This window comes from Platalea leucorodia, assembly GCF_965183815.1.
Source record: "Platalea leucorodia genome assembly, chromosome: 3".
In the NCBI taxonomy this organism is placed as follows: domain Eukaryota; kingdom Metazoa; phylum Chordata; class Aves; order Pelecaniformes; family Threskiornithidae; genus Platalea; species Platalea leucorodia.
In genome coordinates, this window is record NC_138825.1 from 53327036 (window position 1) to 53613465 (window position 286430).

General features: G+C 43.5%; 8 protein-coding genes across 34 annotated transcripts; 3 read left to right on the forward strand and 5 right to left on the reverse strand.

Annotated features, from left to right (window-relative positions):
* Nucleotides 1–224: 224 nt before the first annotated feature.
* IGF2R (insulin like growth factor 2 receptor) lies at nt 225–63352 on the reverse strand (the record flags this gene model as incomplete). The annotated part of the gene is given in 49 exon segments (XM_082306474.1): nt 225–3862; nt 4300–4369; nt 5003–5167; nt 6265–6448; nt 6951–7135; nt 8604–8750; nt 9689–9803; nt 10843–10979; nt 11981–12215; nt 12685–12831; nt 13226–13433; nt 13969–14130; nt 15267–15416; nt 16348–16560; nt 18242–18504; nt 19525–19647; nt 20031–20157; nt 20802–20992; nt 21641–21777; nt 22490–22587; nt 23287–23417; nt 23820–24026; nt 25528–25615; nt 25958–26136; nt 26826–26969; nt 27540–27707; nt 28982–29156; nt 29819–29920; nt 30621–30722; nt 31769–31948; nt 33497–33659; nt 34078–34193; nt 34778–34955; nt 36161–36308; nt 36720–36851; nt 37759–37905; nt 38308–38448; nt 38755–38919; nt 39402–39505; nt 40758–40938; nt 41087–41249; nt 43265–43379; nt 45302–45422; nt 46521–46650; nt 47069–47167; nt 48842–48966; nt 55109–55242; nt 63133–63265; nt 63268–63352. Coding segments are annotated over 49 exon segments (7515 nt in total). The 3' UTR covers nt 225–3460.
* A 14202-nt stretch (nt 63353–77554) lies between these two features.
* MAS1 (MAS1 proto-oncogene, G protein-coupled receptor) lies at nt 77555–78544 on the reverse strand (the record flags this gene model as incomplete). The annotated part of the gene is made up of 1 exon (XM_082306002.1): nt 77555–78544. One exon carries the CDS (start codon nt 78542–78544, stop codon nt 77555–77557), a length of 990 nt encoding a protein of 329 aa, XP_082162128.1.
* A 24109-nt stretch (nt 78545–102653) lies between these two features.
* Nucleotides 102654–114870, reverse strand: PNLDC1 (PARN like ribonuclease domain containing exonuclease 1; the record flags this gene model as incomplete). Its single annotated transcript, XM_082306858.1, has 19 exons — nt 102654–102761; nt 103333–103431; nt 103602–103777; nt 104260–104359; nt 104930–104972; nt 105189–105242; nt 106354–106418; nt 107503–107558; nt 107786–107871; nt 108127–108196; nt 109135–109272; nt 110287–110366; nt 111641–111741; nt 112034–112122; nt 112842–112965; nt 113090–113123; nt 114084–114175; nt 114275–114332; nt 114795–114870. 19 exons carry the CDS (start codon nt 114868–114870, stop codon nt 102689–102691), a joined length of 1614 nt encoding a protein of 537 aa, XP_082162984.1. The 3' UTR covers nt 102654–102688.
* An 801-nt stretch (nt 114871–115671) lies between these two features.
* MRPL18 (mitochondrial ribosomal protein L18) lies at nt 115672–118523 on the reverse strand. The gene is made up of 4 exons (XM_082306938.1): nt 118347–118523; nt 117457–117637; nt 116141–116375; nt 115672–115874 (listed from the first exon to the last, which is right to left on the reverse strand). The coding sequence occupies exons 1-4, from the start codon at nt 118411–118413 to the stop codon at nt 115803–115805; spliced, it is 555 nt and encodes a 184-aa protein (XP_082163064.1). The 5' UTR covers nt 118414–118523; the 3' UTR covers nt 115672–115802.
* A 64-nt stretch (nt 118524–118587) lies between these two features.
* TCP1 (t-complex 1) lies at nt 118588–128646 on the forward strand. Of its 2 annotated transcripts, XM_082306936.1 has the most exons (12): nt 118588–119518; nt 121061–121146; nt 121932–122060; nt 122643–122740; nt 123101–123211; nt 123891–124072; nt 124710–124836; nt 125158–125333; nt 126084–126207; nt 127439–127631; nt 127946–128109; nt 128345–128646. In XM_082306936.1, exons 1-12 carry the CDS (start codon nt 119230–119232, stop codon nt 128556–128558), a joined length of 1893 nt encoding a protein of 630 aa, XP_082163062.1. In that variant the 5' UTR covers nt 118588–119229; the 3' UTR covers nt 128559–128646. The 2 variants fall into 2 exon arrangements, with proteins under 2 accessions (XP_082163062.1, XP_082163063.1); XM_082306937.1 differs by lacking the exons at nt 118588–119518; nt 121061–121146 and having other exon boundaries at nt 122042–122060; nt 122643–122781.
* A 192-nt stretch (nt 128647–128838) lies between these two features.
* Nucleotides 128839–137889, reverse strand: ACAT2 (acetyl-CoA acetyltransferase 2). Its single transcript, XM_082306191.1, has 9 exons — nt 137790–137889; nt 137553–137687; nt 136170–136351; nt 135174–135291; nt 134269–134412; nt 132715–132837; nt 131818–131972; nt 129673–129783; nt 128839–129068 (listed from the first exon to the last, which is right to left on the reverse strand). The coding sequence occupies exons 1-9, from the start codon at nt 137836–137838 to the stop codon at nt 128901–128903; spliced, it is 1185 nt and encodes a 394-aa protein (XP_082162317.1). The 5' UTR covers nt 137839–137889; the 3' UTR covers nt 128839–128900.
* An 8879-nt stretch (nt 137890–146768) lies between these two features.
* On the forward strand, nt 146769–175259 carry WTAP (WT1 associated protein). 8 transcript variants are annotated; one of them, XR_014227581.1, is made up of 11 exons: nt 146769–147003; nt 148138–148211; nt 150927–150964; nt 151059–151114; nt 155836–155894; nt 157659–157786; nt 164249–164427; nt 169184–169338; nt 171239–171745; nt 174865–174978; nt 175189–175259. XR_014227581.1 is itself a non-coding variant. In XM_082306041.1 (9 exons), the coding sequence occupies exons 2-9, from the start codon at nt 148154–148156 to the stop codon at nt 171820–171822; spliced, it is 1257 nt and encodes a 418-aa protein (XP_082162167.1). In that variant the 5' UTR covers nt 146770–147003; nt 148138–148153; the 3' UTR covers nt 171823–172486. The 8 variants fall into 8 exon arrangements, 7 of the variants coding, with proteins under 7 accessions (XP_082162167.1, XP_082162168.1, XP_082162173.1 ...); XM_082306041.1 differs by lacking the exons at nt 174865–174978; nt 175189–175259 and having other exon boundaries at nt 146770–147003; nt 171239–172486; XM_082306042.1 differs by lacking the exons at nt 148138–148211; nt 174865–174978; nt 175189–175259 and having other exon boundaries at nt 146770–147003; nt 171239–172485.
* Nucleotides 175260–175292: 33 nt separating this feature from the next.
* SOD2 (superoxide dismutase 2) lies at nt 175293–211386 on the forward strand. Of its 19 annotated transcripts, XM_082306058.1 has the most exons (8): nt 175293–175434; nt 175520–175843; nt 177015–177217; nt 181401–181517; nt 183296–183475; nt 184844–185473; nt 187239–193533; nt 197865–200106. In XM_082306058.1, the coding sequence occupies exons 2-6, from the start codon at nt 175815–175817 to the stop codon at nt 184987–184989; spliced, it is 675 nt and encodes a 224-aa protein (XP_082162184.1). In that variant the 5' UTR covers nt 175293–175434; nt 175520–175814; the 3' UTR covers nt 184990–185473; nt 187239–193533; nt 197865–200106. The 19 variants fall into 19 exon arrangements, with proteins under 19 accessions (XP_082162184.1, XP_082162174.1, XP_082162186.1 ...); XM_082306048.1 differs by lacking the exons at nt 175293–175434; nt 175520–175843; nt 177015–177217; nt 181401–181517; nt 183296–183475 and adding an exon at nt 186167–186260 and having other exon boundaries at nt 184991–185473; nt 197865–211386; XM_082306060.1 differs by lacking the exons at nt 175293–175434; nt 175520–175843; nt 177015–177217; nt 181401–181517; nt 183296–183475 and adding an exon at nt 186167–186234 and having other exon boundaries at nt 184991–185473; nt 197865–211386.
* Nucleotides 211387–286430: the final 75044 nt, after the last annotated feature.

Genomic DNA, 286430 nt, shown 5'->3' on the forward strand with positions numbered 1-286430 from the left:
GGTGAAGTCAAGTGCACACGCCCAATGTGGCAGAATGTACGGAGCATACCATCATCGTATGCCAACTTATTGGTAGTACTCACCTGGAAAGACAGAGAGGGATCAACGGTTGATGAATTGGCTGGCTAACTCCAGCAATATGAAAAAAAAAAATCTTTTCCTCCCTTGCCTCCGTTGTGGAGAAACTGTCCCAAAAGGTCCAGCAACTTGAAGAGGGTATGTCCTACTCCCCACCTGTACGGACCAGTATCTCAGCTATTAGGAGTAAGCATCCCTCTGCTCAAGAGAGAGGCTATAGAGGGTACACACCACAGGCCACCCTGTGGTTTTACCTGCATGACCAGGGAGAGGACATGAGGAAGTGAGATGGAAAATCTACCTCGACCCTAGAGGCACAGGCACATGAGTTGCAAGGAAAAACAATCACAAAAGGGGGTTCTTCCAGGAAAATTGCTGCTCCAGTTTCCAGTGAGCAGCTCCCCAGACAGAGTAGAAGGGCTGATCTTAATGAAGAGACTTCCGATTCGTATTTACAAGAAACAAGTAACAAATACTACAACCAGGACTAGAGAGGCCTTGCCTTACTGGACTGTGTGGGTTCGATGGCGCATCAGACCCACAGGAGTCTAAGGCTCTAGTGGACACTGGTGCACAGTGTACCCTAATGCTATCAAGCTATGAAGGGGCAGAAGCCATCTGTGTTTCTGGAGTGACAGGGGGATCTCAAGAGCTGACTGTATTGCAGGCCAAAGTGAGTCTAACCGGGAATGAGCGGCAGAAGGACCCCATTGTGACTGGCCCAGAGGCTCCATGCATCCTTGGCACAGGCTACCTCAGGAGAGGGTATTTCAAGGACCCAAAAGGGTACCAGTGGGCTTCTGGTATAGCTGCCTTGCAGATGAAGAAAATTAAACAGCTGTCCACATTGACTGGGCTCTCAGAGGACTCTTCTATGGTGGGGTTGCTGAGGGTCAAAGAACAACAGGTGCCGATCCCCACCACAACGGTGCGCTGGCAGCCATATTGCACCAACTAAGACTCCCCGATTCCCATCCATAAGCTGATTCATTGACTGGAGAGCCAAGGAGGGATCAGCAAGACTCACTCACCCTTTAACAGTCCCATAGGGCCAGTGCAAAAGTCTAATGGAGACTAGATACTAACAGACTATTGCAGCCTGAATGAAGTTGCACCACTGCTGAGTGCTGCCGTGCAGGACATGCTAGAACTTCAATATGAACTGGAGTCAAAGGCAGCCAAGTGGTACGCCACAATTGATATCGCTATCAACGGTGCTCAGTTGCCAGCTGGGACTAAACCACAACAGTGTCTTAGACATTCACTTCCCAGGGAGCCGTGCTGTTGACTGGCAGGGTTTCTGCTCCTGGCCCAGCCATTTGTACGTACTTGTCTGGTCCCCACTGTTCTCATAACATTTCCCTCCCTACGGTTAAGCAGGGTATTCTACTGGAAAATTAGTCTGGTGAAGCAAGTCATGCATCCAGTTCTGAACAAAGTAAGATTCAGTCAGCCTGCCTACGAATGCCTAGATAAAAAGTGGGCAATAATTCCAAGACTAGGCACTGAAGTCCTTCACCACTGTCAACTGCATATTAGAAATATGTCATTGATATTGCTCAGATAAGCACCCCAGGCAGAGTACCTCTGTTGTACCTAAGCCTCGTTATGCACCATCACAACAAAGAGACCATGCGGTGTTATGCCTTAATACATGGGAAGTCATTTCATGCAGCAGCTCATGGATCAAACAACTCCAAGATGCCAGCCTTGAAGACTTGGGTAAGGGAAGCAGCAATCTTCAACATCCATTGACAGAACTGTTGCAATGGTAACTGACAGTATTAAAAATACACTGTCAAGCCTCTCATTCCCCCAAATTAACCTAATGCTAAATATGAAAAATGCTGCTTTTGTTTTAAGTATGACAAGATACAGCTTTAGCTGAACTGATTTACAGCTTCACTGGTAACAATACAAGAGGAAGAAAACCCAAGTCTGATAAAAGAAAGCATACACCACGGAGGCTTACCTATATATTCCAATCTTTGTCATCAAACATCAGTTCTCGTTTTGAGTGACCTGATTAAGATATTAGCTATCACAGCAAAAAAGGGTATCACTAGGCTGATGAGCAGCATTACAGACTAGTCTAAGAAAGATTCCAGACTTGAGATGTGGGATTTGGAATACCCACTTCATATCTTTTATTGAAATTGCTGAATACTTTATATTACACTATTTTGATTCAAAATGGAGTTTTTATAAAAAGAAACCATTATTGAAACTGAGTAAGCCAGCCAAAAGGAACAATGAAAAGTTTCAAAAAATTCTGACCAATGCATGTACTTGTACAATGCTTTGAAAGTCCATAATTTAATTTAGGAAACACCTGGAGAAGAGCAAGACTGCTAGAGGAAATTTGACTTGCATTCTTTGCCAGCAACATTTCAAATCAATGACCATGGCCAGGACCTTAGCATAAGAGCTAGAACTTAGGCTATCAGAAAACATTGGCCCGAATTTTTTTTTCTTGTAGTTAATACCAGAGAGAGGTATTGTGCTGACTAGAGGTCCTCTAGTTGTTGAGTTTTTCTTGGTGATGACAAACTGGGCAGTGCAGATTGTATTATAGGAATTCTGCCTCTATGTCCTTGAAAACTCTGGTTCTCTGTGCAGTCAGCCTAGTCCAGCCATAATCTAGGAAAAAAATCTTTGGGTGCTTGTCAGCTGCTTAGGCAAATACTGATGAAGTCAGTCATATGACCGGTACCAAAAAAATATCATGCAAAGAACAGCAATCATTTCAGGCTAAAGCTATACAGAGTTGTACCTTTCAGTCAATACCTTTGAACCAATGATCTGTTTAAATTAGAATGGATATTCAAATTTACAGGATAAATTAGACCAGTTCCAAAATTTACATCAAATCATCCCAACACACAAAAGTTATATTTTTTCCTTGTCTTACGATGGGTGAACCCATAGAATAATACCCTGCCGGCAGGAAGAACATGTTGCTATTAAGCAAACCTGAGTAGTGAGGATCAATAAATACAAGGAGTTAAAATGCTAGTAGTCAGATAACTTGAGTCTCAGGAGCCAGGGGCTTCATTGAGCCTTAATCCTTTCCTTTCAAAGGTTTCTCTTTCTTAAGCAAGCATTTAACATATATGCTGAGGCTTTTAAAAAAAAAAAAAAAGTGTCCTGGCTAGAGAGAGTCAACATAACTCAGCCAACTGGATGTTAGAAATCCAGTCATCACTGAACAGATCATTGTAAACAACCAAGAAATCTTTCTCTTCTTCCCTTTTCAATGGTTTCTTGTTAAAGGCAAAATTCAGAAAAATCTTTCAGGCTGAAGTCCTCATATTTGGTTGGAAATGTTGTCCCGTTATATATAATCTCTCTATATATATTTGATTAGGCACAAGAGGGTTTATTAAACATTCAACAAGTCCTCATCACTATCATCATGAAACGATACTGTATTTGTAGAGTTCTGTGCCGCCTGCTGGCCTGGCTTGGCTTTTGCTTTCCTTTCCTTTCCCCCATTCAGCAAATAAGCTTTGTTGTCACTTCCAAGACTGGGTGGCTTCTTTTGTGGGTGCTTGCTCTTGTCTAGTCCTCTTCCTGTCTGAATCTTTACATCTGGAATGGTTAACACTTCATCCTCACTGTCCAGGTCATCCACATGGAGAGAGGTAAAGGCTTCAGATGTAACAGACTTGGTAGTAATGTGACCATTTTCCTGCCCTCCTTTTGCTGTTCTTTGATTTGGTGCTGCAATTTCCTCCATAAGCCACTCTGTTTCATTCTCATTAGCTTCTTCTTCACTGTTTATCTGCAAGAAAAAGAAAAAATGCAAGAGGAGACTGCATATACCACTCTAGACTCTGCCACACGCTCATCTCCCCAGTTGTCAGACCCCACACCACACATGACCTTGGGTTTAACTTAGTCATAAGATAGTAATACTGCAATAGCATGCTGTTACTATCGCTTTTCACTGTCTGAAACAGCCTTCTTTCTCTTCCTGTACATTTATGTGTTATTTGGCTATTTATGGACCGCTCTTCATTTCCTCAAATCTATCTTCTTCTCCCATTTCACAATATAAATGTAGATATCTCAGCTATGTGGCTTTCCTGAAGCCACACAGTATGGTTTCCATGCAGTGAAGGAATTAGGAATTAAGGGGGTTTATGTATTTATTAATAAAAGCTTCATATTAAGAAAACTTGACAAGAAACAAAACCTCTGATTTTGCCACTGTGTTACCTTTGTGTATTTGTAGGAAACACCAGATGTTCTTCTGCAGCAGTTCGTTATCTTGTTTATTACTATTTCCCTAAAGAAAGGGAAGAATACTGCATTAGGGTGACTGTAACCCCTTATTAGCCCTCACTTTTCTTCACTGGATTCTCACCATCGACATAAAGCACTTCACCAAGCAAGCTGCAAGCTATCGCATAGTGGCACTTGACCCTGAACCACTAACAAAATTCAGTCCATGATGATGTACATCTTCCCCCTTACCACAGCTTCAGGGTGACTGTTCTGAAGCACCTCTGGCCTTTATGTCTAAGGGAAAAAAAACCCAAACTTGTCTGGAAAGGAGAGACTCAGCAGGACTTGCACTTGTTCCTTGCTGCTGTTGCACGGTTCCAGCTTGACACCATAAAAGGAGAGAGGTATCAAATACTAACAACCTTATCACATTGTTTTATCCTCCTTAATTAGCAGTTGTCCACAATAGAGACTAGCCCAATTCAATTGTGTACCCTCTGTACATGGACCTTCAGACAGTAACAGGGAATTCGGGGGAAAAAAAAAAAAAAAAAAACAACAAACCCAGCGGTTTGACAGTTGATGCTGCCAACTGAAAAACAGAACTTAAATCTCTGAAGTTCCCTACTTCCCTTTCACTGAGGAAACCAAGTCCTACCAAAGAAACTTCTAAAGACTCCCAATCATTTCTTACCTCCTCTCTTTTTTGTAGAACAGTAAGATTATAAGGCATGCAGTGAGAACAACCAGGAGGACACTCAGCACAGCACCAACAGCCTGACTTCTCCTTGAAAGGCCTTTATGTACTTGAGCCTCCTGATCAGTCTGGTGCTCATTGCTTCCTGGGTCACTGGTTGATCTAATAACGTAAATTAGGAAGAAAAGGGTGAGTTAAGATCTATTGACCGGTTGCATCAAACTGGATTAGAAACAGTAGATTCAAAGAAATTAAACACGTCACACCATCCTGTCAGTCCTACTTAACAGCTATAAAGAATTAAATTCAGGGGATTTCATTCTAAGTAAAAATCACTGAAAAAAATATAAACGTATGTACTGTGCCTAAATCCTGGTATGCTTTCCAACAGTGCATACAATTGATGGCAGTCAAGACTGAAGTGCATGATTAGGCACTCTAGAGCTTACACAGCAGCAGCTATCCACACAGAGCTGCTATTTTAGAACCAAACCTGCACCTGAGCAAGCTGCAAAAGTTACAGCAATTATTTACCTTCCAGCTGACTATGGCACTACACAGACCTCAGTAGCTAATTGCCTGTTTAAACCAGAATAAATGGTTTCCCTGTGTTTTCAAGCTAGCAGCCAGAAAGTGAACAGTCCTAGAAGTAGTCACTCCATTCTTTGCAGTGAGGCTGCCTATATGTCAAGAATGCTAGTAAGCACCTAGATACAGTCACTCTGCTTTTAACACTGTCACCTCATTACTCCTTTTTGGATCTGTGGATAAGCTGATCATAATTAATTTCAGAAATACCTCATTATTCCTCTAAGATCTGTAATGATTTTCACTCCATCCTAAAGCAGGCAAATAGGGAAGGCCAGTCTTTGCCATGGCTTTAAAGTTTTCCAGACCGTAAGGCAAGGAGGATAAAAAACTTTACCCGAATACTGGTTACTCCTCTCAGTAACATGAAACAGCATGTTCTGTTAGCTACAGTAGGTTTTACTTAGTGAGAGTAACAATATTAATTCCACCATGCCCCTCCATTTCCCATGCAAACAAGCAGTTTTAGGCCCAAGACCAACTCGGCAAGCTTCTATTCTGTGGTCATGTGCCAAACATTACATACATGAACACCAATTCCATCTGCCCATGAGTCTACTGCTTTTTTAGCTTTTCATCTTTTCACAATCACTGTGATGAACAAACACAAAAAACCCTTTAGCTGAGAAGTGCTGACAAGAGCTGCTTTCAGAAAATGGTTAACTACTCACATTAATGGACACACAGCAGATGTGTACCAGGTAAATAAATACTGACAATCTGCTGTCTCATGAAGGAATTCAGGGATGCCTTCTACTTGTGGATTGCAGTGGAAGAAAATGGTTGAAGACACAAACTTTGATTTATCTTTACCACATCTGGAGTCTGATGAAAATATGATATCCAAGTCATCATCTACAACGAGAAGAAAACCTTATAGTTTACTACTTCCTTGAGAACACTCCATTAACACTAGACGCTGGAAAGTTAAGTAGTTGTTCTGCAGTAGCAGCTTACACTTTGCAGTACCTGCAGGTGAGCTTATACTTTTGTGTAGCTGATTCCATCAGTTGCTATGGAACAGTGGGCTAAGCTCTTCACAAGAAAAAGTAGCTAGATAAAGGAGATCATTATTTATGCAGCACAAGCACAGAGTAAAACAGGAGACCAAGTCCTCTATCTTGCATTGTTTCTACCAAAGTCTTTCAACAAGTGTCAAGCCCAAACCCTATTAAGGCCACATTCGCCACCGAGCTTACACAATAAGAAAAAAAACAACCTAAATTCTGCTACACAGACTCTGGATACCACTACAGAAATGGATCAGCACAGACGTTGTGAAACAAGAACCGTTTTCTGATGAAGCAATTCACACTGAGTATCAAGCAATTCTTGAGCAATTCAAGCAAGTACTTACCCTTAACGTAATATTTAGCTTTTCTGGCAGAACCAATTCTCCGAAAACGACGTTCATTAGTTTTAACCTGGCAGATGTTTGCTTCAGAGCATTCTGGGAAACTTGAGTTTCTTATACCAGAAAGTTGAATTTCATACACATATTTATCACCATTTGTCCGTATGTCACCAGAAGCCGTGTACAACCTGAGGAAACAGAGGACAGGTCTATCCTTAAGCCTAAACTCACAGATGTAGCTTATTCCCAAGACATAAAACTGGCAACAGTGGTAGCTGTTACCACTGGTTGATTCCAGAGTAAGTTGGAATGACTGATTCAGCAACCAGAAAAGATACAGGACTGAGGCTTCCTCCCTGAATGTTAGAAATGAGGATTATATTTAGCATAAATATAATCTTTCTAAGAAAGGACAAAGAGCAAACTTTTCTAGTTATATTTCCCTCAATGGGTGTACGAACATGTAAATACCTCCAAAGGATTAAAACAAACTGGAGACAAAAGCATGATTCTGCAGCTTATACACAAGTTAGCCTACTGACCATAAGAACCATATTGTGTGCTCTGTAGCCATGATAAATAGTGTAGCTTAGCTGTCTTCTCCAGAAGGGTAACTAGTTCTACCATAAGCATTACCTAAGTACTATTTACAATTGTATCCTTTCACACTGCTGGTCAGAGTGAGAATGCTCTGAGATTCATAGCTATTTGTTCTAGCCACCTGCTTGAAGGCTGACCTTGCTCAAATATGACTTGCCTTTAATCTCACGTTACACCAAGTTTTATTTTTGTCCCCACTTCCTCTCCTCCTTCATCCAGGCCGGTTTGATTTTTTTGGTTTGGTTCCACCCCACCCCACCCCCCCCCAATGCTTGTAATGCTATCACCACATTGGCACAGTGGGTTTATTCACTACACTTCTACTCAGTTACTCCAATTCTGCACACTAATGGTTTGTGCCCTGCAAACCGAGTTTGTTCTTCCCATAACACTAGTATGGACAGATTGCCTTCCACAACACTAGCACTGACGTTAAGTGTAGTAGTTAAGAGATTGTGGATCAGAGTTATGTGCAATGTGTAGTACAGTCAGTGTAACTGCTGGTCTTTCCCTCCCTGTCCTGAGTTCTGTCATGCTTAACCATTCCTCCAGAGCTGCCTGTCCTCACTTCTAAGGCTTCCTACTTCCATATGGATCATCTGAGCAGGAAAGAAGGTACTATGTAAAAAGCAAAGGAGTACTCTAAGTGAAAAAAATCAAGTTCTCTGGCACCGAACTGATGTCTACACACTATGGAAGAGAGCAATAACCCACAATAAAGAGATCTAACATCAAGGTGGGTATGTGCATGCTTTAGACGAGTCTTGAGTACACCTGGACATGCTCAAAGCTATAAGCCCAGCTGTAAGCTGCACTATTAACCAGGCCTTTAAGTCAGTCATTGGTACAAGGTGAATTCAGTGCTATTTCTACGTGACAGGTAAGAACTGTTAAGGCAACATAGAATGTTCACACCAAGCTCTCTTTTCTTGCAGTACAGTTCTACAGGACTAAAGTGCTGTGGGTTTAGGTTGTTGTTGGGGTTTTGTCATTTTGGGTTTTGTTTGCCTTTTTTTTTTTTTTTTTTTTTTTTTTTTTTTTTTTTTTTTTACTTACTTGTAATAAAGATCCCCTAAAGAGAAGTTTTTCCCAGTTGCAGGATTAATAACCGTTCCGTTCACCACCTCCACCTCCTGCTGCTTCACAGCACAAGCTGCACGTGTGTCCCAAGTGATGTAGTAAGCACAGTTTTCTTCATCAATCCTACCAAATGACAGACACAACTCATGATTCCAGGAAACAGTAACAAGTGCTTAGTATCCTGAGAAAGGGAAGACACAGAGCTGCTAACTCATGGGTGGGAATGCGCTGCTTAAGCATCATGCCAAGAGTAAGCTAAAAGAGCCCGGTAGCACTCAAAAAGATTGACCTGGACAGTTGCGCTGCACTTTTACGTGGTTCCAAGACCTAAAAAGACTTGGCTGCACTTGAACTTTCTACTTCAAAAGTTTCAGAAGTCACACAGTGTACCAGAGGGTTTTATCAAAATATTTTAGCCAACAAACATGTTGGGCTGCTCATGACAGGTTTAACGTGCTGCACATTACTTAAGTAGGACAAGGAGTATAAACTAGTCAGATTTTGCTGCCTAGTTCTTTGACTCATCAAAGCATCTTGCTCAGTTTCCCAATTCTACAAACAACATACAGTTAACCAAAACAAGACTGAGCAAACAGCCATCAAGCTTTCTTAGTATTTGTGATCATGCATATATACCTCCCTTTGGACAGCTTCTAGTTAAATAATCTGTACTGAGGCAATAATATGCTATGTTTTATTAGCTTAATCACTTACCTACAGTAAGTGTTCTTTACTAAACAGATTTTGAGCAAAGTTAGGAGTGGTTTTACTACAACTGACACTGAAAACAACAGCATCCCAGCCATTGTCAGATCTAATTTGGAAGTTGAATGCTTAAATTTTTGCCCAGAAATTTTAAGATAAATACAGAATACAATTGCTTGTGTAAAGTGAACAGGTGCAGAAACTCCAGCAGATCCATGTCTTACAAGTACAGACCAAGGATTATTTTAGGGACTGTCCTACAGAACGGACAGTCACTGTCCTGAGACTTACCGTTTACTAGAGAGGTACAAAGGAAGAAACCATGAAGATCAGTGGTATGTTAATTTGTTACTCACCTCTGCAGCATGGGCATGCCAACTGTTTTTGCACACTTCAGTTCTATAATTGTAGTTACTTTCTTGTTTTTCCTACATTCCTGCCCACTGGAATAACTAATATAGACTGTATCACCTAGAAGAGAAAAAATGGTGACACTCAAGGTTTTTGTAAGCAGCTGGCAGAAATTCCCTTTGCTTATTCGCCAGACTTCATTAGTTTAGATTAACTTCTAGGATTTTTTTTTCCCTGCATAGACCATATATCAATTACAGCACTTCAGTAATTTGAGGCCTTTGCACTGATGATCATTTAAAAACCACTCCTCAAACACCTTTGTATTTACATGCTACCGTTATGTTCAGGTTACCAGTATGGCCATAACAAATGTTTACATTTAAGACATCATTTTTTTAAACATAAGAGTAAATGAAGATATCAATTTATAAATTAACTCGGGCAATAAACACATGCAATTCATCCCATTGATTTTGTAGCTGGATGGAAAGTTTCCCTCAATTTCACAAACTCAGTAGCAATTTAAGAAACTCTCTAAACTGAAAACTTGAGTAAGGTTGAGATTTTTTTTTTAATTCCTTTTCTTAAGAGTGAAGCCAATTAGTCATCTTTCACACGCTGCTTTAATCGAAGAAGTTAGTGGACATAGAACAAGTCTTTCAAAATGGGATGAACAAAAATAATTTCCCCCTCCCACAATTACAGAATCACAGACTGGTTGAGGCTGGAAGGGACCTCTGGAAGTCATCTGGGCCAAACCCCTTGCTCAAGCAGGGCCACCTGGAGCCAGCTGCCCAGGACCACATCCAGATGACTTTTGAATATCTCCAAGGTAGGAGACACCACAACCTCTTTGGGCAACCTCTGCCAGTGCTCAGTCACCCTCACTGTAAAAAAGTGTTTCTTGATGTTCAGACAGGCAATTCACTTCTTACAGCTTTAATGACAACACTATTTATTTGCTTCAATGTTTTCTCGTGGCTTAAACACCACGCTTAAGTTTGAGTAGTAGCATTTACTGTTTTTGTTTTTAAACAGAAGATTCACTGGTAACGATATTTCAAAATAAAGGCTTCACCATAATTTAAGAACCACTATAGCTAGGCTGTAAGATTTAGCCATCTCTAGCTCTCTACAGGAACAAAAGTAACTCTACCTGTCACATTCAGCTTCTGTGTATGAACAAGTCCAAGAACTTGAACATCTCCATTGTTGCTTTTCCTGCAAATACTGGCTCTTTCAGGGCAGCCTGTGGGTCCCTCATGTACCCTCTGACAGAGATTCACATAGTACCTATAGAGAACATGGTAGACAAATCTTCTTTAAAACTAATTTACGCTAAACTGAAAAAGTGAGATATAAAATTTAGAATCCTCATGGGAAGCTAGCCAGGTTGAAAGAAATTAAATAGTCTAATTAGCTGACAGAATAAAGCATGTACTAAGGTTTAGCAGATTACTTCTAACTATCATTTTCAAGTAAATGACTGTGCAAAAAAATTGATCATTTACCAGATTAGTTCACTAGTTAATTTTGACCTAGGTCAAAACTAGAAATTGGAACTGAGTCAAGAAACGCACAAGAGTTTTTTCAGTTATAAAGGTTATAGGACGATCCTAAATTCAGCGTCTCTTCGGAGCTATACCAGTTAAGTTTTATTAGAATAGAGGAACTAGTAGCAGGGCAGTGAATGAAACAGTTTTGTTATTCCACTGTTTATCATAAGTTTAGAATTAGATGCTTTCATCCTTGCCAGTTCATTTCTGTTTGCTAACTGGAGGGAGGAGGCTGGAGAGGCTGATGACTTCCTGCCATTCCTATTTTCCTCTAAGCTGATTCTTAGAGGAATTGGGGGGGAAAAAAGCCCTACTTAAACTTTAGATAAAAAGTTACACACTTGAGTCAAAAGACAGCAACTAAGTCATTAAGATTTTTGTTCAACATGATAAAGATTAAAAAAAATTGCATTTAAACTAGAAAATGACCCTGTTAAGATAGCAGTTTAAATAGAAGGCCTTTAAAAAGCTTTTAGTTTAGACTTACTCGTCCTTTAAAAAGGGTTATCAAGAGAGGGAAGAGGTGAGGATGAAGACAGTAATTATTCATCCTCTTCAGATAAAATGGTTTCCTTGCTGGTTTTTTGTCTATATGCAGTGTTAAGCATCGACAGTTTTAAGACACTGTCAGCAATTTAAACAGACTCTGAACAGCAACCAAACAGAAGTACCATGCCACATTACAACTTCAACTGTATTGATTAGCAAGCTGCTCCCTGGGAGTTGCTCATTACTCACGAGTTCCCATTGTGGAAAAAGATCCATGATCCCGTCAGGGAAGAGAGCATTCTCAAGTCATAAGTTCTGTGTTTTTGAACAAACTTGCACTCCATCTTCTTGGGAGGACAAACAGCCTGAGTCCTCCATTCAAATGTCACAGCACAACCAAGTGTCTCACTCAGAAGGTGTGGTCTCCCAACACCAGCATTTTCGTCACATGTGAAGATAATGGTAGATTCCTTTCTTGCAGTTGCTGTAAGGGGGAAGGTTCGAGGGGGGGCGGGGGGGGAAGGAAAAAATACTTTGCAAGAGGCTTTCAGGCACATATGGATTTCAGTGTAGCAATTTTGCGGCATCAACAAAAATTTTAATCAGGTATTGTTTCAGATAGCAAAGAGGCACAAATGCTTTACCTAGCAGTTTTAATCCCTAGGTTAGCTTTCACACTTTTTAGAAAAGTAGTGTTCCTTCCAAAACAACTGATCTCCATCAAAGCAGTCATCACTTATGACTTGAACACTCATGATCTGAAGGCAAGAACTTTTTATTTCAAAACTATTTTGCTCGCTTGAGCAAAGTGTTTGTCCCATAGATTCTTGTCTTGCCCACTCCTATCCCTTTATTTCTACTGTATTGCACCAGAGGTCTTTTGCCCAGCCTGATAACGGCTAACTCCCTATGTTAGCTCAGATCCTTGCACATGAAGTACAGGAAGCTCTTACCGTTACCACAAAATCCCCACTTTCCATCTCCTTGGTAGTTTTCAGTTGTAGCACACCATGGCCTATTCTTTTCTTCTGTAATACATTCCTCATAGGTCTTCCCTTTGTACTTGAAGGGGAACACACAAAGCTCTCCCTTTTCAGTCACTGAGAAGGAAAGGTATATCCTCTTAATAACATGCAGTAGAATGATAGGCACATCCATATTCAGAGGCATATCCAAAGACTGTACTTCAATACTAAAGAAAAGTCATAAGCAGAGGCAGACAACAGAAATACTGAAACATTGAGTCTAAATCCAATTAGAAAACTAGGATGTAGCGTACAATTAGATACGATCACCCCTACAGAAAAGTTGCACACTCTTCTAGGAGATACGTTAGCCAATTAGTATGGTGCATGTGATTTAACAAAACTACATGTTTCTATTAATGTATGCAAAATGCACATTGCTTCCCTCCTATCACAACAAAATCTCTATTTTAAGGGTAAAAAAAGCTGACAAGTTTTTACATAAAGAACAAGTCTGCTTGAATCTCACCTGGAGGGCACCGATCACCTCCTGTATACTGCAAGATGACCGTTTCATCTTGGTGGCTATAGTCCATTTTCATTTCCTTTAGGTTGCCAAAAGATGACGCACCGCTTTCAGATGTCAGACACACTGCCCCATCTTTGCATTTTCCCTGGGGCAAGTCTGCTGCCTTACTGCATACACCAACATGGTAACTGTTAGATCCAGAAAATACCTGTGTGGACATCCAGAAGCATCATAAATGAGGCTGCCTCAGAACCTACATTCAATACCTACAAAGAACTGCTTGAGTGCTTTATAAATCAAGTCTCATGCACTACTTGCATAATGCAGGAGGAAAATAAGATAACTAATTTTGCAACTCTGGCCTTCCTTAATATGGCAAAACTGCAGATAAAGTAGACCCACAGGACCAAGGATATAGTCTGTTCAGCAGACTTGTTTTCATGTTCAGGATTCTGCCACAGGTGAAGATTTCTCCTTCCTTTCCCCATCAATATATCCATGAATTTCCCTCTCAAAAACATTAAAAACCTAATGTTATTCCCTCTAGTATTATTGCCTCTGTCAGAGGCCAAACAAATATCAACACTGATCACAGCTGCAGCACATGCTTCAGTCTCCTCTCATACCCCAGGATGCTTAAAAGAAACCCCTGCTTCAGTTTTAATGTTGACAGCAATGGGCAATTAAAAAAACAACAAAAAAAACCCCAAAACAAAACAAATCACACCACCAGCAGGCATTACCTCAAACGATCTTCCAGAAAGGCTCGTCAGGTTAAAAGTATAGTGTAGCTGTTCATCAGTCACAGAGCAGCCTAAAGTTTTCACTTTATCAGGACATACAACTGGAGTTTCCCACTCAAACACGAAACTGCAGTCAAGTTTCCTTATCATCTTTGGCTTGCCCTGTTACCAAAGTACACAGCAAGATACATTAGGTTTAATTTTTGGAGAGTTTGTTGTTCTTTTTGCATTTTTCACCACCCTCCAACAGTTAACCTTAGTTATTACCGAGGCTAGACTTTACTGACTGTAGGACAAACATCATGCCTTCATATTACAACCAGTACCAAAAAAGCTACAAAGTGAAGTACATTCTACCTAGCTCCAGGGGAAAGGGAAAAAAAAAAAAAAAAAAATCAAAGCAGTAATTGAAGTATATAAGCTTTCTTATTAATTAGGGTCGAGATTTTGATGTTCACCTTAGTTGCAAGCAGCAACAAAAGTGTGAGAGAGCTGTGTTTCTCCATGGTAGGGGACATTAAGAAAGTTCACTGAGTTAAGGTTTAGAAAGAATGCTGTTTCCTTCATCATATTTTAAATAAAAATATGAGTATGGCCTGTGTAATATTCAGAGCTGCCTAGTGTTTCAGCTCATGCCCCATTTTGATGGAAAATGGTTCCAACTGAGCATCTTCAACAAGCTCTAGTTTGTCAAATATCATATCAAAGTGCTTCTCTACAGTTTGTTCAAGCATTCAAAAAATTCAAGAAGTGTTAGATTCACACCACCACACAACCTCAATTTAGTGTTCAGGTGTCAACACAAAACAAAAACATAAGTATCTAAATGCACATTTTTAAAGCTGTGCGTGATTATGGAAAGGGTTAAAACAGAGGGGAAACATTTCACAGTAATGTCTTTACAGACAGTTACACTGGTTCTTGTGTTAGCTTGTGGTACAAGTACAAGCTTTTGGACCTAGACAAAGTGCAATACAACATTAAGTTTAACACCAGCAATAAGTTATCGCTACATTAATTCAGTGGAATCTGATCCTTGAAACCATCAGAACCTGCCACTCACAAGCCTGAAGTTCATGCACTCTATGAAATTTTGCCTGGTTAAGAGTACAAATACTAAGTATTTAACTGTTAAGTATTTAAGTAGTTAAGAACACAAATACTAAGTATATTCCTTGTTGAAACAAGTCCATCCCTACATGCTAGAAACAAATCCTTGATTTAAACAAAGCTAACACTGGTTACTACCTACTTCCCATTGCACCCCAATATCAACGTAAGTTTAACAGATGCCTTACCAGACTAGTTCCTTGGCTGCAGTGAAATACAATAAGAGAAGTATAGTTCAATTTGTTGTTTATCTGACAAGGAGTAGTGCTGTTGTAAGTGATGTAAACTTCATTTACTGCCTCATTTAACTTGGGAGGTTCAGTAACACGACCGATATCCTACACAAGCAAAAATATGTATTAAGAGACATATGGGACACACCTAGATTTCAGATCAGCCCAGAGATTCAGATCAATTCAGATTATTCTGTTTGGTTTACACGGGAGCACAACTATTCCACTTTTGAAAACTGCATTCTATACTCAAAGAACAGTTGTTGTATTTCAATCCTAACAAAACACAAGTTGAGCAGCTCAAAACACTCTTTGATTGAGCTTGACAAAAGCCAGGGAGGTTCTGCATCTTAGAAGTAGATTCTTCTTTGAATCATTGTTGCAAAATACCAACACATCACTTAAAAATGGTGTAGTATTAACAATGGAGTAAGGTCCGTAGATCAATGTGGAAGTTCATGGAAAACCATCTCAACTTTTTATGTGCATCTTCTACAGCTCACAAACAAGACCTTAAAAGGTAAGAACCTCCGTCTCTCAAGGTGATAACACAGAGAAGTTAACCAATAGTCTGTCACAGGCTTGCTATTCATGCAGCTGTCAAGTTCTTACATGAAAGTACTAAATGCATTTTGGAGCATGCTAGGACATATCCTGCTTCATACTGCAAAAGGCTATCATGGGATCAAACACACCATTTCTGTGTCCAGAATGGCAGACCACGAGGCATTCTGCTTCCCAGTCTCTGTATTTGGCACACAGCACTACATGAAAAAATTCTCTGTAGTAATTTTTCATATTTGTCACAGTATGGAATCTTCTGATGCCCCAAAAAATCACTGAGGTTCAGGACAGGAAAATACTTCTTCATAGGGAAAAGCGATGAAAGGGAATTTTGCAGGGTAGATTTTAATTTTGTATTCCATTTCTTTGACCCATTGCCAAGCCTCTGGTTCAAAACATGTCTCTAGGCAGGAATATTGTTTTAAACTAGCAGGGAAATGCACGTCTCAGTGATTCCAGGCATAGTACTTACTATTGGCGATTCATTAACAGGAACCATGCAAACAGCCGCTCCAGGTGGGCAATTGACATCTTTGATAGGATTGAGAGGCTCACAAATGTTGATGTAAAAGTCTGGAGAAACATCTGTTATATCTTCATCCACAAATGCCTCATAATACCCAGTGCGATGGATCAGAGGAGACAGGTCAATAACGGAATTGCCATTCAATACCGAGCATTTCACCTACAAGAAAGTATGTTTTATTGCTCTTATTCTTTTATTACTTGCTTTGATTTATTGACAAACATCCTGCCCTTCATAGGACCAGCAGTGTGGCTGCATTTAAAAGTTTCAAATTTGATTTAACTAAAGCAGCATTTGTTACAATTTTTGTTTGTCTATAGATACTAAGAACCTAAAGCTGCATATGAAAAACCTCAATCTTTTAAACATTCTTATGGAATAGAGTCTGTATCAGAACAATACCAAGACTTAAAGCTCTGGCATGCATTCTCCAGCATACATAGTCACTATGTCTTCATAAGATCAGTAGATGCTGCAGTTCCTTCCTCTCCTCAGCTCCCACACATCCCTGGAACATCTCCAATAAGCAAGCTTGGTTATAACAATGTAAAGTTATGGTATTGCAAGCTGATGGCTTGAGCACTGCGTTTCCTCAGAACCTATTTCATGCATTCTTAAAGTGCATAAGCTTACTGACAGCCTACCTGGAATTTGGGAAGTCTGTTCTTGATTAGATATTACATAAGGAGCAACTAACAAAATTACTGTTTAATTTCAGGACAAATAATCATCATTGCTACCTAGCTATCACCACACTGAAACAGCTAGGGTCACTATGGTTATGCTGTGAAAAGTGATCGGAAATGCACAAATGATCACAAAACAGAATTAATAGGCTAGAAAAGACAGTGTTTTTAGGCAGTGTTGATTTGTATTGCAGCGTGGCACATACTACTGAAGAGGAAGCCAGAGCTACGTGTAGCAGAATGCTTACAAAAGAAGGAGGGGACCTGTGACAGTTCCTGTTGGGGAAAGGAAAACTGGAAAATGTTTTTCCTAAATGGAAGTGAGAGCTGTGGCAGTATTGAGACAGTAATGAGGCGGAAAAACAACTTGTCACAGAGAATGATAGTCACACTAGAAGTAATCAAGGCAGCGAAAAGAATGATTAGGCAGATTCATAAAAGGTAATGTTCAGGTGTTAAGAAAAGATCTAAACTCACCCTATAGCTCATTTAGCTTTCTATTCCTATTGCTGGCTTTTACTCTGTGCACCCTCTATTGATAACAATTTAACTAGCTAAAATTAACTAAAGTAAGACTAGCTCAACGTATTGTCTGGAACATCAGTTCATCTAGAGTTGACCAAATCACATTATTACAGTATGTGTTATACAGCAGAGGCAGATCCTAAATTCATGCTATCAAGGTTTATCAGTTTTTGCACTGAGCAAACTGATCATACACTTGCCTGGTCCCTAGTCACTTGCTTAGAAACAAAGACTATCCCCACGCACAGAGATGCTGTCCATCCTCAACTCAACCTAAGCTCTGTTGGCCTGTTGCATTGGAGGATCTTAACCATCAATTCCCAAGAAGTTGCCCTGTGGCTTCCATTTGAGCTGTACAGAAAAGCAGCTAAGCAGGTTCCACAGAGGGGTTATTCTGAAGTGTTAAAGTTTTAACTTGGCTCATCATGCAGACCAGAAGTGTGCCAAGTATTGTTCATCCTTGCTGAAAAAGTCAGTAAGAAAAGTATTTGAGAACTTCTGTATGAACCGGGTTCTGTGCTACAGGAAGAGACCTTTCCCTCAAGGAATTTAAAACATACACTGCTATTATGCCTAACCCCCTCCAGAAATTTAGTCCCACAAGTGTTTTCCATAGAAGTAATTCTTACCTCTTCCTCACAAGCCAAGGAAGTATGCCAAGAGAAGTAACTAGTGCATGTCTGCTCATCAAAAGACAGAAAAACAGGCCAGCTGTCATCTCCAACATCAGACTTGCATACAAAGCTAAAATAGCTTTTATGCTTCAGTTCAGGGTCTGCAGGGCAAGGATCTCCATCTTCATAGACAAGCTTTAACACTTGATCTTCGTAAGTTAAAGTTTTATTCATTTTTCCAGCATTAATTGGTTTTGGACCACCAGTGACGCAGACAGCTAAAGTAAAAAAGAAAAATGAACAAAACAGATCAAGTCTGATGTAACTGCCCTTCAAAATTGCACCTTACAACATGAACAGCAGGAAACTTAAGATTTTAGTCTCACTCTAATTTGCCTACAAAAGACAGGCTTTTTCACGCTATCTGGAGTTGCCATTAAAACTGAGCTGAACTGCACTGAAACAAAGACCAAATATTGTGTCTTTAACCCTTCATTAACCAGCAGAATGTACTGCATCTATACACGTTTAAGCAAGCACAGAGCACAGTGTTTAGTTACCGCTTCTCTGAAAACCAAGATATTAACACAAAATGTCAGCCAGACGATATATAATTTTATTAAGATGCCTCTTAAAAATCAAATCAATCCAGTATCATCTAACTACACAAAATAATTTTTAAATCACAAGCAATATGCCTATTTTAGCATTTAAGATGCTTAAATATTATCTCATATTCAGTTTGACAGAAGAGCTAGCAATTCAACCTGCTAGTAAGCAGCTTAAAATGCAAGTTAACTTCTACCAATGTTTCAGAAGCATCCAAAACAGAACAGAAAGCTAGAAATAGAGTTGGCAAGGGTTTGAAGTGTGGACATAAGGCTCAGCGCAGATGCATTACAGCAATACAACATCATACAACAATTTTTGTGTGCAGCTCACTCTAGCTGGAAGCTTGTAACTTCTTCCTTTTCACAACAGCCAAGAGGTGCAGAAGCATCTACACTCCTGCCCTCATGTCCAAAAGAATACCCACCCATTCGAACCTAAAGGGATTGGACTGGAAATGAGCCCATGTAAGTTTAGGAATGAAGTTTGATAGGAATACATCGTTTCATTTCCTAAAACAGTTTTAGGATCTTTTCCTAGCCAATTCAGCCACACAGCTGTTCTCTTCACTCCTTCCGCATTTGTGGTAAAACCTGCCCCTCACATTCTACTCTAAACTTGAGCATAAGTATTTCCTTTGGGTACCCTACAGTCAGTGATTACAGTAACAGAGGGGATAAGATGCTTACCAGCTCCATTAGCACATGAACTTTTAGCTTCAGCGCAAACATTCAACTCAATTTTTCTGTTGTGTGAACCATTGATGGTATAGCCAGACTCTCGCCTTAGTGATGTCAAATCAAAGAGGTGGCCTGTAGGCAGATCAGGAAGTTATTTAATCTTTTTTTTCAGATTCAAAATCAAGACATTTCTTTGTATTAAAAGCTTTCAGTACCTAAATTTAGTAGGAAGGTCAACCAGCCTCTACTTGCCTGCTAGCTTAGAAAGGCAAACAGTTACCAATTCACATTAATAATTAGAGGTAAAATTAGTTTCAGAACTATAGACTATTTATGTTCCAAGGGACGTTGCACTACCTTACAAGATATCTCTACCCACCAATAAGCTTGTTAGTCACTATCCAGAGGATGTGTCACACTGCCCTTTTCTAATGAAGTCCCTCAAGAACACAAACACATTAGAGCTGCTTCTAGCAGCCTCTTCCACATACGAAATCCTGAGGCCTCCTCCTTACCTGTTGCAGGATTGGTTACCCGGCAGTCATTGTGCACATTGCTTTTAAGAGGACACGCAGCAGCCGTGAACCATAAGAAGGTATATTCACAATCTTCAATGGCTGTTATAAGTTCTGGCTTCGATTCCTAAATATGAAACAGTGGAGAGAGTGACATCTCTACCGAGTGATACTTTAAGATTTCATGCCATGGGGTTATCCCTGAAACCTGCAGCTGAACTCTATTCGAATGCCAGTCCTAGGACTTAACAGACCATCGTGGTTCAATGAATTAACCCAAAGACAAAGTATTTAACTGTGACTATTTCAAATACACAACAGTACAGAATCGTTATCAGGAGCAATAAAATTGATGAGAGGAGAGCTAAAGGTAGCCTAGCAGGGCAACAGAAAATCCAAAAGGTGAGGGTAAGACATCTCACCAAGTAGAAGAGTACTCAACGGCAAGGCATACAGATGTGCAAGTTAAGAACTACACAGCCAATAGCACTATTTACTACTTCAAACACTTCCCAGCCTTCAAGACACAGACAATTTTAAGCCATTACAGATAATAAAATCTGTGCTAGCAGATTGTACAAAAAGATCACTTAAAAACTGCTCTGCATCTAAAGTTCAAGTACTTATAAGCCAGTCTGCTTACAAGACTGGCTCCCATCCAACTACAGACAATTAGCGAATAGATAAGAACTGCCCACCATTCTCCATACACATACAGTGGTACGAACAACTCATGAAAACATAAAACCCCACCAGAAGGAGCCCACTTACAATTTTGCTTTCATCACACTTGAGGCGCAATATTGTTGTTTTCTTGCGGATTTTATCTGGACACTGCTCCCCGTTAATATATTTCAGAATAGAAACACCATTTTCCCACCGAGGACCATCAGCCACTTCCCCAAGACTTGTACATTTTGCACCCTCCATCAGGGAGGCAGCAGCATCAGAAGGACAGGAACCTATACAGGTGAGCAAAAACTGCATTATTACTCCAAATGCTATTAAGGCTTACTTTCCTGGAATAAAACTCCACTAGTCTACTTTCAGGTATGTCATGGATAATCTATCTCCAAGCCACTGTCCAAACCATACTCACTGGAGTGGTTTTTTTCCCCAAAATCACAAGTAGCAGCAACCACCTCACTTCACTCAAGATCATGCAGAACGTAGTGGCAGCTACTACTGTGGAAGCAGACTACTACATAGAGTGAAAGGCTAGAGTCTGTTACCTGGTCTTCCACTGCACAAAATGTGGAGTCAGTCAGAAGATGCCATAGGGAAACTTCTGAAGTTAACATCTTACACAAAAAGATTATTTTAATCTTTAAGAGCTATAGCAGACTTTGGATAAGGATGGAAGAGCTAGAGTGCTGAAGTTATCAAGAGAAAATAAGAGCTGCTAGTGAATCTCATCTTCCAAGCAGATAGAAATCAGGCCCACAATTTACCCTTCCCTCTGGTGCTGAAATTACACCACTGTCTCCACATACTTTGCTTTACGTTGTTTTTTTTTTTTTTTTTTTTTTTTACTCTGAACAACCAGCAGTAGTGTCCTACCACTTGCCTTCCCTAGTTACAGCGATAATATATTTTTATTTTGCTCTTACGTGCAGCACCATATGGTACTAAGGGCTTGCAGACATTAATATAGTATTTCTGTGCAGAAGCAGATAGAGCAATTGCCTCCCAATTCTCTCTATGCCGTGTCAGAGATGAAAAATCATAGAAGTTTCCTTCATCATCCCTGTAAGAAAGACAAAGGATTCAAATTAAGAAGCATTAAAAAAAAAAAATCAAGTAATTGTAAGTTACGATTCTTAAGTTACCGCAATAACTTTTAACCTAATAACTCTATAAGCAGAGTATCATGCTGGAAAAGAAATGTGCACCAGACTCATTGCTCCCTACAAACCTCAAATTCAGTACAGAAATATATCACTGCACCAGCCTTCCCCACGGTAACTGTCCATATGCACACAGCCCTCATTATTAGCCACATTTGACCCCACTTATCAACTCTTAATGAACTAATACTTGGTTGTGACAGAAATAGACAACATATTTCCTGGAGCTTTGTTTGGTGGAAGTTCCAAACAAACAGCAGTTGTATTTTTGTTTAAATTAGCTAAAGTTAAATAATGACTAGACACTTGTAACAAGGTAACATACTCGGAGTTCAACCATCAATAGCTGCACACCTAACAGTTCACTTTGATACTAAGCTTATTCCCCAGAAGCAGCTCACAGAAAGCATTCTTCTTCAGTGAAATTAGTTTTAGGAAGTATAAATTGCAAGAGTTACTTAAAACACATTGCATTGGCATTGAACGGCACATTAGCAGGTGACTAAGTCAAAACACAATAGCTAAAGTGGCAGTATTGCACTGAGTTGCAATAAGGCTGTCTTTGTTTCTGTCATCACACAGCTCCATTTTAAGTTGGCGGAAACAACTTACTTGTAGGAGCACTCAGTAGATTTAACAGGTGGGCAAGCATACTGAGTATGCCATTCAAACATGTAGGTGCAATCTGGAGTTTCCTTCAAAAATACAGGCTGAAAGAACAAAATACAAAAGGAATTTGCTTTCTCATTTAGACATAATGAAGCTACCAGAATGTCTCAGTCTTGCTTCAAGAAGATCCAGGAACTTGTATTTACACATTATCTTAGAGCCACACTATGCCTCTGACCAGCTGAAAGCATGGCTTCTCCCAAACCTGAGTTTATCCACATGCACACTTCTGATAAAAGGGCAGCCGTCAGGAGCTTCTGCCTCCTCCATGAAGTAAGGAGAAGAGCAAAAATAACTCTAGGCACCATTGTTTAAGAACAAGTACAGAGAGATAATGATAAACAAGTAACCAGCTTATTTTGGTCTGGCCATGTAACGCCTGCTTTCCTGCAGATTCATCCTCCTACTTTTTATTTCTTACAAAGAAGCAGCTGTTATTTCTGGGAGAACATCCCTTCCCAACATCCCCAAGAGCTTTGCTAATGGCAGGCATCCCTTAAAGGAATAACATGCCCTGACTTCCCTGGGGCGTGACAAAGGCACCTTCCATAAATAGGAAATTCAAAATATTCCTCATTTTTTACCACCTCACAGGACCTTTCAATCTCCTGCCTAATCTGTAAATAATTAGGCAGTCCTTGAAGGAAGCTAGTTCATGTTCTTCACCTTACCCTTCCACACATTAAAGAGGGCAACTCTGGAAGACAGTACATACAGGAAGCATATGTTTTGAAACTAACCTCAGATGTAGTCTTGTCACAATAGAATAATATGGCAGTTGATCGTTCATATATTTTATGACATTTTTCTCCACTGGTGTAATTAATCATTATTAAACCATTTTTGAAAGTCAGCTTTTCTGTAAGCAAGCCTAGAAGCAAAGAGTTGAGAAAAGTAAAGAGCTAATCCAGTAAATACAACTACAGTCATGCTTCTAGCAACGGGGTTACATAGACAGCAATAACACGCACAATAAAGTACTGATAGAAAGACCTCAACCTTCCTCTAAAACTTGTGACCTAGTTATTGAATCAGTACTACTCCAGTACAGTAGTGTTGAGCTCATTCCTAATTGTGTGTCAAGATCACTATATATATATATATATATATATATATATGACATTTTATTTGCACATGAAGCAGAAGTGGTAGGGTGCTTTATCTCATAAGATGTACAGGATTAGCAAGAACCCCTCTTGTATCACATAGTAGCTTCAATCGCACCCTGGTTAATCTTCCCATTCTTTAAGTTCCTTCTGGTCAAGTGCTATACCTGCTACTTTTCTGAAAGTATTGTCCATCTTCTTTACTTGACACGATGACACAGTGCGAGCCTCTGGTTTGCAAGATTCTGTTATTTCTCCACAAACTCTGAAGTAGTAGTCATACTCATCTGTACTCACTTTTACGTCTTTATTGGAAAGTGGCTTCAGGTTATAAACATGACCATACCTTGGATCTTTCACCTGGCAATCCTCTCCTTTAAAGAAAAGTTAAGAATTTAAAATACAATTTAATATCTATGAGCCATGCAAAATACACTTAGGACAGTTAAGGCTTACTGGCACAAATAATGCCACAAAAATTAGTAGCTGGCACTTTGGGGCAGTGACACTGAAGAACCGTTTTAGTCCAGCTAAGCAGCTCATTTTGGGAAGTAACCAATATCTAGAACTATGAGACTAAGCTACAAATGGAACATTTCTTTTATCACTGCCACTAAAGCAAGGTGCAAAATTCACACTGTAGTTCAAAAACTACCTCAAAGTGGCCTCACAGGTTCCTCCTTCAGCCATGCCGAAGGCTAAGTAAGTACAGAACCAAAGACACTAAGTCCAGCATCTGCTTAATTATCTGGAAAGAACAGCAAGGTCACAAGGCCAAAGCAAAAGTTGTCCTAAATGTCAGTCTTGTATCTTGTTTTAACAGCTATGAAGTTTGCAGAGTTAGGAAATAATTGATCATAGGAAATGTTAGCTACAGCTTACAGGTCTACCAAGATGTATACAGAAAAGCTTTGGGAAAATTCTAGTTTCATGAGTCTAACCATCTGATGTACATCAGTAACTTTAAAACTGAGGACTTGATCAGCAGCAAAGTGACCCTTTGCTCAATATTCTGAAGCTTTTAAAAAAAGTCAGATTGCATCACATTATCATTATGCTCCCCTCAATCATCCAACAAGTTGGTACCAAGTTAAAGACATCACATCAGTTTCCCTCCCTTCAAAACCACAACTCTTGTCACCAGTGTCCTGAACAATAATTGTGTGCTATAGAGAAGTAGCTTGTAAACATTCCTCTTATGCCACATGAGATCACTGGCAGTTTCAATAATGTCTAGGACTGTTACAACAGATGCTTTACAGGAAGTCTGGATGTTTTATAAAGCATTTTCTACAAGTTGCCAAACAAAACCTGCAAGGGCAGAGAAGATACCTGCACACTCAACTTCCCACCTAAGAGCCAACCAAGTACTGGAACTAGAACCTGTGATTCCTTCTTGCATGTCCTGGAGTCAACTGTAAACTCCGATACTCTCCCCACTGGTCTCTCCCCCACTCTCTAACAAGGGTCAAGTTTACAGTATAGCTTCCAGTCTTCGGGGGGGACATGGAATGACTTGACAGGCATAGGATCAGCTGCATTCTCATGAAACCCGATGTTTTGGTTTTTTTTTTTTAAGATTACAAGAGACTAGCAAGTCTGCCTGTGCAGGTAGTACTATGATTTGTCAGAGACAGCATTATTAGTTTATCTTCTTTCCCTAGACAGGAAAGTACATTTGCCTGTCATCCTAAATTGTACTTTTAATGTCAGAAGTGACTCTTAGTTGGCTTAAAGCTCAGAAGAGACATCCCTCCACAAGCTAGCACCTTTTACAGAAAGATTGATGGGGCAAGAAACAAACATAGCTTCACTAAGTATTTACTTCTTGTACAGATTTGTTTGATATTTTAGAGCTCAGATAACTACACTTACCTTCTGCTTTGTGAATAGGACACGCTGCCAAGGTTCTCCAAACAAATACGAACTCACAGTCATCCTCTTGCTCAAACACTGGCGATCCCTACAGAAAAGAGCCATATGAAGGAGGCTTACTAACAATTACATTGCAAGTTTCAAAATGTACATGCAGAATCCTTTTTTTATTGCAGTTGCACAGTCTAAGATCTCTCTTATCAAATTTTAGTACTCATTTTCAGCAAAGAGCTGCTTTTGGTGGCTCACAGGATTCCACGACAGTTTGCCGGTGTGTTCTATGGGCTCAGGAAAGCAGTTTTACGGAGAGACAAGGGAAAAGCCTGTATACAAGACATTACTTTTTAGAATGAGCCTCTCGATTCCAACAGGAATAAACACTGTCTATTTTGTTATAGTAAGTCCAAGCTCCAAAATCCTCATTAATTACCATTGTTTGATCACACTGGAAGATTATACGCGTAGAATAACGCTGCTTATCCTTGCATGTGTCACCATTCAAGTACATAATACTTAGTGACCCATCAGTAGCAGCCTGTGGGTTTATCTGAATGACTCCAAGGTTCTTGCTTTTATCAGCGTATTTCACACAAGATCCTATGGCACCACCTACAGAAAAAAGAAAAAGCCTGTATTTTAGTTCAAAGCTTTGACAACTAGAGCTAACTTTATGTAAAACATAATGGAGTAGCTTTAAGAGAACTTTGAGCGTTAAAGCAGACTGTCTCAAACTCCTGAAGCTGAACACAACAGAAGTGTTTTCATAAATAGTTAGAGACATTGTATGCCCAAAGTCTTTGAGGAATAGAACAAGTTACTGTCCTGAACTCACTGAAGTCTTTAAAACTGCACTAACTTAGCTGCTCCCGCAGACTGATAGAAGACTACAGCAACAGGTTAAATAAATCAAACTGGCTAGAAGCGCATTAAGATGTGGCATAAGTTTCTCATTCCGGCCTCATTCAGTTAGGAGGCTTCAACAACATTTAACTTTCCTTTCTTCTTTTAAAAAAAAAAAAAAAAAAAAAAAAAAAATCAAGGATACTGGCAAATACTGCCCTCAATGCATTTTTCTCAAATGCATTCCCACACATCTCAATGCAAGAGTCCTGATAAGCATTAAGACTGCTCTCACTCTGAGAAAGTCTGTTTATTATACCCTTGACATACCTCACCCAGGTCTATGCAAGTTCACTGATTGAATGGGCAGGATTCAAGAAATCCTACTAAAATAACCAGGGGTGTCATTCTGTATATACAGAAGTCACAAGTTAAGAAATGCTTGACAGTTGGCTTACCAGGGCATCCAGGCACATAGGGCAAAGGCTTGCAGACATTCAAGAAAAATGTTTGCTTCTTTGCTTCCTTTGAAGTGTCTATAGCAACCCACGGTTTATCCTCTTTGCTCAAGTCACTTAAGTCATATTCATTGCCAGCAGCATCTGAAAGATATGTGGTACATACAGTAAGCTGAAAGACGATCTATTAGATACTTGCAGCAGTATCGGGTTTAAAATGATACAAGTTTCACTGATGAATACACATAATTCAAAGTAATTTTCAGAATCACATTAGATATCCTTTGAGAGAACATACTGTTGCCATAAAAAATGTCACTACATCAAATGTAGAACAGACTTCCCTTGACAGTTGCTTCCCATGAGTAACTACTCCACAATTCACAGGTGCATTTTTCCAGAGGCCAATACTACATTAACCCATTTTCTTCAGAGTTGGGCTGAAGCAGCACCCAGTCATGATAAGAATTAAAGGTTTTCCACGTAATTATCAGCTCTTGTGTATACCACATTAGCTTCTTGCTTGTCTTCATAAGTTAAGCCTGCTTCAAACAACTTACCTCCTCTCCCTCTCTACAACTTCTGTGAAGACTTCAAGTCTTACAAATGTCTTCAGAACAGGTATTCTTAAAGCCCTCCTCTGCAGAAGTTTGCTGTTCAGTTAATCCCTCCAACATTTGTTGGACAGAGCCCACCCAAATTCCGGGTACCTACCTGTAACCTGGCAGTCTACAGGAGCAGGAACACAGGCCAGAGCTGTGTGAAACTCAAAAAAAGTATCATGGATGTTCATCACACTGTTTATTTCTTCACGTACAAACTTAAGCTCTCCAGGATATGAATCATTACAAATGAAAGTCACCGTGAACGTGTCTGATGTTCCTGTAAAACAAACACTTATCTGCTGCTGGTTCACGTGGGAATATTTGAATTTAAGTTCAAGCTAACACCTGCCTTTAAAATTTTCTAACAGTTTCTTATTACTAACTGCTTCAAGGAAAACACCACCTTATTGTTTATGTTTTTTTAACTAAATACACAAGCCTTCTTTAGAAACCTGTGCTAAATTGCCTAGCAGCCACAAGTGTCTTTCCGAATGGGAGACCAGAAAGCCTTGACACATTTCAAGAGCATAATTACCTTCACTGAACTGTGCTTCCTACGTCTTTGACATAATGTATTTGAAGAAACAGAAAACCTATAAAACATCAAGTCAGCTGTACTAGCAACCTCTAAATTACATCACACACAGCAAAGTTTTGGGTTTGGCAGTTGTTTTTTCCACAGCCCACAAGAAACGGTAGAATTATGTGGGGAAGTAGTATTTGTCATCAACATATCATAGTGTTATCAAAATGGTAGAAGCTCTCGAAGAACAATACATGAGAGCTCAATCACTTGTCTCCCCACTGCATATTAGGTACGAAAAAGTCACAACTGGGAAAATGAAGAGATATCACCATAGCAATTTGTACAGAGGACAAACATGCAGGAGCATCTGAGGTTCCTGAATCCAAAATCCTGTTTTCCTAAAAACCTTTTGTTGTTAAGGTGTCATATGCCTTTCTATGAAAACTCAGTTTCAGTACAGTTGAAGAGCATGTAAAATCCAAAAGCTAGACACACATTCTTCATCAGTCTTATCTGCGAAACACTTAAATTCATGAAGTAGGTGTACATGAAGTACTAGAGCACTTATTCAAGAAATTCATATAAGAGAGTATAAGCTTACTGAAAAATGACCTTTCAGATATGAAACAACTTTAGAGAGCATTATTCATGGAACTGAAGCTTAAAGCAATGACTTCACTTACAAAAAGATCCAGAGTTCATTTTGCTTGTTTTCCCAATTTGACTATCCATTATTCCATGTGAGGAGCAGTATTTTTCATCTACTCAGTAAGGAAAAAAAAAAATCCTGTACTGTATTTGGTCTCTTTCCAGGAGCTTTGAAATGCACATGTATTACTGAAAACTGAGCCATTACCATTCTGCATGATTTGATTTCTTCCTAAAATTTTCATATGAACTAGCTTAAGCGACAAACACCAAGCCCAGTAGGTTTTAGTACATGAACAAAAGAAGGAACGAAGACCGTTCACAGAAAGTTTGTACAATATTAGCATCCATCTCCACTGCATGTTTCCTGAACTCACCTGATTGCACACGAAAAGGACCTCTGTAAGTAAGAGTTAGAAAACCTTCACTAGAGAGATACAGGGTTTTGTCCAATTCCACCAGCCTCACCAATGTCAGATTTTCTGCTTCACATCCAGCAGCCGTTTTGCCATTGATTTTACCACAATCTGGCATGGGTCCACAAATGTTTAGCTAGAAGTTTTGAAAACATGTGAGTGCACACAGTATTAACTGCATCAGAAAAATTAGGTCCACATAGGCATTTCTACATAAGTAAAGCTCACTTGTCACGAACTATTTCAAACAGCATGAAATGCCTGTCACTTCTGGGCTGCAAGACAACCAACTATAATACAGGAACAATATCCTCAATCTTCAGCTTACAGGGTCCACAAATTCTCCCCACCTGAAGTACAGGATGTGGTTTAGCAAGTTTATTCTTAGACTAAAAAACACTATGGTAGTATCTGTGAACAGCCTAGGACTACCGATACATGCAGATCGCATTAAGAACACCAACATGGGACAGATTAGATCCCTTTCTAGGCTTCCACTGTCCATTTCTCCAGCACTAGCAGATAAACTGGTATTACACAACAGAGTCCATAACTGGAAAACCATGCATAGCCTCAAAAGCATGGCTACCTTAAGTTTGCTAAAAGCCAGAAGTTCAATGCTTCTAAGACCATCTGAGATGCAAGTTATCTTCCATTCCTCCCCTCAAGCACAGTACTTCCTGCCAACTCAAATTTCATAAGAGGACCAAGTCAAAGCTCCACTTGCTCACTAAGTAAGACTGGAAAAACGCAACAACAGCGTCCATAAGCAACAGACTATACAGTCAGAATCCTTACCAAGAACTTCTTCCCAATGCCAGTAGCCATATAGCCTTTTCCAGAAGCTAACGGCTGCAGATTGAAGAGAAAGCCAGTGTTTGGATCTCGCACAGAGCAGGACTGAAAAAAAATTTATGACAGCATTATTTTCCTCCTTCTGCATTTCTTCTGTTTAAGTTTTACCTCTAACTTGTTTAAAGTTTTAAAGTTTGTTTAAAGAGTAGTGATTTACACATATTCCTAGCCTGCGTACCAATCAGCAACTTAATTTGGACAACCAGAATACAGCTCTGACAGTAGCAACACTCCATTCAATTCTTTTGCACAGCTGTCCATTGACATCAGCCACATACCAACATATCAAAGTGCAATTTAACAGATGACATCTATCAAGTTAGCTAAGAGCAAGGAATTTTAACTGAGAGTTGTTTTCACACTAATTTGTTTATGTAGAGACCTGTAAAATAGAAGCAACTGAGTAGCTCAGTGTAAAAAAAAAAAAAAGCCTCATTTGATGATCTATACACAAACAAGGACAATATATATCCTTACATATAAACCAGCAACCTTGTAAGGGAATGAAACATTCAGTGCCACAGCAAGTAAGTTGTTCGAGAGAGAGAGCACTTGAATACTTTGCATGTCAGCAACACTTCAAGAAGAAAGCAATAAGATATTATAAGACCCCATCATGATCAACTTCAGACTTCACTGTCGTTAGTTTTCTCCAAGAGTAATTTAAACACAGCAACCAGGAGTGCTAGAAAAAAAAAAAATGGTACATTGAGACTATGAACACAATTATGCCCTCCTTTCTTACCTGAGAATCATCTTTTGTTTCCTTGATTGGACAAGCAGCCTCAGTTTCCCATAAGAACGTGGCCACACATTCCTGAATAGCTATAAACCGTGGGCTGCTACTCTGGAAACAGGTTGCAGAGAGAAGACTAGAATAAGTGTAACGGCCAACACCTTCTCATGTCTGAGATTCCACTTTATAAGAAACTGTCAGGTTCTTCTAAAAGACTGCACTACAAATGCACACAATTCCCACCCTGCTTCCCTCTCCCCTATTTATTTTGAAGGTTACTGCTGAAAACATTGTCTAGCTAAACACTTAGCATGTCATTAAGCTTTAGCAAAGAACTGAATCTGACATCCAAATATTCAGATTAAATTCAATACTGAATCTAGACAGGTATAACCAGACCTTGCCTCAGTCTAAGCTTTGAAGAGTTTTGGGGTAAAATGCATAGTCGGTTATAAAAACAAAAAAGTAGAAATCAAACAACACAAAACTCTCTTAACTGAGGTAACAAGGTAACGGGAGTATTAGTTATACACACTTCATTTCAGTGTTTTCAGGCAAAAGCAAAGCAGTTCATAACTGCTCCAAGTCACAGATTTTCACCATACCTCTTGGGCTGAAGATCGTGTGAGTGAGGGGAGTAAGACCTGCAGATTCACAAACCAGCAAGAACAAGTCTAGGCAAGTTTCAGTCTAATGATCCCCTCAGTCTAAACTTCAGTATGCGGAGTTGTATCAGCAAAAGCTTTATAGATTTAGGAAGTCCTCTAGAATCAACAAGCTACAGAGGATGCAGAAGCTAAGCCTGAAGATACACTTTACAATATTCTTCCTCTTAAGAGGGTATGCAATGTTTGCATGTATAACTCCTCAGTCTTAAGTCCCCATGTATTTTTCGTGCTAATTAGACTAGTCTGAAATACCACTGTCCACTAAGGCTGTTAGTTTTTAACTAGTTCTTGCTTATGATAAAATACTCAGTCTGAGACACGCTTCTCTAGCGTCTAAGTCAACTTTGTTTTTACATCTCTATTTTAAGTCCTCAAGAAGTCTCCCTTGGCATCAATCTGCTATACACTGTACATCTTCATGTAGTTTCACGTTGTATGATGGAAAACCTACTATGATGAAGCAACAACTGAAAGATCGTTTGTCCTTACAAGAGTGCCTTTGGAACAGATGAAGTGGATGGTAGTGGTATAAGTAGTTTTCTTTCCATCGGCATCAATGCACACAGAACCATTTGCATAGGTTAGAAAAATGTGTCCAGGTCTTTCAACTACTAGTTCTTTGCTGGCAACACCAAGGTTACTAATAGAGGTGACTTCAGAGTAAGAAACCTAGAAATAAAGAAAAGCATGTCAGCAATCCTAAACCCAAGTGAGGAGTTATAGATACAGTCAAAAAGAAGAAAATACCTACCACAATAATCTTGTATACAGAAGGTTATCTCAAGGGTTTTGAAGATAACAAAGGTGTAGAGGTCTCCCTACATTTCTCCCCCATTCTATACTTAAGTTTCACATATTTAACAGACAAGCTCCACAAGCAGGCATGGTTTCGTTTTTTGTTGTTCCTGTTTTTAAGTACAATAAGGTGCCTGCAGTGCCTCACACCAGCCATCCTCACCTCACCAGCTACACAGCTTAGGAATTTAGGGAGGCCTATGCCTCATGCACAGTACGTAAGATTTAACTTGTACAGCTCTTTAAAACACAGTATGTGGAACCCTCCAGGCATTCTTAGAATTGACCTTAGGGATCTGCCATGCCTAGCAAAGCCTAAAAAGCACTAGCAGAGACCGCATTAGAACAACAGTAGGTGCTACTACCAAGGTCCAAATTAATCTTCACTTCTGCAAGATAACTGGTGTTTCCTGTTTTTAAGAAACTATTTTAAGTTAGCAACAGCAACAAACAGAAGAATACACCTCCAAAGCAGCTCTGTCTACAAAGACTTCTGCCTTTCCCCCCCACTTCCCCCCCCCCTTTTTTTTTAACAACTCTGCATTTAGGTTGACCCAATGTGCTCACTTTTTACTCTAGTGTCTTCAGCAATGAAGTAATGAAGCCTTACTGTGTCTCCACACACAAAGTAAGTAGCCTTACACAACAAGGACTAATGCAAGCACAGGGAACTAGTAATAGTTAGCTCAAGTGCCATGATGGTGATGTACAGATTCAGTCATTCAGACATGCTCTTCAACAGTATGGAGGGAAGGTGTTCTCTCTGTTTTACAGAAGGAATTAGGACAGGTTGGTGAGCCTGTAGTTCAACTTTCCCCACAGCTTTGTGTAGCACTGAAACCAGGCCTTGGGCTAAGTGTCCACCCAGCCTGTCAGCACAAACAGTCCCATGATAAATTGTTATACTTCAGGGAAATATAGAAGCCCAGAACCACCACCTCGTTTTTCTTTTTTTTTTTTTTTTCTGCTTGGCAACTTCTGCCTAATCTAATCCTCAAAGCCAAAGAGAGCTCAGAGGGGGGTGACAAAGAATCTTTGAACACATTTCTTCCGCAGTTCAATCTAAAACAAGACAGAAGAAAGACCGAATATCCAGGAGAGCAGCCTGAAGCAGTGCTAGCAGTCTCTGAGACTGCAGCAGTTTACACAGAAGAGATACAGTTTGTCTGCCTCTGCAACACAGGACAAAGAATCATGCATGTCAAACATGACATTGATACACTTGTAAAAATTAAATCTTTGGTCTTTGAAGAGGTGGACAGGAGGTCTACCATTCTGCAATGATTATGCCAACATTACAGATACTCAGAATACCACTGTATTTTGCACAAAGAAGCCAGAATTCGTGTGCCTATCTCGCATACCCCTGAATCTCACTCACTTGGCAAACCAGCTCTGAGCTGGGATGGAAACGCTACTCACATGATCATGCCGATATTCCATCTGACAGACAGATGCTCGCCGGTCACATCCTGGAACAGCAATCAATGGTCGACAGACATTTATGTAGTACTTCTTGCGCTCACTTGGTCTTGAATTATCCATGGCGTACCAGTTTTCACCTCTCTTCTCAGATTTTGCTAAGCTGAGCAGGAAGAGAAAGCTCTACACTAAGAACTCAAACTCTTCATAGATTCTCTCTAGCTTTCTGGGTCAGTCTCAAGAAACAGAGCAATCTTAAAGCATTTTAGAATAACTTTCCCCCTCATTTTTAAGCATTACAATTAAAAAGAATACTCCTAGGAAGTAGAGCACAGTTGGCAAAGTAATAAGTTTTTATTAAGCAAAACTATCCCAGAAAGTCAACTTGCATCTTAGGAGGCAAGTCAATATACTAGAGGGAAATACTGTCTTCATTTCAAGAGACTTGCAGTTAAGATTGTCGCAACAGATTAAGTTTCTAGTGCTGTCTACAGAGGAAACCAACTTCATCCAGTGCTAAGCTATCAGCCAGAACACTAAACTAGAATAGCCAAGTTATGTTGTATATGTTACTTTCCTACCTTGACAAGTCATATTGGTCCATGGTGTTGGGATCAGTCACAACACATTCCAGTGGAATTTCAGGACAAGCATATTCAGTGTACCACCTGAAGTTGTAGGTATAGTTATCTTCTATCTAAAAAACAGCAGGATAGGTCAGTTCGGCTTTCCACGCAGAATACTTTGCAACTCACAGCTACTCCTTTATACATTAAGCTTGTTATTTCCCTTTGGTTTTGGGATATACCTTCTCAGATTGATTTGCGTAGGTCTGTGTTGTTGTAGATCTTGCCACTTGCTCTGTCACCAAAAATACTCTTTCCAGAAATACCAGACTCAGAGCAACTAGAGCAATGTAACTGCTGTCTGCTGTGTTACAGGACATACAGCCCTACCACTTGTTACTTCTCAGCCAGTTTGGTTTTTTTTTCACCTAGAAATATGAGATGATCAAAACCACTAGTAATTACATGGCTCAGAAACTAGAGAAGAGTGAAGTAAGAACCTGGATCCAGGTGAAAAGTGACCTACTGTTCAGTGGTCAAGACAAGCTTTATGGCTGCAACAAGAGGCAGATATAACAAGAGAAATAATTATTTCTCTTAGTCTGCTTTATAGATACTGGATATTTCCATCCATGAATCTTGCAATGGCCTAGCAGCAATTATTGTCAGGATTTTGGGTTGGAGATCCTTCTCTTCTTCATATAGAACCTCTTACCTGATATTCAGGCTGACCTCTTCCAGCCTGACGGTCACACAGGAAAGTTATATGGGTAGATCGCTGTGTTTTCTTCTCATCATTGTATGCTGTACCATTTTTGTAGGTCAACTGAATCAGACCATCATAATATGAAAGTTTGGAACTGGGCAGTCCAAGACTCCAAAACTGATCCTTACTAGAAAAGAAAAGGTGGACTTTGAGGCTTAAACAGAATGCAAAATTAATTCTCCCTAAGAGAAGTCTTACAAGTAGTAAGCACACAGGTAAGTTTATAGAAGACACCATAGTAAGACAAAAGAATTAAGTAAGGTTGACTAGATATAAGTGAGCTAGGATGAACAGAATGCTGCCAGAAGGAAACTTAAGACATGAACAGGTGTCCTTCTTTGGAAAAGAAAGGAAACTGTACCTTGCTTGGATATCTAGAGACTCTCTTAACACTCCCTTCTCTAGAGGAGGGACAGAAATATCAAGTTCCCATTCTCCAGAGTAGAATTCAAACTGCAGACACCCTAATTCTGGCTCAAATGGGTTCCATGCAAATACATGTGGACAGTGAAGACCTAGCACCACACAACAGCAAGTCTTCTCATTCAGGGAAGAAAGCTGCCTTCACATGCTCTTAGCTCAGGACCAGCTTTGGTTCAGAGGGGTTTCTTTACTCTGACTTATCACTGGCTCTTTCAGACCTAGCCTGGCCACCTTCCCCTGAAGAACATTTTTAGCGTCTGCAGTGAACTCTTTGGCTAGAGAGTAACTCCGAGCCAACTCAAGTACAGCTGCCTGTGTTTGCACTGTACCACATCTCTGGCAACAGGCTGACCTGGAACCTGAAGTGCACAGATACTATCTCAGACATAGCTTGTAGAAGATAAGAGCAATGATGCTGTCAGAGTAGCAGTACACATTGGGACTGTGCCTGCACAGCACTTTTAGTAATGGAAATACGGTGCAACACTCAAGCTCTGGGCTTCGCCTCTGCATAAGGCAGCCACTACTCATCCCGAGTGCAGCAGTGCTTCTTTAGGCCAGCTCTTGGGATCCAGCTGACCCTGAATCCAAATTGTGGGTTGGCTTAGTACAGCTGCAGCAGTTAATCTACAGCTTACATTCCCTATGGGAAACATAAGGGGGAGCAATGGACACACTCAATTAATCTCAAAAGCTAGCTTATGCAAGATTACATGTGTGTGCACTTTGCCTGAAACAGCTGGCAGCATAATTACTGTGCTACCAAATAATATTTTACATGCAAATTACCTGGGTCTATTACAGGCAGCACAGTAATTATTTTACATGCAAATTGTTCACTGTTACATACAGACAATACATCATGCAACAAGAGATTTTCTATTACAGACAACAGAGCTAGTTACTCACCTTTGTGTTACTTGGCATGCTGCTGATTTTGTGTGACACAACTCATCCCGCACACTGCCACAGATGTTTATGTAAAACAAGTATTCAGTAGTATTAACTATATAGTGCCCGTTTTTCTTGGCCAGAGGTGATAAATCAAAAGAGAAGCCTAATGGGAAAAGAATTAACTTTATCAGTTTAATTTTTTCCTGCCATCTCTCACAGGTTTTGATTCTACCAGGCACACAGCTAGTTCACTTCTCTCCGAATAAGTATCCTTCTGGGTAATTATTGTTCCAGAAACAATTTGGACATACTAAAAGCATGTTTCCTTATACAGAAATATTTACTACAGTAAAATACTCATTACACTTATTTTTCTCCACACACAATAGGGGAATATTAAGCTCGTGCTGTTCTGATCTTCCATACACACATGCTTAAAACTGCTGTGCTCAAATGTTGTGGGTGCTTAGACTTAGGCTGAACTTGCTTTGTTCTTGCGCATCGAAAGGACTCAGTGTTGTGACACAAGTTCTATCCCTCACAACCTTTCAATGTGCTGAACGTAAATACATACCTGCCTGAGGATCGGAGACTTGACAGTTCTCTCCTTCAGTTTTAGACAGGACACATGCAGCAGCAGTATACCAATCAAATGCATATGAACATACACCCTCAGACATCAAGATTGGAGCACTTTCTAGATCACCTGGTATCGCAAGAGCAATGTGTTACACATACAGACAGTCAGGCTGCCAAAAGGAACTATGAATTTAAGCCTACAAACACTAACTCCCTCCCAACAGCAGACCAAGGTTAACTGTTGAAGTACCTCTCCTCTGAAAATAAGGACTAAATAGAACCAAGAATTCCTTGCACAAATTCTTTGCATCCTCCTCCCCAGAATAAAAGTTTAGCCCAGAGGTGAAGATGCACTGCTCAGTCTACTCCTATCACACTCTTAAAAAAAAAAAAAAAGTCTGCTTTGATACACAAACCTGGTATTTTGCTACAAAGCAACAGCTTTATTAGAAGTAGTGCATAACCTGGTCCTAACAGCCACCACACTTGGAGGATTCAGCTTCCTCAAGCTGAGGTAGAGGAATACAGGTTTTCTATTTCCCTGGAAGATGGTTAAGCTAGTGGGCTATTTTATGAACAACATTAACAACTTCTACAAATGCTTCTGCTTTTTGTGACTGCAAGCAGTTCAGACACAAAACATACTTATTGGAAAAGAAGGTTAAAGTATCAGATCTCAGTTCAGAACCAAACTTTCCCATCAAGACAATCTCAGGATAGAAAGTGCTTTGTATAGCTTCCATGTTTTTGTGGAGCTTTAAACACTTAAACATACTTCTATCATGTTTAGGAGAATCTTAATTCAAGAGACTTACTCAAGGGTCTTTAAAGAGTACTTGCATAAAAGGTGAACAGGGCTAGTGACCTGCAACTACATTGCTATCATCCTAGTAAACAAACCACAATGCTTCAGCTTTTGCATAGAAGGAAATAAAAGACAAATGCACATGCTAATATTTATCACTCATGCCTGGGCATATTAAATGACCTACAGTTTTTAACGGGATCAGAGAACAGGGTGTGGATGTTCTCACCTGGTCTGCACACTAGAGTGATGACAGTTTTGATTCTTTTGTTAACACCACAGCTGTCTCCATTTGAGTAGGTAAGTTGAATATTTTCTCCAACCTTTTTAGGAGAAGACACAAATGTTCCAAGATTCTTACTGTTGTTTTGTTTATCTGTAAAGACAGTAAATGCATCACTCTTGTTTCCCCTGGAAAGAAGTGAAGTTTACACTATTAAGAGAATATTAACTAGCCAAATGGAAAGTCTTAAGAAAGCGTATGATTAGGAGTTTGTTTTTAACCTCACCAAAACCGTTCTACAAAGCCTGGAGGAGAGTGTAATACCATTCTTTAGTTAGAAAAGGCTACTTGCATCATTTCTTCTAGGGTCTTTGGGAGCACAAGAGAAACGTGCTCCTAACTTATGTTTCTTCAAATAACTGAAGACACTCAGGGCAGCCAACTCCATTTGCAGAGGAAGTGCCAAGCCTTCAGAGCCTTAAAAAAAAAAAACAAAAAACACACAAACCCAACACACACACACGAACAACAACAAACACCACCACAAAGACTCACCTACAGAGCAAATAGCAGCATCATCTGAGCAGCTGGAAGCTCCTCCTCTCTTCAGCACTTTATGGCAGACATTGATGTAATAATGCTTCCTCCCTACCTCCGAAAAGCTACTGTCCACAGCTTCCCAGTTCTGGGCTAACTCTGAAATACAAGGGGTTGTTAAGAACAAGTCACCTGGCTTAATTATTTTAGCCTCTCCATGCCAAAATGCCTTTTATCACAGAAAAGGACCCACATTTAAAACCACTTAAGATGACAGCAACCAAGGCAGTCATGACTACTTTCATAAGGCACTCACTCCTTTCGGGAATGAGGGAAATGAACGCCAGTACCCCAGAAATTCAATAAGAAAAGCAAAAGCTGATTAATGTTCAGCTAAAGAACTGCACTAGAGATGGCATATAAACTCAGGACAAAAGTAACTGAAAGCTAGTTTTCATGCCATACCTGAACTGCGGATCAGAGGTGACAAGTCATAGTGTTTTCTCTTATCAGCAACTCTGCAAAGGAGATCTTCTTTCTCTTTAACACATGCATATTTTGTATCCCATGTAAAAAAATATGTGCAGTCCACTTCACCAGTAAACACTGGAGTTCCTCTACCATCATTACCTTAACATTGAAGACAGATAAACAGATGTTAGGTTTCCAGTAGGGGAAGGGGAGAAAAGCAAGGAGAGTTGAGGACTAGCACGGAGCAAGGAAGATAAAAATCCTTTTGCTGCACAGGACTTGCATTTGTGGTTTGGGGTTTTGTTGTTTTTTGGGCTTTTTTTTGTTTGTTTTGTTGTTGTTGTTGTTGGGGGTTTTTTGTTTGGGTTTTTTTTGTTTTTTTTTTTTTTTTTTTTCTATTGGGTAAGAAACAAGGCTCTTTTACACTTCCATATTCTTGCTCATCACTGTAAATTCAGAATAGCAGCGCTACTACACAGCACAAAACCATCCTGCCAGCCATAGAAATCAGTGCTTACTCTAACAATATTTATTCCTTGTGTTAGCTGTGGCTCAAAGCATGCATTCCTTTGAACATAAGGTCTACTAGCAAGCACAGAAGTCAAACCCTGAGCAGAGTCATCACAGCTTGTTAAACTCACCTGCTGTTTCATTGCACTCAAAGTTTATGACAGTCATTCTCTGAAAGCCGGAACTACACGCATCCCCATTCGGATAAATTAAAGTGAGATCCCCATCAGAATATCTGAGTAAAAAGTCAGTTTTAGATAGAAACATGGGATCAGACACAATCACACAGTGTTCTTCACATAATAGAAGCTACACTCTTTTTATTTAATAATTGTCTCACTCAAAGGGAAAACAAATGCTTGTTCAACATTAATACCAACATTTCTACTGTAACAAAGGCTTGCATCCACTGATTTTTCTGGTTACTTTTCATAAATTTGTACAAAGTTTAAAGAATGCTCTAAAGCTATTCCAGCTTTCAATAGAATAGAATATCTGTGCTTTCAGTTAGAATAGACTATTTCAGTTGGAAGGGACCTAAAACAATCATCTAGTCCAACTGCCTGACCAATTCAGGGCTGACCAAAAGTTAAAGCATGCCATTAAGGGCATTGTCCACATGCCTGAAACAATGACAGGCTTGGGGCATCGACCACCTAGGAAGCCTGTTCCAGTCTTTGACCACCCTCTTGGTAAAGAAATGCTTCCTAATGAACATTTAGTCTAAACCTCCCCTGGCGCAGCTTTGAACCATTCCCACATGTCCTATCACTGGATACCAGGGAGAAGAGATCAGCACCTCCCTCTCCACTTCCCCTCCCCAGGAAGTTGTAGAGAGCAATGAGGTCACCCCTCAGCCTCCTTTTCTCCAAAGGTGGAATATCTGTTCCCATTAGTTTATTGCATGGCTATTTTTGCAGGTGGAAGAAGTCATACGTCCTGGAAGATCACTCCAACAAACCTGCCATGTGCTTACAGACAGAATGGAAAACCATATCTAGGTGAATAATCTCTGCTTTGCAATCTAATGCAAACTATTGTCCCAGTATGCCACTTGGGAATGCTGAAGTTCTTAAAAAAAAAAAAAAATCACAAAATCCTGGACTTCAGTAGTCTCGGATATGATCAATGCAAAGGAAGCAAAGATGCCCTCTTGTTGAGGGCAGCTTCTAGAACACCCAATCCTGATGCTAGTTTACATGCAAAACTCAAGGAGGGCAAGAGGCGACACAGCACAATCTGCAAATCTGACACCAAAGCTGATGAAAGTTTCTTCCCTGTCTAGGCAATGGCCTCTACCAACCCCATCTGCTCCTTCATTTGCTAATGCTATCCTGGTATACTATTAATGTTTTTCTATACAAAATGCAAGTATTTTTGCCTAGTTTTGTATCAAATATCGCTTACATGACAAATAAGGGCATCAAATTAGGAAAGAAAGATCAGTCACTCAGACAAGTTAACAGGGCTAAAGAGCCTTTACACACCTTAGGGTTTGGTTCTGAAATCTGCCTGCCACTTTTTGCTGGTTACTTGAAGGTTTTACTTGGCAAGATGAAGTGTAGCCTGTGCTGTCCTTGCAGTCACCTGCAGTGGTTTCCCCACAAATATTCAAGTAATAGTAATACTCCTCTTTGTCATCTTTGGCTAAATATGGTGTGACATAACCTGAACGGATAAGAAAAAGAAAAGTGTTCTAAAACACAGTAGAACAGATGTAAAAACCCAAATATCTATAGAGGACATTTTTCCTGTCTCCAACCATGGAACTGGAAAACTGGCTAGTCACACCACAGAAGAAAAATAGCGAGCTTACCTGGATGTTGAATAAGTGGTCTTAAATCAATGGAGATATCATGTTGCTCATTAGTCAGAAAACAGCTCCTACTCTCCAGGTAATCCCTGTGACAGGCATACTCAGTAACCCACTCAATTTCATACCGGCAATTTGTTTTTGCTGTGAGTTTGGGACCTGCACTCTGATACAGAAATGAACAGAATTTAAGTTACAAGTAGAGAGACTTATTTGAAATATAATCTTTAAAGCAACAGCATCACATTCGTTTAGCGTCAGTAATGACTAACTTCATCTGTAACTTGCTTAACAGCTGCAAACGTTGTCTCTGTCCTCTCAGAAATAAGTGTTGAGAAGAAAGTAAAACAGCTCTTATTAATGATGTGGCAAACTAGAAGTCTAAACAGAGTTAAAGTATCAGGCATTAGCAGAAGGTCAGCAGCAGTAACAGTACATTAAAAAGCACTTTTCCTTAACACATTCACAAAAGCAGATCATAGAATCATTAAGGTTGGAAAAGACCCTTAAGATCATCGAGTCCAACCGTTAACCTATCACTGCCAAGTCCACCACTAAACCATGTCCTTGAGCACCACCTCTACCCGTCTTTTAAATACCTCCAGGGATGGAGACTCAACCACTTCCCTGGGCAGCCTGTTCCAATGCCTGACTACCCTTTCGGTGAAGAAGTTTTTCCTAATATCCAACCTAAACTTCTTGGTCGCAGCTTGAGGCCGTTTCCTCTCGTCCTATCGCTTGTTACTGGGGAGAAGAGACCGACCCCCACCTTGCTACAACCTCCTTTCAGGCAGTTGTAGAGAGCAATAAGGTCTCCCCTCAGCCTCCTCTTCTCCAGACTAAACAACCCCAGCTCCCTCAGCCGCTCCTCACAAGACTTGTGCTCTAGACCCTTCTTTGGACAAGCTCCAGCACCTCGATATCCTTCTTGTAGTGAGATGCGTGAGTCCAAATTGCTAAGCACAGCTTGGATTGAGGACTCCTCTAAGGCAAACACAAAGAAGGGAGCAGAGATCAAGTGTTCTCTGAAGGCAAAGAAGCCTCTTAAGACACTGATGTTTTAGCAACTTTGATTCCCTCAGTGCAAATCAAGACTAAAAGACGTTTGAGAATTCTTTAGCCAACACTTTCGTCAGATGCATTTTCTGTAGTGAAATATTTTTGCACCTCTGGGAGAAGGGGTAGTCTTGTTTTTCCTCACTTTAAAGTGAAACATTTAGAAGCTCACCTTGTTTCATAAATCTGTATTTCTGCCACCCACTAAAACAACAGGCAGATACACAGGTAAAGTATCAGATAAGTTACAGGCACAAGTAACATTAGCAATACTATTCATATTATATGTGTGCATAGCTGAAGTGAGGTATTACAAAGTGACAGTAGAGAAAGGACTGTGGTTTGTTTCTGCAGTGATGAGGATGAAGTATGTACCTAGATAGCTAGGTCAGATGAGAGACAAAACATTAAAACAAAAGTTAGCCAGACAATAGTTCCTCCTTCACTAATCTGTAACCAAAAGCATCATGGTATGAAATGGCAGAGCATTAGCAATAGCCACTCTGGCCCAGTTTAAGGAGTGTGGGTGGCTGAGATTACCTGGAATCACATCAAAGTGACAATCATAATGCATTCAAGCTAGGCTAAAACTGTCCCCTGCAAAAACTGAGCTGCTGCTTAACACTACAGATTTTACTTTAAGGTAATAGGAGTTCAGGAGCCTGCTTAGTAAATGACAGACTTGTGCCATGCAATGACACTTGCTAGCTATTTTTTTCTCCTGAGGAAGGCCAGATTAATAGAGAAACAAGTTACAGACAACAGTTGTAAGCATGCCCAGCCTGACTGAGGATGGAAGAGTGCTCATCAGCAAGCAGAGCTCTGGGCCAAGAATTAACACCGTACTAACTCTGTCCTATTCTCAGAGGAAAGCTTTGAACCCAGAAAAGGACAACCAAATTCACCAAAACAAGAAAGAACACAACCCTGGGAAAATTTTATTCAAGTTCTTGTTTTACGCTTATACTCTTCATAAAGTCTTCCAGAATTTATTTAGGTTCCTACACTCTTCACAAGCTGCAAACCAGGAAGATTTCTGTTCCTGTCAGCCTTCAATAAAAATGAAAGATAATGCACACAAAAGTTAAAGACCAACCATTTAACACAAACTAAAACAGCAGTTACCTCTTCTCCCCTCTTTGATGGGCACACAAAAGTGATCGTCACTGCTGGGTTGTGGCCTAGGCAGAAGTCTGGATTTTCTTCAGCACTGTATATTCTCTCATAACTCAATACCAGCCTAGAAACAGAAAATGGCAAACCGAAAATACAATTATGACACTATGCACTGTACAGAAGAAGGACATTTTTGAAAGAACATCTGCCCTTTGCTAGATACCCAGGCAGGATATACCAAAGTAGCCCTGCTCCTGAAAGATACTTTTACAGAGGTCCTTATTCCTTTAATCTTAACAGTTAACCAAAATAAAGATTAAGACAGTCCCAGCAAAATTACTTAATACAGCATCCTCTCGTGCCCCAGTTAAGACTATGCTCAATGCCCCGTAACCCATATTGTAGCGGGAACTCGGACAATAGTCACAGTCAATAGTCACTAGATTGATAGAGTCAAGAGAATAGGCTGATAGTCACTCTAGCTTTGCTCTCAAACTGCTGGACAGCAGATGTGAGAAACACTCTTGCAACTTTTGGAAGTAATAACCACTCACGTTTTACCACATTCCTATAGTTTACCACCTCCATATGTCTAATCTCTTTCCATTCTGTCCTCAGAATTAAAAGCAAGATGAACTCATTAGCAAACTGACAGGAGGAAGGCAACTGGGACAGATCAGACAAAGCAGGAGTAGGAGAACGAAACCTGGTAACTATCTGACAGGGAGGGACAAATGGCAAGATGACTTGGATGAGGAAACAAGGAGACCAACACAACTTCCCAACTAAACATTACTGCTCTATACAATCTAACAGGCAGAAGACAATAGCTGGTGGAGGGGTGACAGCCTGGCTTCAGGTTAGCCACACTTCTAACTGGCCTCTCTATACCTTAGGACACAGATATACAATCATCTGGGTCTCTTCCCAGGCCACCCTAGTCTGATTGAGCACATACAATGGATTTTCCTCAAGCAATGAAGAGATCTTCAATCCTAGCAGGGATAAGATAAAGCTTTCTTGCCAAGCACTTTATAGAGTACTAGTTGCACTTTAATACAGGAACAAGCTTGTGCTTCCTCAGATGTAAGCTTCTGCCTTGGTACAGAACACCTCAGCCACTTGTTTCACGCTGGGGGAAAAGCCCTGCAACGAAGGACTAACAACTTTGTTTGTAAACCAAAAGAAAACCCACAATCCTGTCACTGAAATAACCCAGTTATTAACCTGGTTTATTCTGCTTATTTTCTTCAGCTTGCATCTGAGAGAAAGAGACTGCTGCAGGAGTCAACAGGGTACTATTGACCCTACAGACAAGGTAAGCAGGCTCAGATGACTTTAAGCTCAGAAAGATCAGCATGTTGAGTAAGTCCCTTGAGCCACATCGGGTTGTTCGGGTGGGTTTTTTTGGGGGCTGTTTTTTTTGTTGTTTGTTTGTTTGTTTTTTTCTTTCAAGCTATGCTTCCAGCACAAAAGGCAGCAAACAGAACAGAGGCAGCATCAAGGAAACAGTCCCTAGTCCCAGCTCTGCCACTACCAGGAACAATAAGCCTTGCATTCCTGATCTATTTCTTCTATTAAGAGCTCATTAATGCAAAACTACAGACAGGCGACATCCATCATCTTTTAAAGTACTCCTGGGCAGTAGTGTGAGCCAAATACAGTACGTAAACCCACAGAGAGCCAAGCACATTTACCCTGTGGGCCCTCAGACAGTAGGCAGATGGGGTCAAATCTCACTCTTTTGCTTGTGGGCAGAGAGCAGCAATCATCCCTCGCTTCTGAGAGTTTTGCAATTCTGTAAAAAGGAGTCTCCAACAATGAAGAAGAAAATTTGATGTGTTATGGCAGTACAACAGGATGCCTGAAAAAGACTCTGCCCTGCCAGTATTTGAAGAAATTTTTTCTGCCAATGCTTCGAAATTGAAGTGGTATTGATGTTAAGTTTTAGAAGACTCATCTGTTACCAAGACTGTTTTTTTTCCAGCCCAGATGACTGAGAAGCATTTACGGAACTATAGAAGTATCACCACAAAAATTACATACCTGTCTTTGTCATGAAGTTTCAGCTGTTCCTGTGGATGGCCAACATCATACGCCTGACCTTCGTGTAACAAGCAAGCAGCACTGCCAGCAGGGCAGTTTCTGGTCTCTCCACTTGGGCTTCCTGTTATAGAATATAAAAAATAAAATATAGGACTCTAAGCGCTGCTCTACCTGAAGCATCTTGCCATTTTATCTGTGGGCTTACTTACCATTTGCTGCTTTACCCTTTTCTAAAAATACCTTTAAAACAGGTTACATTAAAATGCAAGACAAAATCTGAACTGCTTGTGATATACAGGGGGAAGTTCATGCTGCCCTGTTTTTGAACAGCAAATTCATCCTTCCTGCGAAAATAGCTGCAGCTAGTTTCCAGTTGCTAGTACAACTGCTGGATGTGTAGGACTTTGAGAACTTCTAGAAGTGTGCCAAGTATTTTTTTTTTTCCCCACAACATCAAAATGATACCAAGTAATGATAACTCCTCCTCACAGGAAAGGTTTTTTTCCCCTCCTTTGTTTCTTATAAACCAACTTATTCAAAGCTGTCAGCAAAAAGTTTCAGACTAATGGGATTTTTAAAAGAATAGACCTGCCACTAGAACCAGAAGTATTAAACCCTTAACAGGGGCACAAAATACATATTTAACTGCAGAGTAAAAAACACAGTGGGAGTATGCAGCCAAACTAGCCTTTTCAGCAAGTTTCAAATGAGTGATTTTGCTGGTTTAATTCCTTACACATATAGCTCCCAACTGACATGAAAGTGCTAGCTATGCACCATTACTTACCCCAGCACCTAAACACTATTTTAGGTGCATCTCAGGACATTCACTTGGAACTAAGCAACAGCCTTGAACTGGAGCCCAAAGTAATAAATTCAGAGCACATGAAGTGCTATGAACCATCTCGGTTCTATTTGGCAGCAAACAGAAGCAGCTACCAGACAAGCTGAGCTCTTCCACTCAGTCCATTTTAAGTCAACTTTTCTAACAGTACTTGCCCATCCAGAAGGGGCATATCTCCAAACACCCCAATAGCTGGAGAGTAAGACTTGGCTTCGCAGAAAGCAGCCTTCAAATCATCAAAAGCAGCTTGAAACAGTAGCACAATTTCTAAAATACTGATCTTTGGTCATAGGACAACCTCAACTAAAGCACTGGAAAAGAACCGCGCTATTAGAAATTTATACACCGACAGGTGACACAAGCAAGTGTTCACACCTAAGTCCCTGCAGATGTTTATGAACAAGGAATCATCATCAGAATCATCCACCAAGTAGTGTCCTGAAACTTGGATGAGAGGATTCAAGTCATGTTTCTTCAAATCTTCATCAAACACATAGCAAGGGACCTAGAACAACAACAAAAAATTACATGCAATCCATGCTACACAAGTAGGGAGAAGTTATGAACAAGCATATATAAAGCCAGCTTAATATGTGGAAAAGGTTTGTACTTCTGGAAGCTCAAATGCTTAAAGCTAGACTTAAAGCTAGATATGCTGACTAAAATGAGGCATTCAAAGTTAGACTGTTCTGCTTTAGCTTTTGGAAGAGTTTTACTGCAAACAAGCACCCAGATGACAAAAGAAGGTTGAAGAGTTATTTAAAATTCTCGGCTCCACCCACTTCCAACAGATGCTTTATATGTCTATGAAAAAGTTAGGTCTACGGGGGTTGCTGGGATTCATTTACAGTGGGGGCAGGTGGTTAGAGTAAAATTGCCAGATGTGTGAAGAGTAACCTCTGCATGCATAGTACGTAGATTACCTCTTTCACAGGTTTAAACAAGTTTTTCTTGCAAGCCACAAAGGTCCTCCATTCAAAATAGTGCACACACTCTGTTGCTGTTACAAATTCAGGGGTACCCTATTTAAAGGAGAAAAAATATAATTCTTTGAAAAACAGACTTCAGTTTTACTTTACATCTGTAGACAGCAAGAAGTTCATTCAAGAGATTAAGAAAAACAGAATGCAGCATGTCACAGAGCAAGGGCATACAGTTTCCTAATAGCACTTGTTAACAGCAAGTTTGTTATTTAACAGCTTTGTTGGTAAACTCAGGAAGACGCAGGGTGCCAAATCCTTCTCAGTCTGCATATGCACCAATTCTCAAATTAACATGTGCCAGTCCTAATACGCAGTAATTGTACTACACCTTTTAGAAGAGCTCACTATGCCAAGTGATACTGGAAGAAGCACCAGTCACATCTAGTTACTAGAAAGGAAAACGCCAATATAAATGCGTATAAATAGATGAACAGCAAGGCAATGCATGGTTTACCAGTACCCTGTCTTTTATCCTACACGGAAGACTGATTAGCAATCTCTTCTGCTACACAGAAAGAATACCTCTGATCTCAGCTACTGATTTTCATAGGCTCGTGTTATACACATTTGTATCTATTTCAAGATGGGTGTTCTACCATGGTTCAGGGCTGGATGCTCAACTGAATATCTCTACTTCGAGGAAGACAACTATCAGATTTTTCCATTCTCCCTCATCACCCCAACTAGAAGCACTTTAGCATATTTAAACTGATTCCCTCCCTGTTTAACCCTGCCATAAAAGTGTCAGAAACAAGTTGTTCCAGACACTATTACAAAATCCTTTTACTAGGTCACATGAAGAATAGGTATCAGAACTATGCTAACTAGAAGTTTGAAGATTGTTATGATCTAGTGTTACAGCTGGAGTTGAGCAATAATTTTTAATTTAGTTTAAAGAGTCATCTGCTGAAACAGAACAGGAAGCATTTAAATCTCTGCTGCACTGGCACTTTGTTTGAATTGGCTAGATTTCCAAGAAGGGGTGTGCAACAGCATCATCAGTGACAACAGCAGCACTAATAAGTATTATCTCTGATACACAAATATGTAAACTGATCACAGTCTGTACAGAATACCCAGCTGTGGTATCAGTTAAGTGTGTGGAAGGTGTAACTCCAAAAGCACGTGGAGGTGAACTGTATACAAACACGCCTCTAGGAACTTTTTTGGGACCTCCATTCACACTTTAAGCGGATTCCCATGAACAACTACTCCTCCAGAAGCTCAGCTGGACGCATAAGCACTGTTAGTCCAACTACATGCAGACAAAATCTAACACTGACTGTTGTCAGCTATGCTGACCCATAACAGAGGTCAGTCATTTTCTTCAGTGTTCTATTAAACAGCCATGCTAGGTCCACAGCTTGGGCATAGCCAGCATTTAAACAATAGCTCTCATTGTTACAGCAGCCTGTACAGTGTTGCCTCATTCCTCCATATTACACTATTAAAATACTACATTGCAATCCCTATAAAAACATTGAAGACCCAGAAGAGCTAAGCTGCAGATCTGTAATTATTTTCTACTGGGACTAAATTTTGAAAGCCATAGTAGATAATGACCTTAATTTGGTACTAAAACATAACTGGCTCTTCCTTAAGCTATGAAGCTCAGTGATTAGTACACCCACGAGTACAGCAAGCCTCTTTAAAAAGCAAGTTAGAAGTGCTTGCCATTTCCATTGAAGATAAGAACACATGATTTAGACTTACCAGTGTTTTCCCACACAGGAAGTTAATGTTGCTTTGAATTTGGTGCTGAGTACCTTGCTGCAAGCAGTCATGTGTAGTGCTGAGTTCCAGAAGAGTGTCAGAAACTTTTTGCAAGCCTAAGTCACCTAGGGTTTGGGGGGAAGAAAAAAAAAAAAAAAAAAAAAAAAAAAGAAAACAGAGATTATCATAATACCATGTCTTCACAGAAGCTCAACAGACAGGCTCTAATTTCAAGTACTGAGCAGCACAAGACATACCAGTCCACTTGAAGACAGTCTTTGAACAGAGTACAACTGAAGACCTTCCTTGCAGTTCTTGTGATTTGCAAGACTAGATCCAAGTTAAGATAGTGTTTGGTATCTCTAATCACACTTCTACATTCTCAAAGGTTTTTAGCAAACACTTGGAAAGTTAAGCCCAACAGCAGGTGCCACTACAAACTAGTCACTGCCTTAGGAACAAGGGACTCCATCAAAAAACTGTTACCAACTAGTTTCAAGTACCACAATTCACGCCTTCCTCCCACCAGCTTCTATTTATCAGCTTTTTAGCCTTTAAGCCATTTATACAAACAGCGTCAGCACAATGTGAGTCTATTATAGAATCATAGAATGGTTTGGGTTAGAAGGGACCTTTAAAGGTCATCTAGTCCATCCCCCCTGCAATGAGCAGGGACATCTTCAACTAGATCAGGTTGCTCAGAGCCCCATCCAGCCTGTCCTTGAATGTTTCCAGGGATGGAGCATTTACCACCTCTCTGGGCAACCTGTTCCAGTGTTTCACCACACTCATTGTAAAAAAGGTCTTCCTTATACCTAGTCTAAATCTACCCTCTTTTAGTTTAAAGCCACTACCCCTTGTCCTATCATGACAGGCCCTGCTGAAAAGTTTGTCCCCATCTTTCTTATAAGCCCCGTTTAAGTACTGAAAGGATGCAATAAGGTCTCCTGGGAGCCTTCTCTTCTCCAGGCTGAACAACCCCAACTCTCTCAGCCTGTCCTCATAGGAGAGGTGTTACATCCCTCTGATCATCTTCGCAGCCCTCCTCTGGACCTGCTCCAGCAGGTCCACATCTTTCTTGTACTGGGGACCCCAGAGCTGGACACAGCACTCCAGGTGGGGTCTCACAAGAGCAGAGTAGAGGGGCAGAATCCCCTCCCTTGACCTCCTGGCCACGCTTCTTTTGATGCGGCCCAGGGTACAGTTGGCTTTCTGGGCTGCGTGTGCATGTTGCCAGCTCTATTTACATCTTAAGATTAAGTCTACTTAATGAAGAACCCATTGGTGCCTGGGCACAGCCATTGTACTGGCGTTGCCTGCAGACAAACCCAACACAGATCCACTACCTCAGTGCATGTCCCCCTGCAGCTCCCATCCCCTTTAGCACAGCTTGCATGTCACACAAAGGCTAGGGTCAGTGCTGCATCGCTGCACATCTCTCTCCTCCCCAGCACCTGACACAAAGGGGAAAGGTGGAGTACATTTCAAGTCATGATGAGCACCAGCTCAGGCCACTGAAATGTTCCTGCTCAAACCTATTTTGGTTAGCATTAAGCACCAAGCCCTGTTAGATCTAGCATGCCAACTCAACCCTGTCCATCTTGATAGGTAAATTTTAATTTTGCAAAGAGTTTGGGTTGAACTATAGAGAATGCTATAAAATGTGAGTATTGACCAGCTTTCCCCTTACCGTTTTTGTTGATGTCTACACTAGGGAGAAATCAAGTCAAATCTGTAGTCACTGCAGGCAGCAGCTTTGCACCTAGGCCAGACATTGTTTCACCTTAAAAACACACTCGTTGGAACTTTGCCCAGCCCATTATCTCCTCACTCAAGGCAAGCAAAACTACACTACACCCAATATAGTCTTCAGAGCAAAAGGAGCAGAAGCAAGCGAACTGGGCAGGAAAAATACAGTCAAGGCAATATTCTGCAGAAACACCATTTAAGACAGCTGTACTCAAGGCTGTTACCAGCTGCCAGTGCTTCTCCTAGTGATGGGCACTGTTTACCATCTTTCCAAAAAGTGCCGCAGCACTATTTTTCAATCCAGTCCTGAAAAGGAACTGGGAAGACATCCATTTGTGACTCTGATGATCATCGTTTGTGTTGAACTGTAGCAGAGAGAAAGCGACTATAGCCACCAAACTTGCAGGTAAAGCTGAAACGGTGGCAGTCAGAATGGAAACTCTATGCTAACCCACACGGAATCTTCTCAGTAGCTCAGAGCTCTTCTATTCATGCCGCATATGCTTATGGTAACTGTGTTAGAGGAAGGCACATTAAGATGCTCATAGCTAAGCAGCCACCACAGCACTCCCTGTATAACCAGCGTGACAACTATTACAGACTGTTCAATAACCCTCCGCCTTCTCAAGGGAAGGTAAGAGTGGAGACATGCCAGCCCAGAACGGCAGCACAGGCTTAACCTGTACATGCATGCATGTGTGCAGGCTGAGAACCTGCAACAGTGGAGCATGTTACCATCACTGCGGCTCAGTGCCACCTTCCAGGCACCTGGAGGCTGTCAGTGGCTCATACCTTTCATATTTCCTGGCACTCTTATTATCAAAAGGCTATCTTCAGGTTTTAAGACTTCCAGCACGGGTGCTGACAAAGGTGCCATGCAGCCCTTTTAAACCTAAGAGCTACACACTACTTTGAGAGCAAGATTTCTACTTATCACATCATTGTTTGGAAGATGCTGGCAAAGTGTTTCCTTTTCTTCCCTAGATTAGCAGAAGGAAGCCAACACGACTTTCTAGTCAAAAGAGCTATGTATAGTAACAATATGCACACATGATTAAAAACACTCTGGTTATAAATGTACACAGTTTTAAGCCCCAGCTTAGCAGAGAAGTTATGGCAACACCAACTGAGGACTTACCTCAATGCTCTGTAAGCATTAGTTCTCTCTCAACTCTGAGAACACACTACATAGCTCTAAAGGCCATGTGAGCCAACTCCAATTTCCTCAGTTAATGTGATATTCAAGAAAAATCAAGTTAAGCCAGTACATCTTGTCTACTACAGGCCAATATGCATGCTCTCCTCCCCGCTGTGTGCTTAAAACTAGTTTGGAAACTTGCAAAAAGTTTTAGCAAGCATCTCTTCAGTGGCACATGACTCCTCGCATCCCTGCTTCCAGAGCAAGTAGTCTCGTGAACCATCCCCTCACACCATCAGCTTCCCGTGAGCTTCCTTCCAGAACACTAGTTCTGCAACCACCTTTTCCATAACATCAAGCTCTCTCTTCAGTGATCACTCATGTTTTCTTCATGACTTTAGAGATGCATTCCTTCCACAAAGTAACACACTAAAATCAGCTAGTACAGCTCACAAAAAATTAGCACTAGAGACTTCATATTACACAGTTGTGCTCAATCAGTATCAAAGGCACTGTCCACAACACCTTTTCCTCATTGACTCCTTCATGTGTTCAGCTGTTTGGAAGGGGAAAGGCAATCATGGAAGACATCTGATCAGCTGTCCAGAAGAAGGGGGCATTTAGGTGGCAGCAATCATTTCATGTCCAGTCCTTCTACTGCAGCTAAACAAAGCGCATGTTTCACCACTCAGGTCAACAAACAATTACAGTAATATTTCTGCTTTCAATTTTAGTAGTGGTTCAGCTAAATGGCACACGAGTCACTAAGTGCCACACTACGTTAAATAAGTACCACATCATTTCCATCCTCACTGATGTTCAAGAACTAAGCATTTGCCTACATCTTGAAAACTTCTAAGGTAAATCAATAAAGCTAAAGAACTTTTTCTATGAGAGGCCTTTGAGGTCTCAGCACCAACACGGGTACATCCCACTGACACACAGTTAACATCAGCCACAAGGCTTCCCTTGGATACAGACTGACCACAGTCCCAGAGCATATAGCCTTACCCCCTACCAAAGCTGGGATCAACAAACAGAACCAGCTGTATAGCTGTTACCTCTTGCACAGATGATATTTAAAAGCAAAACTATTGTTTGCAGTGAAAGCTTCCTTCTGAAAGAATGAAGAGGAGATCTGATTAAGTCCATATTTGAAGAAATCTTACAACTTAGCAAAGTTTACCAGTTGGCAAATTGCCCTTCATCCTCCAAATCAAAGCCCTTCAGCTGCGCTCAGCTTTGGCATACAAGTAATCTCATATCAGCTGCATTGCTTGAAGACTGGTATGCATCTTAGCTTCCAGGTGACTGGAGTCTACACTGGGAGTCTATACCTGCCTAGACATGGATTAAGGAGATTCCTCTTTTCTCATTAAGAGTGTTTTTTATTTTTTTTTGACAAACAAGAGGCTTGATAATCCATTAGCATGATCTCAACTCAGTGTGATGGTGCTGAAGCTCCAATGCAACTAGAGGCAGTACCATGAAGCATCGCAGGTGTCACTAATAAGCCTCAGACTTACCATGAACAAGAATGAAACTTAGACTATTTGACCAATAAAACAAAGCAAAAGTCAATGTTGATGTTAACTGCATTGCCTTGATTTCTTAGTTTATTGCAGGGTGGTTAAAAACGTATCTTACTTGAACAGGATTTGTGGCTTAACCCTTGAGAATCAGTTCAAACAGCCTCTGCAAGACCAAGTTATGATTGTTGCCAAATCCTCTTCCACCCAGTAGCAGTCAGGCAATAATACACTCAAGGTTTGCATACAATGAAATATTTGATACTGCTCATGGTCATCACCCAGCTCTGTTCTCCCTTCCTCTTTCCACAAGAAGCATGGAACAAAACCTACACAAGCCTCTAGGTCTCACATCTCCCTGAGGGGAACAGGCTTCCTCAACCTGCCACATTTCAATCTTACTCAAAAAAGCACGTTAAAACAGATGCCCAGATGCTGCTTCCTTTTGTAATCCACAGGCAACCAAAGCCCCAACTGCCTATGAGTTGAGACCCACATCAGCAGGAAACAAAATTCCTGCTGTACATTTTAGGAATGAAACACATTAACAGCGTCAAGTGGTCTACTGAGATGTCACGCTCCTCAGAGTAGAAGATGCTACTACATGCAACTGTAGTTTGAACTCAGATGCATCTAACCAGTCACCCCAGAAAACTCTGGAGCTTGAATATACTGCACTACATAAAAAACCATGCAGCCATGAACTGCGATATACTTTTATTCATATACCCAATGATTTTATAAGTCTGGGTCGCAACACTAGTAGTTTGTTTGAAAAGCACTGACTGACCACAGCCTGAAACCAAAGTATCTCTACAGTTAATGGAGAGGGGTGGAGAGAATGGAGGTTAACTAGCTGCTGTGCATCTGCATACAAGCGAGAATCATCTTCCAGCAGTTCAAGCTCAAACACTTTTACTGAAGACTCATAGCTTCTCATAAGAGCTGTCTGCCAATGGAAAGCAAGATTGGCAAGCATGTTAGATTCAACCTTCAGATCTGCAGGACTAAGAGGCACTCTGAAGAGATACTGTTCTTCAGAAAGCTATTGCTTTATTCTATTAGAAGTAAATCAACTATCAGAAAACCTCTTCATCAGTATTCATATATTATTGTTTCATTAGCTGAACCACATAAGCAACCTTGAAAGTGATAAGCATCCATGAAAATAAGCACACAAATACTGTTCAGAGCACAAGCTGCTTCTGATTGATGAAACCATGTGCAAGCATGTCTATAGGAATATGCCAGTTTCACATTTAGATCAGCATGCAGAAGTCCACCACTCCTCCGAAGACCAAAGACATCTGTGAACTACCGAAGCAGCCACCAGATTTGACAAGTGTAACTGAAAACAGAGGACTGCATGTAATTGACTTCTTTCTGCGTGTAACAACTTAAAGATCAGAGCCCAGAAGCTTAGCAATACTCCAAGACTGCATTACAGTGAGTAACCTGACTCCAAACAAAGAGCTGGTATAACATCAGGGTAGGCTGTAGTATAGTTTAGAGCTATAACTCAAGCTTTATCCTGTGTTCACTATCAAGCTTCAAACAAGGCTGTGCACAGTGCATATCCTGCCACAGGGAGATGCACTTATTTCTACTTGAAATAGCCTTGCACAGTTTCACACTAGAGTACAGTTAACTAGACCATAAGTTTCACTGTCCTGTGAAGTGATTTTCTGCAATCAGATCACGTTTTCCCAAATCTCTCCAGTAAATCTACAACAGAATAAAGTTTTACACTGTTCTGAGAAGGAAAAAAAATCTGTGCTAACATATCAAAGTTTGCAATAGTTATAAGATCACCCATTAACTACTTATGAAGAAGGACGCTTGTTTACTTACCTACAGACAGATAGGTCTTGCTATTGATGTCATATGCACAGACTGCACTCGATCTTCCACACTCTTCAACACCAAAACAGAAGTTTATTTTATAAAGCACGTGTTTGCCTGCATCAATTGCTTCCCATGTGTAACTGAAAAGAAAAAAAAGCCTGTCAGTCGGTATTCGTAGCGGCTGCACTGCCATCCTCTAGATACCAGTCCCTGAAATAACCACGTTATAAAGCTAAGAGCACCACTAACTCAAGTTTCATATTTGTGGTCTATATCTGTCAATACCAGAAATAATTGTTACTGTGTCAGGGCCAAGAACAAAACAGAGTTAACCACTTGAGAAGCATATATCAGGTCTATTTTCCCTTTTCTTGAACACACAACCGCCCATTGTTCTCCCTCAAATCTCTGTGAAGGTCACTCTGACTAGGTATATCACAGGTGGTGATCCTTTTTCCTTGAGAGCCTGATAAACCTCTCAAACATGTTTGTCAGGTTGCACACTACTGCACTTTATCAATACCCAGTAACAGCAGCAGAAGTGCTAAGACTAAGTGGAAGAGAAGAGCCAGCCACGTCCTGCCTGGAGCTGCAGAGCCACCTACCTTCAGGGTCAAAATTGGGGTTGAGATTCTCACAGCATTCAGACTGAAAGATGCTAATAATGCTTATTAGGGCCTAGCTGCACCTTTATGCATTTTATATATATAATCTATCTCAATATCGAACAGACAGTTTCTGAAGAGCGATGTCAGAAGCTGGAAAGCAAGCAGAGCTATCCACGAGAGACTCAGTGAAAGATCCCACAAGCTAGCTACAGCCATATCAGAAACTCAGCTGTCTAAAAACTGATAAAGGAACATGAAGCTTTGGTTAAATACAATGGGGAATAAATCAGAGTAACAGAAGAAAAAAATAAAACGCAGTGTAGTTCAGAGGTAGAGCAAGGATCCTCTTCCCTCATAGCAAGTGCTAAGACTGCAGTGAGATGTGGTCAGCCGCATGACACAGCACTGCCCAGTCTCGAGGCAGGCCCAGGTCAGCTAGTTTGGAGTCAGGAGCTCTTTAGACAGCCTGGCTTACTAGCATGGTGCTGGGGCCAAGCTCTGTTAAAAAGGCACAGCTCAGTAAACATTTGCCATCAGCTTGGCTCAGCTACACCTCTTTTAGTGCTGGCAGCAGCCTGCATCCTCTGTACAGTATTGATTTTTGCAACATACAAGATTCCTCAGCTTCCCTTCTATCCCAAGTGGAAGCTTCAGTAGGATTTAATACAGAGTCATCACATCAGAAAACTGAGGACAGCACAGTTACTTGTTAGGTATTCCCATAATTTACAACTCACACAGGGTTTAATGCATCTATCTGACCCATAGAAGCATTTGTCTTAATCTACAGGTTAGTACCAAATCCAGCGAGGGAGCTCAACTCCCCCCTCTCAGCTATCAAGAAATTAGAAGTTGACCACAAGCTTCACCCATAAGGTTTGTTTGCCTTAATCTCTAGCTCACAGGTGTTGCACCCCTTGACATTAACATACCCCAGATCCCCCCTCCAGGAGGAAAACCTGTTCTTGTTCCACACTGAAGCCCAGTCCTTGGGTGAGGAAGGGGCAACAGCAGTTCAGCTACTTTGCCCTAGATTTTGAATCGTCCGAGAACTCCTCTCAAATCCAGTGCATCCCATCTCTAATCAAAGAGCCAGCAGTAAAATACCACATACGCTTCCATTTAATTACTGATTACAGGGTTCTTGGCTTCCCTGTACTACAGCAGCCATATTAATTTCAGTCTGCTAATGGGTGGAACAAGATAGGGACAACTACAAGAGAGTTCTCTCTGTGAACTGGGAAAAAAAAAAAAAAGAGAGAAAATCTTTATATCCTAATTACATTGGAATATAAAGGCTCAAATATAATAAGGCTCCAAAAAATAACTAACCAGGTACCAAGTCATACCCAAAACACCAATAAAATTACTTTTTAATCAGATTCAAGGACTGTGTCTCAATCCTAGACAAATACTTGCCATTATTTTTTCCTCATAAGCAGGCAGAGCTAACATTTTACAATCATACTGATTAGTCCTCTGAGCTAGTTTCTTGCATTTCTGAAGCAGATAAAGACAATCCTGATGCAGGATGATAAATGAGAATTAAGCTACAGTACAGAATAAGCAAAGTTCAGCAATGGAAGAAAGCTTGACAACACACACAAAAAAAGTTGTCAGTTGAACCTGACTCTACCTTCAAGGGCACTGAAAACAGCAAGAGATTAAGACTAAAGCTGGTTTTACCACCAAGAGAAAATGCATTTCAATCAAGATACAATTTCTTCACAATGAAGCCCCAGAAAGTTAGCATTTCACTGAAAAATTCCCAAGGGTTCCAGTACTCTTTTTTGACTGGCTTTGGAAGACGACAAAAAGGCAACGTATAATATCAAGGCACAAAGTTTTTGATCAAGCTAGAGTGTTCTTCAGTGTGAGCTTTTTTTTTTGTTTTAAGAGAACTTGCAAGTTAAAATCTGTTTGTGAACTGAAGGAGAATCCAAGTCCTTCACACAACAGAATTATCACTCTATGAGAGCTTAAGGGTTTTGCTTTCCCAGTTCTATGTTATGAAACAGAGGAAATCAACATCTTCAAGTCAGTTCACCCACATGCCAGAAGCAAAAGAAAAACAAGATGAGCAGCTTACAGAACAGAAGGAAAGCAGTCACTGAAGCCAGGCCTTCCCTCCGCCCTTTCACAGGCCCCTGGACAGGGAAGGCTGAGCCGTCCATCAAAACAGTCCACAGAAAGGAAATAAAAAATCCCACGTTTAATCATGTTCCAAACCACACCTTCAGTGGCACACATAAATGAAAACCTAATGCAGTTTCAGAGTAGTATTACTTTCAAGGAAGTTCAAGTGACTTTTTTTTTAAATGGGTGGGAGGATCAGGGCAGGATTTATTCACTGGCAGTAACCGCAGGCTGGATGTAGCCTAACCAGCTGTTCTCAGAGAGATGCAAAATCACTTTCACAGTAAAAGCAAGAATTCTTTCTCTCACAAGTAAGACTCCTGGCATTAAATCAGTGCATGGGAATAGTTTCAAGTTGCACATGCTCTACTTTCCAATAAGATACAAGCTGACCTCTCCGCTGCATCCCATAATGGAAACGATCTGTTGGCAGTCACATTGCCCATCCTGACCATGGCTGAGCCATGCAGACCAGCTTCCTCCAGCTGCTCAGCACTCACCTCCACCAGCAGCAACACCTCATGTAATTACCCCCTTGCCAGGGCCAACTAAAGTTATCTTGTTCGAAGGGCTTAAGCTAACCCAGATTCAATGAAGTTGAACTAGTTTAGGGAGCTGTTTTACCAACAGCTCTAAAAAGCAACAGCCCTGGTCACAGGGTGGGGTGCAATGCACCCTCTAGCCAGGGGGCTTGATACCGCTGCTACCTCGGAGGTGACACCGTTCAAGCAGCCATCTCTGGTGCAGTTCAAGGTCTGGGCTCAAGCATGGCATCTGCCTTGATTAAAACTGTCCAATAGTTATTTTTGCTGAAATCACAACATGACGCCTGTTTCCAGATACACCCAACCGTGGACTACCCCACAGTTAGAGGCCTGAAACATACACACACATCAACACCCCAGAGCAGGCTCTCCTCCTCTCCCCTCCCTTTCTCCTCCCCTGCGTATTGCTGGGCCCAGCACCTGATACAAGCTGGACCCAGGGACTGCCCTCTCTCAAAATTAACTCAGCAAAAACAACAGGTGCATGCGCATGTGTGTGGAGAGGGGGCTGAGCCTGGCCAGTTCCCAGTCTGGCTCACCCAGGTTTCTGGCTGTGCACCAGCAGCAGGCAGGCAGGGAGGATCCCCTGCTGCAGGCAGCGCCAACCCAGGCCACTGTCAAAAGCAGTTGTGCAAGCAAGGTCCAAACGAGTTACTAGGGATAACCTTGCCTGCAGGTCAGCCTTTCCAGCTACCTAGCTTTGTTTTTAAGACACTGAAGCGACAGCATGAAAAAAAAAAAAAAATTAAGGTACTTTTCAGCAACTTGTAAGATCAAAAGAGAGCTCTGCATTTTTTTGACAAAGCAAAGAAGCAACTCATGGAGAAAATAACATAAGAAAGGGAAAAGGGACACTAGCATTAGCGAGTCTAGTTTACCTTGCGAATCAGTAGCTCAGGCATTGAAGTCAGACAAGGTGCAGATGGCTAACGGCTGTCACAGCACGTGCATCCCCACGCCAGAGCCACTTTGAGGTCTGAGCACTAGCGAACCACTTCAAATGCAACAGAGCACCAGAAAGACTATTGCTACCATTCCCATAATCATGCGCAAGCAGTTGGTTCTCAAACTCTTACCCAAGGGATGGCTGCTAGGAAGAAGAGTACATGCTGCTCCAAACAGCTGTAAAGCACAGTTACAAAGAAACATGCATTTGCACTCTGGGGAACGCACTGAAGCAGCTCATTTTGCTGAAGGGGTGTTACACAGACCATCCAGCACAGAGGCAAGGCAACCTACAGCCACAGAGTTGGAAAGTGGATCCGTATATGATTATGCATCCACACAACGTTGTGTCCAGCAGCTCCTCAGCTATCAGAACATTGCAGAGATGAAACTAATACCTGAAGGTCTTTATGAGCAGGTTCAACCGGCACGATCACAGGTAGACAAGCCCAGAAACAATTTCCGGGATGACCAATTCAAATTTGAAGCTGGCAGCTCAGATCCACTAGTTGCCACAAAAATCACTATTAGATGGGGCTAACATTTTAGCACAAATATGTACGGTAAAGAAACTTCTATGTCAAAGCAAGGTCTCCTTACAGAAAATGAGAACTTGAACGACACAAGGTACAAAGCTATGGCTGTGCTTCAAGAGCTTTTTAATGCCCTACTCATGCTTAGCTCTGCTCTAGCTTACCTGTCACTTCTTCCAACCATCATGCACAGTGCACGTCTTCAGGCAAGTCTTCTCACATATGCATCATGTGTAATAGCCTTACAATTACACCACAAGCTGTTCAGCTTTCTCCATCCAGACGACCTTTGGTCTTTCATGCTACATTGTAAACCACATCTACTACATCATCTTACAGAATGCTAAGAAAAGGAATAGCAGTTTGAAGTTCAAGTACACAAGAGCTATAGTACACAAGAGCTCATGTGCTGAGAAATCACATTTAAGCCATTATAATGGCAGCTTCCCAGGCATGTGAAGCAACCATGCACATATGCAAGTAAGTCCAGTAATGACTTATGACATCTCCCACTTAAATATGTCAAAGTACTTAATAGAGCTGAGCAAGTTCACCTAAAGGTCGTTGTGTTATTCAAAACTACAACATTAAATGTAAAGTAGACTTGACTTACAACCCCAAAATTGGAAATTCTGCATAACAGAAGTCCTGTGATGTACAACAGTTTAAGGAGTTTTCCTTCCACTAAGGAGTCTAAAAGTTACAGAAGTTATGCACCAACTCCTATCCTTCACAGCAGACAAAAACGTTACCTGTCATCAAATCGTCTCTCATCCAGGGCAGATTATCAGGCAAAACAGCAGGCAAAAGGGGCAGGTTGTATTTGCTGCTCTGCCATCACACGCAAAATATTTCCTGCAATTTTTTTAGAGGGGAAAGAAAGTTTTACAGTAACTCCCCAATGTTACCTGGAAGGTGAACCTAAACTGTCAAGCTTTCTTTTGGTTTTGAAGTAGATGGATTTAAAGAACAGTTCACAGAATTAACTCCAGAATTTGTTTCTCCTACGTTGTCACACGAAAGACATAAGGGGAAGAAGGAAAAACAGGGAAAGAGACCAAACTGCCTAGTAACGCCCTATATCCAACCAGTTCCCTGCGTTCTTCCCCAGGTGCTCATACTACAGCAATCCTGGAGACACCTCTACACAGAAGATAAAAAGAGAATGCCAGTTGCAAGTCACACGACAGCACAGTCAGCTGTGGGAGCACACAAGAACAAAGGAGAAAGCATGACGAAACCAGTCACTACAAGCCATGACATTTGACAAAGTTTCAGAGAATGAAAGCTTTTCTTCTTTCCCCAGACTGTCCAAGCATACCAGCAGTAAGGCTACATGAAACAAGCAATGAAAACCACTAACTCAAGTTTAAGTAGCCCCATGCTGCAGCTCTTGCACAAACGGTTTTGACGCCTTTCCTCCTCCCTGCAAGACAGCTTTCCTAACCTGAGTATCACTCTACTCTTATATAAAGGACAGTCAGTGCCTCTTCTAATCCCCAGCATTCTCCTTCCTTGCCCCCCGTTCAACGTTCACACACCAGACAGAGAGGCTGCTGCAGCTTCACCAGCCCTATTATGCCACACAAGTGTCAGGACATTGTTTTCTTAACAGTTATAAAGCAAATCAACACCTTGTCTTAAGGCAGTGCAAAAATAGGTTGGTCAGGGACTTGTCCCGCACACCCATGTTGTATCTTCTGGCTGAGCCATCAGCCAGTAGCGTGTTTGCATTACCTAACTGCATCATCCCTCACTTGGTAGCTTTTCTGCAACTGTGCCAGAGATGACATTTCACCACTGACTTCCATGGAGTCTTGCCACCTGTCAGACTGCAAGTTCTTGTTTTTTCCTTTACCCATTCTAGATCACTAGGCATAAGTCCTTCAAAGCAGTTTTTCCCACCACGGCACAACAGCAAGCGCATGTTTTTGAAGCAGTCCCTCTTAAAAGGAAAACTGCCGATCATGCTATCTATTCACAACTTATTTTTCACTTGCCAGTAACAAAAGGAAACTAGCTTAAGTAATTTGCACCCAAAAAGAGACTGCATGTCTCTCAATCGTACACCCAAATATTACTCTAGTCACAGACATGCAACAAAACCAAGACAGATATTGATAGGACTTACTGCTATTCTCAAAATAGGAACTGCTTGAGAATCGAGTCATTTAGGGAAGGTTTTGGGTTTTTTTTAAATCATCAGAGTCAGAGAAGTTAAATTCCCTCCAGAAGCCACACAATAGTTTCTCATTTCTGTCTCAATTCTATAATTAGGGTGGTCATCTGACAAAAACATTTTTTGCCTCCCTCATGGGTTAAACTTGCAAGCAAACCTACTTTTCCACTTTTTCATCATTTAACAGTATCATAGCCCAGATTCTGCCAGGAGAAGAGCCCATTCCCTCCAGTGACCCAACCTCTGCCCTCAGTGCTACATTCACCGCGTTACATTGGTGCCAGCCCAGCCTGCCCTTGATTGAGCTAATGTATTCCTATAGGTACCACTGCATATTCTGGTTAAATAATGAAAAAATGAAGACTAGCAAGATATTGTTGCCAGACTAAGCTCATGGCTGAATTCATTGGAGCAACATGCCAAAACATGAAGAATAGTGCCATTTCCACATAGCAGTTTTCATTTCTCAAAGCTTTCCTAACTCCCCTGTAAGCAACTTAATGGAATCCAGCGATACCCTTAGTGAAAAGATGACTACCAAGTGATGCCCCTTGCAAATCACTTCGGGGTTTTTCACACTAGAACGGATACAGCGACACACACCAGCAGTCCTGACAGCAGGCGACTTGAACAGAGCAAGTCCTCCCCATCTTCTCACCTGCAACCTTCCTATATCCGCAGAGAGTCGCTCCACGAGGTCCCGCCGGGGACTGCTCCACCCTCCGTAGCGGCCCACGCAGCCCCGCCACCCCCCGCCACCGCGGCGCATTCCCCACAGACCGAGCCCGGCCTTGCGCCTGGGAACACCTGCGCGCCCAGCCGCGGCCCGCGCTTCCCCCCGCGCTCCCCGGCCTGAGCCTCACAGGGCCGGGCCACCGACAGCCCCCGGGCCGAGCCCCCGGGCCGAGCCCCCGCGCTTCCCGCCCCTTCACAGGCGGCCCCGCGGACGGCAGCAGCGAGCACAAGCACAGGGAGCCCCGGCCGCCCCCCCGCCCCGCACTCCGCCGGTTACAGCCCTTCCCCGGGGGAAGGCCCTCGCCAGCCGCCGCCCGCTCCGCCCCGCCGGCCGCCCCCCGCTGCCCACCTGCACAGGTCCCGGTAGGCGTCGCTCAGGGCCGCGGGGGCCCCGCCGCCCCCCTGCGGCCCGAGGGGCAGCGACAGGAGGACGAGGAGGAGCGGGGCGAGCGCGGCGGCGCGGGGCCGGGGCGGCGCCATGCGGGGGCCGGGGGTGCCGGTGGGCGCGGGCCGGGCGGACGCGGCTGCCCCGGGACGTCAGGCGGCGCCGGCGACCAGCGGCACGTCATGTGACCGCCGCCCGCCCATTCCCCGGTCACGTGACCGCCATCACGTGCGGAGGCGGCGCTCACATGATGCGCCCCTGCCCCCCGCCGCCGAGTGGGCGGGGCCTCCCGCTGCCCCTCACCGCCCGGCCCGGCCCGGCACGTGCTGGGCGCGCCCCCTGGCCGCGTGCTGCCGCCGAGGGAGGGCGCGCGGGGGGGGGGGTGGTCACGCGGCCTCAGGCCTCAGGCCTGCGGCGCGGCGCGGCCGCTCACTCCGTCCGTCCGTCCGTCCATCCATCCATCTGTCCGTCAGTCAGTCAGTCAGTCAGGGCCGGGCCAGGCCGTGACCGGTCACCCCTCCTCTGGAGCGCCGGGCTCGGGAGGGGCGGGCTGCCTGCCCCACGGCCCGCTCTCCGGAGGCAGCGTCGAGGCCTTGTGCTGTGCCGGCCGCTGTCCGGCTGCCGGGTGGGGTTAGGCGTGCGGAGGCTCGGCCCGTGAAACGCAGGGTGAGCGGCACAGGGGCCGCGTCCGAGAGGTGCTGTTCGGAAAAAGTTAAATCGGGTTTTAAATAAGTTGCTCAAAATGTGCTGTGAAGTCTTGGGAGAGACCAGAAAACCCGTTGGGGATGGAGCCTGAGGTGGCGATGACAGCAGCGTGGCTGGTTGTATGGCGAGAATTACTATGACAGCAGGGAAGCTGGCGTGGTGTGGAAATTATCCCGCGTTTCAAATGGCAGCAGGCAGGAGGGGAAGCTTGCACAAGGCAGCAGCCTGGTCAGAGGGAAGTGGAAGAGATAACTGGCCTACCACCGCTGCCTCCTAGACTACTGAGAAGAGCCAGCCAGCCCAGAGGGTGTACAATAGATTATTTCCAGGATTTAGCAAATTTTAGCTGGGGTGCTTAATATTCAAAAGAGGGACTTAGTATTTAATTTTTGTGGAACTGCAGTTAAGAAACAAAGCACCTTTGAGAGTGGAAAGAGGCATAAAGGTGGGGACAGTGAAGGAAAAATTAGGCTCATTAAACAGACAGCTGTCTTACTTGTGTGAAGAAATGTTGTTCAGTAATTATGAATGCTTTCCAAAAGTCATTGGGAGAAAGAAAGCGAAAGGCCCACAACTGAAATAGTTTCTGTTTTTCTTGCCCCATTCGCTGACATCCAAAGGAATAAGGCAGCACTGAAGATCTGCCTCTGTGGCAGTGTAACCTGATTCCAGGCTGCTGCAATCTACTCCTTTCTTCCTCCGCTCTCTCAGTTACATATTCCACTTCCCTCCTTTTAAGTAGCATTAGTTCTTCTGCAACAGGGCAGTCAGCTGTTTACAGATGCTGATCTGGATGAAAACTAACATACTATTTTGATTGTTCTAGGTAAGTTTTCAGCGGTACCCATTTCCTGACTAACTTGGCTCACTGTGTGTCTGCACAAACACCAACACCAGCTCGAGAAGGGGGACAGGAAGGCATGGCTGGTGCTGCGGGGTGAGGAGGCCCCAAGTAAGATCAGCTTGAGCTGCTGTGAAATTTCACCTGACCAGAGAAGCCAGAAGTTACAGCCCGAGTCAAGCCAATGGCTCCCCGCTGCTATGCGTGGCCGCAGCCCCAGGCCCCCTCTGCCTGTCTCTGCTTGCACACGATGTGCTGGTACTTGCGTAAGGCCGCTCAACTCAATTCAACTCATTAGTCCAACAGAAAAAAATCACCTGCTGAAAAAAAAGGAATAGTTTTCTACTGACTCAGCAGCTGTAGCAGCTTAGTGAAGTGATGAATCCTGGAACAAGGGCAGAGGAGCAAGAGGAAGGTAAAGCAGAAAGAGGACCGCATTGGTTGGTCTGTTTAACTGTGGCAGCAACTTAGCTTTTAGAGTTATCACAGCCTAACCTAATAGCAATGTCCTCAGCTGATGAAGAGAGGAAGACCTTCAATTTTTATGCTGGAAGGAGAGTTGTGACATGAAACAATCAGTCTCTCTTTGCTCAGAACCTCAGAAGAAAAATTACTGAAAACGACTGGGTAAATGCTGTTATCCTTGGCAGTTTTCTGTCACTATATGATGGATTATTGCCAACTCCTGCTCTTTTGTTTTAGCCTTCGGTGGATTCCTTAAAGCTCCAAATCTGATTACCCAAGAATCCCAGTTGTCTGCTTTTAAAACTCTAGCCTGTATAGTTTAAAGACAAGCTTGATGGCATGAACTCAAAGGCTCAAAAGAAGACAAAAGCAGTAGACTAAAGGAATACCAAGTTTATTATTTCTGTGGTTATGTTTCTTAAACTTTGCTGCTCTGCTGGCAGTACCACCATCACTCACTCTAGACAGAACAGTGCAAATACGTAAGACTTACTGGCAAATTCTGTCTCTGCTTACCAAGTTGAATTAAAAATGTATTGACCGGGAAATTCACTGCAGACAGCAGTGCAGGCAGATGTACTGTAGCTTCTGATCTTATTAGCTGCCTGAGTTTCGGCAAATAGAGCTTTATTCCTGAAATGATCTTTGTGTACATTTAAGCATGTGAATGACTCCACTGAAGACAATGTGACTGCTCACCTTGCTAACATTAAGAATGCATGCAAAGATCTGCAGTGTCAGGGCCTGGCAGTGTATAAATAGTTAATTTCAATTATCTGATAAGAGCTAATTCAAAGTTGTTTACTGACAAAAGAATGAAGTTCATACGAGTTACATTCTTTGTTCTGCATACTGCTTTGTATGTGTAGGCCCCTATATTTGCACAAGGCTCAGAGACTTCAGAGCAGTTTCTTTGCATACAGAGAAAAGTATGTGAACAGCTACCTAACAGGAAGGAAAGAAATTGAAACATCAGGAAAAAAAATCCCTGTTAGAAAGGAAAAATACAGAAATTCTACTTTCATCTGCAAGACTAATACATATGCATCAACCTAACAATGAATCAAAGTTGCAACACAGCAAGGATAGCTATGGAGCTGCATAAATACTGAAATATACATTGTAAATACAAATACCTTTAAAATAAAATTATAAAGTAAAAGTTTGCAGATTCCAATCCTGTGACTGTTTCCAAGTCCTATATATTTTCCTTAACTATTATAATCTCCAGCAGTTCTCTTAAAATCCATGGAATTTGTCCCATGTTTAAAGCTAAGTACATGCATAAAAATTTGCGGGAGCTATGTGTCAGTCATTTTTGTACCTTAAACTATGTTTTGCAAATAGGTAGGAATGTTTCATTCTGGATATTGTGTATAAATTATAACGTAAATATTTACCACCCATGTTTAATGATATCGGCATCTCAGCTAACCGGATACCAAGGGACAGTGTTAAAATATTCTGAAATGTAATCTCATAATCTTACCTTTTCCTTCTCCTCAGGAGAGGCTCAGCACGATGACTGCTGGTTATGTTGCAGTAAATCCTGGTATACCTGAAACGCACGCTGAAACTTCCAAGTTATGGGTGGTTTTCAGTAGGCAGGGTATCATGAATAGGTGAGGAATACATAGGTCCGCTAGGATTCTTCCTTGCAGCTTGCCAGGTGTCAAATGTCACGTCACTTCATGTTCTTCTGATTCATGTGGGCACCATCAGCTGTGCCGTACGGGCTGGCTGAGAGGCAGCTCGTTTCTACTGTTATTGTCTCAGTTCCCTTTAACACTCATATCTGATCTCTATCTTTTCAATAAATAGGAACAAAAACTCTTTTCAGAATCTAGAGCTGTTTTTACATTTGATTGTGGGAAATTCTCCAGTGAGATTTGGGCAGTTTTTTTCTAGCTCTCTGTAAGCTACACTGTAAGAAAACAATTATTTTTATACTTTGTGAAAATTTCATAAGGCTCTTCCATGGAGCCATGCTGTTCTTCAGAAGAAGCACAGAGGCACCGCTCACTGGGTTATTCTCTCTTCTGTCCCTTTTTCTTGCTTGCTACACCTAAACTTTAGTCTTCCTAACCTTACACCCATTGCCGTTATTTCTGAATGCTTCTTGTTCTTTTTGCTGCTCGTTCGGTGTTTCACTGCTCCTCTAATTCTTTCTACTCCTTTTCCTTCCTTTTCTGTTCCACTTCTACTCTTCCCTGTTTCTTTCTCTGTAGCATTTTGCAAAGGCGAGCTCGTGATAAGAGTTACCTCCTGATTTGTTACGATGAGTTGTCCTGCTTTATAACAATTTAAAATAAGACTGTTGAGGAAAACAGTGCCTGATGACCTTGTTTTGCAGACTTAGGTTTAGGCTTCCCAGTGCAGTTAGGGAGATAATTAATGACATTTCCTAATCTAGCTGATACTGTTCAATGAAACCGTAAAAGAATATCAGCTTTGTCTAAACACGTTAACTTTATTTGAAATCTTTGTCGTGTTGGGAAAGTCCTTACATGCCGTACTCGCTGTGTGCGCTGAGAAGGGCACTGTTCTGTAGTACGGCTTAGAAGATTAGAAGACGGCCCTAGTCAGGGCCGTTCTTGAGTCATTGCCTGAGCCAGTCTATAGCAGCTTTTCTGTATTCCTCCATCTCTTCTCACATCTTTGGTCTAGCTTTCAAGGAATACAACTCTTGGCTATTTATGCTTGGGTCAGAACTCAGTATTTTATAATGATGAAGGGTCTGATTCACCAGCTGGGGCCTCGGTTGCTTGGTGGACTTGCACCAAGTAGAGCAAGAACTGTAAACTACAAACCACTTCACCAGGGTAAACCAGTGGTACTTTCATTGGTAGTCAATGAAATTTCACTAGCACAAGCTTTTTATGTCAGAGGGATATGATTTGATTTCTCTGTTAATCCTGTTTCATTTGAAGCACCTACTAGAAATTTATCACGAACAATTTAACCTTGCAGCACCTTACCAAGGTGGTAAATGTAGAGTGAAAGACTCTTCAGTGTTTTAAACCTTGTTACCCAGTCCTGGGCGCTTTTATTTCAGTGTCACTCTTCACTCTTTGGTCTGTTCTTCTCCCAGGAGCTTTTGTCTCTGTGGTCTCTTGCTGACAGCCACCTCTGAGCTAGCCACCATCCTTTGGTTCTGCGACCTATGCCGATACGGGACAGGCACGCAGCGCGAGCCTGCCCTTGCTGACCGCGCCGTGTTCCCAGAGAGCATTCTGTCAGACGAGCAGATGTAAGTGCAGTGGTAGCAAACACAGACCCCACTTGCAAAGCAGGCTTTGGGAATGAAAGTGTCCCCAAACGTATTTGTTATTTCAGGATTGTTTTCTGACCGTTCCCTCTATACCCCTCCTGACTTACATTTCTCAGCAGTCTCCCAGGCTGTCATCTGTTGTCATTAACCTTGTACTCCAAAAATATCACCAGCTCTTTCCAAATGTGATAATCTACCATGTTTTACTCTCCAGTAACCTGATTTTTCCAATCACTTTTTAACTTCTGGAGATGAAGTGTTTCTCTTTCCTGCATCTGGGACCTCATCTGTAACCTAATTATCTCCACATAAGTTGCAGCTCAGCACAGAAGGATGTGATAATGGGAAAGGATAACCTCCTGCTCCCTCACCTACAGGAGCTGAAAACAGTTGTGGTGCCTCTGCTGTGCGAAGTGCAAGCCAGTACAAGATATGTAAAGGCCATTTGCGTTGGCAAAAACCTGCAGGTCTCTCTTGTGGAGCTGAAGTGAATAAATGAAACTTCTTACATCTGGAAGACTTACTGCCCCATCATGTATTGTTATTCTGAGACAATAAGCAACTTTTTCTAATTCAGGAGTTATTTCACCTAAATCATTACTACTATGTATGGCAGTAAGTTGTCATCTGTTTCATCTTGATTGTCACGAGGTAGTTGATAAATTTTTGGTTTGCTTCATTTTTCCTGGCTCTGTGTAGTGTGACTTCTTTCCCTTGTAACTGAAGGACACTAAAATGAAAATGGCATCTTCAGCATCACACTTAAAAATTAACAAACTTCGTACACAGCCGAGAAATGACCTAATTGGTTTTGTTTAAAGCATCAGGGCTCAACCTACATTTTCTTTCTTCATATTCCTCTCAGGGGAAAGAAGCTATGCAAGACATTTCTTGCATAATGTGCTATTTGTGGAGGACTAAAATATGTGGTATAATTTATTCAGTTGAGTCTTCTATCACCCTGTCTTGCTAGAATATATTTATATATTCTGTTCAAGTATACACATTTGTTTTCATAGCCACATTCATAAATATGTTTAGGCCAATATTAAATGTCTTTTAGATATGCATTTTATTTCCATTACAGTTGTCTGTAAAACCTTTTAAGATACCTGAAGTAGAAGAATAAGAAATAAGGTTACATATAAACTCATTTAGGAGAAAAGTAACAATCTGTTTCTTTAATAATAGATACCACGTTTCCCTGCATGTTTTATATTCACAAGTTGCTGAAGAAGATAGAATAGAGAAAAATAAATATCAATAGCAATGTATATATGAAGGCCCAGTTAAGCCATTACAGGATTAATGCCAAATAACTATTTTATAAATGGTTCAATTAAAGATTCACATTAGTTTATATTAATAGATTGCACATCTAGATCACAATACAAGAAAGAGATCTCCAGGCTGCACTGTTTTGAATATCTAATATCTCTACCTGAGTCAGTGGAAGCAATCCAGATTTTCCTTAACCTTTTTCAGTCAGAACCTGAGTTAAATGAACAGAACACATGTAAATATGATAGTGAATGTGCTAAGAAATATGCATCAGATAGATGGACATGGAATGACAACTGTCCTGAAGAGTTTTCTGGCATTTTCTTATGTACTGACATGAAATTTAAAGATACAATAAATGTTATCATGGGGGAGGAGACCTTACAGTTCACCCTTACTGAAGTGAATAAAAACTGATGGAAAATGTACTAGTGATAAATATTGATATTTCCAGACAATTATTTCCTTAGCAGCTGAAATAAAGTAATATTAGGAAACACTGTGTACGTTCTCTCCCAAAATAGGATGGAAGGTTTGTGCCGCACAAGAGAGAAAATAGTTTTCTCTGTGTATTATTTGCCTTAACTTTCATCTTCACAGTGTTCTAATGTGCACTCAGGCCTCAGAGCATGTGCTCTGAAAAAGGTATTGGAGGACCTGCTGCTTTCTGATGCGCTAGCACCAATTCATCTTTGAAGCCTTTAGTAAAACTACTTGGAGGGATTTTCTGCATCTTTTCTTCTTGCTGCTCCACACGAAGCAATGAGGAGGAGCCTGACACTGTGTTTGATGATGGGCAGCGGTACTGAAAGCTTGTTCCATCCGTCTGCAAGTGTTTTGTTATCCTAATGCTACAGGAGGTACGTGGTCTCGTGAGCGTGGCCATGAGAGGAAGGTAATGGCTGCAGTCACTGAGGAGACAGCATGGGAGGCGTCCGATCTCTGCAGCATTTTACAGGTCTTATGCTAAAGATCAAACTGGAGGGAAGTATGAGTGGAGTACACAGTAGGAAACTCGGGATGGATAGAAAGATGAGAGGTGCATGGCATGTATTTTGCTGTGATTGCCCAAGGACTTAAAACAGCTGTGCTGCAGGCTTACGGTCTTCTGCTACAGGGATTAAACAAGGGAGGACCCACAGGATGGCAGACGCAGTGGCTGGGCGATGCTTTGGGAGGTGACATCGAATCCAGACAGGGAAAAGTTTCTCAACGCTGAAGGCTGCTAAGAAACAGAGGCCAGTGTTGTGCTCAAAAAGACATATGCTAACAGATAAATGAACCAAAAGAGAGCTGATAATAAAGAATATCGTTAGTGAGTAGAGCTGTATTTACAGAGGACCTCAGCCATGCCAAGGTTAGCAACAGAGACATTGTTCATTGCTCCGACACTGGTCTGACTGGCCCAGCCTGTCGCCTGGCTAGGGGCAGGTCCCTTCCAGGCCAAGCCCAGGGAAAAAATTATCAGAATTGGCCAAAACAAAAATCATCAGTTGTATATATTTATTTTCACCAAAATAGTTACACTTTGCTGTAGTAATTGAGTATCTTCAGTAAGCTTAGAGTAATAAAGAGAACTTTTTTCCTATAAATAATATAAAAAAGTTATAACTGAAACACATATGGCACTCTTTTAGTCAAAAAATAAATCCAGATAGACCAAAGACAACATAGAACATAAAACACCCTCCTCCAATGCATTTGAGCAAATGATTTTTCCTTCTGAGATAGAACAGTGACACCAGGGTGTTCACTCCATCTTCTACACATAGCTCTTAAAAGTTTTACATCTCTTTATAGACTCTTGATACATAAAAATACTTGCTACTCTAAATATTTTAATTCATTCTTTACGTCAATGGTCTGTTACTTTTTATCATTAAAATTGATATTTATTTGTGATAATGTCCAATTTTCAAGGCTCATATTTGTCATAAAGTAAATACTTAATGAGATAAATAAATACTTAAAGTTACTCCTATTCCAGAGACACTTTGTGTCCAGCTCTAAAAAAAAAAAAAAAACCACCAAACCAAAATTAGTTGCTTAGTGTCACTTCTTGCTTAGTGGTGTTAGAACAATAGAATCCAAGTAAGAATTTAGTTCTCCTACCCTTGAGGGCAATCCTTCAGGGCGACCATGAAATACTAAGGTACAGCCTATGGAGCTGTAGAAAATCAGAAAATCACTTTAACAAACTAACATGTTAGTCTAGATTTCAGACCTATGGTCTAAAATTCCAGTTGGAATAAGAAAAACACATTTTTTTCTGTTTTCTGTGTCACTGACTGCCCAGCCAAGGTGCTGGTGGCGATCAAAGATGCCGTGAAGGCAGAGCACCGGGCAGGAATGCGAGGCGGTCATCACTCACCCCACAGCAGAGCGACTGTCACGTCAGAGCGTGGGGCCAAGGCGACTGTTTCAGGTAGGCAACGACTCTCCATGGCGCAGGGGCCCGCGAGGGGAAAAGCATCCCCTGACTTGATGTGACCGAGTAGCGTATAGGACCTGGTTCAAAATGCCACTGTCAAAACATCGCTGGGCAGCAGCTACTATAATGCATTCAGATCCTTGCAGGAGCAACCAAATTGTGTACGGTCGCACTGAATGTCAAGAAGAGAGCTCCTTGAAAGTGAGGAGGTTTTTTTTAAAAGGAAGCTGAGGAGGAAGTAGCTGTTGGGAGGTACAACAGAGATCTGCTAAATCACAAGTGGCACAGAAAGGCTAGTCGGAGCAGATTGTTCATGTTTTTTCCAATACAGGAATTAGGGGCACTAAAAGATCCAGGAAGTGGCAGCTCAAAACAACCTAAAGGAGGATATCTTTTAGGAAACATTTAATTAAGCTGTGAAACAGAGTGTTGAAGACACAAAAAACTTGTATGGCCTCCAGTGGAGGTCAAATGTATTTGTTGAAGAGAAATCCATTGAAGGCTAGAAAATACAAAGATTTCTAGACCAGGAAGTCTCCGAGCTGAAAACTGTTGAAGGCTTGGAGAGGACGAGAAAGAAGTGTGATATGTGTTTGCCCTCTTTCTTCTCCTCTGTAGGCATTTGCTTGTGACCACTGCTGGAGGTAGGATTTGGGGCCAGATGGACACTGCCACGTCCACTCCCTCTCCTTTCCTACCCTGCATATTTCTGAAACAACTAAACAACAAAAGCAAGGATTCTAGAAGTATTTACTATACCAGCAACAGGTCCAGTCTGTGCATTTAATGAGGCAAGAGTCCAGTTTGGAAAAAAAGAAAAGGTCGTAATCATATAATTAAAAATTGAATTATATGCAAGGCAGAAGTATTAGAATCACACAGGCTACCTCATCTCAGTACCTCTTCTCTGAATGCAGAGTTTTGCACCTACAGTACTTGTCTTTGAATGTGGATCCTGGTGCTTCATCTTTTAGGCTTGTAGGAGTCATCAGGAAAAGCAAAATAATTCCATGTGGACATCACATAAGTGCCCGGGCAACCAAATGGAAACCGAACAGGCGTTCCTGTTGCGTAGGTAGCTAGAAGCTCCAAGGAGTGGATTTTAATAAATGATTTCTACTTGGAGTTAGAGGAGAAGCAGCAAAGCACACCCATGGCAGGCAGCATATTATGGCAGCTACACACAAGCTCACACCGATTTTCTGCTTTCTCTTGACCTAGGTACCATCTGAGAATACGCTCTGCTGACCGGTATCATCACGGCAGTATCCACAGGCCATGAATGCCACTGCTTGAACTAAAGGAGTAACTGAAAGCCGCAGGCAGCAGCTGTCCTTTCTGCTGGAAACCAGGCAGTGCTGGGGGAGGAGGGGAGGGCACTCAGCTGGGTCTCACCCTGATACCCACTGGGGTGCACACCCCACCACAAGGCCTGGGGTGCACAGCCCAGGTCTAGCATAACAGGCTAAGGGCTGTGGGTATTTTCAGGTCAAGAAAGCAGTGCAGGGAAAGAATTGCAGAATGTAGAGGATGAATGGCAGCTAAGGATTCAAATGGCCTCTCTGGGCACCATCTTATCAGGCATCCATGATACAGGGAACTCAAGGAGTCATATGTGATCCCTTGTACTGAACGTCTCTGCTCACAAAACCCAGTGTGTGGATCACCCTCCCCCTGAGACTGTTAGAGCAGGAGGACTTGGGAAGGAGTCTCTCCCAGGTGCATACAAAGCCAAGCATCACAGGCTCCTGGAGGATGAAATTACCTAGGACCTTGCTGGAGATCTATCTAGGATTTTTTGGAGGACCCTGCAATTGAACTGTCCCTCCTTTCCTCCCCCCAGAAAGTGACCTGAGGCATTATACCAGGAAAAGCTGTGCCCTTGTAGATTGTTCTCATGGTAGGAAAAGGGAGCAAGGGGAGAAGGGGGCAAGGGGAGGTCTTGTTCTACATCAGCAACCAGTACAACTGGGAAGTATTTCAGCTTCCCTTAGAGGATTTCCCAGGCTAAGCTCCAGGCTAGAAGTAAACTGGGCAGTATGTGCTTCCTCACCCCTCTGCCCTTGCTGTCACAAGGATCATTCACAAAGTCTGTGAGTTATAGAGCAAAGCTGCTGCATAAACTCATCGCATCATTTTGAACCTGAACCCATACAGCAACCTGCCCCATGTTATCCTCTCCAGCCAGGGGGTAGCTACGACAGCAAAAAAACTCTGTGCCCTGCCGAGAGAGGTGACTTCCCTCTCTGCATTTCTGACCACGCTTTTATATCCCACAACATCCATTGGTATCAAGTAGAACATAAGTGCGGTAAAGAGAGTTTTAATAAAGTAGCACTATACTAGACATTTCTTCCACAAACAATTCCTTGTCTTGATGGCACAGCAAAGTTGAGTCCTTATTGCCCTGGACTTTACAAGAGATAACCAAGAGAGAGCCTCTGTTCTGAAGTATCTGCAGCGTAAATGTGAAGGCACAACACTGGAAACAAAATAATATAATCCTCATTTTATAGGCAGGAAAGGGAGGGACAGAAAAATGAGATGCCAAGACTGCATTAAAACAGAACCCACATCTCTCAACTCCATGGCTAGTACTTTGCCCACAAGACAATCTTTCCTGCTATGCTCCACTGCAAAGGGCTTATTAACACCACCTGATCCATGCAGGGTTGTTTCACCCTCTCCCACAGATGCAAATCATTTTTAAAAATGCAAGCTGGTGGAGAATCACATTCTTGTTGTGCAACAAATGAAGTGTCACATTTTCCTTGTTTTTTTTAAAATCATGGAATAACGTGCTTATCAGTTCCCCTTGTACTGCAGCCTGTCTGCACAGAGAAGAGTCATCAGGCGCTGTGATAAAGAAGAAAGAACATCCCTAAGATATTTTTATCTGTGGACTGGGAAACACTAATCATTTTTCAGCTACTAGCTGTTAGCTCTTATTCATCCTTCTGGATGTTCATCTCATGATGAATGTTAATTTTGTCTGCTCTGTGAACTGATCTGTGGACAGTTGTCCAAATTCTGAAACATTTGAGGGCATGGCCAGACACAGGTGAAAAGGCGTAAGAAGCTAAAAGTCCTAGAGCACCTATTCAGCTCACGAGCGCTCAAATCACTGTATATTATTGCCTCTTCAGATCTACTGCCCTGGCTGCATGCGTAGTGATCCTTAACCCAGAACTGTCATAATAATCTGGGTATGTTTAGGCACTGTAAATAATATGCCTTGTCTCACCTGAATCACTTTGAGAGAGCTGAGTTACATGTGGGATTACAGTGGAAGCATGTTTTGAACATGCTTCCTGCAGATTTGCTTCTCTCTCTGGTTCTCCATGTGATTACTGTAAAGGGTCTTGAGGTATGGGTAGGGAATGGCTTTAGAGAAGAGTCTGTCATTTGGGGTTTTTTTCTGGGCTAGATCTCCCCTAGTATTCAAGTTTATGGCATTTATCAGTGTTGACAAATTCTGTGACAGTCCCCCAGCCCCCAGCAGGTGCATGCACACACGTGCCACGCGTATGTGGACATCCCACACGCTCATTCCCCCTGACCCTCCCAGGGTGTCCACAGCCCTGTTCGCCGTATCCTGCACTCACCATCAGCAATGGGAAGGTGCTCTGCTGATTTTTCATTCCAGCAGTACAGCAGATCACTGCCCAGAGAGAGAAGCAGACTGCACTCATCTACCACCTGAATCAATAGAGATGACTGGCCTGGCACTGCAGGTTCAAAGAGAAAAACTGGGACAAATAGAGGGGCTGTCATAGATAAAGGTTTCAATGGAGTAAGGGAATTAGGAAGATATAAGGGTAACCTCTTCCTTTTCCTGAGTCTTTTCTGCAGTGACACACTGCAACACTTCAATGTAAGGAGAAAAAGGCACATGCATAGAAGGAATATTTGTCCCTCTGAGATCTCTTCTCTATGTGAATTCCCATCCAATCCTCAGTCTTAACCTACCATCTGCCTTATTCCAGGACTGGCAATCTTTCAACAGAGGAGGGGTAGGTTGTATTTTTCTTTCCCCAGTTAGCTATTAAGTGTGCCAATGGAAACTTGGCGGGAAGCTGAAGATGCTGCTTCTGCCTGTGGCAGGAGGTCTCTGTTCCTGCTGAATTTGGAGCTCCATGGGGGCCAGAAGCAAATGCATCTCCCAGGTGCCTCTTTGAAAGTGCCACAGCTCTCTGACTGCCCAGACCCCCCCATATTCTGCGTCAGTGTGATAAACCTGACCTAGCCCCATCCCCTCCTTGCTGTTGTCTTCCTCTCTGCTCTGCAGCTTGGCTAGAGTTGGGCAAGTGGCCCTGGGAATTAAACTCCACAAAATACCAGCCCCGGTACCCTGGCATACAACAGAAGGAGGCAGTCAGCTGGAACAGTGTGGCTGGGACGTAGCCCTGTCGTGCACTGTGTGAGGCACAGTTCTTTTTTTCTGTTCATCCAAAACTAGTTGTTATAAAACAGAGAAACCGCACGGGAAATATGTATTCTCCAGAGAATAGCTAAGTGCTCAATACGTGGCTAGGACGGCAAGTGTTGGGACTGACTTTGTCGTAGACTTCTCGAATAACTAAACCTACAGGAACACTGACATTTGGGGAATAAGCCAACGCCACCCTTCATAATTAGAGCAAAAGCCCTCTGTGAGTTGACAACATCCCCATGTTGCCAACTACTCCTGTGTGTAAGGTATCCGATTATCCAAGGACTCAGAGAAATGTTGATGTCACTGGAAATTACACAACGTATACTTTGAGAAGAGGCTCTGAAGCAGCCCCTTAACCACAGGGGAGCTTGGCCATTTACTGTATACTTTAATGTCTTGCTAGACCAAAGCTACACCGTATGTTTGTGGGTATGTGTAGGGACTTGCTCTCATACGTGAATTCCTTCCTCTCTTCCCCCCAGGGAGCAGGTCTTTTGCGCACTTAAACAAGCTGGAAACAGTTGAAACTAAGTCCCAGTATGTAACGTGAATCCTGTGTTTAGTGGGTTTGACTTTTAAAAATGTGAATACACACAGGCCCTGATGACTTCAATAGCATTTATGGGTGCTCAGTGCTTGTATAAATGTCACACTATTTATAACATATTTCTGTGTCCTTTTTTTATATTCTCTGTTGGCCTGTCTCTTTTCCACTGTCGTATCTTTGACTGACATAGTCACATCAGGATGTAGCATGTGTTTGAATAATTAAGAAAATACAAATAAAAGTTATCTTTATTCTAGTCCATATTTTTCCATTGCTCAACCACCAAAGATAACAGTACCATTTCACCACTGCTTTTTACATTCTATGGAAGAAAAATACTTTTAGTTTTGCAGTGGTTTATTAAACCTTCCAAGTCCAATTATTTGCCCCTAGAGTTTCCCCCCTAAGCTTTAGAAAATTGTTTCAGCTATATCCAAACTCATGCCAACTTCCTGGCTTCTCGGCCGCAACCCATCAGCGAGTGCTCTACTAAGAACCACTTTGAGGCTCTCCTTGAACCTCTTCTTCTTGCTGCTTCCTACAAAGAAGTAAACGAGGGGGTTGATGCTACTGTTAACGGTGGAGAGAACAACGGTGACATGGTTCTGCTGGCTGAGCAAAGACGACCAGTGGTGGTAATTCAGAAGATACAGCAGCCTCATAGGCATGGCAAAGATGAGGAAGACAATGACTGTGGCCACAATGATGATGTAGAGCTTTGACGAATGAGGTCTCAGGGAGTTACGATGAATCCTGATAACCAAGATCAGGCTGGACAGAATCATTAGAGGAATGAAGATCATGAAAGTCAGGATCCACGTGAAGATGAGCAGTGCTTGGCAATGGTTGCCATCGTCGAATTGTTCCTTTGTTGAATCATCTTTGCATGTTAAGTATTCAGCTACTGTCATCAGAAAAGACAGAGTCCACAGAATTGCACACACAATTGCCGATTGGTGCTGTGACCGGTGGCATCGGTACCAGATGGGATAAACAATAGACAAACACCTCTCAATACTGATGGCTGTCAGGAGATAGAGACCAGTATTATATCCAAGAAGGAAGACAATAGATAGTGTGGTGGTTATATAATAGTAAAAACCATATGCGAATCCAAAACCAGCAATGTACTCAATTGACAGAATAAATGTACAAAGCAGTAAGGAGATGTCAGCAATGGACAGGTGTGTGATGTACGCAGTGAATGGGTTTCTTTTGATCTGGAAGCAGAGGCACCAGAGGACAATTCCATTTTCACAAAAACCCAGGAAGGAGATGATCATAATTACCCAAAGTGGGGTCAATATCTCCCAGACCCTTTCCTGTGTAGAAATGTTTCTGTGCATTGAGATGTTCTCTGTGCCTTCGCTGGGATGAAACGTTATGTTTGACCCATCCATGGGGAAAGCTCAAGTTTGGATAGCACAGCTCTTCCTTCTGTAAATATGTATAAAAATATACTGTGAGCATTGTGTGCTCCTCCCCGCCCCTTTTTCTTTCTGTTTTGTGGACCCTATTTTCTGGTCATATCTGAAAGCCTTAGCAAAAAGAAAACCAGCTTTGATGTACTGATGCTAGCTGAAACCCACTTGGGACTACTCTTGGCAACGTTAAAGATTGCTAAGCCCATCATGCTAGCAGAAATCCTGAGCTTTCTTCTCTACGGGGTTCAGCATATGAGTACTAAACCACAGCTAAAGAGATACCCTCAAAGAGCTCTTGAACAAGCAACGTCTCCATCACATTGCAACGTTTCATGATATAGTGGTCACAGATAGCATTGGCTGTTCTTGTTAGAGCCCTAGATTGTTCCCAGACAGGTCTATTCAGCTCCTGTTGAAGCTAATGACATTAATTTTAAGTTAAACATATGTACTTGAAGTTAATTTGGCTCGGAAGTTTTTTGTTTAAAAAAAAAAATTGATACCAACATCTCTTTTCCAGGAAGGGCTTTAATTAAGTAAGTAATAATAGTATGTAGTTACTCAGCATTGTATTCCCTCTGAGTACAGAGCTGGAGGGAAAGCAAAATGCCACTGTTTTGAGACAGTCATTTTTGACCACCGTTAACTGTCATTTATCCTAACATAACATAATTTAACCATGTTTACACACTCTGAACACTTAGCACAACTGCAATATCCTGCAAACATTACAAATCCAACCCATCACAAAGAGAAGTAGTTGTTCAGGTTCCCTGTCATGGTTATAATGGTTATAACTGTTGTTTTGCTGAGTTATGGAACAAGTTCTCCTTTTGTATGTCTTCTATCTCATAACAGAGAATTAGCAGCATTGGCTTCAGCAGATTTTCATATGAATATTTCATGCCCCCTTCCCTGTTAACTTCCCGGCTGCCCCGTGATAATACAGAGTCACATTCAGGACTCTTGCTGATTTACTGATGTTAACAGAGACTAACTGTTGGGAGTAAGCTTGCCCAGCTGACTTGGTTCATCCATATAAGCAGCCTTGTTCATTAGCATGCCATAATGGGAATTTACCAGTATCCTCAAGCAGTTCAGAACATCAAATGCAAAGTAAAGAAGTTTTACTGGGGCTGACTTTTGCAATGATTATTTAAACAGAGCCATTCACCCCAGTCATAAATTTTCTCTCATGAGCCCTGGGTTTCCTGGGTTCAAAATAGCTTCTTAAGGCACAATATCACAGTCTAAAAAAGAGCATTCGGTAAACAACCTGGGAAGCCTCAGGGCTTGCTGGCATTTAAACCTGCACAAAAATGTTAATGATGATCCGACCTGGATGTTGACCATGCCACCGTCTGACACGCAGTTGGAGGGAACAAACAGCATAGCTGGAAATGTGGTAGAGAAGTGAGTGTGAATGCAACAAGTAAATTCAGTGACCAGAATGAGTGGCGAGCCTCCCAAAAGCAGTGTTCTGCAAAAACTGCAGAGGGAAGGTGCTCAAACACTGTGCTGCTGGAAGTGTAGAAAAGCTCCACAGGAGAAACAGAGGAGAAGCTGTCTACTTCAAGTGTTAAAACAAATAGAAAAGGAAAAGAACAGTTCAAAAAGACTCAAGAAAGTTCTTCATTGATATCTCTGTATAAATGTAATATTTCTTTCCGGAGAGTAAAACGAAGAGGAAAAAGTTCTGGACTTACTAAGGTCATTCCCACGTGAGAGCATTCAGAGATGAGAATGGAAAGAGTCCTCTCCTTCCAGATACATCCATGGTCTGTTCAGATTTCCCTGAAGCTGTTGAAGAACTTCCTTGAAGAAGCTGGAGGTTACCTTCTCCAACCATTTGCCTTTGGTAAGGAGGGGGAGCAAATAGTGACTCCGACCATGACTCTCTCAAAAAGAAGTGTGCGGTTCTCCCATTGCTCCAAATGTCTGAGGCATGCCAAGCAAAGGGCCCCAGGCTCATCATCTGAGGCTGTGCTTCAAATGGCATCACTCAGCAACTGGCAAGTCATCTAGCTGAAAGCCTGGGAGTTAACTCGTGTGGGAACTGAATGGCAGTATATGGAAAGTTGTCCTGAGCTGCTACAATACCAAGAGACATAGTTTAAACAAACAAACATGAAGTGAGTAGGAAATCTATTTGGGGATGATAAGATCTGAAGAAGGAAAAATCTCAAATGTAGAACTGTGCCACCAAATGCCATCTATAATAATACAAGTCGATTCGTAAATTTGTCTTCTATTTTTTAATATGAGAAAACAAGAAAGCAAGAAAGACTGAGAGGGAGAATGAAAGAAAAGAAAGAAAGAGAGAAAAAAAGAGAAAAAAGATAGAAGGTGAGAAAACAAGAAAGAGAAGGAAAGAGAAATAAAAGAAAGAGGAAGGAAGAGAGGAAGAAAAGAAAACTAATTCACAGAACAAAGAAAACAGACAGAAAGAAAAAAAACACAGAGCAAAGAAAATAGCCACATCATTGTGTTAGTCTCATACATCCATTCCTCTTGGTAAAAACTGTATCATGAGATTATTCTACCAAAAAACCCCAGTCATGCGAAGTGACAATCTGTTCTTGAGATTTAAACAGTCTCCCCTGAAAAGTTCAAACAGGCCTAGGAGCAGAAAAACTCTTTGAAAAGTCCCCTGAGGATGTCCCCTGCTTTTGCCCCAAGTATTAGGTTGTTTTTATATTCAGATATTAGCAGAACAAACATTCTTAGCCAAAAAAGGAGAGAGTTTGCTTGGTCTTCTCCTTTAGATGTTTCACTAGAACCACCAAATCCCCAAACGGGAGAAACTACTAACTAATGTGAGAAATAAATGACCCCAAAGGGAGGGTCAGAATAAAGTTAGGAAAGAAACAGAGTGAAATAAAAACAACTTCTAATTGCTTTTGTTGGCTTGAGAGGTAATCCACCTTACATTCAACAGCTATGGGACCAAAAATTTCAAGCTACCTCTGAAAAAGAAAAAAACTTGTTCCTTTCCCATAAAATGAGATATGCATATGAGTAATGAGAAGGGTCATTGTCGGAACACGTTAACATTTCAAGATTGACCAGGTACCTGGGTTCATAGTCCACTCAGTCTGCTGTGCAAACACAATCCAAAATCAGGGATGCCCTGGCCCATGAACCACGGGGCGGGTGGTTCATGACACCTCTCACACACACACAGCATCTCCTTCATGACTGGTCCCTGGGACACCATCAGTCATCATCTGCGTGGCCAGGGCAGCAGAGTGAAGCCTGGTTTTGAGGGGAACCGTTCACGAACATGGCTTATCCTTGGTGACTTCAGGAGTAACAGGAAGGTTGAACAGCACAGGGGGACCCTGCGCCTGCTGACCATTGGAGTGTTTACATCAGATGCTGCCAAGAGATGGAATGGCTATTTCTGAATCAGTTTAACTATTCAGACATTGAACAAGAGGACTACAATAACAAAGCATGGAACCTCAACAGATCTTGTGACTAGAAATTAGTATCGACAATAAAGACATAATGGACGATATAGATACTCTGTTAATTTCAATCTAAACCAAATATACAGCAAGATGTAACATGAATGATAATTTACCCTAAAAAATTTCTCTCATACACTAACCTGGTGGGACAGAGCAGCCTTGCTCTGTAAATTGAATGTACTACCACTTTTCAAATATCCTGTATGGATGAAGCTAGCAGTGTTACCTTTTTATCATTTTGCTTTGAGCCTTTGAATAATTTCATGTTCTTATATCTCCAATTCCTGGAATCAGAAGGCAACCTGTAAAGAACTTGCAATTCATTCATTAAACAAAACTCAACAACCTAGGATTTATAAACCAAATTAGAGGGGTTTACATGGTCGATGCAGGTGCCAGTACTTAAAAGAATCTCTGTGTACCTGAGAGTCAGATCTCCTAATTATATGCTTACGTGAGCCATGACAAAAACGCCTAAGGGATGAGCTTTGGCAGCACTTTCAGGCAGTGCAATTTTTCCTGATGGTCATTCAGTCATTACCACTTTCCAGCTGAAATTCATTCCATAATTACTCAGCTCAAACAAAGGTTAGGAGTTGGGCTTAGGTTTCAGAGGAGTGTGAACTGAAGAGCTGGGCTCAAACAACTAAGAGAGGGCTGAGGGGCACACTGGAAAACTGAGAGGTTGTAAGATGACCAAAGCCCAAACAGAGGGCTCTAGGGTGCCATGGAGAGCCAACAGAGGACTCTGGGGCACACAGGGGACAAACACATGGGTCCTAAGTGTCTTAAGATCCATTAAGGCTCATAGATACTACAAGAGCCAGAATGACTTACGGTTACTCCTCAATAGGTGATATGAGAATATCCTTAAAGTAGGAGTTAGGCTTAGGGTTAAGGTTACCCTAACCCAAAACCCACTACAGAACTTGCTAGACAAGAACTTGCTAAACATCTTTTATCCTAGTCATATCAGCCATCCTCCTAGTGTATGCCCAGTTCCCTAAAGGGTGGTAATTGATGGATTGTTTTACAGGCAACAGGCGTGAGAGCTGGATTTATTGTTGGCTTCTGCAAAGCAAGGTGAAAGTACGTGTCACCAGCAAGGGGTGATCTGTTCATAGTTAAAAGTAAGGTTATGGTAGGAGTTAAGATTCAAGAAAACAGAAGATAAAGGCTAAGAAGACTTAAGTCCAGAATCAGGGTTAGAATGAAGACTCCTTCGTGGCTCCTCAGTTGTTATAAGGCCAGTTGTAAAATCCTGTTAATGGCAATCACAGGATTGTGTTTTTATGAGAACGGTATGGAATAGCAGGCTCCAAAAGCAAGGATTACTGCTTAATCCTGAAATCCTACTGAGAGATTTTGGCAACTAAACTTGCTAGGGGTGAATTAATCATATTTTTTCTGGGTGGTTAAGATCCGCTGCATGTTGTTTATGAAAGTGGATTCAGGGCCTATGGCAGAGGGCCTGAAAACTAGGTGTACTCTGAGAACCTGTGAAGAACATTATCTGAGGTAAGAATAAGGGTGGCTAGTGCGAGATGGGCGGTTTATGGTTACTGGTGGGACCATACAGGCCCCTAAAATAGTTTGGTAAAGCTATTTTCAGATTACTTTTCTATTCTTTGTCAGAGATGGTTTTGGATGATTCATGTATTTTAGGTTCTGCTCTGAAATGGCTGATGAGAAAAGGGTAGTTAAGAGCGAATAGAAAGCTAGGGGTAGACGGGCGCAGAAATGGTGTGCAGGGCTCTGGAAATCTCTGGAAGCAAAGTGAGGTGTCTTACGGCGTGGCCCAGACTGGTGGCAGGTTAGAGGCGTTGTTTACATGTAACTTCACGGCCCGACTGTCACGTGAGCAGGGGAGGATTTGGAGATGTTCCTGCTCCTGGCTTGAGCCGCACCTTCGTTTTTCCCACCCGCGCAGCTCCGGGTGGCATGCCGGGGCTCGGCACTCGGGGCGATGCCACGCGGCAGGAGGAGCGGAGCTCCGGCTCCGCAGCGCCGGGTGAGGGGTGTGCTGCCCGGGCACGTTTCTGCCGGGGCGGGAGGACAACGCCAGGCTGACTCCATTTGTGCAACCCCACAAGCAGAGGGGAAATCGGCCAGTCTCTGTGTGTGTTCCCGCTCTCTGCCTGCCGCCCGCCAAGTCACGGAGAGGGGGAACCTGGGCCTTAATGAAGTACAGAGCAGCTGTCTTCTTTCTTCAAAAACCAGCCTCACATCTTCCTGTACTCCGATCCGCTCTTGGTTACGCTTCGCCTATCTGAGTCTTCAGTCATGAGCAGTCAGTCCCCTGCAAAGCCTCACCAACATTTTGTTCCCTATCTCCCTCTTCATGAGAAATCGCCATGAGTCCTTCACAAAACCTTGCTTATTCAGACAGCTCCTATCTTCAGCCACGCTGAATGTGAGGAGGTCTCCTCTATCCTTGGGTTTCAGAGGCTCTTCAACTGTCTGCAGATCTACCCTTTAGTCCTAACACGCGTAGCAGGTGCCAGCTCTTACCTCAGGGACAGTGGGGTCTGTCCCCAGCAGAAATCTACCCTTGCTAAAGTCATTTTGAGTCTTATTTCCCTCTGGGGCCAGCCACCGATGGCACAAATGCTAGCACCAAACCCAGCATCGTCACACATCAGAAGAGAAAATACACTGCACCTGCCTGCTGGCATCCCCACCAGCTACCAAGCATTAGGGCCACCACTGCTATGTAGTGTAAGAAAATACAGGAAACAGTATTTTTATTCTACGTTTTCATTTTATACATGTAAGACAATACAGGAAACCATTGGCGAGAGAATAGGATAAGAATGGAAGTAATAAATTGGCATATATGATTAACTAGTATAGGCAGTTTAGACCATTTTAGCTTTAGTTGTGCAAAGCAGAAGTTACAGGATTAGAAAATGAGAGACGCATGACAGAGATGAGTCAGAGCTTTCCATGATAAAAGGTTAGAAGAAAAAGTTTGAGTGCCAAGTAGCCAGTAAATTTAGGTTTTACTTTGTTTAGGTTGAGATAAGATGGCGTGGTTATATCCAGTTACCTCATATAGACTAAGACATTTTGTATTACTGGTAAAGATAATGAGAGAAGGGTCTGGTACCATGGTGCTCTGTCCTTCAACCTGGAGGTTCCAATCAACAGATGTCCAAATCCTTCTTGAAACAGAGTTGCTGGTCAGACTAAGTTATGTGAAGTGCCTGCACTAGTAAGAAAGACTGCCCTGAAATAATCTTTACTCCTGATTCTACTAATCTGCCTGTCTCCTTTCTTTTACCCCTCTGTTTATTTTTATTCTATATCACATATTCATCATTTACATGCATTTTCAACCTATCACAGAAGTTAGCCATTATTCTTTATTTGCTCTCTGCACTGCAGGAATAGGTGGTTAAGTAAAATCCTTGATGCTTGTTACTGTGAAACCTTAGTCTCTTTGGTTGGGTTCACTGAACACTCATGATTTTTCAGCTGAAGTCTGGTGGTCCACCTATCTCCCTGCACTCTGCTCCTACACACAAGAGAAATAGCTACGGTGCTGAGGATCCCTTGCATTGGAAAATTATTTAAAAGGATGATAACTTCTGTATGGAGGCACTAGTCCTTCAAAAAAACAAGGTAGATGATGACATAGGAATTGTTGACAGCCTTTTCTGAACACTCTTGGGACTCAGCCAGGATAGATCCGTGACTCCTTAGGGCAACACCTTTACAAGTAATCTAATGGCATGCTTGCAAATGTAACTACTGTGTATGGATGTAATTAGATGATAAGCAGTAAACAACAAGAGCTTTGTAGTGACATGACTGAAAGAGCTGTGTATTGCTATATGATGCTGGGATTTAATAAAGGAATTTCCATCTGAACTGTGAAAGTGGTCTAAAAGTCCATGGATTAATTCAGTATTTCAAAATAAAAATTTCATTGTGGATATCACATTGTGGTTCTGCAGGGAAACTGTAGCCCAGTTTTCTCATGTCTCATTTTTTCTTTATTGGATTGAACCTCCCACAGTGCCTGGTGGAATAGGACTTAGTAATACAACCCTTTTCTCTCTTGCTGTCCGATTGGGAGCCTGACTGACAGAGATGAACCAGAGCACAGTGCATAAAAACATCATTTCAGAAGGGAAATAATTCTTTCTACTTCAGGATTTTTCCCAAATGTTGAATTCTTAAAATGAAGAATCTCAAGTAGCCAAACATTTTCCTTTGAGTAAAGTTTTCCTATTATTTTTAAACCGCTTCTAATACTAGTCTCTTTCCAAAGACAAAATATAGACTCAGAGATAAATTGTATTTTTCAAGGTGATCCAGCTTGAACACAAGTGCAAAACAAGCTCATGCAGTAGGTTTACTGCATAAAGCCAGAAGGTCACTGAATGAAAACACTGAACTGTCTGTCTCTTCTGTCAAGCGTATACACCTGGACTGGATCTAGAATCCTAAAATATAAAAAAAAAAAAAGTTATATTTTCTGCAAAAGGGTATTTTTAAAGTGTAGCAAGAGTACAAAACAATGATTCTGAGGGTTGAAATTATGAGGCCTGTGTTTATTCTGTCTCAGACTTCCTCATCCTCATCAAAATTCCTCCTCTGCAAAATGGGAGTAACATGGGAGCGCTGGGAGGATAACTTCAAATGTGAGATGCTTAGCTAGCATAGTAATATAAATATTAAAAAATACAAGGAATTCACCTACTACTTCAACCTCACTAACACAATAAGAGAATTTGATTCTATTACAGTAAAAACAAGTGGTCTTGGCTTTTTTTATTTTTCCACCTTTTCCAACTTTCTCTTTTGTACCTGTGACAGAAATGGGATGAGATGCCCAGCTGTGGTAAGTCATCACAAAGCCATGGAAATCGGTGTCAGTAACCCAGGTAACAGTTCAGCCCCTGCACATGAACAAAGGCTGCTCTTGAGGACTCCAGGTTCAGGATTTCTAGCTCCCACAGTGAAACAGTATTGACTTGTCCCCCTCTATTCATAGGTTGATTTGGTAACAGCATTGCTCTGCAGAGCCAAGATAACACAAAATAAGTTAGGTAGTGAACAACAACCAACTGAATTGCAGCTGGAGATAAAGAAACTGAAGTTCTGCATTTTTTAGGAATTCCACTTCTTCTTCCTGCATCAAAACGTCAGGTTCCTTCTTCCTCTGAAGTGGAGAGGTTAAAGATACCACCGCATTCTCCCTCCCCTTAACAGCAACTTCCAGCAAGAAAAATGTGTTCAGACTCACTCAAAGTCTCAGTCTTTTGTTAACAAAAAATATTTTCCTCAGAATTTACATGCTCCAGGGACTATTGCTGCCTCTGTTCCCTGCTGAACACATTTCCTAGGACTATGTTTTTTCTTCCTTGCCATGCTTTCCCTTTATTTTTTGATGTCAAGGACACATGATTTTTCTTGCCTTCTGAGGAACACACCAGCATTTCTGTGTGGCTCTTGGCCATGCAATATGTGCTGCTGGCCACAGTGGAGCCAGCCGCAGGAAGGGCTTCAGGGCATGTCCCAGGTGGGCAGTCGTGTCTGCTTCTGCACCCGCGGTGGGATGGAGTGGGGCTGAGCTGGCTGTGCAGAGGAGAGCCAGGGTAGCACAGAAATGTTCAGGTTACCACCAGCCCCCTAGCCAACACAGTCCCAGGAAAAACCGTGGGATATAGCCCTGGCAAGGAAGCACTTAACTGCACTTTAGCTGCTCACAAGGCACTTGGGTTAGAAAGCTGGAGGGTTGGCAGCGCTGTATCATCTGTCCTGTTTCTCTGCCTCACTGTCCTATATTTTTTTCTCCCAGTTCCTGGCCTAATCTTTTAATACCTTGTTGTGGTTTACATGCACCCACGTTCCCGCTGATAGGAATATACATTCTCATTTAGGAGCAGAGTTTACATGCGTGACTCAAGGCACACTTAATACCCATAACAGATTGAGTTTTCTCCACCTACGTTGTCATGCGGACTGTTCTGCTGTGGTACAAAGAAATCAGACTCTGATCTGAGAGATATTCTCAGCAAAGCTATTTCCTTAATACTCCTCCATATATGGATTGATGGAAGGAGATAACGAGGTGTCAGTCACAGAGCTAGACAGCGCCTCCTCGTCAGGCTGAATGTACCAATACTCCAGATGACTGTATAGTATATCATATGCATAATATTTATACACATACACATATCTTGCCGAAATTAAACTCATTACTTTCCCGGGTGAAGAAAGGCTTAGATTCTGGTGTTGGGTTTTTGGGGACAGGGATGGGGGAAGAAAGAATCAGTAGGAGACTAGAATATAGCTGATGGTGTAGAAACCATATTAGTCCGAAGAAAAAAAGCAAGTGAAGAGATTAGTAAAATAACTAGATGGACTGTATCTCTTTCTTTCACTGGAAAGTTTTGGAGACATTGTGATGGCCAAAGACCAAAACCAGAGCTGTCTTTTGACACCACGTAGAGATCGAGTGCCATCCTTCAGAGCTGCCCGGTGACTCCAGGGACAGAGTCCTGAAACAGTGCCAGAGGGGTGATAGGCTGCCCCCTCCTTTTCAAATAAATGCTATACTGGAATTCATAGGGGAGGAGCAGAACTGCAAAGGCACAGAGCAAGGAAATGGTCTCAAAGCGGTCAGCCGCTGGCAGGTCACCCCCGTTCTGGGCCAGCAGCGCCCCGTTGGCCCTGCAGACGAGGCGCAGATGTCCAGCGCCAGCGCTGAGCCACTGTGGCATCCTTGGTGTTCAGTATCTGCCCTGCCTGCTACTGCTGCGGCTTGCCTTGGTGCCGGGGACCATGCAGATGAATGAATTTCTGAAGCTGGTGCTAAAGGGTCTACCAGCAGTCATACCCCTGCAAAATGATGATGAGGGAGGTCATGGCACTCACTTTCTCCTGCCTCCATATGCTGGCGATGATCTGTGCATGATGGGGAGCTCCAGGAGAGCCATGGAGACAGTGGCTGGTTACCCCAAGAGCCACATGCACGTCAGGACAACGAGGAAGTGGAGTTCATCCCTCACGTGGCCGAGGAGTCACTGGAGTCCCTGTCTCTTGGATCACGACCGTTGGTTTGATGACTGCGCTGTGACAGAGGAGGCAATATGGGAGGATGCTGGCAAGGACCTGTAAACATGCATTTTTTTGATCCTATCACCTGTGATAGTCTCCATGTGCATCTACTAATCCTGTTTTGGCGGAGTTGAACTACAATACAGAATTTATTAGTCCAACAACAGGGAATGAGCTCTGTAGGTGCTTCCGGATGCCAGCTAACTAGTTTTACAGGGGTTTCTTGCATCTTCTCAGCTACTTAAGCAAGCTGGTATGTGTACCTGAGGATGGGATCAGGGTGGAGCCTCTGAATAGGAAGGCTTTGTATGGTGTCCAAACCACTAACTCTTCTGAAAGGCAAGCTCAATTGGCATGAGTGCATGGCTTAAATCACATCACCTAGATCCAAGCCTGTGTTCAGGCACTTTATTCAATCAAGGCTTAAATGCTTCAGTCTTCACATTTTCATCAGCTGGGAAGAAACAGCTGAGGGGGTGGCACTGTCTGTCCCATAATTGCAAATGCAAATCTTTCTCGTGATGATCATTAAACAGTAGGTGTGGGTTTCCTGAAGGCACATCGTGCCAGGCAAAACAAGGCCAGGCTTTTCAAGCATTCATCCCTTTGTGTCAGTGGTGACACAGACTTCCCCAGTGAAAACGTGATTGAGTAAGCCTGATTATACCTTCTGGCTTCCAAAACCAGGCCTTTATGCTAATGCAACAGGAGATATATTCTCTGCCCTAATTCACAGCCGAGAGCACTCCCTGACTGCAGTAACCGGCACGATCTTCCAGAGTGACAACACTCGTATTTTCACTTGTTCCTCACATATGTTAAATAAACCCATGTATCACAAGCAGATCAGCCCCTTGTATCACTCTTGGACATGGCTATTGTAGCACCACGGGGCGAATTACGTGTTTGTGCTTTGAAAAGCATTTCTTTCCATACACAACGTTGCATAAGAGTCAAAATCCTTCTGGAATAGGCACAGGTGGCCCCTCCCTTCCAGGGTCATTTCTTTCTCATATGCCAAAGCCAAGCTGTTTCTCTCAGATGAGGATTTGGAAACACTTCTGGGGAAAGGAAGGGAAGCATTTCCTTTTTGGGCCTCTGCCCTGGTCCCTTCTACTCTTGGATAACTTCACAATCTGATGGATGTAGAAGCCAGAGATACCCTCCTGGGGCTAGGCAAAGGCCTGAGCTGCCAAATCATCTGTTTGACAGCTGATTTGAAAACAAACAGACCTTAAAATAGTATTTCTGCCATTGCATTGGCTTCAAACTTTCAGCCGTGCGTTGAATTGGACCAGGCAAAGGGAGCAGAATAAGCAGTGCTAAAATGACTGTTGTGCCTCCTTTGTCTCCATATTACTCCAATGTCCACAGCTTTTTTTTTTATTTCCTCTCTTCTTCCTTTATGCCTGTTTCTTGATAATTTTTTTTGCTCTGCCCTTTCTCTCATCACCTATGTGCTCTGCAGCTCTCACTTGAGATGTTAACTTCCTTCTTGTGACCACCTGAAGTGCCAGACAAGGCTTGAGAGACTGGGAAAATGAAAAGAGAAGAATGATGGAAAGTAAAAAAACTCTAAGGAAAGAAGTCATGTGGCTTTTTCCTTTACTTCAGTGCCGACAGAGCCCTCGAAGAATGAGTAAGACTAGTATGGAGAGCGCGCATCTTCAGTATCTCCCTGTGACCTCCCATCATTGCATTTCTACCCAGCAGGTCTCCACGCTCAGTCTAATCATAACCTGCTTCATGCCTTTCTCCTGTCACACCACCAGCAATAAAAGCTCTTCTTTCTCTACGCACTCATTCCAAAATCACCCGCTGGCTCCAGGGGGCTGCCTTCACCCCCTCTTACAGTGTGCTCCTGCTACCTCAACCAGATGATTTATATTTGTCCGATTGTTTACATGAAGTCTTTATTTGGTACAGGTCTTCCAGGACACAGACATACACGAAAAGGGAATCTCAGAAGTTTCTTCACTTTCCTAACTTGCGCAGAAAAGAAAACCTTCTCTTTCATCTTAACCCTTTAGATTCACTGAGCATTGAGGAAATGCTACCTTTTTGGAGGCTTTGTGCTGTCCCTCCGGTTAAAACATCAACCCTGGAGCTTGTCCGAGTGCCCACGGTGACCTGCCTTGGCTTTGCCTTTCGCCCTTCCTCCCACACGGCTCATCTACGGACCGTGGGACATCACTAACCCTCTTGGCGAAGGAGTCATGAGCTGGATTAGCCGGGGTTCCCCTCGCCACCAGCATGGTGGCTGCCACTGAACGTGTGCAATTCTTCACATGCACAACTACCCATTTTCCGCAAAAATTAGAATGCTGGCATTATTCGAGATAAATGTAATTATTTTTAAGCAGGTATCTTAAACATTTTAATTACCACAGCAGCTCCCATTGAAAACTCCAACAAAGCTCGCCCCTTGGCTTGACTGGGAACAGGACCCAGCCTGAAACTTGCTTGAATCTTGACTTATATTTTTGTTCTGAAAAACTGAGGAAAACTGCCTGTGAAGCACATTTTTTCCCTCCAGTTAGGAAACTACATGGTTACTTATGCCAGACATTATCTAAAAGTGTGAGACTGCCTTGGCCTGGCTGACAAGACTGTATCACCTCTAGCATGACAGTGTATCTGGGCTGGAAACTGATCTGGTTGGCAGAGGACCACAGTTTCTGGACAAGCTGGGAGAAGAATGAGCAGAAAATCCCAAATACTTTTAGGAAGGAGTATGGTCAGCTTAAATATGGGAATTTTTTTTTTTAATGTAATAACAAGAAATTGGGCTTTGGAAAGTAAGAGCTCCCTTCTAGTCCTGCATTCCCAGTTACTTCAGCACACTAATGATCTCACTTCAGTTTAGTGCAAAAAAAAATCTGTATATTCTGCTTTGCATCTGTTCTGCTCTTGGGAATTCTGGATTCGAGCACTGTGTCTGCAGCAGTGGTACTAATAAAGTCTGCTTATTTAGCTTCAATCTAGTTCATGGGTATGTCTGGGACTTTCCATTCCTGTATGACCAGTGGAGCCTTCAGCATCCCATTTGCTTCGTTTTGCAAGTCTTGCAAGCAAGAGAATTGTCTGAGAAGGAAGGCAGCCATCTCCTGCGATTCCCTAGAGGCCAGGGCAGCCTTAAACAATTGCAATAGCAAGTGTACACCCTTGTGCCCACGGTTCCTCCTTCAAGGGAGCCGAAAAAGCATGTGAGGCTGCCACAAGGCTCACGTAGTGCCACAGCAAGGACGACATGGGGATGGTAGGTGTGGGTGCTGTAAGCGTAAAACAAGTCTTAGCAAATGCCTCCTGGCCTGCTTTGCTTACGAAAGAAGAAAAGTAATTTAATTGTAATAGTGGTTGGCTTATTGTTTTAAATCAATGACATCTAATAGTCAAATTTTTCTGAGTCTTTTTAGTTAATGGAGTATACAAATAAGTATTTAAACAGCCTAAAGGGTTTTGCCATTTCATTCAAAACTCAGAGATCAAATGCACCAGAATAAAGATTTTGTCCCAAACTTAAAAGTCTTTTTTTTTTTTCCCCAGTTTTCATAGTCTCATTTTTAAAGAGCAATGGTAGGCTTTTATTCTTATTTATATACTTTTAAAAAACCCCTGGGCATTCCCTGTTAGCTCTCTAAAAGCAGACTGATAAGGCGGTGCTTCGCCTTTGTTGACAGGCGATAACTCAGGGCGCGCTGGGGAGGGTCACGGTGACAGAGCTGAGTGCCCAGCCCTTCCTCACAACAGCCGTATTGAGGCTGTGTCTCCAGGCAAGGAGACGCAGCCTCAGGGAGCACCAGCCTATAAAACAAACAAGTTCTCCCCTTTTCTGTTGGATATAGAGAATGATTGATATCAGCACACCAAAGCTGGAGGGATCAGTGTTGCATCCCCAGTTAGACCCTTGGAGACAAATTACAACAAAGTTCGTGACTCATGGAAAATGTAGGCCCTAGTCCCACAAACCGTTGAACATTATCAGCTGTTATTACCGTACATGTGGTAAAAGATGCTTGGTACTTTGTGCTTAGTACTGTTACTTGGTACTTTTTTTCCAAGCCTATACAAATATCAGAAAACTACACGAGGTAGCAAAAGGCTCAAGATCAAATGATACCATGAGTTATGTATATACACTTGTATATATTTATGTATTAACACAATGCATTAATTGCCATTTTAACACAGAGGGACACAAATAATTTTGATCAATGACTTTGTGTGCTCTAAAGAATTACAAACTTGTCAGTTACATAAACAAGACTTTATCTAGCTGTGGTGATTTTTTTCTTTGATGATAATTATGATTTTATCAGATTGGTTTCCATGAAAAGTACTTAGTAGCTGACAAAGCGCATTATAATACAGATAATTTGCTAACATGGTCACATTTGCTAGGTCTTTATCACAAGAGGAGAAGCATCCTTCATTGATTTGGGGCTCTGGATTCCTAATACTTATCTGCAAAAATAAGACCAGTAGCCCCATAGCATATTTTTTTTTCTAGTGATTTCTTTGCATGCAGTGGTATTTAGAAGAGACAGCTCAATACTGTCAGCTTGCACATTTGCATAACTTGCAGAATTTTATTTGTAACCTTTGCACAAGTCCTCTCCAATGAGCAACTTTCTCTCTGCAAGAAACTATTTTTCCCTTCCCGTTTTCCTGCCTGAGCTGGGATCCTTGTAACCCTGCTGTAACGGGGAACACGGAATCACTGAGTAAAACAGCTGTGATTGATAGAATATGCAGTACAAAATACATATCAGCTTTAACTCTGAGGTGTTTGATAAACCCATTTCTCCTTAGGTGAAGTAATTTGTTTAATTCAAGTAACACTCGGAGACTATTCTGTTCCTAATATGTTGGACTCATGAGAAATTAAGTTGTTTGCAATCTCTCTGAATTATAATACCTATGAACTTTTGAACTATTTGATAATAAGATGATGATATTTTTCCATCAGCTTCAGTAATGCGGACTGATGGCAGAACATCCCCCGCTTGCTGAGAAAACAGCTCTCTGTTCAAGTGACACCACGACAGAGTCAAACACTGTGTTGTCCCTCATTACAGACCCATCAAAGCCTAATGAGACCGAATCCAAGGGCTGAAAAGACAGCATGTTATTTCTGAAGGCAGTCTTTGTCAGGTGAGTGCTTCCCACCACCACTTTGGGATTCAGTGGGAATGGTATCATCCTCTGGTTTCTGTGCTCCAGGATGAAGAGGAGCAAATTTACCATGTATGTCCTAAGTCTGGCCATCGCCGATGTGACCTCCATGCCAACACTAACGGACCTGCAGTCACCTGCAGTTTCAGGGGAGCTTCTCAGCTATCTTGACTAGGTGCTGCACATCGTTTTCTCCGCTGAGTACAATGCTGGTCCCTTCCTTTTGACAGCTGCCAGTGCAGCGCGATGCCTTAGGGTCCTGTCCCCCACACGGCACTGGCACAGTCGGCCTGAGCCCCTCTCATCCCACATATGTGCTCTTCTTCAGGGCCTGTCCTGCCTGCTCAGTGGGGTGGGGGATTTCCCAAAATGAAGGACGCACAAGCTCTGCTCACTGAGGGCTCTGGGAGCAGCAATGCAATAATTACCTTCACTTCTGTCATTAATCGACTCATTTTCACCCCTCTTGTGGTTCTCCCCCATTTGATCTTGTTCATCACGGTCCAAAGGAGGCCTCCACAGCAGGGTCCCCGAGTGAGGCTTGTCCCCGCCATTGTTGTCACCATCACGGCGTTCCTCATCTTTGCTGTGCCTGTCAGACTCGCAAGCACTGTGAAATGCAGCATTCCTACATCGCTGTCCTTCGGGCTCATTTACATTTCTGCTTCATTTAACATCACCAACAGAGTGCAGACTCCCCGGTCTCCTTCTGTGTCGGGGGACAGAGGAGATGAGACTCAGAGAAGCCGTTCAGAGAGCACTTCAGAGAGCCTTAAAGGATGGGAGCGGGAGGGCAAGGTGAGAGCAGAAACAGAGCCAGGACGGGTTGGAAACCCAGTTTAGTTACAAGACCCTCTTGAGGGGATGCACTCTGTAGGTGGACGAGTTTTTCAGACTTGTGAAGACTATAAAGACAGCGAGTCACTATGTGAGATTACTGAGGAAGACTTTGCAGTCTTCAGCACCAGCAGATTTGAAGGGGAGGTGAAACAAGCAGCTGGCGGTGGTGACAGACCCGCGGTGTGACAAAAACAAAACATTTTTCCATTGGCAAAGAAAAGCAGGTTTTGAAAAGTAAAGTGAACTCTCCATACTTTTTTTCCAAAAATTGCCCCATTTTTGTGCTGAAAACTCCATTTGTAGGTGAATTTGGGATTTCTTGAAAAACAATCCACTAAATCCTCAAAACTTTAATGAGACAGAGCATGTCACGTCTCAAAAAATGGAATGCAAGAGGGTACAGGATGGGAAGCTGCCACTCGGTATTGCAGGGGTAAGGAGTGAAGGAAGCAAAAAAACATTCAAACCACCCTACCGGGTAGGCACCCTTCCCCTGGCTAGAAAATTAAAATCACGCAGGGTCCCTGCCAGAGTGATTCAAGGGAAATTTCCTCTCAGTCCCCCGACTGAACAAGTCGGCTGAGCAGACTCAAGGGGGCAGGGAAACCAGCTCCAGCGCGGAGGGCCGCGGGTGGGCAGGCTGCCCAGCGCCGGGGCACCGGCACGGGTCCAGGCTGGCTCTGGTGCCCGTGGAGAGCTGGGTGCAGAAGGGGGCAACCGTGGCTGTATTCAGCTGGCCCGGGACACCTGCCTGGGGATCAGAGACCTGCGAACACAGAGCAGAGCACCATCCCTGAGCACCATCCCTATGCTAGAAAAAGTGTTGGGGGCAGGGGAAATCCATACGTATAAAGAAAGCTGAATTCGTTTTTATACCTCAGGGCTGGAAGAGGAGAGTTTCTTTCAGGAAAGAAACACTGACGCTTGGTGCAGGTTGCCAGCTCCTCACGTCGACTGCTGCAGCCCTCTTGCCCATCTCTGGCAAGGTGGGCTGGGTGGGCTTTGTGCTGATGTGGCAGATTAGAGGGCAAATGTGCAAAACCCTGAGAGAAGTGGTAACCTTCAGCGAGGAGGAAGTGACGTGCAGGTGACGGTGCCAAAATCTCTGGCCTTGGGCTGGAGCCGTTTCACTGTGCAGATCACCAGTAGCAAACCCTTTCACATCACCTCCAGCTCCCAGTCACCTATTCCTGCCCGTCCTCTCCAAATCCAACTTCTCCCAGCCCCTCTCCCCTGCTGACGAGAGGCAAAGCCCGTCTCTCTCCCATGCTTGCTGACCCTGGGACCTGGTAGGGGCCAACAACTGGGAGGAAAGGGTGGGACCAGAGTCCTCTTGTACTCTTGCCTTGCCAGCAGTGAGGCTGCTAAACGTGGCACATGTGCCAGGAGTTCATGACCACTGCTGTAGCACAAATACTAGTAAAAATAGCTGACAGGCAAGCACATCCTCCTTGGGAACTGCCTTCAGCAAGGGGATGGAGCGGTGCTTTGTGCAGCAGCAGCCCTGCCTCCTGCTCGATGTGACCCCAGCGTGGGCCAGCAGCCACCCACAGGCACGATTTGTTCCTCCCGGTGCCTCCTCCAGCAGTTACACCACTGGAAGCACGCAGGTAAAGGAGGCTAAGCTCAGCAGGGAGCAGGTGAGGAATCAGAGGTGCCAGTCAGACTGTACAAGTATTTGGGAGTCTGAAGATAGCCACAGGTGCCGATGGGATTAGGAAGAGCTCCAGTTGTGTTTCTGTCCTCCATCGCCTTGCTCTTCTCTTGTGCTAAGTTATGGTACATGTAGGATATTCATCGATGCAAGCTGTGGAGCAAGAGCATCCCCCCTCCACAGGGGTGCCTCTGGCTGCAGCCAGCCGCAGGACACCCCTCGCTGAGCAGCCAGCCCCAGCCCATCGCCTGGAGGCTGCCCAGCTGCTGGAGGCTGCAGGACCACAGGGGAGGCCCAGGAGCCCGGCACGTCTCCTATGGCATCGGTTCCCATGACCCAGCGGCCCTACGGAACAATTGCATCAAGCTGCTTCAGTCCTGCATCCCAGGGGAGGGGGCAAGTATTGAGCACTTCAGGCAGCTGTGGGAGCCTGTGGGTTTGCAAATCCTCATATTTATGTAGGAATGACAAAGTCCGTTGTACGTGTTTCATGCACAGGACAGATGAGTTCCAGTGGGTGAGTGAATGACTGCCTGTTTTGGTCACGCTGGCTGCACTTGTAAGCAAGCAGCTTGTTAAACAATGAGAAATTATAGACAGTGTGACCTTTGGTAACCAAAAGCTGGAGGCAAAGCAGAAATTTCTAGCAGCATCTTTTAGAGCAAGCTCAAAACATGCCACAGCTCTGTCTGATCACTAGTGCCAAGTTTTATGGGACAAATAAAATAGTTTGTATTACTTCAAAATACAGAATGAGGATTGCCAGTTACTCTTCTGCTGCTTAGAAACCCAGGTGAACTCCAGGGGTGTCAGTGGGTTGGACCAGGTCCAGACTTAGAACTGCTTTAGGATTTCCTCAATTTGTGTGTGCCTAGGTGGTATTGATAACCCATTTTCATGTTTTAAATAGCGCTTTTTTTTTTCTTTTTAACTGGATGTGTTTCCGCCAGGACACCATGTGTTTCTCCTGCACATAACCATTACCTCTTGCAGATTTCCATCTCATAGGTGTTTTAAAAGTAAGCCTAACTTACGGCACTGGCATTAGGTTCTTTGCCAACAGACTTGCTGTTGCTATTTTCTTTTAAAGCTTGGCTGCAGAAGGTCTTGTATAGGTCTATGGGTTCACACGCTTGCTCCAGAAACAGGAGACCCAGTGTCAATCACTCCCGTGTCTGGAGGGGGCCCTTGGCTGTCCTACGTGGGGCGGAGGGGGTGCAGGAGCCCCATCTCCATCTTGCCTTTGGTGAAGCATTTGTCTGTTCATCTCTATATGCTCACCTGGCTGGGGAGAAGTTGCAAGAGGATTTGACTGCTCACCTGTTTGTTAGGATGCCGATGGGAAAGGCACATCTGAATCCCCGCACACCAAGGATCCGGGTCTCGTTTCCCTGCGCAAGCTGCAGCGCAGGGGCCTGAATGCCAGGCAGGAGCGCTGCTGCGTGCAGTGCCTGTGCTTAAAAGCGAGCAACCCTGGCCCGGGTATCCCTCAGAGCTGGGGCTGCCCCGTGCTCTTTCCCTGAAGGTGAGCCCGAAGGTGGTCACAGAATACTTGAAGTACTGGTTTTGTTAAAACTGGTTAAAACCACAAACTTGAACAAGGTAGTTTCTGCAGCAAGAGAAAGCATAGATGACCTGGGTGAGACACTGAGCATAAACTCTCCCTCGTCCCCCATGCAACCTGGCAGTACAACTCTTCTTCACCTTTCATGGTCTCCTGCCTTGCAACGAACTCACAGCTCCTCAGGGACTTCTGGAAGAAAATCTTCCTTTCCATCACCTCTGCCTGCATATGTTCTTCTTCCAGTCTCCAACCTGGCTGAGCCTCCCCTTTCTGCCTGCCCCAGCCTGTGCCCCACAGCCACCCCCGGCCATCTTCTGTCCCATGAGCTCCACATGTCTCTGGGGGCACAGGTAGGGCTTGGAGGCGGCTTGCCTCCCTCCCCGCTGCTCAGCGGCAGCCTTTGTAACAAAACAGGCAGTGCTTACAGACACCTGCATGGGTAGCTCTCCACCAGCGCTCCTGGGGATGCGTGGGCTAGCCCCGGTGGCAGCTCTGCGAGCCAGCCATCTCAGCTGCAGCTGTTCCCACCACAAGGCACGTCACACCTCCAGCACAGCTCTAATCCCTTGCTTTTGGGCTCCTCCAGCAAACCAAGAGATAACAGAGATTTGTGCTCTCCCCAGCACGGCCGGTCTGTATCTCCTTAACACACCTGCCTTACAGACAGCACTGGGCCCACACAACACTCCCCTTCCGAGGGTCCCTTGTGTCAGGCTGGGTATAATCACCCCCTTCCCTTAAGCATAAGGGCTGTTGGAAGAAATATGGTCACAGCATTTCATGCACTGCCCCCTCAATTAGTCTTCTGGGGGGGGATTCTCCAGTGGTGGAGACTACAGCAACCAGTGGAGAGGGGCTGTTGGAAAAAGCCATGGGAAAATGAGCAATAAAACCAGAAAAGAAAAGTCAGATCTACTGCTGCATATGGAGAACACCACAAAAATACGTTAATGGAGCAGTTGTACAGCAGGGTTTTCCCGTGTCTAAGGCATACGGAAATTTCCTCGGTCACTTCATCAGCACACAAAGCGCTGACCCAGCTGCGGTGCTGCGGTACAGGCAGAGCCGTTCTGGCTTGTTGGGCTGCCTCGCATCACGGGGGTGCGCGATGCTGGCACTTAGCGCCGGGCTGCTTCACTTGATTCGTCCAGCAAGACTTTTGCAACCTCACCATTCCAAGATGCACCAAGGTTTTCAGCTATGATGTATTTTGAATGAATGCATAATATTAAGAAGAATCATTGATTCACACCATTAGAAAACATAGGAGTATATAAAATTTTCTTCTATATAAAAAGAATACCTTGACTTTTAAGAGAGGTAAATCCTGCTCTCCTCCCATGGCAGTGTATATCTGTCATATCTAGCAGTAAGAACGATGTTTTAAGGAGTATTTAGAGGTAGTTTTGCCTTTTCCGTGTATGAAACCATAGACACTTTTGCATAATTAAACAGTGTTGGTTGTTGGTTTGTTTTTTTTTTTTTCAAAATTAATGATAAAAATAAAATTTCTCAGCAACAGTCTGGTGTGACAGTATTTCTTTTAATCTGAAAGAACGCTGAGCTTCTCCATTGCAAGGCTTCCACTCTGGGTGCTGAGCAACAGGAGGTGCCTTGAGAGGCTTCCCACCAGTGTAGAGATGTTATCTCAAAAAACACATATTTAATCTTGAACATGTTAAAAAAAAAAAAAGTCAATGTATCAAAAATCCAATTGTTCCTGGAAATAGCATGTTCTGATCTGCAATGCTCCATTTGCAGGGCTATACTTTTAATGCACACCTTCACAACTTGACTTCTAACATCTTGTTTCATCGAGGGATGGAATTATCCTTTCACGCCTTAGCGCTGAAGTACAACTTTCTGATAGCGCTGAGAAGCAGGTGTGCTGTAACTGCTGCTAGGGACTTTGCTGTGGTTTTACCACTGTCTTAGGGAGAGGGGTTTGATTTTCCGAGCTGCCAGCCCTCAGAGCCCCTCAGCCACGTGCCTCTTCAGAGCCAGAGTTACGAGGCAGGTTGCACCACCTTGAATTGGCTTCACAAGAATCAAAAGTACCCCCCGCTTCTTGCAGAAGACACACAGGAACAGGCGTAACCTGAGCTACTTCTGATACTTACAACTTCACTTACTAACACTCGCCTAGTCTGGAGCAAAAGGAACAGCTGAGGTGGGAACGGCCAGATTGGCATGGGCAGGGAGATCTTGTCTTGACCTACAGCCGCTCCGAAAACCTTGTAAATCTGTTCCCACAGCTAAAAGTTGCTGCTCTGATTTGCTAGACTAGCCCCCAGCTAACTCATTTCATGGGAATTGACTGCTAGTACATCTGATTGATGTCTTTAAAAGGCTCTGAGCAGCGAGTGACCCTAGGTTATTACAGACAGGCAACTTGCTTCTGTAAATTCTCCCCTAAGAGGGAGATCGGAATACACTGAACCTGCTCTCATTTCTTCCTCATGTATTTACTCTGCATGTAAACTTAACTGATTTATAGTAGGAATATCTAGTAGATGTGCAGCGATTGTTATTTATAACGCAGGAAAGCCAGGTCTCTTGATTCACTACATGATGTTGCTGTGTAAGGCGTGTCTGTCCCTTGGAAAGGGAGAAGGCATGGTCAGACCCATGGGCTATTTCTCAAAAATGGGTGAAAGTATCTCTGCTTTCTTCTATGGGAAAGCGTGTTTCTCTAGAGGGTGAACCAAGAGAGAGAATAGTACTGCAGTGAACTTATTCAGCATTTGTCCGTGGGCCACTCGGAAAAGAAAATGGGAGGAAGGGAACAAAATTTAAAGATGGAACAATTTCTTTGTTCCTTCAGAGTGCATGCTCCCTTAAAAACTGCTGTGCTTCTGAAAGGTAACAGCATCTACATCTTCGTGATCCCCGAATTGTAAAGATTAGATGCAAGTGAGGCCGCACCTCCTCACGTTTAAGTAGCTAGCTGAATCCGGACCCCAGAGAACAAGGGCACTATGTTTCCCAGATCATAAGCCAAGAAGAGTGTTTTTATGGGAAAATACATACTACTGCAGGTAACACCCAGGGAAAATTTTCCCAAGCCTACCCAACGCACACAGCCTGTGCTCTCCTTGACACAAGGGCGGTGTCTAATGATGCTGAAAGACAAAAAGAACATTACAGATTAAACAGGGAGATACTTACACTGGTATTTGATACTTACACTGTGACAGAGAACCCCGTCACTGAAAGGGTTACCAAAAAAAAAAGTCACCCAGAAGTCAGTTACTTGCCTGGCTAGGAGCTGGCTTATGAAACAAGAGCTGCAAACCACAGGCTGCGCAGCAGAGAGCCACATCTGACGATGCACCGCCCTTTCCCCCCGCAGAGCCGCGAAGCCGCGGGCCGTTAGCAGCGGAGGGCCCGTCATCCTCAGGCCCACCGCAACACCGTGCTGCTGCGCTGAGCTCCCCTGCGGCGACTCCCATTTCAGAGTCAATTACAGGCAGGTTCTACCTATGAGATGATCATGGGCCCCATCCAGGTAGGTCTGGCTGACGAAGTCCAGGGACCATTATTTGGAAACCATGGATCAACAGGTTGTGTTTAAGAAGAGAAGGAAATGAATAAGAAAAATTTCTGAGACCACAGTCCCTGGCCTGGCAAATACTCCAGCTATATCAGAGAAACTGATCGACGAAGCACGCCTCGTGATATTTCTGGATAAAGGACTGCTCACGTGCTGTCCACTGGAAGCAAACAGAAACGCGTGCCAACTCGCCTGACCCGTCTGTATTCTACAAATTGGAAGCTGATAAATTCCACCTATCTGTGCCTATCCTCAGCTCCGCTGCCTCTGAAAATACGCCTGCACGACACTGACAGCACAGCAAATTACTGTTCCCCAGAATCCTTCATGAGCCCCAAGAGTGGTTTCACCATCAACTCTGCCCATTCTCATTTGGTAAACAGTGACATTTCCCCTGCTTTACAACTGAAGCTAAAAATAGCCTCTTTCATTTCATAACTTCCCAAACTTCATCAGAAATGTGTTCTATGCAGTAGCACAAGCACTGGGAACAAACTGGGTTTATGAATAGCTGTGAAGAACCAACAGAGGATCAAAGTAAATTAGGCATCGAAACAACCGTCTCTCCCTCTTCAGGAGGGAACTGTGCTTTGGACAGATTACAAAATACCACAAATGGGAAACCAACACATCCCCTTTAAAAACACATTTCCAAGAAAGCAATTAAAAACACTATTCATAGCTTTTTTTTTTTTTGCTCAGTTTATTGAATGAAATGAAATAAAACAAAACATAGACAAACACAAAAATAAGGTCTGCGTTCCTCGTGTCTCATCGGGAAGGCAGTCCTTTAGAACGAACAGCAAGGCGCTCCTCCGAGTACAAAGGCCAAGAGAGACCACAGTGCCACAACACCGGCGACTCTAAAGGGCGAGAATAATAAAATGCTGTTAGGCTACTTATATTCCGGGCTTAATTTTGTTCTTATTCAGCACTGAGATTCTTTTCCAAACTGTGTCAGGGCAGAAACTCGCCCTTCATGAGCATCGCTGTCACAGCCTCGAGAGAGGGGTGCGCTTTGAATCTGGAATTCTCTCCTACTACGGAGCTTTCGACTCTGCTGTAGGAAAAAAACCCACATCCATCCCACGCCTTGGAGACTCTGCCTCTCTCTCCTCAAGCTTATTAGAGCTACCACTACAGCTCATCAAGATAACCCTCTGCCTGTTATGATAGCACGTACGTAGTTTTGTGCTCTCCATGGGGTAACATTCCCCAGTTAATGGGGATCACAGTTAAAGTCCAGTTGCCCAGGGCGGAAAGCTCACAAGTAGCCACCCAGCAGCCGGCAAGCGAACCTGCTTCTGCAGCCCGTGTTCTCCTGGAGGGCCGGCAGACGGAGGTGGCCGAAGCGCGGCAGACTGCCGCCGGGACAGGCCCGGCACCCCCAGAGGAATGCCTTTCCCCTCCCGGTCCCCCATCTCCCTGACTCACTGCAGCAGGCAGTTCACGCGCGGGGAGTGCCTCCAGTGGCGATAGAGGGAAACCCGCAGGTGAGGGTGGTGCTTGTAATCTCGCAGAACGCGCCTGACGCTGTAAGGAAAGCTGACGTCATGAGCCCCAGCTTGCGGGCTGCTTACAGCATCCCGCAGCTCGGGGCAGGAATCTCTATCTAGGAGCCGTCACAGCAGAGGGAGGGTGGGATGAAGACTTGGATCAAAGAGGATCAAGGGATAAAAACGTAAGACTTTCCGGTCACTTACTGCTTGTATTTATTGGAGAGCAGAATGAACTGGTTCTTTGAAAGCCATCTGACGTCAAAGCGACAGAGCGCTTTAAACTCTTGGTAAATCTGCCTTTCATTCAGCCCTGGCCAGCCTCGGACATGGACAACCAAGAGAGGGGGACGTTGGCAGGGAGCATCTTCCCCAGAAAAATTCTGGAAAACGTACAATACTGAGACATATCTGAGTTCAGAAAGACTACAGAAGAGCTACTAACATAATCAGAAAATATGCAAAACGTGACACATAAATAAGGTTGTACAACACAACTGTTGGTGTAAAATTATTTTTCTTTTGTCCCAAGATTCTTCTAAAAATGAGTCATAAAAGCAAACTGTCACGATTACCATGGAGAAGCCACCAGAGAAACAGCAAGCTCTCTTGCAGAGCAGAGAGAAATAGGGCAACATACACTGACTAATGCCATCTTACAGGATAACAATATGAAAACATTTCACAAAGTAGAAATTCAATTCATTTGCCATTTTGAAAGATCAATTGTGTCATTTGTATGATGGCAACTTCTGCCAAGGTGGGCCCAGGCACTGGTGGATTTTTCTCCTCTAATGAAACCATCAACTAGGCTACTGACCTATGCACCCCACAAACTGGTCACAGACCTGCAATTCATACGCACAATGCTTGAAACACCACCTCGGATGACATTCACTTTGTTCACATACTCGGCTAACACGGTGAGATACTGAGAGAAAGAAGGATGAGCCTCCACTGCATCACTACATCAGAAAACAAAATGGAACAAAGTTTTGTTTCTCCAGCACTGCACTGCTGCACAGTGCCCCTGCAGCACAGAGCTCCTGAAGAAGCTCTTTAACTAGTGACAAAATAGGTATTTCAGATCTTAGTATTTTCTACAGCAGTCGAAAAGCTGCACACAAAAGGAAGGGATTTGAACAGTTGCCTCTTAGGAACTTAACTGAAGGCACTGAATCACAGAGATTTCAAAAATGGAAACTAATGGAAAATGATCTGACCCTTACCCAAGTGAACTGAACTTGAGAGAGCTTGTTCAAGGATAAAGGAGTCACAATGCCATTTCCCAACCTCTGAGCCATCGCATGGCCCCGATTTCATTTTTAAAATGTCAGCTTTGACATAAAGCTACTACTTTCAGATTTATAAAATAAAAATCTAATTAGAACAGTGACATTTCCAATAACACTTTCTCTTATCCAAAAGGAGGCCAGCCTGCAAAACAAAAAGTCAGCCAGAGCAAACTGACGACTGTTTTCCATAGGACCCATCCATCTAATGCAATTTTCAGTAAACATTTAAACATCACTCACTCTGTGGATCTGCACAGTAGCAAATGAGCTGACTTCAGAAGAACTAGAAGGACGAATAATGAGGTGGCATTAGAACAAAGCTAAAGAAACATAACTAAACAAATGGAAAGCAAAAACTCACTAAAGTGCAGCTAAGTTACTAAGAGCAACAGACTGTAAAGAAACAAACATTTCTTAGCATCAGATAGAGCTACAGAGCAGGAGAGGAATTGCCAAGTCCCAATGCAAACTCTGAAGAAGTGTTTAAGAAGCATTTTACCTGAACCACAGAGAAATGCATCATAGCCTGCCTCGTGAGGAGATTTCTTCTCAGCTGTAGGTGTCCGACAAAATCAAAAAGGAGTAAACACCTTTAGCATGCTGTGGAAACTGCTTCACTGCAGAATCCTAACATTCATAAGAACCACTGTTCTGGAGTTTTCCCCCTCCCCAGTCAGCTCTGTTTCCTTCCTCACCCTGAAACCTTTAGACCCTACAGAAAGCCTATGCTTCTACCATGCATTTTAAAACGATACCAACAAAAACAGTGATAGGTTAACGGTTGGACTTTCATTACTTAAGTAATTAATTCTAATTAATTCTGAAATTCTAATTCTGTTAGAACAGGCTGCCCAGGGAAGTGGTTGAGTCTCCATCCCTGGAGGTATTTAAAAGACGGGTAGATGTGGTACTTGAGGACATGGTTTAGTGGTGGGCTTGGCAGTGCTAAGGTTAACAGTTGGACTCGATGATCTTAAGGGTCTTTTCCAACCTTAATTCTAAAAAGGCAGCAGTTATACAAATGGCTGAAAAGCTTAGCGAGATGCACGTTAAAAAATTTTAACTTTCATGAGGATCTAAATCAAACTGTGTTGTATATGTTATTGATGGTATGGAAACCATTTCAAAACACAGGAGGCCCTGTGCTGCAGGACACCGTGCTGCCAGGAGAAGCCAGGAACCATCTGCCTCGCAGCCAGTATCACACCAGGTACTGAACACAACCTCCTGCACACGCAGCACCACTAACCCTGCACGCACGCCACCAAGCTCCTGCTACTTTCTGGGACCGCCCTGCCACTAGCTCCCACTATTTTCCATTCTAGGACCGCTGTTTCCCAACTCCCCTTGCCCCTTTCAAGGGCTACTAACTCTTCACAGCCCCAAGTCAGGCTCAGTTTAGCCCAACTTAGTGTAAGTGCCATTTGTGCTAGCAGCATGATGCAAACCTGCCCTGCATTACCCTCAGCAGCTACCAGGGACATGCAGAACACATGATGTTTTGGAAGCCCAGGCTTTGGTTCTGGACAAAAACGTGTGTCAGCAGCAATGTGCAAAATCAGTAGACCCACTGCCACTCAGTCATGCTTTGCATGTGGACATCCACAGAGTAAAACAAAACCCTTTTTAGCTACCCGACTTTGAAGATTTCCTTAAGCACATACCGTATCTTGAACAGTCACTTGCAAGAGCTATCACTGGGCACGTTGGATCTTTGGGATTTAGGTTGCTGCTGAAGACAAGTGGATGTGTAAGATTTTTGTCTTTCCTCATTACGTTAGAAACAAGTTACTGTTCTCTAGTGACCTGTGGCTTCGTTTCAGAAAAAGCTACTGAAGACTTTAAAAGGAACTTTGGTAGTGTTCTATGAAAAGGCTAAGATACTTAGCCAAATAATATCTACCAATTTTCTTCCTGAAAACTAACACCTAAATACTTCCTCAGCCTCTTCCCCCAATCAAACCTTCTAAGCAGGAAGTCTGCTCTAATTGCATACAAAAATATGTGAATAGAACTAAAAACCAATGGAAAACTCCAAGGAAAGGGGTTGACTAGGTGGTTCTATTTGAATGGGGAACTCCAGAGGACAGATTAATAAACAGATACCCATGGAATGACTGAAATAAAAGAAAGAAAAAACAAGCATAAAAACTTGTGAGAATCTGCAGTCTGAAATTGCTAAAACAAACGAAACCACCCAGAATCCCAGTACTGTTTTTATAAGCACTAATTTTGCATCTCCTTCTTGAGAGCAGGGGGCGAGGGGAAGAGGCAAAATTTTCCTTTTCTTCACAAAACTGACATGAAAACAATTTACCTAGAAAAGCAGCATAAAAAAAAAAAATAAGAGAACTCTACCACATCACAGCTAAGCTCATGAGATACGGTATCTACTCATGTGCTCCATTTGAACACTGTATTTAGTTACTGCTTTGGCCTCGGTGCAGCTCTTTCTTGGGAGCTCGCATTTGAAACTAGGGTGTATTTTCACTGAGAACTGAAACTCACTCATAACACGCTATAAGCAACATACAACTCTAAAGTTGTATGCAAGGCTGTCTGCAAGCCAAACTTGTGACCAATGAAGTAATGGTGGTACAATACAAGAAGTGACTTAGAACAAATAATTTACTGCACAATTACTTTTATAAGAAAGATGAGCAAATCTTTTGCTCTTAAATTTAGAAAGACAAGAAACCAGCTGAAAAACGTTTGGGAGGAGGGCAAGTATGAACATATGAAATGACTGACTCTGAAATCTCTTTCCCAAGAAAACAAAGGGATTGCTGAAGGCTTTATAGCCCACCACGTACCTGCACAAAACCGCATACACCTCCAAAAGATTAGATACTCGAGGAAATGGACATTTCTATAAAAGAAGAACATGTTAGGAAACCAACCAAGACAGACCGCGTGGTAAGTGAGCTCATTTACTGGTACTGATGATTCATGAAGTGAGATCTAAAATCAGAATGTCTCAGGGCAACACTGAGAAGTGGTCACAGTTCTGTAACCACAGGGCAACGAGGAAAGATACCGTCTCTTTTGGGTGAAAGACGAGCTTTAACTCCAAACAAAAAGACCTTTGCATCTCACCTTCCAGATGGATTTTGTTACAGTCTTGGTGTCTATGAGGACAGGAAACAGGTTGTGAATGTTCCTTTTAAACTCCTCATAGCTTTCTGAAAGCAAAACACACGTGGAGAAAGACATCGTAAAACTGAGGAAAAGCCAATGGTATTTCAAAGGAATAAGAAAGAGAGGTGAAGTCAGAGGAACGATGCGCTGCTCCAGCAGTTGGAGCTCAGAAGAGGCAACTAGCACTGCCGCTTGCTAAGCGCTGGGGGTGGCTGGGGTGGCGAATGACCGCTGTGCTTACTGTCCCATCCCCATTGCACAGGCAGCAGCCTGGGGACAGCAGCGACGTACAGCATTACCTGGAAGGGGCTTGTAGAACTTGTCATGAAGATGCATCAGGTCCATAAGCATGTTGTGTCCCACCAGGGGCTACGAGAAGAATATAAACATAACAGCCCATTGGAGCATCTTTTTGAAGAGAGCGCAAAGATAACCAGTTTTAGGCATGCTCAACAGCTGTAATCCTTTCCTCCGGTGGACAGCATCCACACGCGCTCACCCAAAAGTCATTCAGGCTGCAAAGCTCACAGGAGGACGACTGCTTTCAGGAAATCAGACTTGTGGACTCTCTGAGGAGGGTATTTTTTCAGCAGCATTCTAGTTTGAGTGGACCTAAGGAGCTAGGTGGATTTTCAGTTCAGCTGAACACTGGTAAAATCTTCCAGCGATCAGATCTATAGGCTCACTCACAAGGGGAGGGAGAGCCTTTGCCTGCACATCACCCATAGTCTTCTGAAGCTGAAATTCATTCAATAATCTGCATACAGAACATAAGAATTTCCACACATAATCAGCCAAATAGTCCACATGGTCCAATAAACTGGTCTGTCACGTGCTGAAAAGCGTAACTTGCCCAAAAGGCAAGAATCTGCTCAGCTTTCTTAGATGGTGACTCATGCTCTGTAACACAAGGATTTTCAACATTGCAGACTCCTGCGTTTTCTCAAGTGACATAAGAAACACATTGCAGAATGGGTTCTGGCTCCCTCTCCCCTGGCCGCGCTTGGTTTGCACGAGTAATAGAAAAGTAACACAGGGAAATCTAGTGTTTGGATCCATAATTCTGAGCATGCTTGGCGAGTGGGACCTAGTCAGCAAGAAGATGTAACGTTTAACACTCATTTTTTCTAACCATGACTGCAACGTAAGAATTCATCTCAGTTTTACTGACAACTAAACAGGATGATCACACTGAATGAGTTGAGTCATTTAATATAAATTACTACTTTATCTTTCATCATCCCTCTACATCCAGTGCAGCAAACCAAAAAGAGATGAAAAATGAGAGTAGGGACGAGGCATTTTACCTTCTTGGCTTTAACAAGTGTCTGGAAGAGGTTGGTGAAGCCCCGGGCAGACAGGAGAATGAACTCCTTCTGGCAGTGGTCATAAGGAGAGTTCTCCAGAAGCTGACGATGCTGCGGACTCACTTTTTTCACCATTACCTGAAAAGAACGGTCACTGGGTATCTCAGCCTCCCATGCTAGTTGTATCTACGTTGCTTACTGGGGTTCAGTAATGCTGAGGACAAGTTCAGCTCCTAGGCTATGAAGGATGGAGAAACACTGCATCCCCTGGGACCTCAGGACTGTCTCACTTCTCTTCCATATGGAGATCAGTGCTCCAGTAACAAAAGAGACCTGCTCTAAGGGTGTCTTATTAATGCTTCTCTTGTTAAGAGGATGGTTCCTACCCCAGTTTTTTTGGAGCACAAATGAACATAATTCAATTTCACTTAACAAAAATATGGTAAGTTCATGGCACCGAAAAACAGAAACAAACAGCCATCACACAAACTGAGTCCCCAAAGGCTATGCTTCAGGTGAGAAGGCTGGGTAAATCTGTCACTCTGTTGACATTGGTTATCAGACCAACATAGTACTAATGTGTAAAAAAAAAACCAAACCAAAAAAAAGACTTCTGTAATCTACTTCTAACCAACTGACTGGTATCATACGCATGTTTTGAGAAATCCACAGCCAGAGGTTTAATTCAGAAAATATTGCACCAAATGTAAAATAGCAATAGCAAAACAGCAAGCCACGTAACAGACAGAGTAAAAGTCTTCGAAGCAACTACATGGCAAAAGTCGGCAAAGGAAAACCACAAAAAAAGGCTAAAAACTGTACATTCTTGTGGAGGTATTGAAGGAGAGATCTAACAAAGTCTGGAGGCACAGAGAAGGTCCCACCAGAAGTGCCCCAAGGACAAGCACTTCCAGCTCAAGGTATTTTGTGGCTACAGGACAAACAGAAACCAAAGTCACTCAGTCTTCTGGATCCCTTTTCTTGGGATCTCACAATCAACACTTCCCAGAACATTCCTTTGTCATTGTCTTCTCCTCCTCCTGGACCCAATCATTAAAAGTACAAGCAACATTTCAGAGTCCCTGCAAGAATGCCAGTCCTATCTGTCTAGACAGAAACCCTCTTTTCAAAAGGTCCACATTTCCACCTCACCTTCTTGTCTCCAAGAGGCTGTGTCCAAACATTTTGGAGAGCCTGTCTCAGAACCAGCTGAACTTCAAACATCTGATAGCCTGAGGCAAAAAAAAAAAAAAAAAAAAAAAAAAAAAAAAAAAAAGAGTAAAAACTTCAGAGATGCAGACAAGCCTATTTAGGAAAACACATTTTTTCTAGACCGAAGGACTGACCACATGTTTCTCCCTCAGTGTACAGAAAATACTCCTGAATGTATGATCTTGGTACACTACCATACATGATGATTACAGGGGGCAGGGAGGTGGGAACACCAAAAAAAAACCCAACCAAAAAAAAAAGTCACAGTGAGAATTTCAGGCAAATAAGCTTTTGTGAGGACACAGAGGAAAGGAAAAGACTAACTGAAGAGTGAGGAAGGCTACTACTCTGAAAAAGACTGTGGGTTTTGGAAGGTTTCAGATCAATACACCCAGAAGCCAAGCACAGATGAGAAGCACCAATGCATTTTCCTGCACAGCTGGTAAGGAACTAACACAGTCCTCTTCTAAACAGCATGCAAAAAGACACAATCAGTCTTATCACTTAAATAAATGTCTGTCCTGTCACAGGTCCTCACCATTGCCAGACCCTACTGAAATATCAGTATCGTATAGCTGACTAGCAGATACAAAACACAGCACACTCCCCACCCCCTCTATTTCACACTCTGCAAAAAAGCATCAACAGACAAAGCCTTAAATACTTTCTGTCCTTCCTAACCTTTTTTGTATTTTATTCCTTGACCTAAAGGATTAAGACTTGGTTTCTGTGATACAAACTATTCTCTGCTACAGTTCCCTGTCCCTCAACTCCTCCAAAGCACAGAAATTCCTCAGCTCTGCTATAGTGCTCCCAAAAGCTAACGCAGGTGGTAAGCGCCCTGTTTATCCCCACTGGCATGTATATGTGTCTCCATGGCGCTCCTTGTTGCTCCACGTGAGAAGAAACGAACTCTGAAAGGAGACCTGCCTTTCCCTTCGCCAAGGGGAAGAAAACAAAAATCACCCAGGATTTAAAACAAGTCAAAAGTTGTCCTGATCCAGAGCAACTGCAAATTCTCCAGTTGCTGCTACAGAATCCACTTGCACTACAGAAAGACCCACCACCCCAACGGAGCAGAAAAGCAGAATCCAGAGACGAATGCCTGACAGGAACTGAGGCACAGACAAGGGCAAGGAGTTGTAACGGCAGGATGGGCACAGATGCTTTCACTCTCAACAGAGCAGTTTAACAGAACAGGCAGCAAAGGACTGTAGCAGCCCCAGAGGTTCAGGAGCATTGATGAAGCCACTCAGAGCCCACAGGTGCCTAAGGGAGGCACCCCGTTTCATACCATTCAGATCCTGCAGAATCATAGTCTCCTCTTCCTCTGCTGCAGCTATCCAACAGGTCACTTCATCAATAGCCTTCTTCAGCACATCCCTGTCCAGGGCACTAAAGCAGGATCAGGGGGAAAGAGGTAGAGTGTGAGAAAAAACTGTTTACAGATGGAGCCTTGTGCCTTGCTGTGGGAATGCAAAAGCATCACTTCCCAGCCTTCACCCGTCTCTCCAGATTGTATCCTGTGATTTCAGTCTTCCCTCAGGCAGACCACAGCATGCTGGAACAGCTGACGGCGAGGCATTCAGACCAATAGGCTTTAACATTTCTACAAAATGTGATCTGAGTGAAGGCAAGCTGTCAATACTGTCAGTACTGAGGATCCACCTCTCTGAATAGCGCTCACCTGCTGACCTTCCAGCTGCCTGCTAGCAGATGCTGGCTAAGGATCTTCTCCTGTACCTCATTCATGTACGGGATTCCATCTTTGAGAAACTGATGAGGAAAAAAAAATGCCCGCTTGTTACTCTCCCCTGGACTTTCTTGCAGCAAATTAGAGAACAGCAGGTTAGCCAGGTCCAAAACTGGCATATACTTGGAATATGCTGGTGTTCCTCATTGTCAGAATATCCTCTTCAAAAATACAAACTGTAAGGTAATCCAAGATGCATTCTTACATAAAGAAAGACGTGTTTATGTATGGAGGAAAGAAAAGGATTTTTGTCAACTGTAATCAATTTTTTTTGCTCTGCTTTTACCTTTCCTTTAATGGGATACATCAAGTGTCAAGATATCATGATGCTTCCTGTCCAAAACTGCTCAACAGTGCTCCTACATGATGGCATAGTCTTAATTTTATAGGAAATGTGGCAATACACAAGATGCAGGTAAACTGAGACTTTCCCACCTTCATGGCTAGTAGAGACTCCCACTGGGGTCTGTTTAGTAACTCCTCAGCTCACCAGAGACAGGTTTTCTTTTTTTGAGGTGGGGAAATCTGTCTTAGGCTGACAAAGATGCGGTTATTGCCTCTATGGCAGTTCAGAAAAACCAGCACTCGCACTCCCTGTTTATAGTGAACCACGTGATGCATTCATACTTTAGCAAGATGCTATTTACCCCAGAAATGTAGCATTTAGGGATATTAATCCTAATTTGTCCTGTAATTGCACAGACTTCCTCTGTTCTAGATTTCTGGCAGAGAGATTACGTACCTTATTATAGTCAAAGCCATAATGAGACAGGAACTGAATGCTAGATGCAGAGAGGGTGAATTCGACATCCGTAACTCCCAATGTTGACGGAAAGAGAAAAAAGTTGTATGAATGCACCACATACCTACAACGAAGACAGAAATGTCTCTAGAGGATAATTACAAGAAATAACTCCTCCCAAGAGAATTCTGCATTAACATCTCAACTGCACTGTCTTCATTATAACAGAAAACTGCTTTTTTACTTACTTGTTTGAATTTTCATTTGAGAATATTGCCAGCCCTGCAAGAGAGAGAAACCTCCGCTGAAGTGGCAATATTTAGCTGGATGCCTACAGATACCGTGAAAATTAGATAAGGGATGTGGGGATCCCCTGATAGAGTACATGTTTTCTGCTCGCTAATGCCACAGTGCAAATCTTAACAGCAACTGCCAGGCCCTCCCCAGCTCCCTGTGAGCTGAACAGGGACAAGCTTTTAGTGCTAAGTGGGAAAAGGAGTCAAGTCTGATTAAACAGCAAATAGATTGAGCAATGGGTGAGAAGAGGTGAGCCGGTGACGAGAATCTCCAACTATGCATACACAGGTCTGCAAGTCCAACTAAACTACAAAGGCATTTGGAAGGAGCTAGGCACCACAGAGGACTGAAATATGGTTTTTACTATTTAGGTTCTTTCTTTTCTATTAATCTCTAAGAAGCACATTAAGATCTTACATAGCCTAAGGCTTTGAGTAATACTTTAAGCAGTTTTGGAGCTGGTTTCTTAACCTCTAACTGGTTGTTAACTGTCAATAGCCCTCCACCACAGGCCCTTTCTTGTGTTGATTTTTTTTCTTATTTTAGGAATATCAGAAATACTGGCTTTCATTTTCCTCTAATAGTCCCCTTACTCATACACTATATCAAATGACATAGCCTCGAATAGGAGCTGCTGTTGTCTACTTGCTTGCATCCCTTGTTTTAAAAGCCCTGTATTTGTACCTGCAATCTTTAAATATGAACAGCTTTAGACCCATAAAGAGTACATGGCCCACCTGACTTTATGTTTACTTAAAATATTAAAAAGTTGATAGTATTAAAGATCAGAGGGGAAAAAAAGAAGAAAAAACCTACCACAGCAAGCAAATGTCTCTGTAACAAGTGAATTAAGACCAGAGCTACCCGCAGGGCCTGCCAGCTGGCAAAATGCCAGTTGCCACTAAGACCTCCAGAGATTATTTTCTGTGTCAGGACAACACTTACCAAGCTGAGTAACAGTGAAGCGCTGAACGCTCTGCCTGGCCTTCAGGTACCGCTCCGCAGGGGAATCAAGCAGGCTATGAACAAAACCAGAACTGGGGGAAGGGGAAACGAGAGGGTTTGCAACGCACAGCTTGTTCTCACACAAGCTAGAGCAGCAAGTCTCCCTCACGTTTCAAGTCCAACAGCTTTACCTGGGCTCGTTATTTTGTGGGAAAGTTGAATGTAAGCCAGTAAACTCCATATCAAGGGCTGTTGAGGTGGAAAGAACACAGAAACATCTGAACTATGAAGGACGCATTTCACCAGCATCAGGACAAGGATCCCTGAAGCACCTCTCTTCACGGTTACCTCTGCGTCAAACCCACCGGCAGCCAGCCCAAGAGAAAAGGCGGCCGACGGCTGCGGAGGGGAAGCCCCTGCCCCCTCGTCCCTCTGGCGGGGCGGGGAAGGGACACCCCCCCACACACGGACACCCCCCCACACGCAGCCCCCCCGGCAGGGGCCCGCCTCACCCTCTGGCGTATCTCGTGAGTGTCCCCAAACTAGCCCCCTGAGCCCCCTGAGCCCCCAGCCCAGGCCAGCACCGCAGGGAGGGCTCGCTTTCCAACCTCTGCTGCCTGTTTAACACCCCGTGTCTCAGCCTGCGCTGCTGGAGCGCACACCAGCGCCATTATCCACTAAGTGCACCTCAGCGCCGCGGCCGCCGCTCACCCAGGAAGGCGGCGCGGCGGACGCGGCCCCGCAGGCGCGGCAGGCGCCGCGGGAAGGCGGCCGCCCCCACCTCCATGGCGGCCGCGGCCCCGGCCCCGGCCCCGGCCCGCAGCGCCTGCGCGCCCCGCCGGCGGGGGCGGCTCCTGCGCGGCCTTGCAAAGAATGAAAAAGGCGGAGCCCGGCGGGCGCGGGCCCGGGCCCGAGCGCGGAGGTTGGGGCGCCAGGCGGCAGCGCCGCGCTGGTGCCGAGGGCTGAGGCGGCTTCCGCTGCGCGCCTTCGCCTTCTGGAAATAACGGCCAGCCACCGGCTAGCGCGGCCTGGCGGCTGTTGCCGGTTACGACACAGCACCAGCTGCTAGCGAACAAGTCAGTAAAACGCTGGGAATTTTTAGGAACGACGTCAGCGGGGCGCCGCGGCTTTAGGACGTTCCCCGGAGGGGGCGGCGGCACAGCGCGGCCCCCGGCGCCGCGCAGGCCTCTCCGGGCAGGGCCGCGGGGCGAGGGGACGGGGCGCTCGCTGCCCGCAGCCCGCGCCGGTGCGGCTCCCCTCCGAGGCTCGGAGCGAGGAGCTCAGGGTCGCCAGAAAGCTGCCAAGATAAACTTTTTGCCAAGTCCAGCACGTAACGGTATTACACTTCTAAACGTCCACAGAGTGACGGCATTTTGCTAAATTAGACTGGCCGTGTACATGGATCAAGCATTTCAAAGAGCTCAGGTTAGAACAAACACCAAATATAAAAAAAAAAAAATATACTTTAAAATTATTGAATTCTGAAGTAAATTCTGTTAAGTCTGTCAGGCTGAACTGTAACAGTTCATTCCAGCCTTAAAAAGAAAGGTGCTGATGATTTTAGAATCAAGAATGTGACACACTTCCACGCATTTGAAAATACTTTATTATAAGATGCCATTTTCCAACTTTTTCGAGCTCTGGACCTTCACTGTGCCGGTACGCACACCTGAAGATGTGACTGTTGTTCCTTGGAAAGCTTTCCCAACGGTCTCCATCTCACTGATAGATTCTTCGTGGCTCACGCAGAACAACACCGCCCTCCTCCATAGCCTTTTCGAATTCCTGAATCTTGTTTAAAGGAGAGAGAGACACGACTAAGTACAAAGAAAAGCCATCAGCACCGACAGATCAGCGGGGACACGTTACGTGGAGGGGCAGAGATTAGCGGCCTCACTGAAGCACAACGCCAGGAACTGCAGCTTGTCAAAGCCACCCTTTTGAGCGTGGCAAGAAGGGATTGTCAAGCCACGTAAGAAAACTAATGGTGAAGAGGACTAAAATTAATGCTTAAAAAGGAGAAAAGGCCAAACGAGCGCCAGGAGATGGGTACTTGCCGAGTCACAACGGCGTTCCCAGGGGATAACAGCTTTAAAGTTCACAAAGTTGATTCCTGCTTCCAAACAGCGCTGCGCCATTACGCGGCCAAGGTTTTTGCACGCTGTTACTCCCTTGGGACTGTAAAGGTGTCTCTTTATGGCCCACTCTCGGGTAGAGGCAGATACCACAACGTCCCCATTGCAGCGCTCAACAAAGGCTTCTACGTAATGCTGTGTCCGCTCAAGCCGTAACCTGAGCAAAGGAAAGAAAGAACGCGGGATTACGATGTCTTTTCCTGATGTAAAGGGAAAACACGTTCAAATGCTTAAATGACTCACTTTAAATAAAACAATGTACTGGAGCTATTAACGCAATAATGATTTCTTAATATTACTTTTGTTATCTTACCTACGTTTTTTGCTTAGTTTATTAGGACATAAGCTAGGACTCATTTCACCAGTTCAACAGAGTGAAATTCCAAGAGCAACTCTTCACCAGCTAGGCAGGTGACAGTCCTACGCTGCGTCAGGCCAGCACTCGCTCCAAACCAAGCACTGTGCCCCCGCACAGCACGGTACGGGTGCCTATGGACTAGGTCAGGGGAACTGCTCCAGCAGAAGCGTGTCCTTAGGGTTGCTATGCAGTCTCTTAAAGGCTTCTGCTTACACAGCAGGTGACAACTTGTCAGGATCGGCAAGTGATCAAGCAGTACTTCCTAAGCCGTAACACACACCCACAGAGCATTAGCAGCAACTATAGTCCGTAACACACACCCACAGAGCATTAGCAGCAACTATAGTCTACTGCACGGAGACAATATCAGATTTCCAGGTATGAACAAACTGGGCGTGGTTCTCCAATCAAGAACAAAATAATGAATCCCCATCTTAAAATGAACTTTTTCCAGAGGACAAGCAAGCAGCATTTTCTAAAAAAACAAACAAACAAAACCCCCAACCCGCCCCCCCCCCAAAAAAAACAAAGAAACAAACAAAAAAAGCCAACCAAAAAAAAAAAAACCAGACTATTACAGTGCCTCAAATAAAATAATTCATGGTCAGCACAGGACTAGGAGAATCCTAAGTTAAACAGCAGTTGCTTAAGCAATATTACTGCTACCTTAACAATAGATGGAAAGATCTTCAACACATATGCTAACTTTCACGTGATGCTAGCCTACTGTTCTCTGAACACAGAAGATACCTGTTAATTAAGAACAACTAAGGGGGCCACTGATATACAACCCAAAAAGCGCATTTTGTAGAAATTCCACCTGGTGGGTTTCTTTATTTCTTCTGGAGTCTTCATTTCTGCTGGTGACTTTCTGACTCACCTATGCCAGAATTCACGCTTTGGCCACGTTGTCTTCCAGCCACGCTCCTTCCTAGCCAGGGCCAACTGCTCCAAGTTCCGAGGATTCCTGTTAGTGAAGTCTGGAGCAACAACCTCATTTTCACTTGTGTCCACTTCAGTCTCAGTTTTGAGACCGGTCGTAGTTGATGCAAAACAAAGACCTTGAGGGAAAGCCGGAAATAAAACCCCACAGAGTTAAAAAAATAGAATGCAGACAGTAGAACAAATACAATACCAAATGATGTAGCTTGTAAAAGTCGGCAGGGCAAATTTTTTTTTTTTAAACACCAAATAGGTGGATTACCAGAGCTCAACCTGTTCCTCCAATTTATGAGGTGGACTGTAAGCTAAAAGTGAAAAGTATATTAAATTTTAACTGTGGTTCAAGACCCGTGCATACCATACACATTCAAGCATGACTAGAAGATCCCTAGGATAGGGAAACAGTGAAAGTGAACTACACAAGGAACCAATGGCCATGCTACCAAATAAGAAGTTAAAAATCCTCGATCCCGGCAGCGTAATCGTCACTAACGATGCTAGCAAACACGAATTTGGAGCTAGGCTTCCAAACTCACTCTACAACACAACTTTTCGCTCCAGAGAGGCAGCGGGAACCTCTCACCGGGGCTGAGACCTTGTCAGACCGCCCGCCCCGGCCGCAGGCGCACCAGCAGCGCCCCCGTCCCACAGCAGCTCGAACGGCCGTTACAAGCGGGAGCCGGGCACAGACCGTGGCCTGCGCCCGGCGGAGCAGCCCCGCCGAGACAGCCGGCCGCCGGATCACCCCGGGAGAGGAGAGCTCACCTCACGCGGAGCCCCCCAGCCGGGAAAGGCCGGCACGGCGAGCCGCCGAGGGGCTGAGCTTACCCGCTCCGCGTGCCTGGAGCCTGCCGGCCGCCAGCAGCAGCAGACAGCGGCGGCTGCTCAGCGCCATGGGGAGCCGGTGCCCGCCACGGCCTCGGGCGGCAGTCACCTCCCCTCCGCTCAGGGGCACCCGGGCGCCGCCATCTTGGCGAGGGCGACACTTCCCCCGGAAGCCGGCCTCAAGAGGACTTCCGCCCGGCGTTGATGGCGTCACGCGGGAGCACGCAGCACCCCTGGCGTGGCCGCCGCGGGGGAGCCGCTCCTGCTCCGCCGGACGGGCGCCCCGCGGCGAGGGCCCCCGGCAAGGGCGTGCTTGTGCCCGCCGCGGCGCACAGAGCAAAGCAGGGAAGGCCGCCCCGGCTCGGAGAGCCTCATTTTTTTTCCCCCGCGGAAAAAGGGCGCGAGGAGACACCGTTCCGCAGAGAGCGGGGCTGCGTTTCCTGGGACGGGGTCTAAGGGAGAGGGAGCGGAGCCCAGGAAGCGGACCGGGGCGCAGGGCAAGGCGGGGAGGTGGGCTTCCGTCCTCTCCTAGCGCCTGTCACAGCGGCGGGACAGCGCCCGGAGCCGCTGCAGGAACTGCCTGCCGTTACCAAAAGCGCAACTGGTTCTTTTGCGGTGCAGACTGCGGACCTACACCTACCGAATCGGGCACCAGCGGCGCCGGGGAGGGTGCGACACCGCCTCCCCCGCGGCTGCTGAGCCACCCGTCCCGCTGCCCGGTTCCCCTCCGCGCTCGCGGACGCTCCCCCGCCCCCCCCCCGCTGCCGCGCCCCTGAGCGGGGCGGGAGAGAAGGAAGGAGGCAGCGCGCCTGCGCGCCAGCCCGCGCTCCCTTCTAGAAGCTGCTGGAAGCCCTCCTGCCCCTCCCTCCGCGTGGAGGCTTTGTTCATGCGCACGCACCAATCGCGGCTTGAGGCGGGGCCGTACCGCGCCCCTGGATTGGGCAGCCGGGGCATGGCCCCGCCCCTCGGGCGCGCGGGACTGTCCCCCGTCCCTCCGCCCCCTCCCGGGGGGTGTACCCAGCGTTCCCTGCGGCCCGCTGGCCATTCCGCGGCTCCGCGCGCTGCCTTACCTTTCCCTCTCGCGCCGCGGCCGGGCGGGAAGATGGCGGCGATGGAGGGGCCCCTGGCGGTCTTCGGCGAGCGGACCAGCGGCGACACGATCCGCACGCAAAACGGTAACGGCCGCGCGCTGCCGGCGGGGGCCCGATGGGCGGTGGGGGGGAGGGGCAGAAAGGAGGTAACATGGTGCGGCCGTTACCGCCGCCATGTGCTTACCCGCTTCTGCCCCCACCCGGGAGGGGCCGCGCCCTGTCGCCAGCGTCCTTCGGTCCCGGGCCGCTGGGAGCCGTTGGGCGGGCCGCTGCTCCTTTTCCACAGCCTCCCCGAGGAGGAGAGGGGCTCGCGCGGTCCCGCTGCGGCTCTCGGTGGCGAAGCGATCCCGCGTCCCTCCACCTTCCTTGGTAGAATCGCACAGCGGGGAGGGGGGCGGCTGCTGGCTGGAGGTGGTCTCGCCTCCACCCCGAGCTCGTAGGGCGTGAGCGCAAGGCCTGCAGAGGGGCCGCGGGGCCTCGGAGGGGAAGGGGCGGCTGGGGAAGCTTCCTGCTGCCCAGCACAGGGAGATAACCTGCTTACGAAAGTGGGACCCCCCTCAAGATGAGTGTCTTTAACTGTGGTTGTCAAAAACGTTCCGCGTTTCTCAAGATTTTATCCTGAGTCTTGGGGAAAAGGCTGCAAATGCCGAGGCTGTCTCAGTTTCTGAGTAGGTAAAAGACAAAGGAAGAAGCTGAAGACCTGCTTCCTGATGAACGTGAGAGTCGTGCGGTTCTGATGATACTTTAGGCAGAACAGTTAGAAGGAGAATTACCTTAATCTGTGACTGAGATTCATGATAATGGCGACTTTGACGATACAACGGTTCTTTCTTTCAGAAAGCTGCCGTTACTCCTCTAAAACAGAACAAAAAAAAAAAAGTTACATTTTCAAGTTCAAAGTGAAGGTCTGAGTTGTCACTCTTCCCATTTTTCTACCACTTTTTCAATTTCCAGATTAAGTGGCTATGCTTGTGGGATAGAGAAAAACTTGCCACGGTCTGAAGGAAAAGATTGATTGTATCTTTTTCCTATATGAAGTTGGCAGAACATCCTTTAAACAAGCCACTATGTTAGAGGTTTTGTGATACTTTCCTAGTGACTAAATGCTCACTTTTGAGTTTCTTGACTTAGTTACAGAACAGGTGTTTTGTTTCAGTCACAGACCTAAGCGGGAGGACAAAAAGATGTGTTACAAATTGATATATGGTGATACCATTGTTCTCTATCTGCCTAGAACTGAGCAGTAAACGAGGGTGAAGTTGCATGGCATGACTTGCTGCTGCCAAAAGAAACAGTGCCACCAATCTTTGCTAAGCTAGCACTGCTGCTCTTCTGACCTCAGTGGTGTCCTCCATCTTACCAAGCCCGTAGAAAATGATTCTTTTTCTGATTGGTTAGTTTTGCGAGGTTAGTTAGCTGAACCAGCTTGGAGGGAAGTGAGGTTTGGCACAGATTGTATTTTTTAGTAGCAGCAAGCCATTACTAGCTTAGCTAGGCTGAAAGCTAATCCTAAGTTAGGTCACTTTATCTCAAGTTTCTGAATCGCAGGTTCTTGGTGCATTTTCTTGTAAACCTGAATTGCCCTGAAGTTGGAAAGATAAAACTGTTTTTCTTTCATTTATTCAGTTACTGCTGCATCTGCTATTGCCAACATCGTGAAGAGTTCTCTTGGGCCAGTTGGTCTGGATAAGATGTTGGTGGATGATATTGGCGTAAGTAAGCTTTCTGCAAAGCGTCATTCCCGTGTAAAAGTGCTTCCACTTAGTGTGCTTCATAGGTCTAATGTGCACATACCTGTTTTTTTCCATGGTTCTGAGAGGGGATAGGAGGAGAACTGTGGTAAAATTGAGCATCAGGTCACGCATGATACATCATTTTAGTTTTATCTAGTACTGTAGTTAATGTGGCACAGTTGTATCCTTTCTACATGTAAGTTCTCGTCACCACTGACAAGTATTGGTCAAATTCACAGGAGTGAATATCGCCATTAAAGTTAGGCCTTGTGGTGATGTTGACTTGTGTATCATGCTCTCTGCATTAGGAGAAATAACAAATAATTCAAATAATCCCATAACAATTTTAAAGCAATATTCTATATTTCATATTTTAAAATATTTCAAGGAAATGAGGAAAGTTTGCCATTTGACAGGCTGCTGTAATAAAATACTGTATTAGAGGGTAGTCACTGCACTACTACTAATCCGGTACGTGCAAAATGTTTGATGAGTTTCTGTAATGTAAAGACTTTTCCGATAAAAAGAAAGTGCAGATTCTGCACAGGTAACTTTTCTGTTGTTAGAATGGGACTCCTGGTTAAGAAGAAGCAGTAAATATTTGGTATAAATAGTTATTTTATGGGCATTTGCAAAGAATAATTAACTTACATTTGCATAAACATTTTGAAACACAACAGTAAAAACATAATGGAATCATAGAAGCATTTAGGTTCTAATAATAGAACTATACCTCCTATTAATATTTGATTTCTGAAAATTAGGATGTGACTATTACTAATGATGGTGCAACCATTCTGAAACTGCTGGAAGTGGAACACCCTGCTGCAAAAGTTCTTTGTGAGCTGGCAGACTTGCAAGACAAAGAAGTTGGTGATGGGACAACCTCAGTGGTACGTAGGAAGTTTTACAGGCGGCTACACCAAGAGTCAGCGTTCCATTATCACAGTGCGGCTTTTGCTTTATCCATTATGAATCTTGATGTAATGTGAATCAACTATACAGCATGAAAAGCCTTGTGGTTGACTGAACATAAACAGTTTTTTGAAGTAGGTTACAGAATAAAGAAATCAGACTTGTGGTTTTTTAGAGATGCTACTTTCTGTACGCAGCTGGTGCTCTGGAATAGAATTCGCTTACTGCAATTCCATTATTTACTTTTTCCTTTCTTGAAGGTTGAGGATACATCCTGAATTAAGGTTCTTACTTTTTTACAACCATGAGAAGTTAAAATGTTAGGGCTAACAAGGATGCTGAGCGCGGAAAACTTGCTTGAGACTTTTGACAGCTGGGGGGGGGGATCTAGGTGGCTTTTACCTAATATCAGAAACTATTTATGATTCTAGGTTGCAAGTACTTGTTTCCACTGGGTAGACATTGGACAACTATCTGTGATTCTACTTTCCACTTAGTGGCAACAGGTAGTTATTTTGCTTGTATGGAATACATGTATTTAGTGTTTGTATTTCAAACAGGTAATTATTGCTGCAGAACTTCTAAAAAATGCAGATGAACTAGTGAAACAGAAAATTCATCCTACCTCCATTATTGGTGGATACCGACTTGCTTGCAAGTAAGAAACTAATACAGTTGAAGTGCATTGCATTTTTTAAGGTACAATAACTGCATGCTTTTTGTTTATTTCCATATTTGTGACTGCATTAATTCAGACTTCTTGGTGCGAAGTGGATACTGCGTTTTGGTTTGCGTGTGTATTTTGGGCTTTTTTGTTGGTTTTGGGTTTTGTTTGTTTTTTTAGTTAATTTTGAATTTCTCTAGTCTCACATAAAAATGTCACTTTACTGTCCTAGAAGATGAATTGATTTCATCCCTGTGTTCTTTGAGATAACATTTAGAAGGGCTGAAAACATGTAAGATTTTTGTCTTTGGGGGGGCGTGGAATTTTTTACCACTATTTGTCTTTATTCTACAGGGAAGCAGTTCGCTACATCAATGAAAATCTTATTATTAACACAGATGAATTGGGCAGGGAGTGCCTAATTAATGCTGCTAAAACATCAATGTCCTCTAAAATTATAGGAATGTATCCTTTAACTTGATCACGTTATTTAAGTGAGAGTGACTGGAGAGCTTGAGTAGCTGGGCTAGTTTCCTTTGCAGCAGTTTTTATGAACGGGGTATAGTATTCAAGCTGTCGTTTTTATAACAGGGGTGTGAAAAACGTTTCACAGATATTGTCTGGCATGGGAAAACGTGTTCAGATGTGTTGAATTTATTTAAATCTGGTTAGGCACATCACAGTAGCTTTACCAGTGTATGGTTTCCTTATGACATGTTAGTGACACTAGATAAGGAATTGTGTGAATGGAAGAATGCCTTACAGAAGTCAAGTACCTGGGGGGTGAAACCAGAGGAAAGAAGGTTGCATTTTACTCCATAGTCATAGAAAAATCTGCATTTTTAGCCTTTGTGCTAACAAGAGAATGGAGACCGTATTTTTGTTAAGGAACAAAAGGTGCATAAAATGCAAGCATCACACTAGCCTGTCCTAATTTTCTTACCAGTGTTTCAGCTTTAACAATTACTCGTTTACCCCTTTGAGGGAATGGTAAAGAAAGCTAGCACTTCTATACTTTTCGGGAGTTCTTTTTTTGGAAGCAGTTTTTGACACTTAGTTTGGGCACTGTCAGTGACTTTTTTTTTTTTTTTCTTAAGCATAATACTAGTTTTCTTCTTCAGCTTTAACCTTAACAGCATTTTAGTGATGGTGATTTCTTTGCTAATATGGTGGTGGATGCTGCACTGGCAGTTAAATACACAGACCAGAAGGGTCAGGCTCGGTATCCAATCAACTCAGTTAATGTTTTGAAGGCACATGGCCGCAGCCAAAAAGAGAGCATACTTGTGAACGGTTACGCTCTGAACTGCGTGGTGGGCTCACAGGGTAAGAACACGCTATGCTTTGTAAAGCTTTTGTGTGAACTCAGTCCTCTTAGTCTTTCTGCGTGGATCTTCTTACTGACTGCATTAGTTGCAAATCGCGTGGGTTTTCAATTCCAGAACAATTAAACAAGAACACACAAAAAACTTACCACTTCACCAGTGGTTTCTAGGCTAGGGTCTGCCAGCTCCTAGTGATCCACAAAGTGTCGGTAAGTCACTGTACTTTCCCTAGCTCACTGTCAGCATGGTAACGCTGTCATCTTACGGAACGTAAGCACCTCCCTTGTGAGCAGCCGATGTCAGGTTTGTAGGGAACTGTTACATTTAGCAGAGCTGTGTTGTGATTAGGTAACCTAAAGGATGTGGGACTGAAGGGTCAGCTTTCCATGGCCATTCACGTTTTGGGGATGGGGTCTGTAAAAAGGTAACAGAGGTTATAGTAGAGACTTTTTTTAAAAAAATTCTCTTTGAAAGTCTTTGTTAGCATGTTTCTGTACTAGGGCAGAACTGGAGGCGGAGAAGCAAACCAAATAGAAATCTGAAATGTGGAAGTAGCATTAGTTTTAATCTCTAGTGCTAACTTGGTGTTCTGTTAACTCGATCTGACAAACATCCTTTTTCTTGTTCTCTCTCGTCAGGTATGACCAAGAGAATAGTTAATGCAAAGATCGCATGCCTTGACTTCAGCCTGCAGAAAGCAAAAATGAAGCTTGGTGTTCAGGTTGTTATCTTGGACCCTGAGAAACTGGACCAGATCAGGCAGAGGTGTGTGGAAGCTTGAGTAACTGAGACAGTGGGGTGTCACAGGCTTGTTTTGATGTCTTCAGTTGAGGTGGCTCGATGTAATTTTGGCTGAGTGTAAGAGGTAAAAATGTTTTAAATGTTAACATTTCCCAACAATACCAAATATTAGTGGTAAAAGTCTTCACTTCTGGAGGCAGAACTAGTATTAAGTGAGTTTTTGAGAAATCCAAGTGTGTTTGTGCAATGGTTCTTTCTCCTTGCCGAGCTTAGCATTAAGATTTCAGGAAATGGGTTGACAGAATCTGATTGCAGACTTTCATAACTCTGGCTTTATCCTTGCAGAGAATCAGATATTACCAAAGAAAGGATCCAGAAGATTTTGGCCACTGGTGCCAATGTTATTCTCACCACTGGAGGTATTGATGATATGTGTCTGAAATACTTTGTTGATGCTGGTGCTATGGCGGTACGAAGAGTTGTAAAAAAGGACCTTAAGCGGATTGCTAAGGCATCGGGAGGTATGTATATAGAATTTTTATTTTTTTTTTTTTTTTTTTTTTTTTTTTTAGTAAAAGCTGTCGTTAGGGTATTAGTAACTAATTTTCAAAACATGGCTTCTTAATGTGCAAGCTGTGCAAGGAGAGGATGAGTAGAGCTGAGCCACTCTTGTTAGGTTTTAACTTTACGTTTGCTTTTAAGTGATCATTCTGTCAAAGTAGATGAGTACCGTAAGAGCTGACTGCTGAAGATCTACAGTGGGGAAAAAAAAAAGCTGCCTTGCACTGGGAAGACTGTCATCTTGTGGAAATGGCAGCCAGAATCTGTATTTATTTAGGAGTCTTTATTAAGCACAGATTCATAAGCCTCTGTCTAGAGACTTGTGTTAAGTACCTTGTTTAGGTAGTTCAAGACAAATGAAGCATTCCTAAATCATTAAATACATATTGAAAAAAATTCTGGTCCTATACAGATTTCATCTGTCAATTGTTAAATTTGCAAGAAAGCATTTTCGTTTACAGTGAAGCACAGGAACTTGTACTAGCTGTGGAAAAGTAAGTGCTGTAAAAGTTGAGCAAAAAGAGCAGTATTGGTTATAAACTGCGCAATATTGAATTGCTACCTAAGAATTAGAAGTGCAAATCTACTTATGCTGCTTTTATTTCTGTTTCCAATTTCTGTTTTTCTTTTCTGTATGCCTGTTCTGGGAAGTTGGCAAAGGATGTGCTGGAATTGAATGCTAATTTCACTTTTTTGTTTGTTTGATAAAGCAACCATATGTTCAACCCTTGCAAACCTTGAAGGTGAGGAGAGTTTTGAGGCATTAATGCTGGGACAGGCAGAAGAAGTGATTCAAGAGAGAATCTGTGATGACGAGCTGATTTTAATCAAAAAGTAAGGATCGTTTTTAAAGTACTCAGTTTTGTGTACACTTTCTACAAGGTTTGAGAGAAAATCCCTTTTATTTACTTCCATGCTCTCTCAGTGGTGTGAGCAGTTACACACATGGGGAAGAGTGTGCAAGTCCACTGCAAGCTCGAGGTGAAAGTATCAGTGCTTAATCTCTTCTGCTGGGGCTGGACACCTGCTTCATCAACCATAATGTGAGACAATCAGAGTGCTAGATAGACTTTACTTCAAATTTTGTTTAGAAACTAATTTTTCTAACATTTACAATAACACTCTGTTAAATTGCTAGAGACATTATTACAGCATTCATATCACATTCCTTTACCTGCCTTTTAGCCATATAGTCACTCTGGCTTCCCCTTACAGACGGTAAAGGGAAATAGGTACCATCTGAGTAATTTCATCTGAATAAGGAGGTGCAAGCTAGACCTTACCATTTTTTAGTGGAAGACAGGATTTACTTGTGCTGGTTTCATTGAATCAGTCATCTGCATGGCAGTATAAAGTGGACCACATTGTTAAAAGGGTTTTTTGTTTTTTTTGTGGGTTTTTTTGTGTGTGTGTTTGTTTTGGTGTTTTTTTGGTTTTTTGTTTTGTTTTGTTTGGGTTTTTTTTTTTAATGGGTAAGAAGAGCAACAATTATCAACCGTCCGCACTCATGGTGCTTTCCCTTGAAGTTTTTAGTATGCCACCGCTGTCTGGTACCTGAAGACTTGAGTGTCAGTTTGTTTAACAAGAACACACCTTGGCTATTAACTTTTCCACTGCTTCAGTATCCCTTCTCAGTGTTCACCTTCCTGGTGAATGAAATATTCTGACCATGGCACTTGTGCGGCAGTTACATGGCTGCTTATACGGTAATGTTGGCGGTCATGAGCTCACTTGATGGCTATGCAGAAGAGAACCTCCCTAGTACCTAATTACATTTTCCCCTTCTTTGATGGGAAAACATCTTGTCTGTCATACTTTTGTCAGGTAGCTTTCTCTAAAAGACTAAACTCAGACTAGGTTCTTGTATATTAGAACTTAAAAGATTGACTTACTAAGTTACAATGTACATATCCTGCAAGGGTGTGTGACAACATTAAGATTTTCTTTTAAAGGGTGAAAGAATTTGGCTCAACTGAACTTGGCTTTAGAAGAAAAAATTCAGAAAGAAGAGTTTTAACTTGTATTCTGTTCAACACGGCTGAATTCTGATTCCTTTTTTCCATAGTACAAAGGCTCGTACTTCAGCATCAATTATCTTACGAGGAGCTAATGACTTCATGTGTGATGAAATGGAACGATCGATACACGATGCCCTCTGTGTTGTTAAAAGGGTATTGGAATCCAAGTCTGTTGTCCCAGGTGGTGGTGCTGTAGAGGCAGCGCTTTCAATATATCTTGAAAATTACGCAACCAGCATGGTAAGTCTTGCCACAAAGAAGTCCCAGTGTGTACGTGTTAAACTAGGATAACGTGAATTTCCAAGCATTTGTTTTATTCTACTAAAAGTTGGTTCCGTGGTTCATGAAAACCTAATCGCCTTACAGAATGGAAGATGCTTTTTTAAAATGGAGGATACTAGTTACTCTTTCTCCGATTACAGTATATGTTTCTTTGGCCTAAAAATAGGTTTTGCATGAGAAAACCCCTACCTACTCTTGACATTCTCGATCGTGGCTGTATTTTTTCTTCTTTTGTTGCAGCAATTGGTTTAAAAACTTTTTCCTCTTCCTAGGGATCACGTGAGCAACTTGCAATAGCAGAATTTGCAAGATCCCTCTTAATAATTCCAAATACGTTGGCAGTAAATGCCGCTCAAGATGCAACAGATCTCGTTGCGAAGCTGAGAGCATTCCACAACGAGGCTCAAGTTAACCCAGATCGCAAAAATCTGAAATGGCAAGTATCTGCCTGTAGGAAGGCTATTAGAAGTGCAGTGGGTTGGTGACCGAGACAGAAAATTTTTCTGCCGGTTTACTGCCGTGATTTGCATGTAAAACAAGGGTGCAGGTTATCACTGACTCCTTGCCCTGCCTGTATGTATCACTGGGACCTAGTAGTAGTTAAAAGGCATACTCCCAACTATATTTCTACTTTTTCTACCTCTCCGTCTGACAGTATTTCTTCTTTCCAGGATTGGTCTCGACTTGATCAATGGAAAACCTCGCGATAACAAGCAAGCCGGTGTCTTTGAACCAACCATGGTCAAAACTAAGAGCCTAAAGTTTGCAACAGAAGCTGCAATTACTATTCTTCGAATCGATGATCTCATTAAACTGCACCCTGAAACTAAAGAAGAGAGAGGGTGCTATGAGGATGCAGTTCACTCTGGAGCACTTGAAGAATAACTTAGGTTTTATTTATGTTTGTCTAACTTACACTTCCCACTCTTGTAACTAAAATGTTAATAAAACTAGTGGTTGAATGCTGCTGCTATTTTCTTGTGAACAAATTAATTTGTGAAAGTAAGGTTGGTCCTGGCATTGAGAATTTAAGCTCTAGCGTGTGTTAAGAACTAGAGTGCCTGCAGTCACTGCTAATCTTATTGTCACAGCAATGATTGAGTGGCAAAAAGCAATGGAGTAAGCTTATTTAATTTTAGGCAAAACAAAAAAGTAAGCTCCATGATTAGAAGTTTATTAGCAAACTGTTTCAAAGCTAGTTAGCCCTAGCTAGTCAGCCATTCGCATTCATCTCTCGACGCACATGGCTATTCCCATTCCTCCTCCTACACAGAGAGCAGCAACACCGCGCTTTCCACCTGTTCGTTCCAGTGCGTGTAGAAGAGTAACAAGGATGCGACAGCCAGAGGCGCCAAGAGGGTGGCCAAGAGCAATAGCTCCACCTTGGATATTAATCTAAACAAACAAACAAACAAAAAACAAACCCAAAGGTCAAGTTAAGAAATCATTTAACTAGCTTAGTTGAGTTTCAACAGGAGTGACTTCACTGGACAGTCTTGGATTGCGAATAAGCCTGAACCTGCTACCACCCTTTCAAGGAGAAATTGAAAATGGATGCAACAGCTGTCATCATTAGTATTTCTTCTGAAAGGGGACCATCTCTACTCTGAGGAAAACCGAGGTGAATTGAGGGAGGGCGAGAGTAATACCCGCACTTTTTGCCATCGCTGGAAGGACACAGTGGCAAATACGCTTCCAGCAGCCACTTCGGAGTCTGAAGTTAACTCCACGCGCGCTCGGGCTGTTCCCCCGCGTTGGGCGTGCGCCCGCCGTAGCAGTCGCAGCCTGGTCAGCCGGGAAGCGGCGTGCCCGCTGGCAGCGCCAGCCTGCTGCAGAGCAGCGCAAGGAGGTGCCTGCTGGGGTCCCCATCTTTGCTCGGGGCAAAATGATCCCGAGAAGGTCCGTTCCCGCCTCTTTGCAATACAATCCAGATGCACAGAATGTAACAAATTTGAATTACAGGAGGCAAACTAATTACGGCTGCAAACATACTCGTTACCTTTTCTGGATTTACTTTCAGTTCTTTTGCTATTGCAACAGATAGCGAGGCAAAGGCTTCATTAATTTCAAACAGGTCAACTTGTTCCAGAGTCCAGCTGGCTTTCTCAATCTGAGAAAAGAAAATAAATTGAGGCTTTATTATCTCTTAGGTTTTCCTCTGCACCAGAGGAAGCTTTTAATAAGGCTTAAATTGGGTGATTTGAAGCCACCACTTCTAAAAAGTTGAAGGAACTAAATTTTGTTTTTATAGCGAGGGTTGAAGACAGAATTCTTGAAGACAACAGACAAAATTTCAATGTCAGCAAAAGTCGGTACGATGTGCTATAACGTGCCGGCTGCTCTTAAAAAATCTTGACTAATTTTACACATGTAGCGGTGGTGGTGCAACTGTGGGAATCAAACCATACGTGGTGCCCTTAATAGAGCAAGCACTGTTTTCAAAAGCAGGTCTTAACAGATTAAAAGCAAATTTTTCAGGACGTAAGTCTGATTCCATTAGAGATTCTCTGCTTAATACAGATTTTTACACAGGAAATAGCGAAGCGCCTGTTAGTGATGGGTGTCAAGCGTAATTTATCCAGTCTCTCCTGCCTTGAAGCTGAAGGTGGGCACTTGAAGCTTCTCACAGGCAGCTGTTTTGGGAGATTGTCTCTCATGTTTTCACTTGAGAAACTCTTGTGCAATTACCTGCTTGGGCTCAGGCTTAGGCATGTTTCACGTATTTACATTCTTCCTTCCATTCGCTCTGTTTCTCACAGCAGTGCTTTAGCAGCAGAATCATCTGCAGCAATGATGTTTCACAACCAGCTGGCCAGGCCAGCGCGTCTCCAAGGCTATAGTCAAGGAGGAGGGCCTCCTTCTACTAGGTATTACAGAGACAGTATGGAAACCCTTCACCTTCTGGGAAAAGTCTTGTCTTTTAAAGATTTACTCTGTTGTTGCAACGCTAAAATGCATGGCCTGGTTGTTCTCTCACTATAAAGTGCTACAATGAAACTCTGAAGAGAGTGATAATATATGGAGGGTGTGAAGTATTTGGTAATATACATCACAAAGTTTACATCAAGAAGTAGTGTGCCCTTTTTCAGAGTACCTATAACATTATAGGTACTGTTAAATACAGCTTGTCTGTCCTACAATTTAAACTAAAAATGTGTATTGTATATACATTTATAGCATTCTTGATTTAAAAGAACAGTTTGAGATCTGATAAGAAAAAGCTTCAGCATTACAGTTCTGATTTTCCCGTTAAACGCCGCAGAGCTTGGGTGAGTTCAAGTCAGGCTTCTGCATTGCCGGGACATTTCAGAGACGAACAAAATAAGGCCTTTACACAGTATAAATAAAACTAAGAAGGAATACTAAAGCAAATCTATCCTTATCAGCTGTACAAGAGCTCTTTCCACGCTCAGTTTTAGCAAATAATCAGCTGGGGTTGCCATGGGCTAAGTCTGTAGTAGCAACCAACGTGGTACCGTAGGAGCTGCTCACTCAGGGCGTTTTATTCGAGAACCTCGTCCTGTGGACTGAACACAGCCCGTCGGCGGGTGCAATAACGGTCTTAGCACACGAGGTGTGGTTCCAGAGCACGCCTTCTTGCTTAGTTTCATCTGAAAGGAATCCAATTTGCGTGCTCCAACCCACGCGCAGGGCAAACCAAAACACAGAAGGCGCCATCACATCTGCTAACGCCGGTGCACTCACTGGCCCTTCTGTCGGTGTTGTGCTGTTGCAAATACAACCAGGCAGCGATCTGAAAACGAACCTGGCCAGACGCAGCACCAGAACCATACCGTGGCAGAAACGAATCATCCTCAAATGAGGTTAGCATACGCACCCGCGAAATCTGAGCTTTAGCCTCCTAGGCTATCTAGGTGGCCTTTCACAAACCTGACTAGTTTATGTTCTAAACTCCATTCATACACCTATACATTTTTTTTTTCCCCCCAACAAGTAGGCACTAGCCTGGTAGTACTAGAAATCTTATATACTCTCCGCTAAAGTCTTGTTTTCACTTAGTTAAATTCTTCTACTGAGTTTTCCTTAGAATACAGAAAAACCAAGACATGGCCTGAAAATGAAAAGTGATTACAAACAAGAGGTTTTAAATAACAGATACATAGATAGATAGATAACTACTTACAGCTTTCTTTATTGCTGAAATGGGCCCTACTCCCATGATAGATGGATCTACACCTGTCTGAGCCCAAGATACAATCTGAGCCAAAGGCGTAAGACCTCTCCTAGCAGCTTCCGATTTCTTCATTAGAATTACAGCTGCAGCTCCATCATTTATACCTGTGGAACGACAAACAACTTTTATGTATTTCTTGGGTTTTATGGCTTTTACTGTACCACCTTTTCCTGCTTGCATAAGTTCACCATTCCGACAAAACAAAAGATCACAAATCTTTCGTTGGTTTAGGTCAGTATTTTTTTTGGATCAGCCAAGTCTGCCCTCCGACACGAACACTTAAAATGGGTAACGTATCTCTAGTGCTGTAAATGTGACAGGTTTGCGATGTCGATTTAGAAAGCAGCAAGTGGAAGAGTTGGGACACAATCTGAAAAAGGAGCACATCAGATCTGTTAGGTGGACTGTGGAAGAGGCAGCATAAGGACCAAGCAAGAAGTTTCAAAGTGGCCTGTGGCAGGAGAGCAACGTTTTCAAACATGAATTGTTAAGTTTTCCTTTGTCCAGACCCGCAGTATTAGAAACCACCAGACAGCTAGTTTTAAAAAGAGAGGATGTAGTTTCTCTTTCTTCCAGCCTATCAAATATTGCTGTTACTGTCCAAACACTTGTATTGCTTCACAGACAGCAAGGAAAAAAAAAAAAAAAAAAGAGACAACTCATCTGTAAAGAAATCCTCCACCACAGTTATATTTGAGTTCTACTTATGTTGCCAAACGCATTCCCATTTTCTGCAAAATATATTCAGCAGTAACCACGTGGCAGCCGGCCCCTCGCAGAGACCCTGCCTCGAGCCACAAGCAGCTGCTGTTCTTTCCCATTTCAGTTTTAGCCAGACAGACCAACCTGAAGCATTAGCCGCTGTTACTGTCCCAGTTCCGTCTGTCAGGAAACACGGCTTTAACTTTGCCACGGTCTCCAAGTTGCTCCCATGTCGAGGGTGTTCATCTGTTTTAACTTCTATAGGACCTGAAAAACAGAGCGTTATGCTCACAGGAGGGTCTAATCGCACACACTTGTCTCAATCAGAAATCTGGCGCAAACAACAGGCTGAGGGGGAATATTGGCCGTATTCCTTTCAACCAGCAAGCCGTTCTGTTGGAGGCAGCTTCCAACTCAGTGCAATTTGTTAAAGCTCCCTCCAGCATCTTGTAGCAGGACAGACAGCTGGGGCTCCTGAGACAAACACTAACAACTAAAATACTGTCTAGCTGTACAAAAGCAGATCTTGTTCTTGCTGTTCCTCTTCTTGCAAAGAGTAGTCAAGTGTCATCAACTGGCATCAGGAAAGCCCTTCATTAGTTTGTAACGGGCCTAACATCAGAACTTTTCCCACAGGGTCTATTCAAAGCAAATGTTGAACAACTGATTCTTGATTTCTGTTTGGAAAATTCAGTTTTTGCAGTCACCTCACAAGGAGCTGCGGGAATTCCCCTGCTCTAGAAACAGACCTTTTGCTCAAGCACCATAATAGGTCTGTTTATATCCCTAACAGACGTAAAGAGAAACACACCTAATATATGTAACCTGACACAGTTAATTAACTAGAAACCCTAATTATTGTCCCTTCGGCTGGGGCTGCACGGCTAGAAGGCGCGTCCCCTGGGTGGCGGATAGGGGATCCCTCTCTGGAGGGTGCACCGGATAAAATTGAAGAAGGTGCCGCGAACCAACGCAGCCTAAGGGAAGGCCACCCTGACAGAAAAACCACTGGCCCTCCAAGTCATGGGGGTTGGGCAGGAGGCCAACTACCTCCTCCCGGAAAAAAAAATAAAAAGTTGCAGAAACGACGAGCATCAGAAATGGCGGGGATGGAGAAAATCGGTAATGAAGTGAGGAGGAGGAGATGGAGCTGGATCGGTCCTGTCCTGAGGGGGAAACCGACGGAAGACTGCGCTGTGGCCCTTGACTCCAGAGCACGCGGCCGTGGACCGATCGAAGTGGAAGAACGATGTTCGCGCCTTGTGTGCCTCCTGGCACTGAGGGAATTCAGATTCAGATCTAATTATTGTCACTGTGTATTTTACTAGGTGGGCAAGGTTTGGCAGATCAACGTGACTGTTTTAAGTTTGGTGCAGCAGGAGTCTAACAAAGCGAAAATACTGATCTTGGTACCATATCCGAGCCTATGTTAAGTCAGCGGTTTGCCTGGGTAGTAATTACATCCCCAATAAAATAGTATTTGCAGAGAGCTACCTTTAGATATTCCACATTTGCGTTGTTTCTCTCTTATTTCAAAAAATAGCCACTGGAAGTCAACAAAGAGAGCAACAGGCTACATGCTTACAGAACAGCTTACAGAAAAGGCTATATAACTGGGAAACCATCCACTGACCACAGCAGTCATAGAGAAAACAGGTTTTTCTTTAAAATCAGTTCTCATTATGCATTCACACCTACCTTTTTTAGAAGGTACAAGAACAGGAACAATTTCTTTCGTAAAATAGCCAGCTTTCTGTGCTGCCTCTGCCCTGTTTTGTGACTGTACAGCAAGTTGGTCTTGTTCCCCTCTGCTGACTTGCCACTGATTGGCCACGTTTTCAGCTGAAATAGGAACAAAATGCAAATTGCCATCAGGAAGTGCTAAAATTCTAAGTTGTAGAATTGTAAGCACAAAGGTAGTCATTAATGTTTGCTGTAGCAAGCAGCTAAGCTTGTTGAACAGTTTTCATTACGATTTCCTCATTTTGTTTGCTTATGATTCTCTGTTTTCTTTTGAGGGTGAAACTTTCTGTGCAGGATCTCCTCTCAAATGGTATATCAAGTTACATACAAATGCAAGCAAGCTTTTCTAGTTTATTGCTTCTCTGAATTATTATGCTCAGATCTCTCTACAGCTACTTCAGAGGAGGGAACAGTTCTGAAGTTAGTCTGTTTCATAATCAGGGTCTGAAAAAGCAGTTGGCTGACCATCCCATCCAGCATGCAATAACATGAAGCTGCAGAATGATGTGTATCCACAGTACACTTTACAGAATTCCCCCTCACTGTAAGTCTGTGCTGCTGAATGCTTCAGTTACATATAGGGATTATTTTATTTTTCCTGAAATTAAATTAAACTGCTCAGATGCAAAAGAGATGCAGTGAGATTAGCTCAGACAGAAAAAAAAAAAAAAACAAAGCACACAATGCCTTCAGTGCCTCTCATTATTAGGGATTTCTTTTTTTTTTTTTTTTTCACAAATACAACTTAAAGAGAGCTTGAAACACCTTATTTGAAACTTCAGATTTCTGAAATTTCATATCAGTGAATTCTTCCCCCTTCCCCAGTTAACCGTTTCATTTTCTGGACTGTCACCACTTACCTGTTATACCCATATGATACTGATAAAAAGCATCTGTAAGGCCATCAAGGATTATAGTGTCCTGCAAGGAAGCTTCTCCCATTTTCACCCCAGCTCGCATGTGAATTACATGAGGAGCCTGAAAGAAGGTATTTCAAAAGGAGTTAGATGTTTTAAATCTCCAGTCCACAATACAGCCAGACAGCTGAAGAGACAGACCCCTGCCTTGCAGGTGCAGGTAGCTATCCCAAATCCCGGCAGGCTCCCTGGCTGCCTGCTTCGTCTCTCCCTCCGGAGTCTGCCAGCTGGCATGCTCTGTTTGGCCTGTGCATTTCCCTGGCAGCAGATGACCAAGCACCAAATGTTTTCTCTCCACACATCAAATCAATCGTACCTGGGGCCATACGGCTGTGGGTCCCCCATCCTACCAGTCTGCTCTACGTGGCTCCCGATGGCACCCCGCTGCCAGCCAACGCCAACATCGCTCTCAGCGCAGGCAGCTAGCGAGCCTCAGCAGAAGAGGCCACTGCCTTGTTAGGGATCATATCGCCAGCCCAGCACCATTCCTCGATACAGCCTCGAACTGAAAACCTTGAAATTAAAGCCCTTTGCTTCCTTTCCAAGCTCAAATTGCTTGGTGAACAATAACGTTTCCCATTATTCCTTCTCTGGGCTTCTTGCAACACAAAAAAAACCTGTCTGTTGCCAGCTGTCACAAGCAAGTAATTCACCACAACCGGGCTAGATGGGAATTCAAATGGAATTTTAAATGTGGTGTGTGTTTGCATGACACCTTTTCAGTAGCTACAGTATCAGGTCTTTCTTTAAAAAAAAAAAAAAAAAAAAGCTCCTGAAGTCAATTGTTGCATGTGTGAATTCATTCCCAAATGCAGAAACTGAAACTCCTCTTCCAATCTGCCACCAGAGCATTAGCCTAGAAATACAGTGTTTCAACATAGCTAAATGCTGTTTGCTCCCAGTAAGTCAGCACAACGCGAGTGCAATCATTCGCTTTACCTTGCTCATACTTTCCATGCCTCCTGCGACCACGATGCTGGAGTCTCCCGTCAGTATGGACTGAGCAGCCAGGCATACTGCTTTCAGGCCTGACCCGCAGATCATCTGGCAGCTCCAGGCGGGCACAGAGTAAGGGATTCCTGCAGCAACACTCGCCTGCCGGACGGGGTTCTGGCCGGCACCTGCAGGAACAGGCAGCATTTTCCCTTTGTTCTTAAAAAACAAATGTCAGCCTTGTCACATTTGACAACAGGTACCCCCAATCCACCAAAATTTAGAGCTCGCTTCTATTTTCAGTTGGTAGACAGAGAAGTTCCCAGCAGTAATCTGTAAACAGGAGCTAAGTTACCTCTCTCTTTTATATTTAAAATATCTGTGAGATCAGGGACTTGACACTAATAGTTTTATATCCGCAACTCTGCTTTTGATGGCAGGTCAGATGAAACACCAACTTCAAATTAGCGCTAGCCTGTTGTAGGTGTGTAAGATGAGAGCTCATTTAAATTGCTACTCGCTGAAGGGTTTCTTTTTGACATCTTCTGTACATCGCCAGCAGACAACTTCCCCTAAAAGTTCCTATGGAAACCAAAAGCACAATTATGCAAGGACAGTCACGCAAGCTTCCATTCTTTGTTGTAATCCTGATGGGAGAGAATAGGAGCACTCTATTCAAAGGAAACATTCTTCATCTGCATCTCCCCAGACCAAAGTAATGCCAGCTCTTTGTATGTAAAGAAATGGAGAAGGAGAGCACATCATTCAGGGAGCTAAAAATAAACAAGAATCTGGATCACCTTTAAGTAAGCCAAAAATACTTATTTCCTTTATTTTAAAATACAAACCTGCCCTATGACTCCGCTGGTTAAACATTAGCCTGGAAAAAGCAGAGCACTGTTTCAAAACAAACAATTCCCCATCAGCCACATTTTCATTAAATCAAAATATTTCTCCCCAAGCAAGAGGCAGGTCGGTCTTGCAGACAAATGCACATGCAGGCCTCGCTCTTAAAATCTCCGCGTTATCGTTACTTATGATGTTAATTTACGAGAGGGATGAGGAAGAAGAAAAGCAACTGACTTTCACAGGCAGCCTTCGCTGCCTCGGGGATTTACAAACCCCAGCGCGTCCCCCCCACACCCCTTCCCAACACCCAGCCGTGGGCTTGGTCACCCCGGGCGCGCGGAAAAGCGGCCAGGCCGCCGCTCCAGTCCTTTGTTAACGATCGCCGTGCTGAACGGCAAGGAACAGCGCTCCGCCGCCCGAGCCCCGCGCCGTTTCAATGGGGCCCCCGAGGCGGGAGGAGAGCCCGCCAGCACCGCCCGGCCCCGGCCCCGGCCCCGGCCCCGGCAGCAGGGCCGCCCCCCGCCGCCGCCGCCCGCCTACCTGCGGCGAGGACGTGCCCCAGCACCACCTCCGACACCTCCGCGGGGGCCAGCCCGGCCCGCCGCAGCACCTCGCGGATGACGGCGGCCCCCAGCTCGTGCGCCGGCAGCGCGGCCAGCCCGCCGTTGAAGGAGCCTGGGCGGACACAGAGGGAGAGAGCTCAGCGCCGGCACCGGGGGCACCCGGCCCGCGGAGGGGGGCACGCGCCGCCCGGCCCGGCCCGGCCCGGCCCCTCACCGACGGCGGTCCTGGCGGCGGAGACGAAGACGACGGGGTCCGTGCTCATGGCGGCGGCGGCGGCGGCTGCGAGCGGCGGCTGCGAGCGGCAGCGGGAGGCGGCGGCCGCGGCCGGGGCGAGAGGGGAGCCGGCGGCGGGGCCGCCCCTCGCGTGTTGCCGGTCCCGCCCCTCGCCTGCCGCCGGGCGGGGCGGGCCGCTGCCGGCAGCGGGGCGGGCCGAGGGGGCCCGCAGGGCTGATTGGCGACCGGCTCCCTGGGGCGAGCGGGCAGGCGGGACGGCCGGCGGCGGGGGTAGGGGCGGCCGCGGCCCCCTCCCTGCCGCCGGCGGTGAGCGCAGCGGCCCTGCCGCCTCCGCTGCCGGGCCTCCGGCAACCGCCCTCTCCCCCGTCCCGGCAACGCACCGGGTCTGCTCGGCGCCCTGGGCCCACTCCTGCCAATTCTCGGTTTGCTTTTTCAGAAAAGCAAGCGGGCAGAGCAGATGCTCCGTTACTCGCGGAGGCCGTAGGCAGTGCCTTCGTTTCAGAGGATCTGCGCGAGCGGAACCCCACAGAACGGAACAGTCATTTAAATCAGTCGGTACAAAATGGCCTGTCGCGCTTTGGTCCGCTCAGCGACAGGTACTGACACCCGGAGGTTACCAACACGTCCCTTTTGTTGGTTGGTTGGTTTGTTTTTAAATTTAACAGAAGCCTACCACACCTATACTTTGTTGTATGTGCTCTGCCGCTGGCCGGCCCAGGGCCTGCCTCGGTGCGGGGGGCTGCTGGCGGGCCGCCCCCGCGGGAGGCGGCGCTGGGAGCAGGAGCTCCCCGGCAGCCGGGCGGGCGGAGGCTGGAAGGGGAGGCGGCGGCGGCGGGGGCGGCGGCGGCGGGCCTTGGCCCGGCAGGCAGGCGGGCAGGAGTGTTTGTCTGTGGGGAAAGGTAGCTGGGAAGCCCAGAGATGCGGGGTAGGGAGCAACAATATTAAGACGTTTGGAGGAAAAAGAGACAGAGTAAAGGGAGGAACCAGTAAGTCAAAGAAAGTAACTGCAGTAAAAAAAAAAAAAAAAAAAAAAAAAAGAGAGATGGGCTGAAATCACTCGTCTATCTCGCAGCCCAGACCTTCAGCCCTTATTCCCTCCCGTGCTGCATCCTGTGCTGACTCGTGCACATTGAAGTTGCAACTGAAGGCCAAGAGGATGGTTAGGTAATGTTCTGTCACTCCTGCCTTCGCTAGAGTATCAGCAAAGTTGGGGGAATATATTTTTTATCAGCATAGTAAAATTTCCTCCCTTTTTTCGGGGGGGGGGGGAAGGAGGAGTTAAGTCCCAGAAAAGCAGACAGTGTGAGATGACAAACGTATAAGACAGTGGATGCACCAATCACATTCTGCATGTTGGCTAACCTGAACTTGGTGGTATTAAATCTGCATGCATAAAATGTATCTCAACCCTCTGAGGGGAAACACTGAGCAACAGGAGCAATACAATACCTGAGTTGGATTCCTCTGGCTCCTACCAGTCACTATTTTTGCTTCACAATGTAAAAAGCATTACTAGATAGGAGAAAACCCCACTTCAGCTATGGAAAGCAAGACTGTTAGCCTGGATTTCACCAATAACTGTTAAACCATGCTGGTCGGAGTAACTCAAACACTCAAAATAGGTTTCTCCTTTTAGATATTTCAGTCTGACTGAAGGATAAGGCCAAAGGAGGGAACCACGTGTCATAAGACTTATTCAGTTACTTTGCAGTTTCCAGCTTTTGGCAAGAGAAGAATCCCCCCAGATGTCTTCAGGAAAGGAAATCTCTGGAAGATCCCGTGGGCAGCCAACTCCCTAGGTGGACCGATCTACCAGTCTCCTAAGGATGCATTAATTGGCAATGGGCGCGCACGCGCTACAGCTTTTCTTTAATGATGTTGTGCACTCAGGGCAGCTGATAACACTAACAAAGACCTCAGATTAAATCTGGATGAGAAAAACATGTTTGGTGTCTTTTCAAAAGACTCATCAGTAAGTAACTAGTAGATCTACCCTACAAGCAAAACTCATGAATATATGATTTTAAGTAATACAGAGTGATTGTTTTAGAAAAATATTGTACAGTTCCTGAGCAACCCTATAAAACTGAATGTAGTCTTTGTATCTTTTCAAAATTCAGTAGAGAATGAGTAATATAGCTGTAGGAGGGCAGCACCAAGTAACCTAGTTTATCAACTGTACCATATACCAATACGTCATTCTTAATGTAATATTTGACTGATTACAACTTAAGGTCATCAATGCAAATAAAAATCAATAATGTCAGATGAGCTCAGATTAACACTAAATGTTAGCAGGTGTGCAAAGTCCAAAAACGACAATACACCTGAAGTAAGCCTTACAGACAGGATTCCCTTGTATTTAAAACTACGCACATACCACCATAAATACCGAGTAGAACATGAAGTGAGGCTTCAGCCCCTTCCCTCCCCACACTCCACCTTTGGTCCGCTAACAGGCAGCAAGAGGTTGAACGTGAAGCAGGCCCAGGGCCTTCAGGCCAGCTCACCCCAGTGCACCGACCTGCTGCACCTCTGCTCTCAGCCCCAAACAGCAGAACTGTTTTGCAACTCAACACGAGTGACGGACCAGGCTGCAACGTTGGGCCACCCTGAAATGACAAAAGATGAATGAGTTTTATCTTGGTATCTTTACCGGACTTGCAGTACCCTATTTAACTCTGCTTGGACGGTGTCCAGGATTGAGATCCGAATGCATAAAAGGGACATGTAAAGGAACAAAATAACATAGCAATTGCACAAAGGCAAATAATTATGAAACGTGTGGTGCAGATCAAAGTTAAGTTATTTAAATGTAGAAGAAAAAAAAATTAAACACGACTAGGCAGCTGTGCTTTTAAATTCAGTGTAGTTAATGAGCAGCATGATACTCCATAGCAAACTACTGCCCTACGCTGGTACATTTTACTATTTCTTAGAAATCTAAGCTCTGGGAAATGAAGTCAGTAAAAATTAGGACGTCAATTCAGAACAGAGACCTTACTTGCTATCAGTAAAAGAGTAAGGCTATGTTGCGCAAAGTTTATTTATTACCTTTCTATGAACACAATGAAATGGACTGTGCCTTCTGTGAAATACTCAAAGTGCAAAGATTCTGTCATTTTCATTTGGTAATGGTGGCTCAGGTTTTTTTAGAAATAGGCTACAATTTAGAGCATTTCAGTGTGCACTAATTTACTCTTCTGCTAAAAATTGTTTTCTATATTTAACCTTTACAAAGATCAGTGTTGTTACCAAAATGTGAAACCCTTGCTTTTTACCATAAATCTGACACTTGGTCAGTGAATATTTACAAAAATGCTTTTGTTGGGGATGTGAGTTTGATAAAAAATAAGCTGCACCTTTTATAGGCAAAAAAATTGCAAAGAACAATTACTTTAAATTCATAAATCTTGATAGATCATTCTATAATTTAAAAAAAACAAACTTAATTTTACAACTTCCCTGTAACAGGAAATTCTCTAGTCTTTAAAATCTTATACACAAATAATGGTACCAATATCTGCTTTGTTGGGATCCTTACAGAAAAAAATGCACGTGGGATATCTTAGGGAAGAAGATGTGGCTCCTCTCCTTCCCTGCCGATATTGCCTTGCATCATTCCATACCGTACAGCCAGAAGAAACTGGTGTGCTCTTCTGGTCACTCGCGGAGATACAACGTTGTTCACGTCCTCGTCGGTGTTCAGTTGATCCACAGCTCTGTGGGAACACTCACAGCAACGAAATAAGCAAATCCCAACGTGTTCCCACGATCAAGATGTAAGCTTGAAGCAGAGGCAATCCATCTTCATATTTTGTGAAACTGGCCCTTTACTGTAGGATATGATACTTATGGTACTTAAATTTAACGTCAAATAATTGGCCAACATTTGGGACTTCTGTTACCAATAGTGATAAGAGTATCCTGCTTTTCCTTATTTCTCTCTTGTTTTTTATTCTTTGCCAGCAGCATGGAACACACTTCACTACTTTTGCAGGAGTGTACGCTAAAACCGGTGTCTTCAAAGATGGGAGTCAAACCTTGTCACAGTAATTACGTAAGACGCCCCATAATCCTTAATACTTTGGGGGTCCATAGTTCTCATCTGAAAGCATTTAAGAGGCATTCACCCTTTAGATACAGGTTTTCTGTGCTTTGTCTGTGTTTGAAATTACTTTTATTCCCGATAGGGAATACCAATTTTTCTGTGGTTGGTCTAAGCAAAAAGCCAGCTCTTTGCTCTTTGACAAAAGAACAGCAAGGTCACCCTTTTTTTCTCCTTAAAAAAATTAAATCAGCTACCGAAACAAGTAAGCTCAACAAGAAGCATCATCTCATGAAAACCGGGGCCTTTTTCACTTGGGAAAGGTCTGAGGAAGCCTTTCCCTTTCTCCACATACTGTGACACCGTGTCAGGATATATAGGGTGCTCAGGCTTGGTGGACACCTTTAGGACCTTTCTCAGGTCTAGAAAGACAATTCTTTCTTTTTCCAAGTTTTCTTACCATTGGACTGACACTCAGTTGTCTACGGGTAAGTTCAGCACATACATAAGTATGCCTCAAAGAACAAACTGTTTTCGCAGCGAGGATGAGATTCATATTTTCTAAAATTCCTCAGCCTCAAACTCCAACCTGACTGATCGGGTCCTTGGAAATCAAGTTCCTGATAGGCAAAAAATGTTCCTGGCTGGGTTAAGAGCAATCTGTGTTTTCCTTGAATCTATTTTTGTCAGGGAAAGCTCATAATCCAATCAGTATTTAATAAAAATTGCTGTCTTCCCCTCAAACAGAAAAACCTTTGCATTATTAAAACCCTCATGGTCTTTCTATGGCTTAAAAAAAGGTATAATAAATACCTGGGTTTATATCCTTAGCAACTATATGCATGCTGCTTCTTCAAATGCAAGCTTGCAGCATTTATCAAGCATCCCAAAACTTAATTTAACTTGAGTCATCATTTGGCTGTAATTATATCTTGATTGTCAGTCAGGGGATGTCTGCAGGAGAGGCTCTGGAGTTCACTCACCGCCGCAGTTAGCCCCTAACAGGAACAAAATCCCTGGCCGCTGTGTTTCACACCACAATTCACAGGCGTGCAGTAGCGTCGCAAGCGCTGCCATCTTGGAGACAAGAGTTGCAAATCAAACTGGGTCTGTGGAGCTGTACATTATGATACTGCTGATTTTATATGCTTTCATGGAGTCTTATATATAAAAAAATCATAAACAATTACTGGTAATTAAAAGACAAGTCCTTATAAGAGCTTTCTGAAGAAGTTCTAGTTACTTCTTGCTTTAAAAATGGAAGGAAAATATGTGATAATTCCAGTAAGATCCTTAAAAAGGTCTTATCAGGGGATATAAAGAAAGCATTAAGCTTGCAGCCTAGTGTTGAGGAAGCTTCTGTAAGAGAGGGATAGTTCATGGATGTCAAATTTGGGCTTTTTGCTGCCCAGGTCTTTACCTAGTAGTTACCTGAAGGACCCCTCTGTATTGCTTTCTTCACAGTGCAGCAATCCATACATTTTATCTTCCCCCCACACCTGTAGGCTACAGCAGTCTTTTCTAGTGCCCCCCAGGAGCTCACCCTCTGCTCCAGCAGCAGACGTGCCGCGGTTTCGCCTTCCTCCATCTCATGTCCTTCCAAGTCAAGGACAACCCTTGCAAGAGCTGATTAACCTTTCTTTAGTTCCTGATATTTTAAGGTCCTTTAAAATGCTAAGAAATGTACATAACAGTACTGCAAACTTTTTTTTTCTTCTGAACAACACTTTATCTCGCTTTTTTCCTATTTCCTAGCTTTCCTCACCTGCAGACTATTATTTTATGAGTCCCTTATACTAGTAAGCAGTTTTCCTTAAAGCCTGCATTTCCCACACTGTGGTGTTTCACCTGCCACTCACCATTCAGCCACGAAAAACACCCTCACGGTCCCCAGGCTCTGAGCCCCGCAGCGCTCCCCCCGTGCCGCGGGGGGCAGAGGCCCACGCGAAGGCGTGACAGACTGCGAGCAGAAAAGTAAGGCAAAAAAAAAGGTGACAAACAGCAGTTCCAGCTGGCTTCCATCCCAAACCAAGGGGCAAAAAGGAAACCCAGAACTGAGCAGGTAAAAACAATTACAAGGCTTCCAGTCAATCAATAAGTAAGTTAATGAACGACACACTGTCATTAAGGGAACCTAAAACGGGATGAGACAATACGAACAGATTTAAAACAAAAATGAGAACTGCTTCCATTAATATCCCCTGAGCAGGCCCTGGGCCTGAAAGCGGCGCTAGGAAGAGCGGAGGCAGTGGTGTGGGAGTGCAGGGGGTTTACTCTTAACGCCAAACGATGGTCTCGTCAGGACATTATTCCGCCTTTTTTAATTAACTTTTCCATCAAAGCCAAATGTAGAAGAGAAAGGGTCTGCAACAATTTTACCATACAATTCACATGACCTCTTAAACAGAGACAGAAACACAACGAAACTTAATGATAAGTGCAGTGGTTACTTTCACATTTCACATAAACACATTTATTTCTTGTGTTTAATTATGGCAAGCTGTACTGTCCACAGTCAGAATCTGGTTCCTATTTCATCTTATCATTATAGATGAATGAACATCTGAATTTTGCTTTTATGTTGGTGCTTGGACAGATTGTTACGTGTCCTCTCATCTGAGGACAAACGATGCTGCTGGGGGTTATGCTAGCACCTATTTGAAAAGCAAATTTACTCCCATTATCACGTTGTAAACACAACCCAATGCTGGTGTCAACATGTTTATTCCAGTAGCCTTAAAATATCCTAGGTTGGTTCTCACTGCTTTAGGTGATGTGCAAAGAGAATAAAAGACTATTTCAGTTAAATGTCCTCTTCCCAAAAGTATCGTAAGACCGTTAACAAATTGCTGCTCCTATTTTCTCAAACAAAAAATTTAAGTGTAGGCTGATAATACAGGTGTTAATTTGAAGGGACAGAAAGAAGGCAGGCCAGAATATAAACCTCTACAGACTGATTCCTCTTACCTCTAGATGTCTCTGGCTGGCTGCTCAGCTAGCACATTTCCCACAAATGTAATCTACGCTTCTAAAGATAAGTTTTAAATAACTAAGTGCTGACAAAGGGTAAAAAAAGTGCAGGAATATTTTCTACATGCTCATGAATACAAACAACAGGCACTGGTGGAAGGTTTAAGGTCCCGCACCTTACAGTGTATCTAAGCCAGACCTTTATCTGTACTATTAAAAAGACACAAGGGAGGCCTGGTTTCTGAACATAATAAAGAATAGGCAAACTCCAGGCAAATATTGGGAGATCTGGTATTTAAATCACTACTGATACACAGAAAACGTTAGACAATTTATATAGAGAATAGAAATACAACAGAAACAGCCTTAAGTACAGCTCTGCATCCCTTTTATACGGAAGAAGTTTCCATTTCTTGTCCTATATGGCTTATAAGCATTTTTAGTATTGTAATGTTTACATTTGTGCATGAGGAAATCAAGTCGATTTGCTACATTAATGTTCATATTAAGGACTAACTTGGTATTTCAGCACCTAGTCCATGCTACCATATCCTGTGGTGGCTTCATCTGTTAATTAGTATCTTGAAAGCTTAAACCAAATACCTGCAAGGTATTTTTGGAGGAAACCAGAGGCAGGAGCAGGAAACCCAGAATAGTAATCACAGCCTATCTTTTTCAGCTTGAAAGTAAGAGTTCAAAGGCATTAATTCAAGCCCTCTGTCCTTGTGATCACTAATCACACAATCCTTACCCTTTTTTGGGTATCCATGCCAAATCACTTGAAGCATGGCACGGGTTTCAAAAGGTTTCAAGTTCTCACTGAAAATCCATGTGTCTATATATGCACACACACACAGAGATATGGGGACACGTACATTAGAATCTGTTCTGTAGCAAACACAGTCTTTGTACTACCAGTAACAGAGTCGGGCGAGCAGATTTCTAGAGCATCCTCAACAGTGATGTAGGGAGCAACCATCAACTCCGCCTGCACAACCCAGCTGACAGACTAATTTAGCCTACAGAAGCTTTATGACTTTGCTAGCAAGAGGGGAACGCATTTACTTGTCTCAATAACATAGCTTGAGAAATCAAGATGGTATAGAAGATAAATTTGATTTTAAAGTAGCAGCTCAGTGCTAGATTGCAACTAAGGACAAATAGTATGCTTTATTTTTCCCAAATGCTGAAACTTAAGTTTAATTTCTTTAGAAGCTGCTGGAACGTAACTACCTTTTCTTTCACTGTCAACTAATGACACTGACTCGCACCGATACCGCTGAGCTCGGTTTAACCGAGTGAAAACGGCCATTCCCCGACCTGGCAGACGGGCAGAGAGCCCCACAAGTCAGGCTGGGAACCCCGGCGCCCATCGTGCCCGTTATTAACTGCTGCTCGCAGTTCTCCTCTCTAGAGAAGCCATCCTTTCCGTCAGCCTTCCGAGAGGGCGCCAAGCGGGTTTCCCAGGCGCTCCCCCCGGGACTCCCCCCGGCGCTCCCCGTCAGCCGGTTTCACGGGCGAGGCCGCGGCGGAGGCGCAGGCTGGGGCGGGAGGAAGCGGCAGCGGCGCCTCCCGCCGGCAGAGGCCGCGCAGCGCCCGTATCCTTCCGCCCGCCCCAGGATGCCCCGCGTCCCGCCGCGCGCTCCCCCGCCCCGCCCCTCCCCTCCGTAACTGACGGGCTTGAAATCAACGTTCAAATAACCCCAGGACACCGTCGCGCCGGCAAGGCAGGGGCGCACCGACAGCGCCTATCCGGCGGGCGGGCGCCCCAGAAGCAGCCCCGCCAGCGGGCCGGGGTCCCCGCGCTCGGCCCCACCGCGCCACTGCGGCGCTTCCCGCCGCCCCACGCTGGCTGCGCGCGCAGCGCCCCGCCCCTCACGTGGGGGGCGGCCCGCGGGCGGGGCGGCCGGGCGCTCATTTCCTCCTTGGGCGCCATTTTGTAGCGCAGAGAATCCGCAAATAAAGAGCGGGCGGGAGCGGCGCGCGAGGGAGCCCGGGCGGGGGGGCGCGGCGGCGACCACCCCGGCTGCGGAGCGGCGGTCCCGGTGGAGCCGGTTGCGGGCGCAGAGGTGGCGGCAGGCGTGGGCGGTGGCGGCGCTTCGCCCTCGATGTGACGGGTGCGGCCCAGGCAGCTAGCGTGCTGGGAGAGCGAGGCCTCCGCACCGCGGGCGGGAGGTGAGTGGCCGCGCGAGCGCTCCTCCCCGCTGCCGAGCCCCCCCGCCCCCCTCCCCGGCGCCGCCGTCGTCCCCGCCGTCCCCCCGCGGGAGGTAGCGGGGCCGGCGGGAGGGACCGGGCACCTCGCGGTCCCGGGGCGCCAAAGCCCGGCGGCGGCTCCATCCCTCATCTCGAGCGGGGGGAGGAGCGGAAGCACTTAGAGCCATTTTGTGCGAGGCCCCGAGCCCGGCGCGGCCGCTCCGCGGGGATCCTCCTCCCCCAGCCTTCGGCCACCGCCGCCGCCCCCCCGGGCGCGGGAGGCGCGTTTCTCTCGTCCCGCGTTGAAGACGAGCGAGGGCGGCCCGGCGGGGCGGGCAGCGCCTGAGCGTGGCGGGGGGGCAGCGGGGTCTGTCAGGCGTCTGCGGCGAGCCGGCCGGTCGCGGCCTGCAGCTGCGCCTGGCCCGCCGCCGGCGGGGTCTCGGCGCAGGAGGCGGGGCTGCGCGGCGGGGCCTCGCCGTCTGTAGCGGGGTGGGTGGGCGCGGGAGCCGGCTTCGGACCGCGGTTGCTGAGGCGAGTGTGAAGTCTGCCCGGGCAGAGTGTTATTTTGAAGCTTTTTTTTCATATTCTGGGAGCCTGGAGCCTATGCCGGGGTTTTCCCTACGGAAGTCTTTTTCATATCGTTAAAATAACTGGCGGTTACTTCAGGTGTAACTAGTAAAGCAGCATACTTGATGTTATTCAATGACGTTGTTTCTTAGGGGTTTTTAATCCTTAAATCCCATGTTTTCTAAACATTGTAGTAAAAGGTGTACAGACTACTGGAGTTCCCAAAATTAAAATGCACTTTTCCCCGTTTCAGCTTTCTTTGTATTTGAAGTGCCATAGAAGCCTAAAACATGATGAGATTACATAAAAATTCTTTCAGTGCTCATGAGAATGTTATTTTAAGTATGGAATACGGTTTTATGTTGCTCATTGCCAGGAGCAGGTGTGCAGAAGGAGTGGCGTGTAGCAGCCATTGTTTTCCCAAAACATGAAAGTGCTTAGTTAGGATAGTACAGTTAAGCTGTTCATCATATAAATCACAAAATAGAATTGTGTTAATTCCAGTCAGTTATGCAGGAATGTTGTTTTTGTTGATTCTTTTTATTGTAGAAAATGGCACTTCATCATGCTCTTGCAAAATATTTCTGATCTGCGTAGGAGAGAGATCATCTTCTCTTTTAGAGGTGAGCCAAGTGATGAGAAGCATCTCTTGCTGCACAGTACTTGAAAAGTTACTGTCTTAAATTCAGAGAATGAACATTTCAATTGTAATATTATTGTCTGTAGCATATAACTTCATCTGTTAATGAACAGAAGGCAAAGGCACGTAACTGTGACAACTGAGATAGTCAGCCTGGTGCTCTTAATGTTTCTGAAAAACACTGAGCACAATGGTAGAAATATATAGCAGTAATAAATTTCTAAGATTTTGCTAAGTTACTGTAGGTGCCAAAAAAGCTGTTGCATGGGAGTGATGAGGTGAAATTCACACATACAGAAAGAGTGTGAGTGTTTATCAGTAGATGTGATCAACCTAGCTTTTCCAAAATAACATGCAGAATATTTTTAGCTAGTGTGGTGTCTCTTAGTGTACGGTTCTATCACTACAAGCGTAATAGGTGGCAGTAAGAGTAACTTCTGTAATGCCGTGGCCTGTAACCTCAGTCTTCAGCACTTCTGTGCTCATCCAAAAGCAAGAGATGGCTTTGTAAATGGTGGTGTGCTGGGCATAGAGGTTAGATTAGTGAGGTCTGGTGCTGCTATAGAGAACTGGGTACTGGAACCTTGCGTGAGGTCTGGAGATATGAGGTAGACCACCCTTGGATGGAGCATCAGCCTTTGATCTCTTTCAGTCATGATTGTGGCAGCAATCAAGTGTTTTTAATTGTTGTGCACAGGGTTCACAAGCCAAGTCTCTGGGGAAACTCACGGTATTTGTATGCTTCTGGTACTTGTCTGAGGAACATACAAATAATGACTTGACATCATCTGTGCACAATTTCATCAGTATTAGCTGTAGTTCTGTGGGACATCTGAAAAGCATGTTTCTCTTTGTCAAGGATTTAAATCTTGCTGAGACCGTTAAGACTACTTCCAAATACTGAAGGAGTTAAAAGATTCTAAAAATCTTTAGGAAAATTTATAATGGGAGAGGTGAGCAACCTAAATACAGGGGTCACAAGCATTCCCCCCTGTGATCTCAAGTTACTCTGTGTTATTTTGGATTATTTGAGTTGAGCACCGGCAGTTTTTATCTATAGCCTCTTCTGCTTGAATATACCTAAGGTATGTTTTTGGTAAAACGGTCTCAAATAAGGAGCTGCATCCAGAAGTTAAAGCACAATGCTTGAGTAACTTCTTTCGCGTGAGAGGGAAGGAGGAGGGGGTGGGGGGACTTCTTAGGCTAGGGAGGCACTTACGTGCCTGTGTGTTACTAAGACTAGGAACAGGAAGCTGCCTTTCATCAGTGAGATGCTTCTACTGAATGTTTTTGGAAACCTTTCAGTGGGTTCTGATGTCAGTTTTTATTTTATGAAGGGCTGGAAGTTGTTTTGCCTGTGCACTGTACTTAGTGTGGGGTTTCTTGTTTGTTTTTGGGAGGGGGGTGTGTTTTGGGGATTTTCTTGTTGGTGGTGTTTTGGTTTTTTTGTGGGTTTTTTTTGTTTGTTTTGGTGTGTGGTTTTTTTTTTTTACCAGGGCCTTGTTTGGTAGAGTGCTGTGTATTAATGGCTAGTGTAGGTTGAAGAGGCTGTACTCCATTTTGTGTGTATTTGTTTGTCTTATTGACAAACAATTTTAGGATTTGTTTGTCTTAGGATTTGGAAAAGTTAAATTAGTTCATTGGGTTTCCTTGTGAAAATACCTAAGGTAGTCTGTAAAAATCTTTTTGAGAAAATATTTTTTTAACTACTTAAGAGCATTGTTTTTGTGAAGTTAAGTGTTCACAACCAAGGAGTTGACACATGCTCTCCCTGGTATATATGCATTGCAGTGGTTTTACAGTGTTGTTGAATCTTAATATTATATGCAGCTTTTCTGTTGGAAAGCAAATTGCAAAGATTCATGTCTCTAGCAAACCTTGCGTTCATTGTTACTTGTATGCTTATAATCTTTGTGGACTCAATATTTTTGATGTAATCATAGTTGTAGAAAATATTATGTATTATCCTTTTGAGGTAAGGAAGCCTGTCCTGTAACTCAAGGAAGTGTGAATATTTAACCTAGCATAATGAAATCCTATTATGCTACATACGTGCAAGAGGAATTGAATTTGATGGTGTATCTAAGCCATTTATTTGACAACTTTTCGTAAAAACATTCACAAGGGTTTTAAACAGGAAGTATTAAGCAGTTATTTTATCAGAATCTTAAAAGTAAGAGAATAAGTACTTGGAAGAACATGCTATTTTGATATAACCCAAACATTAGTGGTAATGTTCACAAATGACTTAGTTTTGTTCCAAAGAGGTACTGAAGTAGCAGTATAAATTGCTTTCCTCAGACCCTCATTACCCTCTGCCTCGTAAAATACAATGTTAAATAGATGTAGGCACATATGAAATGTCAGTTTGATCTAAACATGGATAAAGTTGGCTGCTTTTGCTTAGTTAAATAGGAAGAATTGATTACTGATAGGCTTTTTAGAAATATAAAGAGTTTTGGTTAACTTCTAGAAAAAAATGCATCTGTTGACTTTGTATCTAGATTATGGCAGCAAGCTTGTCATAGTGTTGTCTTGTACTCTGGCTCTGCATTGTGTGGAACCAATATTTCAGTAGTCTAATATTGCAAATTTAAAAAAAAATAAGGCTAGAAGTACAAGTTCGTGACTTGTTTGGTATTTCGTGTATGCTAGTAACTACACTAAATAAAACTCCTTTTTTTCTCTCCCCCTTCAGAGTTCACAATGACGAATGAAGAACCTCTCCCAAAGAAGGTATGTTTAAAAATACTTGCGATTTCCCCTCCCGCCCCCCACCCCAAGTAGCCATGACAGCTTGATAAGTTGTGCTTTTCCTTTTGCTCCATAGGTTCGCCTTAGTGAAGCAGATTTTAAGGTTTTACCTAGAGACGAGCTCATCCTAAGGTAAAGTAAAAAGCAGCTTTTTCATTTCAACATTTTAGTGAACTTGTAATGGAAGATGAGTGACCTCCCTCTTCCATTGTTTTTAGCATCCTTGTTCTGAAAAACTATTTTATCCTTTTCATGATAGATCTCTTTTGTAAAGTTCTCATCTTGTCTCAAATATTTTTATATATAGTTTGGGGGGAAATACTTTTTCCAGAGACAAAATCACAAACAATATTTTGTAATACACAAGTAGGAGTTTTTTTTCTTCGCTTGTAACTTTAGAAGATATGGTTGCTTGCATTCCTTGCTAGATAGCAAGCTGTTTTTAAACATCAGAAAAATGTCAACTTCTTACTCCTATGATAAGTTTTAGGCTTTCTTAGTCCATGCAGTCGTCTTCTCAGCATGTTCAGATATTAACAGTAAAATATTGAAATGAAGTTTTTATTGCTAATAGAGCTTGCATAAAGAAGAGACTGGCCATCTTTTTCACCTTTTAGAAAGCTAAGTGTCACCATGGAAAAAATAGTGGGCAATCCTGTCACGCAGACCACATAGTTAAAGAAACTGACGCAAGCCAGTTGTCTGTATATACCTGAATTTCCTGATTTGTAAAGAAGGAGCTAACTAAACTAGGCATCTCTGGGTCATCTGTTTATCTGCTGGAGTAGTTTGTGTGTGCATTTTGGTACACTTTAGCTCTTGGCTTTTTGTAGGTTGTAAGTTACTAGCATTATTAGGGTCTCTCAAGTTAAATACTGCCATTTCGTAGAACAAAGACTAAACTGTGTAGAAACATGAGGATACAAGTGCAACACTTCATGTATATGATGAGCTACTCCTTCTTCTGGGCAAACTATCCTGCCAGCTACTTCTGGGGTGACAGTTCTTTCTAGGGGAGTCAACAGTCTGGCTCCATATGTTTAAAAGTGGTTTCTGGCTTCCTCTGAATATCTATAGTCTTTTGGGTAGTAAAGGATAATGTGTTTAAACAGTAGGAAAAAATGTTTCTTTCATGTTAAGTGGTTTAGGCCTTGTGTTAGCCTTCATAAAAATTCCATACCCATGATTATCTGCAGGAATAGTGAACTCCTAAGTCTGTAAAGCTATGCCCTTACTTCTAGCTACAAAATTCCTGTCAAAGTACCAAAGCATAGATTCTGTGCAACTTGCTTTCTAATTGACAGTGTGAAAACAAAAACAAGGCCTCCAATTGTAATCACTTTCTGTAACTTGTGCTAATTAGTTGCTACCATAGAAGAGATCCATTTCCAGCATATATTCAAGTGAGAATGTGATGGAATACACCCAAGGAGGTAGTGTAGCCTTTCAGTCCAGCCTTTTAGAAATTTCTGCTTGTCTCATTACTTGTTGCTGGGGCCTCTTCTCCTTCATCTTTCTCCTCCTGTTTTTAATGCAGTACCTACTTAGTTTGACTGCATAGGAGCTTCTGTGAAGAAAGAGGAGCCAGGAACACAGTGACAAAGCACTCTGTGGGTCATAGCTAAAAATCTGACCAGTATTGCCCTGATCCTTTAGCCTGGTGTTAGTCTGTAAAATGTTGAAGCACCCTGATTTACACAAGCAGTTCTTAGGAAATACAGTGCTTTTACTGAACCTCAGTTGTACAGTGTAAGACCAAAATTGTGCATCTGGAAATACTGCCCTTTTATTGTTCAGGTAAAAACAGATTTTCTGTGAGAATTGTTCATTTAGAGAATGGTGTTACAGACTCAAACACCACTCATGTAGTCATTTGAGACCTAGGAATACAGTTTTATACCTGGCCTGTTTGATCATAGTATCATCTGATCTTCTCTACAAGTGTAGATAAAATAAACGGAGAAGAAGGGGTAAGAAGACAGGAGTTACTGTTCAGAGTTGGAGCACTAAAAATACTGTCACTGATCTTCAGCATCTTCATTTTTTTAAAATACTTTATTCTGTGATAGTTCCTTATTTTCCTTTTTGTTTTCTTTTGCGTAACTTCAGAAGCTACAACTTTAAATTTAGCTTTTCAAAGATCAGAATTCTACTTTAATTCCCTCTGTTTACTGTGCTACTGTTGTAAACAAGGGAAAATGATTAGAGTGAAATAAGATGGAAAGACACTATTTAGGAAGATAGTTTATTAAAGGCAGTGAACAACAAAAGTTACTACAAGAGAAGACTTAACTTAGAAATTATAAGAGATGTTTAAAGTCTGAAGTCAGTTAATAGGCACTTAAGTGAAAACTAAATTATCAGGGCCATTACAAGACTCTCTAAAATACCTAAAACTAGTAAATATATATAAAAGCTTTGTTTTTCTTCCTTTAACTTGGTTTCATGAATGTTCTTGAGAAACTGTTTTGATATATTTGGTAAATATTTTGACATGTTAGTCCTCAGGATTACTGAGATCACTACAAAAATATATATCATCAGATGAAGAATCACAACTACAAGTTTGATTGAAAAGGAATCAGTCCCCTTTCACTAAGGACCTACCAATATTTTTGCTTATTTTCCTGAGCCGAAGTTATTTATAAGAATGGTCTACTTCATTAATGTGAATGTTATTAAACTTTCATTATTTCACTTTTTGTTTTCATGCTTTTAGTCTATTTGATTGTCTGTTTTCATGATCTTTATTTTTTAAATCTAACTGCATGAAATAAGCCTGCTTCTGATTTTTGTCTCTATAGTTGCTAGCTTTCTGGTTTGCCTGAAGTGAGGTGAAAACAGGATCAATTGCTAGAAGAGAAAATTGTTTCTGAGATCTCCTATAGTTGTAGCAAAATTGAGATAGTGCGTGTTGTGAAATTAAAGCTACTGTGATAGAAAAAGGTCAAGTTTTAATATTGATGGCTTGATTGTTGAAGAGTTCTCTCTGAGTATGTCAGTGTGGTGATCACAAGTTTATTCTGTACAGTTTTGTAAACTTGCTTGAAGATGAACCGGAACAGTCTTTGCCAGGTTTTTGACAAAACGTTATGTCTGAAGAGTCATGTTTCTGGAAGAGTTGGCAGGCATGTGACTTGAAAAGTCCATGACATGGCCTAGTGCACTCTGGGTTTTCTTTTCAAGGAATTCAGTTCCTGCTTAAACAGTAGCAACTGTTGAGAAGTGACTTGGAGGTATTTTCTCTGATGTTCTTGGTAGACCACAGGCTACATGGTATTTTGTTTTCCGGTGGCGGTCTGTCATGTCTACTTAACTTGTGTTTCAGGTCTTCATTTCACTTGCTCTTTGTATAGCTCCTATTATCAGGGGGATAGTGGTGGTGTCACGATTTTGACAGAAGTACTGTTTTCAGACTGTGAGATGTAACTTAGAAGTCAAGTAATCCTACAGCTGTATTTGAAGACCAACTCTTTTATTTCATGTATTTTTTTTCATGTAAAAATTACGTTCGTTCTTTCTGGGTTTGCTGTTTAGCAGACTGTTTCAGTTTTACTTTTGGGGTGTTGAAATCTCCTGAACTAACACAGAACTTCTAGTTGTCAAACAGTGAAACTTTTTTTTTGAACAATGTTCTTTTTAGAGCAGAGAGATAAGTTTAAAGGTTAAGTGGGAATCTAACTACTCTCTTCTGCAGAGCTTAAGAAAGTTAATTCATGCTGATTTCACGTTCAGCTGAAGAGATGCAAAATTTTGTTGCTGCTATGAGGAAGACATCTTGTGCTTTTGCTTTTCCCAGTGATGTGATAGCACTTGCTGTTACAGATCTGATGCGTTTTAGACCCTTTAACAAGCTGTTTGAATTCACTAAATGGTCAAAATGATGAGAGTTAGATTTTATAGTTTTGACTGAGGTAGTGGTGTTGTAGGTTAGGGAGTTAGAATAGAGCAGTTATGTTGAGTGGCATAAAATAGGTGGCAGGGAGAAAGGGTGGTTGGGAGGAGGGAACAGAAACCTTCCCCTTCTGTAGTGGTAAGCTATTAGATGAATTTGTTTCACAATGTGGAATTGTACCATTGTGAGGAAGACACCTAGTTAGAAGTGAAGAACTTCTTCAAAAAACAAACAAACAAAAACCCCCAAACATCATCCTGTGAATTTTGTTGGTAAGGCATGTCATGCTAAGCTTTACTGCAGACTTTATTTGCTACTGATTTGATGGTTTGTATCAAATGCAATGCTGTTTTTAAGTGTGAGGTTTTTCTTTCTGTAAATTGCTTAAATAACATGCCTTCAAAGAGTTATTAAACTGTCTGGCTTCTGGTTGATTAATATAATCAGAGTATGGTCTATGTTTGAATGAGCTGGTATAACTATTAATCTAGACTGCGAATTCTGGTGTATTGTGATACACTTCTGCTTGTTGTCTTGTTCACTTGGTAACAGACTTAATGTTGTCTTTGTATTATGGTTTCTGTTACAGAAATTTGTTTGAATTGTTCTGCTTTCAGAATGAGATGTATCTTAGGTACTTTATACAGATAACTAAATAATAGGTGCTTGATTCCGATGTTTGTCCAACATGTTACAGTAAGTTTTAAGATGTCAATTTTAAGTGTTGTAACGCACAGCTACCTTTTTATCCTTTTGAGATGCAAAGTGGATTTAACTATTTCCATGATTAAAACCCCCGTATTTAAAACTGGAATTAACTTTTATCCAAGTGTGTAATTCCCTCTTGACATTTTCTGATTATGGTATAAATGTATACTCTGGAAGTTTAGGAGTGAGATGCCTTGATTTAATAAACTGAGCTTCAGAAAATTCTTTTCTCTCTTCATCTCTGCAATAGGTGGAAACAGTATGAAGCATACGTGCAAGCTCTGGAGGGCAAGTACACAGACCTTAATTGTAAGTTAGCCAAGTTTCAAAATGGTATGAGTTACCTGAATGTTTATATAAAGCAGAATGTTCAAGTAATGTCTGTGCTTTCTAAAACTGTTAGAAATAAGAGATAATAATCTATATGTCAGTTATTTGTCAGGAAAAAAGTCCCTGTTTTTTCTAATGTAAGTTTTCAGTCTTTGCCAACTTTCTCAGCCACTTGTTTTCCTTTGCAGATCTTACACAGTTTCTAAAAAATCTATTTTTGCATGTGTAGGACCATCTGTACCTGGGGGGGGGGGCAGTCTCAAAACATAATCCCAGAAATAGGTGTATTTTCATGACTTTTCCATTAGAAAGAAAACATTATTCTCTACCAGAATATTCCGTGAATGTTTGTGGCTTCGGTAATCTTACAGGATTGTAAACCACATGGGAGGGGGAATAGTTTGTAGAGGTAAAGGTCTAAAATGAGTCCCCAAGTAATGTTTGATCTGATTAGGCAAATTAACTATTGGAACGTCAACTTGCGTGGTCTTTAAAATTTGGTCTGTGCTTCAGTCTTTCAAAAGAGAATATAGGAAAAACATCCTACTCTCAGGTGAGAAAAGCTGGATACATTCTGGAAGTGACTGAATCACCAATCCTAAGCCACATTTTAAAATTGTGTTGGCAGCTCTTTCCAGTTTTCCACTCACCTTTTAAGTCTAAATACTTAAAGACCTACTGCCACGGAGTTTGAAGGGCTTTTTTCTGTCAGTCCGAATGGATGTCCTCTCTCTTTTCTCTGTTGTTACATCCCTCTTCTACTGCCACCCTGTAATGTCTGAGTTTTGGAGAGACTAAAATATAGCAAATGTAACCAGTTGATTTAATTCTAATCTCGAAACTGTCCTAACATAGATAAATAAGTAGTTCTAAGGTTCCCAGTTTCTCAGTTTTGGAAAATCTGGTACAGGTTGTAGTAATCAGTATTACTGAATTATCTGCAAGGAATTATTTAGAACTAATTGTCCTGAAGCAACTTGTGATATTCTTAGTTTACATTTACAGGCAATCATTCTCAAGTAATTAGAAAAAATAAAAATCTTAATAATTCCAACTTTCCATCATTCTATACATGACAAGTAGCAGAGTGAATGTATACTGTTTGTATCAGGCTGCTTGCACGTGTTCCAGTTCGAGTAATTTGGAAATGTGCTGTGCTGCTTTCTCCCATATTTCATATATAAACTTGCATAAACATTCATGGATCAGAAGAATTCTTCTAGTTGCGACTGAACTGCCATTTTTGAAGTTCTCTGATGTCTTACTTGTTTACTCATGGAGTGTTGAGACCAGTTTGAGGATTGACCACAAATGGCACTGTTCTACAGACTGCGGATTGTCTTTTGCCAGTGTAGACTTCCCTCCCTCCTTCACCCTGGCCTCAACATTTCTTATAGATAGCAGGACAGTTCCAACTTCCCAAGTTCCAGGCTGCAAGTTGTTATAGTAGTTGGTTAAGCAAGCAATTTAAAAGTTATTTCCTATATAAACATGGAAACATTTTCAGAAGTTTAGTAAGTCTTACATAAGGATCAGAAGGAGATATTTAAAATCAACTGTTGTCAAGCTTTTCTAATAATGCTATTTTGATTTTTCTTATTTATGTTTATTTTAGTTGTGCTTATTTATTTAGCTCTTTTACTGTTTATGAATTTGGTTTTCAGATTCTTTTAGCTGTCCTTAAAAACTGTTCATGAAAGGATGCTATAAAACGTGCTTTTTGTGTTTTATTACTTGTATTAGCTAATGATGTGACGGGATTGAGAGAATCTGAAGAGAAGTTGAAACAGCAACAGCAAGAGTCTGCCCGAAGAGAAAATATTCTGGTGATGAGGCTGGCAACTAAGGAACAGGAGATGCAAGAGTGTACTGTAAGTATTTAGAGAGGACAAGCGTTTTCAGACTGTTATAGGAATATCGGCTTTTGAGTCAGTACCCATGTGCTATGTTTTTCATATATCTACAGCATCCATTTTCTGTGCTTAAAGAAGTGGCAGGGCACTTAAACTTTCACTGCATTAGTAAAGATAATTTCTTAAGAGATTTGCTTTTTTAATATTAGTTATTTCAGTTGATTTTCAGCAGCAGTTGTGCTTGGAAGGACTTTTGCTTCAGAACCAAGCTAATGCTTGCATGAGCCGTGCTTACTTTCTTCTAGCATTTATCAACTGTGCGTATTTACCAAAAATGCTACTTCTGACTGTCATTGGGTGCAGGAACAAATTGAAACGTAAGGATAAGATTGAGTTTACTGGGTTTCATTTAGGAGGTTTTAGGCTGATGTTTATGTTGGATTTGGATAACAAAGTATTTGTAAGCTTCTGCATCCATTTGGCTAGGTAGGGGAAAGAGCTACTGACTTTTTCAGATGGAGTTCTTTTGAAATTTGGCAGATCTATTTCTTGGTGTTTCTAATGTTCTTTGTACTGAATACCTTTGTTGTTGTTGTTTCTGTTTCTCCTTTATTTCTGTGGGTTTTCTTCTGTGTTTAGTTTTGGTTTCTTGAAACTATCTTCTGCCACTTTTGGACTTTTGATCTTTTTTGATTACTTTCTTAACATAATTTTCACCTACTGCTTCAATTTGTTGTTCCTGAGCGAAGATTGTCAAAAGCTTCTTATTGCTAATTTGTGTAACATACTCCTGAGAGCTTCTTTTATGAAAAATACAAGCTCTGTGCAAAATTAATAACTAGTATTGTAGCTTTCCTCTGTTAATTTTCTTTTAGCCTTCCTTTCTTTTTTCCTGTAGGTTTTCAGAGCTGTCAGGTATAGTAGTGTGATGCCTAACGATGTACACATTATTTTCACTGCTCTTAAGACCTTAAGATGACTTTAGTTTGTAGTAAGCACTGGTATGAAAATCAAAAATGAGGGGGTAAAGCTTACTTTGCAGTGGCAGAAAATGAATCACAGAGTCGCTGAGGTTGGAAGGGACTGTGCACAGTTGGGTTTTGAGGGTCTCCTAGAATGGAGACTCCAAAACCTCTCTGGGTGACCTGTGCCAGTGTTCAACCACCCTCGCAGCAAAGAGCATTTTCTTGGGTTTAAATGGAATTCCCTGTGTTTCAATTTGTGCCCATTGCCTTCTGTGCTTTCAGCGGGCACCACTGAGAAGAGCCTGGCTCCGCCTTCTTTACTCCCCCCATCAGGTATTTATGCACACTGATAAGATCCCCCTGTGCTTTCTCTTCTCCAGGCTGGGCAGCCCTAGGGCTCTCAGCCTCTGCTTGTATGTCAGATGCTCCAACCCCTTACTCATCTTCATGGCCCTTTGTTGGCCTCACCCTAATATGTCCGTGTCTCTCTTGTACTGGGGAGCCCAGAACTGGACCCAGTACTCCAGATGTCTCACCAGTGCCGAGTGGAGAGGAAGGATCACCTCCCTCGACCTGTTGGCAGCACTCCTCCTAATGCAGCCCAGGATGCTAATGAAGTTCTGGTACTATACCGCAACACTTGCCTAGTAGTAAGATACTATATTGATCCTGCTTCTCTTCTTAGTTTTGCTGATGAATTTGCTGTGAGGAACAGCAGTAATAAGAGCTTTTTTCTTTTGAACTTCTGAGCATATAGCTGAAACAATAAATATTAAAAAAATAAAAAAGAAATCTAAGTTTTTCACCAAAACCAAGTTTGTGTGTACTGTTTTCACCTTTCTTCCTCCCTATTTCTAAAAGAATGAGTTAGACAAAAATTTCAGGCATTTAAGACTGAATTTTGACACGATCATGAAGACTATAGGATTTTTGGCTGCACTTCATTATAGATGTTTATAACTGTGTTTAGAAGAACCTCTGAAGAGCTTTTATGAATTTCAGTGTACTTTAAAAAAAAAAAAAAAAGAGGGGGGGAACCCCAGCCCACCAAAAAGAAAAATAAAAACAAAACCCAAACATACGTCCCCCCAGGTGGCTTGTATTTTTCCAGATATTGACATGTGAATAACATCAAGGATGTAACCTCCTCCATAATGCATGGAGGTAGGAGGATGCATCCATGAAGAAGCAGGGTGAAAGCTCTAATGGAGACATTGGCACCTTAAAGTGTTTCCAAGTTTAAATACATGTAGTTTCAAGAAGTTCTGGAGGACTAAGTGGCTTTGTAGTATTAATACTATTTTTTCTGTAAAGTAACAGTAGCAAAATAAATCATGTTTGACGAGATGTAAAGCTAAGCTATAGATGCAAAGCTAAGCTATAGGTTGCTAAATCATTTCATAAATGAACAAAAAGTATTCACCATATGATAAGTTATTTGACATGTCTAATTTTTAGTCTGTAAAATAACTTTTCTTTATTTTAAGCATAGTTAACCATGTTTTATAATCCGGATTTACATGTAAAATATACCAGTGACAGTTATTTATGAGACTTCAGTGTTTCCTGGCACACCTTAATTAGAAGGACTGAGCATCTATGGTGTCAAGTTTCTTAAACTACAGATGAATATTTACCATATAATACTTATTGTTCATATTACTCTTACTGTATTTTTGGCACATTTTTTTATACTATAGAAACTTATCACATTCCAGTCTTTCAAATGTAAATGGATAAAAACTTAAAAATACTATACCATGTTCAAATGGTAGTAGTTGACGAAGACATACATGAGTTTTCTGATTACTGATGTGTAAAACACTTTGCTAGTTAAAATATACTAGCTCTGCTTTAAAATAAGGTGTGATAGACTTAGTTGCTGTTTTAATTTGTACCCTTTTTTTAAAAAGATAAAACACAACAAAAGCTACTTTAGTTTTATAAAAGTCACCAGTCACTGTTTTGAAAATATAGGTGTGCATGTCAGAGTAGCAGTAGCAGAATCATTGTCCTGCTTCTGTTTCAGTACTCTCTTTGAAGAAACAAGATGGTACTTGAGCAGGTAGCTCCATTCTCTCATGCTCTGTGCCAAGTCTAGCAGCAGAATATATGGGTTTTGTCTGAGCTAGGAGCTTACTGAGTGACTGGTGTTGCAAACTTACTCTGCATAGTTTAGGGTGACTAATTAAAGGGCTAGACTGAAGTTTAGGTGTTCAATATCTCATGTGCCCCATTGCCAGCAGCAGCCTTGAGCTACCTTCCCCCTAGCAGGAGCAACCCCCTAGAAGAGGTTGCTGCTGTTCGGGGAGTGCAGGTGAGGTATATTGGTTATTGTTTCTACATAAAGCTTTATTTGTGGCAGCGGTGGTGATGAAGTTATTGCTACTTCAGGGAGAGGCCTTAACCCCCTCCCAAGCTACTGCACAGCTACTGGTGGTCAGTAAGCAGACAGGCATTTGGAAATATTTGCTGCTCAAATAGGTTTTCCATGGAACAGATAACAATGAGTGGAAGCTTCCTGTGGTTGCAGTTGGAGTATAGTACCTAGATAGTCATTACTCTTAATAACCTACTTGTGGTTTAGGTGACAGCTCTGTTGTGTTTAGTTTCTTCTTCGTTATGCAGTTTCTTCCCCCCTACTTCTTCCTTGTAAGAAGGTTATATAGTTGTACTTATTTAGATTGCTTACATTTTCTGTTAAGCACCTGTATTGTGTTTTGCTAAATTCTTCATGTCAGAGGGTCTGTTCTTCGTTGATGTCTTTGGACAGCTTCAGCTGAAAGGATTCAGCTGTTTCCAAGAACACGTGATAAGCAGAGGGGTTGAAAATGTTGTTGTGTGCCTTAAAAAAAAAACAAATCCACCCAAACAAAATCCCACACAGCCTGATGTCCTCTCAATAGACTACTTTTGGTGTTCTCCTGCCTTGGGTTAGAGCAGAGAGAAAGCTGATACCAAGGTTTTTATTCTGTTTGTGAAAATTCATCCACGTTTGTCCATCTGATGGGCTTTTGAAAAATACCAGCTAGTGTGTGCTTTCATGTTTTCGACTACGAACAGCCAGTAGGCATTTCAGGTGTTAGAGTGGGCACGTCCTGGGGTCTGGTACAGGGCGTGATTGTTCCTGTATATTCAGCTCTAGCCTGAAGTTGGTACCAGAGGAGTGGTTAAAGGGAGCAAGAATGGGAGGCTTAATGGCTGGCTAAGCAGGAAGAAGAATGGAATATGAAAGTAGGCAGAAGAGGTGAGGTAAGAGGTATGGGCTTGCTTAGGGAGAGGTTGCTAGGTCTGGGTGGATGAAAAGCCTGACAGGTGAGAACTGTGGAGTCACACCTGGAGAAAGCACCTGTGGAGGGATGGAGAAAATCTGAGTTGGAAAAACTGGAGGAATAAGTGGTCTTTAAGTTTGGGGAGGGCATGACCAAGGGTTGTTCAGCTCAAGTAAGTAAACTCTTTCTACACTGCTGTTTTGGGAATGACAGCTGAGGTGTTACGTGGAGCCTATGCAAGTGCTCTCTGCTTGGCCTAGGAGCATGAGCTAGAGATACCTAAATGAGACTGTTAAATAACTGACATTGGACAGAATCAGCTGGGTCCTCTTGAGTGTTTTAGTGCACTTCTGGCATGAGCGAGGAGCAAGTGGCAGCAATTCTTTGTGCTACTGATCCAAGGAATCTGTTACAGTTCTTAGGCTGGCAGTAGATGAGGGAGGGAGCTGAGCCTAGGTAAGACAAGGAACATGGTCTTTTTTCCCTCAATGATGCCTGTCTAAAAATAGGTTGGGAACCATGTTGGTGTAACGTAATTATATTCTTGGAATACATTGCCAGCTGGAGTGTCTGTATGTGTGCAGACATCTGTTAAACTAGCTGTTTCACCTTCTAGTAGTGCTAGCCCTAATTAAGGTTAATCTTAATTTAGATTTTCTGTTTCTAAGTAATGTTTGTAGGTGGGTTCTTGAGTGCTTTATTTGTTGAAAATACTTTTATGCAGTGCTTTATTCCCTTTATATTTCTTTCTGGACACATTAAAGTTTGTTTAAGACTTAAAGTCTGATGGTTATTTAAATTTTTTTTTTTGCAAGTAGCTAAATATTTTTATTTTGATAATGTCAAATTAATGTGAAGTCAATGGAAATATTTCAGTAACTTTGAAATTGCTTAGTTGAAATAAAATCCAAGAATTGTTGCTACTTAACAATATATATACTAAAACGTATGTTGTCCTCAATCAAGAAGTGACTGTAGTCACTACTGCACATTTTTAGGGTAAATTAAGTTTGTACTTATACTTTCTCTTCACCGTTGCTGTCTAAAGACTCCATAAAGAGGAACTGTATATACAGGAAAATGGTTAAACTGTCAGCGCTTTTGACTGTGCTGCTTGTCCCAAGTAAAGCAAAGTGTGGGGGGAGGCTCTCCCTCAATTTTTCTAGTGATGCCTTGTAGTGTTTGTCAGTGAAACTGTTGTTGTTGAGTCTGGTTGCAAGATTGTGTGTGCAGCAGGAGGCAAAACTTCCGACTTTCAATTAATGTTTCTTTTTTAATCTCATGTAATTTTGTTTACCTCTTTCTGATGAAGAAATGTGTGTGATACTGGAAGCATAATAAATTGAACTTCAGAATGAACACTCTGTGTAGGCTGATGTGATTTTAGTGATTACTAGATTCTAAACACATACTGTTGAGTACATTTTAAAGATTGTTGTGATGGGATTAAAATATAAGAAACTGAAAAAAGTTAATCCTATTTAAATACATACAAGTTTTGACTAATGCTATATTTAAAAGAAATCCTCTCACAGTCACCCCTGAAATTTTGATTGTATTGTAAGTCTTCTGGATTATAAATTATAAAACTGCAAATCTTTTGGATTGTGGTTATTGCAAGAGAATCAAATCCAACCCTAATTTGTTCAACTGATGTTAATTTAGAAATATTATTTTGTTTAAAAAATAAATATGCAAACTTGCATCATAAGTGACTATCGCATTTGCAAAAAAAAACTTAGAAGTTTGTAAAAAACCTTTTTAGTACTTGCTTAAAAATATTACTCATCAATATTAGCTGTAATGTTCCACAATAACTTTCACTGAAGTTCCGTGGAAATTAGGTATCTGTTTTAAGCAGATAACTCCTTCTATATACTTTTTTCCCCCCAAAAAGAGTGCGGGCAGATATAAAAGAAAGGGAGAACTATAATGCTCCAATCATTGCTTTGGCAAATGTAAACTGACATGTAGAAAACAATTGGAAGTGGCAGGGGGCAGGAATTGGCCTTGGAAGTTTAAGCTTGGCAGGTGGTGGGATGGGGGATTGAGTGAACGTGGACATTGACAGGGTGCAGGTGGGCAAAAGGGATTTTTATCCTACCTTTTTCAGGTTACAATGCTGAAAGAAGGCAGGCATCCTTGATGTTATCTTTGGAATAACTATTTTTATTTGTATCTAAATGACTTTAAAATTTTATTTAATACTGTATAGTAACAGTCTTTTTTCTTATTTTATGCAGAATCAGATTCAGTACCTCAAGCAAGTCCAGCAGCCTAGTGTTGCCCAACTGCGATCAACAATGGTGGACCCAGCCATCAACTTGTTTTTCCTAAAAATGAAAGGTGAACTGGAACAGACTAAAGACAAACTGGAACAAGCCCAAAATGAACTGAGTGCCTGGAAATTTACGCCTGATAGGTAAACAAAACAAATACTCCCCAGTCAAGACTTCCCTGACAGTCCCACTACGAGAATGCTATGGTGGGACAGCCAAGTACTCGTTTCCACACCAAGACTCAGACGTTTTGAGGCAAAAGCCACATTCTTATACTGTCCAGCTTGTAATGCTTAATGTAAAACTTACCAGATGAACCTTGTGTTTCAGCTTTTTTTCTCCCCCTTTGCTTCAGAGGCCTGACGGCGTCGGACTATTCTGAAGAAATGGCCATCTTCGAAAAAAAATCTTTTCTAGAACATGTAGACATTTGCAAAATTGTTCTATTTGAAGAAAATAGAGGGAGAAACAGAAGTCTTAAGTCTGTGGCACACTGTGTCTACAGACAGTTTGGAGGAGAGAGAACCTAGAGATTATAAATCATGAATTGAACATGTAAAATTCCCGTAAAATGTAGAAGTGGAATATGCTTCGCTCTTAACCTTGAGCCTAGTGACTTAGAGACACTGTAAGTCAGTTTTGCCAATAAGACTGTGGACTTCCTGCTTGTTCACTGAACCGCTGGGTCAAAACTCGATGAGGTGAATTTTGCATTAAAGAGTTTACTTGCTAACCAGTTTTGAATAGCCATGAGAGTGCTATTTGATATCACAACAGTGGTAGTGTACACATTTGACTGTTTAGCCTTTGGGCTCTCTAGCACTTGATGGAGCCTTAAGTCAATGTTGCTTAATAATGAACTGTTTCTGGATGGTTGGTAATACTGTGGACGCCTCAAAATTAGGACTGTACGAAAATGTACGTTCTATCTAACTGCAGGTTTAAAATTGTTGGAAGCAATATATATTTGATCACAACTAGCATGTATAAGAAAAACTGGTTGTGACAAGTATTCCACTGCATGTTTTCATGCAGAAGTGAGAATTTTTCGATCTTCTATACTAAGAACTGATCTCAAATGCTCAATACAGAAGGCACACAATGGCACCTGTCTTCAGTGTTGGTGGGGTGTTTTTATTCCTTTGTACACCTGGGTTTTTTTGTATTGCACTTCTATATAAAATGTGCCTTGAAATAGTTGTAATATATAGTCCAAGGAACACTGCTGGTTATACTGTTGTACTGTGAAACTCCTGGGATGAACGAGAATTGAACAGGTGGTTATTTCTGCATTGTCTCGTTCTCTGAAAACAAAGTCAGTATTTTAACAAACCAAAAAAACCTAAATGCATGCATTTTCCTTGGTGGAATCAGTGAAGGAGCCTTTGCTACTCTATTGATGCCTCTGTTCTGTTGTCCCAAGTTACTTGTAAGAGTAGCGATCCGGGACAGTTGGGAGCGCACGTCTGAGGTGTGTAAAGCGAAATGCAGATTTGCTATAGCATTTGTGTGTTTATTTTTTTCTTAGTGAATTGAGTTCTATTTAGTAATCTGAGGATTTGATTTTTCAAAACAGTTGGGCAACATTTTATGACTCAGTTTGATCCTAGAAAATTCAGTTTAAAAAAAAAGATATCTGGCTGTCACAGAAGGTGATGTGTTCTAACTGTTTTGATGACTTTTATTAAGATGGCATTACGTATTTTTTAACTCAAAGTATCTTAACTCAGAAGTATCTTAACTGTTTGTGCTTCAGATGATATGGGATCGAAGAGTAGTGTATTTATGCAGGTTTATTTTTTTTGCATGAGTAATGACTTAACAGCAAAAGAAAAACCTACAGAAAGACTTTACCTTTTTAAAAGTGATACATCCGGAATGATTTTGCTATAACAGTATCTTAAGATTTTAATGATCTAGCATCAAAACAGAGGTAAGACTTGTATTAATAAATTGTTGATGTGTTATCAAGCCATTTGTAAAGCTCACTATAATGTGCAGATTGCTTGTTTAACTTGGGAGTTCAGAAAATTATTTAATACATTTAGATACAGGTTGGTTGTTTTCTTAAGTCCTCAGGCTCTAAATGTGTGTGAACAACTGAGGAGAGACAAGTAACTTACCACTTTTTTGAAGCAAAAGTATGAAAAGATAATTTTCTTATTTCTGTAGCTCCAACATACCCTAATATGCATCACATAATTTTAAGTCAGTGGTGCGAATGTGCATAATTCATATATGCAGTAGCTGGAATACAGAAAGTTAGAATTATTTCCTGATAAATAATTGAGGCTGTCTTCATTAACTGGGTTAAGATTTTATTGATTTCTATTTCTGGAAAGGTAAAGAAATGGTGACTTACGTAAAGTATTTATAGGATTTTTCATTCTCTTAGTTGTCCATCCTTGTATGCAACTACACTTATTTCAAGGCGTATGACCTAGTTTTTGAAAGAGATGATGCTCCTATTCAGCTCCCTCACTGGTGTTCTTAAAGTAACACGTTAACTGCAACCCTAAGTGGTATTAGTTCTGGGCCTTAACCATAGATAAGGGTGTACAGCATAATCGTTGCTGATGTCTGGAGGGAGAAATCAAAGGGCATGTAATCAAAGGAATGGCTATTCTAAGCCATTTCAGCCATCATTAAACATAGACTACACGCTTGGATTAAAAATTAGTAGAAATGTCTTTTGCGGTAAGCCTAGTACAACAAGCACTAGTCTTCTGAAATTTAACCGCTTATATTCTTACAGGTTCTGTTGCATGTATGTTCAAGAGGATTTGTGAAAACAATGCCAAACTTAGTTTTGCAGCCAGTAGGAGTTATTTTAATAGTTACTGGATTTTATATTCTTGCATGTGTTGTCTTAAATTGCAAGGGGAGGTTACTTGGTGCCGTATTAGTTCAGAACATCTGGAAAAATTTTGATGGGAAGAAATAGCATTATAGGTAACTATGCAAATTTCTATACAGGTAATAAATATTTTACATTTTGGCAGGCGTTAACATGAAGAAATTAATGGGATTCTAAAATTGTCCCAATTCCAAGGTAACTGGTACTTGCTAATTCTACAGTGGATGTTGTTTTGTGAAGAGAGAAGCGTTAAATGACTTAAGCACTGTGAACTTCTTCAACTTGTAGTGATGATGAATACAGTAACAGGAATTTGCAAATGGCTAAAAATCATTGCATGTCTGCCTAATAACTTTTGGGATATGTCACATTGGTTATCTCCAAAGTGGTCCTGCTTTACACAGAATGAACATCTCTAAGGAAACTTGCATCTTAAGTGTGCGACTTGGACTGTATTAGGTCAGCACAATTTAAACTTCAAGAACCTGGCATTGGACATCACATCAAGAAAGAAAACAGGTTGCTGCCTTTAGCAGAGTTTCAGGCTTCCAGGACTTTACACAGCCAGATTCCTTCTGGAGCAGCCCATCTGAAAGATTTGGGAGAGTCAGTCGGAATATGTTAAATGGGGCAGAGTTGGCAGAACTTACAAGTTGTCTAAGGCTTGAATGCTTAAAAGGTAGTTGATAAGGAAATTATTATTTTAAATTCTTTTGGTTGGGTATTTTGGTTGCAGGAGAGAACCGTGGCTGTGAATCGTAGCAGAAATTTCCTGTTCTACTTTTTTTAATCCTCAAAATTTCTTTACATCTTTGTCACTTGTTTAAAAGCAAACAAAGAGTTAAATGACCTTCTTGGTCTTGAAAAGTAATGCAAGTCCTGCCATTGACTTCACAATAAACCTGTTCAAGTTTGGGTTGTTTATTTTTTTTGGCGGAGTTTTCGCTTCTGTAGAAAAGAGGACAGCTTCATTAAGTTGCTGAGCCTATTAAAAGGAGAACTGTTGTGGATGCTGTCCTGACTTTGGCAGACCAAGAGTCTTAAAGGACTTTAACTTTTCTCTTTTATGGAGTCAGCTGTATTGCCTATATATTAATTTGCATACTACTTCCTATAATGCTTTACAATGCAATTTTTATCGTGAAGATTAAAGATGTGTGATGTTACCCATTTAGTAAAGAAAATCTTGTCAGTTCAAAATATTTTTTTCCTACCTGTTTCCCATTTCTTTGAGAAACTGGGCAACCTAATAATCACTACTCATGATCTGAAATATGTCATTCTAAAGGAAGTAAATGAATAGTATACTCCTTCCTTAATTTCCTGCCAATTTTTAACTACATTTTATTTTCTCCTCACCATGCAAGATGTGCTTAGGAAAAACTGGCCATAGAAATCATGAAACAGACTGTGTACATTACTGTCAAATATATAAACTGAGTTGAAAAATAGCTAATTTTTTTAAACAAGAGTACCTGGACAGCATTAAAAAGAATGTCTAAGCCTCTTAAGGAAAAATGGATGTCACTATGAAAAATGAACATGGGGTTTAATATTTTCCCCCAAGCAACTTTTCTTCTCTTCACCGAAATTTAATTATTAAATTTTACTAGCACAATAAATGAAGAAGGTTTTTGTTTATAATTAGGTTTACGTGTAATTTTTATGTGGTACTTGATCTTTTGAATGATAAGGCACATCTTTAATCAAATATTTAACTCCATTGAGAATTAGCACATGCAAGATTGTGCATACTGATAATCCAGATGTTGGTATCAAAAAAAGAACAATATGCTTATTCGTATTTGCAGTAATAAAACTTGCCTTCCACTTTATGGGACAGCGACAGAAGATCAACTGGCATTGGAACAGCACGTGGTAACTATAGGGAGACTTTCTGCTATGACAATTATGTTGAGGCATAATGTTGCTTGAATTGTGACATGCAGAAATTGCATCTCCTTTTTGTCTGTAATTGTGATTGAGGAAGATTACTGAAGGTTTTATATTCATTTTGTGATAGATGGCTCTTTCCTTTGCAGCCAAACAGGCAAAAAGTTAATGGCGAAGTGTCGAATGCTTATCCAGGAGAATCAAGAGCTTGGAAGGCAGCTGTCCCAAGGACGTATTGCACAGCTTGAGGCAGAGTTGGCTTTACAGAAGAAATATAGTGAGGAACTTAAAAGCAGTCAGGATGGTAAGGGTTTTTTTTAAGAAAATGGAAGTTGCCTTGCACTTCTGCTAGTTGAATTTCCTGATGATGCACATACTGTAAACCCATCTTTGCCAGAATGAAAGGGCAATATAGAGTAAAATGACAATTTTAAGTCTTCACTGGTAGTCTTAATTTAAATTTAAAAACAAACAAACAAAAAACACAACAAAAAAAAACCCCAAACTTCAGGGGACTGGTGGGATTTGCAGCTCCAGTAATGCAGCGTTTGAATTTGAAATTGCTGGATTTCGTGCTGTAGGTCTTGCTATTTAATAGGGAATGTTTAGGCTGCACACGTTGTTGAATAGGTAAGATAAAAGCTGTTAACGTTGCATGAAATTAAGCATGCACTGAGAACAGAATGCGTATTGTTAACTGACTCACTTTAAAATTATTTTTAAAAAAAACAGCTTTTTAACAATGCCTATGAATAATAAAAATAGGTGTGTTTTTTTCTTAGGTAACTCAGATGAACAAAAATACCTCATTATTGCATTCACAGTTCAAATTTTACAGCATTGTAAATGTAAATTGAGATTACCTATAAACTCTGACCTCTTGCATAATTTAAATGGAGGGGAAAATGCAAATTTAAAAAAAATCTTCAGTTGAGAGTTCTGCATAGAATCAGTGTTTTTTTGGTAGAATGTTACAGAGTAGGTTATCTGATTACTACAATGAGTCTTGGGACATGAGCTGTTTAGACAAATAAACCTGTATGTGTCTTTGTTTTACAACTGAAGTCTGTAAGATAGCATAGACTTGATTTGGCATTATCCAAGTCTGACATAATCCTGTATTTTTAAGGACAGAGCCCCCCGATCATGTTTTTTAGAAAGTAGCAGTATAAAGTAATATGTAATAACTAGAATTCTTAAGGTAGATTATTCTTTCTGTAATGACATGTTGGAATAGTTACCCTTCGGCTTCTTAACTGCTGTTTAGATAATGCACTTCATCTAAATTTATCAAGTTCATAATTGGAGCAAGCATGGATGTTCTTTAAAGATTTCTGCTCTGAGTGCAGTATAGTAAAGTAAGCTCCAGAACGGAGATGTGTTCTTCGCCCCTACTGCTGCTTCCCCATATGAACAAAGACTGTAATAATCCTGCAGTAGCAGTTTTCCTAATTTTTCCATAGCAGCAAGAACACTTGAATTTTATTAATTTTTACAATAATAAGCAGTTTGCATTTTATTTGCTCTGTCATATCAATGATGCAGTTGAAGACTAAGGGATTCAGTGCTTCTTTTACTGTTTTCAGGTCAAATTTGTTTTGCTCCAAAATGCAATCTAATTGTAAAATACTTTTTCTTGGTACATAAGCAATAAAACACCCTGTGGAATTAGTTAACAGTTTTGCTGGTAAGAAAGTCTTTCTGAGTGTCCTGTTATGCAGGATTTAAAGGATTAAGAGCAGTAAGAGCTGAAATTTCCTTGAAATGTGACTAAAAACTTTTTGTCACTGAACAGGCTTTTGTAATTATTCAGATCTATTATATACTGATGTGGTTCATGGTCGCTTTTACAGTATTTCTGCTAAGGTTTTTTTCCTTCAGGAAAAGTAGATACACGAGGATCTACTTGCAAAATATGAATTGTTGGAATTGAGCTGTTTTCCAAATACCCTCCTTTCTTGCCCAGAAATTAATTTCTTCTCATATATTCTGAGTATCAGTATAAAAAGTATGTAGATGAGTTAAGCATTTCCTCCTCCAGAGGCAGAGTATCAAAAACAGTGCATACCTGATGGCTGAAAAACAGTCTGTTGAAAAATTTTGTCATAAAACGTTGAGTTACAGGCTTTTCACGTTTTTGTCTTGCGATTCCAGCTATATACGGGCTATTAAGTATTTGCAACAAATGTGTTTTCTTTATATAGAGTTGAATGACTTCATCATCCAGCTTGATGAGGAGGTAGAGGGTATGCAGAGTACCATTCTAGTTCTTCAGCAGCAGTTGAAGGAGACTCGCCAGCAGTTGGCGCAGTACCAGCAGCAGCAGTCCCAGGCCTCCAACCCCGGTACCAGCAGGACTCCATCTTCTGAGCCTACAGACCAGGGAGAGGCTGTGGGTAAAGACTGCAGCCGCCTGGCAAACGGACCAAGCAATGGTAGCTCCTCCCATCAGCGGACGTCTGGGCCTGGATTTTATAGGGAGGGTAGCGGCACGGAGGATGACTTCCCGGCTTCTCCAGGGAATGGTAATAAGCTGTCCAACCACTCTGAAGATAGAACTGGTAGAGGAGGTGGTAGCTACATAAACCAACTCAGTACTGGGTATGAAAGTGTAGACTCTCCCACTGGCAGTGAAAACTCTCTCACTCACCACTCAAATGACACAGACTCCAATCATGATCCTCAAGAGGAGAAAACAGTGAGCATGAAAGGTAACAGAACTGTGGGTTCCCGTCATGTCCAGAATGGTTTGGACTCCAGTGTAAATGTGCAGGGTTCAGTTTTGTAACATTTTTCTGCAACATTTTTATACAGTGTCATTTAAATTGGGAGAGGATACTGTCCAGAAGCCGTTTAAATTAGTGCATACTTGTCACAATTTTGCCTTTTTGTGGGTTTCTTTTTGCTTCAATACCTCTGCCACTTTGGAAATTTTAACAGTTAATTACGTTGAATGTTGCTAAAAGGACGTTTGTGTAGCTCAAGTTATTTTTATATGAGTTAATGTGAAGTTGAAATGGAAGTTATTTCCATAAAGTATAACATAAATGATGTCTGTACAAATCTGTGTATATCTAGAACCTGTGCTGTGTAAGGGCATTCTTACTCATACTGTTCTACTTACACCACCTTCAAGAGTTGTCATAATAGCTGTGGGTTTATGACTGCCAAGTTTGCCCAGTACAGTAGTTTTATCACTAAAAGATGGACTTACTGAAGGAGTCCTGTAGTAGTTTCAGTGTTAATTACAGTTTTTCCCACCATACATCTGTGCATTTTCTCCTTAGGTGACCGAATGTTTATGGATTGTGTGCATAGTTACTCAGTTTTTAAGAACTGTTGTATCCTGTTTATGCATATTGCTCTGTGACTCCAATATTATCTTACCTGTACTGACCAAACCTAAATAAAAACTTTTAATAATGTAATTTCCTCATTGTTCTGCATTGGCTTACATGGCTTATTTGTATGCAGTGTATTTACAGTGCTTGCTTTTTTTATTGAATTTGTTTCTGTGTCAATCCTATCTGATACAGCTTCTGCCAAATACCTGAAGTTACAGATGGGTAATCTGTACTATCATACTAATTTCAGGCTGGCCTGATAGTGCTTATGCTACAGGTTTTGTCCTTACTGGCAGATGGGCGGGGGGGGAGGGGAAGAAAGTTAATAGAAGTAAACCTTAGTAAACCTTAGAATTGGAACCTGGATTCTATAAAGATGGGGGGGGGAGAAGAAGAAAAAAAAAATCTAGATGTATCCAATAGGTAAATATACAAATTAAACTATAAAAACATTAAGGAGTTAGTAATTCAGCCTTTTAAACCATATATAACTCCTGTTATTTTTAAATGCCTACCTGAGGGAACTGACTTCTTAACAGGTACAGAGAATGAAAAAATTACCTTTAATTAAGCATACTTTTATTGTTTGGTAGCAATGAGTTACAAATCTCTCAGAACCTGAATTTCTAGTGGTTATTTTCTATCTACTAGTTTAGTGATGGTAGTGCATAAGCAAGGAGATGAAAAAGCACTGGCTTTTAAGCACTGTTCAAAGGAAAAATAAAAGTACTTAGCAGTATACTTTTGGGTAGACTTAAGTTCAGTTTCAACATTTTTTTCTACCTGTGAATCTTGTAATTACTAGATGACTTATAATAAAATTCTTTCATACGTAGCCACTAAAACAATAGTAAATAGCTTATAGCTTTGCAATTCACTGTGGAAATGGTGAGACTCTTGTTTGAAAGCAGTATTTCTCCAAAGTTCTAGGACATACTTAAATTTGTTTCAAATTTACACAGTTATAATAAATTCCTAGATTATAGAAGGATTTCTGTGGTACCATTTTTAGGTGGCATATTGTATGAGAATTAGCATCTGCGGTAGTATTGTCCAAGATGAATGGATGTAACTAAAGTACTACTAGCTGCTGTCATCTGTGTTGAGACATGCTAGTCCATGTACCACTGCTATCTTAATTTCATACGGTTCGCTTAAATGTATTAAAGCAACTTTAGTAGTTGGCACTAGAAGTGTAAATTCCATTGGTGATACCTGGTTGTTTTTTTGAATGTTACTTTAGCCCTCATTGCCTGAAAAATAGCAGTTATTAGTTGAATGCATGAAAGGGAAGTGACAAGTATCTATACAAAGAAGTATCAGCATCTGGCACACAAAAGTAATTTTTAGTTTACAAGCATCCCTGATGGTGATCTAGATCTGTAGCTGCTGGTGATACTATATTTGGTCTTAATATTGTATTGCTTGATTGTCCATAGTGTGTGTATATGTACATCCTGGATCCTGTACATGGTAGAATATAATATTTGTAAAAGGCTTAAAATGCTGGTAATAGATTATAACAATGGCTTTATCTGATAATACAGATGGTAAAAAGCCTTGCGGGGAAATCTGTGATCGTGGTTCAAATCTTAGTCTGAAATACAAAAGCAACTCATGCCAAGAAAATGGTAGACATCTTTTCACCTAGTCTAAGGAATCAGAAGGATGTAAAATATCTTTGGAGTTACAGTAATTGCTATTAATTGTGCTAAGGTTGAAAAAATGCATAGCTTTTCAGGTGGTGACAGCTTGCGACTTAAATCTGTCAGTTACTATAGGACATTCATGTCTTAAAACCTCATATGAGTTTAATTTTCTCAAGAGCGTGTGGTACTTAATTTTTAAATAGTAAAAAATTAAAGCTTAGCTGAAGAGCTAAAAAAACCTAGAAATACAAATTATACCCTCAGACTGGAAGTTAGCTTAACTTGTTGAAGGAACATAATTGTAAGGCAAGGTCTTTCTCTGCTTAGAGGGTATCTTCTAAATAAGCAGACTAGGTTGTTTTATTTGTTTATTTTTTTTTAATCAAAATGAAAGCAACCCAGCAACCACCAGTTAATAACAAAATGCATCATATAATTGACTTGCTTTCTTGGAACACTTATGCAAAGCACTAGTGCATTGCAGTATAATAATGCATAGAGAAATGCTGAAACCAGTAATATTCATGTTCTTGTCTGGCTGTCAGTGCCTATATTATGACATTTAATAATCCTGAATGTAGTTGGTTCATTTTAACAAAAGATAACATTTTATTGACCACCAATAAATACAACATATTCCTATTTAAAATTAGGTACTGCTTAAATCTTGCTGATAAATTTTCAGCATTAACGGGGAAAATATTGTTTCCAAACCTCCTGTTGATTTCAGACAATTCACCTTTTATTGTATCTATTGATAAAGCAGTTATTTTCACTGCTCAGATTTCATGAGTACTGCTGGCTGATAGGTGAAAGTAAATGAACATGGTTTTCTAGGGCCCTTCAAGAAGCAGGGGGAGGGACACGCGCTGCTGGACTGTGCCTCACAGTAGGCTGAGATTCCCTGTGTGGGTCTCTCCAGGTGGATTTCCTGGCAATTTCCAAGATAAGGTAATTTATTTTCAAGGAGGTTGTTCAGACCTAAAGCCCACTGAATTTTTGTAACTTGTGTTTTTATAGTCTGATAAATGTGGGTTCTGTAAGATCTTAGAATATATGTGTTTATTTAAAAAGACCAAACCCAAAAGACTGAGGGTTTTGTGGTAGCAGAGATGATTTCCATATAATTCAAATTTTACTTAATGTTTGTCTTGTCTGCAGAGCGCCTCCTAACTCTGAGGGAAGAGTTCTCCTCACTGACCTTTCTGGAGAATGGGTTTTTAATGGGTCTTTGAACTCATTTGCACTAACTATACCAGTTATTTTAGCTGATGGGGTTAAAAGGTACCCGAATGAAGGATTTTCATGAGCACTAAAGGCCGTTGAATTGCTACCAGGAGGAAAAGAGACGTTGGGAAACAAGATACACACAAAAATGAGGAAAAGAACAGAAATGAACCAAAAAAAGTAAGTCGTAGACAAAATACCTGAAAAGGTATTTGTAAGCGGTGTGGGTCCTGTCAGCAAACTGACAGAAACATTTCTTTGCCAGGCAGGTTTTCAGGGCTTACTACGGCTGTCTCGTGCTGCTGGATCCTCTCTGGGGCCCAACAGCCTTACAACAGGCAGAAGCTCCCGGCAGGCAATTTTCTGCATGGTAGAGGCTCCTCTTAGGCTCGTCCTCCTCCTCAGCAGCAGAGGCGGGCAAGGCCCGGCGCCAACCGCCCTTCCATGGGAGCGAAGCTCGGCCCCCTCCGCTGCCCGCCCTCGGCGCCGCCCGCCCCGCCGAGGGCGGGCGAAGACGCGGTTGCGCTGTCGGTGTAGCGCCCGGCCGCGACACAGCCGCCATGTTGTGCCGCCTCGCCTCAGCGGGCAGGTGAGAGCTGAGCCGCGCCGCGGAGGGGTGGGGGAGCGTAATGGCTGCCAGAGCCCCGCAGCGTGAGGCGGTGGCCGGGCCGCCCTCGCCTTCTGCGGCTGAGCGGGGTGGGGGGGGGGGATACGGACACGGGGACGAGGAGGCGATGGAGGGGTCGCCCCCTCCTTGCCCCTCAGCGGCTCCCCGCCATTTCGGGAGGGGAGAGGTCGCGCTGCTGCTGACCGCTCCGCAGGGCGCGGCAGCGGCCCGGCCGGGGGCTGCTGGCGGTTGTCCTTTCACCCTCCCGGGTTCTGCCCTCCCCCTCCGCCGAGGGGCTCTCGGTGCTTGACGTGCCGCTGCCTGGTCCTCACCTCTTTGCTAGGCAGGGTCGCCACGTTTGGCCTCTCTTCGGGACCCGGAGGGTTTTGCTTTTGGTTTGTCCCTGGTTTATGCCAAGGTCACCAGAGAAACATAAAAGGGCCCCAGGAGTTGACCTTTCTCCCAGCCCAGCGGTTCTCCTTTTGCCATGTCGTTGTCATGTCTCGCGACAAGTGCGAGGTGCTAAAATGGGGAAGGGTGACCAGAGCTGCGCGGTTTTCCGTGCTGGGCGTCGCGGCCGCCCTGTCCTCGCGCGGCGTGCGGTTCTCCCAGTACCCGCCGTAGGGACAGTGAAGCACGTGTGTTGGCACAGGAGGAGTTAATGGTAGAGAGGTTCAGTCCTGGCAACCCCCTGACTGTGTGGGTTTTTCTACCTTTTTATTTTTCAGTGCAGGGACCTTTTGCATAGTGAGGCAGGGAAATGTACCAGGGACACCTTGGCTTCTGTTTTTAGTCGATAAAGATGAGGTGGACCTTTGGATGGCAGTGTGTTACTACTGGCTTTCCCTTCCTCTCCCCACCTTGGCCTTGCCTGGATGCGTGGGAGGGCGCGTGACTCTGCAGTGGCCTGGGGGGCTTGATTTGAGAAGTGACAGCCTTACATTGCGAAGCCCTAGATCTGTGACCTTTATGTGAATTCACCTCCATAATGAAGCTATAGAGTGTGCTTGCTTTGAGCTCCAGAAAAATGGAAATTTGACTTCTTTATCTAAGATACCACTCTGTGTACTTACAGCAGCTGATCATAACAGTCATGGGTTCAGTGGTAAAGCCCAAGTACTGAATAAGACTACTTCTGGTTTTTCTCTTCTAGAAGCGGTGCCAAGTTGATAGCACCACTGGGGTGCTTGGTCTCTAGGCAAAAGCACACTCTTCCTGACTTGCCGTACGACTATGGCGCTCTGGAACCTCATATTAGCGCAGAGATCATGCAGCTGCACCACAGCAAACATCATGCCACCTACGTGAACAATCTGAATGTTGCGGAGGAGAAATACAAAGAGGCACTGGCAAAAGGTTTGTATATCCACAGTCAACAGATGAGATGGACGCTAGTTGACACAGATGATACAGGAGAAAAAAAATGGATACCCCTTCTTTCCAGTGGAAATAGTTTCTTTTAAAAGTTTTGGATTATCTAATTCAAGGTCTGTTTGTTTGTTTATTTGTTTGTTTGTTTGTTTTAAATAAGGTGAAATGCTTTTAGGAACAAGCTTTCATTGTAAGCTTCAGTGATGCTGATAAGTGGAAACTAGGTGTAACTAAAAAGCATGAATTCTGTTCTCTGTAGTACTGTAAAACTAGAAGAAAATTCATTGATTGTTGTGGGTTTAGTCTATATTTACATTAGTAACTTGAACCAAAGACTGAGTCAATAGGAAATTGCAGTCATTTTACTAAACAAATACTTTGCAATGAAAGGTTAGTAACACACTTATGGAAAGTAAAATTTGTGCACCTTGATTGTTTTCACATCAGATGCTCTGCTGACTCTTGTGAAATAATCTTAGTCGCCTACAAATGGAGGTAAGACAAATGAGCAGTTAATGTATACGACACGCAGTGAAGAGATCTGAGTTTGGGTGTCAGTAATGCCAGTGGGTCAGATTAGGGAGTCACGTAGCTCGTGTGCCAGTGTGAGACACCGAAATATACAGCAAGCCATCATGGAATTTTTTGTTAAGATCTCAAATTGAATCTTGAGATATGGTGACTTCTGTGAAGACTTTACAGTTCTATCTGGGCAACACTGAAACACATGAAATGCTTTTTTCAAATCTTCTTTGAGTCTTTCAGTTGGACTGATGGAAATGGGTGAAATAATGTGTATATCTTTTTAAGAAGGTGGAATATTTTCTGTGGTTTTTTTTTTCTGTTGTGATGGTTTTTCTAAAGAGTATCAGTTTACCTCTAAGAGGTGATTATTTTATAGGCTCACTTCTGTCTGGTTGCCAGGTGGGTTCATGGTGCAGTTTAACTGCTTCGGCTTGTATTAAAGTGAGAATTGTCAATATCTGAGTAAACTTGAGCCCTGTAGCCCTTGATAAATGCTAGTGTGCTTGAATAGAGAAAGTTGGATACTTACGAAAGTTTAAAGATTTGAAGTGCCTAAGTAAGCCTAAAAATAATTTGTGCCATTTAAATTAATGAACTAATGAGATTCAATTAAGAATCAGGCAATCAAGATTGGCTGCTGCTTTGTCCTGCCAGTGGTGGGTCCAGGAAAGTTGTGTTCTGGAGATTTAATTAGTGCACACAGAATTGAGGAGGGAACCTGAACTATAAGAAATCAGTGGATCTGCTACTGATGTTACTTGTGCTGTTTAAGGATCAAGCCTTCAGCCACTAGTGGAGGCAGAATTTGCAGTTAGCAGAAACATCTGCAGTGTTGCGGATCCTTTGAGGTGGTTTTTAAAAATACTATCCTTTGATAGGCTTTCATCGCTTGCTGTTGGAAATGGTGAATCTAGAGATAGAGGTTAATCTTTCTCTAAGGATTTTGCAGGCGTTATCTTGCAAATGGATAAGGTACTGGGGGTGGTCATGCACATTAAAGCACATAAATATTTGCTTGTGATCTTTGTGTGTGTTTTGGTTTGGCTTTTTTTTTTTTCCTCCCTAATTGGTATCCCAGTATACTGTATATTTTGACCCTCATTAGAAAGACTTCTAAGACCAGGATTTAGGAAAGGTCAAAGTCTGAACTGCCACCTCATTCTCTCAGTATTGTCATTCTTTTTCCATACTTAAAAGCTGAGAATGATCAAGAATTTCCTGTACTGCATTTCAGTGTTGCGTTACACAGCACGTGTAATCACTATCTAATATCTCTTCTGGATAACAGAACCTTGTCAATAGCTTTTGTTCAGCAATAGAAAGTAAAGTATTCTCTTCAGATCATCTTTAATATCTTCTTCACCTATCTATATCTGCTTAGAAAACTCAAATAAAAGCTGTCCTGAGTTGAGTCCTGTTGGCTTATGTTGTCAGCTGATTTGAAAGTGAGTATGCACTTCAGTGATAAGGTGCAGCACAGGACTCTGTTATTTGTTTCAGCATAAGCTGGTTCTGATTACTGGTTTATCAAAATCTGCAGGATTGGCTAATTCAAGGATATCAACTTGAAACTTATTTTCAGTGGAAACTTGTACCTACCAGAATTTTCCCTGCTCTTTTCTGACAGTCACGTGACCTGTGATGCTTTACTTACTACTCTTACAAGGAAACAAATGATTCTCGGTAGAAAGACTGAGGAACTGAGCTGACTAGTCTCTGGAGCACCTCTAAGCTGCCCGTCTTGGTTTACTGAATTGTCCTCTATGGCTGTGTTGAGGAGCGTGGTAAGCTGGAGCAAAGACTCTGTATACAAATAAATTCCAAGATACTTTTGCTGTAAGTGAAGGGCAAGTTACTTTTTTTCCATTGTCTTTTCCAGTGCAGTGTTCAGCAGGACTGATCTGACAGCACCACAAATACTGTGTTTTAAGGACAATGGTCAAGTGCCATCTCTGGTTCTTAGTGGTCTTGGGGAATAGGTTCCTCTAAGGAATGGTGGAATAAACAGTGATAAAGACATAAAAGACATCCTGGGTTATTTTTGGGTTTCTGGCTTGTGATATGTTGTATGTGCTGGATGAACTTAAGTGTCATTAAGGCATGCAAAATTCAAGGAAAATGTCCCAAAGATGCTATTTGACTGGGTGCGAGAGTTGTCTCATCCTTGACCTGATACCTGAATTCAGCAAATAGTGCTTGTACTAACTGCTTTGGATGCCTTGTTCCAGTCCTGTACCCCTCTGGTTTTGTTGCTCTGGGTATTATTAGGACTGGAGATGCAGAGATCACATATTAGTCATAGACTGTTTTTTAACTCTCAGATATTTTTCTGAATGGGGAAAAAAACCCAAAAACCTGTATTGCATGTGAAAGTGAATTGGTGTAGGGACAAAATGACTTTTAAGAAAAGGTTATAGAAAACTGTTTAGTTTCTGCATCTTAAGGAAACTCTTTGCTGTAATAGTGGTCATTTCCAGCAAAAACAAAAAGCTATGGGTGTGTGATTGAGTGCTACTGTAATTTATTTTAGCAAAGCATTGAATTCTGTATTTTTGGGGGGACTTACGAGTTACATTGGAAGAGCTTCATCCAGGTCTTTTTATTTGTATGAAGCTTACCAAGGCTGTTGTAGTTTCTGAAGGGTATGAGGAGATGCTGAGAACCTGGAATCCTGTATTAAAACCTTAGTAACAGGTGTGCTACTGCTTTGTGGCTTGCTTTCCTGTCTGTGTTAAGCTGACTCATTTATTCTTACAGGAAGACTTCTACCACTCATTCCTGAAAGCAAGTGGAGGAAACAGCTGCCCCCACTGATTTCTTATTAGAGAATGTATTGGAGTGGTGGAAGAAGCTTAAAAACCTTTGAAATGGTTAAATTCTTTTAAAAGCCATAATAGTATTCAAAACATTTGTGTTGATGTGGTGCAACACCATTTAGAGGCACAAAGCACCAGTGAATTCTTTAAGGAATATGACGTTTTGTGGAGAGGGAGGAAGTACAGGGCATCTGATCTTGATTTCAGATGCAGGGTCCTGTAATGTGGAGTAAAATGATCTGGGTCACTATCTCTTCCTGCAAGTACCTCATTCCAAAAAAACCAAAACGAAACAAAAAATAGAAGGGAGAAGAACATTTTGTTCGTGTACATGCTCACTGTACTCATCGGCTTTCTCTGAAGCATAAACTGTTTGCCCTATAAATTGTTTAAAAATTCTTGGTTTGCAAATCAGTGCACTAATGGGTGAACAATGTTCTTGTCTTGTAGTGGTAATACTGAGCAATTTACTAGTGCTGGGTCCTTAAAATGTTTTGGCTCTACGAGTTGCTTCATTCTGCTGTAGGATGGCAGTAGATCTTACATGTGTAATATGGGTTGCCTGGTAGGTGCAATATTAGCAGATCACATATCATTACAGGATAAGAAAAGGTCAAATATAAAGAAATCTCTAATGTAGTTTATGTCAGTGACTATCTAAAATACGGATAACAGTCATAAACCTTATCTTTTCCATAGGCATGTTATAGACTAGTAAGACTTGAAAGATTTTGGAGAGCAATGGAGGCTTAGTGGCAACATGGTGACTACTGTGGTGATGACGATGCTTTTATTTATCCGTGTATTTTTATCTTCTGCATCCTTAGGTGATGTTACAGCTCAAGTGTCACTTCAGCCTGCAGTGAAGTTCAATGGTGGGGGTCATATCAATCACACCATCTTCTGGACAAACCTTTCTCCTACTGGCGGAGGAGAGCCTAAAGGTTAGTGCTTGTTATGATGGTTTATTGCATCAATTTTAATTGACCAGTAGAACTGATGATCTTTTCTCTCTTTGAAAGAGTCTGAAGGATCTTTATTTTTCAGAGTTAATTTGCCTGTCTATATGACAATTATCACAGTCTTGAGGAATTCAGCGTTTTTCAGATGCAAGCCAAGAATATAAAAAGCTAGCCCTGGGCTAAGTATTTTTAATTTCTAAATCTGATCGTGTACACTGCAAAATACTTGGCTATTGCTGCATATTCCATCTTCATATGAGAAAATAGTTTTCCAAAGCTATGCTAATTTAGTTGCCATATATGTACTCGATTCACAGAAAAGGAAGAAATGTGCTGCGGACCACCCAACCTAGTGACTGGATTTATGCTCCAATTTGAAATAGGGATAGTCTAGCAGTTAAAGCCTAAAGGAAGAAATCCCCTTTGGGAGGATAGGGTAGTGATTATCTACAAGTGACCTGCAGTGAAAGGCAAAGGCCCTGTAATACAGATCTCACAAAAGCTGTTGTGATAAACGTGAGGATTTTTGAATGAGGTTTACATGCCTGTCTGTAAATTGGTGGGCTTCAGGTGCTTTGTACTCCAGTTCAGCATTCATAGGTGACATCTGCTTGTGACTTTTGACTCTACTATGGAAGTACAAAGATGCTCTGAAGATGATCTAGTTAAGACTAGAGCATAAAGTTTTGAAGCTTTGAAACTGAAATTTCAACAAGCAGTTCTGATATCAGTCCATTTCTGATAGAACTTGGTTTTAGATGACATTCTCAGAAAAGATGCTTTAAAGCCTTGATTTTTGTCTCCCAATTTCTGTGAAGCTTCTGTGAAAGTCAGTAAGCCTAAAATGTCATCTTTCAGTTTCAACTGAATGGTTCAGGGCTTTTGTAGGAAGCCTGCTAAAGCCTGTCTTAAGATGCACTTGCAGCTATCTCCAAGAGATTTTTCAAGACCATCTGTCTGAAGGTGGAAGGGCTGAAGAATGAAGAATTCTCCAGCATTGCACTGTATGAAGTATTCTTACACATGCTAATTAGAAAGCTAATTAGAGAGGAGCATAGATGCCTTCTGGTTTTGAGCAAACACTTAAATCTGAAAACGACAAGTGTGGTAGGGTGTAGGGGAAAGGAATTAGTTAGACAGTTCATTGTTACACTAAACAATTCTGCTTTCTGTTCCCTTTGCCCTAGCACAGGTTAGCTTAACTGTATAATAGAGAAGTGATCTAATCATGGAGCCTGCTTATCCATATCAAATAGACTACTTGACTGTAGAAGCAGAAGTAAATCTAAAATCTGAGGAAGTGGTTAAATACCTTTTACTATGTGTAGGTTCGTTATATTGATATCAAAGCTGTCCAAATGTTTCTTTGTATTAAGACAAAGAAATCACAGCCACTTAGTGTTGCCCTTTTCGATATGCAAACTAGCTCTTTACCTTCTTTCCTAGTCCTCCTCTGTGGTGTTTCCTTTCCTTTTAGACAAGAATGTAAATGCCTGAGTGTCCTGCTGTTAGCACCCTGGCTGTGTCTTTGAAGACAGCATCTTTGACTACTGCACTAATTTCTTTCCAGTCTGCTTGACCCCTTAAGCAGGTTGGGACAGAGCTGATTAATTAATGATGCAACTACTCTCTCTAGACACTTCCTGCAGAGCCCAAATGCTTCTGCTGCTCTTTCCTTCTATTTCCAGGTGATATCTGGAAATTGAAAGATGTTAAGCACCTGACATTCTGTGATCTTTCTGTGTTTTTTTTTTTAAAAGGGGAATTGATGGAAGCCATCAAGCGTGACTTTGGTTCCTTCGCAAACTTCAAGGAGAAGCTGACAGCCGTATCAGTTGGTGTTCAAGGATCGGGCTGGGGGTGGCTTGGCTATAACAAAGAGCAGGGACGCCTACAAATAGCAGCTTGTGCAAATCAAGACCCTTTGCAAGGAACAACAGGTCAGGTTTCTTTCCTTCCCCTCTGCTTCTCTCTTTGTAGATTTCACAGGCAAGTGTATGAGATCTGAAAAGGGGTTTGTGGATAAATACTGAGAAGAAATTGCTAGATAAATAGGGCTGGAAAACTGAATATGACTACTAGCAGAAGTGAAAAAGAGTTGCAGTTTTTAAAACAGCATTTGTAAAGCAGGACTTAAAAACCGTGAAGAGCAGTAGGGTTTAAAGTCTGTCTAGTCAAAGGGGAAATAGACGGGGCATATTGTGAAAGTGCTCTCTCTTAGACAATAGTTTTAGCTTAAGCTCCTTTGGATTATTTTTGAGTAACTGGAGTAGCTTGCCTGTATCGAGGAAGATTAAGCCTCTTGCCTTCAGATTGTTTTCTCTGGCAGAGGAGCTATTCACAGAACTGTCAGTGTAGGCCAGGCAACAGGAGAGGGGAAGGTGTACAGGGTAACTCTTGTCACTATGTAGGCTGGGTTTAAAATGGAAGGCTTATAATCTGCTTCCTTAATATTGGTAAAGAGTAATGAGTGTCAGTTAAATAAGCCTTGGATGGGGGTAAATCTTACAGCTAGGCAAGCAGCATAATACTGACCATGATCACTGTTGAAGACATTTTTACTTTCTTAGAGTGACATGGCATTGATGATGGCAGGCTGGACACCCTCGACAGAGGGAAGAGGTCATGACCAGTGAGAATCCTGCCCGCAGTCGCTGTTTGTCCAGATCCTATTGCAGATATCTTTGAAACATGTTCTGCAGAATTCATAGAGAACGACAAGGAATTGTCAGCAGTCCGTGTATTGCTTATCAGTAGGAAAAAAAAAAAAAGAATAATTTTATTATAGGGACATACAGCATAATGTGGGTAAATTTCACCCCTCTCCCCCCAGTGAAAACTCCCCATTAAGAATTCAGTGAGAAGGATATTTTAGCACAAAAGCAAGGAAAGTAATTAGACAATTAATAACTTGTGATTAAAATATTGGAAGCAAACTGGCATGGCAAGAGACTCCTTCATGGTGTAACTTTTCATGAAAATGCTTGCATAACTGTGCAAAAGATGTAAACCTTTCAAAAATTACTGTATCTCATTTCAGTTATGTCTTCAAGGCAGTTCTAGAGTATTCATAGGTGTTTATCTTAACCAGCTCTTTTGGTTTATGCATTATGTGTGTGTGTGTGGAGAGCAAACAATTCTGTAAAATGTTGCAATAAGCACCTATGTGCTGGAGAACTCTTTGTCTTCCTGCAGATAAAGACTCAGAAATTGGGTACAACTTCAGGATGCAATATAAGACTTTACATGTAAAGCATGTTTTCACAGATTTACAAAATTTATCCTCCTTTTTTTTTTTTTTTCTACAGGTCTCATTCCTTTGCTAGGAATCGATGTATGGGAACATGCTTATTATCTTCAGTATAAAAATGTTAGACCTGATTATTTGAAAGCCATCTGGAATGTGATCAACTGGGAGAATGTATCTTCAAGATATGCAACTTGCAAAAAGTAGAGTGGAATTCTTGCACAGACTACTAAAGTGTCACCACTTCTACTCTGTTACCACTCTTGTAGTAGTGCCTGTGGCTTACAAATGAATTGCTCTACTGCAGAAAACACTTAGCTCATCCAACAAAAGCATTTCATAATCAAGCAAAGTGTCTGCTTGTTTAATTCTGAGAGAGCTATTTACTTAGATTTTTGAAGCTTTAAACTGTTGTGCAATGAAGGGAGACACTTTAAATAATCTTTTCCATTGCATATAGAAACAGATCACCTTGCTGAAGCTTATTGAGGTAATGGATTTCCTTGTTGCACTAAAATACCTAAGTGGAAACGTGTAGTTCATGTTGCTATAAACAAATAAAACTCAAAAGAAGAATCTTGTATGACTGTCTATAAGAGACTCATTTTTAGTAACAGCTGGTCCAGTTACTTAATTGATTTGAAAATGGTTGGAGAAGAGAAACGCCTTTTGCAGTTTGTTGTACTACAAGGTATGGAGCTTTCGTACAAATTAGAAAGATGGATGAAAGGGGAAATAGGCGTGGGTGTGCCTGCCTGACTTGACTGTCTTCCGTCATCCTTACCTTTTCCTGGATCTCTTAAGGGAGAGCTTCATGTATTGCACTGATGCACTAGCTTTTGAAGTGTTACCTTGGGCAAGAGATTACAGTACTGGGTCAGGCGACATTGTTCATATAGGAACTGAATGACAGCATGTGATACTCATTCCGCGCTAGCTAGCTGTTCAAGTATATCCTAAAACATCCTTTAACTTAAGAGACTGATCATCTGTATATATTGAGTATAAATTGTCTCTGCGTAGCTGTGTTCCTGAAGCAGTTAGAACACATTAAGCTTAATGCTTGACGTGGGAATGAAGTACTGTCTGGTGTAAAGGAGCATGCCCAAAAGGTCTTGAAAAATACAAGAAATTGTTGGTGTGTTTTGGGTTTTTTTTTGCTAATTCTGTTGCAAGTATTTCAGAGTGGACGCTACTGGACATACATAGTACCTTGCACATAAGTTTTCTTTGAGCTATCTTAGTATGCTCCTTTAAGTTCAGGATGGATTCTCAGGGAAACAAGGAATAAGCTTACATTACCATACTGCTAGGCTGCTGTTTTGAAGTATCAAGTAAGATTAAGGGGAGAATTGTTTATAAAGAAAGAAATGCCTTTCATTAGCAGGTGCAGGGAGAGAAACTGCCACCACCATAGGAACAGTCTTTAATCACTAACCAGAGCTGCAACTGGTGAGATATCTGTGTTGTGAATGAAAGTGAGTTATGCAAACATGGCTTATTTCACATTTAAAGTGGTTTTTTGGTTGATGTTTTTTTCACACACACACACCCCCACACACACACCCCCTGTGGAATATTTTTTCTCTAGGCCTAGTTCTCATCTCATATGCGGCTTGAGCTTCTGCTTAAGTCTGGATTGCTTCGTAATCCTGTTTAAAACTTGTATCATCATCCCTCACATCCTTGGTTTTCCTCTGAGGGTGTGAGAGCAGTGAAGAAGAAAAGTAAGTCTATTGGTAATCAGTCTGGCGGCTTTTGACTTGTATTTAAAAAAAAAAAAAGCCTCCCGAAGGGTCTGTATTCTTGCTGTCTGGAGAGCTGGTGAACGAAGGCTCTGTCACGATCTATGCTCAGCTTTTCTTCTTAGAGAGGAAGCCTGGCTCTCCATGAGTAAACGCTAGCATCACACAGATTTTTTTTCCTTGACAGAAGCTTCTGGCAGAGAGAATTATACTTTCTAGTGGCAATTCAAAATTAAATCTTCGCTGTACTTATTTACTGGGGTGATCTGTTTATTTTGAAACCCATCTTCCTAACTTAATGTTCACAGCCTCTCTCCTTGTGTGTTTCCTTCAGAATGCTTAAATTAATGCAAAATACATCAGGTAGCCCACAATATACCTGTTGCAAGACTGTTGAGGCAAATCCTTTTTAAGGACTTAATATTGGTTATAGATTTGATTAATATTGTTGATAATTACTGGAGAAAGGACCAGTATTTATCATAACTTGTAAGTCACGTGTAGCTAGCTATAGATATAAAGCTTAATTTAAGCAAGTTGGGTTGGTATCTGGATTAGTAAAGGCCAATACTTAGGCTTTAGGTCTCAGACTTCAGCGTACTGAAATCCTGCAGATAAGGTGAATTGAGTGGGGGTGCAGCAGTGGCATTTTTTTAGAGGAGGAGCAGGTGCTTCAGATATGAAGAGAATCCTTTGCTTCTTACTTTCCAGAAGTACCTCCAAAGTACAGAGGAGGCATGTTGTGTCTACCATGGAGTCTGCCTGAAGATGAAGGAAACAGCGGAGTCCTTTTTTCTTCCCTTATTGAAGACTATATGGTACGGTGAAATACCATATAGCAGAGATCAAAAACCCCCAGTGGAGCGCTCCTCCTCAGCGAGTGGACGCTGAGGCAGGGCTTTGTTGGTGAGTGCCATAGTGCGTATCTCGGGCACCTTCTTGGTGCTGCGTGCTCTTAACGAACAGAGGGGTCAACGTGCCTGTACACTGATGCTCTGGAAGGGAGTGCTTAAGCTGTGGAGGAGGCCTGAGTTAAGCCGAGCTAAGGCGCTGAGGAGGTAAGCCACAGAGAGCTCCTCAAGCAGGACCGGCTCTTGCCGAGGCTTTGAAGTCAGTAGTGTGAGACCCAACAGATGTTGGTAAGGCTCCATTTCTGCAGTGCACCAGGTTAAGAAGCAGCTCTGCTCATCTCCTGCCTGCAGTCAGCTGGTGAACTTGTCCCGATGCCTTGTGTCCTGTCTTTAAGGCTGAATGTAGAAAGTCCAAAGCTCTATACAAACAGGAATGTTTGTGGAACTGGAAGATGAAAATTTACTAAATGTTGAAGGCAAATAGTAGGAACGCTGAAGCAATGAAAATGATTTAATGCTTGTTCTGGTGGACAACTACAAAGGACAAACAAAGGTTAGTTGTGTGGTTTGAAGGAAGGGCTTGGTTAAAGTGTCTTAACTCCAAACTTCTGTGAAATCTGGAAAAAGTCCTAGTGGTTTTTGTGACACTAGGAACTGAAGTGCGTGGCTGTAATTTAGCAAGTCTGCTAGCAAAGCTGTCAACTGTTCGGGGCGGTGAAAGTGCATAAACCTCTTACTAGTCTGTGTTAGACAGTAAACTTGGAACCGCCGTTGCTATTCAGAACTAGCGCTTTGCGTGACAGAAGTTGCTGTGGAGGTGGGCGCGTGTGTCTCACCCTACATGAACTGAGAAACAGGAAGGTAAATAAGTACAGCCAATCTCACGTGCCCTGTCTGAACGGACAAGTCTAAGACCCCCTACTCAAAAACTAAACTACTAATGCAATTTGTTCTACCTAAGAGCTTCCTGACCCCAACAGTAAAAATAGTGGCTGTGTGTGTAAAGTTGTCTTCAACCTGAACTGTGCAGGGTCTCTCTCATCAATGAGCATGAAATTACTTGCAGACTTGATCTGCGTGACAGCAATGATGGGTTTTCTAACTTCAGTGCTAGCTGAATTGGCCCTTGACCTGGGCCAAACAGAAGAGTTGCAGAAGACTTGCATCCTGACAGTCCCCCTGAGCCTAGCTTGTGTCGGTCCTTGCTTAACTCTTGCTTATGAAGATGTCATGTATGTATACACAGTTAATTTGTGTGTAGACCACAATATCTTAAAACAAGAACTTGGAATTATTTTCAAGAAGGGAAAAAAGTGCAGTACCTAACCCAAATCCTCTTGGAAATGATTATGTATTATGAGTTGGAAGAACAAAGTGCATCAGGGTGATCCCGTAAGAAATACTTACGGGTGGCAAAGCTGCTGCCCTTAGAGAATTTGGTTTGCAGACTACAAACAGATTTCTGTGGCTGAACTTCTTTTCAGAAACAGATGCAATCGGGTCTCAAAGGGCCATACGCTGCTGCGAAATGCAAGTGCACATTTGTGATTTTTTGCTGACCCGTAAAAGACATTTGAAGGCTAATAAGAATTGCAAAGCATGCATGTCTCATTCTGTACTAGAAAAGATTAAAGTAATTGAAGGCCAGCCAAACCGAGCTCTTGCGGTCTTTCCGCTGTCCCTCTGTGGCGGGTCGTGGGCCTGATGCGGTGGCCGGTCCCAGCAAGCCGGAGGGTGGCACCTTCACCTTGCTCTGGAACAGGAGGGGTCTGGAGATGTCTTTACTGAGCAGTCAGAAGTGGAAATAGATAAAAGAGACTTTTTTCCTCCAGCTTCTACTTTCCACCTCACAATTATTTCACCCTTATCTAGGGCATGATTAAAAAAAAAAAGTAGTAGTAAACCCCAAACTGTCTCCAGAAAAAAGTCAGTGACTCAGCTTGTGAGCTGATAGGCTCTTACAGACATATTAAAACCTCTTTATTTACACAAGACTTACTTGTCTTCGTTTTGCATTCAGGAATTTAGTTCTCTCTAGTGTAGCAAAATAGGTTTAAAGTGCTGCTACGCCATTCTGCTAACATATTACATGCCTATTGCATTGACCTTGCAGAAGTTAATCATTGCAGTAGTATAAAGCAAAGCTGTTGTGCTTGCAGTCGTGTCTAATATCAAGTGGATAAAATACTGGTACCTTAGTAGGCTTAACCTGCCTTTCCTTAAAGTGCTTTCTGCTTAATGACTACAAGTAATACCCTCAGATTTCATCATAGCTGTTTTTACCCCTTTGATTCAAAAAGCAAAGCTGCTCTGGGGGTCTGTGGTAGGTGCATGTTTGACTGTGGAGCTGAAGCCTCTCCTGTCCCAGAGAGCCAGAGCTGAGCGTTTCCCACTAGGTGGGGGTGTGTATCTGCTGTACGCTCTTGTCAGCCCGGCTTCCGAGTTGAATTTCCAAGAGGCAGGTTAAGAAGCAGTTTGTGTCCTCTCACTGCACAGGAGAGGAACTGTTTGGGCTGTTGCTTCCACTTTCTAAATAACCAGAGTCACCCCTGCCACTGAGGCTACCTGTCAGTATGTGGGGAGGAGGCAACGCTGCTATAGAGAAGAAAATTTATTTTAATATGTACAGTCAAATATAGGTCTTGCTGTAACTAAAGCCAGGCAGGCAGAGGCTAGAGGAAGGTACTCCTAATTTAATTATGAAGATGCTTCTAGGATTCCGACCTGGCTGCCTCATCAGGCTCTAACTATGTCTGTGTAGGGACATACAATGTCCATGATGTTCTGAATGGTCTTTCAAGCCCAAAGACCAGAGATTTAACCACAGGGGATGAAGTCTGTTACATTGCTATAATTAAGCCAAGACTGCAGAGAGCACACAGCCAGCTACCTGAGGCACGGAGGTTTAGAGTTAAAATTGTGCTGCCTCCCAGGGCTGTTGCTGCTCCAGTGGAACTCCAGCTTTTCACTGGATCTTCTCACCTCACGAGATGGATGGACAAATTAGCACAGAGGCAAGTCAGCAAACCTGCTGCCTGGACCTGCCAGAGCTGGTGGTGGACTCACGTAGGCTTGTGACACCGCTGAAGCAGCTCGGACAGATGTGTCCCACTGCGGTGTTTTTAAGCATCCCTCTGGGTTGGTGGCAAATCCCTGGAATGGAGAAAACTCCCTACAGTGCAGCACTTGGGAAGTCTTATCATTAGGGCTATGTGAAATGACTGGCAGTCCCGTAGTTGTGGGCTCCTGTTGCACATAAAATTGCAGAAGAAATGACAGTTTTCTGAAGGTGTTCATCTCTCCAAAACCCTGGGGAAACATGCAAAATTTGCTGGTTACTGCACTAGGTGTTTGCAGACAGGTTGGGGACTTCCAGAACCTGACTTCCTCGGGGGGAGTTTTGCCCTGCTAGGGAAGGTAAAAACTTTGAAAAGTCCAGGTCTGTCTTCAGTTGGACTACAATTCCCTAGTCCTTTCTTGTTTTCACCACCTTTTTTTCTGAGGAGGAACCAAGTCTCTGCTTCCCTGGCTTCTCCCTACTTCTGCTGAGGTCCCTCATTGAGGGCCACCTCCTTCAGAGCAGGTGCTGCTGTGCTTTAGTTCCTTGTAGCTGGGTTGCTTCCCACTGGCTGCTCCATAATGCTTGCATCTTAAGGGCTTGTCCTTTATGCTACTGGCAATAGAACTGTAGCTCTAAGAAGTCAGATCTAGAAGCAAGCAGCATGGTAATTCAGCTATTTTTATCAATGAGTTCTGTGACATGGGCAGTGTCAGAAGATTACTGCACAGGAATTTGTTTTTCCTTATTTTTTAAAAGAAGGTTAAAAGCTTTCACACTGTTATTGCAAAGATTATCACTGGCATGTCAGTGGTCTGCAAACCAGGAGGTAAGGAGGAAGAACATGTGTTAATTTAATTTTCATGATTTGAAGGTAACACCACAATTCAGAGAAGGGCTGACTCATTCTATTTCAGTATTTGGCCTTGACAGGAATGGGTAATATTGCCACCTCTATTTATGCCTCTAGAAATTCGGATCTGAGGTAGCTAAAAGCAAGGGCTTTCAGTTTGCAGGAATTTTGAAATTTGGCTGTGGTCAAAACTGGCCAGCATTGAAAACTTGTCAGTATTTCCAGGAATCCAGAAGCTCCCCAGGCCCTGCAGCTGCTGGGGAAGTCTGATGTTCTTGTCTGTCAAGGCAGCTGTCATGGGCTTCGAGCCTTGGGCTTCTCCAAAGGTCATGCAGACAGAGCTGTTTCAAACAAAGCATTTTGGGCTCACCAAGGTAGTGTTTCAGAAAGATCTCCTTCTCTGTGTATCTATGGATCTGTCTTTGGACTAAATGCTTCACGGGGAAGTTTCCAGCCACTCTTAGCCCTCAAGCAGAATTGTGTTGAGTTGGAGGCTGTAGGGAGGAGGGGAAACGCAGTCATTCAAAGGGTGCATCATCAGACCGTCTTCAACTTCTCCCTCCCATAAAAGATGCACACAAACCTGGTCAGCCTGCCCCTCTGGTGGAGAAGAGCTCAGCTCTTGGGCCCTTTGAGTGTTTGAGTTCGTTTCCCAAGACACTGAGAGAAACTTGTGTCAGAATCTGTTTACCCTTTTGCTCCATCTGGGCTCCCCCACCTCTGCTTAAGATTTTGAGCCATTTCAAAAGACCTTGGGTTTAATGTGAATAAGCTGTGCTGATGTTTACAGGGAAGAAATGCTCATGTATTTCTGCTTATTTATTTTTCTTATGAAAGAATAAGTATTGCAAAACTAAAACTCTCATCTGGATTTTTTGGGGGATGGAGAAATAATATTTCTGAGAGCTAAGTGTAGGGCCTGGTGCTTTTTTGCATAACTAAATAAAATGGGAACAATAAACTGGAATTGGCCTGTCTGAGAGTCAAAAGCTTCAATGGGAGTTTTCCCCTTGCCTTCATGAGATCTGAGTCAGTTAAAAGCAATTCAGAGCCAGGACTGCTGCTTTTCTGTATTATCTAGCTGGGAACTGGAGTTGTTCCTGGATTTTGTTTTATCTTAAACGTAAGTCGTAGCAGTTAAGTGCTGGTTGTTGTTGTCCATCTGCTGATATTCATTGCTGTCCTAAATGCATTCTCTCCACCTGATGTGGGACTGTGCCACGCACATTCTGTGTGTGAGCGTCAAACCTGTGTTTTGTATAGGAGAAAGCACAGGCTATTAAATGGAACTAAATACTTTTGTTCCGGATGTGGCTGTCTGGCATAGACACTGTGGGATGGATACAGGTGTGGGCTCATGATGAGGGTTCAGCCCTGAAACTGGTCCTTGAAAGTAACATCTGCATCTTCTGATTTCTGGGCTGACCCACCCAGATTTCTCTCCAGTGAGCTCTGATGTCAGCTTCATTAGAAAGAAGTGTGTCTCTGTGGCCCCAGAGAAGTGTCCAAGGAGCTACCTTATGTTGGGATGTAGGACTATCCCATCAAAGCCCTCTTTCCTTTGCCTGAGCCCTTTGCATCAGCAGCTCGTGTGTCACAACAGTTGAACGATTCTCCTGCTGTATTTGTTATGGCAAATCCCAAAGAGCTCACTGTAGGGCAGCTTTGCACGGGTAGGAGAGAGTAAAGCTGTCCGTGGCCAGCTGAGAATCTGTCCCCCTGTGCTGCACCCGGGAGCACGCTTGGAGCCAGCGTCAGAGGGGTTCTGTGGGCTGTACCCCCGGGCTGGTCCCACTGTCGAGGCAGCGATATGGAGAAGTCCTAGTCCAGCTGTTGCTTGCTTGGAGCTTCTTGCAGAGTCTGAGCTGGACCTGGCATCTGAAAATCCTAGCTGTGCTGTCCAATTACGGATCCTTAGGGATTACAGTTTTGAAGGGGCTAATATGTGTATATGTCTAAACATGCAAATGTAATCATAAGTTTATCTCTGTGTGTGTCGTTCTGTTAACCTCTTCTGGGTGTTTGGAGAAAAAACGGCAGAAAAACCATCTGGTTACGCTCACTCTTGCAATCCGACATCTGGCTGCCAGACTCAAGAGGCCGTGTAATCTCTGCTCATGTGGTTTCCATGCTTTGATTGCCCAGTACAACCGAGCATTGGAGAGGAACTCGCCCCACGTGTCAGCGTGAGCTGACGATGTGTTGGAAGGGCAGAAGGTGTCCACCATTAGACCTTGTTTACATGTAAGTGTTGCCAGGTTAATCCAAGTGGCAGTATGTGTGTATCTTTCTCATATTGCTTCATCGCTGAAGCCTTGGTCTTAAAAAGCTATTGCTTGGGCTGGAACTGCTCTTCCAGTTAACCCAGATGTATTGTAGAGGTGAAATGCTAGTCCTGCACTATGAATGTCATAAAAAATGAAGGCTTCCTGTTAGCATCTGAACTGAAATCAGGAAAAATATGTTTTGTCTGTCCCCCGTGTCCCCCCCCACATCGTCATCCCCCCCCCGCTGCCAAGGAAATGAGACCTTCGGCCTTCCCCCCTTTATTTATTTCTGCATGAATGTAAAAGGATGGGATGGCAGCACCGTTCATGCAAGGAGGGAGGAGGCAGGTGCTGCAGCTTTGCCGCTGCTCTCCGGGTAGGCAGTTAGGACACTCCTCCAAAATGCAGGAGAGCAGCATTGAATTCTTCCTCTGCTGAAGTGGACCTTGAACATGCACCTCTCACCAGAGTGCCCTGCCTGCCATGCCAGGAGCATTTTGGAGGTGATGAATTCCGAGTTCCTCTCCTAGAAGGGAGACTCTGGATTTCCAAAAAATGCTGCAGGCAGTGTCCTGGCTGCTCGAGGGGAGCCACCTGCCCTCATCATGGTCTCGTTCCACTAATTGAGCCCCACATCCTCTTTCTGGCTGCAAGCGTTTGGTGACTTCGGATGAATTGGCAAGACATTTTGAATCAGTCAACACCCTGTATTCAGTAAATAAGTTATTTGCTTCCCCCAGTGTTGCCCAAAGCATTTTCCAGCTCCATGAAACTATTTTCTGTTGGCTTGAAAGGGGAACAGGAATGAAATAAATTTGTTGACTGAGTCAGAGAACATGTAACGGCAGCTAAACAAGAACTCTGATTTACTGATTTTCATCACAATCAAATATAGACTTCATCTTCTACAGATATTTAGGCTGTGGAGTGGGTTTTTTTTCAAAGGGATTCACAATGAATTTGTTCATCTCAAGTCAGAATGAATGTCTTGGTGGCAGTTGGCAGTGACATTTGGGTTATGTTAATGAGTGCAAAATTAAATATAGCATCAAGTAGGAATCAGCAACATCAAAAATAAGTGAAAAACAAGAAAGAACTACCTGTAAGAATGCAGATCAAAAGGAGAGAATTATTGGAAAGTCACAGCACCATTTTTTTATGTTATTTTTTTCAGGGAAAAGCAAAAAAAAAAGACTATAGGCTGAAAATTGGGATAATCACATTCTTTTTTTAAAGCACCACAACCTCAGCTTCTCTTGGAGAAATGATCAGGTTTTATCCTTCACCTTGACCAGAAAAACAAATGCAGTGGAAGAGGCAGAGAGTGGAGAGAGCCTCTGTTTTGCCTTTTGTACTAATTTCTGTGCTGTTCTTGACAATGCTGAGAAACTTCTAAAAATTTTCTGAAAAAACAAGGAATCAGAAAAAGGATGTAACTGGAAAACAACAAAACAAAACAAAAATGTGCTTGTAGAAAGGCAGTTATTTGGTTATCTGTTACAGTGTTTTTTTGGTGAAGATTAAAAGCTGCCCACAGGAGTTAGTACCACCACCATCCACCCAAAACAACCCATCATCTCCTTTGACCTCATCTGTCAAGTTCTCAGCTTGCAGTCAAGGATTATCAAGAATGCCTCAGCCTTGCTAACATTGATCTTTAAGGAAAATACAGCAAATAAAAGACAGGCACCACCTAGACCAAACAATATCCTATTGCCACAATAACCTTCACTCTCAACTTCAACTAACATTAAACTAAGCAGCCTTAAGATATGTATGGACCCTCTGCTCTCCTAGAGGTAGTTGCTCCTTCTTGCCAAAGAAAATGTTCCCAGCGGAGCCTGTAGCTGCTTGTGGGGTTTATTGTCTGACATATAGACAGTCCAGGTTGAAACATCCAGCTTCCCTGATGGACAGCAGTTGCACACCCCAGATCACCATGACCCAGGTGGAGCAGGCAGCTGGATGAATCCAGGAGACAGCTGTCTGTTAAGACGTGATCGACATAGGCAGGGAAGAGCCCTTCCAGCAGGAGATGATATTTATTTGTATAGGAAGAAAATAATCCCTTATATGTCACTTTCTTTGCCACGTGGCAAAAGAGAGAAGGGAACAGACAATGGTAACCCCGGCTTCTTCCTGTGCTCTCTAAAACTGTGCAGGTCGTGCCAGCAAAATTAAAAAATCAGTTCTTGAACAAAAAGTCTTTTTCATCTTTTTCCCTGGGAACTCTCTACTATTGTTCATGGTACGCTATCGACTCAAATACATGGCAAAAGCAAGAGCTGTCACGCTGAAGTGACCTGCTTTCATTTCATTCTTGTTGGAGTCCAGCCTGGCATTGCTCTGGTGGGAACTTAGGCAGATCTACCGCTTTCCTATAACCTTTCTGTGGACTGTTTTCTGCTCTTTGTCATATGCCTTTAACAGGGATTGTGCTTTTTGTGTGACCAAATAAAAATCAAATTCAACTTTTCCATTAAACAAAGGGATGCTCTGGTTTATTAGGACATGCAGGAGTTTCACAATACTGTGCTCATCCATCGTTCAAGGTGGCCAAAAATGCAAGCAAAATTGACTGTAGAAGTTTCTTGTGTTCTTCCTAGTAGGATGAAGTATCGCAACATGGTACAGAATGGAAGTGGTGCTTGATACAGCTGGCAAATAATCATGTGGTACTTTTGGGAAAATGGCATTATGTAGAAAGCAATGAGAAATTGCCATGAAATATATATTCTGCATTTAAAATGATTAATTTGTATGTTATCTTTCCTTTGCAAAATGTTTTTGTTTGCTGAGAGCCAGGTGAATTTTTTTCTTCAAATTTGGCATGCGACCTTTGTTCTCTGAACTTGGTTTTGAGTTGCAAGCTTTGAGGGGATCCCATTTACGGTGAATGACTGATAAACTTAATTTGGTTTGGAACTAATCCAAGCAAGGCATTGCAATCAAAAAATTAAACTGGCCCAGGTTCAGGTGAAATTTTCCTGAAGCTAGTGAAACTTTTGATAAAAAATGAGTTCAAGAAACAGGTGAATTTGGGATGTCAGTATGTAGAGGTCTAAATTCTGAAGAAATACATTTATTTCCAATTTACGTTAAATTGTTCACATGTGTTATTAATAGCCAGGAGTGTCATGGAGTAAGAAGTCAGCTGCATTTCAGTGATCTCTATATCAGGGAAGTCTCAACACTTCTCTAAAGCTGCAGAAGTCCATGAGCTCCTGGCTGCCGGTCTTGTCCTGTGTCTCCAGCACGTAAAACTTTCATTCTTCACAAGTCTTCCGGGAAATTTCAGTTGCAATTTCCTTAAGAGACAGGATGTCGATATACTTCAGAAGGTACACAAGCAACCGAGACCAGAAAAATGCTCCTGCTCCTACTGCTTTCTGAAAACACATTAGATTTGTATGTATTTGGAGAAAGCTTGAGTATCTTGAGAAGTGTTTTGTATTTTTTCACTGGGAACTGAAGGAGCCCTTGGGGGCCCCATCCAGCGTGACGACGGTCTGTGAATGTCTGATCGACAAGGCTGGATTAGAACAGCTATGAGCAAATGGGCTGTGCGCTCTTCTTTCGGTACCATTTAACAGATTAAGGTCAAGAAATTTAACGTGACATAAAATTCTGTCCAAGCAATTATTGCTGGGGCTGTGGTGGTGTCTAGAAGGTCATTGCCTGAACCCCTGGCCTGAGATGAAATTCGTATTAAAAGAACACTCTGTATGAGTAGGGCTCAGGGACCGCTGGCTGTGCGTGGGACAGACTAGGGCGGCTGCTTGCTCCCCCTAAGGCACAGCCATAAATACCACTGTGGTAATGAGGGCTCGTAGAAAAATCTGAGACAGTTCTTCATCTGAGGGATGTTGACTTAGAAGAAGTTTGAGTACCAGCATGTGTTCTCTAATAAAGAGGTCTGGGACAGCCTGTATTCTTCTGAGGTTCTCTAGTGAATGTATTGGCCATGTCCAAGGTATTTTTGCACAAGAATTCACATCCAGCATCTGAAAAGGGGTATAGGAATGTATTCCCAAAAGGTGAATGGGTGATGCTGGTAAAATACAGCTAAATTGGCGTGCAAGTAAATGCTCTTTTTCTGAAGATACCTGTAATTACAGCTGTAGAGGAACTAACCATGTATTTGTTTGAAGGTAATCAATCATGTCATGGCCTGGCTTATGCAGGAATTTATATGAAATGGGTGATCACAGTGTCTCTTTGTGTTTTAAAGCTGGTAAATTTAATATATTTTTCTTTCCTTTCTTAATTCCCATGTCATTTTCTTTACTCTTCCTGTCTTTCTTCCAGATGAGAAGTTGAGTTCTCCCTCCCTCCAGAAGTCAAGAGCTTCGATCAAATCCTTGCCTCTCTCTTACCAATGCGAGTAACCCTGTGGCTAGTCTGAGCCTCTGCACTAAAGTGTATGGAACAACCAGGTTTTCCAAGGGCAACCAATCCCATGTGATACAAGAGAGCATCAAAAAGAAAAGATAATCCCTGTTTTAGAGACAGCAATAACTAATCCCCATCTGAATCACATTGATGTAATATAATATTTTTTTTTCCAGTAGAATAAGGAGTTTGGATAGGAAACTCTCATGGGAAGACTAAGGAGTTCCAGTACTAAGGTAGGCAGGAGACTCACGTTGCCAAGAAGGTAGGTTATATGTGGTGAGCAATGGGTTTTTCTGTAGAGTAAAAACTTAATTAAGATGTTCACAAGCCAGTTTCATGTTCCCATGCTTTGCTTTATTTAACTGAGCTGCCAAAAGGCATCTCCTATATGGTCTGTCACTAATTGCATGAACATGGGCACCAACTAAAGATGAGATTTTTCTTGTAGCTGATCTGTGAACCTGCTTCATTTTTCCAGCATCCTTTTGTATGCATGGTTGTCAGCCTGGTACTTACAGCTCCCCTTGTCCTGCCTTCACCAGTACTGTGTGCAGAGAGTGCGCCTGCAAGTGATGCTTAATCCCCTGTTTACTTACCACAGCATCCCATTAACTCTGTGGAGAATCTCAGGCTGTTGTTTTTTAGAGAAATGAAGTAAAGTTAAGAGAAGTTGAGGCAGGATATATTGTTACCTATGAAACATGTACACTAGATAGAGTACAAATGTAGTTTTTCGGGATCATGGCATAACTTCAGTAACGGTTGACGTGAAAAGCCCCAAAGTGAACCCTTTAAAACAACAAACATAGTGCCTAGGGAAAAGCTTCACTGCTGCAGAGGGATGGCTGGCGTGACATTCTTTCTTCTCTAGTACGGTGAGTTTCTTCTCTAGTATTTCTTCTCTAGTACTCTGGGAAGGCAAGTGTATCCCACCAAAACACTGGCCTCCTTCCACTGCAGGGCACAGGGCTGGGTGTTTACTTGCATCAGCCTGCTGTAGACAAAGTCAGGATGGAGCCTTCTCATGTGTTTGATAGATTTTTAAAGTAGGCCTTTTCTTTGGGCTGTTAGGGAAGTTGCAGATGCTGCTGTTTCAGCTGACGACTGTGTAGGAGTCCATAGCAGGGAAGCGTGCTGGCCGACGTGAAAGGCAGGATCCATCCCGACTGCAACCTTCTGCAGACCTGGGAGAATTTCATTGCGGAGGTGACCTTCTGCCTTGGTTCCTGGGAATAAACCAGCACTCTTTAAGTGTGGCCATGCAATTTATCTTGCAGCCTTTCAGGCTACTTTCTCCCCCAGTTCCTGCTGTGCCGGTGATCAGCTATTTCTAGTACTGTGGCCTGTGTTCAGACGCCTTACAGCAGCTGCCTTGCTTTGGAGTCGTGGCTGTCCCTCTCCACTGACTATGAGGAGACCCAAGGTCTGGCAGCGCAGGAGGACATGTTGCCTCGGTCGTGTGTCCTGCCTGGATGCAGGGCAGGCACTGGGATACCGGTTAGATCCTCCCGAGGTGCCCACATGTTCATAGCCCCAGCCTGCCATTGCTGCTTCAGAGGCCTGACCCTTGCTGGAAGGCAGGGGAGCGCAGGGGCATCCTTCCCAGAGAGGGGCAGCAGCTGCATTTAAATCCCTTATCCACGGGGACATCTTTTCCAGCACTGTAGTGATTTTGCTGCTGTTAAGAGGATCAAATTCCAGCCCTGTGTGTTCCTGACTCTCAGATACAGAGGATATATGTGTACGTACACATGTGCATGTGTCCTCTTAGACACACAGGAATGGGGGTCCCTGAATCCAGCAGTGCCATGGTGTCAATACAGTGCTGGAGAGGAGTGTGCTCAGGAGTAAACCATTTATCAAACTGTGTTTTCTTGACTCAAAGCCCCAGTCCAGCCAAACACTTCAGCTGGTGTCTGATTGTAGGCAGAGGAACACTCACAAGCTTAAAGATAAAACAACCATGAGTTACCTAGCGGGGCAACACTAAAAAAGGGCAGCAGCTGGCCAGCTGTGCCCTTCAAGAACAATACAGGGCTCTTGGCATAAAATTACCTTTTTGGCCAACATTTTCTCGTGGATGACACTGCTTCTCTTTGATAGCCAGAACTGATTGGAAGAAAAACTCAAAAAAAAAAAAAAAAAAAAAAAAGAAATGAAATGAGGGGGGAATCTAGCAAGTGAAAACCTACATCTCTAAAATTCTGGACTCTGCCATGACGTGGCTGTCAGTAACAAACCTTGTGTGAAAGCTGAAATTTCATTTTGGATCTGTCAGCGGACTCTTTTACTACTGAAAAAAAAGAAAAGAAAAGAAAATCACACTCCCTTATGAATTGCCAAGTGAACGCACAATAGCTGCATTTATTTTATTAGCCTTCTGACCTTTCCCTTCTCTGGTGAGGTTTCTTTTTCCTATTAGCACTATTAGAGCGTCTACTGAGATGGCAACAAAACAAACACTGTTATTGTTGGCTAATTCACTCTTTTAGCAAGGAACAGGGATGCACAGGCCACGAGCAGACACTTGCCTTGCACCTCCAGCCCATGGCAGGCGTGGGAGCCAGGCCGTGCCTGGGACACCAGGTCCCGGTATGAACACCATGACCGCCACCACGCTGAGGACGCTGCATCTATTTTCACAAAGCACTTCAAGTCACGCTTGACTTGGAGCCTGGGAGTGATTTATTTGCCTCCAGCGGAGGAGTGTTATTTTGTTTTGTACCATTCATGTATTTTTGCACAGATATTGGGGTTCCCCCCCTCTCTTTTCTATAACTGCCCCACAACACCACTTTCTCTGGAGGTGATCAACACGAGACCATGCGGGGATGGCTGGATGCTTCCTGTCCTCATGGTTTCTGGGGCAGGTTGGTTTGCTACAAAGCACTGCAGCTGCTGGAGAGACGGGTGTGATTATTGTGGCAGCGCTTGCCCAAAGTCCTATGCGGATTTTGTGTCCTTAATTTACCGATCAGTGGAACTGGCTGCTCAGCATCAGCGGAACTGGGTGTTTCAAAAATTTATACCAAGCAGTAAGGGTCGGCTGTCATGCTGGCACGGAGCAGGACTGTGGAATTTTTGGACTTATATGGAAGTCTGAGAAAACTTCAGAAATAATTCTGGAATATGCCCAGCAGACTGCATGGTAACAGAGGAGCTGGCTGAGGAATTTATAGCTGTGGGGAGAGAATAATCATCTTTTTTCTAAAGAAATTTTGATCCCGGGAGGGGAAAAAACAACTCAGAAGGCTAGTGGAGAATTTGTCAATTATTTTTTCCTTCGTGGGTAACTTATCTGGGACCTATATACATAAATCATAGTAATAACACAAACACTGCTGAAATTACCAGCAGCATTTAAGCAGGAGAATTTGGGGCTAGGATCTCACCAGCTTTCCAGAATGCCGAGATCACAGTGCCGTGTTATTCTAGTATTAGTCACTTCTAGCAGATAAGATTGCATATAAACCGCAACCCATCTGCACTTTCAGGAGGGCCAAGCCAACCCATTTAGGAACAGTTAAATTGCTAGTTCTTGAACATAAGTGGCGGGATGATAAATGTGACCTCTTTGCTGTTAACCCCAGGAAAGTGCAGCCAATTTTTCTTTAGTTTAGCCTAAGGGAAAAAGCATATTAAATCTTTGCATGTTGGCATTCGGAGTCTTCTCTTTTTAGAACAGTGGCACACCACTTTAGAATTTAAGGGGGATGGCTGAATCAATTGCTCATATACATTTACTCCATATAATTACTTTGTTCTCCTAATTAATTTCTTTATATTATTTTACCACTCAGGAGATTTAGTTACTTGCTATAATCCATGGTACTAGACACTCTTAAAACACACGCCACCAACAAACCCTCCCCACCTTTCTCTCTTTCTGTGGCTCTGTAGGTACTGGGGAAAAAAGTTTACAGTAGCTGTATTTGTTGTTGCACACGAGGTGTCTTTCAAGTATTGTGTCTGCCTGGTGAAGAGGCAGCTGGAAGCGTCCCTGACACCCCAATGTGTGCTGGGCTTGTCTTTAGAAAGAGATGGGGAAATTGCTGACTCTTCCCGGGGAGCTGTACACCTAAAAGTGAACAAGTGACTAACTGTGCTATTAGACATGATAAAACAGAGACACTTCAGACAGCGAGGAGAATAGAGAGGAATAGGGTCAGGACCCATCCAGTTATGGGATCGGCCTTTTCAGCAAGGCTTTGGGATCCTGCGCCGCCTCAGGTAAGGTTATACTGAGCCTTTTCCTGATAGTCATATCAAGATGATCTGGTACCCTAGATTCCCAACCCAAAGACTCAAGAGTTGGGACTGTGGTATTGCAAGTAAAACAATAACAGCTGCAGCATCACAAGGGCTTGCTTGCAGCACAAGCAGTGATGTTCACCTCTCTCTGTGATTTCACCTTGATCCCACCTCACCAGCCGTTTGAACACCCTGTGATCTTCCAGAAAGCCGCTCATGACAGGCAGAACAGCAGAGACCGTGATCCTCTTCTGTGCCCCGTGGCACAAGGGGTTAAGCCAGGACTAAGGTGAACATGGATGTTTTTGTTGTTTGTGTTCAGAGGTGCTTTAGGGCTGCCTCTTAAGAGCTATGGCCCAGAAGGCCACAATAGCTAGAAAACAGCTAAGAACATCTTCGTCTGTTTTTCCTTTCTTTTTCATGCACCTGGTGCAGGTGCTCAGCGCAGCATGCCGAGGAGACCCTGCCCAGGCTCTGCATTTCTCTCACACCTGTGTAGGGCCAGCTGTGCTGGAGACCTAGCTTGTTTTCAGGGTTCCTATGGACTACATCAGTACAGAAATATAGGTGTGAACAAATAACTATCTTCTAGGTTAGCATCCTACTATTGTTTTTACCTTTTCCGTGCACAGATGTTCTTGCAAAATCCCAGTTAAAAGACAGAAAGTATTAACAATACCTGCTTCCAGGGCCTCGGTTAGACCCAGGCAGTACCTCCAGTTACCCAGTTTGAGCCATGGAGTATGTCAAGAATGTACATACCATTACACACTGGGAAGATATGCCCCATAAACTCTGAAGCCTTGATTGGCTCAGCTAGAAATATTTCTAAATGAGTGTTGCAAAACACTGTGTGGTTTTAAAATGGCAGTTAGTCTTTTACTATTTTTTGAGCAGTAGTCAGAAGAATCACGGAGTCAAAGAAATTCCAATACAATGCATTCATGGCATCACGTTTAACAGCAGTGAACCAAATAGTGCAAATTACCCTAATGATCCCATTCGATTTAATAGCTGGGCTACCTCTGTGTTTTTCAAATAACTGAGGTTGTAAAGTTTTCTACTTTTTAACTAGGTTGCTTTTTGGTGTCAGTTAATGTTATGTTTTATTAAGTCAGCGTGGTGGTTTCCTGCCAGTTTTATTTCATGTTTTACAGACAAGTCATCTCTATAGGGTACTGTTAGAAAATATTTTATAACATTTCATGTCTATTTGCTAACCACAAACAGTCTCTCTGGTAAAACAAAATGCATTCAATTATCTTAATTTTTACTAATTTCACTTTTCTCTGAAAAGTCCCTTCTGATGTGGAGAGCACAGCTGCACAGGAGGAAGCCAAGAGCAGCCCGGAGAGAAAACAGCGGTGCTGGCGGGAGCTGCCGGATGGGGACCGCGCTGCTCCCGGAAACTCAGCCTGTGGGAAAGGGACCCCTGGGCTCTGCTCCCCTCTCCCTGCGCCCGGGGCAGGGAGGTGGCTCAGCGTCCGACGGCTTCTGACCCCGCTGCACCGGAGCTGCAGGCCTGGGGGAGGGCAAGGCAGCCATCCCACCTGCAGGTGACAAGGGCATGGATGGAGGTATGCCGCCGATGGGCGAAAGCACCAGCCCTCGTCGGTGCGTTTGGCACGGGCTCGCATGGTGGCTCCCTAGCAGCCTGCCCGCAATGGCTGGGCTCTTGCTCCAGAGCAGCGAATGCTGAGGAGTGAGTTACACAAAGTGGTGCCAACAAAAACTGTGCTGCTGCTCAACTTTTTCTTCTTTAATGATGTGGACCGGCACAGCCCTGCTTTTTGGGATCAGCCCAGGAGGCCTTTAATGCTTTCCTTTCTTGAGCAGAAGGGTGGAGTGAACAGATTGACCTGGGAAAGCTGGTTGCCTTGACCTTGGGGTATATGTTGCTTGTAGTGTTAGGAGGCTGGTTAACATCAAACTGGGACTATGAAAGGGGTTGTCTTCAATTTGGAGCTTCGTTTGGGATACAACGAATCTTTACCAACTTCTACACTCTCCTTTATTAGAAGCCAGCTGCTCTAAATACTGTCTTTTCAAAGGTTCAAGTTTCCCAATTTATTTTCCATATGATTTTGTTTTAAACATTGAGTATGGCCTTGTGGCCAAAAGACTTTCTCATCTCTGGAAGCATGTGAATGTAAAATAACCCCCGCAAGGTTCAAACTCTGAATGGTGTGCAAGGTTGAATCATTTTGTTGGAAGCAGGGACAGACAAATGGAAAGAACAATTTTGAGCACATTCTGTCACTGCAAGGTGCGAAGTATGTGTTGGGTATAATTCCTATTTGTACTCGTATTCCAAACCAGACCAAAATCCAAGTTTAAGTTTGCTCTTCTTAGTGCAGTGGAACAAAGTGCTCATCCCACATGGGGCCTGGATGCCTCGAAGGCATCCCATTACTCCAAGCAGCCTTTCCAGGGAAAAGATGGCTCTCCATCTCCTCGAAGGCTCAAATCTGAGGCACGAGTGCTGAGTGTCAACGCTGAGGTATTTCACGCCCCAACAAGCAGAGAGGGGCTTTCTGTCACCCTGGTGGCATGCAGAGTGACATGCTAGACCCTAGCATTACATCACCTCTATATATTCTCTCAAAAAATAATTCCTGTCTACTGCAGCAGCAGTTTCATGGTGCTGAGCAAAGCGTCCCCAAGGAGCTGCAAGAAAGGCCTGTTCTGCATGCAAAATACCAGGGATTAATTAACGTTGTGTATTTTAGGTGGTGTGCCCAGATAGGACAGTGTAGGTGTGGGCTACTGGAGGTTAAGAATGGCTTATTCTGATTTCTTTTAATCTGTTGAAAATAAAAAAAAATGGTTTAAGCAAAACCAGAATACAGTATTACGGTACTGGGTGCCTGTGTACAAGTTCTCATTGGCTGAATCAGACTCATTAAAACACTTAGTAGCTACACCAGTGCAAACTACTGTGTAGGTAAGACCTGAGATGCTCTTTCATGGAAGGAAGATCTTAGAGGAGGTGTGGTAATGATCTATCAATAATTGACCAGACTTGCTATAAAATGCATCTACAGGAACATAAGAGCAACCAAGTGGGTCAGGACACACCCACAGGTTCACCCAGCCCAGCAAGCTGTGCCCTACCATTGCTCACACTGGAAGCCAGGGAATGGTATAAGACTGGGGCAAATGCAAAGGGATGCTTCCCCATCCTCCAGCAACTTGTGTCTGAGCCAGAAGGGAGTGCTTCTCCCTTCTATGCTATGTAAGTGCTATGTAATAGCTCTTGATGTATTTCTGGTTCATGGATTTGTAAAGTTGTCCCTTGAACCCAAGTAGACTTTTATACCTGTAGCATCCTGTGCCAAGCATATTTGGTGTGGAAAGATATTGATGGTGGATTCCTCATATCATGAACAGAGTTAAAGGTTTTATCTGCCTTTTCACCATTGTCAGCAGTGAGATCCAGAGAGCTACTCAGTCTTCTTGCAGAGATTTTTCAGAACCAGATGTTCCAAATGACCTGAGATGAAATATTTAGTAATAGTAATAACATATGCCAGGCTTCTGACACACAGGGTCTGCAGCTATGTCTGCCTTCTGTGGTCCAGGTATACGAAAAGATCCATAATTCCTGTTGTAGTGATTCACATTGCATTTCTGTGCAGTGATTTTCCCATCTGGCATCCTTTATTCATAGCAGCAGTTCTTCTTCTCTTCCAAGATCCTGTTTCTTTTTACTTTGTTCTTTTTCCTTTGAGGTTTCTCACCAGTTCAGGGAAGATAAGCGGATGTGGAGATGGTGTTGCACAGGGTGAAAGGGAGTACACACTTTCAGAGCAAGCATCCATTGTCATCAGCTTTTCTGATTTCATTGGAGCTCTTGTACTTTCCCTTAGCTGCCTTCATGCAGCAAAAGCCCTGAGTAACAACAGAGACAAAGTTTCATCAGTTGTACGTAGGTGCTACGTCAGTGCCAATGCTGGGCTGCACTCTCTCACACTTTTTATTCAGGATTCAAAATTTTCAGGCACTGGAGGGAAAAACCTTTGTGTTATTTCCAAAAGAAACTTTAATGTGCTGCAGCCACCGTCTGCCTGCAGCTCATAAATTAAAAACAATTAAATGCACAAGACACAACAAGTCACTACTTCCTATTGGCCTGCCCCTTCCCTCTTGCCTTGTACAGTCAAGCTATGATGAAGCAGCTTCTCTGGCAGAAAAAAAAACCAACAAAACCCCAACCCCCAGCTCCCCAAAAGTGAAGGAAGAAAAAAAGCATCAGGGAAACAAACTGAAACACAGGAAGGCAAGTCTTGTGACCCATTTGTTCTTTTGTTTGCAGTATAAATCACTCCATTATAATAATAAATTTGAGGACATAATTGGACTCCACATATAAATCTATTGCCAGTGATTACAGGCAAAATGCCCCGAGCGATGGAGCCTGCAATCCAGTGCTGGTGCGGTTTGGGGGGAGGCCTCGGGGAGGGGGAAGGGAGCCTCTACAGCTGCCAGAGTATTTTCCATGAGCAGTTCTGTAGCTGGAAACAGATGCTCTGTGCTGCCGTCCAGCCAGCAAAGTAATGTAAAAAACATTATGAAGATACCCTTCAAAGCATTCAATGAGCTTTGCTCATTGTCCAGCAGTGGCTTGTCCTCCTCCTTGCTCCCTACCAAAAGCCCCATGTGGGTATCGTGAAGGTCTCTCTGCCCCATCCCCCTGATACGGGGGAAATGCCCCCCCTAAAGCTGGGGCAGCTCTTTCCTTTGCAGCTGAAGATGGGTACCGTTACTGTTTCTTAGTCTCAGGTCCTGACTGAATGTTAGAAATACAGAAGGGCTTTTAGATCTCCTTGGCAATATTTCCTGAGCAAATGTGAATGTTGTGCCTGCAGGAACGAAAGGCTAAACTCATTTCCCTCCTGGCCATCTATGTGGGCACCACCTTGCCCTCCACAGCCACCGTGCTGCTAGAAAGCTATGACCTAGTTGCCATTACTGAAACTTGGTGGGACAAACCCGATGACTGGAGTGCAGCTATCGATGGCTACAGGCTGTTCAGAAGGGACAGGCGAGGAAGGAGGGGCAGAGGCATTGCCCACTACATCAAGAAACAGACAGAGTGTGAAGAGCTGTCTCTGAAGAATAGCCACGAGCAGGTTGAAAGCTTATGGGTGAGAATCAGAGACCAAGGCAACAAAGGGAACCTTGTGGCTGGTGTCTGCTACAGGCCGCCCGATCAAGGGGAGCCTATTGACAAAGTCTTCTTACCCCAGCTACCGGAGGCATCACGCTCGCAGGCTCTCGTCCTTCTGGGGGACTTCAACCACTCCGACATCTGCTGGAAAAGTAGCATGGTGAGCTGTAGGCAATCCAGGGGACTCCTGGAATGGCTTGAGGATAACTTCCTAAGCCAGGTAATAGACAGGCCTACCAGAGGGGATGCGATACTGGACCTGTTGGTCACCAACGCAAGTGAGCTAATCGGTGATGTCAAGATTGGAGGCAGCCTGGGCTGCAGTAGTCATGCACTGGAGTGGAGTTTGCAGTCCTGAGGGATATGGGTCAGGCGAAGAGTAAAGTCAGGACCCTGAATTCTAGGAAAACAAACTTCCAGCTCTTCAAGGAGTTAGTCAATAGGACCCCTGGGAAACTGCCCCCAGGGACAAGGGAGCAGAACAGAGCTGGCAAATATTTAAGGGCACTTTCCATAGAGGGCAAGAGCTCTCAATACCCAGGTGTAAGAAGGCAGGAAAGGAAGGCAAGAGACCAGCATGGATGAGTCAAGACCTGCTGGTCAAACTAAAGGGCAGGAAGGAAATGCACAGGCAGTGGAAGCAGGGACAGGTATCCTGGGAAGAGCATAGGGATGCTGCCCAGTTGTGTAGGGATGGGATCAGGAAGGCCAAGGCACAGCTGGAGCTGAACTTGGCAAAGGATGCAAAGAATAATAAGAAGGGCTTCTACAGGTACATCAGCCAGAAAAGGAAGGTCAAAGAAAGTGTACCCTCCCTGATGAGCAAGACTGGCATACTGGTAACAGCAGATGAGGAGAAGGCTGAGGTACTCAACAACTTTTTTGCCTCAGTCTTCACTGGCAACTTCTCACCCCACACCTCTCAAGTGGATGGACTGCAAGATGGAGACTGGGGGAGCAAAGTCCCTCCCACTGTAAGAAAAGATCAGGTTTATGACCACCTGAGGAACCTGAACATGCATAAGTCTATGGGACCTGATGAGATGCATCCCAGAGTCCTGAGGGAACTGGCTGACGTAGTTGCCAAGCCACTCGTCATGATATTTGAAAAGTCCTGTCAGTCAGGTGAAGTCCCTGGTGACTGGAAAAAGGGAAACATTGCACCCATTTTTAAAAAGGGTAGAAAGGAGGACCCTGGGAACTACCGACCTGTCAGCCTCACCTCTGTGCCTGGGAAGATCATGGAACAGATCCTCCTAGAATCTATGCTAAAGCACATAGAGGACAGGGAGGTGATTCGAGACAGCCAGCATGGCTTTATGGCTTCACCAAGGGTGACTGCTGCCTGACCAACGTAGTAGCCTTCTATGATGGAGCAACTATGTCAGTGGACAAGGGAAGAGCTATGGATGTCATCTACCTGGACTTCTGTAAGGCCTTCAACATGGCCCCCCACAGTATCCTTCTCTCTAAATTGGAGAGATATGGATTTGATGGGTGGACTGTTTGGTGGATGAGGAATTGGTTGGATGGTCACATCCAGAGTAGAGGGTAGTGGTCAACGGCTCAATGTCCAGATGGAGACTGGTGACAAGTGGTGTCCCTCAGGGATCTGTATTGGGACCAGTACTATTTAATATCTTCATCAATGACGTAGACAGTGGGATTGAGTGCACCCTCAGCAAGTTTGCAGATGACTCCAAGCTGAGTGGTGCGATTGACACACCTGGGGGATGGGGTGCCATCCAGAGGGACTTGGACAAGCTCAAGAATTGGGCCCATGTGAACCTCATGAGGTTCAACAAGGCCAAGTGCAAGGTCCTGCACCTGGGTCGGGGCAATCCCAAGAAGGACTTGGGGGTTCTGGTGGACGAAAAGCTGGACATGAGCTGGCAATGTGCACACGCAGCCCAGAAAGCCAACCGTATCCTGGGCTGCATCAAAAGAAGCGTGGCGAGCAGGTCAAGGGAGGGGATTCTGCCCCTCTACTCCACTCTCGTGAGACCCCACCCGGAGTACTGCATCCAGCCTTGGAGCCCCCAGCACATGAAAGACATACACCTGTTGGAGCGGGTCCAGAGGAGGGCCACAATTATGATCAGAGGGCTGGAGCACCTCTCCTATGAGGACAGGCTGAGAGAGTTGGGGTTGTTCAGCCTGGAGAAGAGAAGGCTCCCAGGAGACCTTATTGCAGTCCTCCAGTACTTAAAGTGGGCTTATAAGAAAGATGGGGACAAACTTTTTAGCAGGGCCTGTCATGATAGGACAAGGGGTAATGGTTTTAAACTAAAAGAGGGTAGGTTTAGACTAGGTATAAGGAAGAAGTTTTTTTACAATGAGTGTGGTGAAACACTGGAACAGGTTGTCCAGAGAGGTTGTAGATGCTCCATCCCTGGAAACATTCAAGGTCAGGTTGGATGGGGCTCTGAGCAACCTGATCTAGTTGAAGATGTCCCTGCTCATTGCAGGGGGGTTGGACTAGATGACCTTTAGAGGTCCCTTTCAACCCAAACTATTCTATGATTCTAAGATGTGAGACAGTGAGAAACTGCTTTTACAGGAGTTGTCCAGATGTACAGGTCAGCACGCTGCAGGTGCAAGACACAAATGGCCTAGGTGGGGAGACCTGGAGAAAAGCCCGAGTCCAAAGTGAAGCCCAGGTTGTAGACAGAGTGGTGGGACTTTATCACAATAACCAAGAAAGATGGTGTGCCATAACCCTGCCTCAGCTGTGCCACAGCCTTGCTCCTTCTTGCCTTTGCTCCTTCAACCTTTCTCAAGGCTTCCTGCCCCCAGCAGGGTGCTGCTGGGCCCCGCACCGCAATACAGGGGGTCGGGTGAGCTGGACTCCTGCCATGCTGAAGAGCCCCTCCAGACAGCGAGGTACAGCACCGTGGGAGGCAGCCACTGGCTGCTGTGCCGGGTGAGGTTTTGGGAACTCCTTATGGTGAAGCAGCCTCTCTCAGCCGCACTTGGCCCTTCTGTTACACCATGGCTTAGTGGGCTCCTAAAGAAAAAGTTCTTGTTCCTGAGGAAAGCTGGTTGATTTAGTGCAATTGATGGGATTTTTTTTTTTTGCTTTTTCCTACCAATTTTTGACTTAAAAAAAAAAATCTTTATTTTACTCCTAGCCTTGCATCCTTTCTGCAGCAGATGCTTAGGGGTGTTTCAAATGCTCCACCCCAAAACCAGCACCGCTGCTTTTCTAACCCAAAGAGAGACTGGTTTGCTTTCCAGTTCTAGTGTCCAGCTAGCCACCTGCTACCTGTGTTCTGGTGACATTTTTCTTCTTCCATATTTTTTCTTTAAACGCAGTATTTTGAGCATCTATGGTTCACATGAAGCAGAAATCCAGTGTTCCCCACACTGCCGAACAGCATGGGTTGTGGGACAGATTTTTGGATATCTGGGGAATTTTTTGAATCTGTCTTAGAAAGTGAGAGCAAGTGCTAGGTTTTCTTAACCGTGACTTCTTTCAAAGTCACTTCTACTGCACCCATGATACACTACTGTATTTGTCTTTCAAATAGCTTTTTATTAAATTTGTGTAGCACACAATAGTATTCTTTTACAGAACTTGCATTTCCCTCTATTAACGCAATATTTCTAGCCAACATCAAACTTCCCCCATCTTTAACAAGCCTTCTGGGGATATAAAAGTTTTTGGCAGCGATATAAACAGTTCTAATCCTATCTATGCAACTCTTGTTGCCATTTGGCTTATTGTTTTTGAGTCTCTACCAGGCTAAGCACTCATTTTAGCCAGACTGCTGGTTCTTGTTTTTCGTCTCTCTCACTAGCGTATGGCACTCTGCTTGACATGGTGGTGTGATCCTGACCAGAAGACCATTGTACAGACCATTGTAGAGCTGTTTCCTTGTAAGAAAATCCTGTAGTAGCTCAAATTACTGAAAGGGGAGAGTCTCTGCTGTGGATGGGGTCTGCACATGGCGTGCAGTGCATGGGTTGGAGTCCTGTTCAATGATACACTGCTTGAGGCTACCAGTGACTAAAAGGGACATAAGGCTATCTATACTATTCTCTTCCTATAGTCTTAGCTCTAATAAATAACATTTTAAGTGATACCTTACAGAGTGTGAGTGCTGTTTGTACTGGGATCATAATGGACCAGCACCTCCTGGTGCAAAACACATGGCTACCATTTGGGTGGTGTGTTTGATCCGCCTGACAGCAGTCTAAAGTTACTTACAGCTTTGGTGGAAGAACCACGTTCACATCATGAGCACAGGGATTTCCCTGCTTAGGGAGGGGTAAGCACCATCATCAGGGATGCAAAGGGAGAACATGTTGGATATTGGACCCATCTAAGAATTGGAAAGAGCAATTAGCCCTTTGAAAATGCCTTGTATATAGCTAGTTCCCTGTTTTGTTAGGAGAGAGCACCCCCCCTGGGCTTCTGGAGAATGGAAAACCAGAACGGGAAGGGAAGGGAAGGGAAGGGAAGGGAAGGGAAGGGAAGGGAAGGGAAGGGAAGGGAAGGGAAGGGAAGGGAAGGGAAGGGAAGGGAAGGGAATGGGGTGCAAAAACAATGGAGATGTTCACAAAAAGATGGAGAAAGAGGGAAAGACAGATGGACTGGGGGATGTTGCTGGACTTAAAAGATTCTTGAAAACAGAAAAGCAACCACCATTTTTTGAAGGGAGCTTTTAAAACATTATGACTTATTTCACAGCTGCTGTAAGAAAGTGAAGACAAAAGGGGAGTATTAAAATGGAGCATGCATCAGCACATGGGGCACAGCTAATGCCTCTCAAAACAGAGGCTCTCTGCCGACTCCCGGCAGCACCCTAAGAGTGTGCCGAGTCCTCTCTGGGGAGGGCTGGCTTAACCACACATGGGAAATTCACTTCCTTTTGGGTGAGGACATCACAAAACCTCCAGACCCAGGTAGGAGGGCACCTCTGAAGGTCACCTAGTCCAGACCCACTCTTGACAAAGAGGTGAGTCCTGGGGAAACCCCCAAGGTAGGGAAGCACATCCCATACCTGGGACCTGCTGCAGTGCCTCCTGAGGAAAAGATTTTTCCTAATGTTAAGTGAAATCTCCTAAGTCGCAATCTGTGGTCATTGCCCTCTTTTGTATCATCTGGCACCAATGAGACCAGTTTGGCTCAGCTGTCTTCATAGCTCCATACTCTTTCTTCGCTCACAGCTTTCTGCCTGGGCAACCGATGCTTTTCATGGCTTAGGCAGCACCCAGCACCACCTGGGGGGTTCAGGCCAAGACCTGACCAGGGGTCAGCTGTTGGAGAGGTAATGCTGGGGTGCTGGTGGGGCCACAGAGCCACCTGGATTTGTCACTCTCTCCACTGTTGGGGTAAATGGCTGTCACAGCAGGGCTGCAGCTCAGATGTCCCAGGAGTCACCACCTGAGACCGCTCCACTTTACACTCTTTGGGCTGATCTTTGTTGGCCAAAACTTCTTGTTTCCACTGCTGGATTTCAGCTGAAACAAGTTACTGTGGGCTGAATCAAGTTGCTGGGGGGGTCAAAGGAGGGCGAGTGTGGGCACAGGCTAGGAAGAGCAGTCTTGTCCTTTCCACCTCCATGAGCTATTATACAGGCTCAGCTCAAGCTGGCAGTGAGTAGAGGGGGGCAGGTTAATCTGTGGAGGTACCAGCCTCTTTCATGGACTGTAGAGTAGAGCAGATGACCTGCTTGTACTAGGTGTCTAAGTTACAGACAGTAAAACTAGATGAGATGACACCCATGTTTTGCCAGGGTTTTCTAACCATATGGGTTAGAAAGACAGTGTTTTCATAAGAAATGAAAGTCGAGATTTTCATCTAATCCAGATGCTTTCAGGAGTGGGGACTTCATTAAAAAGTTCAGTATCAGCAACTCATGATACAATTGCAAAATTTGGCAATGCCGAATTTCTGTTTGCCAGCATTTAGAAGCCAAGTTGTGCAGTGAACAGTGGCGGGAATTGCAACATTTTCCCCATTTTAGAAATGATTGTAACTCTCTGTAATGTCCATGGGACCCACCTGCTGACATTCTTTGGTAACATTTTCTGATAGATTATTTTATACATGCAGTTAATTGCTCTCTCTGGATGAGTTCTGGTTTATTGATGACAAATTCAGAGCAGAAAACAGATATCAGTGCCCACAGAAGAAAAACAAAAGAAGCCAAATTTTATGCAATTTACAATAAGATGATATATTTAGCTCTGTTTAACATATGTTAGTGATGAGGGCAGTGGATGTTAGATTTAATTGGATCCAGAAAAATGATGAGTATTAGTCCCTGTGGAATTATTCCTGGTGAATCTCCAGGAAGGTTCACAAGTATTTTAATAAATTAAAACCAAATGGAAAAAAAGGAAAGAAAAAAATTGACCGCTTTCTTCTTTGCATCTCAAAGACTCCAGTTTCAGATCCTGACAGTCCCACAGGTAATGCTCCAGGATGCTGCATTCAAACAAACAAAAATAATGTCCAATGACAGAAGTAACTTTCTCTGGGTCTCTAAGATGCTAAAATTTGTCTCTAACGTCCTGCGATGCTTTCCTTAACCAGGGCCAGCTAGCTTGCTGGGGCAGGGCTCCCAGGTGCAGAAAGACACCTCTTCTGCCCCAAATCAGCCATTGCTGCTGTGAGCTGATGTGAGCTGCAAGAACAAACAGTAGTACAAAATGGATCATCACCCAGTACATATATGTGGTCTTGTGCCTGTTGAATTAGCCAAAGTTCCCAATGCAATGGCTACAACAGCTCTGTGCTTCATGCAAAATCAAATTGGTGCTGCTTACCCACAAGAGCACAGGCAGCACAAAATCTAGTAAAGATGAGAGCTGCGTAACCAGATGATACATGTTTGTGTAGCAGTCCACTACTAATTAGGAAGAAGGCATTTAGAAAGACATTTGAGGGTAAGCTCTTTGGACCAGACAAATGCTAAGCACAGATGGAGGAGAGGAGCAGTCTACAGAGTAGGGTCCTACCAGGGTCCTCTTGGGATCCCAGATCCATGCCAGAGATTCTCAGGATGTTCAAAGCCATGTTTGGCAATCAGAAGAAAGCTGCTTAGCCTGGAGGAAAGCAAAGTAGTAAAATCCATTGCAGAGTAACTCTTGAAACTTATATTATGTCATACACACACTGGCTTTAATCATAACCACTGTGTCAAGTCCCACAGACAGCTTACCTCCACATACTACTATTTCAGTTCAGCTTTCCATTCAAGTGGATCTGAAAATATTCTGTTGCCCAGCCCCTGTCTTGAAAACCAAATTATTTTTCAAGGAACCTCCTTGGAAGCAAGAAGCCATCTCCACAGACAGGGCTTCTCAGGGTAAGCAGGGCAGCAGCAGTCACTCTTGGGTCTCTTTGGGCCAGTTTTTGATGTGACTAACATTTGACAGGGAATATTCCCTCCAGTCTTTGAGTCCAAAATGCTGCAGAGTAATCACAGTAATGTGATTAAGATAGCAAGAAGGGAGGGAGGAGCTAAGAAGCATGAGCAAATGAGACACTGTTTTGCAGAAAGATGTGAAAAACACTGGCAAACCGGTGTGAGGGAGAAATGCATAATAGCATTCAACTAAAGATGAAGACCATAAAGTTAACTGGGGAGTATCTGGTGAGGTTTTAAAAATCGAAGGCCATTATAGCAGTAGGAGCTTATAGTACTGTTATGTTTCTTGTACCTGTAGAAAAAAATGAAGTGACATTTTGGTTTATGGAATATATGAACCTTGGGCAGATATGAGGAAAGGGAGAGCTAAGACAGTCAAAAAAATTGTGTCTTCAGTGGCAGAGTCACTGCAGAAATAGGGATTTATCGGGAGATGCATCATGCAGAAGGAGAAAGCAATCTCAAGGCAAGAATCTCATGAGGGTTTTAGAGAGCAGAGGCAAGTTAGGAGTCTGGACTGGAGAAGGCAATAAGGGAGAGGAACAGGAACTTCTTGTGGATCCTGCTGGTGCTGAAAAGAAACACTTTTGGCTTTGACTGATTGAGCCAAATAAGGCTGAAAAGAGGTAAAGTAAATGGAGACAGCACATGGTGTGGTGTCACTCGGGAGCAGCAAAACAGTATGGCATGTACCCAGCAGAGAAGGAGTTAAAGAAACAAGGTGACAAAGGGGAAAAACAAGCAGTGAAGATTCAAGAGCTGTTGTGTCTGGATGTTTGGTGCAGATGGGCTTTGGGGCAGTGGAGAAAATGGTTTGTTAGGATGTCAGAACCCAAAGACTATGTCTGGAGCCAGGCTGGTGCAGGGAGAGACTGTGTGGGGGTCTGCTTTCTGACACTCTACAAATGCTAAGAAGCAGAGAGCCTTTGACAGCCAAGAGAAGAGGCATTTGCTAAAGCAGAGGCATTTCTCTGCTATAGACTGAATAAACCATTGGATCAAAACATGATACAGAATACTGTACGATGTGAAGCAAAGGAATGAATGTCCCTGCTCAAGCGCCTTGCTATGAAATGGGAGGTCATTGAGGGGCCAGTCACTAGTGATGGGATCAAGGAAGAGATTTTAAGAGCGACCAGATGGTGACATATTTTAAAGAGGTTATAAAAGGGGGAATCCTCAGGGCAGATGTTTTCTCAAAGACACCGGAACAAAGCAGTGGCAATGACAAGAAAATATGCAGAAAATGTGCGGCTGTTAGAAGATGGCAGCAGCCAGATGGTTCAGATTAACTCAGCAATGACTGCAGAGACAAAGTGCAGCAGCAGGTGGGTCAGGTCTCAGCAGAGCTGCAGCTGTGCAACAAGCTGTGTGTCCTCCATCCTCTTTACAATGGTGGAAACATCTGGCAATGGGACTTCAGACCTCACACTCTTCACTTTACATCTTAAACTCCACAAAAATCTCTGCTTTGAACCCTTAGGATAAACTCAATGCTGGTTGTGAGAGAAACTGGTTCTGGTTGCTTGAGAAAGTGATGAGAAACTTGTAGTTTCACCTGGTTCATGAAAGCAGGTTTGCTTGGTTTGGTTTGATGCGTGCCACCCAGTAGGAAGAAAAGACATAAGCTTGCCAGAGGCCAGACAAGGGCTACTATCATACATAAGGAAGTGTTTCAGTAGAGCATCTAAGACCTGGGCAGATGTTTGAGCTCATACAGTCACTGGGAGAGTGGACATGAGGTCTGTGAAGGAAGCAAAAAGGGAAGGTGGAGACTCACTGGAGGTGCTGGAAGGAGGATGAGCGTGAGGATATTTTTTTGGTTTGAAGGGGTATGAAGACCTGGAAAGACAATAGGCAAGGGAAGAAATTGGCCAGAGAAAGTACGCTAGAGATTTTAGAAATAGTCAGAGTATGACCCTGTAGATCTATAGATGTGGTGCTCTACAGGCAAAGCTGTGTGATGGGAGCAGCCTCTGGCCCCATTGGAGAAAAGGCTTCCAAGTGCATCTGGAGTCACCAGGTTGTCAGCGTAAGCATTCAGGGTTTTGCCAAACCCAGCACCACCCTGCGGTTTGGGCAACAGGAGCTGAAGCAGGGCAGGTTCCTGAAGAGTGTTAGACACGTTTAGCTTGGCTCCTCTCAGCAAGGTCTGTTTTATAAGTTTTCCTCTCGGTACAGTGCAAATTTATCGTTCATTTTTACTGTATAGGAATTATCTGCACATTTTGGAGAGAATGCTTGCCAAAAAAAATTATTTCTGTTGCTTCAAAACATGAGTCTTAAAAAAGCCTAGAGGTTTCTTAGCTCTAGTGCTGAAAACGTGGCACTTCTGAACAGATGATGTCCTCTCCAGAGGCATGGTGGTTTGGTGGTATGAACACTTCAACAAGCAACTGGACTTCTAGGCCTTTCTCATTACAATATAGTGAACAGGACCCGCTTTGCCTGAAAAGTTCTCTATCAACAGCATACTATCCATCATTAATGTTTGGCCAATAACTTTTTTTATTGGGTTGGCTGAAGCCTCGCTAAAAGTTCAGTCAGGCACTGGACTTATGAATGTGTGTCTAGGAAAAGATTTTATTACAGAAGTTTAAAAGTGCTCACACTCTAATCCTTATTCGAGGGTAAAAAATGAACTTTAAATGCAATAAAAAATTTGAACACGAATGTATGTATGTCATTTATACAACAAACTTGTTTGTAACTTACTGCCAAAGTGTTGGAATGAGACGTATTTTTTGACTTATGGCATCTGCTGACTAATAGTTTACATCTATCTTCAGGGGCTGAAATGGGAATTCAGACACATCAGCATGAATACCAAGAAATCCTGATACAGATACTTTGAAGTCTTGTTATTAGCCTGTTCCACCTGCCTGCCCTTGGAGCCCATGTGGCTTTTTAAAGTGTTGGCTTTTCAATCACTGCCCACCCTGCAATTTAACTGTATTCAACACGCGCCTTTATCGTATGGCAGCTGCTCCTGAAGTATGTTCTTTACATCCCTCTGCATTTATTGCAATGCCTGCTAAGCCCTTTTGTCAGGTCTTTTCGGGTAATATCTCACAGTGCGTCCACTGGTTCTCAGCAACTTATTCCAACTTATTTTTCCTCCTTAGCTGTTTAGAGATTTATACTTCAGCAATCCCACAGTGTTTTCATGTCTCAATCCAGTATCTGCAAATAGTGCATTGATGATGTATTCTGAGGGGAATTTTGTTCCCACCTTTTGACAGAGTCGCGGTCCAAGATTTGGACCGTAACCGTCAAGCAGGTCAAAAATTTCACTGGCACACTGGGCTGTACAAACTTGAATTACCTAAGGCAAAATGTGGGTTTGTTGTGCTTCATTGTTACCAACAACAAACTCTTCCCTGGCTCACAGAGAAAACACGAAATGTGAGAAATTCTACTGGGTGATCAGCTGCAGTGGACAGATAATTTAGTAAGAAAAACAGGTCATTGCACTGAAACCAGGGCATTTAGCAGTGTGGTTAGAAGTCTTTGCCTGTCATTTCAATTCAGAGAGCTGTCTGCATCTCCTGTCCCCGTACCCTGATGGCGGCTTGCAGGAAGGGGCAAAAGTTCTGTGGGTGTGACCCGCAGGAACCGAGGGTGTGGGGAAGGGAAGACCTGAACTCTGAGCAACGACTCCCAGGATGTTTCTCCATTTTTATCTCTGGCAGGTTTGTGCTCGCTGAAAGTAAACCAGAATAGCTGGCAGGTTTTGGCTGGGTCCAGGTTCTCGGCCACCACAGCACTTTGCTTTTGTCACTGGGCCCTTTCAAGGACACGTCAGAGTCCTGTCCTTGCTGGGCTCTCGAGCAGCTTTTCTGCGGGAGGAGACAGAGGCACAGCACCTCTTACAGATATTTCTGTTTATCCCATTAGGGAAAAATTCACCTCTGGACAAATGTGTTTTCAGGCTGATGCTGTGGTAATGATTAAGGGAGTTAATGGAACTGGCATATTTACACTTCATGTGGGACCTCTGAATATTTCAGTATTCTTCCACTGAAGGAGGAAAACCCAGCCAGTCACTGCAACCTACAGGCTGGAAAAATAATGTTCAACTTCTTTATAGATAATGTGATCTGAGCCAAGGTCTTAGCATGCTCATCCTTAAACAGTATCCCAATGGAGCAGCAAATGCTTTAAGAATAAGGACTGCTCACTGATGGGTTTGCCATTTGTAGAGATCTTTTCTATATACACACATATATATAGTTATGTACATATAGATATATTTATATATACATATGAAATTTCAGTATAATCGAGTGTATCTGCCCATTCTTATAGCTCTATACCTGACTAGTAAGTCCTAAAGACAACACATCCCATCCTGCTCACTGTCATCTCCCAACCCAAAAACAGGTCTTAGTAAGGACTAGGATAAGGTGGAGAACCATGAACAAGACCTTTGGCTTCAGGTATCTAGCTTCGTTGCCTGAGCCTGTCACTTGCCGCTGCAGCTGAGGGACAAACGTTGTCTCCTGCCTCAGCTGCACTTTCTCCAGACGCTGCCTCGCTGCAGGGCCAGGGGAAGAGAAGGAGAGGAGGTTGCTGGAATTGCTGACTGAGTAAACCAGAGTGATTTTGCAAAGAGGACTTGAGCACTGATGTACCACAAGCCAAGCAACGCTGGGCCGCGAGGGCTGCCACAGCAAAGTGCTGGGGTGGTTACTGCTGGAACAGTCCAGATAATGCTCTGTAATGGCATGGCCATGGTATCTGATCTAAGACAAAGGTTTCCAGTGGCTCACTTCCACAGTGGTCACGAGTTTGTGATGTTCCCCTTGAGGGCTGGAGCCTGGCACTCGTCATTTGCTGTGCTTTCCTGCTGGCCAGCAGGTCACAAGGCTGAAGGCTGGGGGTAGGTGCCTGTCTGCTGGGACATCCCCCAGGCAGCGCAGTGCTGCACAGCGAGTGATGGTGGGGGAAATTCCTTGCTGACCCCTGCAGGAAACCAGCTTCTTTTCTGGGCTCCTGGGGCAGCATTAACCTCCTAATTACAGAGACCCCTATAATCAGTGGGGATTGCCTCAGCCAACCCATTTGCCCCTCTAGCCACAAGCATCTGAGCCACCAGCCATCTTGCTCTTTGGTAGCAATTACACATCCTCTACCAAACCCCCATGCACTCAGACCCTGAGTCAAGGTTTTCTGGGGGATTTCCTCTAGAGAGATGAGACTGGTTACTGCCGTGGAAATTGCTATTGCCCTTTATGAGCTGCCTGCACTTAAGTGCAGTCTACAGGGCTGTGTTGCTCCTGAGCAGCCTGGAGGAGATCATATTGCTGGCTGGGGCAGTTGTAGGGGTGCTTCCAGATGTGCAGCACAAGAGAGGGAGCAGCTGTTTTACCCTCGGGGGGAAGCTCTACTCCCTTCTGCCCACACCAGGGCACCTGTACCAGGGCAGAGGCACCCACAAGCTAATGGGAACACAGGACAGGGTTGCCATGAGGAGACTGCCGGTGGGGTTTCTCCTGCTCACAGTGGTGGAGGTTATTCTGCTTGCACACTGGGGTGGCTGGACAGCCCATGGACAGGTCCTGCAGACATGCACCATGTCCATTCCACTCAAGAGATGAAAACTAGAGAGGCAAAACAAAAGCTGGATCTTCACAGAGAAAATGTTTTAGGACATTGTCAGGAGGTGTTACAGCTGAAGACATGTCTAGTGCTGCAGGTAAAACTAATCGGTCTGTCTTGACATAATCCAAAGAAATTGAGAAGTGATGCTCACAGCAGCCCTGTGCCAGACAGCGTGTTCCAGTATCTCAAGGCACCACTAGAAAACTCTTGTTACTTTACAGAATTTAACATGAGATTTTACCTTGTACCAAAATTTGTCCCTGTAGTGTATTAATTGAATTGCCACATCTGAAATCCCCTCCAGAAACTGAAGGCAGTCTTCCAGGCTGCTGGGAGGCAAAGCTGGAGGAGACTCTAGGACCTGAACCACAGAGCAATGACTGCCAGTGTTAAACAACTCTAGGCACCACCCCTCATATGAAGCTGGTTCATTCAGGGAGTGCCATTTCCTCACGGTGGTATCCAATGCTGGCATCCTCAGCACGTGGTGGCAAAGGTTTGTTTAAGAGGGCCCGCAGAGGAGACAAGACGAGGGTCAGAAGGATGAAAAGGCAGCATCTACAGACATCAAACAGGCAGCCTGGAGGGATGCTCGCCATTAGAAAAGCTGTTTTCCAGAGGAAGCAGTCTGGAACAAGCCAAGAAGCAAGAAATGAGTGTGTATGCTGAACTGGCCATAACCCACTAGTCCCAGCCTCTTTCCAAATGCCTGAAAGAAAAGACAGGATTCTCCTCTGTCTGGAGACCCACAAACCAAGAGGTGGAAACTTCTCCTTGGTAATTCTGGTGACTGCAGAGATGACACAGTTGCCCAGGAAGTCTTTGTAGTAACCTTAGTGCAAAACTTGGTAGATTTAAACTAATGCCCTGACCAGCACCCCAAATCTTCCAGGCAGCAAGTCCAAGCCACCAGGACGGGATGCTCTCGGGGGCCTCACACCCACATTCTGCACTTCTCTTTTATGAGCACCTTTTTTTCTGAGGCTCAACAGTGTTTTGGGGAACCTACAGAGGCCAATAGCCAAAACACACCAGCCTCAAACCAGTCCTTGAAGGCCAGTACAGTGTAGACAGGTCATTCATCTTGGCGTCCCTGAACCTTCCAGTGAAGAAACCTGTGATCTATCCAACTGAGAAATACTTCCATCTAGCCCAGATTTGCTTGGAAACAGTCCAGAAGAGGTAATGGGATTTCCAGTTTCAGTGGCTTAAACTCTGTCTTCTTTTAATTTCCTTTGGGTGCTACACCAGTGACTGCAGTCCAACTTGCATCATCCAGGGTTTTGTCTTGGTGTTTTGTTTTTTTTTTTTTTTGGGGGGGGTGTTTTTGTTTTTTGTTTTGGTTTGGTTTGGTTTTGGGGTTTTTTTTGTTTTTGTTTTTGTTTTTTTCTGCACAGCTTGTTTATTTAGCTTGTTTAATGAAAACTTGTCCCAGGCAGAAAAGCACAGGAGCTCATGAGGGGAATGGGACACACATGCCGGCTGAGCAGCAAGAACTGGTGCCATGTATTTGTGTGAGATGTATCTCCCTCACCACTACACCAGGCAAACATCCTTTTAGTTTGAGATTGCTGACTTTCACCTGTAAGGGGGAAACAACTCTGTTGATGGAGTTAAATGTCAAGCTCTAAGGTACAGAAACGATGCAGGGCAGCTACTGAGATGTAAGAAACTCAAAAACTACTACCAAGACGCTCCTTATTTTAGTCAGTAGGGCAGTTTTGTTTTGATCTCTGACACATCTGAAATGAGATTGTTTTGCAAGTCATTGTCTCATCCCAGGTGCCCATAAAGTGGCAGACACCATGCAAAGGTTCATCATTGAATTAAGTACGAGAAGTCCATCTTGCCCGAGGCAAGCGGCATTTAGAACAATAGCACTCGCCATAGGTATGGGGACCAGGACAGACTACATCCACTCTTGTCACCTCTGCAAAGACAGGAGAAGTCAAGAGGGCTGTTCTCATGTCCTGCCTCTCCTCTTGCACTTGAGCTGTTGGTTGTGTGGGGCATGGCTGTGCTTTTTGTTCTTCATAAGGCTATGTCAAGACTTTTTATTTAAACAGCCAGATGAAGGGAAAAAATTGTTCGGCTTTGCACTGAAGTAGTCTAAAAAGGAAGCAGAATCAAACTAAGTCCACTTAGTTTGGCAGGAAACATTCCTTCTGACTCCAAATTAAATATGTCATTTCAGGCACTTACAAGAAAAGAAAGGAAATGAACAGCTACAAATGAAACACCTGAGAGGAAGGCAATGGACCTCTACTTTTTTTCAAACTTGCAGGACGTGAGCGTGCCATATTTGTAAGCAACTCCATCCCTGGAGCATCCACCTGCATCTGCTGAGAGAGTGCCCAGGTGAGAGGCATTTTGCACCTGGAAGTGCTGTTACACTCTCTTCCAACACTGCTCACTTTGTATAAATGTCTGTCTTTATTAAACCTCATCAGCTTCAGTTGCATCCCAAAACATCACAGAAAGAAGAATTTGGCCTCCGATGTCGCAGACTGATGATCTTACAGTATGTTTAAGTATTACTCATAGCTGTAGGTGAATGGAAAGATTTTTCAAATAAATCATTACTGTGAGTATCAGATTTTCCTAGTATTCAAGAAAAGGGAACAGTATCATTATTTTGAAGAAGCTCTATTAACTTTTGAAACCTATTGGGAGGGGACGCAATGGTAATGGAAAACTAAGAACAGAAGTTAGATTCTTCCTCCAAAAGAGCTGCTGATGTGTGCACACAGAAATGCACACCTGCATCTCTTATGCATGAGTATCTTGGTGGAAGTGAAGCAGTGTTAGAGGAATTGCATTTCCTCTACTATATTTAAATTCTCTGATTAAAGTGAATGAGCCAAAAGATGGGTGCAAGATGTTTCACTGAGCACAGCTTGGCCAGGAAGGAAGGAAGGAAGGCAAACTATTTTTTTTGCAGAGCTGCTACATAAGTAAGTAACAGGACTACATTCCTCTGAGAGTGTTGTATGCCACAGCCTCCTGAGTGTGATCTGCAGCTTATATAAAATACACTGGTCAAACTCTGTCTGTGTCGCAGTCAATCAGGTCAGGGGCAATTCCCAAGTGCCGGGGCTGGGAGCTGTGTGTGGATCTGAGCTACCTCTGGGGTTGGTGTCACAGTGCACTTTTTCTGGATGTGGAGCACTAGCCAGAAATGATAGATGGGAATGTGCTGTCACTCTTGCATGAACAGCCATTGCCACGGAGATGTCCAGCAAAGGCATCCAAGGGGCCATTGAGCCTGGACCTGGAAAAGCAAGGAGATCATGCATGATGGTGAGGAGGGGACTGAGGAGAAGCTCAGCAGCCTGTTCTGACCCAGCACAACCATTCTTATGTTTAACTCTGATGTTGTTTCATTCAAAATTACATTCACAGTCTTTAATCAATCAAACCCAGCAACTCTTACAGTAAACTTTTGTCGTACATAGATGTTGTTTATACTCCATATGTGCCTGTTCTTTCTTCTCTTTTGCTTTGATCATAGACTTGAAGGGGGGTGGAGAATCATTTTGTTGCATGTTTGGATAACACCTTACCAAGCTAAGCATTTGTCCATGCCTAGAAATTCTAGGCACTTCCTTGATATAAATAAATACTAATAATCTATACTTCTGAAAAAGGTCACAAGCCAGTAAGTTTGATGTTCATGTAAACATCCTGAGTAAGAAACAACAGAGCTCCAGTCCTCACAGGGTCGGAGAATTAGCCAGATGCACTGTTTAAGAAATATCAACAATAACAGCCTAAATAGTTACAGATTCTGTGATCTAGACCTTAGAAACCACATGCTTACTAAGAACATGGCTTTGGATATCCACTGATGCTAGGTGAGATAAGCGGTGAGGTACAAAGGAAGAGGGTGCTGTAACAAAACACAGGTGGAGGGCTGAGCAGCGTCAGCCCCTGCCTCTGCACCGACTCACCCAGCACGGGCTCCTGCCTACAAGACATGCTCACGTCCATCCTTTACATTGGCGCTGCATTTACTCCGGCATAACCTGGTAGTGACTGTAGGACACAAGGATGGGAGTCTGCTACTCCACACCCATGTGAGACAGTGCCTTCGTATTGTGCTCCCTGAGCTCTGAACGGATTCATTGCCTGTCCATGGTGGCACTGTGTTGTAGCTCTCCCTCCACAAAATAGCCTCCTTTAAAAATACTTTATGCATGCTGGTAACCATGATCACAGCAGCTTCTAGATTTTTCTTAGAACTGGTTACTCTGGGAGGCAGGTGACTAAATCAGTGGGTTGAATTACCTAATGCAAGCCGTGAGCCTTATACAGCAAATTCCACCTGTCAGCAGAAGGGCTGGGGTCTCTGAGGAGGAGCTGAGCAGGGACCCATCGAGGACTGTGTGCCAGCAGGAGGCATCGGGCATGGGGATGCTGGTGGATCGTGGAATGTCTGGGTTTGGTCCTCAGTGTTCTGCCCGTAGGATGGAGATGGAGTTTACCTTGTCATGCAACACAGGTAGCTTCTGTTCCATCCTTGCTGCAGGGGAAGAAATGTTGATACACATTTCCCATTGAAGATTCAGTTGCCCATGTTATGTTACTTTTCAAAGAGAAGCCTAATTTTAGTGTTCAGGAGGCAGAACTGCCATGAGATCATATGGGGAACTGGAAGATCATCTTTTCCTTCACTGTACTGAAAAATGTTCTCAGCTCTTCAGAAAAAAAGACACTAAATGCCTTTCCTGCAAAGTCTGGACAAACACTATAGATTTTCATGCTAATTTTAAACACAACAGGGATCAAAGGTATCTGTCCTGGAGGGAAGGGAAGACCACTAAGCAGAACTGAAGTGAGTATGGGAATGTGATTTTGCTAATACCCTTCACATATTGATGTCGGTCTATGCCGACGTACAGATCTTTTGGCTCAAAGGCAAGACTGCTCCTGTATATGAGAGTCCAGCTCAGGATGGATGTGAATAACCCAGGAAAAGCCAAACAATACACCTGTTCTTTCCAATGTTTGCCTCACCCGTGCTCCCATCACTCTGCCGATTTTGCGGGAGATGGAAAGCAGGTTATGTACTGTGCCTGGCAAGGGTAACAGGCAAGGATGAGGCTACTGAATGAGTCAGAAAATGCTTACAGGAGTTAGCTCTGGAAGCCAGTCCTGCTGCAAAGTCACATTTCTTTTATGCAACTGCCATTTATGTTGTTGGTAACCGTGCAAACCATAACTTTGGCAACCTCTTAGAAGTAACAGTTTCATAAGTATGAGCAGTCCTTCAACAACTTCTTAAACATACGAGTGCACCTTCAGGCTCAGGTACTTTGTATGGCACCTTTCTCCACGGCTGAGTTTGCATATATTGTGAATAAGGACAATAAAACTGAATTTCTTCTTTAGTTTTGGGGACTGCAAGCATGGAAGTGGTGGTGGGACTGAGCCCAGTCCCATAGGACCAGCAGCAGGGATCAGGCTTCAGTCTGGAAAGGGCTGCAAGGACACTTGTTCCTCCTGCCCCACACTCGACATACATCAGCCCCACACCCACAACTGCCTCCTGGACTTCCCAATAGCTTCTAGCAAACTCCTACTAAATGTGCAAAAGTCACAAGTACAAGGCACCACAGGAATAGAGGTGGGGTTAGGGGCACTGATGGTGAGTCCCCACAGTGGGATTCTTCTGGTTACAAGTCCCACATTGCACTATGTGATTTTTCTTTCAGACACTCTTGTTGCTGGCTCAGAAATGACTGTGTCTCAAAAGGTGTTTAAGACATGGTTTCTTCTCACATTAATATGAACAAATGTTACCTTCAAACCATCCTCACGAATGTCACAGCCTGAGTCCTGCCAGGGCCAAAACTGTGACCTACTAGTAACTCCTGTCCTCTTAAGTTAAATGCCAGTTGCATTTTCTGATTTTATCTAAGTATAGGTGCACATTCAACATTACACCATAAAAAGCCATGCTTCCTTCCCCAGGAATTCATTATCTATTCAGCTCACACAAAGCCCATAAAGTTTCTTGGGATTTCATTCTTGGCTGAGCACTGGCCATATTTTAATACATAGTGATCTCAGGACCTTAGGAGATATGGAATGTTGCTTTATGCATTAACTGTTGAGCTCATCTTTACAACAAGCGCTCCAAGACAGTTATATTGACAGTTCTCTGCCAAATTAGAGAAGTGACAATTATATGAAGTCCATGCTGTCAGTAGTGGAAGAGTGTAACGATGTGCACTGGGTGTACGCTTTTATGAGCTCAACCATGCACAGAAATCTAGCTGTAGTTACTGACTACAGACTTGTCTCTCACATCCTACCGGTGTCCTTTCAAAGTCCTTTTACCGCCATGTCTTTCCAATACAGGATTATGAGGTTCTTGATTCCTCTGTACTTTTTTATGTCAAAAATGCTGTAGCCTTCAGAAGGCACAGGACCTAGCCCATCCTTCCTGATGGAAATACGACTGTGCTTCCAACTGTACTTCTCACCCTGGCCTCCCTCTACACCGTGTTTTCCTCTGGGAGAGACAAAGATGCCACCGGCAGGGAGGCAGTTTTCTGTGATGAGGATATTGGGCAGGAGGATAAGCAGTGTCCTTGGCTGGTTTCCTTCAGCCCCCCCAGAGACACTTGCTCTGCACTTTGCAGAGGGCTGCAGACAGTAGAGATGGAGTTGGGCATGGCTCTCTGATAGCAATTTCAAGTCTGGAAATGCCCCTTGTTTTCTCTGCACAAAGGTATTTAGGGAATGCCAGGGACTGTAGGTCCAGGTTGTGCCTCAGATAAACGCCTGCCTCTCCCCAGGACGGTGCCTTTGGCGGGGCAGATGCTTTGTGCTAGGAATGCTGTCAGGGGTTGTCACATTTGCTTTGGAGGGTTTGAGGCCTCCCAGCTCACCAGCATTTTTGCATTTACATTAGAAGTTGCATGTTTCTTTTAACTCTTCAATCAAACTGAGGTAATACATTGCAATGGAGAAGAACATGTTCGAGTGGTATTTTTTAATGTAATGTTCAACTGCTCTTTGACCTTGGCCAGACCTGGATTTTTGCTATGTCCTATGAGACTTAAATACTTAAATAAGAAGATACATGCTTGTGGACACACCTTAACTTTCTCCTCTTTCATGTCTCCTGAATCATTTTATTCTGAACTGCTCTACACTGCTGCATATACATGAAACTGGCCCTAAAATTCAAGGTTGGCACATCCATCCCCATCATTCTTATCTGGATACAATAGATACTTGCTTGTCTGATGATTTCAGCAGGGCTAAAGGCTCAAGTCTTTAGTGACCGTATTTATATGAAGGAAAGATGTTCCATGGCACTGGTTTCTCAAAACTTGCAAGTGCTGTCCCTTCAGGACAAAGCTATTTCTCTTACAGCATATGTAACGGGGCTGCACCAAAGGTACATCCTAATCCTCATGTTAAGTCTTACAAGATTTATAGATTTGGATAAACAATGTTTGATATCCCTTGTGGCAGACCCGCAGGTTATTTCATATGAAATAACAAGTGGGCTCCTATTCCTTCTCTAGCAAAGTTTGATCCACCGCGTCATAGAGTTGGCTATGAGTATGGAAAGCTGGAGATTTATGGATGATAAAAAGGATGACATCATGTGTCTGGCCCACTCTCCATGTTGCTGCTGCCTGCCAAGTGTATTTTAGGCAGAATTGCTCCTCTGTCCATTGCAGCGCCCTTGCCTGCATGCAGAGAGGGGCTGGATCACGACCAAGTCCAAGCCCTGGGCCACCTTATTCCCCCTGTACGTGGCTCTTCCCTCCATCCTGGCAGGGCCAGGCACAGGAGAGCCCAGGTGCCCCCTACTCTGACTGTAAGCTGACAGAGTACGGTGTTTGGGAAGGGCATCGGGTATTAAGGGTTATCTGAGACAGCTGTTATGTAGCACTTGCCAAATTCAGGTAAACCTTCCTATAGCTAGGCTTTGCCTCCCAGCTTTGCTGATGTGGTCAGCGAGATAAGGGTATTTGTGGACATGGTGGGTAGTGCTAGTCTGGCAAGAGGATCTTTCCAGGATTGTGTGTTTGCCTTCGTCCAGCTGAGGGGGTCAAGGTGACCAAGGGGTGGAGGAGAGGGAGGTGGAAGGCCCTTCTGCTGCTCTTGGACCACACAGAAATGCTCCCACCAAGCTTTGCATGCAGAATTGCCACAGCAAGGCAAGTGGGGCTCTCGTCGCCAAGGGTAGCATCAGCTTAGTGGCATGCATTGCACAGGAAACAAGACACTGTCTTGCACTGTCATTTTACATTTAGCAGTTTCTCACTGCCAAATCTCGTCAACACTTGCAGTAACCACTGATAGCCACATAGTAGGCTTTTACAAATGACCGTAGAGATTGGGGAGCACAAGTCAAACAAAAAGTCACTGCAGAATCCCAGTGCTGAACCCCAATCCTACTGGTATGTAGGAGAGAGGGGTCAAGATGCAGTTTTGATCTAAATAACTCTGTGTGCCAGGCTTATGATACAGGGCACTTGCTGTTTGTGGTCACGGGAAACTCCTCCTGTGACTGTTGGCATTGTCAGAAAACGTCAAAATTGTCAGTATGGTCAGAATCACCATGTCTGCTCTCCTGACACAGAGGGTTTTTCTGCTGCAAGGAGAAGCGTGACACTTTGTGAAGCCTTGGAGCCAGGGGTAGCTGGTGGTCACTAGGGGTTGGGATTTTCAGGTTCCAGCAAAAAAAATGGCACTTAGCTCCCATGAACCCTCCTTTCTAAATGAATGACTAGTTTGTGTAGACTTCTCTGAGTGTCTCAGCCTTTGGGAAATTATGATGCTGTTACCTCACCCTTTTATCGTCTATTCTAACACTTCTCCTCTTCCAGTGTTTTTCCTACCGTGATGCCTGCTTTAAAGTATTTGTGGTAGCAAAAAACCAAATCTCTCATGGAGAACACATTTAGAAGCTTGGATTTCATATATATCAAATTCAGACAGTGAAACCCATGGAATGCAGGGTTCCCCAGGAAAAAATGTGGCCTGAGCTATGGAAAATGAGTTTTCTTCCAGCTCTCATAAGATCTGCAGCAACCTCTGGAAATCTGCAGGCTGCTCAGTGGATGACCAGCTAACTGCAGAAAGTCCCAAGAAGGCTTGCAGTAGAAATTCCAGGCATTTCTGAAAGAACTGAATGAAAAGCATCTGTCTGAGCTAGTGCATAATCTCTTTTGATCTGAGTTCAGATATGAGGTTTTATAGCGGTTTATGTCAATCAGGGTATGAAACTATCATAAAACGTGACAGTAGATAATACTAAATTTATTACATCAAAGTCTTAACTCCACAGGACTGCATCAAGAGCTGCCCAAATATTTTTAGCACATATTAGGGAAACAGACTTCAGGGTGGATCCCTTCTTTGCTATGTATTTATGTCTGCTTTCATATTTTTGAGGCAAAAGTGATGAACCTTGTCCTCTTGCAGAACGTTTATAATATCGATAGGACTAGATGAGAAACCTTCAGTCAGATATCATTGTGTCAGTGTGAAATATCAAAAATACCAACATCACTCTGGAAAAGGAGATGCAGGCTTTGTCTTCCAATGTTTTTGATCTCTCTGAATCTGAGCTGCTCCAGAGATGAAACAAAAGTGCCAGTCTTTCAGCAGGTATAAGTCAACACTGCTCTATCAGCTTTGCAGAGTTGCTGGTATCTTAATGGAGGGACATCAGGTGGTGAGCTGTAGCATGTCTCTAATAGCAGCTGGTCAGTTGTTTCTTCTAGAGACGTCCTGTTTCATATTATTAAAATTACTTGGTGAACCTCAGTCTTCATAAGCATATCCTCCCTTGATCCCCCTCGTGGTGGTGCTACCTCTACAGACCTCCTCTGCAGGGGTGGTCTTGCTCCCATTCCCACATCCATGGCTGGCATCACTCCTTCCTCATCCCAGGAAACAGCCTGAGCATATCGGAGTTGAAGTTGGTGTGAGAGAGGAAGACCAGGATGAAACACCTCCCACCCCTCCAGTGTTACAGCCACCTCTGTAGAGGAAGGTTTGCCCAGGCTGGCTCCAAGCCTCAGATTTCCTGGGAAATGGGGTGTAATGAGTGGAGAACCACCAGGTCCAAATAGCATCACCTACCATGATGTGGAGGCTTGGTCACAGTTAAGGATGAAGGAAAATAGCAACTGATGGTTGTCTAAAGGCTTAGTGGTTTCATCCCACTTGCAAATTTTGTCCACAGAACAGGAGCTACTGTGTTATCTGGTACGCTTCCTATAGGCAGACCCAAAGCAGAACGGGCAGAGATGTTCATTGCTAGGTTTGCTGTGTTCATCCGTAGGGTGGGTTATGCTTAAACAAGGCTGATACACATTGCAGAAGTGCCTTGAAACAGTTTCCACTGCTGCAACTTTTTTCCATAATGTTAGCCTAGTGAAAGACTTGAAGAGTTAATGCTATCAGTTGTTTTTCAGGGTAAACAGCTTATGACATTTCCTACAGGAAGTACAAATTTTAGCTTTATTTATCTGGCACTTGTAAAGATTTAATTTGTTTTTCTATTGTTTACAAGATTTCTTGTTAAGAAGGAAAAGGTTGCTGTGCACACATTTGCTTATTTGACTGAATGCCAAGGGAAGGCACAAGGAATTTATAAGCAGCTACGATGCAGTATATTTTCAACAAGCTGCAGGTCTTTCTAACAGACAATAAAGACCTTTGAGCAGGCCAGCAAATGAAATAGATACTGGATGCAAACCTCATGGTTCAGGAGTTTAGAAAAAGAAGCAACTTGCACTATAGAAAGTTACTTTTCTGATTGGCCCTGAAGTCACTTACCATTTAGGAATGGGCATGCTTTTATCTGTTTCTGAAGATTATATGAATTTCAAGTTTTCAAATAATGCAATAAGTGGCTAGGAAATATGCTTTCTGGGAAAATTTCTTTGTGTATGACTCCTTCAGCAGCTGAATTCCTGTCTTTCTGCTGCAGGAGCCTCCTTCCTAGGTGACTGTAGGAGCAATGCTTTCTGACAGAATGTGTGAAAAAAAATCACAGTTGGCCAGATGAGATAGCAACATGATTATGGTGGTAGATCCAGAGGTGTGAGTCTGATGTAGACATTCAGCAGAGACTGCTCTTTATTGACCTGACTGCAAATGAATATTTGATCATTTGAGCAGAGAGTAAAGGATGGGGGATGCTGACTGAGCTAGATAGGTACATTGATTGACTGATTGATTGACTTCTCTGTCTCTCTATATACACACAAGATATTGTTTGCAGATAGGATCTGTAGATTTATTTTGAAAGAGATACCCCAGGGTATTGAACCTATTCCTGCTGCAGAAAGTCCTGTTCTGAGTGGTGTAGGGAATGTGACAGGACGGGATGTTAAGCTCCGGCTTCTGCACAGAGGAGCTCTGCCAGCAGAGCCACGTTTGGGGATTTTGAGGAAGGAGCACGCCATGTAGCAATGGTTTTAGGCAGGCAATGCCGACCGTGCCAGCAGAATGCCCGCCTGGCAGCACAGTGCTCCATCCCAGGAGCAGGGTCCAGCTGTTCCAGCAGCATGGCTCCTTTGCTGTGCCTCTGCGGAGGGACCAGCCAGGATCTCTCAGCCCCAATGGCAAAGTCTTTGAGAGCAAGAATTGGCTCCACCACCTCTTGTCTGTCTTTGCAGGCCAACGTTTTATGTAGTGAGAAAGGGTGGGGTTCTCCTTCACTTAGTGTCTGCCTTTTAAAATGTATATACTTCACTTGAGTGATTTACATCTCAAGTTTTTCTCTTCTTCAGGCTTTCTGGTCTCTCCTAAGTAAGCTCCAGCCAGCCGAGCATATAAGGTGGTTTCCATACAGTCCCCTGTTCATCCCCATTCAACTGACACAGGCTGTCCACCACTGTCACACCACAGTGCCCATCGCTACACCCACAGCGATGGTGTGACATGGAGCTGATGGTGAGGTAGCTGGTACTGCAGTGTCCTTACAGGGGGTCACCCCGTGGCCCAGGGTGGCTCCAGGGCATCCCCAGTCTGTGGTGCTGACAGGAGCCCCCGAGGGGGTATCCACCCCTGGCGAGGGCTCCCTGGAGATGTGTCATGGTCTTTGTAACTGACAGCTGATCTCCTTGATTACTTGCAGGGAGGAGTCTGCATTAGGTGGGTGATGGCCAGGCCTGCATTTCGCCCATTTGCTGGGAAAATCTAAAATGGTACCAAGGCTGCTGCATTGGTGTGGCAGCTTCGGACGGCTTTGGAGCATCAGTAGAGGGTACAGCGTGTTTTCTGTGTTACTCATGGTGTACCAGTCTTATTGGTAGTGCTGTATTTGTGTCAGCAGCACTTGGCATCCCTACAGTGGCATGCATTCCCAGGGGAGGTCTATTTGGAAAGGGCATTTCTTTATGCTGCTGGAATAATCTGGAACCCTATGGCTAAAGAAGTCTGCTGAGGAGAAGTACAGAGTAAAGGATACATGTAATGGTTGTCACTTACTGTAATTAGAGGATATGCCACAAGAGGCAGAAACTTCTCATTAGGTGCTCAGGCTTCGCTGCCCTTGCCCCTGCAGGGTCTCCTCTTTCCAGTTGCTCTGTTTCCCATCTCGCCCTCCATTACTGGGTGAGAAGACCTAGGCAATCTAGAAAAAACACATCTCTGAAATGAAGGAGCCTACTAAACTGAGAGGGCAACTCAAACAAGAATGCTGATAGCAGTGCCAAGGGAACATCTGCTCTACTGGACACTCACCAGCAGATCCCTGCTGGGTGTTGAGAAAATCTGCAAGGCCACTGGGTGAGCCATGGCTAGTGTATATGGAGACCTGCTTAGAGACTAACCATATCTGGGAGTTGCTTCCATTATCAATGTGTACAGTTCCTGCTATTATTGCTGGAGCTATAGAAAATCCAGAACTTTTCCTATGCATAGTGCTTATTCTATATTTTTCTTCCTCTGCAACACTGTAGGGAATAGATTATTCCTGTTTTGATTTTGGCTTGCTCAGAAAAAATGGAGGACTTTTGGTTTGGAAGGAATACTTTATCTTCTCTTTTCTTTAATTGTTAACATTAGAATTAAGTCTGCAAGCAGGCTGTTTTTCGTTAACCTCAGCACTTCCTTCCTTGTCTTTTATGTGGGCTGGTCACTCACTCAGAGCAGAGGCACGACGAAGGTGAGTTGCAGGGTTATTTGTAAAACAGGTATTGGGGGATTCCTAAACTTTTCCTTGCATTTGCAAATTATCGGACAAAATGCAGAGCACTTCCTTACAAAATAAAATAACATAAAAATAAATGCCAGATGAGTTGTAAATTTCAGTTCTCTCCAAAAAAAAAGCCTTTGAAGAGGTATGGTATTCAGGGCTACTTATACTATTTGTGTCAGGCACACTTAGAACTTGACCTTTTGCTGTGTGTTTAGCAACCCTTACTTTTTTCGAATTGATTTTCAGGAATTTCTAGCCATTGCCATTGCTGGATCATCATTATACCTGAGATGCCCCTTTGCATCCTCCTCGACCAGCCCAGCATATGCAGCTTTCTTCTCCCACCCTCCCTGTTCCTTCCTAGCATTCCTTTCAAGCAGTCTTCTGTTCTCTGCTCCTGCCAAAAACAAAGTCACAAGTTTTGGGCTTGGTTTGAAAAGCTCAAGCACAGCTGCCTTGGGTGGGGTTGGAAGGCAATGACCTTCACAGTAAAATAAGAGCTACAGTTCAGAGGTGACTTTTTTCCTGCTGCATCTTAGTTGTTCAACTCAGGCAGCTCTGCATTTAAGTTCAAACAGCATGGGATCTCCTCCTCTCCTCTCCTCTCCTCTCCTCTCCTCTCCTCTCCTCTCCTCTCCTCTCCTCTCCTCTCCTCTCCTCTCCTCTCCTCTCCTCTCCTCTCCTCTCCTCTCCTCTCCTCTCCTCTCCTCTCCTCTCCTCTCTCCTCTCCTCTCCTCTCCTCCCCTCTCCTCCCCTCTCCTCCCCTCTCCTCCCCTCTCCTCCCCCACCTGGGATGGTCTAGGGGTCATGCTTTGCTCCAGCAGCACTTCACAGTATCACATCACAGGACTGGAAGTGGCCCCTTGAACTATCTAATTGTATCTACGGCTATTGGAAGCAACCAGTTTGATAAGTGGATCAGGCTCTGTTTTAAGCCTACTTAAGCCCACTGTCTCTAATCTTGTTTCATAGATGGCTGCAGGACTTCTGACACTTGAGGACCATTTCTACCTGCTTTGGTTTTTGTGCTGCCATTGCCCTTTCATTTAAAAAATTATTTCCCACCTCCAGTGTGTTCCAACTGATATATTTTTAGAGAGCAATTGCACCCATTCAGCCTTGGTTTTCTGTTCTTCTCATGTAAAATAACTTCTCCTGTCACTTGATCTCCCCTGTAACCTTACTTAACACTGCTCCAACTTCCTGTACTCTTTTCAGAGTAGAGGTGACCAAAATTGTGCACAGCAATACAAACTAGGTGTCACAAGAACTTTGTGTAATTTCATTGATTCATTACTTCTTGTGTTGGAAATATCTGATTCATCCTATGATCACATCTGCCTTCCGTATGGATGTACCATATTTGTGGCTTGACATCACCCTAAATAATATGCTTAAGTCTTTCTTCTCAGATGTTTCACACAACTCCTGGGCTATAACAGAGATCCTTCTTATTAGGGATTAAGTATATGACCCTGTACTTTTAATTCCATTTCTGCTGCTCCAGACTTCAAGGTCATCCAGTTTTTCCCAAATGATATTGCAGTCCTTCTCTCTTGGCAGTTCCTTTCTGTGTTGTGTTAGCAGCAAATGTCATTAACACATGACAAACTGTAGTCAGTCATTCAGGTCATTCCTGAAAGTGTTACCATAAGATCCAGTACTTTCCACTGGATGAACTCCACTAATAACCTGTTTTCAACACAGTCATGCCCTTTCTGTGCAGCCTGTTCTCCTCTGCTTTTATTCTGCTGTCACTTGCAGCAATCTCCCCACGCAATGCAGTAGGAAATGTTCTACTCAAGGCCAAAAGGAATAGTCTACCACATTTTCTTCTTCTAAACACGAGGTATCATGTACCCCCAAAATCACATCAACGCTACTAAATGCACTACAGGTTTTTGCCTTTTCCACTTGCCACAGTGCCTTTAGTTGCTTTGACTTCACCATTTTCCAGTTCCAGGTTCTAGTTTCTCCAGGATTACAGTAGTAATGTATGTGCCATCTACATTTCATGCATTATCTTCTTTCAAATTTACTTACACCCCGGTTTTGGGCAACTACTATTTCCAGCTACTGTTATTAGCCATTGCAACTTGCTCCCATGTTCAAGATCACCGTCTTTATTTAAAGCTCAGGTTTGGGGCCTTGTCTAAATTATTATTCCTTTCAACCTTCTCCCTTCTGCCCATCAGCCTTGCTTTTCAGTCCTTCTATGCCTTCTATATGTGATAGAAAAACTTTCTTCATTTCTTTCCAACTCCTTGTCTTTTTAATTTCTATGCCTGTACTTCCTGAACTCTTCTTAATCGGAGTCGACTAATTCATCTTTCCCATTCCCTACAGACTCTGTGCTTGCTCCTAATATGCTTTTTTTTTGTGGTAATACTACTTTTGTGCCTGTATTTTATTCAGTTAGATAGATATGCAGTCCTTCTGTGTAAGATTTTTTAATTATTTGACACATAGGCTGCAGATAGTTATTGTACCTGTGACAAAATCTCTTCAAACATACGCCTAGAGTAATTTTCATTTGCAAAAGCAAATATTCACCCCTTTTTTTTTGTTTGAAGCTTTGACTCCTGTTCGCACCAATTTTAACTGTTTTAGAGTAACACTGACATGCAAATGCAATAAACATTCAGTTAAAGGTGGTTTAATTGAGTTCACCAGCTGACCACTTATAAATAAAGTAAGGAGATAAATCTGATTTTATAAAGGTAATGATGGTTGCTGTACAGCATGCAGATTTCAGCACGCAGTCCTTTGCTAGAGAGAGACATGAAAATGCGAGTATTTTGGCAAACACTGCTATTGTTGCTTATTAAAATGATCTAATCCTAAAGTCAGACTTTCTTTGCAAAAAGTGTTGCATGTGTCTGTTCAGTTTTTGCACAGCCTTCTTAGTGTGGTATTTTTTCTCCTCCTGGGGAAAGCATATTAAAAATAAAGTCATTCTGAACTTCACAGCCTTGCCAGGTTTGGTGACCACCTTTGGTGGCCAGCATGAGTGGAGGCAGAGCCCTCTTTGGCACATCTGTGAGATGGCATCTGAGCTGGCAGCCTCAGCATCCCTAGGACATTTGCCCAGAGCCAGGCGGGCACGTGGGGACCAAGTGGGTCTGACCAGGGGTGTGAGGCTTTGGTTCACGGGGGCAGGGAGATCATGCAGCTCCACAAAGAATGTGCTTTCTTGAAAGTGGAGGGGACACCCGGATCAGACCTCCATCAGCAAATGGTTTTGGTTACTGCAGGGTTAGTTTAATAAATTACAAGGATTATTTTTTTTTTTTTTTTTTTAAATTAAAAGCACTTCGGAGGGGCAGGGTGCCTCACTGCGACACAGGATGCTTTGGGCTGGAGAGGGAACTCCTCCTCCTCTCTGGATGCTGCAGCAGCTTTACTGGTGGTTTTCCCTGTTGGCTGGCGTTAGCGGTACTCAGGCGTACCCCTGCAGGGCTGGGGCGCTCCTTCCTGCCACCCCAACAGCGGGACGAGGTGCAGCATCCCTGTGAGCTGCCCCACTGTAGTGCCTGCGTCTGGCAGGGCTCTGCTTTTGCGGATTCAGCCCTCTGTGCTGGGGAGGAGATGAAGGAGCTGGGGGCACACAGCTTCTGCCAGCCTGCCCTAATACGGTGGGTAGTGGAGACTCCTGTGAGCCTTGGGCTACAGCAGCTTGAGCTGTCACTTTTGTCCTTATCTCACATCTCTGTGTTTTAGCCCCCAACTTATTCTGTTCATGGCAAGAAGAAAGAAGAATAAATGTCTGGCAGGCAACCATGTTATGTATCACACCTCAAGGATGGTATTTCTGTAAGGAAAGAGCCCCACAATGGACTTGATTTCTGCATACTTGCTCACATAATGTATGTGCTTTTTCTTTTTTAAGTAAGTCCTCTAGTGTACGGTACCTTGACTTACTTCAGCTCACGCAGGGGACAATGTACTTTGAAATACAGGCCGAGTAATACAAAAACAAAGTGACCAACTCGGAATAATGAAACTGCAAAATCCAAAGGCCACAGAAGTGTTTTTACTGAAAGCAGCAGGATGCCCCTTCAGCTTCTGCTGCTGTGGCTTTTAAGGGCATAAAGGTGGGGAGGTGCACCTGAAGGACGGTGCAGAGCCAAACTGTGGCTTGGTGTAGCTGAGCGTATATAGGAACCAGCCCGTGAGACAAAACATGAGCACAAACTTTCCTCCCCCATGCAGAAAAAGGCCATAGAAGGAAAGAGAGACCAGGTGAAACTCCAGCCCTGCTGAAGTGGATGGGAATTTTGCCACTGATCATGTGGTACAGGAGTCTCCCCTACAGACCCATAAGGACTTTTGTAACTGTACTGTGATGTGTGCTGGGGAAAATGATAATATGATGGGGAAAATTCAGTGCTTGGATAAATAAGTGTTTGATATTACATCTGTTTACATGTTTTCCACCAAAGCTATACTGGGTCATTTCTCCTTCAAGGACAGAGAAGCCTGGAAAAGCCTCTGTGAGGGGAAGGAGCAGAAAGAACCCCTTTTCTGCCCATTTAGCTGTGTCATATGCCAAGAAGGTCCCAACCCCGCGTGAGTGCTTGTGGTTTTTCTTCAAAGGCTCTGCGTCAGTACAGACAATCACATCTGATGAGGATTGCCCCCAGTGTGCACTTTTGTTTTCTAACATAGCCTGCTCGGAAAATATGATGTTACAATATTGGCCAGTCAGTCAGTCTGTCGCTCTTGGTTGGCTGCTCCTGTTGTAACATGATGATACTGGGGCGATGTTTTTTTGCTAGTTTTCCATCAGCTCCCAGAGAAATCAGGCTACAAACTGTTGACTTCCTCCAGAACCTTTGGATCCCATTGGTATCTCCTCTCTGCTGGGCCAGTTCATCCTACTTTCCAGGCAGGTCTCAGCATCTTCTGCAGAGCTGCATCCCTGGTTCATTGACAGGCTTTTCTCCTGCAGACTGCACTGAATATTTGACTTCGTCACAAACATAAATAGTCATTTCATGATAACCCTGTCAAATAAGGAAGAATTATCACTCCTACTTACACCAGAAACACGGGAGCTTTTCTAGTGCTCACAAAGACACAGTTGCCAAAGAATGACTGATTTTCCTAGCATACGTTGTGCTCTTGTCCGGAGGAGATGAATTGTTTCTGAGTGGGGTGGAGATGTCTCCACTGACACAGGGTGTGGCAAAGGGGTGATGGGGAGAGGTGCAGTCACTAATTTTGGTGCTTGACTGGAAGGGACATTCCCCCATCCAACATTTGGTGAGCAAGTGCAGGGTTAGTTTAATAAATTACAAGGAATATTTTTTTTAATTAAAAGAAGGAAGGGATGTGTTCAGTTTGTAAACACAAATGCAAACACATTTGGTAACTAAGCAGTTTGGCCAGTGTTCTGCTTGTAAAGGCTGAAGTTTGCTGTTAGGCTTTGGAATAATAGCATGTAGCAGTACACTGAGCATTTGTCATGAAGTGATTTCATCTTCTATGTTAAGGCAGTCTACCCAGTGATGAGACTGATGTTTTTAAAAGTCAGATGTGACAAAGGGAAAAGTTAATCCTTTGGAGAAAGAATAAAATACTGATTAGCTTCACTATTTAGAACTATATGAATATGCAATTAGTTCATGTTGGATTTAATATCTCAAGACTTGAATGAAGATCTTCACAGATATCAGCTCCTAAGAATGTAAAAAAATGCTTTTGCTTTTAAAGAAAATAAATATTTTCTGTGCTTTTATGACCAACAGCTTTTAATATTAAAATTTAAAGATAAAAATCACTTTGAAATAGTTTATGGCAGTTGATACTGTATATTTACGTATTGCATTCTTTTTTAGTTTAGACACTGAAAATAGATGAGGTGGTTACTGAGTTTGTTTCTAGAAAATGTCAGCTTCACATTCCTATTAACACATTGCTAAAGCTTTGACCAACTATGTCTAAAACAAACCTGCCACCATGAGATGTAGAACTGAAGGGACACCATCACAGTTTAAGGTATGAAATTGCCTCACAGATATAGAGTGAGACCTGAAGAAGACACCCTGCAAGATACAACCAGAAGAAGAAATACAGAAATGAGAGAACTAGCCCCCCTCCTCCAAGAGATTGCAGTCCTGCTCCAGCAGATGGACCTCAAACAAGCCGAAGAGCACACCTACAATTAGTTAACGAAGGCACGGTGTAGATGTGATAATGACGTGGATAAGAAGGTCTGTGTGGTTGCACAGTCAGTCCCCTCACTCATGACTGAGAGCATGTATAGTAGAAGTGTCTGTAAAGATGAATCCCAGTGGCCACCATCTCAGAGACTGGGATACCAGTTTCTATGATGATATGTGGTGTGGGTAAGGGGAAGGGCTTTGTGCTAGGGAAGAAAGAGTTGAGATGTTGAAGTGCAGCAGCTCCATAGTCCAGCTTCAAGACAACATCACACACACGACAGATTTGAACAAGAAGGGGCATGCTGAAATGTCATGTTGAAGAAATGCTTCTGAATTGCTGATCCCTTGTGTAGCCTAGTGTAGCCTTGTAGCCTGCACTGACAAGGTAACAACATCAGAAACAGCAGAAATGAGAAACACTCTGCTTCCAGGGTCAGGACAATCCTGACGCTCCTTTCCCAAGTGCCAGTGAGGAAATACTGGGAGGTCTTTATAACCTTGACTGGGGAACCCTTGAGAAGTACCACCTAACAGCATCACCCCTCCACAACTGCATCCATCAACCACAACGCGACAAACCACACTTTTATGTAATGGAAGTAACTTCCCTCAGTGCAAGATGATTAAAGACTGTGATATATAGGATTGAAGACTTGCTAATCTAAGAAATATACACAAGAAAACAGCAAGATAGCTGTTTGTATTGTTTTTTCTTGACGCAACACTTTTATATTGACTTTATACTTCTTTTAGCTGCATATGTGTGGGGCTAGAAGGATATTTTTGCATCTGATGCAATTAAAAGATTTTCCCTTCTCCATTTTATGCCCTCAAATGTTTTTATGCCTTCACTGCTCTCAAACAAAATGAATCCCATTCCTTGCTAACTGTTTAAAAAGATGTAATTAACTAGTTACTCTACTTACCAAATGCCTTTATTTACTCAAGTCTAATTTGCATGTTATTGCCACTTCCCTGTTTTTTTGTTTTTGGGAAAGATTGAAGTAATGCTTTAAACCAAGACCACCAAAATGCCTTAATGGATCAAAAATAGTCTTTATATTGTAAATGTCTTAATATCTTGATAATGTGTCTTTTCATTAATGGCATATCCTGAAGAGTCTGACTTTGTTGTTCCAGCATAGCCTTTAATGCTAAGGACGTTTCTGCTCGTTCAGCATGTAAACAGTGGGCAGCCAGGGGCAGAGATTCATGTGGTGCAAATTCCCATTGCTCTCAGAAAGCCTTTTCTGAGGAAACCAATTTAGATACCTGCAAAGGGATATCATTTTACAGCAGCTGTTGAACCTTTCCTATATACTGTAACTCGAGGCTGAATACTATTACTTAATATAATGGCTACAGAATCTGCAACAAAAGTGTTTCCAATGTTCATGTCGGGCCCAAATATAAATCATGTTTTATAAATTTGAGTTTATTTTTGCTGAATGCAGCAACTGACTGCTTGGCATTAGCTGGAGGCGGCGAGGAGCTGGCTTCTGCCCCCCAGTTATGCTCCTGCAGTGCCGCACCACTGACACCGAGCCCAGGGTCCCATCCAGTGTCTCCCCTCTTGGTTCTTTGCTGGCTGTTTATCAAGTACCAGATGAGCACAATTTGGTGAGCATGTTCTGATTTGTGGTGGCTCTTTAGAACATGCCCAGGCAGCACAGGAACCCATGCTCTGCTAGAAAGCAAGAAGTGCTTCTAACTCACTTGGGAATTTTTGGAAAATCTTACCCTAGGTCTTGCAGATTAGTAAAATCTCCTTCCAAAACCCAATGTATTTAGTTACTCCAAACACAGAGAACTGAAGCTTCAAAAGCAAAGAGCTCGTGGAAGGGCTCCAGCATTTTCTGATCTAGCGAGCCTAGTGTGTGCCAGCAACCATGTGCTTCAGTGGAGTAATTGTCCTCACAGGGACAAAAGCACCGTTGCTGTGAACTCCCTCAAAAAACTTCCCTCCCACAACTTCTGCCCCCATATTCATGCCTGCAACCTCCTCACACGTGTGGTGTTGCATGGAGATAACTCAGAATTTGGTTGGTAGCATGTGTGCTCAGCAGATTATAAAGAGGATAAAGTGGGTTTTACTCATTTCCTCTGATTTAACATTTACTGTACCAGCATTGCTTTCATTTAGTATTCCTTAAATTAGTAAAATATGGGTTTTCATTGTAAGATGTACCTTTTAGCAATGAAAAAAATGATATAAATCACAGTTCAAATAATTTTTTATTTTGTGAGAGACCAACTTTAAAACTAGTTGGATAAATATATTGGAAGAGAGTACAGATTTCTGCATGTAGTACAGATGGCTTGAATTGCAATGAAGGCAATACAGATTTTGTCTCTGATCCTGTTGGGATAACTCCCTCTAAAGGCTTTTCAGGTGCCTTTGATCCTGCCTGTGACAAATGACTGCCCCAGTGCTGCAGAAAAGGCTGCATCTGCTCCCTCATGACTGAGCTATTTACTGTGTACTACTCAAAAGGCTTTCTGTTGTAAAATATATCTTCAAGGTGGAGACTGTGTCTGCTATTATTTCTTCATTCACTCCTTGTTTTTACTTCCTCAGTTCTCTGTTGTTTTACACTTTCTATCCTCTCTGGTTTTTTCTTTCCTTCTTTCTCCTTGCTCATCACCACCCGCCTTTCTTCTTTTTTCTTTTTTGCCTGTTTTCCACTATTATAAGGGTTTTTTTCCTCCACATTTCTCCTCCACTGACTTCTCTCCCATATCTTTCTTTGCTCTCCATTTTCTTCTGTCTAGCTCCTCTTTCTGCTCATCAGTCACATTACGACAGAGGGGAACAGCCAGCAGAAACAAGACCAGATGGGTTACGTCCTGGTAAGAGCACATGCTGCTGCTTCCACGACATGGAGCAGAGATGCCTTGAGACTGTTTTGTTTTTGAACACATGATACAGATAGGGACAGAGAGGGGGATTTTTGACTAGCCCTGTTTACACACCCCTGTGCACATGGGACAGCATTAGACTGCCATGGGCATCGGCACAGCCAGGGAAGGCAGCAGCAGGAGGACAAGCTTTACATGCACGGTGAAAGGAAATCCAGAAAGGAGATATGGCTTTGCAATGAAAGGCAACAAGCCAAGAAGAAATCTTTAAAAGGAAGACAGAGCTCTGTGCTGCATTTATCAGGCCCAGTGTGATGAGGCGCTTATATATGAGAAGGAAGCAAATGCTGAGCATGGCCCTGCTCCTGGTTACGTTTTCCAGGAGAAGGCTCTCTGGCTTGCTTCTTACCATGTTTCTGCCACAGGCCTCTCAGGTGGGACAGGGAGCGGGCACCCACCGGACACATGCAGGAGTGCTCGGCAGCGTGCGTGAGGTCTGGCAAAAGATTGCAGCTGAAGGAAAACCCACAGAGGTGGCGTTGGGGACTGAGTTAAAGGACAGCGTTAATGAAGTCATTCACCAGTGCAAGGCTTTTCTGAATTAATATCAGCATCAACAGCAGTCGTGACATGCACTGCTGACTGCGGCCATTTGGGGTGTCCGCAAGCCATCAGCACTGTGACATGGTGTGTGCCTTGCTGGTGGTACTTGTATGCATTTAGAAAGCCCTGCTCTGACTTTTTTCTTCCTCTCATAGATTAATGATGTGGAAGAGCTTGTAATATCCTGGGGTGAAAACGAGGAGCAGACTGAGGTGTATTTGGTGTTTGATACTAGGTTACTTGGTGTGGGAAGGTGGCAAGGGATGCCGGGACTTGGCTCGTGGCCTCCGTTGAGCAGGATGGAGCAGCGCAGGGAGGCTGCTGGAGGGAGGCCACTGAAGATGCTGGAGTCCAGGGAAGGCTTTAGCGTCTGTGAGTAAGGGAGAGCATGTGGATATCCAGAGGTCTGTAATGCAATGGCATGTTTAGGCTAATCTCATGTTGCTAAGGAGCCCTACACATGTTTGGTATTGGCTCCTGTTACCCTTCCTCAGGTGGCCTCCCCCTCCTCCCAGCAAAGTCCATCTGTTTGGCCACGAACCCTATGACTTTTGGCTCCAAAGGACGCAGGCCATCACGAAACCCTAAAGTATGCCTTTCACAGCCTCGAGGAGGCTCTGCGTCCAGCACCGCTGAGTGCCTCCAGCTGTTTCTTGACAGGTGACTCATGCGTGAGTCAGATCCCTGCCCGGAGAGCAGCTGGCCTGGCACGCTGTGGGCAGGGAGACGTCTCCAGCTGCTGCAAAGTCGTTGCTCTCCTGGAAAGAGCTTTTACAGACTGTGAAAATAGCAGCAGTCTGCGGGGCTGGGGGTAGGTGTGCCTGAGGGTCTGCTTTATGCGGCCTTTCTGGTAGCACCTCTCTGTCTGTCTGGTAAAAAGGGGGATAAACCCACACCACATGCTGCCAAATTGGGTTTGTATAAGCAATGGGAAAAGTTAGATACTTGGCCTTTCTATCTGGGGCTACCTTCAGGTTTCAGAGAAAGGTGCCCTGAAATGCTGATCCACACAAATATCACCTGGGGCACCGATGATGAGGCACCCCCCAGCACCGCCTGTTCAGCCACAGGTAGCGCAAGCGGCAGAGATGTCCATCCCTTCTCCCACCTTGGTGGAGGGAGCTGGTCCCTGGCACCATGTACCTGACCTGAACCGAGCTGTTATCGGGAAGAAAGTCGGGTTGGAGTCCCTGGGGAGCTGTGGCCACATGGATTGAGAATGATCATCTTGGTGGTGTTATCTGCTCACCTGGGCTGCTCATCTGCATGCCATGCATGCTGGCTTATTTGCGTATGCTTCTCACCCCATGGGGGCCCTGAGGTGCCACCATGAGATGGGCAAGATCTGCCTGGAGGATGGCACGGGGCTGGCTGCAGTCCTTCCAATAGCTCTGTGGGGCCATAAGGCTGCTCTAGCCAGGGGCTCCTTCAGCCTGGGAAAATCCCCGTGGAGACAGAAGGTTGGGATACCCCATCTCACCCTGGGCTGGGGGATGACGGCTCAGAGCGATGGGGCTGGTGGCTTTGCCAGCAGAAGGCAGGCTGCAGGCAGTGTGTGTACCATGGTGCAGAGCTGCAGGCAGCTGGGGAGCCCTCCTGGCCAGGCACCAGCGGAGCACCCAGCTGGGCACCAGGCAGGCTGCTTGTGGTTTTTTTACCACAGTGAGCAGCAATGCCTTCTGGAGGCATGGCTCAGTGGTGGGGAAAGGCTCTTCTGAGCTTGCAGATCTACCATGAGGTTTCTGAAACAAAAAAGGGTCTGGCTGCCAGCTTAGCCTCACTGCACACATGATTCTCATCTTTATCCTCTCTGCCAGGCTCTGGAGACCTCTGATGCTGCACTGCAGCCCCTGGGCCATCTCTTTCTTCGCAGGTGCAGAGGGAAAGGCAGTACATGATGGTCCTCCCTTTGCTGTGCTCCTGGAGAGGGTGGTCACTGTGGAAGGTGCCCTGGCTGGGAAGCAGCTCTTCAGCATCACGGCAGGTGGGCACTGACAGGCATCTGAGTGGCTTGAGGAGGGCTTCGTTCCTATCTTCAGGGCTCCGTTTCTGACTGGCATGGACTTGCTACAGGTACTTACCCGAGATGGCCTGCTTTCCTGGTGGCTTGACCATCTCAAAAGTCACACCAGCCAGATGTGGATATCATCAGGTCTGCCGGGCTATGTATGCTTGAAAGCACTTATGCAGTCATTATGTGTAAACTTTCCTCTGAAACAACATTGTACAGATTGTAAGTCAAGCATTCAGCAGTTAAGAAAAGCTAGGATTAAGGTTTCCTGTGCCATGTCAACGAGCCTTGAGCCTTTGGTAGTGTTGTCTCTCTCTTAAGATCTCTTCACTGACTCCAGCCTCCTATTTCTCTTAGTCCAAGCTTCTACCTCTGTCCTGCTTTGCTGCCAGCTCCAGCCCTTTTCTCTCTTCCACACCCCAGTCTTCCCCTCATCTCAGCTCCCAATCTAATTTTCTTTTTCTACCTATCAGATTATCTGATCTCACCTGACCCCCCAACATGCCCCACAGCTGCACTGACTTCCAGTGTAGACCTCTCCCCCTTCCTCTTCTGTGTCTCCCAAATCTATCGCGTGATTCAGTTACTCTTCATTCCCATACTCTTACATTCCCAGTTACTCTTCAACAATTTTTCACAATCATCTGTTCCTTTCACTGTTTCCCCACTGTTGCGTTCAAACCATGGAGTTTGTTCCTGCTCTGCTTGTCAATCCACCCCCATGTTAGGGAACCCCTAAAACCATGTCCTGCTGTTGTGGTCTGGAGCCTTCCTGCAGCCATTAACACCCAGGAACATTAGCACCCAGGTCCTGCACCTCCTCCTCAGCCCTGAAACATAGATGCCCAGGGAGGACGAGTCCCAGTGCTCATAGGCAGCTGCCTCTGAGTGGGGCTCCTCAGCCTCTCAGACAGCCCTGCTTCCTTCCATTACACAAGGGTTAATCCTGTTAGTTGCCTAAAGTTCAGATGACCCCAACCATCTTCACAGCATGCAAATCTTGGTCAAAGGGTTTAAAGACAGTTAAACTTCTGATTAAGCTGAAAGAGGGTCTTACAATGGAGATTGTCAAGGAAATACAGCATGTGTACAGTACAGTTACTGGCTTAGTCTGCAATTACTCAGTGTAAACACTTACAGGGCACTATGGATGAGGCCCTCAAAAAAGTGAAGGTATTCCTTATTTAATTTGATGGTTTAATTTATTCCCTTCTGGGGATATGAACTCATAGGATATCACAGCAACAGGTCTGTGATTTTCATGAGGTAGAGCTGCTTTCCAGGCTGTTACCTCTTGCTGGCATGGCAAGTTTTTGTGGACATGCCATAGGATGTGTAATGCTGCAGTGTTTTTAGCTGAAGTCACAGACAGCAAATAGAAAGCATGATACCATGCCATAGCCTGCCCTACAGGGTGAGGGAGTTTGGTTGGTCAGAAGCTGCACAGATGGCTTTAAAATATTGCAGTATGAGCCTCTGAGCACCTCTCCTGGCTTTCTGGATAACTGGAAATCTTGGCTCCAAGCTTTATATATCAGCCAAGAAGATGTAAAAAGAGCACTGGACAAGCTGGCTCTTTAGACAATGTTTAGAAACCATGGTTATAATCTTACCCTGCCCAAGCAAGTGAAATTACTTCTTCACATGATTGCATGCCATCGCTTTATGCTAAAGAAGGAAGAAACAAGCTGCGGGGCAACTCACAGATATACTTTTAACTCAGGTTTCAGAAGTTCCTACAATCCCATTTCCTGAGAAGTTGTTATAACATCCAAGTAAGCAAGTTTGCTCCAACAAGTGTAGTTCTGGCTGAAAATAAATGAAGAGCAAATGCAGTCTGACTTTGACCAGACTGCCACAAAATTAATTGGGTGAGACATGCCAGCTTAGGAAATTAATTTTTGTTTGGACAGCTTCACTATTGGTAGGGATGATTTTCCTTTGCTCGGCTGAGTGACCATCTCCACTTTTTAGAATAGTTGTAAAGGTGCTTCAGAGCTAAAGAGAGAAATAATGTTCTTCATATCTGGCTAGTCGTTTGGTGGCAGGGAATGGGATGCAATGTACTCAGACAAGCCTTTATATAAAAATGGGCAGGTTTTGGCTTCTAGCAAAACTTATCTTTTCCTAAGAAGATGTTCAGACAAAGCAGATGCTGTGTCTCCCAGGTGTATTCTGCACAGTGACACCAGTCTTCAGAACTGGGTCAGGCTTAGGTTAAGCCTGAACAAAACCAGGGTCTAGAAAGGGATGAGAATTTACAAAATCTTGTCGAGATCTTCCAAGTTTACTACTCCCTGAAACAAACTTTACCACAGCAGATGTGACTGCAGGCTAGACAGTCTGCCAGAGTTTTGGGGATCCAGTTCAGAACCAAAACCTGAAGGGAAACCTGGGGTTTGAATCTGAATCTGTGGTCTCCCTTGCATCCCAAGGGGAAAAATATTTTTAGTTTGATTTTGCCTCAGCATCTGTGCAGCTGGCATTCTGGAAGACCACATATGAAGCGAACCAAGCTAGTCAAATTAATCATCATGCCATTTTTTGTTGTTGTTGATTTATCAGTAGAGAAAAGCACTGATCATGTTTCATGTACTTGTCTTCTGAAAGTTTCCCAGAATGCAGGTAAGAGGGTTTTATACTGTATACACGATATTGTTTGGCAACAGCCTCAGGAGATCTCTTTCCAGGCACGTAGGTCTTTGGTCTACCTCGGAGGTCTCTCATGTGGGTCCTCTGGATTTTCTGTCTCCATTCTTCTCAGCTACTTAAAGCTTTCTTGTCGGGAACTTGGAGGAGGAAACAGGCAACAGGAAACCGTCAGAACATGGTGGTTCAAAGAACAACAGTCTCTTGCTCTTTACCTTCTGCTTCTTGAGTCTCTGATGTACCTGCCTGGACCTCCTGCCTTGTGGACCCTCTCGACCTCCAGCCCTCAGACCCCACACACCTCCTGGCCACTCTTCTCCTTCCCACCAGTCAGAGCTCTCACCCACTTCTCTACTAGCTTCCCATCATCTGCTGAAGAGACGAGGGTCCCCTCAAAATGCTATGCTTTTTTTGAGCCTAGTTTCCTTATTTCTGATTATGCCACATCCTTTGGCAGAAAAGCCTCCATATACATGACAAAGATACGTTTTTTCTCCCACATGATAGCTATTCCTCATCTCCTCTGAGCATCACAGAGCCACCTGCACCTCCTTCTGCCTTCTGCTGAACACACCGACTCTCCCTCCCACAGCTCTGCACAAAAACAAACTCCCTGGCCGGGCGTGAGGGAGCACTCGAGCATCCTCTAACTGTTCCGTGTGCTGGAACGGCTCAGGCTCTGTTGGACCATCAGCAGCAGTCCTCCTATGTGTCATTACACAACCAGTCTAATGTCGCTTGTTAAACCATTTGTTGACAAGAATTTGATTTTCAGCTCATCTACAACACTAGCAGTGTTGAAAGAAAGTGTGATTTAATGATTACTGTAAGTTCTTACCACAGAATATTATGCATTATTTTTAAATGCCTGGCTGTGGATGTTACTTTATTTTTTTTTCTCTGTAGTAAAATAGTGTTAGATTTTCCCCATCCTCCTTTTCCATTGTCACTCAGACAAGTCAAAGCCAACATGTCTCTGCAAAGTTTAACTAATTTTCCTATTAACCTTTTGTGTAAAGTTTATAATACACTTACGGTAAGACTAAGTTGATTTATTTTTTATGAGTTCCTAGGCATAGCATGGGTTTTTTTGTACTTCAGTGTGTGCCAAAAATGGTGAGGGTCACATGGCTCAGGCAGGTCCTGTCTCATCCCGGCTTTTGCTGTAGTGTTGGAGTCTGGGACTTTTTATCAAACATGTTTCTAAAATCTGGCAGGCAGGGGACGTGTTCCCATGGGGTTGTGCAGCCGGACGCACGCTCCTCGGCTCCTGCTCCCAGCTGAGGATGAGCGCCAGCTCTGGTCTGGAAGCTGGCCAGCCACATGAGTGCAGCACCATGCCCAAGGTTGTACCCTTCCCCTACAGGGGCCAAAACACTGCAAAATCTGGGATCCCACTCTGCTCCTGGCCACACGGCCATTGCCCTAGAAGCAAATTGCTTAGACTGGCAGAGTAAAACATGAGAGAAGTGGGTTCCCAGCCTGCCTCTTCCCCACTGTGCAAACACATGCAGGTTCACACAGCTTTTGTGCCCGCCTGCTGTGATTCTCAGTTTTACACCTAAAGCGATGGGTTGTTTAGCTTCAGCTGCACAGTAAGCTATGGGGAATATAGGAGCCAGAGGATGTTGTTTATGCCATGCATTTCCTTAGCTATGAGCCCTGGAAGAGCAGGACCTGACTGTGCAGAGAGGCACTGCCTTCTTTGGGTGGCTGGTACCTCATCTGCTTGGTGCAGCCTGCACAGGCAGGCTAAGCCTACCGGGCTTCACACAAGTGCCACTGGAGAGGGGAAATTCAGTGCCCCCACATCACATACACTGAATTTTCTTCAGGTAATAGGACAAACCTACACCTCTACAGCACCTCTTGTCTCTGAATAAAGATTTCCAGTGTACGTATGGCACTCATTGCTGCAGAGCCTAAGCACCTGTGGTAGTTTTTTGGTTTTTTGTTTTTTTTACCCTGCTACTATGTCTATGAAGCAAAAGGCCATTCCTTCCCCCATTTCACAGGGTCACAAGCAGGCAGTGATCTGCCTAAGGCCATGGAGGGTGGTGGTGATGGAGCAGCGAGGAATCCTCTTCCTGCCAGTCCTGGGCTGGTGGACTGGGGAAAAGGTGAGAAAAGAGAAAAGCTGATTTAACAGCATGAAAAGAGTTGGGAGAGAAGATGAAAATACCTTACTGGTGAGACTATAGATATGCCTGACAAAATGTGGGCAGGCAGCACAGCTTGTGTGGATGCCTGACTCAGAGACCCAGGAGGAAGGGCCTGTGTATCTCCTGCGTGTTCATGTGTCTCACACTTTCTCATCTTTAAATCCCTTTCCTTTCACTCCTGTGCATTTGAGCATGTAGCTCTTCATTTCAAGCCTGTGCAGTGAAGCGGGCACTGTGACACTCAAAGCTTCTCTGACAGGCACCAGTGCAGAGCCCTGAGTCAGCGGCAGGGCTGGATGCAGAGGGCTGGGGTAAGTGACAAAGACTGCGCTGCCTGCTCCTCCTGCCACAGGTGTCCATGTTCTCCATGAGATGGAGAAAGATCTCTTGTAGCCATAAGGTGTTGGCAGGACTCCCTCCAGCTCTCAGCAGAACGCTGTGCTAACATATTGAGAGTAGCATCCTGCAGCGATGCACTGTCTTCCCTTTCATACCACAAACATCCGCTCCTAGAATTGAGTCATGCCACCCAGCACCTTAAATTGTATTTGTTTTAGCAAAACCCCACAGGATGCTCTTTCACTGAGAGGCTGAGATGTTCCCGTTCCCTTTGATGCAAGGCGTACCGAGATATCTGTGGCGGGGAAGTGTTGCACCACCAGGATGCTGGCCCCACTCCTGCAGAGCTTTCCAGCTCTGCGGTACGGGAGGACAGGCAGCCTGTCAGAGGGGCTGCAGCGCCCACACAGACGGGGTGGAGTTGCTAATCTCTTTGAAACGACAATTTGCTCTTTGTTTTCTATGTTTTCCAGATGTCACCTGCTGGCTTCAGGGGGAAGGGAAAATTAATGTGAAGAAACTATTTTAGTAATTTGCCTGGAAAGCCAGGTGCCTCTCCAAGCAGCTTGAACCACTTTTAAATTAAAACTTCAGTAGAAAGAGAGCTGGGGTTTCACCATGGGCCCCTCTCTGTCTATCAACTACCTACAAGACTGTCCTGGTTTCGGCCAGTTTGGGTCAGCTGTCCTGGCTGTGCCCCTTCCCAGCTTCTCGCTGGCAGGGCATGAGAAGCTGGAAAGTCCTTACCTAGTGTAAGCACTACTTAGCAACAACTAAAACATCAGTGTGTTATCAACATTATTCTCATACTAAATCCAAAACACAGCACTATACCAGCTACTAGGAAAAAAAAAAAACTCTATCCATCCCAGCCGAAACCAGGACAAAGACCAAACTCACTTTGGCAGGGAGCACCATCCCTGAGCCCCATCTTGCCCTCCCTGTTTGTGGCTGAAGTCAGGTATGGGAGGCCACCCAGCTCTCTTCTTTCTGTCCCTGCTTTTGTCTCATGCTTCGATGGCCCCCAATTTCAGACTGAACAGGTGTAATATGGTGCAAACTGGTTGTTGTGTTTGGGGTGACAGGATGCTGTCCTTTGCATAGGAACCACCTTCTGGATTTTCTAGAGAAAGCAGAGGCTGCTGGTTCTTCCCTTCAAGGCGGTGAACTTTGAGATGGCAGTTGTGACATTTGGGTTCGTTTGGGATGTTGCATAAAGCAACATCTTAGAGCCTGTCTATATAATTTCTTTCTTTCATTTGATCTCTGTCTCCTTTCCTCCAAGCCAAATCAGTCTTGCCATAATCTAAGAGCTCCTTGTCGATGAAACAGAACGGGGAAAATGCAACATACTTCAGTATATTCTTAGTATAATAAGCTTTTAATGAGGAAATAACAGATAAAAGGCTTCTTGAGTAGAAAGGGAAAAAGTAGATCATTAACATTAAATAAAGATGTACCTTCAAAGAATCTGAAACCTTTAGAAAACATGGAAAAAATATGTCTGTGTAACATGAAGTAAAGTCATGATTTCCCCTATTAACACACACTAAAACAGAGCTAAATGATTGCACCACATCTTGGGGAGTCTGTTTTTAGGAAGGTGAGTCTCATGCTCCTTGATGAGAGGTTGCTAAGCAGTCTCCTATATTCATTAGTTATGTAAACAGGGATGTAAAATAGCCCCTTTCTTGCCCGTGCCTAAAGAAACAGAGCTTGGACCCTGACAACTATAAATTAATCCCACTGCTTCCTGGAAGTCTGTCAGACTGATGGGATTTTTTTTTTTCCTTTGGAGTGGGGAAATATGCTATTTGGAGAGAAAAAAAGAATATCCTTGAGTTCTTGGCTCCCTTCTTGGCATGCATGGAGTGCAGAGAATCAAGGCGGGTTTAGGTATTTTTGAGTAAATGCGAAAAAGATCGAAGGGGATATTTTCCTCCGGGGATTAAGGTACACACCAACATTCACTTCCATCCTGTCCCCAGGCACTACTGCATTAGACAGTCTTAGAGTGGTGCATGAGTTTTAGAGAGAAGTCATTGTAAATATGAACTAGTAAAGTGTGTGTCTTTATGTCTCTTTGGTTACCTCTTTGAGAAGTACTTGATGAAGCCAATTAAAATTTTTCAAAGGGAAAAAAAAGTCTCTTTTTCTCAGTGTTCAGTTCTTCCAAAGGAACAGCCATATGAAAAATGAAGCTTTGGTTTGTCTTTTGAATTTCAGCAAGCAAGGTCTTTTTTCTATTTTTGCCCTTTCTCTCCATCCTCCCCCCAAACTTTTTGTTTTCTCTTGCCAAAGGAGAAAGAAAAGGTGGAAAAAACCAGCAAAATGAGAACCATTCTGAAAATGAAAAGCTACAAATACAGAAACTTTTTTTTTTTTGCTAAGCCAGAGTGCACGTTAAATAGTGATCTGTAGGACTTCAATAAACAAAGAGTAACAACTGTTGCTCTCCAGACAGCCAGTCCTATTCCTTTCTGAGACCACACAAAGAAAAATAATAAAAAACTTCAGTATTTTGGATGATACATTCCACTCATTTTTTGTTTGATCTCATAGTTGTCAAATCCCTGCTCTTCACTCCTTGATGGCTGGCACTGCTGCCAGCTGCTGAGTTTGGCATAGGCAGTATGTCGTGTGATGAATCATAGGCACGTAATTATGATTTATTACATGGTCTGTCATGGCAAGGCTGCCACATTGTTTCTCACCAGAAGGTAGATAAAATCCTGCTCCCCTCTCAGCACAAAGGTGTCAATAATGAGGGCAGTGTCCGGCTGTTGTGTGAGGCAGCATCCCGGAGCCCAGCGCCACATGGCTGCCTCCCTGTCACTGATACCTGCACACCACATACCATGGGCAGCTATTCCCTACTCACCGTACGCCCCATAGTATACAAAAGAGTGTACATCTCCGTGAGAAAGGCTTGCAACAACAAGTGCATTCTTCCCTCATCCCTCACTATAGCCGTCTCCCCAGTTAAGCCGTTTCATTATGTCGAAGGGCGGTATTCCAATCACATCTTTGTAGGTCCCTGCCTGTTCTTCCAGCCCCTGAGAGCTCCGTGTCTGTGGCACCACAGAAGCCAGCAGGGCAGGGGTGGCATACGGGAACCTGATCATTTTTCTGGAGGTAAATTCTGCCGAAGTAAGGCTTGATAACGCTGGAAGAACCAAGAACTTGTGTATGCATTTGTCTGTGTATTTTTGCCACCATAACCAGTTCTTCACAGTTAGATTTGACCAAGGAAATTACACAATTACACTGAGTTTGGGTTTAAAACTTGTGCATAATCAGTCCAGGTCCACAAACTGATCAGCTGCTACTAAACTCATTGCATGTATGACTATTTTCAGATGCAGACCTAGACTATGATCTACTTTATACAAATATTCGGAAAAAAAATCACAGTCCTTGGCAGTTAACCTTTTGTTTCAGTTCAATAAATACCTCCTTTCAGGACACTGTAGATTTGCAAACATTGATTCCTGTCCTCTTGCCAGCAATGAGTAATCTGGCAGGCAGCTATGCTCCTGCCCTTCATCCTTGACAAAGCAGACTTTAAGCAAAACACTGAAGCACTGGGCACAGATCGTTTAGTGCTTTCTTTATCAACCAGTGATGACTTTTTCCTGTGAAGCCACAGCTGTGTTCTGTGCTACTTTGTAGGGTTTTTAGGAAGCTTGTTATCCAAGTGGAACAAATGCAGTCTGGAGCATTACATTTTCCTGGAGATTTTTGAAATTTTTGTAAACTGGAAAAAAAAAAGAGTCAAATTTAATAAATTCAATATTGTTGCTTTTGTACTTTCTCTGAGGTTTATTTCTTTTGCAGTCAATTTGTATTCACTCTCTGCTCCTTTACACAAGATGCTTAGGGACATTTTGTAATTCAACATAGCATAATGCTTTGTTTCCTCTTTGCAGAGATAATGAACTGCAGATGACTGCTGAGCGATGCTTGCTACCTACAGGAGGGCGGTGATGCCAGCAGCTGGTACCACCATGCAGGCTCTGCGCTGCACAGCGAGGACGTGCACTTGCCATGATGCAAACTGACACAGGTACGGTCACTTCTGTTCTCGTGTCATTAACAGAGGGGGAAAGAAATAGCATTTTAAATTGATTTATTTGATATTTTGAGTTAATAGGAATCTTAAAATCGAGGGATAAAGAGTGTGGGGTTTAATTATGGCTATAGCTATGTGTGCATAGCCTCTCACAAGCAAATACTACTGCTTATATATGACTGCAGTCCTCTAGGGCTTCCTCCCTGTATTTTAATGGTCTTTCCTTCTTCCATTTTCCCTTCTGTAAGCACAAAAACATCTTTCTGGTTTTTGGTGACTTCTTGGCACTTCCTCCATAGCTCAAGTGGGTCTGCAAAAAATTTCCTGGGTCATGTAGGTCAGTCGTCTCATCTACAACCATTGTATAACTGTGCCCAAGCCCTTACCCAGGCCTGTCTGGGAAGCAGGGACACTTCTTGTCTTTGCTGCACCTATTTGGAGGCCACTTCAGCACAGGGGTCACCTTGCAGTGAGGAATGGGCTCATGATTTCCAGAGTAAGGGTAGTTATGGCTAGTTTATACTCATTTGAGCTTTGTACTTGGCTCAAGCTGTTTTTTTCCCTCTCTGATTTTTACTCTGCTACTGCATTTACAAAGGAGAGTCATGTTTGTTCTCAGCCTTGGCTTTCCTTTGGTTGAAAACCCAGACTTGTCTAGTCTAGTGTCTTAAGATGGCCTCCCCAGTAATCCCACGGTCAGCACCTGCTTCGTGTTCACTTAATCTGTTTCTTCAACATGAACATGACCAAGGAAAGCTGTATGCAGCAACCCTGTGAGGTCTGCCCAGGACTGTCCATGTCCAGTGGGCACTACTCTTTATCTGTCTTTTTTGGAAATCACTCTCCTGCACCATCCTGTGTCTGCCTTTTCCCCTCTCGTGCCTGGTTTGGCTTTGGAAGCTGAGTGGCAAGAGCCGGGTCAGAGCTCTGGGTTGTCATGCGACTTGTATACACAGGTCTTCTTCCATTCTCATTTTCAGCTGGCAGGACTCCTGAAAATTGCAAAAGCCTGGGTAACTTGTCCCCATGCACATGAGCTTGGATTTTGTAAATTATTAAACTTTGTTCTGTTTCGTTAGCCTCGTCCTCTAGGTCATTGAGTTTGACCCGTACGGCATCATGAGTCTTCTCTATGTTGATAATGCCCCCAGCTTTTTTACATCAATAAATACTACCAGACGCTCCCATTTTCTCTGCTAGTGATCACATTGAATTGATGTTTAGCCTGAGAAAACTGCCCCAGTTCATTAGATTTCTTTGTGGGATAATCCTTTGTCTTCTCCCCAGGAATGTTCTCATCTGTGCCGATTCCCATTTTCGCAGTTTCGGTTAATAATTCCCATGTGATACCATACAGATGTCCAGAGAGATTGGGCTGACTCATATTCCTCTGCCTGAAAGACATCCATCTTATCAAAAAATTATATCAGGTTGTTCAGGCACGTTCCTGCTGCATCTTGTCCCAATTTCCAGTTACCTTCCTAGCTGAAATAAGCCTCTCCTTTCATACGTCCCAAAGCCTTTCACAGACCACTTTCCCACTCTCCCCATCATACTGTAAAGTTGCCTGCTATTTCAGACGCCCATGTGGGTTTAACAAAAATCTTTGCGGTGCCACTTCCCTGCCCCATCATAGTGCTGCTCGATTCTCCCAAACTTGAATCTCTGAGCTGTGTCTTTCTGTGCTGACCCATTCCTTTCAACATAGCTGTGAAAGGCATTTGTGGGAGAACCTTCTCTTTTGCAAAGGCTGTGCTGGCATGCAAGGCCTCCTTGCACACTGGTGTGATGGTGAAAGAAGCCATGCTGAAGGACTGGAGTCGAAAGAACAGCTGCCGTGGGCCTCATTTTTGTCGCTCTCAGTGTCCCATTAAGGGGACTGTAGCTGAAATAAACAAAGCAGTCCCTCACTGCATCTAGATGCTTAGCTAAGGCGTTTGTAAAGTTGGTGAGAGGTTTTCCACTGACTGTTATGGGCTTTGGATGAGATCTCTCATAGCCCTCTCCATTGAGGGCCACGTATCTAAATATCTGACATGTAAACATAATACATTTTACTTTGGGAGACTGTTTTTTTGTCTGATAAATCTTCTTGCAATTTATCTTTACATCTTCAAGCTACAGCCTTGCAAAGTGTAACAACATTGGTGCCCAAATTCATTTACAACCTTGTAAAAGCAAAAACTAATGTGTGATGCAGACATTACATGATTTGTGCTTTGAGTAGTAACATAAACCAGGCTGTACACAGCATTAGCCAGGCACACAAGATGTCATTATACTGTTTTCTTGAATATTAAAACTTTAAAAGAAAGAAAAAAACTTCAAACATCATCTTAACCTCTGTTTTAGTGGAGTTATACTTTCTTCTGACATTGTTATCCTACCTGTTCTGTTCTGGTTTCTGGGGTCATGTTTCTCAGTTAAGGACTGAGTTCAAGAGAGGACTGGGAGACTCTTGGAGAACGGTGGGATTGGATTCAGCCTCTTGAAGAACCGAAGGAGGGAAGTGCCTGATGTCTGAGGTGGCCTGGAGTGAGCTGATGCTGCTTTCACTGAGGAGATGGGTGCATTGGGTTTCACACTGCAAACACTCTCTTCATGAAAAGGTCAGAAAGAAGCCGCCTTCCTGATTAATTCATGGGGGCCATTGAGCAGAAATAAAAGGAACCAGTGACAGACCAGCTACACAGGCATGGTAGCTGGACTGAACTATCTGGAAGTGTGGAAGGAAAGCATTAATTTTATTTCACCTGCAGGTAAAAACACAATGTTTCCTGATGTAAATGGACTTTGTGAAAATTATTTTTCTGTGATCATTGTAAAAAAGCATTGGAATGGAATAACTATATAAAACAGAAAACAGCTGCTCTGGCATCTTTCGGTTGCAACAAAGTCTAGTGGGAAAATGTCTAGTTTGAAAACAGTAATTTGACAGGTAAATGGGTCAGACTTGAATCTTCTTGTTTTGGGAATCTTTGCCTTACTGTTTGCAGTAGGCCCATAAATTAAAGTACTCTTTGTCTTTCTTGATTGTCAATTTAATTGCAAGGAGGAGATAAAAAGCTGACAGGAATGCAGAAATGTTAATAAACAACATCTATGGTGAACACACCCTTTAAAAAACATGCACTCAGAGGAATATGCCCTTCATAAGTCATACGAAATAGAAAGCTAGATTGTGCAGAATAAATAAAATCTTTCACGCTGGGGTGACTAGGTCAAACTTGTAAATGACCCCAAAACTTTGCTACCTGCTGGAAATTCAGTGGCTGAACTGGCTGGTCACAGCATTACTGCGTTTTTAAAGATGCTCAACAAAATGAAGTGACACTTGAGTCCAATTAGTCTGTTATTAGTGATGACTGATCTCCATCCTTCCAGATGAAAGATGGAAGAAGCTCAGAGGAGTCCCACTGCTGGACCACCGCATGTGTCGGAGGGATTTGTGTTAAGTCTCTTCTGCAAAGAAAGCAGCTCAGCTGCGAGAGGAGAGTCACTTGAGCCCACATGTGGTCATGAGAACAAATTGTTCTTAACTCTCCCCAGACTCCTGGTGTTCACATCTATGTTCCTGTGGATGTGCCTTGAATCTTTCACAATACTGGTGCTTGACGAAGGTATCACAATATCACCAGGTACCATAACACTCTTGAACATTTTGGATAAGGGATCAATGGAACCCAAGAGACTGATAGAGGCAGGGCAGGTCAGTGTCTCTCCATTGACCCCTGATTCCTAGATCAGATCTCATGATGGATGTAGGACAGCTTGTGGAGGACACTGGGGGCAGAGAGGCTTCTTCTTCCTTAATGTCCTAGGCTTCAGCTCCTTAATCTAGTAAAATCCTCTTCCCCTTCCTGGGACTGCGTGTGCAGCAGCATTGCTGAGCTGCCACACACTGAGCACGGTCCTGCCTTGGGGAAAAGGGAGATGGGGTAGAAGTGGGGACACCATGAGAACAGAAGTTGCAAAGTACAGGAAAACTGAGTTGTGAAAGGTGGTATTAACCCTGTGTACATTAACCCTATTATCACAGATACCATGAAAGTATCAACAGCAACAAATTTCATTACTGCATACACTTAGGATCACTGTCCTGTGGTGGTACAGGCAGATTGCTTGGTATGACTATGGATGTGATGCACTTGTGAGAACGGGCTGGTAACTTACTATTACTCTCTTACTTAGTATTCCCCTGGAAACAAACAAACAAACTCCCCAAACAAACTAAAAGTAAATAAAATACTCACAAGAGGATGGATGTGTGTCTTCAGAAAAAAAAAAAAAAAAAAAGAAGTGAGGGAACACTGATGCTTCATCCCTTTTTAACAGAAACCAAGGCCAAACTCCCACTAGCTCCAGGGGAATTAGAAGCCTTTAATCTAAGTCACAATAATAAATGAGGGAGCGTATTATGTCCAAGATGTGGTGAAACATCATGATGTCTTTAGACTGATGGGGTCAAAGTTTTCCATGGCTAGAGGGAAGGCAGCTGTAAATGACTGAATGAGACAGGCACAGTAAAGGAGAGTGCACAACGGGGACTCCAGCTATTCCCCTGCTGTGTGTGAAGCAGCGTGAGGACTTTATCCAAAGCCTGCTGGAGTCCTGAAAGCCTTTGACTTTGCCATATCTTAAATCAGACCTTATGTGCATCATTTGTGATAATTTGGTGTCCCTGACACTAAATTTTGCCAGAGATACTGCATCTGTGCTTTTTCCAGCAGAAACAATTGATATGACTAATGTGCTAGCTTTTTCTTTTAATGGTGTGCCATGGTTGGGTTAGTCTATTTTCAAGAGATCTTTCAGTCCTTCCTCCTGAACAGATCAATGGTACTGGTAGGTAGTTGCAAATTTCTGTTACAGTAATAGGCAGAGCTGATGGACAGTATCATGATACAATGATTTTCTTTAAATTTTTCTGGCAGTCCTTGGCTTTGATCAGTAGTGACTGGGGGAGAGGTACTGTGTCAGTAGTACTAAACCATTCCACCACCGTTTTGCTTTCAGAGAAACTCCCAAATACTTGTGACTCCACTGTGATTTATGGTCCTGAATTTTCCAGCTTGCAAGTGGCAGGTGAGGAAGGTTATCCCAGCTACTAGAAACAAATCCACCCTGCAACGGATGTGTGGTATTCCCTTAGCGATCATACAGACTTTCAGATCAAATCCACACTCTGCACGGGAACAAGGACACCAGTGTTTGATCTCCAGGGTGAATTTAATGAGTTGAGTTCGGTGAGGTGCTTTGCCAAGGTCGACTCTGAGTAAAGAAAGAATGCTGCAAAGAAGGCAAAACCAAAATTTGTTAAAAAAGAAAAAAAAAATCCCTTTCTGTCTTTAACTGTCAGTGTGTAGGAGCTAAGATGTGTCTTCCAATTTGCTTTACTTGGAAGTGGGGATTCAGACCAGCTGCCTACTTTTATTCACGAGTCATCTCAGCAAGCAAAGATTCATCTGATATAACACTACCTGGATAACAGAAGCTGGGACTTTTTGTGCATAGCAGAGCAAACTGTCCTGTGATGGGAGGAAGATGAGAAGTGACGAATCTGTATGCCTCAGTTGTGTGAAATCCTGTCCAGCCTCACAGCAGTGAAAGGCTGGAAAAAGAGGCGAGACCTTCAGCCGAAGACACAAACTGTATTTGACATTTCTTGATACCAAGGCAGTGCTGTCACGTTATCCATACAGAGGATGCAGAGCAGTGGATAGTCCAGGTGAAACCTGCAACCTCTGTGAGTCCATGGAGATATTTAAGTAACGCTGTTGAACTGGAGAGCCTTGTCCAGTCTTCTGATTCTTTGCATCTGTCAAATCCAGCAGTCCTGTGGCTTGATGCCTCTGAGCCAACTACACGCTCATTGTGTGGAGCCTGAATATCCTCTTTCTTGGGGCCTTGGAAGAGAACAGTTTAAAAATAGCTTAGTCCCAAGCTTTTTTTCCTTGGCATGATTGCTCCTGTGGGACCTTCTTTGCTTGAGATCTGCTCTGTCCCTGTTCTCCCCCAGTGCTGAGTTTATGAAATCTCAGTTTCTCAGAGGCTAATAGCACTTGCTAAAATGGTGAAGCAGCAAAGGGAATCCTGTACTCCTCTTTCAATGCCCAAAGACCCCTTTTACTATCTGCTACTGTAAACTAGAAGCTATCCATTCCTTACAGTCCAAGTCTGGTGTTTTACTGTAGATTAATAGAAGAATTAAATGTGAGGGGAAAAAAATCACTGCAAGGCTTTTTTTTTTTTTTTTTTTTTTTTTTTGCCAGGGGAGAGAGAGTAAAGAGAGAGGCCACGAGATGATTAATCTTTTGTTTCTTGATGGTTAAAGTATCCTTTTATATATGAGTCATATGTCTAAATATTCAGGGTCACCAGTGACCTCCTCTTGGCCACATTTACAAAACTTCTCCCTCCTTGGTCTAGCTGAAGAGTCTAGATGTATTCACTCCTCTCATCTTCCCGGGCTTTCCTAGATCTATGCTTTACTTTTGCTGTTTGGGGACAAGTGATATGAATGTAATAACAAAGACAAAGGATTTATTTTTTTTCCTATATGGTTTCCGTAGTCCTTACAAAGACCTGCCTGTGTCTTCTGTGGGCGTTTTTGCTGGGTAGCATATAAAACATATTTTATGTGGAAAAAAAACATGTACCCAAATATTTTTGGGTGCACTCCCTGCATTACCAAGATTTATAGAAATCTTATTTTGAAGCAAAATGACTGAGATGGAAGCAGTTACAGAACAATATTTATTGAACCACTAGACAGCCAAATATTACTTCATAAAACAGGAATAAGCAAATATTCACTGGTTAAAGGATAGCAACTTCTTACAGAATTTAATTGGGCAGGAGTCATCTCAGGCAGTCCCTGCTCACAGCATTCAGCATCTCTACTCTGTATATCGAATACCTTCTACGCAAGGTACGACTAGGAGATGAAAACATTGTAAGTCAAAATTGGAGACTATATTTTCATATCTTTGGTGCTCATTTTATTAGGTTGCTGACACTGCACATCCACACGCTTGAGTGATCCACAACTACATGCTCTAAACTCTGCCTGTGCAAGATGGGGGCAATATTTAGGATCCTGCTCTTACAGATGCTCATAAGGATAGGAGAGGATGCTGCTCATGAATAAAAACATGAATGCACATAATATCTGTTACGGATATGGCCAAGAACTCTATATATTCCTACCAAAAGCGAAGTCAATACATAATAGGCATATTAGCTCTCTGAAGTCTAAGTATACCAGTACTCAGTATCTGACTTGGTCCTGACATTGCTCCTTGCTGATTTTATTACACCATTTTTGCTGCTGCAATTATACCATTCACTTCCATGGATTTACTTCCAATTTAGGTCTTGCTTTAGCAACACATTTAAGCAGCACTACAGGACAGGAGGTGAAGCTGATGATGCATCTGTAAAGACTGACAATTCTTGAATTAATAACTTAACAATAGGATGTTGTAAAGAAAGTGGAAAAAACCCACAGCCGGTCTTGTACTGGCATTTAATAACAGATGCATTGTGTAATCCACAGGAGGTAATTTTTCAGCTTCGCTCAGTGTGGGTGAGGTCTTTACTGGAGCAGTGTTTCTGCTTTGGGGCCATGCACTTAATGAAAGATGGAGACTAATTGGAGAAGAGCCAGAGGAGACCAACAAGGATGACGAGAAGTTTGGAAAACATGACCTATGAGGAAAGGTTCAAGGAACTGATGTGAGTTTTTTTTTAATCTAGGAAAAAAAGCATCCTGAGATGGGACATAATGAAAGACTTCCAGTACTTAAAACATTACTGTGAAAGACTGTGATAAATTGTGCCCATAAGGATACAGGAGGAACTGGATTAATTTATGGCAAAGGTGATTTAGGTTAGGCATTAGGAAACACCTTTTACTGTTAGAAATATCCAGGACTGGAGGAGAACACTTAGAAAGACTTGTTACTCTTGTGATTGAAGATTTTTAAGGACAGATCAGACAGACATCTGCCAGGAGAGGCCAAGATATAGTTATCTTGCCTCCGTGCATGGGGTGGGGAAGGTGTTCTCCTGACATCCCTTCCAGCCCTGTATTTCTGTGATTTATGGTCTCTATGTGACTTAGATCTCTGTCAAACCAGGGCCTTAGACTACAATCAGCTCCTAGATATCAAAGGCTTCGTTTGGAAAGATTCACAGGCTGGCCAAGTGCCAAACAGTTTTCTGTCCTCTGAGGAGAAGGTATCTTTCTGGCTGTCACTCAAGTCTCTGAGCTACAACTGACAGAGTTTTCTGCTTTGTTCATTAGTCACTCAGCCGAACCAGACCTGCAGCAGCATGGCAAGAGAGCAGACAATTTCTGGAAAGGTTTTGCCAAGGAAGTTTGAATGAATCCAGGATGCACCAGGAGATGATTTCCCTTCACACAGTCTTCCCACCCTGTTCTGTACTGTTCTCACCAAGGGCCTGGTGTTGGAATACCCTTTAGGAATGACGTTCAACAGGCAGAAAAATGCTCAGGGGTCAGATGTGTAGCCAAAAGATAAGAGCTGAGGCTTCAGCCAAAATGCATGTGGAACAAGTGCTGTCCCAGGGAAAAAAAAAAACCAAACTTGTCTTGTCTTTCTTTTGTACCCAGTGAATCTGGCCTACAAGGCCCCCGCGTTTGTGTTTAGAGAGGGAGGAAGGATGAATGGTGGCACATAACCAGAACAGGACTGCTGTATTAGCGTCCGTGTTTCCTCCTACCAGTGCCAGCAAGGTCAAGGAATGAGAGAAGAGGAAGGGCCCTTGACTCCAGATTTGACTGAGATGTATTCTCTACTGTTTTTCATATGAATGTTGTTACTGGTGATCTGCCTTGGGCTTTTAAGGGGACTGTTTTTTCTGCTGTACGTAGTTCTCTTTGGTGTGTCTCTCTGGATACAGCACCGACTGCTGACCTCAGCCTTATGTACACAGTTATCCCACCCTGGTCCGCCAGTGAAGGTCCCAGCAGCTGCATGCTCAGCTGGTGACAGCTGTGAAGGTCTGCATGATCACAGGAAAGTGATGGTGTGGGAGTTATGATTAAAAAGGAAGAACTCAAATGTTAGATATCTGTAAGAGATGTGCTGCTATGACAGTGATACAGATAGCACCATTCTGTAAAATATACAACAGGCTGCTCTTGACATTGCCTTTGACCTATGCTGGGATCTGAAATCCCATTTGGCCACTGGAGAGCAATCCAAACTCTTCACCATAAATATTTCCAACCCATGGTTTGTCAAGTAGCAGTGTCCCCACTGTGGCTCAGGGACTGCAGTTTGCTTTTGTGCTCTCACCCTCTCACTCTCTTTGCCCCTCCTTTCACACACACCACCAACAGGCTTGTGTCAGTGAAATTTTGTACCTATAGGAAGTCTTCTTTCCAACAAAATGCCAACCATGCCAAAACAAGTTCTTCCACAAGTGCCCTCCTCGTTAGGTCTGCAGGCAGTGCTCACACGTGGCTGATAGGCTCTGTGGTGCGTAGGACGCCCGCGTGGCTGTCAGCCATTGGCGCTGACCAGTGCCAGGCACGGCAGTGACATGTTGGACAGGGTGGATTTCACACTGTCAGGCTGTGCTAGTGGTGCACTATGCTGGACTGACTAAAACTTATCTTGGGGAAGCAGAGACACGTAGAAGCATCCAAGTAGGCACGCTACACTCAGTGCAACATGGGGGACTCTGAGCACTGTTACCTGCCTGCATCCTGTAAGAAATTCAGGCTGCTCCTGCCTAAACTTCCAGAGATTGCCAGTAAGAATAAGGAACAGAAATCATTTTACCTTGTGTGTTCTACATTTGAATCAGACCCTTGGTTTTGTGTCAGATTCTGTCATTCTGGGTCAAAACAGGGTCCCAAGCACCTTGTAACTGGTGCAGAATAGCAGTATAAGATTTTTTTTTTTTTTTTAAGTCACCTCCAGCTCCAAGGTCTACTGAAAGTTTGAATGTACATGGAGGCTTTTCAGCAACCAGTTAGCAACCCTCAGTCATTCACCGAGCAGATTCCCTTTCTCTCCTATGGTACCAACGGGGCTGAGCCCAATAACAGTCTCCCAGCTGGAGCTGTCTCTCTAAGAAAGCACTGGCATCTGTAGATGTTGAACAGCAGCCTCTTCAGGAATGGAGAAACTCAGCACACCAAATACATCCCGACCTCAACCTTGCAACCGTAAGGCTCCAAGAAACCCTTTACCACTTTTCCCACCTGACATCACAGGGCAGCAGGTACGACCGCAGTGGGGTCAGCAGCTCCCAGGCTGTGTGGTCCTGAGTCCCTGGGAGATGGAGGTGGGTAACAGAGCAGGAACCCTGGCACAGCTCTGCAAGAGGGGAAAGGGGCCTGCCTCCATGCAGGAAACATGGATGGGAATCTTCTCTTGTTCGGGAGAAAAGGCTGGGTTTCATTTCAGACCTCCAGCAGAAGGTCTGCACCAGAAGGTGCAGTGCAGCTGGTGGAGAAGTGCAGGCTATGCGAGAGTGCAGAGCGGGGCAGCTGCAGCATGGGCTCATGTGCAGAGCGCCTTGTCTTGGCAGCAGGCGTGCCCATGCTCTGGGCAGCACAGTGAGCCAGTGCACGGTAGGCTTTTCCTGAGGAGCTGAAGAGATGCAGAGACAGCACAAGTATTTACCATCCTGAAAAGTTCTTTGCTAAACCAGAGCAAAGCTCTTTGTTATATAGAGTGGAAGGAATAGAAAGAAGAAAAAAGACCCCAAAGTTTTACAAAAATTAAAGTCCTTTTTTCCAGGTGTCCCAGAAGACTCCTGTACAATTTCTCTTGTGGTTTAGTATAAGAAAATACAGATAGATTTGCTTTTCAGGTGTCAGCCTTGACTTTTGTCTTTCCTCAGTACTCAGTGGGAGAAAGATCAGGTGGTTTATTTTTGCAAAGCAGCTTAAATGTCTGCAGCAGTCAGTGGTCCACATTGCAGGGGAGGTCATAAAAAGTCCTTGAACTCTTTGTCAGTCTATAACTTCTCCTTGTCTCTTCTGCAAAGTTTCCAAAACAACTCCCTGCCTTGTGCTGGTTGTGGGAATGCAGGAAAGATCATTTAAGTTCTTGAGTCTAATCCCTTACAGTTACTGATAGCTGCCCCACAGACCCCAGCACAGAAGGGTTCATGCAGCATTTGCTTCCTACACCCCATACATCAAAAACATTTGATAGCTTTTATCAAGCATACCAATTTTAGCTTTCCCAGCTCCCCTAGAGAGGCAAGGCTGGAGCTACCAGACTCCCAGTCCCCAGTTCCCAGTCAGTTTTGGTGATGGTGAATGGGGAGACTGCAAGCCACAGGACCTGGACTTCAATCTGCCTAAGTCACTTGGATAGTCCAGGTTTCCCTAGCTCCACTGAAAATCATCAGGTAGGATGGGGCAGTTGACTATGTAGGTGACCCTGGAGCTAGGGGCATGAGAGCCTCCAAGCCGTGCCCAGGGCCTAGGGCAGCTGAAAATTTCAGGCTCAGTCCAAGGCAGAAGTGCCAGCTCCCCCAGAGCTCAGCCGCCCGCAGCAGCAGGCAGGAGCGGGGCAGGAGGGGGGCAGGAGCGGGGCAGGAGCAGTGTCCAGCAGCTGCTGCCGAGTGCAGACCTCAGTGCAAGCAGAGGTCCAGGAGAGCCATGGAGCAGGACACCCCCCACCAGTGGCAGGCAGCTTGAGACTGTGAGGGGCTGAGAGCAGTTAATTCCTGGGGTCCCCCAGGAACGCTGCGGGAGCGTGTCTGAGGCCCTGCAGCCCCCCAGATGTGCACCTCCTGCCATAGCAGCTGTGGCGCTCACCTTGCCAGGTGCTCAGCTCAGTGCACAGCCTGCACAAAACACTGCTGTTGTCACGAGCAGGACCCTTTAACCTCCTTTTCCTCTTTATAAAGTGATCCTGTAGACAGGACCTGTATATAGGCTATTCTATATATAAAATGATAAATTTTACAGTCCCTCCTTAAGCTTTTCTTTTTGAAGCCATAAGAGTGAGTATTTTTCTATAGGTAAGACAGGACATGTAAAATCGCCAGGGAGGTGGAAGATTCACAGAAGTAAGGACAAAAAAGTCTCTTTTAAATTAGATTCAGGAAAGGGCTATGCATTTTCCATTAGACAGGCTTTAAAGGGACTGGGACACAAAACAAAAGCCAAGCCAAATACTGAGAGCAGTGTAACCAGTGAAACAATGGGAAAGTTATTTAGCAACGTACACAGCCCTGGAACGGCCGTGCTGTAAGTTAAGCACGCACACCAAATGTATTTTGGGCTGCTGGTGCCAGAGCACTCAGCTAACCCTCCAAAAACTAACTCAGACACAGCATGCTTACATTTACCTCTCAACAACAGCTTGTGAGGCAATCACTGTGAGGGGATATACAACACTTATTTATTTCAAACAGCCACTCATGCAGAACAGCTTGGACTCTGTGATCCTAACCAGATGCTCTTCAGTAATCCCCCTTGCAAGGTGCATTGCGCAGCTTCCACGTGCATCCCTAGAGCGGTGTGTCCTGTTCTCTTACTGCTCTGGACTGAGCACTGTCGACTGCCAAACACTGTCCGGTAACTTCATCTGTCTTCTGAGCATCACCTCTCACAAGTCAGCAAGTATAGGACCATTTCTGCCATAGCATAAAAGAACCTGCTCTTTCTCTCTCAGAAAGGATGCCCTTGCTTGCTGGTAAAATAAAGCTGTTGCCAAATTACACTTCTGCAGCAGATGCGTTGGCCTTCCCTTTGACCCAAGTCTTCCTCATTGCACTAGGTTGCCCCCTGAACTGAAATCTCCTTGCTGCCATGGCTGTGGGGAGAAGAGGTGCCAGAAATCTAGTTAAACCTGTCTGATTCACAAATGTTGCTTGTTCTCGCCTGGGCCTTTGGGGATGGTTTAGCTCAAAGCGTGCCTGTGCTGATGTAAACTGGACTCAGAGATCCCTTTGAAGGCTGAAATAATAAGGCATGAAGAAATCTGGGGGAAACAACCAAGCTGAAGGGCTTGGCTCCTCTACCATTATGCAAAGGTGGCTGACATAACTTGTGAGAAGGCTTTAAAAGCAGCCCGCTTTTCTTCTTGGATTGTTTCCTTGGCAATGCTAGGAGATTTTGTGATGCTTTTGAAGGATCTACACACAGAAGAATGCTGACAATGAGTGTTCTGATTTTCCTGTCCTTTTCTCCATGTCTAGGAAGAAAAGAGCTTTGGTATTTTCTTTCCAGTTTCCCACAGTAGAGCCTTGGGAAGGATATGTCATCCTGGGTTTGGAGAGCAGTGCAGTGTGCGGCGTCATCCCTGGTGCAGAACATGCCAGAGGGGCATTCTGCTTCCTTGCAGCTAGCGGGGAGTGACAGGAGCACCACGTTTCCTCTGCGTGATAAAATTATTCCTCCTTTTCAGCGGGGACTTCTCTGCACTTGACGCCCAGAGTCTGCTGGCTCCCACAGGCGTGTTCTTTGCATGACTTGCTGTTTCTGTTTCAGAAAGTAAAGTATTCAGGATGGCTTCTCAAGGACTGAAATTTTTTCTTGCGAGAATGTAAGAAAAAACAGCCACCAAAACTGCTCTCCTAAGCACTTTGGTGAGAAAGCAAGTCGTTTAGGTGAAGAGAAGACCTTTTTACATATCTGATCACCATTGTGTCTCAGCTGAGAAAAAGGGCATCACACATCTCTGATAGGTTTCTCATTTACATTTACAATTTTTCTGTATCGTGTTCATGCTTTGGAATAGCGGGGGTCATGAGCTGGAACATGATGTGTGAGTACATGCGTGTATGTGAAAGAGAGAAAAAGAGGGAGGAAAATATCAGAAACTTCAAGTAAAAAAAGGATTTTTAAAGCTTTGTCTTCACCCAACCTGAATGTAAGGACGGATTATTAGAAATATGTTTTTCTATTCTGTAGCAGGTTTTTTTGTTGTTGTTGTTTTGGTTTGTTTTGACAGCTAATAGCTCTGTTTGCCAGCACACAATGAAATCAGCTGTGTTTGTGTTGTCAAAAATGAAAGGGTTTCCTATTATTCCATTGATTTCATTATATTAGATTAAGAAAATCATGTGGTTGGCTACCAATGACATGAGCTCAGAGTGCACTAAGCAATGATTCATGCTGTTGCATGCTGAATCTGCTAGGGAAGTTTGTCACTGAAGAGACAAACACGGACCTCTTTTATCTACAATTTCTGTGCCAGGAGCAAGGTCTTCTCCCAGAGAAGTCCTGATTCTTACAGCAGCTTTGGGGTGCCATTATAGCATGTGTAAGTTAGAATAACTGAATAATCCTAACTGTTAGATTGAAATGAGTTCTGCTGAAGCAGAAGAAGAGAAGTGGGAATCCTGGACCAGGGTCCTGCCAGATCAGCACGCACCTTGGCACGCATTTACATTTGCTCAGCATTTTGACTCCACTTTGCACCTCTGGGAACTGTCTAGTTGGCTTTATTTTAAAAGAAACAGGAAAAAGTAATGCACTCCAAGAATCATGAAGAGGTGTGAGGAGCCAGCTTGTCCCAGAAGGTTGACTTTAGACACTGAGTCCAAGAAGTCATGTTTGGACTTGCCCGGGACCTATTAGACTTGCATGTATTTCAGGATTGGCCTGTGCTACAAACACTGTGGCATTTTAATTGCTTCAGAGGCAGACTGTTTGCGGCATGATTAGGTACACACTGCTCTGCCACCACTTGTCATTTACTGGGTCACAACCAGCAACCTCTATAGAAGATCCACTCATCCCACTCTCCTGCCTCTCCCAAAACACTTCCCCAAAACTGGATCAGAGGGCCACAGTTTTGGTTTGTGCCTCATTTTCCATTATTCTTACACTGATTTTCTCCAGAGTGCTCCATTGAGCCTGTCTACCAGACACAACAAGTGGGAAAAAAGATGCAAGAAGAAAATTGCATATAATGTATTCTATGGGCTAAGTGGGAACCGGCCCAAACTTTACAGACATTGGGAACAGGTGTTGCATTTGTTCTCATACTGCCATTGGCCTTTGCCCAGTGGTAGCATCAGTTAATTTGTGGGGAGCACTAAGGCGAGTTATGCAAGTGTTGAAATTTCAGTGTGCTTGTGTTTGGTACCAGAGGGCTGTGCTGACATCCATGGGGACCTTCGTAGGCTGGGGAATGGGCTGAGAGGTCCCTCATCAAGTTCAACAATGGGAAATGCGAAGTCCTGCCCTGGGGAGGAACAAACCCAGACACCAGCACAGGCTGGAAAGCAGCTTTGCAAAGAAAGCCCTGCAGGCTTTCAACTCACTGCATTGGTGGGCAACGAGTTGACCAAGAAAAGTGCCCTCATGGCAAAGAAGGCTAAAAGCTGGCTGGGATGCGTTGTTAGGAGGGTGGCCAAACACAGGCACAGGTTGCCCAGAGAGGCTGTGGGGTCTGTCTTCAGAGATCTTCGAGACTGGACATGGCCATGAGCAGCCTGCTCCAGCTGACTGTGCTCTGAGCTGGGGATTGACTAGGTGATCTCCAGAGGGGCCTTCCATCCTCTGCCATTGTGTAAGTCTGTGATTATCAGAAAGCCACAGCAATAATGTTGGTGCAGCTACAACTATGCTCCCGCAGATGAGTTTGTGATGACATTAATAAAACACCCAGCATGGGAAAAAAGTATGCTTGCAGATAAGGTCAGGATTTAGTTCAGGAGTTTCCTGGAAGCAATGACACAGCAAAAAGCATGACAGCAAGGGTAGTGCTGCTGCAAGTCGTGCCTGGGGTGGATTTCTGCCTGCCTGGATAACACTGATCATTGCATATGGCACTGGTAATGGGGTGACAAGCATCACATTTTGGTGGGACTGAAAATAGTTAAACTCTATGGAAGCGGTAACTCAGGACTGACTTATCTGCGGTGGAAGCGGGGCCTGGAAATGGCCCTTCTGGAGGAGGACTGCAGGACTATAGAGGACCAGCTGCCCCAGAGAATTTTGCAGAGTTTCCACTGTGGCAAGAAGGGTTAATGCTAATCTAAACTAAATCTCCTCCTTTTATACCTGTCCAGGCCCCATTAGCCCCATGGATGGCACTAAATCAATCAGGGCTATAAAGATAAATCAATTTTCTGTGCCCTTCCTTTACTCAAACATGTTTGGATGATAAATGAGGAGAAGGTGACCTTGTCTCAGGACACTGGACAAACAGGCTCATCTTGGGAGATAGCACAAAAATTTTTTACAGATTCTGACAAAACTGAGATACCTGGAGGAAAAGGACAGAGAAGACAGCCGAGTACACGAGCAAATCCCTTACTGTGAGAGTCTTCAGGGCTTGAAAAATTTAGCGCAACTTAACAACAAGGAAAACAATCTGAAAACAGCTTGCTTATAGCCTGTGAATTCCTGCTCAGGGAGAAAATCCAGGACCATGAAGAGTTATTTAATCCTGTTGAATAACAGGAGCCGAAGGCGGCTGGAAACCTAAGGCAGACAAATTCAAACAGAAAATGAGGCCCGAGGGGAAAGGCAGCCACAGGAGATGTTCTTGCCGTTCCCTCCGTGAAGCCACGGGTCTCCTCCAGGCAGGTGAGGGGAGCACAGATGGAGGAGGAAGGCACCGGGCCAACAAACAACTCGGTACAAGTGCTGGGGCGAGAAGTGTCTCAGGCAGGTTTGTCCCTCACCCGTGACATTACCTCCTCACTGCCTTCCCCCATGGAGACCAACCTCCCCCTTCCACAGGAGGAGGTCACCAAACATCCACCTGGATGGCCCAAAGTGAGGAGGTGAAGCCTGAGATGACATGGGGACGCTGGTTCTCATGCCCGTCAGTGAAGCGGGAGGCAGAGATGCCAGCTAGCAGCCCCCCATCCACGGGGCAGCGCCCTGCTGCGGCTCAGCTCTCACCGCCTCTGAGCAGAGCTAAGGACCTGCTACCCAGCCTTCAGATCTGACCCGAACCCCTGTCCCATGAGTCCAGTGTGGGTCTGCCCCATGCCTGACCCTGTGGTACCACTATGCCTTGAAAAGTGCAGTGGGGCACAGCCCTCCTTGTCCTGCTCCCTGGCGTTTGTTCGGAAACAAACCCAAAGCCATCACAGCCTTGCTCAATGAGCAAGAGCCTCTCTTGTTAACAAATTTGCATTTATACTGACTGCAAATAGCTAACTTACGGGCTGGGTGAGCTGGATATTTTGGTAGGTCCTGCAGGAACTTCGGGCAGTATGGGTGCTTTGACTGTACAACCCTTCATTAATTAGGAATGTTTCTGTACTGTGTTTTTACACATGGATCTACTCTCATATGCATCTGGCAATTAGTTTACTCCCAAGAATGTGAAGTAATTTTTGGCCTCTAAACTAGAGGCATGAGTGTCTGGTTTTTAACTCTTTGTTGCCACTGGGGATGCTGCCTCTGAAAGGCAAGAAACAGTTCCCCCTTTGCTCTATCAATAGCTGCACAGACAAGGTTGTGGGACCTATGGTAGTAAATGGCTTACTTGTTACTGTTAGAAAGGCTTTTTCATTGTAACAAATTTCAGAACTTAACAAATCACTTCAATGCAAGCCTTTTGCCATTTTAAAGCAGGCAGGACAGGATTCTGGACAAACCATGGACGGGTTTGGCTGTTATCTTACTGGTGATGTAGCAGTCATATCCATTTTGTATTATGTTTTTCATATATTTTCTCAGTAAAAGAATTTTTTAATTTCTTCAATCTTTGTTTCTGTTAACTTTGGCTGAAGGACCAAGATCTTAGTGTCATCTAAAAATGCTTTATTATGGTTTTATGTGTTGAAATCCAAAAAAGTTTTATTAGAAGAAGATAAATGCTTGACATGAAGTTGGATCAGCATTTATTAGTGCAAATCCCATGATCTGACTCTCCCAGCATAGGTAGTTTTTCTGTTGCAGAGAAGGATAAGGTTTAACCAGGTAATGTGCACAGGAATTTTTTGGCAGAAGAAAAAAAATATCACAAATCCTTGCATGTTTGAGATCCCATTTGTCCATGTATTCAGACAGACAGCTGGATAATTTTCTTAAGTGTGAGAAGATTAGAGCAAAAGAGATCAAATGCTGATGAGCAGATGGTTTGGATGTCAGCTTTATGTTCCCCTCACAGTTTCCCTCTCTAAAACAATGCTGCAAAGAGAACCTGAACATGAGATGGTTTCAGTGGAGCTGATTTGCAGTGTAAAAAAGGGGGATTATTATTTTTATTATCATTCACATTAGGTACAAGATAAAAACAGTGATTTGATTCTGAAGTATGACCTTTTGGAGTAACAAATGTTCCTGTACCTGACACTCGCTGCTGTACGTCATGTCCTGTAAGTGACTGAGTACGGCATTTTCTCTGTTCATCTGTTTCCCAAAACTGGATAACTCACTGCAACTGTGTTGTCACCAAATACCTGCCTGTAATGTGAAACAGGAATCATGCAAAAAGGAAAATAACCCATCTTTTCAGCACAAGACCAGAGATCAGACGTCCTATGTGTCTGTGACTGTTTCCTTTATCCTTGTGAGTAACCTTCACTCTGGGAGAGATGCTGCAGAGGAGAATCTAGGACATGGATGAGAACAGAGATCTTCAAATTATTAGTCCTACCCACAGAAACATGAGGGGAGAGACAGAAAGGAGGGGAGACAAACACACTTATTTTCTGCAAACCACTCCCCAACTCTGTTTCTCCTGTTTCATCATTCTGAACAGTACCCAGGAGGCATAAAGTCATGCCATACTGACAGGGTAGTATTTGGTACCCTCTTTCAACTTAGATGCATGGTGAGGTGCCAGACAGTGGAAAGTCAGTTACAGTCTAATGGCTTTGGGAGTTAATTTTCTGAAGCTGCATCCTGTCTGGGGATCATCACTACCTCCACAGTCTTTGGACTGGGGCTTTTTCTCAGGCTGAGAGGAGCATTGGGATTGCCTAGTCTGAGTCCTTCAAGCAGCAGCAGAAAGAGCAGAAGAGCAGCTTTCAGCTTTCCTTTGTTGATGATCTGAACTGTTTGAAAGTATTTGACATCTGTTTTTTCTTGCCTCTTCTTGTTTCCAGGCTCAGACTGAAAAGTGGAGAACAAGATCCTGCAGAAGACCGAGAAGTATGAGTATGTCAGGAGATGCAAATGCTGCTGCACTTCTGGAAGGCAACCACAGTAGGGTTTTGTGGGTGAGACTGGCAGGACCTTCACAAGGATCAGAGGTCAGACCAAGCAAGGCTGGTTTGCGGAGTTGGTGGGCAGACTTGTGAGCACAGCCTTGGGTTCCCAGGGAAGAAATCAATTCCCTGCTGGCAGGAGCCCTTTCACTGTGCAAAGGCACCAGGACACCTGCAGCATGGATGCAAGAGGTGGGAAAAGAGCAGAGACTTGCTTACTCGTTTTGGCTGCTCACACCTCTTGCCAAAACATCCAAGTGTCCATTGCAATGACCAACGCACAAGTATTTTGACGTGGCTGATAAGAGACTTCCAAAAGTGGGGCAGTGAGATGCGCACGTGGGAGAGACGGCTCCTCAAACGCGCCTGGTCTTCCCGAGCAGGCTGGGGCGGCGTATCGCTCCCCTGCTGGTCGTCAGGGACTCTCTGGGGTGGAAAGTGATGCAGCTGGAGGTTTTGCATTGCTAGCATCTGTGTAAATTTTACGAATTCATGTCATGACTCCTACACATTATCTGAACCCAGTGCGGGAATGTGAGCTAAAGCTGGAGTAATCACCTGGGGCTCGACACTAGCGTTGTTATGAAAAAGAAGTATGTGGTTCAAAAGCTGATCTCCATAATAAGTTGTTTCCTACTTTTCAAGCATGTGAAACTGTTAGTAAATGGACTCAGTATGTCCACCAGGCTGAAAAATAAGCCAGACTTGTGTCTTAATTGTACTAAATCATTAAGTACCAGTCACTCGCCCTTTGTTGTGGTTGTTGTTTTGTCGACAGTCTGTCAAGCTTTTACCTTGGTAGTGATCCAAGTGTCACAGTTGTGTATCCACAACTTAGAGGAAGAGATCACAGCCATAAAAATGTAAGTTGAAAGCTGTTAAGTCTCTCAGTCATTTGTGGTTCATGTACTGCAAGCTCTTCTGCTCTGCTGGTTTTGTAAATCACTGGACATGAAAGCGCACCGTGATGCATGGGAAGTGCACTGTGCCTTACCTTCTCTGCCCTCATCCTCTTGGAAGTGGCACTGGGCTCCTCTGGCAGCACAGCAGAAGGGACGCCACGGTGCCAGACCTGGGGGCGTCCAGGGGCAGGTGGCACCATCCCACTCACGCTGTGGCACCAAGCACGCCTGCTGCCCAGGTCTCCATGAAGCAGGGAGGTCTGTGCAGGGCTTGCAGAGCTCCAGCTCATGGCCCAAGGGGGGCTGAAGCCTCGTCCCATCCTTTGCAGGGAGTAGGGCTGCCCTGGCCCCGCAATGCCCTGGGAACGAGGCCCGTGGAGCTGGACATCATGAGGAAGGGAAGGGCTGAGCCTGCAGACCGAGTGGCTCCTCACAGCTGCAGCTTGTTTTTGAGTGGTGCCTTTCTGCTCCTTGGTCACACACACATGTCAAGTGGTCACCCTGTCCTGGAGGCAGAAGGAAAGGCAAGAACAAGAAGAGTGAGCACAAATGCAGCCTCAGGAGGCCTTTGGGAGAGGGCGCAGGTGTTCACCCTGCAGTCCACAGCAGCTTCTTGGGATCCCTGGGAACTTAGTGCTGTGGTTTTGCCCACCCTGGGGCTCCCACATTTTTCCCATGCGTGCACAAATAGCAGGGTGAGTAACTACAAAAAGGAAAACCGGACTGTGCAGAATATGAAGTTTCACTAAAGTGTGCTCCTAATCCACATGCACAAGAAGCTCCGTGAATACAAGGTAGTGCTGCATGCTCTGCTTTGCTGACCAAGCAAAATGAAAAAAAGACGTATAGTTTTTTTGATTCTTTTATTCACTTTGGAGCACTTCTGACACAGGAAATTTCTGTTCTTCATTGAACAATTGTGCCAGATTTGAAAAACAATAACACTGATGTGTCTAGAGGGACCATGTTACCTTAGACGAGCTGTGATTCACACAGATACATTTAAGAACCCTCCCAGAAAAGCTGTGAGGTTGGTACTGTAAATATTTACGATTATGAACAGTTTTGTGGACTTTCGTGGGACTGGACTTGACAGTAAGGCACACCAGGTAACAAGGGCTTGCAGAACTGGGAACATTCTCCCCACTCTATAGAAAGCTACATTTCTAGAGAGGATCAAAAAAACTCACCTATTTTTGCAAAAACTAAGGAAAAAAATTATTTAAAGGAGCTGAAAATAGTTTTGCTTAAGGCAGCCAAAGCAAAGAGATTTTAGATTGTTTTGGGTACGTTTTACAAGAAAGATAGTTCTGGTATTCTTACTGAAACCATTATCGAAATCCTGAAAAACCCTTTTGCTTTAGAAAAACAGAAACAGCCCTTGTTTAGTAGCTTGCTGAGGTTACAACCCTTTCAGCACTGGTGTTCTTGGAGCTCTTGGACTAAATCCAGCATCAGTTGGGGGTTTCATCCCAACCTACAATTCAAAGTGAAAGCTCAGCACTGGGATGTGTGCGAGCAGGAACAAAGCTGGGGGACCAAAGTCTGGCTTACGGAAATGTACGGTCATGATTAGCTGTTCAAGGAACCGTTCTGCAGCTGTCAGATAAATTCCCACACTAGCTACACACCGTCAGTCCTATTTGTTGGGTTAAATTTCGCTTCTGTAGCAATTATAGTCCTGTCAGTGGAGTCACTGAAGTTGTTAATTTGGCCTCTTTTATTTATTCTTCATGCTTTTCCCCCCAGTTTGCGCTTAGGGTTTTCTAACTTCTTTTGCTGCTTCCCTCTGGCATACATTTGTTACTCAGGAAACAACAGGCCCGTTGTTATGAGAAGAATTTGCCTGTCACCCACAAGTGCTGTATGAAGTATGTTTATACAGCATTTTGGAATTTATGCGGTGGTTTGGGAAATGTGTAGGCATTCAGATGATCATTTTTATGACCGCATATACGGTGCCGTGCAAGTATTTTAGGTGAAAGACATGTGTAACAGATAAAGTTTAATTTCTGTTATTCTTCACTGTTATTCTTAACTGTAAATGCCATTAGCTGGAGCCTCAGCTGATGATGGATGGCCAGCACCCTGCTCCGGTTCTGCTGGTGCAGTAACGATTTGCATGAGAGAAGAGGCTAAAAGCCTCACTGGAGGGTGACAGCGGGCACACAGGCTGCAGCTGGCTGTCCGCAAAGCCTGTTTCCAGCTCCAGTCTGCAGCCCAGCCCCGAGCACAGTGTGGCCGTGGTCTGTGGCAGGCAGGGAGATGGTAGCGATGGGGCAGGCCACCCCTGCCCACACATGAGCCTGGGCCAGCTCCTCCCCAGCAGGAGTAGTGCTAGGAGGGCCTCCAGCGTGCAGACACACTTTCCCACCATCAACACTTGCCCTTTCAATAGAGAGCAAGAAGGACAGCAGGGTGGGATCGTGAGCAGCCCAGAGTCACGGGTGAGGAACAGAGGTATTATATGGTTAAAAGGGACTTTGTACTGGCCAGGAGAGCAATGCTGCTAAAACCAGTGTCTAGCCCCTCAGCCTCAAGCCTTCCCTTACAGTGACCTTCTCCCTGCCATCTTCTGAGATGAACCCCATGTCAGCCTGGACAAGCACATTATTCCTCCAAGTAACACAAACACCCCTGCTTGTTTCCTCTCTTGTTTCTGTCTCTCTCTCTCTCTCCAAAAGAGACCTGGACCAGCAAGCATGTAAATGCAGGATGCACAGTGAGCTCTTTGCAGATTCTGGGTGACCTAGCCAGTGGCACTGGTCACCTGGCAAGGCTTGGTGGGTCAAACCTTGAATTTGCTGACATGGCACTCTTCCCCGCTGCTATGCTGTAAATCAAAGGTGTATCAGTCTCATAAGGGCTGTTGCAGGGATGGAAAAGCAGGACTGCGCGCCTGTGGCTGCTGACACACCAGCAGGATGGGAGCATGGCTCTGCATCCCATCTCATCAAAGGGCAATGTCCCTCCAGCGTACTAGCCAGCTTGTTCAAATATACTTCGTTTTTGCTGTGCGCTGCCAGAAATGTAATCACTTGCTAATTGAAAAATGTTCTATTGCTGCTTATTTCTGCCTCTGTGTTCCTCCTAGTGTGCAGCACACCATGGAAACAAGGTGTGTCAGGAGAGCGCAAGTCTCAGAAAAAGACATTTAGAGATAGGTACTTTTGTACCTGCTGGCCACTTACACCTAGCTTTTTCCTTATGGACTGCAGTGTAGGCATATGCAGCTCAAAAGAGCCAGGGCAGTTAAGAATAAAGGCACTAGCTGGTTTTATTTTAATCTGTTTTCTTCAGTTTTTTACAATATACACAGTTCCTGAACCCTTCTTGAATGAAAAAAGGGCTGAGCTTTATATCTATCTATCTTACCTATTTTTTAACCTGCCTCTCTGCCTTTATCCAAGAGAAAAGAGTTTATTTATTTTAAAAACAAAAGAAAATAACTTCTGTGGGACCTTCTACCTGTTGGAAAGCCAGGAAGCCTGGTGGAGATTCCCAACCTATAGCATTATTTTTGCTATTAGTCTTTTACAACAGGGCACTGCATAGTCAAATCAGCCTCTCTAGACAATATGGCTCAAACTACCAGGATTTGTTAATTCAATTTGTTGATACCAAGAGCTTCCCTAATTTATCTGCTTGAATATTTTTGTGTATTTTTTTGCAAGACCTCTCTAACCATTTGTTCAGATCATCTTTCAAAGGAGCAGCAAAGTGTTTGGCACTCAGATACCAGACCTCTGTAACAGATTAGATGGTCATCTCACATTACTCCTGATGGAGAAAGTAACAGCAACGAAGGCAAAGTTAATGACTGCAGGGAAGAAACTGTTGTTTTCCTTTTGATGACCTCTCATATTTAACTTCATTTGTTCGGCAGAGTTTGAACAGACACTGCACTTTTTCATACTTCTGAGAAAAATGTTTGTTCTGGTGGCATCCAGCACCTGAGAAATGTGCAGTAGTTGATGACCTTCTTCCTGAGAAGGTATTACAAAAGGAGGGTCTTCTTAAGAAGTCCACATTTGAGAAAGAGTCCCCCAAACCAGTTTCTGTTCATAAATATTTCCTGGCTAGAAATTAACTTAGGTTTCACTCCTGAAAAACTCTAAAAGATGTGCTTGACATAAAGATTTTTGCAGTCCTGATTAACCATATTTCTGGAATCGAGGCCTAAAATGATGAAGGCCTGACCAATTTGCAAGAAATGCTTTGGTTGCCATGAATTGCTTTAAAATGTTACAGCAGCTTCAGAGAGGGGCAGCTTGGTAGGAGGTTTGTCTGTAGCTTGAAATGAGCAGTTACGTATGGAGAGCATACAAGTTGTTTATTTTTAGCTGACATCCTACTTTTCCAATAACTGGCTGCGAGAAAAAAACTGTCTGGAAAGATGCAACACTGATGCCATTTGGAACAAGGTACATTACCCTCTTCCTGACTGTGACTCAGACATTAGGTCTGTAGAAAAAAATCTACTGCTTTTTTTTCCTTTTCTTTTTTTCCTTTGGTGATGAAAAACAAGCCACTGAAAATGGATGTACTGTAGAAACAGAAACATTTCCTCTCTGGATGAAAAGAGAAACAAATGAGTTAAGAAAAAATCAAGGACTCCCTGATCCCATATTTTCCATAGTACACTACTGCAGGAATTAAAATGAATGCTAGCAGATGGAGAGTGGAAAAGTTTGCTGCTGCTAACACTGAGGTGATAGTGCTCTATGTAACTGTAAAGGCAAGGACTGTTTCCATTTTGCTCTGTGCGTTTGTTTTGCCTGCACTTTCCAGACTCATCCCCCAGGCATCTGCACGTGCTTGGTCACTGACAGATGAGAAAAGCTAGGAAATACACTTTCTCTGCTCTTCTGCCTCTCCATTTGCTATGCGTCCATTGCAGCAGGTAGGTACACTTCTGTATGACTAAGATCAATTCTTAGTATTTGAACAATAAATAAAAATGTCCTGCTACGCTGGCATTCACAAGTCTCTGTTCAACAAAATGCTTATATGCCTGTTTAAATCCATCAGCGAAGCACTGAAGCATAAGTTTAATGATATCCCCATGCTCAGTTCGGTTAGCTTTAATGGTCTTTAAACCCACATTGAGAATTAAACCCACATTGAGAATCAGATGCACACTGAAGGATGTCCTGAAGAGTTTTGGCTTGCCTGGGGACTCAGGAGCCTGGGAGCTGGGTGTGATCCACTTGCCAGGTGATTCAGAGTCATGATTTAACACGGAAGAGCTGGTGGTCAATCCCATGTAGCAAAAGGATGTGAAGAGTGGGGTGGGTGAGCACTTTGCTTCTGAGACCTGTATTTGGTAGCTGGATGGTTGGGAGGAGACCTTATTTGCTATTGAAGAGGAAATGGAGGCAAAGGCATTGCTGGGATGCTCTTGGCATCTTTCCCAAGAACGCTGCTTGAAAGGCTCTGTTGTTAACTACAAACCTCTCCAGCCCAAAGCCAGGCTGAGAAGTATTTCAGCGTATCAGAATATATTATCTCAAGCAGGAGCAATTTTGTGTTTGGAGGCAGTGAGGAAACACCCCTCCCACAGGTAGAGTAGGAGCCCCCAGGTACTCCATCCAGCCCATCACCAGCCATGCCAGGGCACTGCTCTTCCCTGGGGCAGGGCAACAGCCCTCCTGGAGCACAGATGGACATCCCTATGGAGACAATGGAGTTTTGCCATCTTTCAGTAGCTGACAATATGGCCTGAGGGGAATTGGATGAATGCACATGACATGCAAGGCAGGAAGGGGGAAGGCTTTTGGTTGAAAAGGAACCTTAACTTTACCAAGTTTTCAATTAAAAAAAAGAAGGGTGGAAAATGGAGAGATGAGGGGAAATTGCCCACCGATTACAAATACAAACGGAGAGTCCAAAGAAAACAGAGTATACAAAAGGGTTATGAAGAGGTCACCATAAAGTTTCTCTTCACCTTTTGACCCATCCAATGAGTCACTCCAAGATAAGAATGAGCAGAGAATTGTCATATGGGAAACTAAGCAAAGACAGCTCTTCTCCTAAATAAATAAGTGCTCTACCCAGGGGGAATTACAGAAATGTAAAGTTGATCTCTCTTTCCCTCATATCCTTTAGCTTTGTGTTTCTGGGCATTGCTTTAGACACTTGAAGTGCTGGAAAAAAACTAGCCTTGAGCTCAGGACCCGATAAGTAAAAAGAATTAAAGAAGTACAGTAGCACAACATCCCCTCCCCTCTGCCCTTTGCAGTGTACAGGAAAAGTTAATTGTCTATACAACTATCACCTCTCCACTTGGGCTCCACCAAACAGCAAGCAATCTCTGTGGAAAGACTCCCATGAACTTCAGGGGAGTTTCTAAGGGGCCAACTGAAATCAGTGGCAATCATCTTCTCTGGATGTCTGCGGTGGGATCCATCCCATGTTCTGCTGCTGATGTGAGAGCCCTTGTGCTGGATGATTGCGTTGTCTGTCCTTAGGCAAGCCTCTGAGCTAATGATAGCCTATGATCATATCTGGGTTTACAGAAGTTAAGTACAGAGTATTGGAAGGCAGAGCAGAGCAGAGCTATAACTGGCTGCTTTCCAGGTGCGTTTTGGAGACAGCTACTCTGCTAGCAAAACTGAGCTAATTTCCAGTTATTGGGGGGGGTATATCTGCATAACACCATTGTGACCCACCACGAAGCTGTAGCTGTGATTGCTCTTGGAGAGCCGTAATGAAGTCATAGGCCACTATGTTAACTAGGCATGTTAAAATGTCTTGAGCTGGTGCTGACATGCATTTGGCTAGGATCTTATCTGATCCATTGGATCTTGACACATAAGATTGGATTGTCCTCTTTTAGTACTGAAGAACCTCCTGCCGAAGGATCACATTCCTGTCTCTCTCTGAAAAAATTAATTTGCCTGCTAACTGAGGGCCCGTCCCTCAAGTGACTGTCACTGAGCTTGTCCCAGCAGGGGCAGGGAGACAATGTGCACAGCCAAGCGCTGCGAAGCCAAGCCATGAGGAAATGGTCAGGTTTGCTACACAGAAGTATTTTTGGAACACCACTTCTTTATAAAGGATCAGTGATAATGAACCCAGACAAAAGAACTGGATAGTAAATGCAAGCAGATGGTGTTTCCACATGCCCCAGTAATTTCTCTAACACAGGGCCTCAGCAGTGCCTGATAGCTGAGGAATGGGTGACATACAAGGATAAGAGATGATCTGTTTTTATTTTTAGCGATGCTCTTTTTTCATAGAAGGAGTTTAGGTTTATCTGCTCTGACACTATCATTTGACAAATTTCAGTTCAATGAGTTTTGTTTGGATTGGAAGAGGGACTTCTACATTTTCTCACATTAAAATTGGCATTCATCACCTTGGAAAGAGAGACTGTATGAGTAACAGCCTACCAATGCAAATCTCAGTGACTTTACTCTCCCATCACCTCTCCTCCCTTTCAGCTCAGCCGCTTGCAGGTAGCACCATGCCTTCCCTCCAGAAACCTGACAGCCATCACGCTGTGCAGTTGATGTGATGCTGGTTGCCACCACACCATTGAATCTGCCTGTGCATTTAACTCATCTCTTCTCTTCTGCATTATCTATTTATACAGTATCCTCTCTGGGCTCAATGACTGCACCAAGGAAACCTTCTTGCTTGGCAGTACTTTAATAAATTAAAAATTAATAGCAATAATGGTAATAAAAACAGTGACGATAACTATGGCAGCAGCAACAGACTAACCAGGTTATTCATTTCACTCTTCAGTGAATACGGTTGCTTGGAAAAATGAATTAGATGAGTCTCTTACGAATAGCCGGTCCACTTAAGAAAATATATGCAGAGGACTAAGGTACTCGCCTACCAGCTGTGTCATGGTAACTGTCCATGCAGGTGCTCTTAGAGCATGGCAGAGAAAGTAAGGGATCTTTATCTAGTTCCAGGAGGAAAATGGCTAGGATAAATGTCATCACCTTGCAATTCCTGCAGACATGCATAGAGCAAGTGCCACTGCTCAGCCCATGCAGAGAGGTCTGTTGATCTGCAGTAATGTCACAGTGAGCATGAGGTTCAAGTTTACTCACCTTGCACTGACAGCTGGTCACAGACTCGGACCAGAATGAGATATCATTATCTGCCCAGGATGCCTCTGTGCACCACGATGCCAGAACCCTCTCAGAAGTCTAGGGTGTAGCATTTTTAATAGCACTTAACTGACAGGTGACCCTGGGTTTTCTTTTTAAAATAATTTCACCAATCTAAAACCAAATGGCAGACAAGCTTTCAAAAGTTTGACCATAAATCCCCCAAAAGGTTCTTTTTTGTTGTTTTGGCAGGAGAGAAACAAGCTAGAGGATCCTTCCCAGGCCTATAGGTACAATTTCAACCTCAGCGTGAGGCCATCTCCACCAACAGATGTTTAATTTATTGATTGCACTGAATTGCTGGAATGTCACATTTGAGGCTGACTCTTTGATTGATATGTGAAAGTTAAGAAGAACCCAACAAAAACACCACAAACCCAAAGGAAACGGATTTTGTTTTGCTGTCAACAGTCTGACAGATAGTAGGTGAGGCCTCATTTCCCCTACAGGCTATCGAAGAGTAACTTGATCAAGGCACATGAGATAAATGAAGATGACACAGTCATGCTGGGACTGGAAACACGCCTCCAGCAGTGGCAACAGAATGTGTGTATGTTTGCTAAGGAAATTGCAAGGGCCTTACTTGTTTCAAGATGCAGCTTTCTGCTTCAGAAAGCTGCTATGAGGAAGTGTGAACCTGCTGGGTCTTTGCTGTCCCAGCCATTGACTGTGGTGGGAAACCAGGACCTTCCCCAGAGACAATGGCTCATATACTACAGTGAAAATAGCTCTGTTTTGGGAAAACCTAAGGGTTTTAAATTACTTATTGTAGTAATAAAGCTGAGAACACAAGTCTGTCTGAGACTTTTAATTAAAAAACACAAGAGAGCCAAAGATGTTTTCCCAAGTGATTGCTGTCCTTACCAGGACTGCAAGAAGTGGGATCCTGTCTTCTCCAAGTTCCTGTCTGCTCTGGCTGAGGCAGGAGAGTATGTGATAATTATCAGGCTATTCTGGGATTGCAGATTTTCTCCAGCAAAAAATACATCCTGGACTCAAGACAAGGTTGGTCAATGCCAACATGCTTCTGCAAAGCCATTTGGTTTTCAACAAAACAGCATTTTTGACCAAAAAAGGTTTTTTTGAAAACCATTTACTTGGGTCAGGTGCTTTTGCACTGTGTCCAAATGTCCATGGTGCCAAGTGCTTTTCTAGTGTTCAAATATTCTGCATTTTTCAGTGACAGATCTGAAAAAAGTGTTTAAAACTTGCAAAATATAAAGCAGATCCTTCTCCTGCAGCCATATAAACCTACAGTGGAGAGCTGGTTTGAATATTTTAATGTCAGTTTTTATTTTGTATCCAGGTACTGGTTTGATGGTGAAAATGTTTTCCAAGGATATAGTGTTTGCAAAAGTATTTTTGATGGGATAGCTCCTGAGGCACTGAGAGAAAGGCAAATGATATGGAGACAGGAGCTGTGACTTTATTCTGCTTTTGTGAAAGCATTTTGGCTTTTTCCCAGTCTGGAACAAAAACAGCTTTAGGCTCCTTCATAAGCGTGTCCCATAGCAGTACCATTTCCTGCCGAGTCAGGTAACAGTGCCGACCAGGTGCCCTGGTTTCTCTAGTGCTTTGGTGGATCTTTGAGAAAACTGTGGAACGGACTATGAAAAGGAATAGCACAGCCCATGCAAATCCCCTAGGAGCCCTAATCTTTAATGTTATGTTCATTTTATGCCAGCTGTGACCCTTCTGTTTCCAGTGTGCCACAGTCATTTTCATAGTGCATCAGAGTTTTCCTGCTGCTTTCAGCCCTTGAAGCCTGTCTCAAGGGCACATAGGCAGAGGAACCCCTCATCTTCCTAGAAAATATTATGTGGTCAGTGGGATGCAGAGTATGTCTGCAACATTTCTTCAGAGCCTCTTGTAGCTATTGGAAGGACTCCTCATGGACTGCAACAAGGGCCTTGCGATTCCTCCAGGCAAGTATAGAAAGTCATTTTCAGACTCGGGAGAGCAACATCGACCTTCAAGTGAGGATCAGAACTTTTTCTTCCTGAATGTGGAGGATTAGGAGCATCTATTGAAAAAGGAAAACCAATTCAGATATAGTTTTCAGGTTACCATTCTTAATGTTGAAGGAGCTTGACTATAGGGCATATACTAATAGACGAGGAAGGTTCAGGATTGAGACTTGGACTCATCTGACGAAATGTGAGTGTCTACACTTTATCTCCGTGCATGTTATCCTCAGCCCATTAGTGGATAGTGGAGAGAAATGGTGCAATTCACCTCTTCCTAAAACAGATGTCTTCAACAGTGCAGATAAGCAGGACAATACCGATCTGGCTGTAAAGGCTGGTGAGACACGGGGGTTAGCTCCAGCATAGATTCTGTGTCAGGTCTCTCAGTGGTGGAAACGGGGCAGGGCAGAAAGGCTGGCTGACCCCTGCATTTGGCCAGTGGTGCCTGGGTGCTGGAGCAGGGTGAGGCAGTGACTGGGGACCCCCTCAAGGCTGCTGCCGCGAGCCCCCATGCTTTGCCCTGCTCTCACTGCCAGGGTGCCAACCTGCAGCAGCTCTGCAGAACGACAGCAATGTAAAACAGCTGTGAACCGAGAAGTAAGCTCCCCCATGCCCCTGTTCCCCACCCTCATCCCCATCCCCTCCTTTCCCTGCCTGCAAAGCAAAGAGCCCAGCCACTCGGGGTCTGGAGTCTCCACTAAGAGTGTGTGAAATAGTCTTCAGCTGGATCAACTGGAAAGGCGGAGCTGACCCCAGGCTTGGCATGATGCATGTACAGAGATAAGTTTTTCTCCTCTGTTTGCCAGGAACCAATTTACAACAGTGAAGTGCTGTGATTGCCTGGCAAGTCGATCCCATTGTAAGAGCTCATCAGACATTGCTTTGAGCTCCAGCAGAAGATGCTTGACAGCATCATTACTGCACACAGGTACAGTTACAGGTAACTCTTTTCATGAACTTTATTAAAATATGTTCACCATGAAAGGAAAGGTCCCACGTGTTATCTGTGCTTTGCAGCACACACTGAAATTACAGGTAGCAGGAGCTTTCCTCTGAAATGAAATTAGGAAATGGTGTATTTCTTTTCATGCACCACGTGTGCAATCTTTCTTTTTGAGGATTTCATTGTTCCTTGCAAATGTCAATTGCTTAAGGCGCACAGCTCAAGTAGGTATAATTTATCGTTTTTCATGATATTTATCACCGAGATCATTTGAGTGGAACCCAGGTGTTCTTGGGTAGAAACCCTTCCTCCTCGGCAGGCAGCACTCCCTGGCCCTCAGGGAGAGAAAATTCTCTTCAAAGTGATTCCCAGGAATTCATTTCCTCAGCCTGTGATTAGGTTTTCTAGCCTTTCTTGATTCTGAGCTGTGGTCTTTTACATTTATGCAGCTGGCCATACACCTGAGTTCTGGGTGCGTGAATGCCCAAATTGACAATCCTGACAAGACTTCTTCTGAAATTGCCATGAGACCCACTTTTTATGAGGGGGCGCTGCCTGTTCACAGAGAGAGCCTAGACTTAGCCAGGAACAGAAATCTGCAGCAGCCATAGGAGTCTTCCTGGCCAGCATCACACCCTTTGGGGGACAGTGCCCCAGCTCTTCTGAATTTACCTCGTAGATGCACCATGTGCTGGCTAATGGTCTGCAGCTGGGCAGTGCCCTGCTCCTCCATGGGCAGCACTCATGGGCAATATCAGCAGCTTCCCAATCACAGCTCCCCTGCCAGGGTGAAGTCCCAAGCAGGCTGGAGTATAGCCAGGTTAAAAATGAACCTGTGCCATTGGGAACTCCTCGTAGGGTATACATGACCTGGTAGGTCTGCTGTAAGTGAAAAGCAAGCATGGCTCTTCTACTGCACACACTGCTCACAAGGAGCCTGCCTCCGTGTAGAGGTATG

What these genes read in the sequence shown, in the direction of transcription:
- MRPL18 (XM_082306938.1), bottom strand. Translation starts at nt 118,413, where the DNA reads ATGGCGCTGAGCAGCCGCCGCTGTCTGCTGCTGCTGGCGGCCGGCAGG. An exon ending in GCTCCAGGCACGCGGAGCGG is followed by an intron (nt 117,638 to 118,346) that starts GTAAGCTCAGCC and finishes CTTTCCCTCAAG; the next exon opens with GTCTTTGTTTTGCATCAACT. An exon ending in GGGAACGCCGTTGTGACTCG is followed by an intron (nt 115,875 to 116,140) that starts GCAAGTACCCAT and finishes CCTTTAAACAAG; the next exon opens with ATTCAGGAATTCGAAAAGGC.
- TCP1 (XM_082306936.1), top strand. Translation starts at nt 119,230, where the DNA reads ATGCGCACGCACCAATCGCGGCTTGAGGCGGGGCCGTACCGCGCCCCT. An exon ending in TGTTGGTGGATGATATTGGC is followed by an intron (nt 121,147 to 121,931) that starts GTAAGTAAGCTT and finishes TCTGAAAATTAG; the next exon opens with GATGTGACTATTACTAATGA. An exon ending in GATCGCAAAAATCTGAAATG is followed by an intron (nt 128,110 to 128,344) that starts GCAAGTATCTGC and finishes TCTTCTTTCCAG; the next exon opens with GATTGGTCTCGACTTGATCA.
- ACAT2 (XM_082306191.1), bottom strand. Translation starts at nt 137,838, where the DNA reads ATGAGCACGGACCCCGTCGTCTTCGTCTCCGCCGCCAGGACCGCCGTC. An exon ending in GGGGCACGTCCTCGCCGCAG is followed by an intron (nt 136,352 to 137,552) that starts GTAGGCGGGCGG and finishes CTGTTCCTGCAG; the next exon opens with GTGCCGGCCAGAACCCCGTC. An exon ending in TGAAAGTAAATCCAGAAAAG is followed by an intron (nt 129,069 to 129,672) that starts GTAACGAGTATG and finishes TTGTTTGTTTAG; the next exon opens with ATTAATATCCAAGGTGGAGC.
- WTAP (XM_082306041.1), top strand. Translation starts at nt 148,154, where the DNA reads ATGCTCTTGCAAAATATTTCTGATCTGCGTAGGAGAGAGATCATCTTC. An exon ending in GATCATCTTCTCTTTTAGAG is followed by an intron (nt 148,212 to 150,926) that starts GTGAGCCAAGTG and finishes CTCCCCCTTCAG; the next exon opens with AGTTCACAATGACGAATGAA. An exon ending in AAGAACCTCTCCCAAAGAAG is followed by an intron (nt 150,965 to 151,058) that starts GTATGTTTAAAA and finishes TTTGCTCCATAG; the next exon opens with GTTCGCCTTAGTGAAGCAGA.
- SOD2 (XM_082306048.1), top strand. Translation starts at nt 208,942, where the DNA reads ATGTCCAGATGGAGACTGGTGACAAGTGGTGTCCCTCAGGGATCTGTA.